Here is a 286,017-nt window from a genome sequence, read left to right on the forward strand (position 1 = left end):
AAGGACACCTATCCTAATTGAGGCCTGTTGAAACCCATGTCTTCTTTTTATCGCAACTATTTGGGTCGACATTTTTGATGCCTTGAGATGCTCAGCGAGAGAGACGAGCAAGAGTCGTGTTGAGGATAAGGGATGCTGAGTCGGTCAAGAAACGTTGGCTGACTGTTGAATCCTTCACGGCCCACTTACATTGAGGTTTTTTAGTGAATTGGAGATATTCAACCAGCAATGACAGGCTCATGTTTCTTGTTTCGGCCACCTCATCTATAAGCGGCCCAACGTTGAATCACCCAAGGGTGCCTACAATCTCATCCTAAGGACTGGTGAGCTGTATTTTTCCCAGCCTCGCTTAGTGTTGGTAGTGTTGAGGTGTGGGTCACGGTCACTTGCGCCGATCCGTGAACCTCGTTGAAGCTTGGCCCTACATCGACTCAATATTTTGAACTTGTAAACATCATGTAGGTGTTTTGGTTAGATTTTTTTCTTTTTCTTTTTTATTATTCTAACTTTTAGCCATTTCGTCTGTCAGAGTTCAGAGGCCTTCTTCGGACGCTGAAGATGTGTCGGCTTTCAATATATATTTCTTCACCAGGGAGTTGTTGAATATAAAACACACATCTTCAACGACATCGCAGTTTACCTCCATATGGCACTCCATGCCAAAAATTACGCATATGTGAGTCCCACATTACGTACGCATAATTTCTTTTTCAACTGATTATGTGAGGTATAGATGAAGGCGTTGAGTTGCCTCAGACAATGATCCATATTAGTTGGTCGGACTACTTGGATTTTTCTTCAGCACAACTTGTACCAACCCGACCTCTCGTAATCAACCCCCGTCCCCCCAAATGCCTGCGTAAAAACGAAAAAAAAAAAAAAAAAAAAAAAAAAAAAAAAAAAAGGAAAAAAGAAATACCCTCCAGGTATTGACATTGTGTGCGGTCCTGTGACGTGATTTGAACGAAGTTAATCGGCAAAGTTACCCGCTCGTTTCATTGATAACTGTTGCGCTTGAGACGGCCGGAGTAGTGTGAGCTTCCGTTCCGGAAATAGGGGTGCATGCAGGCCTGCTTCGCCGAGAGCCGGTGGGCGGGGTCGTACTCGAGTAGGGCCTCCAGCAGCTCGAGACCAGCAGGCTCCATGCCGGGGACAATCGACACATCGGGGCGTTTCCACTTGGGGAAAGTGGCCTTGTAATCGGGGAATGAAGTAACATCGGGCCAGATCTCTTCGTCGGGGGTGCCGAGGACACTGTAGAATGAAAAACACGTTTAGTGATTGGTCAATCACCAAGAGAAAAGAAGTGTCTACCGGAAGATCTTGAAGATTTCGTCGATCTCCGAGTCACCAGGGAATAATGGCTTGCGGGTGTACATCTCGGCGAAAATAGCGCCTACGGACCACATATCGACACCAGTAGAATACTGGCGGCCCCCAAGCAGAATCTCGGGGCAGCGATACCACAGCGTAACGACCTGAGATAGAATGTGCCGGTGAGCTGAGATGCAGTCCGTTTCAAGAATACCGGTGCTTACCTCATGGGTGTAAGTCCGTAGCGGGACACCGAAGGCTCTTGCCAGACCAAAATCGGCCAGCTTCAGGTTACCATCACGGTCAATGAGCAAGTTCTGGGGCTTCAGATCACGGTGCAGGATGCGGCGACTATGGCAGTAGCGGATACCCTCAACCAGCTGGGCCATAAACTTCTTAACCATAGCATCGCCTAGTCCTAGGGTTGCCATCGACGTAGACTCATGGGGAAGAGGCTTACCACGACCACCCTCGCTAGCCGGTAGAGCTTCCATGTATTTCTTCAGATCGAGATCGAGGAACTCAAAGACGAGGTAGAGACTGTGGCCGTCGGCATGGACGATGTTGAGCAATTGGACAATGTTGGGGTCCTGCATTTCTTTGAGTAGTGAGATCTCGCGGATGGCTGTGCTAGGAACACCCTCATCTTCGGCCTCCAGTCTGATTTTTTTCAGAGCGACAATACGGCAAGGATGGTTCAGCTCGCGGGCCTTGTAGACGACGCCATACGTGCCTACAGACAAAAAGACGCGTGAGCTGAGTTCCGATAAGAGCGTATCAACAAGACCAAAAACCGCGTCAAATGCCCGTACCTTCGCCGACTTTCTCGATTTTCTGGTAGTTCTCCATGGGAAATTCGACGTCTGATACTATTCTGGACTTGGTCATATCAACAAAACGAGAGCCGAGAAAATTGGATTGACGCAAGTGGGATGGAAGGTGGGAGGAATGAGGGAGAAGCAAGGAGGAGAGAAGACACGTGAAACTAACAAAACTCACATATAGTCAAGCATTGATCTTCGAGACCACAAAACAAGTCAAGGAAGGTCTTGAGACTACTCGACATTAGAATGGACCTTCATCGCCCCAACCAAGCGCAAGATCGCCCCGCGAAGAAAAATAGACCGACCGCCTTCGCGGAACGGTACCTAGACATGTTGCTACCGCAAAGAATTCCATTGCCTGACAACTGCCTTGAGAAAATGCGAACGCGCTCAAGCATTTCGGAACAATCTTTGTCTCGTCATTGTCACGGGCAGCATTGGGATCGGTAGTCCTCTAGACTTTACTCTATTTACTTTTGCGATTTCTGACTCCCAAACGAATGTGGAAAATGCGTTGTGATTGAATATATATCTCCTGTGACCGTTCATCACCCGTTAGCCAATAATGTGAGGCACATTCACCAAACCACCAACACCACGAGATTCACACCAGCACCATCATGGACTGCTAACAGAGTGCTGAGATTGAAAAGCTAACTACGTGATTGACTCTCATGGTAAAAATGAGACTGAGTACCTAGCCACCTATGTCTGCTAGTCTATAAAAGCCTCCAAGAATTGGTGGACATGCTATTGCCCAGATACTCAAGTTTTCCCCACGATCAGGATGGATGCCCCTAACAGAACGCCAGACCGGGAAAAAGAAGGAGAACAACAACACAGTGCATTGCCAATCGTTTGTGAAAAAAACAATTCGCAGGAAGCTTCTGGTCATATCCCTCCACTGGTAAGTATGGCGGCTCAGCTTCCAATGCTCTTGCTGACCGTTGCAGCTCTCTCCCTCGCAACAGGAAGCAGAAACAAGACATACCTTGGCGACCAAGCCCTTTCAACCTATTTTGAAGGTGCTAGCAGACCTCGAACGCGACGATCCCAAGCTCGCCTTTCCAGCAGGTCGAATTGTCGGACTCTATCGACGCCTATGGGAGTCGTGCGTGTCCAAACACATCGATGGCCAGAAGCCAGAGCAGAGCAATCAGATCTTGAAGGAGGCTAGCAGGCACCTGACTAAAGAGAGGGATGGGCTTCAGCTGCGCCACGACAAGCAGCTGTCTCGGCTGCGCTTCATTGAGCAGGCACTGGAATCATCTCGGGGTCGACTGACTTGCGTACTTGATGATTTCGACCCCCAGTCCAGACTCAATCTACATGTACCAGGGTTCTTGGACAACGCAAGAGAAGGGTGAAGGGTTGCATATTCATGATTACTTTTCCAACTTGGCAATAATATGACAACATTGTAATTGAGAGAGAATTACCGCATGGAAAGCAGCGTACATCTGGAATAGCATAGCCTTCGTGGAATGTTCTGCGAATAATCCCGCATGTTCTAGTGTCGCTTTTATTAACCAAGTACATTATAAACAAAAAAAGTATTGATCCAGTGACAATGTGGGCAGTGTAGCTAGCGGAGAAAGCGTCGATTAACTCGGCCGTCCCGCATTGTATCACGACAGCTACCCGAAGTAGATGTCGCCAGCTCTTACAGACCACCAAACCTTCTCCTTGGAGACCGCTTCAACAATGTTTGAGGAGTGTTGTCGTCTTTTATTCTGCTTCGAATGGCCCTCTGGATGCAATCGTTTCTTGCTAGATCCAGCGATCTCTTCAAACTGAAGATTTTCAGTCTGGGATTGACCACAAGTGCATCAACAATCGAGGAATGCCCACCCTTGACCGCCAACATCAATGGATCCTCAGACCATCGATTCCTGATGTTGACATCAATTTGATCATGGCGTAATAGTGCCTGGACCATCTCCAAGTCACCGCCACGGGCGGCCATGCAGAGAGCAGTGTCGTGAGTTGCGATCGTGCTTTCATTGATGTTCAGACGTGCGCCTTGCTGCACTAAGAGTCTTACCACATCGAGATGGCCATGTGCAACCGCTCGACAAATAGGCGGATCTATTAAATCCATTCCATTAATCTCTACGCCCGCCATACTCAGTAGACAAGTAACCGTGTTCATGCGTCCGTGATATGCGGCAACGGAAATTGGAGAGTGGCCTGCAACACAGATATTCGGATCGATCCCTGGCACCGCAAGCAGCCGTCGTAGGAGCACGGTATCCAACCTGGTCGCGGCGTGGTGTAGAGATGTAGGTGGCGTTTCAAATCTTCCGCGGCCTCCGACAAAATTAACGTTGATGTCTCTCTCGGCCAACAGCCTGTCGGTTATCTCGTCGCATGACGAGTAAGTCGACAGCCAAAGTGGCGTATTGCCATTTTTGTCTTTGCAGTTCACTTTAGCACGGGGGTGACTTAGGAGCAAATTGACCATTTCCAAGCGTTTGTTTTGAACGGCGAGATGGAGCGCCGTAGAGCCTTTCCGGTTCTGGATGTCCAAATCCAGATTTTTTTGCCTGAGAAGTCTTTTGACAGCCTCTACTGACCCATAGGCCACTGCTTGGTGAAGAGGTAGCTCAGCCTCTATTTGGTACCAAGAAACACCTTGGCCATCGGATCGTTTGAAAAAATCATTTCCATCACGGGTCTATTGAAGCGACATGCCCAGTCCCATGGCGAGTGGCCCGAATCGTCCTGTAGATCAGGGTCGCTGCCACTAGAAAGTAGCAGATGCACGAACCCTATTCTGCCTGTGAAGACTGCTAGGTGGAACGCCGTTCGGCCGTGTTTGTGCTTGACGTCCACCTGGACGTTGGGTTGTTCTAGAACGCCCTTGACGGCGGAAAAGGTTCCGTAGTGGATGGCATACCACAGGGCGCTCTCCCGCGCTTGATTTTGAATGTTGATGTCTAGGTCTCGATGATTGAGCAAGAGTTCGCGCACACCAGCGGAAGAGTATTTCAGCGCCCGCATTAAAGGAGTTTTGCCTCGGTAAAAGGCATTGATGTTGGCGTTGTGCTGGAGCAAAGCCTCCGCAAGACCAACGTTGTCGTATTTGACGGCCAGGTGCAACAGATTGCTGTTCTGAAATTTGATATTGTATTTCCAGATGCTGGGCTGCAGTTTAAAATCGAAGTCTTTGCATGATTTTGCGAGGGCAAATAATGCACTACCGTCCAAATACGACACAATCCACAGCAAAAGCTCGTTGGGCAGCTCTGTAAGGTTTCGCTGTAATGTATTAGCTCATCGGTAAAATCAGCAAGAAATTGAAACAGACCATGATTGGACAGGATTGGAGCTAGGAAGCAAATGAAATGTAAATGAGGGTGAGGTCTGAAAGTTGGGCGCCTTATATATCTCGCCTCAGCTAAATTCTGTGGTCAGCTAGAAGTGTAGCCCGTCACTCCGCTGAGGCGCGAGCAATCGCACGGCAGCATCAAAGCCTTGACAAGAATGTTTGGGCGGCGTTGAAGAATCTCTGGAGTCTAGCTCCCGGGAACGCCAAATCAGTTCCTGGTTATGTCGATAGCCTGGAAACCGAATCTATCTTGGTACCCACTTTCATCTAGCGCCATAAGAGTAGATCATAACCTATCACGCACTTCCGAATTCCATAGGCAACCCAGAATTTCACCCAGCATATGTCGACTTTGCTGCTCACCGCAGTAGCCAGTCTGTTCGCCACTGCCTGGTCACCGCGAAGGACAGTCACAAGTGCAGCTGATTGCAGCAGTGATCTGGAATGATATCCCTTCTCGCAGGCCACTGATTGGCTGTATAGTGGCGCATACTGCGTGTGAATGCATTCTTCGACGTACCGACTGTTTCAAGGAAGTGCTCCATGCCAGCCACGCAGCCATGTAGGTAAGGTGCCCACGCGATGGCATATAAAGCTGGCGAGGGAACGCCGCAGTGATTGCCCAACACCACCACTATCCGAAGCATTTTCTGCCTTTGACGACAACCTAAATAACTACCATGCTGCCTTGGAATCCGTTTCTTGTTTGTGAGATAGAGGTCAGCCCCAATGGCGGTCCTGGCTCCTGTTGCGGGATGACGAAAAAAGGCGAGCCATGCAAGAACTCGATCAAAGTTGAATACAACAAGACCGGCCATCAAAAGTTGACCACTCTTGCTAGAGAACCGTTTGACTTGTCAACGTTGCAGTCGAAGCTCTGTGATGCCGCCAGAGACTTCCTCTGCGCAAGACGGCACCGGCAACGGCAGGCCGACCAAGTTGGCCAGCAGTGGTATGAAGCCGCCGTCCGCAACCAGGCGCGAATGGCTTCTCCATCAGTCATTGCACATCCGGGCCAGCGTCAGACGTTGTCAGCCTGCAGCCGCCGCCCTGCATCAGACAACACTGACCCGTCACCTCGCTGGCTCAGACAAGACCCGCCGGTGCGCCTGTCAACAAACCCCGAGCCAGTGCAGCCATTCAATCCATTTGTGACTTCGGCAATGCTGCGGACGAACAGTGTTCCATGGCGCGTTTCGCCAGTCCAACCGGCTATTCTGGTGTCGGTCGCTAATATCTGGGCTAGTTTCCAAGAATTGACGCTCCAGAGTCTCACCCCGAGTGAAGAGGTCGACACCATCCACTGTGTGTTCTGCCTGACCAAGGATGAAGAGTATGCAAAGGAGCGCATGATCTTGCGTTGTCGTCAGTGCCGAGCGCTCTCTCATCTGTCCTGCGCGGAAGAATGGTTGGAAAAGTGAGATACAGGCTTTAGCCCCTCATGCTGTGTGTGGTAAGTGTGGATGACTTTATTTCTGCGACGACCAAGATACTGATGACCACAGTCGAAATGAAGGAGCCCTCGAGGCATTACTCCGCCCGTTAGTAGCAAAGGCGGACAACATGTGGCCATTTGATGCTAGATATAAACCAGGGATAGGTAATCAAAAAGTCAGCTGCTCACTGTTTCTAGTGTCTAGTTTAAACCCAGGTCCAGCCCTTACGTTAGCTTTTCGACATTAAAATATGACGGCTTGATGTTTGTTTCTGCCTGGCTAGGCAGTTTTTAAGTAAATCTCGAGAACAATCCCATTGTGGGTGGCTGGTTTCCTCTAAAGACCTCCCAGCTTCAGCCCCCGCCAAGGACAGAAAAGCCCTCGAAAAGAAAAGCCCGAGGCCCCATACCCAGCAGCAGTCGATTCAACCCCAAAACTCAAACGTCGCCACCGTCTCAGTACCTTCTTCAATAGGTTCAGCCGAAACCAAGATAACCATTGACCTCTCCATTCCTTTTTCATACTGGGGCCATACTGTGGCTAGTCCACAAGTCTCACAACTACTATCCAGTCAGATTCCATCTAGCATCCCAGGGCGTTCGCATACATTCAACACTGCGACCCGTCTGGCACGGATCCTTGTTGATTTCTTTTCAATTCCTTTCCTTATCCTATCCATTCGACGAGGAGGCCCAGACGTAAAACTATCAACGGCGATACCGGTTATCAACAGCTCATATAGGCGAAGTGATGCAGAAGATAACGGGCAGGGAGAATATCCCATTTCCAAATGGCACTTGCATATCCGCGGGGTCGCTTTTGGAATAAACTTGATGCTAAGCTTTAGCAAGCTTTTCAAGGCGGTGAGAAAGAGGGGTTATGGAGCGGTCGGGGCAAATGGTGGCTTGAGGGTCCAATAACTAATAGACCCACTTGCTGACAACTTGTGAATAGGAGCACACAGCCGTTTGGTGAATGTGCCCAGCTTAGCCTCCCAAGTAGCGGCCCAACCTGAATCCCGATTGACTTCTCTCATACCAATATTTATGCTCCTAACTCTTCCTACGGCGCTACAATAATTAAGTTTTACACGCACGGGTGGATACAGCTTTGTTAAGTTAATCATACTTCTGACAAAGCTGAAAGTAGGGGGCAATGTTTAACGGGTAACTGCATTCAATCGCATTACTTGAAGATAGTGGTAACATGTTCACCACTCAGCAGACAGCATACATGCCATGTTCCAAGACGGGTAACACTTAATCTTCTCGTATTTCTATCAGAGAACCAGTATAAACAAGTAGCTCATCTTTTAAGCTCATGGCATGTACTTATGACTTCCGCAAGCCGTCAATATGGCCCTGGTGCAAAATACCAAGTCGAACAAGCTTTGTTGAAATATAAGGCTGACACTAGAGCCAAGGGCTAGGGAGTTTTCCATTGCTCGTCTCACCGATGTTCCAGAGCTTAGCTTCCTTGAAGAACGCAATGTTAGTCCCACATCTATCCTTTGGCCAACATAGTATTGACCTGATCAAAGATATGATAGGTTTGTGAGTCCGTTAATGGAGTTGCTTATACCAGTGCTAACGAAGCAAACATCCTGCGTCTTCCACCCCCAATGGTTGACGTGCCGTAATATCTAAGAATTGGTGGCAAAGACCCTTATTAATGTCTTCAGTGTTTCAACAGGGCTGAAGCAAAGGGACAAACATGATCAACTCCAGAATACCCCGTGACTAGCTGTGTCGGTATCCTATTTATCCGTCTCTTTTACATAGCTACCATGGCGATAAAAATAACCAAAACTCGCAACTACTAGTGACATTTTATATTTAGCAAACCCCATGTTAAGATTCGGTAAGAGGCACATTCATCTGAAATCAAAATCACAAATGCAAATCCATGCAACCAATTCCAACATATTATCGTATGTTGCTGTTGCGGCTCTTAGTCCTTTTGGCCTATGATATCTCTTATGAATCATTATTGATAGCCTGTAAATTGTGTCTTAAGTGGTGGCCAGTTCCCGGAAAGGATCCCTCAATCATTTCGCCATGTGGCTGGCACGCTGCTCTGCCCAGGCCTTGTCAATGGCACATTCAGCCATTCGCTTTAACTCCGTAATGAAGTCGGCGACCATCTTGAAGCGCACAAGCTCATGGTCTGGCAGTTTACGTGAAAATACACGCTCCATCATGATAGTGGCAACCTTTAGTCGGTTCAAATCTTCGTGTGAATGTGGGTCCAGTGGGGTTTGAAGGATGCTGCAGAAGATGGTGAGTAGCGCGGACATGGGGTAGAATATGAGTGTCCTAGAACAGTTAGCTTTGACCTGTGGACAGTATAAGCCCACTTACCAGAATACCCCATCGACCACCACATGTTCTGCCGCCTCGAGGTAACAGAGACTGGATCGACTAGCCTCTACCGAAAGAGCCATACTCGAACTCACTCCATCCACAATGCCACTTTGCCCTTCCATCCATGATTTACACCTACCACTTGCTTGGTGAATAATAGCCATGCAAAAATGATAATTTAGCCGCAGCAAGACACTGTGCATACCCATATTGGGATCAGATGTCTCTAGAGAAAATGACATGGTTGGACGCCATGTCGGAGGAACCGAAAGACGCCACTCTTCAAGCTCGTCATCTAGTTCCCGAATTGACTTGAGGAGCTCGGCGTCGGATTTTCGAAGACTGCTCACTGAATAGAGCTCTCTGTGCACGCGAGCCTTGATTATGCTCAGACGTAGGTCAAAGGGGAAGACTGGTCCCAGGAACGGTGCATCCTCGTCTTCCACGTCCAGGAATGCTCGTTCGAGGTAGCCTGGTGGCAGTGTCAGGTCACAGTTTTCATCGCTGATAGTAGGCGGCTGGTCAGTGCGGAGCGAGATATCTTTGTCCATTGTGTAGCAGATCCAGAATAAGTTTCGTAGTTGTTGGTCCTTTTGCTGGCGGCGTTTATCAAACGAGTAGGCCTGGCCGTCCGGTATGTTCCCACCAAGCACAAAAATCAATCGTGCTGTGATTCCGGCATAGTAATTTGTTGCCTGCATATTTCCAGCCGATAGTTCAATGAGAGTCTAGTCACCAGTCAGTTGCCAAAGTAGCATATACAAATTGAGGGGCTAACTTACCAAAATGGTGAGAGCCTGGGCACAGTCCAGACTAGGACTTTCTTGAAGTACTTGAGGCATCTAAAACTGTGCTCTCGTAGCAAGTAGATCATGGTCAACTGGAGTCATTTTCAAGGCGGCAACCATTTCCTTCACAGGAGGAAGGCGGGAAACGAAGGTAATAAAGGCAATGACACAGACTCGCGCACTAGCTTGTCCATAGCCGAAGGTTGGACCCGGATGTTTGTAAGCTGTTCTGATGGTCTCATCAAAGAGTTCAAAATCTATGATGGGAAAGATGCGTCGCATCACCTTCGAGGCCTTGAATGCCTCGAGGTGGACCTGCAAGACCCAGAAGTCAGGTAATTCGAATGGTTTGAGAGCATTCATATTCATCATAAGGGTATTGAAACTCTGGCAGCGCTCTTTTTCCCCTGGTGCTCGCGCTGGGCTGAGTCTGTCAATTGGGATACTTTGCCCTGTACGAGCTTCAATCCATGCCCGACCTTCAGGGAAAAGAAATGGCGTGCCATTAAGTAGGCTGATGACGCCCAATTCTTTTCCTGCGAAATGAACGCGAGCTGATGACGAGTCTGGGGGCTGATGGGTGCTGAGGGAATTGCTGGCCGTTGTACTGGCCTGAGGAGATTGAGACGTATCCTCACATTCTGTTCGGTGTCAATGAGAACTTTGTTAAATAATTCCTGAATAGTAGTGTACCTGATGTTTGATTTGGCGTCAAATTCCCTGCTATCAGCCGCTCAATGCGGCTAATTCGCTCCGACAGCCGTGTGACTTTGGGGCAACTATATTGGTCAGACACAAGTATAGGAAGTGCAAAGGGAAGAGGAGGTGACTGACCCCTCATCATCACCACCTTTCCTTTTTCTGTGCACTACTCGATCGAACGTGCAAGGGATATTATGGCGGCTGCACCAAATACACTGCGGAACCGCTGCGTCGCATTTAATCTTGGCGACATTAGCGGCGGAATAGGCTAGAGGCTAGAGGGTCATAAGATATACCTTTCGCTTGTAGCATGAATCACAAGCATGGGTGGCCTTCTTACGGGGTTCATCTGCATTCAAATAATCCATTGGAATGATGTCTACAGGACTTGATGCTCAGAGAGGGGAACTCCACTGTATCCCGCGCTTACAAAGATACAAATGCGAGTCGATCAGCTACTCGGGCCCTTTCAATGCTTAGCTAAGCTAGTCGCACCAGACACCTTTGGTGTTGGGGCTCCGGTTTTAGACCATACTTTCGGGCCCTATTTTGGTGCCTAACCATACTTTTCACCCACCTCGTAAAACGTTAATTTTCGTAGCATTTTGGTACAGCAAATTACTGCCATAAAATATTGCATTCAAAAGAGCATTGAACTTGTCAGCCTTGTCAGAGTCCTCCAAAGCAAAGCGAGAGTGGATGTGAAACGCCAGCAGCGGACCTTGCCTTTTCCTAGTGCAAAGTTGACAAGCTTTCTCGAAGCCTTTTTAGGGTTGGAACCTCGTGGAAAGATCAGCCCGCGGGGGAGCATCCGAATTCTGCGGCCACATTACCCGTGTTTCGGATGGAAGGGCTGCATGACTGGTCTAACAAACGGCAGAAGCGAACTTAGATAAATCAGCCGAGAGCGAGGGTGGACTGAGGACTGATGGTCGAAAGAGTTAATTCTCTAGATTATAGTTACATATCTGTCGAATATTGCTTATGATTGTCGTGGTTAAATCAATGCTGCAAAAAGTGACAATTTCCAACGGTCAACTGTGGTCATCGGTAACTGGTGGGCCCTACCGGGGTGTTCATGCTTGAACGACAATCAGATCGTCTTCAGCCGATAAGTCGTCGAGGCATACGATCTCTACCGCCTAGCCTGAACATATATCAAGGGTTTGAGCCTTGTCTGAAGGATCAAATACAATCATGGTTCTCACAAGCAACGAGAAGCGCGCCTCTTCAGACAACAGTGCCGTGAGGCATTGGCAGCCCATTTTAGTATGATACGAAACTACAGTAACTCGCGTCAGATGACTGACTCGGCCTTGTCGTCGCTCCCAGCCAAGTCCGGCTACAGCCATCGGCTGGGGATGGATACGCTTGGTCGGTGACGGAATCCAAAAAGAGCCTGTTGCAGTGCTACCGTGGAGCTAAAGCAAGATTCAAAACAAATGCCTCACCTGATTTTCTGATGAGGCATTTTGATATTACAGTTCCTAATAGTTATCAAGCCGACAGAGCTTCTTTAATCGTCTCTCCGCTTCCTATCTCGCAGAAAGTTACGCTAAACAGTCGAGTTATAGGCCCTTAGAATCAGGGAACTTCTTTTTTCTTAAAAAAAAAGCAATTTTTCGGTTATGAAATGTGCCAAGTGAAGTCGATTCTGGATAAGCTAAATCCGGTGCAGCGGTTTAGGGGGGCAAAATGTGTTTCCAAATCAGTGCAGCAGGAGTAAGCCAATACGCACTGCCGCACACATGTATTGGCTGCCATCTGGCAACTATATCCCCACTGTGCCCTATCCTTTCCTTATAACTCCAGCCTGGTATTAAGTGCATAAATCATTAACTTTTATTAGTAGGTCATAACCAAATACCGAACAGGCTTCGAAACGGCTAGCTCGGGCACCACGACCAGAATCGCACTGCATACTTTTGAGCCCTTGCACAGCCTGGTCTGGCCTGGGCTATCTGTGACTTGATCTACCTTGAGAGTGGCGAGAGGGTCTCCACTGGACGGATATGAGACTCAACTTAACAGTTACCCGCATCAATCCAGGTTCTCGCAAGCTCAACAGGCTTCTCGACGAATGATCAACGCGGGCGGTGATACTGTACTTCTGGGACACCTTGCTAACACCAGGCTGCTTCTGGGGATTTCCCTGTCAGCCCTTCACTGCGATCAAGGGGTTATACCATTTCTTATTTCGGATTATTGCAGTGGAGGATAAGGTACTCCGTACTTTAATTAGAAATTAGGGTTGGCAGCTGTTACTAGCGGAAAGATTAAGAGTCTAGTGCACGGTGCACCTGGCCTACAACCATAAAGTACTTTAATTTTACCGGCTTACTCTAACCCCCAAGATGGCGACTGGGATCAGGCCTGAGAATAGTTAGTCTTTTTGCTGCATACCATACTATACTGGTCTAGTATCAGTACTCGGGCCCTTCCAATGCTTAGCTAAGCTAGTCGCCCCAGACACCTTCGGTGTTGGGGCTCCGGTTTTAGACCATACTTTCGGGCCCGATTTTGGTGCCTAACCATACTTTTCACCCGCCTAGTAAAACGTCAATTTTCGTAGCATTTTTGTATAGCAAATTACTGCCATAAATACTGCATTCGAAGAGCACTGCCTGAGGTATTTAAAAAAAGCAAGTCAGAATGCATTGCATCTAATATTGGTAGGATATTCGCAGTATTCCTCGGCGTACATGCATTTCCCAGCCTTTTCTCTCTCTTTATTTTCTCCAGCTTTATCTCCACATTCCTCGCTTTCTCGATGGACTCGATTCAGGCATCGGCAGCGGTGGCATTGGTGGCGGCGGCGGCGGCGTATCCAGGCTGGCATTCACCCTCGCAAGAAGCTCTGCTGGCATAGGGTTCTTGGCCGCTTTCTTAGCTAGCGATATCGCCTTCTTCTCAGCCTGATCTCTCTCCTTTTGCTCTCGCTTACGTATATCCTTATTTGCATCGCCTTTTGTGAGTGGTCCAACTATCCTGATCTGCCGGCCAGAGGGCCTCGTCGTCCGATTGTGGGTATGGGTAAGAAGAAGCTGATTGTCGGCACGGAACTGGGCAAGGCCCTCCGTCGAATTTCCTATACTAAAGGTTAGATACACGTAAAATAACGGCGAGGAAGCGAGAAACCTACCGCAGTACTACAAATAAGCGTAGACCGGTGTAAAACTCTCTCCACGATAGATAGGAAGCTCTTTAGACGACGTCTCTCTCCGTCCTCGCGATGAATTCTCTCCTTAGCACTCTCATTATTCCTCTTCCTTATTGACGTGGCCGTCCGCTAAAGGGTAGCTAAACGGCGTCGAGCAGCGGCGATATCATTGAGAAGCTTCTGAGACGTCGATCTCGTGTCTAGAACGTCTCGCGGCGGTGACATAGTGATAGAGCTAGCGAGCTCGCGGTCTTGAGCTTCATGTCCGTCTCCATCTCTATCAGGAAAGCCGTCGACCCATATATCATTAGTCTCATCATTAGCATCTCTGATCTCTTGCTCCATGGCTAATTGCGCATCAATAGGGACGATTCCAGTAAGGCGAAAACCTTCCTTAATAACATGCTCCGAGAGAGCATCCATCACCTCCCGAACCTTGACGATTTCGCGAAAAAATCGACTTTCCGGGATACCGAGCCACCCCATTGGACGGTCTCGACGTTATTTCTCCGATACAGCGCTTTATACCGTTGAAATGGATCCGAATCGAGGGGCTGGCATATATGAGAGACATGCGGCCGGAAGGCGTACGGAACAATGCGATTTTCCCAGCATTTCAGGATGAATTCAGGCGTACAGTGAGACTTATGACCGTCGAAAAGAAGAAGGCGATAACCTCGGCAGTGTACCCGGTCTTCTTCTTCGCGTATCGTCTTTATCTCTCGTCGAATCGCTGCATCTTGGCCGTGTCGACGGCGACCGCCATGGCCACGAGCTTCCGCTATTTCATCGTCGCTTTCGGCGTATTTATGGCGATAGACTCGGTGGTTTGTGGCCTCGATAAATGAGTCTAGCCATTCTAATGCTGTGGTATAAGACGAATAGCCCTTCGGTGTCGGTTTTATCGTCCAATCATCAGGCATTTCGTCAATATACCAGCATTCCTGATGATACTGAGCTTTCACTAGAAACCACGGCGGCGTCTTCCAACCATCGGCAGCAATGCATTCAATAGCGGTAATACTCCCGCCATGGGCCCCAGTTGCAGTGAAGCTAATAGGTGAAGCAGATACCACTTTTTGAGCCTTTCCTTCGCTGATTCGGAAGCCGGTTTCATCCATATTATAGATGTCCTTCTGTCGAAACCCATACTGCTTAATACACTGCTCTAGGCGGTCATACCACATCTCCGTAAGACCTACGTCCTCGGCACCCATTCGCTTCGGGTCCTTCGGCTTCTGCTTAATAAAATGGAGGTGGGGTGTAAGCTTTGGCAGTCGCTTAGTGAATGCGAGGCCCCAGCCATGCCAAAGAGGCTTCCGGTCCGGGTTTGATCGATGAATAATGTCATCGGCGCACTGCTGTATCGATGCTGCCGTCGGGGGGCGGGGGGCCGCAGCTATCCATAAAGATAATCCAGTCAAGCAATGCTTTTTCTTGGACCGAGTCCAATGCCTTATTGGTGGCAGGTCGGCCAATTGCTGACCCGGCACCCCGAATACGGCCTAGCAGGGTCTGGTAACTAACGTCGAATTCCCTTGCCAATGGTTTGATCTTCGGCTCATTACGGTCATGGTAAGCGGCCAATGCATTGGCGATTTTGAGCTCATTTTCATCCGACATGGTAGCGAGAAATGGTCGAAAATAAGCTATTTCATGGAGATATTAGCGGGAAAACGTCATGCTAAGGCCAATATTAGATGCATTGCGTTCTGATTTGCTTACATTAAATAGCTGAGGCAATGCTCTTTGGAATGCAATATTTATGGCAGTAATTTGCTATACAAAAATGCTACGAAAATTGACGTTTTACGAGGTGGGTGAAAAGTATGGTTAGGCACCAAAATAGGGCCCGAAAGTATGGTCTAAAACCGGAGCCCCAACACCGAAGGTGTCTGGGGCGACTAGCTTAGCTAAGCATTGGAAGGGCCCGAGTATAGTATCCTATCAAGACCAGTGGGGGGCAATAAGACCGCTAGACTAAAAATGCACCATGGGCAAAATTTCTAGTTGTTACCGTCATTTATTCCTTTGACATATCATATCCCCTTCGCTGTCACTTGCTTGTCAGTTTAGCGTCCTTTTTCTGCCTCAAACAACGCAAACGCCCCACATAACAAAAAGGACGAAAGAAAAGAGATTATTCAGGTGTGCGCACAATAATGCTAAAATTAATAGGGTTCACCCAGATTGATACTTTCCGTGGGTTTTTATGCCTAGATTTAATCTTTCTTTTACATACTCAACATGATTTCGCCCGTTAAAGTTGACTGCTCATTTGATTTACAGTACTTATGGCCACATATGCGTTAACTTTGTCCACGATATGCCTAATAATCAAGCCAACGTTGAGTATTTTCCCTCAATTCCCACCCTTGTGAGCAGGCACTAGGCCCTCTCGTGTCGATAAGCACAGCAGCAGAGGTAGACGTCGCTTGGTAATGTTCCCCATGATCTATTAAGGTGTTCCCGTATTCCGAGATGCCAGTTCAACCTCCAATTTGTTGATCTGTTCTTCGAGATCCCGAGCCCGTCGCTCCGCCACCTGAAGGCATTGATTTTGGTATTAAATCTGGGCTTTGAGTCCTATCCGTTCATCCTTCCCCATTCGTAGCATACCCCGTATATTGTGATTCGTAGCAAGCAGTTCGTGATTCATATTAAGTAGCTTGGTGTATTCGGCGTGGATTTGGCTCATTATCTTCTCTGCTCGTGAACTGACGTGGTGCGCTCCCTGTTCTGTAAAGCGAGGATTCGTCGCCTCTCACGCAAGCTTTGGGGCTTGTTCGCGGGCGGGACTGAATGAGGGTTTGGTGGAGGGACAGCGATCGAAAAGCTCAGTCTTTGTTCTCTGGGGAGGCATGTTGGCGTATTGACGTCTGTAAGACGATTGAGTGCAATGTGTATTCTGAAAAAATTGGAGGTTGAAGACGTATAGAATAGAATAGCTTTTATACGAGTTACGCACAACATTTATATACACTAAAGGAAGGATGCACGATAGACGCCAGAGAGTTTCCAGGGATCAGTCCAAAGCCCCTAGGAGCAAAATAGCTGTTCCCCGGTGCTTTAGGGTTGAGTGTCAAGGATATAGATGAAGCATGCGGAACGGATGGAGATATGATCCGCACGGGACCCACATGGTGTACATGGGTTCCCCTGAACGCGAGGAAGCTACCTTTCTTTTGCTTCCTCGCGCTACGTCTTGTATCTAGAGTCAACTATAGTTGTTCTTAATATTGATTGTTCATCTTGAAACACTATCCACCTCTATGTATACGTGAGACCCTCCCATTGAGACCCGGGAGCTCATGCGTATCGGGGAGCCATAGCAGTGCTTCTGGGGACGGTTCCTGCATTTCTGGAGACGAGCCAGCTGGTCTCCAGGATCTCTGATTTCGTCGGGACCAGGAAGAACCCACAGAAACCAGAAAAACTCCTTACTTTTTCCTTTCTCTTATTCTTGGCTTCTATTTCTGGAAATTTATGCCTACGAATTCTTGCGCTTAGACCGGGAAAGAATCGAACTAGATGGACGGAACCGGTCAAGATGGTTCGCATAACTTGATTCCATGGCGTGCCCGTGCTCACAACAGACTAGATAATGACTTCGACCTCGACCTTCACGCAATCTGGCGAGAGTCTTCTTGTATACCAGCACCACCTCCATGTCTTTGCGCAGATCACGAAAATGATGGGCTAGATTTTCCGAATGCATCGAAGTCTGTGGTACGCGAGGGATCCCCTTTGGTTGAATGTTTTTCTTCCACCCCAACGACGATAACCAGTCGGGCTTCAATTGGACGGGTCCAGATCCTCTGTCGTTCGCCACTCAAGCTGATGATCTTTTCCTTTACATGTCAGCTTTCTTTCTTTTTGAAGAGGTCTACTGCGTGGAGTTGAAGCTTGTGAGATTTCATCACTTAACCGGCGAGACAGTGGGTGAGCATCTGTTCTCCTGCCCCGTGTTCAAACGGCCATGGGAAATCTACGCTATGTGCGTGGACAGATCCTGGAAATCATATCACCAGCCACTGTAGAAGCGATACCTCCCTTCTTCCCATTGTCTTCGTGGCCGCGCACACAACCTCTACCGTATTCCGATCACTCTACTCTGTCCCTGTTAGCGACACTACTCACGACGCCATCCCTGAATCCGTCTTTTTTTGTACATAATCTCCTGGAAAACTATAACTGAATAAGATGCAATTCGTGTGACAGTACTCGTGTTTCCATTGTTTGTCCGAAAGACGTCCGCAAGTCGTCAGTAGTCACGTAATTGCAATATGTTTGTACAGTAGATCAAGTGTCTTTTATACAGAGAATGATAGAATACTTTCGCTTAGTCCAGCCTTTCGCAAGCTGAGTATAAACCAGGACTACATGTAACATGAATGAGTAGGAGGATTTCTTATTACATGTAGCTTGAACGTCACTAGTGCCAGTACTTTTTGCTCTGCCGCGCTCGGCAGTTCTCCACGGATAGGAATTGCAGAAGTTTTAATCTCGGCGGTTCGCCGTTCGCCCTCTAATTGGTGCCCAGATAGACGCCGCACCATTACAGTATTGCCCCCAGAATCAGGCGAAACCCTATTCTTTCCAGAGCTTCTTCGGTCTGAATTCATTTTTATATACACACACACACGCTTTCTTTCCCAGCGCCCCACTCAGAATGCGCTAATCTAACTTTGGCTAGCTGAGGTACCTTCCTTGAGGCGTAGCACCGTATTATTGGCTGCGGGGGAATCTGAGACCCAGCGATCCGGACTAGACTGTCCTTGTGGGTCTCTAGGAAAGAAAACGTGTGTGTCTGGGGGTAAACTGTTTCCGAAATCCTCCGTAGCCTCCAAGGCCAGAACTTAGGAGAAAGTGAACCTTTCCTTGCTTTATGCGCAATTCTATCTGTCCGTATAAACAGCAAATTGATATCCATAGCAGCATCCAGATATAAACATGCACAAAACACAGAGTTTCCTCAAATCTCCCGGGTCTTCTAGAGGGAAAAAGTCAAGAGCATGCTTCTTCGGTGGCGTCCGTGACTCTCTGCTGCTGCGAAGATACCGATCTCTTGTCGTTCTAATTTCTGGAAAGCGTTTGGTTAGAATTATGAAAGCAGGAGATGGAGACATCAAGGCATACATCAAAGCTGCGCCATGCACACATTGAAGAGCCAAACTGTTGGCGACAAGACCATCCCATAGCGACGAGATTGCTAGCGGAGTAGGCTCGAGCTCGTAGCCATTATGCAGCAATATAAGAGTGAAAAGACATTTGGTATAACACCACTGTCGAGAGAGCGCCATTGCTTAGCGTTGAGATCTTCCAGGTTCAGAAGCAGGTTGCGAAGGCGTTCCGCGACTCCAACAATTTGGGTATTCCGAGATGCTGTGTCCTGAATCATGTCTAGACATCTTTGTCTTGGGGGTGAATGACTGGTCTTGGTTCGGTACATGGATAAATGTTACCATGATTGACCCCTCTCTTGGAGATAACGGTTCTCTGAAGTGAAATGGATCGGCATTGTCGGACGAGATCACTTGAATTTTGGGTCAAGCGATGAGGGGCTACTTTGTGGGAGAATATGTGGGAGGATATCACGGAGAAGATGTGGAGTAGGACGGGAGCAAGTATTTATGTATTTCTTCACCCACGATGTCACATCCAGGTCAAATGTTCTTCCACGAAGTGCACTAGTGTGGTACGTGCAGCGACCAGACCTGGGAGTTCAGGGTGATTCCAGGAGCTGTTTCACTCCCAAGAATCGGACGCGTTTTGCGAGGCCGTCGACCAATGATCTCAGATGCTCTGTGTTAAAGGCCATCAAACCTGGTGTTGTAAAACTTCAAATCGACGACTCTGGAAATACCATAGCACCAGCAAATCGTACGTAGCTTGTAAGACTATCCACCATCACTACCACGACACCTGCATTCCTATTGACGGCTCTATCAGTAGTAGGAACACCTGCTTTGGCCCTGGGAGTCTTTTTGCTCCCGGAGGCCACTGGTGCGGTTTCTGGGAGCAAAGAAGCTGCTTCTAGGAGCCACGTAGCCCCCAGGAAACCCGATGTAGCTTCTGGGGTCTGCTATCCCCACCTCGGGGAATCAAAGCGGCGTTCCTGTTTGACAACTTGTTGATCCCTGGAGGCGTAGGTGTGCCTTCTGGGAGTGGTCCAATGACGCAAATTTGTGAGCAGGGTTGGTGAAGGTGTTTTGTGAGAGCTTTCCGCAGTCTCGGAAGGCAGGTTATTGACTCTAGGACCCTAAAGTAAGCTCCCAGGGCTCCACAGCTCCCAGATCTGGTCAATGTATTCCCAGAGCCAGTTTCGTATTCAGTCAGGAACGTAAAGTGAAGATGCCGGGGTAGACCTCGCTTTCCTAGAGATTAGAAATAACTCCAGGAGCTAAACAGCATTTCCTAGGGTAAAAATGGCTCCGAGAAATGCTTCTGAGATTCCCAGGGTTCACATACTGATTCCCAGAGTAAGTTAACAAGCACACGAGTTTGTCAGTCTCACGCCAGCACGCTAGTTGCGATTTTCTGCCAATAATCTCCGCCCTTTCTGACACGGCTCCCCTGAGATGAATCGGTGTGTTCTCTGGTCACGCCGTTAGGTATGATGAAAGAAGAAACTGAATCTACTAGCGCATTTAGCGCTATGTCATTGTCAAATTAAGTGAAGCAGCCAGTATCTTTTGGCTAAGGTCAAGTGGTGCCCAGCACTTGCAAAAATGAACTGTCGCCTTGTACTCTGGATTTTTACAATCAGGATCTCATTTCTTGCTAAGCTTGCTCCAAAAATCTATATCAATGCTACAACCACAGTTGCTGATCACGATGCCGAGTGTCGGTCACGTGCACTCACGTGTGATTGGCAGTCGCTTGTTCTATTTGCATCTTACCTCGCCTGCACTCTACGATCACCCACGCAGAGTGGAGAGTCGTGCCGACCGGCGAAGCGGTGCAGAGGTGGACGGGTCTCGTGGTAAATGAGACCCTGCAAGTCTGGTTGAGCGACGGGGCCCACCATCGGGAGATGATTCACTTGCTGCGAGGACGGAATGTGTTTCGGCATCCGATGAGGTGATTGGTAAAGGGCGAATCAAGGCATCTAGGGCACCTTCGTTTCGGCTGCGGTCATCAGTATCTTGGTCGTCTCAGAAATAAGGTCATCCACACTTACCACACACAGCATGACGTGCCAAACCCTGTATCTCGCTTTTCCAACCATTCTTCGGCGCACGACAGATGACAGAGCGATGTGCACTGACCGCAGTGCAAGATCACGCTCTCGTCCGCATGGTCTTCATCCTCGGTCTGGCAGAACACACAGTAGATGCCGTCGACGTGGATGCTATCGACCGCTTGGCTCGGCCTGAGACTCTGCAGCGTCAAGTCTTGGACACCCGCCCGGATATTAGTTGCCGATGAGAGGATGGCTGGTCGGGTCGGCGAAACGCGCCATGGAACACTGTTCGTCCGCAGCATTGCAGAAGTCACAAATGGATTGAATGGCTGCACTGGCTCGGGGTTGGTTGAAAGCCGCACCGGCGGGTTTTGTCTGAGCCTGTGAGGAGGTGACGGGCCAGTGTTGTCTGATGCAGGGCGTCGCCTGGAGGCTGACGATGTCTGACGCTGGCCTGGATGTACAACAACTGATGGAGAGGCCATTCTGGAGCCATGTGGTACTCGCGCCTGGTTGCGGACGGCAGCTTCATACCACTGCTGGCCAACTTGGTCGGCCTGCCGTTGCCGGTGCCATCTCGCGCAGAGGAAGTCTCTGGCGATATCACAGAGCTTCGACTGCAACGATAACAAGTCAAACGGCTCTCTGGCGAGAGTGGTCAACTTTTGATGGCCGATCTTGGTGTCTTCAACTTTGATCGAGTTCTTGCATGGCTCGCCTTTTTTCGTCATCCCGCAACAGGAGCCAGGACCGCCATTGGGGCTGACCTCTATCTCACAAACCAGAAACGGATTCCAAGGCAGCATGGTAGTTATTGAGGTGGTCGTCAAAGACAGAAAATGCTTCGGATAGTGGTGGTGTTGGGCAATCACTGCGGCGTTCCCTCGCCGCCAGCTTTATATGCCATCGCGTGGGCTCCTTACCTACATGGCTGCGTGGCTGGCATGGAACACTTCCTTGAAACAGTCGGTACGTCGAAGAATGCATTCACACGCAGTATGCGCCGTATACAGCCGGTCAGTGGCCTGCATGAAGGGATATCATTCCAGACCACTACTACAATCAGCTGCACTTGTGGTTGTAGACCACCGTGACCAGGCAGTGGTGAACAGACTGGCTACTGCGGTAGGCAGCGAAGTCGACAAATGCTGCGTTAAATTCTGCGTTGCCTACGGAATTTCGAAGTGAGTGATACGTTGTGATTTATTCTTATGGCACTAGATGCAAGATGTGGGTACGTGGAGATAGATTCGGTTCCTCATGAACACACTACCAGGAACAGTTTTGGCGTTCCCAGGAGCTAGACTCCAGAGATTCTCCAACTCCGCCTTAACATTGTTGTCAAGGCTTCGTTGCTGCCGTCTGCTTGCTACGCACCTCTCAGCGGAGTGACAGACTACACTCCTAGCTGACTATGGAATTTGGCTGAGGTGAGTATATAAAGGCCTCCCATATCCTACTTTCACATCTCTCACCTCACCCCCATCTACATTTCCTTTGCTCAATCCGCTGTCCCATCATGGTCTGTTCAATTCGTTCTTACGGAGTTTACCGATGAGCTAATACATTACAGCCAAACATCAGAGACCTGCCCAACGAGCTTTTGCTGTGGATTGTGTCGTATTTGGACGGTAGTGCATTATTTGCCCTTGCAAAATCATGCAAAGACTTTGATTTTAAACTGCAGCCCAGCATCTGGAAATACAACATCAAATTTCAGAACAGCAATCTTTTGCACTTGGCCGTCAAATACGACAACATTGGTCTTGCGGAGGCTTTGCTCCAGCACAACGCCAACGTCAATGCATTTTACCGAGGCAAAACTCCTTTAATGAGGGCGCTCAAATACTCTTCCGCTGCTGTGCGGGACCTCTTGCTCAGTCGTGGAGACCTAGACATCAACATTCAAAATCAAGCGCGGGAGAGCGCCCTGTGGTATGCTATCCACTACGGAACCTTTTCCACTATCAAGAGCGTTCTAGAACAGGTCACCGTCAGAGTGGACGTCAAGCACAAACACGGCCGAACGGCGTTCCACCTAGCAGTCTTCACAGGCAGAATAGGGTTCGTGCATCTGTTACTTTCTAGTGGCAGCGACCCTGATCTACAAGATGATTCAGGCCGCTCGCCATAGGACTGGGCGTGTCGCTTCAATAGAACCGTGATGGAAACGATTTTTTCAAATAATTCGATGGCCGAGGTGTTTCTTGGTACCCAATCATCACAAGAAGCTGATCTACCTCTTCACCAAGCAGTGGCCTATGGATCGGTAGATGCTGTCAAACGACTTCTCAGACAAAAAATTCTGGATTTGGACATCCGGAGCCGGAAAGGCTCTATGGCGCTCCATCTCGCGTTCAAAACAAACGCTTAGAGATGGTCAATTTGCTCCTATGTCACCCCCGCGCTAACGTGAACTGCAAAGACAAAGATGGCAATACACGACTATGGCTATCGACTTACTGGTCCTGCGACGAGATCGCCGAAAGGCTGTTGGCCGAGAAAGACATTAACGTTAACTTTGTAGGAGGCCGCGGAAAGTCCGAGACGCCGTCTACATCTCTCCATCACGCCGCGGCCAGATTGGATACCGTGCTCCTACGACGGCTGCTTGCGGTGCCAGGGATCGGGATCGATCAGAAACTTTGTGCTTGACGGCTCCGTCGGGCGAGTTGTGGACCAGAGCGGACATGATGACTGCAAAAAGCGGGGATATGAGCTCAATGTAGGTGACATTATTCTCAGTGTGAGTAGTGACGGCCCCGAGAATTTGCTCTCGGGGCTCATAACCTGTTATAGTCCTGTGGTATTGTGTTGGTTGTGATTCTGAGAGTATTCAGGAGTCTATATATACATATGAGGTCCAAGTTGATCTTCAATCAACATGCTTCTTCGTATAGACACTTCGGGAATTATTTCCGACAGTGCGGCTTTCTTCCAGATCTGCACCAGCCTCATATCACAACAGCCCGCCCCTCAGTCACCGATTCCTCTGGTCCCAACCTCTCGTTGGGCTCTTAGCAATGTTTCTAAGAGCTTAACGAATTTGTTGACGGGAAATAGAGAAGTTTTGCCTGCTATGGTGACCTTAGCTCTGCTTTATGTGTATTGAGGTGTGCATATCCATTACGAGGCAAAACTTATCATCAACAAGACTCAAATATTACTAGCTAGACTTATGGTTGTCAATCCAGTGAATACTCTTAGTCTAGCTGGACTTATTTCTTCCCAGAGCCCGAGGGAGTAGTATAGGTCGAGCCCCCCTGTCCATTGTTGTAGTAGGTGCTCCCATTGGGGTTAGAGTAGCAATAAGAGCCGTTTCTAGAAATGATGGTCAATGCATGGGATAGAAAAGTCAAGCCTAGGTAGCTGGTCCATCTTACGAGTTCGAATAGTGGTAGTTGTTCGAATTCGAGACGCTGGAGCCGTAGTCGCGGGAGCAATAGTGATTACCCTGTTCCTTTGTCATTACCACACCAAATACTTCTTAATTAGTACGTAATATGGAAGAGGGTTCACGGCAGATCATGAAGTACGAGGAACGAGACAGGACTTGAAGGCTTGTTGTGACATACCTGGCTGTTCATGCCAGAGCTGGTGATGTTGTATCCCTTGTTGGAAGACATGTTGGCAGAATACGGACAGAGAATAATTATCAAGGTAGCTGTCAATAGTGTAGGTAGATGGAAAAGGAGGGGGAAAGAGGATATTCCAGGACGAGGGGTAATTTGGGTGGATCGTCGGCGCCGGGGGCAAAGTGGTTTCTCGATTTTGATTCGACGATCTGAGGAGCGGTACTCCAGAGTGGCGTACCACAACTAGACGAGTCTCATTCGACAACGCGTCTCCCAATACGTTTTGCGTGTTCAAAATCGGTTCCGCATTCTCTCCAAAATACGGAGGTTCCGCTCTTTCTTCCACTTCCTTACATATTTCTGAATCAGCTTCTTGACCAGCTCGACGACATGTTAGCATCACGAAAGGTGGGTTATTGCTTCATTCCGAGTAGTTTGAATCGGCGCTTGCAACTAATAATCTTATTCACCGCGCGTCTTCACCCGTCGAGGCGGACCAGAAGAAACCGACGGAGAAGGCCCGTACAAGACCCAACCCAAAGAGGGCCGTCAAAAAAGATGTTGGGACTTGCTCAATGGACAAGAAGCAGATTGGAGACCGCGTCAAAGCAGCACTGGCTTTGAACAAGTACGCGCTCAACCGGACAGTCATAAATGTAAGTCACAGCATCGTTTCTACCCAATCTAATCTAACACTTGACAGCTCCAAATAGACACGGCATTCTTCCGCACCTTCTTCGTTGATAATGATAAGCTCAGCAAACCAGTATCAATCACCCCTACGGAGTTCGACGACACTTCCCCCGTGGTCGTCGTAGAATTCAGCCATCACCAAGCAGCCGAGTTGCTCGGGGTTAGCAAGGTGAAGGGAGGAAATAGGCTAAGTACAACGCACCTGGCGGCTATGTGTGTTGTATTTTATCCCGGCAGAGGCACAGCCAAGATCTGGCTGTCCGTGTAGCGTTCGGTCTTCTTTTCAGGCAGCTTTCATGATACAAAACGCATAGAAAGCCACTATATTTTCTAACTAGAAAGATGGTGGCAGCAAAGGGTTCAATTTGGTTTGTCTGATTAAGATCGAGATGCTCATGTGATTTTTCGAAACAAAAAAACGGAGCCGTTCATTCATAGATTTCGCATGTTTTTAGCGAAGTTGAAGCAGAATGCATGATAAAGATTCTGTCCTCATATTGTGTATGAGCTTCTTGAGATTGTCACCACATTGGCGGTGGAAGGGGATCTCTTTTCAGCACAAGTCTTTCTGGGAATTGGGTCAAAGATGACATGGCGAAAATGACGGAGGAAACAGTGGGGAACTAGTGGGGAATTAGTGATTGTAACGATATGCAGAAAAGTTTAATCTTGAGTTATTCAATTCTGTCGGATTGACAGATACTGGTATGTGCTAGTATTGAGGTGTCCCATTGAGATTCATTGGTAGTTGTATCTATCTGGATCTTGCTGTTGAAGCGTTATCAGATCTCAGGAGTCGTTCCTAGCGTGTTACGACGCTGGTATGCCGAGCGTACCCCGTTTACCATACAGAGACAAAGAGAGAATGGGTACTTGATGAGTAGCCCTGTCCTTAGTGGTAAAATACCAACCCCTCAGTTCGACACAAGAGTCGTTTCTGCCTACTGTAATGTCGATGACCCCCCAATGTACGACGACCAATACCATTACCGTTCTGCCAGTTTTACAGAGCGGTGAACCCAATTGGTTAGACTCCGAGAATATTGTCTTGTAATCAAGTCGTCAGTCAAACATGTACAAGGGGCAAATCTCCCGCTCGAATGCTTTTAGCTTCCCACTGCATTTCACTGTTCCTTGATAATGAGTGCCAGCTTCGGTGTCCCGTCCTATTTGAAACACCCCGAACAGGTGGACGAGTTGGCACTGTTTCATGACAACTGGGCTGTGCCTAGTATAGCACTTCCTTCTTTCGAGGCGGCTATCCCTGGAGGTTCATTCACACCCCCAGGAGATAGAGCAAATGCCAAAGTTCCCATCCCGCGAAATGCTCAACGCACCAATTGGATTAACAGAGGTCGAGTGAGTCGAGCTTGTGAAAATTGTCGCGATCAAAAGGCCAAATGCAGCGGACAACGCCCAGTTTGCCATCGGTGTCAAGATGCCGGCGTTGTGTGTTCTTATGGCGACCGGAAGAAGGAAAATATGGCCAAGTGGGTGACACATTGACCAAGTTAGGACGCTTCTAATAGAATTAGGCAGTTGAATGATCTGACTTCGCAGGTTGACACGCTTGAATCCCTGCTGCGTGATATCTATCCCAGGCTCGATGTTCTATCATCCCAGCTAGTGGATCAGACACTGAAGGAAATACGCTCTCGAACTCCGCTCCCCCCGTCCAATCCTGCTGTTCCCAACTTGCCCACCCTCCTACCAAGCCATACTTGGCAGGTGAACCCTTCGTTGTCCTTCACAGATGCTAGCCTGGGCTCTCCGTTTGGTACTGCGGAGTACACAGACGAGGACTATAATCGGGATGACAAGGTACAGGCCATGGGTTTCGTTGGCGAACACTCGGAGATGGCATGGTTGTACAGACTTAAACGCGACCTCGATCAAGATAGCTTTCCACCAATCGAGGAGACCCCTGGACGCCCTGCGATTTCCTCCGTGAATTACTTCCAAGATGATTCAGACCTCTTATTGCCCGACACCATCGACTTCACACACTGGCCCCCGCAACACCTTGCTGACAACCTCGTTGACGCTTACTTTTACGCCGTGCATCCTGCATTCCCGATATTCGGCAGGGTCACGTTCCTGCACCAATACCGGTCCTTTTACTCAAATCCGAATTTGCGACCTGGCAAGAGATGGCTGGCATTGCTAAACTTGGTCTTTGCTATTGCGACGAGATATGCAGTCCTGACCGATCAGCTCCAGCCGGACCAGGATGATCATCAGACATTCTTTGCACGGGCCTGGAGTCTGAGTATAGGCAAAGTCGCATTGCTGGACCATCCGGACCTGCAACAGGTGCAGGTTGAGGGATTGGCCGCGTTCTATCTTCTGTCTATTGGGCAAGTCAATAGGTCGGTATTTGTATCTGTGTATATGCGGAAGCTTTCTGATATGTGATATCATCTTCTAGATCTTGGAGAATTATTGGGATCGCGATTCGATCGGCGGTGACAATGGGTCTGAATCTTCGGAGCGAGAGCGAGAGTGTCCCGCAATTCTCGAAAGAAATTCGCTACCGTTTATGGTGGGCGCTTTTCATGCTAGATACAGTTCTTTGCGAGATGACCGGTCGTCCTCTAAGCATGAGAGAAATATTCTACACGACACCCCTTCCAGCACCATTCCAAGAAGAGGATTTTCGGGATGATCGGGTCGTGCAGCTTATCACCAGACAAGAGATTCGAGGTGCATTCGTTACTTCCTTGCTTCCTAATAGCACCTTGACTCCTCTGCAGGATGGTGTGAGTCGCAAGCATCCGCCCCAACTGGGATTCAGTCAAAGAAAGCGGGAGATCCGAACCCCTGAAGCACTGGTTGAGAGTCAAACACCTAGTCTAACACCAAACACGTCTCTCTACTTTTTATACGCGGTGGATCTAGCCCATCTCCTACGAGAGACGATAAACATCCTATATGCCCCTAGAGCGACGCGATTATCGCGTCGCGAGATTGAAACAGCAATTTCTACCTTCAATGACCGCGCTGACGACTGGCTTTCTCATCTACCAGCCGAATTCAATTTTGCAACGCCAAACACCAATGTAGCACAGCCATTCACACAGCAAAGTGCCAGTCTCGCGTTCAGATTCTACGCCACTAAATTGATCATCACGCAACCCTCTCTCCGTCTCTGCCAGTCTTCGACGGAACCAAGATCTCCAGGGGCAACATGCGACGATATGGCGACGATATGCGTCCAGACCGCGTGTCAAATGCTAGACTTACTACCTGAGTCAGCAGATACTTATTGGCTGTATAGCATTGCTCCATGGTGGTGTGTCCTCCACAATATTATGCAGTCGACGACTATTCTCCTTGTCGAGCTCTTTACTCGCACTCATCTGGGTACAGCCAAGGCCACAAGCCTTATCCAACGAGTGCAGAAAGCGACTCGATGGCTGAATGAGATGTCTGCTAAAGATCCTTCCTCGCAGCGTGCCTGGTCGGTTTGTACTGATATTCTCTTGCGGCATGGTTTGAAGTTTTGGCCTTGATGCTGAATGTCTTGCGCCCGCTTCTGCTTATGGACGGTCATGGTCACTTTACGTCTGGGATTTTGTTTCTGATTATGCCATATCTCGCGAAATATCGGTATGGTGCCGTGGTGCATTTCTAATTTTTATTATTATTATAGTACAATATATAACGATGACTCATCCATGGCAGTACTATGATTACGATGACGTTCTGCTGGAACTATGATGCGATGACCTACATTGGTTTAGCGCCACGGATTTACCTTCTGCGAATTAAGTAGCAAGAGTGTGGACGCATACATGTAACTGGTTTCGAAAACTACTGTATCAGATACTCGCAAACCTTTTCTCTTGATCAGAATCCGTCGTACCAGTTACACTGACACTAAGAAAGTGGGGTAATTCCCATTCATGCAACAATGGGCTACGCCATGATGACGTCACTTCTCATAATATAGAAAGCTGGAGCCCAGCTCTATAGAAGTCGTGTGCCTCGGCGCTACGTCTGCCACTTTTTGCTTTCATCTCGTAAGGTTCCTGAAATTTGATCTGTTTTTGTCCAAAATATGGTGTTTACACCGTCCCAACAATACCTTCAAATTCATATTCAGGATGACTTGAAATTTGTCAGGAAAATGGTGATCAGCATCGTATTGACCCAAACGGTACCTCTGGGATTCTAGAGGATTCGATACCAGGTATTCTCGAGGCTATTTTTACCCCCTCGATCCCAGTAGATAGGAGACAGGAATCAACACTCTTTTGATCTCATCATTTTGGGTAGTTCCCCTTTTTGATTCCGTTGCGCCAATCGCCTAGTACATCCATTGTATTTCCCTAGCTATACAGGATATTCCTGTTACTTGTTTTTGTGGAGACCCAGGCGCACTGAGAGTAACATGCAGACGTAGCCGATGATGAAGCCCACTAGGCAAACTACCAGACCTGCGGCGGCGCCCAGGATGGCAGGGAGAATGACTGGGCGCGCCAGGCGCATAAAGGTCCGGTCACGGTCGTTCGATGGGGGTGGCCGTGGCCATGGCCACGGTGTGAGTAGGCCGATGGGGACCAGTAGGGAGAGAAGATGAATCCGACCTGGGTGGCTTCCTCGATGTCGTCGGTCTGGGCGGTATTGCTGGGACGTGCTTGCGTGGATTGCTCGGTCGTGGCGCGAGAAGGCTGAACGGGAGACGAGACCTCCTTGTTCTCCTTCAGTTTGTCGGTGTGGTTGATAATCCCCGCCATCTGGGTTTGCCAGAACTTCATGTGCCAAGGTCGATCGTGGCCCTCGCGATGGCCTTTCCCGGGTTCCATTTGGATCCGCGTAATCCGCTGACCGCCATCGGGATGGGCGAGCAAATCCAGTACGACAGCGTTGGGAGTGACGGGTTCTCCCTGGAAATCCATTAAATCGACACGCACGCGCACAATCTTGGAGGTCGCGCCAGCTTCTTTGGAAGAAAGTGGCCGGGCATGCAGAGAGTAAGAGAGTTCTAGATCATCCTCGCCCACACCAGCGTTTGCCTGGCCTTTGAATTGAGGCGCATGTAGTTGCATGGGGATTGTCGGCGGGAAGATCTGATCGTTGTTGGCATAGAGGGACCCATTCGTCACGGTCCATTTGAGAAACTTGAATGTATATTAGTTTTCGAGATTGCCATTAACGGGAAATTGCGGAGATGGCTTACCAGATAGGCATCCGAATCATGTTCCGGGCTGAGTGACGGGAGATAGGGCAGATGCAGTTCGTGAGCGGTTGAGAGGGGGATCGACGATGCGATCGCACCGACCACGGAGAGGATCGACCACAGATGCAACCGCATGATGGTCGAGTGATATCGATAAACCCGGCGACTAGGCAGTGGAGAATGGAGATGAGGTGAAAGTTAGGATGATCCCAAATGAGATCGAGATGTGACGGACGAAGTTGCGACCAAAGAATGAAGTCGTGATTATGGTTTTAGGATGGTCGATGAATAAATCCCGAGGGGGAGAAGCAGGGGAAAGTAGAGAAAGTAGCAGATCCCGTCGAGGGAGGGGAAGGATGGAGTAACAATAAGAGGGAAAAATAAGCGTGGACCCAAAGAAATAAGGTAAATTCGAAAATGGGAAAAATGACAGAATTATAAAGTAAGAATAATGAAACAGGAGTCAGAGAGTTGGCCCTACAGGGCGGACTAATGTAGGTGCCTGCCACCCAAACTTTGGTGTCGAAAGGCTCAAGCTGTATTGCTGAAGGGTCAGATCATCAAATGGTCATGATTAATCTAAAAAGTAAAGTTCTCCCACGTCTAAAGTTTAACTGCGACGGAAGCTCGAAAATTCCGGCGAAACAGGCGGGACTCGCAGCAGATCTCATCTGTCTCTGCTAGGAGTAATATCACCTGAGCCATGTGGTCCGGACGGGCAAAATTGAGTCAATAATAGATTTCCTCTGCAGAACAATTAGACTCCTCTCGATCGGAGGAGATTTAAAGTGATACAGTACTTTGAAAAAGTCGTGCCGATAATTGAACTTTTTCATAATCATCATTGTTTTCCCCTTTTTGATTCTGTTGCCCTGATTGGCATCTAGTGTATTTCCATAGCTATACAGGCCATTCCTGTTACAACCTCATAGTTAGTTATCGCTTCAGCCCCGCTTACAAACAGAGTACAATTCCATGGTAACGAAATCCACGACGGAACGGATAACACGGCCGAACGGATAATCGGCCGCCTACAAAACTCACTAATTTTTCCGGATCCTCGCTACGCTAACTCCTAATATACCTGTTACTTGGACCTGCACTCTGACACTTTCAGTAGGCCAAACTGCCACCTTCCTATCGCTATCACCCCTCTTAATAAACTTCGACGGCGGCCTAATAGAGTACCCGCTTCGGACCACTCGGATATTACTGATGCCAGCCTCACCAAAGGATATGGAATGTGTTCTGGGGATTATGCTCATTTGTTGAATGGCCGTCTGACATGAGTATGTCTTTATTCGCTCGAGCTTTTGCATCTCTGGCGAAGTACCGCTATTTTATTTATATGTGTATATGTATATTTTTCTTTATTTTACAGTGAAAACAGTGAATCATTTGATAAGGATTTGAAGAGATGCGGGGTAGCCTGAATATATTCGCTAGTGAAAGTGTCTTCCCTTAGTGCCGATAGAAGTGGCAGGAGCACGGCGTTATTGAACACATTGCTTGAAGCAAATGACTGGGCTAATTAGAGTTCTCGAAGTTCCGAGCCGTGTGTGCGGTGAAGATGGAGAAACAAGGCCTTGACTCAAGCCGCCCCCCAAACTTCTGTGGTTAGTTAAGACTTCTTAATCTAGCGATAAGCGAACTACAAATTCAAACCTCAAATTCGCCCCCTTACCCCACTTCTTATTTTGTTTGCCACGTGGCGCGGTGGTGGAGCGGTGGTGGAGCGTTCATAGAGAATCCAACCTGGCGGATTATCGTACAACAACCATTTGTGCCGGTGCGGCCGGATTCGGCGCCCGCCTCGATCGGGTTTGGCGCCCGCCCTCGGGTGCCTCGTTCGGGATGAGCCGGTCCCGATGCGGTTTGGCGTGGCGCTAGCCCCAAAATGGCATCGAGATCCATCCCATCTTCTTTAGGCTTAGCACGTCCAAAGATGGTCTAGCGGCCCACGCCTTCCCCGAACGGGGGGTTCTGCCTCCCTCCACCGCCAGCTGGCCCCACCGACACAAGTATATAACTCGGTGCGTCGCTCGACGTCCTCACTCTCGTCTGCTACTTTTCGCTCTCGCCCGGCCGGGCCCAGCGACCTCGCCGCCGTGAAATGATACCGTATTCCCGGATCACACGGCACTGGACGCCCTGTTTCAGCTGGTTGCCTCACGCACGGAGCGGTACCCCTTCTCCACAGGCTGGAGCACCGCCCAAACCGCCGGCAGCGCTGTCTACTGGTCCACTGGTCCATCGCCCTGGTGTTTCTTTTTATTTTTTTCAGCTGCGGTTGCCGGTCCACAATCTTGGCTGGAGAGAATTTGCCCTCTGGATACGTGCGGGCTTCCCACCACCTCGCCTGTATATCTCCGTCTCTCTCTCGTGGGCATCAACAGTGCCCAGTTGTTGGCAGGAGACTGGATTGACTCTCGTCTTTGCACAAATGCCCCTACGATACGACGCTACCCGACTATCGCTCTTTCGTGCGCTGTCCAATCTGCGTACCCGTGTGCCATTGGCTCGTCTTCTCTCGCCGATCCTTCGTCTTGACGCCGTGGCGCAGACTGACCAGGTGTCTCACTTGTTCGCGAAGCCTTTTGCCTCGTACAGCTGCCTCGGAGAACTCCGCATCGGAACTCCAAATGCTGTGATGGTATTGGCCGCTCACTTGAATAACTCCTCCGGCTGCGCCCTGGTAATCTCCAAGGGCGGTCCTTTGATTCTGGACGTCTTTTAGCAAGGCGCAGCAAAGCTGATCGGTGTCGGAGAGATCGGACCAAACCTGACGATGTGACACTATCGTCCAATTGGAAAAATGCCGCATGCTGTAGCGGCTTGCTATCTGACCCCTTGGTCTTCTTTCTCCGAAAGTTGATGTATCACGGTCCATTACCGACGGGCCGCACTTTGGCTCCGTGATAATGGTCAGTCCCATCCAATTTCCCAAGCCGCCCCGGATGGAGAAGCCAAGGTCAAATGAAAGGAGGTCTCAGGGGCTGCATATAAAGAGTCTTGGGATTCCTCGTTCGGAGAAGGATGCTGGACATGTATCGCTAGCGTTTCTTCCCTTCATCTCAGTATAAAGGACCCTCCTCCGCGCGCGAGTGAAAGAATTGGATTTTTAGAATACAGTGTACCCTCCCTGTTGTTTGCTCCAACCGCTTCATTCTATCGTGCCTCCTGTGCAAACCATGGTGCCTATCGATCTCGACAATATCATCCATTACCACCCTCCCCCCATCCCAAAGGCCCCTTGCAAACCATTACACCTGACCACCTCTCGTGATTCTTCCCATTTCCCCTCGAATCTGCCCATCCAAATCCATCCTCTGCCTCCCCGCCCCCCGTCCCTTTCTCATGAGTCGCCGCGAACACCTCATCCTCACCGACCTCATCCTCCTCCTGTTGTGTCATGTTTGCCTCGCGATCGCGACGCCCACCCGAACAAGTTTGATAAGGAATTGGCAAACTTGGAAATAGCCGAATTTGAGGGCCAGGAGACTTCAGGATCATGCTTTGGAGGCAGCGAGGAGAGTCAATCACAGGATATCAACGACATTCAAGGAAAGGAATTGCATGATCAACACTTTGGTAAGTGACCTGCTCGTCTGCTGGCTCCTCTAGCTTTTCAGGTCCCCCTCGGGTGCCATTAATTTTCAAGCTCAAGACAAGTGAAATGTGCCAACTTCTTATTTTTAAAATAGCCAACCACAACCACGATCATTACAGGGAGGATTTAAGGCTCCTCTCAGAGGATCCTGCTACGCAGCAAGACACCGCCGCCTCATCAGCAGCCAGCGCACCCACTTATCCTGTGGGAGCTGGTGGTTCCGTTTCACCGAACGAACTATGTCCCGTTCAAGGTTAGTAATGTGTCTGATGATAGGGTTTTCCTAGGCTGCTTCTCATCATACGACTACAGATCTTTCACCCACTGAACGCAACGAAACCCAGCTTTCCATTTTTGGCTATGAAACAGAGGTCAACAGCGTGACGGCGGGTAATGTTTCAAGAGATCAAACCCCATCGCCTAATCCCAGCACTTCTGTTCCAGCTGGAGATGAACCAGAGCCAGCGAATCAGCGGCTTTTTAGGGGGACTCCTGAAACTGGAGCAGAGTCCAGAAAATCAAGTCCTCTACCCGTCACGGAGGCACATTCCACCGAGTTGCACGCGAGGGACCTTTCAGCAACTCGCGACAGCCACCTGGACGTGCGGAGCGACGGCAGTGACATCCATTCAACAGATTGTTGTCCTGACGACGTAGCGTTGTCAAGGCCTATCTCGCCCGTTCTGCACCAAAAAAGGCAGGCAGTTTCCAGGTCAGAGGGAAAGGATTCACCAAGAGATTTATCTAGGTCGTGCTCCGTATCGGTTGTTGTGCCTGTAACCCGGTCGCGTGGGCTACCAAAAACAAGGTCCACTAGAGCCGGCTCCACATGCTGTACAGGGAAAAGGAAAAATCGAGCAAACCCCCTGCAATGTTGACAGCGATGATCCCGACGACAGCGACTATACGGATGGGAACGATTCCGGTATCGGTGACATCGCCGTGTTGCCACGTCTAACGAAGAGGCCGAGACGAAGTGCTGTAACGAATATCCAACCCGCTCAGACTCGACGCGAAAGCCCATATCGCGTGCTTTCCTCCCCGGCTCCAGAAGTGGAAATTGCAAATCCGGGTCCCGGCACAAGTTTGCAGGACATACAAACCATTCCTATCAGAGGCTTCCTTACGCGGCAAACGTTTCTATCGAGAGTCATCTACTCGTGTACCTTCGAGGAAGATAGGCAACTTTCTTGTCCGCATGAGCCAACAAAAGCTCCTGCGTATGAAGAAAGCTTAGACAGGGCAGGGCACACCCCGCAGCCTAGTAACAAAAAGCCTTCAGCGTATGCAACTCGTTTCCTGCCCGCCGAGGACGAACTCTTGATTGAACTGAAGGAAAAGCGAAGTCTTCCATGGGATCGAATCATGAAGCATTTTCCAGGGAGGACCAGGGGTGCTCTTCAGGTTCGCTATAGTACGAAGCTCAAGGACCGAGGAACTAGAAATGTCAGGCGGGGTCGGAGTGGAAAGGTTACATGTCCCGCAACTGCGGCTGTGGCTTCACGCGGCTAACTTTCTATGCCCCATCGCTGCAGAGGGTCGAGAGCGGTGGCTTCGAGGCAGTCTTCTGACCTTAGAGATGTTTTCATCGTTCCATACGACGAAGGTTGAGGAGTCCCAAAGATTTGCTGGTTCTATTTTGAGCAGGAGAGAGAAAGCATAATTCAAAAATCATTCCCAGAGTATAGCTTACAAGTACCACGTCTTCTGCGTCTGATGAAAATCGAATTAGTGTATTCACCAATTCATGGTTTCCAAGCAAGTCGTCAATCCAGCGATCAACGGCATCCAAATCCCAATAGCCTTCAGAAGGCCTCAGATGTGGGTGCTGTAATAGAGCATGGACGATCAGTCATTTTGGTTGTTCCGCTCTGCGAATGGAGGTCAACGTAGGGGGAAAGGGGGTTAAGTAGTCGTTGGTAACATCATATGGCCTTGCTTCAGGACCGAGGCTCAAGCGTGGCTGTTCAGAACCGCAAACTCATGGCTGCATCCTCTAACTGCGAGAGCATGGCATATCCCGGCAACGCATCGAACTCAACCGCCGCGGCGCACTATTTTCCTATGTCTCCCTCCTCTAACCGCGAAGCATAAAAATACCCCAGCAACGCATCGAACTGAACCGCCACGGGCCACTCTTTTCCCAATCTAGCATAGAGTGGCGGACCTGGTCATTTGGTTCTCAAACCACCATGTACCTGGTCTTCTAGCACACCGCAAGAAAATTGACAGTCCCAAGGGAAGGAGGCTAAAAATGCGTCGCGGCGGTGAAGACCGGTACTGTAAACGTGCCATTCCTTTCTCCACCTTGTGGTGAAGACGATCCATCGCTTTACTTCTATGGTGTAAACATGACAGTACGAGCAAAACATCTGTAAGGGAATATACACAAAAGTCGATTTGCATCTCTCCCAGAGCCGTCAACGTCCATCTATGGACTTTGTGAAACTCATCCAGTTGCTTCGGGGCTGCGGGCTAGCGCCCCACCGCAATGCAGCTACTGAAAGGTACTAAACCAAATAGAGTTCGGGGAAGAGACTTTGTGATAGCAGCGATGAAACAAATCTGTATCCATTTCGTACGACTTCGCCCCGTGTCTCACTCCCTCCTCTGGATTGATGATATTTTGGAGGGCAAATGCGCCTCCAATCCACTACATTAACCGAAGACTAACGCCCGCTAGATATAACCAAAGCCGAAGAAAGCAACGTGGGTGTTAATCGTCGGTTCTCCTTCTCCAAAAATACAAGAGGAACGATTGTGGAAGGGGAACCAACGACTAATCTACTCAACGAGCCATTTGCACCAGATAGCGAGCCCCACCAATCAGTGAGCTCCTAAAATTCCAACGTGTCCTGCTGATGGGTGGGGCTCGCTTTATCTACCTATATCATATAACTAGTTATGGCACGGGTAGTAGGCAGACCTTCTACGCGAAGCCAGCTGCCACTATTAGTTTATAAAAGCCCACTCTTTCCCTCTTTTTTAACTAGCGGAATACAGCACACCAACGTTCAAACTTCTTATTCTTTCCTCACGTCAAGATCTTGGTACATATTCAGTGGTACCTTTCGAATCGAATTTTCTTACAATCTTTATTCACCAATCCGAAAAAATCACGATTCAAAAGATATGGTGAACTGGTCTTGGCTTCTCCTTGTCTCTCCTATTTTATTCCAAATCACAACTGCTAGAAAGTGTGTTGGTGGAGAAATCAATTGTGACTACAGTGATGGTCACAAGTGTGCCGTGGGGTGCTCAAGATGGTTTGGTGGCTGCGGCTGTTCAGACACGAGGGTCACCATAAGCTCTTCAGGCAAGCCTAAGACCGCAACACTTGTACATAGCTCCTGCGCCTTCTTGACCAATAGGGACCATTGCTAAGAATGTAAGTATTAACTTTTTCCTACCGGTGGTATCACGACTAAGAAAGGGTATTTAGGACGAGGCAGGATGGTGTCGAGAAATGGAGCAGTAACTTGCCGCTTGGACAGGGGTTATACTGAGTGACCCACTCTTATTGTGTTTCTGTATAGTAATTTGGTTTCCTCAGCATTACGGTCGTCGTAACACTGTGTACCCGAGCCATCCATGGGGTATTTCAACCCCCCGTGATATTCATTCTTTCTTCAGTCAATCAACTTTTGCATTCGAGATTGGTTCCGCTTGAGCTCTTCCTCTCCCTCATTCGCCTATCCGGATTACTAGACCATACTGTCCTGGCTTGCTCAGACAGGTCCTTCTTCTGATCACCCTAAGTGGTCGAGGCACACCCACCGTGGCTGGCGGGGGCTGCGGGTCTGCGACACCGTTTTTGTTCTGCGATATCCTTCTGGTTCTATCTCCGATATACCCGTGGGTTTTTAGGATCTCTTTCAGTTCCCTCTCACCTTTTCACTCTTGAGGATGGAGATCCTCATTTCATCTTTCTCACCCCAGGGTGAGAAGACCTTCGCTTTTCGATCACCCTGATACGTTTCTGGGTGCGTATATGGTGAGAAGTGTCTGTGCGGCAGGTGTATCATCTGTCCATCCTTCTCTCTGGACCATGGCAATGTTTTCGTCCTAGCGGTTGTATTGCTTTCCAGTGACCCTCAATTATAGCATCCGCCACGCTGGTGTCCACCGTCTTTCACAGGATCGTGAATCTCTTCTCCACATGACCCGCGTCGTCATTGAATCCTCTCTCTGTATGGGTGGACTTTCGAGCGTGCAGAAGCTTCGCCGTCTATTGAAGTTCCTGGAAGATAGATAGACTCCCAAAATCAGAGTGCCGTCGAACGCAGTCAAGACGGAACTTCAAGCGCCAATTTTATTTGCCAAGACTGCGCCTCGAAGGTCTGAAAGACCGATTTCTGATTTCTGTTGCTGCCGAAACACACCGAGAACGTTCTTCACCGGATTGAAGCATTGTACAACTTGGAAGAAGAATGATTGATGCAAGCTGAATTCAGATGGCATCTACTCAATCGTTTCAATCTCTTGATGTCGAAATACGACGTTTTATTGACGTGTATCTTGGGATAAACAGATGTGAAATGATTCGTCAAGTGGTCGAAAATACTGCGCTTGAATGCGGACCGACGATTGGAATCTCATCGTCGGTCCAAGGGACAGTGGATCAAGGAGGTTTGGATTTGTAGCCCAGAGGAGAAATCAGAATGATTTGTTAGGGTCCAGCACAGCCAGCACCGCTTCCGTGCCGGCCTAAAAGAACACGGTCGTCATCCTGGAGGTGGGACTATGTGCATCGTGTCTGTGCTGCTAGGAAGCTGAGATACTGGCGAACAGAGCATGCACTTTAGCAGCATTCATCGGCTGGATCGCTACATAGCGATGTCCAAGGAACAGTGGCCAATTATCTTGATAAATAAGTCCTGGTGCATGTTCCTACATCAAAGGCTGTGATCAGCAATGAAGCCTCGGCATGGTAAATATAAGCGTGGTAGTATATCTTTCCATGTATTCGGTAGAGGAAGTAGCAATCGCCCTTCTTTGGAATGACAATAATATAGACGATGTCCCAAAGTCAAAGGACTCGAGCACGATGGTGGTGCCCTTGGAACAGGCCCGCCTACACATTTTCATCCTTGTCATGCAGAACCAGGAGGATTTCATCGGAGTGTTATGTGGCCCGGTAAGTACTGCGGACAGCGTATAAGGATTCACGATACTATGAGTGTTCCCGTAGGGAAACAGGACATGGTAGCAAGGGGGCCCTGGGAAAATGGAAATACGGCATTCTTGTCGGCTCAAGGTAATACGTCTGCTTGGATTTGATAGGATCGATGGTCGAAAGCAGGGTAATCTTTGGGATGAAGCGTACGATTTGTTTTGACCTACACCCAAGTCAGGAGGAAATTAGTTTGACAGAGACCGTGGAATCAAGAGGGCAACTGACGATCATTAGCGGAACCGCAAATCATTCGACTGCTTAGTTTGGACGACCCATGGAATCGCCTGCTCGGTGAGAGAATGCGGTCGTCATGAAGGATTCAGGCCCGGGCTTCTGCCCCACTTGCTTTCTAGTTGCTCATGATCAAGTCCCCTACAGCCCAAAATAAAACAGAACTAGGGCAGAATCAACAAAGCCTCGGTCTGCCCATATATAGGAAATTGGAAAAGACCAACACTGTACTAGAAAGATTCTCTCGCTATAGTCATAATCAAGATGCGGAGGATGATTGGAATAAAGTTTAGGGGCCGCAGCAGGGCCGGCCCACAACCTCAACCAATTTTCGGGAGCCAATCGGTTCCTCGGTTTTAGTGCAAAAACCGGAGATATGTTTACATAAGCTCATGAGATCTGTCCATGATTGGCATAGTTTCTACAAGCTATCCGCTACGGATATGGGACTGACGATTGAACTGGGCCGATGGGGGGGCTGTGTCGGATTCAGAGAATACAATCTCTACGGGGAAGCTTTATGCAGGACATAAGACATAGCTTCTAGAACGTTCGACAGACCTGATAGACAAACAGCTTGCCACTTGACAGGAGAACTTACTTTCCTGTGACAGGAACCAGGAAAGCATAACCACGGATCGGGATTTAGCCTACCATTCTGTTGCCAGAATTCCGCGCGATATTCCAAATACCTCACCTGCCTGGACCGTACCTCGGCCGTACCCTCTACGCAACAAAGTCCTTTTCGACCGGACACTGGACGGCCGTCAAGTTTGGGCTTGTGGATCGGTCTGGACCTTTGCAAATCCTTCACTTCTTCTCCGGGCCATAAATAGAACCTCCTTGATCTAGTGTCCCGTGGGTCGTCGCTGGGATCTGCATCGCAGAACCGTACCTGCGTCTGTCTAAATTCGCGCATTGTGTTTGATTGGTCCGTCGGGTGCTGTTTGTATCCAGTCTCATCAATGTGATAGTAGCGTTGCAATCTTGCGAGGGGGTGGCGATCACGCGAACCTAGCTCGTGGGCCTGGTTGCACATTTCACATGGTTGTCCTAGGCTCGGTTTCCTATGGAAACTTTCCAATAAGCTCTGGATTTTTGTTTATGCCCTCCCAAAGAAGGACAATCCTCATCTTGAGCTTGAGAGTATGTCATTATCTGTGTGCGGTAAGGGAATAGAGATTCTGGTAAAAGCAACATTAGCTGGCTGCGAGTAGACAGGGAAGAAACAACATTCAGCGGCGCGGGGCCAAAGATGAACAGGATTGATTCGAGCGAGACCAAAGGATCCTCCGGCCAACCGCAGGTACAGTCCAGCGTTTCTGTCAGCCAGAAATTTCTCAACCTATTATTTTGGCATCTGTTGAAGCACTTCAACCCTCATGAAAGAGACGGTGACCGTGGCTAAAACAGGCAGATGTAGGGTGCCACCGCGTTGAGCGATTTAATTGCGAACTCAACAATATGTAGGAATCACATTTTTGCGGCGTTGCTTTCTTTCAGCAGTTGATGAAAGTGGTTCACCATACTCAACGCAAGATTTGAGAGAAATGGTCCCAGGTCGAAACATGAATCTGCGGGCCACAAAGTGTCCAGACACCGTTTCAACGTCGTTCGACTTGCTTCAACGCCAACCAAGGGACAGTGATCTCTCTACCCTCGGCGCAATGGTTCCATGGTAGAGACTTGACCGAAAAGTTATAAAAGGGGCCGGATTCCCAGCCCAAAAAACTCAGGACTTCGGTCCTCACACTTTGATCCTCACACTTTGATGCATCGTAGTGTCCCTCTCTTGCCTGCGGGCTCGAGAGCTTCCGTGACCACGGCTGTCGCTGCCACGAGGCCAGCGATGTAAGACTGTGCTCCCTCGCTGCCCTGAGCCCCGCGAGTGTAAAAATGTGCTCCCTCGCTGCCCTGAGCCCCGCGAGTGTAAAAATGTGCTCCCTCGCTGCCCTGAGCCCCGCGAGTGTAAGAGTGTGCTCCCTCGTTGCCCTGAGCCCCGCGAGTGTAAGAGTGTGCTCCCTCGCTGCCCTGAGCCCCGCGAGTGTAAAAATATGCTCCCTCGCTGCCCTGAGCCCCGCGAGTGTAAAAATGTGCTCCCTCGCTGCCCTGAGCCCCGCGAGTGTAAAAATGTGCTCCCTCGCTGCCCTGAGCCCCGCGAGTGTAAAAATATGCTCCCTCGCTGCCCTGAGCCCCGCGAGTGTAAAAATGTGCTCCCTCGCTGCCCTGAGCCCCGCGAGTGTAAGAGTGTGCTCCCTCGCTGCCCTGAGCCCCGCGAGTGTAAGAGTGTGCTCCCTCGTTGCCCTGAGCCCCGCGAGTGTAAGAGTGTGCTCCCTCGCTGCCCTGAGCCCCGCGAGTGTAAAAATGTGCTCCCTCGTTGCCCTGAGCCCCGCGAGTGTAAGAGTGTGCTCCCTCGTTGCCCTGAGCCCCGCGAGTGTAAAAATGTGCTCCCTCGTTGCCCTGAGCCCCGCGAGTGTAAAAATGTGCTCCCTCGTTGCCCTGAGCCCCGCGAGTGTCAAAATGTGCTCCCTCGCTGCCCTGAGCCCCGCGAGTGTAAAAATGTGCTTCGCAGGACGAGCTCTGCGTCAACAAACGTGCTTTGCAGGGGATTGCTGCGTTAACAAGCCCTCTAGCAATGTGCAGGCACCTCTTCGTGGTGTTAGAGACCAGTATTCGATATTCAACAGTATTCGAAGAAGCAAAGACCTGCCCAACCTCCTCATAGTCTGTTTCTTTTTCCGAAGGATCATCATTGGATAGATAGAATGAGCCCTAGATAGATCGTCCCAAATTCAATGGCCAACATTATATAACAACGAAAGTGTCATTTTTATCAAAGGGGAGGTTCCCAAATGTTCTGCACTGATGGTTTGCGATCCGATAGTCCTTTCGCGTAGTGAAATTGACACCCTTCATTCAGGCGTAGAGCAAACATGTTGGTGAGAATTGGTGAGAGTGTTGAAGTGTTGTGTTTTGATGTGTTGATGCGCGTTGATGTGTTGATATGTTGATGTGTTGATGTGTTGATGTGTTGATGTGTTGATGTGTTGATGTGTTGATGTGTTGATGTGTTGATGTGTTGATGTGTTGATGTGTTGATGTGTTGATGTGTTGATGTGTTGATGTGTTGATGTGTTGATGTGTTGATGTGTTGATGTGTTGATGTGTTGATGTGTTGATGTGTTGATGTGTTGATGTGTTGATGTGTTGGTGTGTTGGTGTTGATGTTGATGTTTGATGTTGATGTGGTGAATGGTCGGGCGGTGAAGGGAGTGCTGGTCACCGTCTCACAGAGGCAACGCGGTCTCTTGCCATGTCCCCCACATCATAGAAACTTCAATTGCCTTTTTTTTTTTTTTTTTTTTTTTTAATCCTGCAAAGCAATTTTGATCCCTGTTGGTCACACCTTGACTATGGCCTCGAAATAATTGTGCAACTCTGATCACGCAATATACTGTACACTCAAGATCAGAACTAGGAAGTGTAGAGCCATGTGATGTATTTCGTAAATCAGAACTGGTAAGACACTCTCCCCAATCAGCGCTCGGGACCTGGTGATTTGTACAGGAGTGTTCTCATCCACGTGTGACCCTAGCAGGCATCCGCTCAAATACTCCCTAAGCAAATATAACATGAGCGCTTATTGGGGTAGATAATTCGTACAGGCTGTACGGGACATTCAGAGGTCCTACAACCCGAGGGCTCTTGTGGTGCTGTTACAGACATCAAACCCACCTTCACGGTGAAATGCTCAACAGTGATATGCCAGATATCGTCTTGGGCGCGGAGAAATACATCATAGATGGTCAAAGCACAGTGAGCTCAGAGACGTAGAGGAATCGGTGATTTGCTGGCAAGACGTGCTTGCGCCTCCAATTGCGATATGTTAGACGACGGTCTCAATGGACGAAGGATACTGGATAACTTGACTGACCTCCAGCTGCTCTGACATTCAAGGTGTATGGGCTTTGCACGTAGTGCTCGGGCTTGGATAGAAAAACGCAGGCGTAGGAATGAAATCGCCAACCTTCTGTCTAACAGGGAAAAGCAAACAATCGATAGCATGCAGCTCCGTGTATGTCCGAGTGGTTCCCGCTCGCCCGTACATGTCCAAAAGCTCAGCAACCCGGAGAGGAAGAGGAATCAAGATGACTCTATCAGACGTAGTTCTTGGGTCATGGGTCCTCTCAATCGTTTGGCCATCCGCGGTCTTGTCCATCGATTCGAAGCTGACATGGCTATTGTTAGTTGATTTGGCTAGAAATGACGGGATTTTTGCCTCACCTTCTCCATGCAAGCAGTCTCGACTGACAACCTCGCCAGTACGAAAATATGGCTCTAGCTAGACAAAGCATTGGCTGCGTTGGCTTCTCCCGATTTCTTAGCGGTTTTAGGCTCAAAAGACGCTAGACGCCATCCAAGAACAACGATGGCCACCCACTGGACGCCGGGGATCCAAGCCGCAAGAGGCTATCCCATGTAGGTGTTCAAATGCCGAGAGACAGACACTGCTATGCGCTCTGTGGGGTCTTGCATCAGGTAAGCATACCAACGCGTGATCTGATGAACCAAATCGACTAGAACGTCGAGGGAGGGACTCATCGATGCCACCGGTAGTCATGAGGAAGAAACAGAGCATGCGATGGTGTTGGTGCAGGAGAGGTTGAGCAGACAAGACAGTTGATCGCTTCGAATTCGAGTGTGGGAATATGAGGGAGCCTCCTATTGTGAGATCCGAGTCAGCATGTGTTGATCCAGTTCCACGAGATGTCGTGCTTTACGTTGTTCATGAAGAATTCCCCTAGTGTACACTTGAAGCAGATGATAAACAAGGATAGTGACCATACCAGCCTATCAACTAGATCACTCCCAATTCTCTTCTGCAATGCAGTCACCAACACGCCATGTTGTATCCATGTTCGTCGCACTCTCCGGCTGTCGCTTCGAGAAGCCGCGCTGGATGCACGGGCAAGTTCACAAGACGGCAAATGCGCGTGACGAACCCGCCCATGACAAGAAATTGTACAGTCGTAAGGGAGACCGCTTCCCATAGGCGGCGAGAGGCTGAGGCACTCAAGTCGTATGAAAAGGCGGTGAGAAGGGGGAAGACGCGATGGCGCGTCGGCTCCTTGGTCTTATCTGAGTCGGCGGGAATAGGTAACTCGCCACGAGACCTTGCGCGGTTGGCGATGGGCTGCTCCTGCAACGGCATGAAGATGTCAGTAGTGTTCGTGTCTGGGGCACAGACTTGGCACAAATCATCGGACCCGGCGCATCAAGAGCCGCGATATCCACTCACCTTACCATAGAGAACAAGGTTCTCGAGCTTATGCGTCCTGTTGTTGGCCCGCGCCTTTGATTTGCAGTATTTCACATAGGACATGCTGCATGGTTTGATGTGGCAGGGCTAGAAATGGTGTGTAAGCCATGACCTTGCCCGGAGCACTGACGGCGCCGCTGGGTCGGACTCACATTAGGGCGCTGTCAACGGTCTCCTGTCCATCATTAGCTTGTCGACCGGCGAGACATGTAGAACTCACATGTTCTGAAAGAAGACACGGAAAAGGGCTCCGTGGCTTTGCGCGTGCATTGGACGGAATGCATAGATCCTTGTTTCGCATCCTGTCTGAAGTAAGTCTAGTTTCGGACAGGGGCGCGCTGAAATTTACATACCTGTATGGAAGTCTTTATTTTGCATCGATATATTCAGGGACGGGACAGTGGTCGGTTGCTATGGTGGACAGATGTTCGCATAGATACTTTGACCAGCTAACCCCGATCTGCTTCTCGACCGGCTGGCATGGGTGGCATAGTGGACCTGGTGGGAATCTCATTCTCACAAGCACTTTCTAGCTTGTCAGTCCACAACGTAATTACAGTATAGATGTCAGTACATTGGAAATCCAGTAGGTGAAAGGGAAGAACTTATCAGGTGCCTCGAACCGAAGGCCTGCTCGACTTTGCGCAGCAAGTGACAGTGTTGTAGAACAAATTGCTGGGGGGAGAGGGCGAATTTATAGGTTTCTCGGCTCCCATCGCGTACGTGCTCTATTGTAGAGCAAACGTTCAAGGACACGACGCTATCCTAAGTGAGGTCTGTTGCAATTCATGCCTTCGTTCTACCGCAACTATTTGCAGCGAAATTTTTGGTGTCATGTTAGATGCCCACCGACTAAAAATGCTAGGGTCATCTTGAGAATTAGATCAAAGTGAGTCGGTTAAGAAACGTTGGCTCACTGTTGAATCTACGGTCCTAATACTGAGGCAATGGAAGCTGTTCGTTCTTTGATCTTACCAAGAGCGCTCACATTTTCATCTAAAAAACATGGAAATTTTCTGGCCTCGCTCGAGTGTTGATTGTCTGCGCTGTGTGGTTCTGTCCCTCTAGGCTGCGGAAAGCGTCAGGCCGCGGTCGCGCGGGCACGGGTACTCAACCCGTCAACCCGTTGAAGCTTGGCCGTCCTTGTTGACGGACGGGAAAAGTCAACTTTTGAACTTGTGATCATGGTTAAGATAGATACCTTTTCTTTTCGATTTTCTTTTTCAGTCCTCTAGGTTTTACTCTATTTACTTTTGGAATTTCTGAGCTCTTAAACGAATGTGGAAAATGCGTTGTGATTGAATATATATCTCCCGGTCCGTTCATCACCGGAAGCCACTAATATGAAGCATATTCACCAACCATCAACACCGCGTGATTGATCATCAACGCCACCATTGGAATGGGCTGCTAACAGAGCACTGAAATTCAAAAGCCTACTGTAATGGAATGAAGATGTGTCTCCCATGGAAAGGCCTTCTTTACTCGGGCCCTGCCACCGGTTTGAAGGCTTTCTATCCCGTCTACTTCGAAAAGCCTTCGCATTGTTGTACCTATATGTTGCCATAAATTACTCATTCCATAAATTTCTCTGTGACAACTTATTTTGTCGACATGGAAACCAGCTGTCGCTTTTCGAAACCCCGAAGCACCCTCGTGCACACCAACGGCTCTGTCAACCCAAGATTCCATTTATGTGGCAGTATCATCCTACTCTGCTTTATCTACCGTGTGTCTCAGTGCCCTTCATCCATAAGCAATACGGCCACAGCTTTGGTTTCTCTCTTAGTCAATCTCATTTGTTTTGGGACTTCTACCTTTTGTCACTACGTGCTGTATTCGAGAAAGCAGCTCCCTTCTTCCTACTTCCTGCTGGACCACCTTGGAATTATTCTTCACATATGGGGGACATCTGTATCAGTCTTGCTTTTAGAGGCTACTGATAGCGGGAACAACAATTCCATTTTCCTGGGAGTCACACTGGGCGGGGTGGTCTGTGCTAGACCTCGCCACGACCCGCGGGTCACCCTGACGACCCGGACCACGACCCGGACCTCGGAGGGTCCTGGGTAGTGAGTCCCGACCCTGACCCTCCATGAGGGGAGGGTCGTTGAAAGTGCCCCCCGACTCTCAGGGCCACGACCCGACCCTCAGGGTCGTAAAACAATGCAAACACCAGCATGTCGCGCGGTGCACAAATTATGTAGGTTTTAGCTGTATTTTTGGGTATCTCACTTACAGCAGTTCTAGGCTTACTTTGCTACCTTTGATCACTTTGAATGCATTAAACAGATAGATTGAAGAGATGAACTGAATAGATGAATTGAACGAATTAACTATATATCCAATATTTCATATCCATCAAGCAACCTTGAACGCTTGCGAACTCTACCAGATACTCGGTGCTGTATCTCTGGCAGGCATGTCACTTCACTATCATCTTCCTGGTCACCTCCTGTATCCTTGGCTATACTGCTTAAGCGTCTTTTGCCAAGTGCGTTTGTAGATAGGCCTTGTGAAGCTGCTTGGCCAGGCGAAGTTGCTTGAAACTCTGTAGAAGGCCCCTCATCCTCTTCATCATCACTGATTGGATCAACGGTGATATGTTGCTGTGTTCTCTCTTCCTTTGCAGCCTGTATCTCCTGGGCTGAAAGATATTCAGACAGCATTATTCGCTCCTCTTCAAGAATCTCGAAACGCGACGTGCACATATACATCATAAGATCCGAGATTGTTTGAGGCTGTAGAGAGCCCCGCCGATAATGACAAATATCTCGCGCAGAGTTGAAAAGCCGTTCTACTCCTGCACCACTAGCTGGAATCGAAAGAATATCCCGTGCAAGCCTCGCCATTCTCGGGAATTCATCTTGGTGATATTTCCACCAAGTTCGAGGCTGAGCATTTGGTACTGTGTCTGAAAGAGAAATAAGTAATAAATTCTGTGGAAATTAAGAGAAACTTACTACTATCAAGATACCTTGTCAGCTCGTCAGATTGAACTCGCTGTGGAATCTGCGATTGCTGCGACTCGTCTCGAACACATGCTAAATCAAATTCATCCGTTTCTGGAATCATTAGAGGAGCACCTAATGTCAGCTGCTCCCGCGCAAGGTTCTCAGAGTACTTTTCGAGAGAGGACTCAAGGCTCTGGCGATAGGTTGCTCGGTAATCAATTCCGCCTTCCTCTGGGTCCCAGTCGGCGGTTGAGAAAAACTGAAGTTTATCCTGCGGAGAAAGGATTGTGCCAATGGCATAGAGATCGCCATCCATATTATCAGTGTCTTTATAGTAGACTGAGAGCTTGCTTTTTGCCGCTTCGAGTGACATAAGCATTACTTGCTTCCAAGCGACCCTCTTCCGTCTAAGCCGTCTAATCGACTTTTCTATGTGATCAAATAGCTTATTGTAGACCTTAAAGACCCGGTGGATAGTGACGTCCTTCGACTTTGAAAGAAGAGTTGTGAATCGGTGAAAAGGCTGAAGGATGCAGATAAGATAGTCCACTTGTCGCCACTGCTCCTGACTTAGGGCAAAATGTTCTTGGTCGTACTGTGTACAGAAAGCATCGAAGGTTTGCTGGAGTTTCTTTGCGCGGACAAGCATTAAGAACGTGGAGTTCCATCGAGTAGCAACATCCTGAATTGGCACGAGCTTTGGCTCCTTAGTTTGTAAGTTGTAGAATGACTCTCGGCGCTGCGGACTCGCGTTGATATAGATCGCAAGGCTTCGAACCTAAGAGACAGATTAGGATAATGAATGGTAGAAAAGTTACGATATCTCACCTTATTTAGAGTGTCCACGATCTCGCGTTTCTGCTGTCTTGCACGAAGACTATCCACCCGGTCATCAGACCATGCCTGTTCAGCTACATCATTCTTTGGAGCAGCGTTCATCTTCCCAAGGAGGTCTTTAAGGCTTAACTGGATCACATGGGCAATACACGGTATCCGAATAATAACGACATCGTTGGCGGATTGTAGTGACTCAATCGCGTCGTGGACACTTGCCATAAGGGTAACGTTATTTGAAGCGTTGTCGGTGGTTACCGTAAGCACTCTATCTGTGATCTGATACTCCTGTAGCAGCTTGAAGAGCACTTCACTCAGATTTGCACCTGAATGAGATCCATGTAAGTGTTCGAATCTGAGTAGTATCTCATTGTACTCCCAGTCTTCGTCAAGAAAGTATCCCGTAATCGCTATAAATGCCTGCTTAAATGGCGATGTCCAGCAATCTAGAGCAAGTGATAGCTTCGCACCAGAAGGGGAGTCTCTGAAGGATACTCTTTTGGTTCTCACGGACTAGGTCTCGAAGCTGCCGGCGCATAACCTTAGCAGAAGGAATTTCCGGCATTGACGGTGCAAGCCGGGCGTAGGAGATAAGATCACGGAACTCGGTGTGCTCGAGAAACAGAAAGGGGAGATGCGATACAGCAAGAAGCTTAGCAAGCTTCTGCTGCCAAACTCGCTCATCGAATCTTCGTACCGTCGCATTCTGCGCCTAAACGTCGAGGTCAGATTTAGGATCGTCACGGTTAGAGTTAGGTCTTATCTATACCGCATGCTCTAATGCAAGCTTGATATTTGGTTTCTTCCCTGCAGCTGAGGCAGCTTTTCGGCAATTTACCCCATTATAGTGCTTATTCATTGAGGTCGTCCCTGAATGAGCCCAGCCAGGGTGATCAGGCACCTTCCGACATTGATGGCACATAACCCCAGGCTTTCCATCTTTTTCAAACGCGACTTGGTCAAAGTTTTTCCAGCACTGGGCAGCTCGTTTTGTATCCCAAGATATCTGTTTCTTTTGGCCAAAATCGGTATGAAGCCACCACTGCACGAATTCGCTACCCATTTCCGGTGAGTATAAGATGTACGATCTGATCCGATCGGGGCAAATCCGTGGAAGACAATCAGGTGCCGCTCGATGTAGAGACGAGGGAAGGGAGGTAGTTTGACTTCCAGATGGGATAGAGGAGTAAAGCTGATTTGAACTATCATTAGCAATATATTCAAGAAAATCCGAGGGAGGACCCCCATAAGCAGATGAAAAGTTATCAGAGAACTGGGACATTATGAAGATGGTTAGGAGAAGAAAAGTCTTACCTCGATCTCTTGTGCTATTCAGTAAAGAACTCAGGGGTAGTTGAGTCTTGTAGACAAGGGTCTACTTCGCAAACAAAGGAGAAAAGGTGATATATCATATTTGATACTACCGATACTAATTGGCTAGAACAAGGATTATGAGGGTCACCCTGAGGGTTATGAGGGTCACTTTGAGGGTCGTGAGGGTCACCCTGAGGGTCGTGAGGGTCACCCTGAGGGTCGTGAGGGTCGCCCTTAGGACCCTAGAACTCTGGAGTCACATAATTGAACTTAATCGACATATTCTGCTTAATTTTAGCGTAGCATAAGTGTTTAGAGAGTGAATACAATATATCAAATACAATGAAGTCAGGATTTCCAGTGGTTTTAGGTTATATCCAGAAAAATGTTAGCCGTCTCTGGATTGCGGTGCGACTACGTTCTGCACTCAAAATATATATTTCCACATCGTGATTTGCCAATCTCTCCAATTCTTTACAATACATACCACAACGGTCTCCCTTAGACCTGAGAATCTGTCAATTGAGTATTACCAAGCAAGAAGACCTGAAGACATATTTCATAAAAATACACAGGGGTCGGATAGAAAAAGATGAATTAAGTGTGTGACAGACGAAACAGGTATAAGAAACAGTAATTTATTGCTATCTGTCAGCAAATTTATCCATCCTAATCAGGGAAGGTGTGAAGAATTTATGCATATGCGGGTCGTGAGGGTAACTTGGCGGGTGACCCTCAAAGATTTTATGACCCTCAGGTGCGGTGAGGGTCGTCAGCCTACGACCCTCCCCTCCGGAGGGGCGGGTCAAGGGTCGCGAAAAGGGACCCACGGTCCGGGTCATGGCGAGGTCTAGTCTGTGCCACATATTTGATAACCTGGCCAAGAGAGAAGAGAGAACGAGTGCTGGTGATTGGAGGGTTTGGCGCCTTGGTTTTATGCAGCGTCTCGATCTACAACGCTGTCTTTTCTGATATATCTCGACTGACAGCCTCTTATATCTTTATGGCTTTGGTTAACGGCATCGGAGGGTGGTTCTACTCTCATGGGTCTATTCAAGTCCTGAGTCAACGTCCACCCAAGCCCTATACTGTGTCGGGGCATACGTTGATGCACCTATGCTCCCTGATTGCATCCATATTTCACGCCTCAATCTTGGTTTCTTCTGTTTGTATCTGACAGACTTGAACCCTTAATCACATGAGGTTTCAGATTCGGTCCTTCTATGAGAATTCGGCGTGTTTGTTGATAATGTCGATGGCACATAAGACTCCGACCAGCTCGGCGGCGTATACCAACCATTGGCCTATCGGCTCGACCTGAACCTGTGATGATTCTGTAATCTCTAGGCTGTCGTCCAGCGCTACGGCTGCAGCGCTGTTGCATCTCACTCCTGGCATACACCCCCGTCAATGTGTGTTGGCACCAACGGAAGGCGAATTTGAGATTAAGTGGTCTGGGTAGTACTCAGAGTGGACTCCACGAGCCTGTGGCTTATTACGCGGCTATGCCCCCTTTGAATGCTCAAGCGAACAGATCTTGCCATATCACCTATTTCTCATGATATAAATCCATTAAATGTCAGACTTCGAAAGGTTGAAGCCATCTCGCGGGTTGTCTGCGGACTAGTTCCCACTGTCAAGCTCCAAAGGAGAGGGTCAGTCTCGTATCAGTATTCGACTTAGAGATAGAGAACGCTTGACGGATATTACCATATCAGCAAGGTATTAACCGGCCCTTACATTTTTTACAAAATTACAGACCCTCCTAACGGAGGGTCCGCCACCCATATGAAAGGGATCACCCAAATGACAGATTTTTTTTAAATTTACCATTTTCACATTGATCCTCCACCATGCCTAAAACCAATAAAGAAATAGAGATCCAGATTGAGAAAGCAATGGACTCTCTCTCTGAGCAATCTAAACCCAATATTGCAAAAACTGCGCGAGAATTCGCGGTCCCCGAAGGTCGACTCCGACGGCGATGGAAAGGTGGAAAATCGCTTTTTCAAAGACAACCCAATGGCCGGAGGCTTAATTTCATACAAGAGCAGGCTTTATGTGAATATATCGATTACTTTGATACGGTCGGAGCCTCGATAAATCGCCGTCAAATTGCTATTGCAGCCAATTCAATCCTCGAAGAAGACCACCATGACGAGAGCGAACCGCCCCCTCAAATCGGCGACCACTGGCTAAAACGTTTTCTCAAACGTAATCCTGAGTACTATGTACGACGGAGGAAGGCTCTTGATGTTGAAAGAAGTGCTGCACTTGATAAATCTGTTGTTGAGAGGTGGTTTCAAGACTATAAACAAGTGGTGACTGAGCACGGTATATGCCAGCAAGACATCTACAATTTTGATGAAACTGGCTTTCAAATTGGTGTCGGACGTGATCAATTTATCATTACTAGACATCCAAAAAAGAAGCTATTCAATGGATCTATCACAAACCGAGAATCTGTGACTGTTTTGGAGGCTGTCTCTGCTGATGGTTTTGCCTGCCCGCCGCTTATTATTCTAAGTGCAAAGCAAGCCTTAGCACGCTGGTTTGATGCTATTAAGGAAGATGAGCATCTAGCTGTCACTGACACCGGCTATATCAATGATACCTTAGCATTCCAGTGGATTCAGCTATTCCATAAGTGGACTATTGGCCGTACACTAGGTGCAAAAAGGCTTGTGTTATGCGACCGTTTTGGAGCCCATATGACGCGTCAATTCGTCCAATTTTGTGAGAAGAATAATATCATTTTATTCTTTTTACTCTCGCATACTAGTCATATATTACAGCCTCTCGATGTCGGAGTGTTTAGTGTTTATAAACACTGGCATAGTGAGGCTGTCGAGGCCGCAACAATGACTGGATGCCGCAAGTTCTCAAAGGATGAATTCCTACATTCCATAGGGGAAATTCGTCGAAAAACCTTCAAACCGCATACAATTAAGCTTGGATTTAAATTGACAGGCCTTTGGCCTATTAATTCTAAGCTTATTACCGACGAATTAGAGTCATACGATCCATACTATGACAATCTATACCAGTTGAATACACCATCAATAAACTCACAAAACACTGAGTTTAGCACCCCAAAAACCGCTGAAAAAGTGAGAAGAATAAGCCTACGGCTTAATCAATATGATCCTACAACTCAGCATTTCAAAGAGGGGTTGGCAAAGCTTGCAAAAGGTGCTGAGGCGCAGGCTACTTTAGCTCTCCAGCTACAGCGGGAATTCGATCGAACACAAGCTATCATGGGAGCTCGCCACGCCCGGTATGATGCATCTCGCCGTCATGTACGGATTACCGGCATCATGAATTCAAACCAGCTCAAAGAAATAAAGCGAAAAGAATATAAACTGAGCGAAAAAGCCGATCAAGAGAAAACGAGGCGGAAGTGGAAGAAGGTATTGGTCGAAATCAGGAAGCATGGAAGGGCCAAAAAACGCAGTGGAAATTAAATTGCTTTTGTATTCTAGTAGTAAGTTGACTAATTCATCTATATCTCTTATTAAATTAATTAATTTACTATGTGGTGGTGTAGTAAATTGAGGTTAAAGTAAAATGTAGGAAAAATCTGTCATTTGAGTGATCCCTTTCATATGGGTGGCGGACCCTCCGCTAGGAGGGTCTGTAATTTTTGTAAAAAATGTAAGGGCCGGTTAGTGAGAGTACAAATTCAACTTTACCTTTGAGATGTATAAACAGCACGGGACCTTAAGCGAAGTTGCACGTGCCCACGTACGCACGTAAGCATACAATCAGTTGAAATCATTGGCCAACCAGTAGGCATCTGACTAGTTTCACACTCGGATAGGTGGATAGATGATTTCATTTACCCTGACCACTCGGGAGTTAATTTATCCAACTAGACCGAAATACGAATCCGTACCCAAATGTAGTGGGCTGTGGCTTATAACCCAGCTTTTTATTGCGAGGAGTCAGGGTAAATGATACACACACTACACATATGTGACTACGAGTTACTGGAGGCGATGAATGATAGGTTATCTTTACCTCTTATGTGTAACTTTCCCTCGGTGCACTTTCTACGTTGTTTCTTTTAAACGTTAGGACCGATTTACGACAAAGTTACGCTTTCAATTCTCTTGATTTGTGATTATATAGTAATAAGAATGTCCTCAGTCTATTTTACATGTTTTCGTTTTGGAGGGATTGGTACATGGTATATTAACACATGAAATCATGGTAAGTATTGAGAGTATTTCGAGTAGATAGGGCCTGACTAAATTGAAAGTCCCCCGGAATAGGGGTCTGTTAGTACTCGATTTGCAACCCAGATTATATTCCAGAGAGAACCTAGTTTCAAAGCGCGGAGAATCACGGGCTCCATTATGATGAACTTCTGAAGAACTGATTGAAAAACGCTCTGTCCACCGAGAGCTGCTTCACCGTATACTCCGACATTTGCTCGCCCAGCAGAGGAAACCGCAATAGACTTATTGCATCCAATGATCAACCAGGGACAAATAGCTATGAATTCCTTGCAGAGCAATAACGGTATCATTTATGTATTACGAAGAAGCGACTGACCCGCTTGTTGAACTTGCCAGTTGCAAGGTTTTCGTCAATTTGCTATGAATGTCGCCAGTCAACACATTGAGTTGCGCCGGCGTAATTGATGCCGGAAAATCGTCTCTATATAACGCGGAACTTGCAGGGATGAGCCTTATGCGCGCCCTTAGCCATAAAATGTCTGGGAAAATGTCAGCAAGCAAACGATGGGTAAAGGGAGCTACAAAGGCCCCCCTTTCTTCAATTTCAGGCAATAGTTCTAGTACAGCGTAGACGTGAGAAAGAAGATGAGTCATAGTTTCCTGCTTGGCGAAAGGACGCAATGAAAATAGCGGCTGATTTAGCGGCTAAGGAATTGGAAAAAACGCTTGAAAATGGGGATGATGATACATTATTGGCTAGTGAAGCTACTGATGGGCTTTATTTCATGGATCCTGGACCTTATACGTCTAAGAAATGAGCCAGATGCTGAAGAAATTGAACTTAGCATTATGGCTGTTAATTGCTCTTTGGCTGTGGGATACCCCCTACCAGATAAGACGGGGGTCGTCCTGTGACACCTACGACTTCCTTAGACCAAGGTCTTTCCATCACCAATGGAGAAGCGAACTCCCACACAAGGAGGGGAAGCGAGGATGCGTATAAACCCAGCACGCACTGATTATTTCTAATTATCTCCTGTGGAATCAAGTCTAATTATTTCCGTTGACAGGAACCTTGGTGGCCACACGCGCCGAGAGAGCTGAAATGTCTTTCCTTAACTCTTCCACCCCCACCTTCTTTCCAAATCTCTAAGAAATGAGTCTTAGCGTTCCCCTCCTGCTTTTATTGTTGTTCGTCGGTGTGGTATGGGCATGTTTACCCACACTCGCGGAACGCGGAGTAACTAGTTACAAATCTTGGTCCACACGCCAATAAATTGTAATCGTCTGGGCGTCATCAGGAAGCGGGATCATAGCGAACTGTCCTCCCGGGCCCGAGTTTATGTCACTGGTGTATGCCCGCCCGAGCGAATCGTAACGGGTAAGTATATTTCCACCGTGGTAGACATTGAAAATGACCACTGAATAGGTCGCTGTTGGGTTCACGTGGACATGGATGACTCTCTGGTTCGAATTTGCATCCAAGGTTGCGCCGAAGACGTTTATTTCGGCCCCTGATTGGGTTCATGTGGTTGGGTCCTGAACGTCGCCGACGGCGGCTGTACTGAAGCTCCAGCGGAAATCGAAGCTCGATGGACGACCAGAGGTCTCACGCCATGGAGTCGTGATTGGGTCCGGGGACAACTGGGGGGCAGCCAGGGTGACAAGCGGTTGTAGACATATTAACAGATACGTCAGTAAATGATAGGTTCTATTCGGGACTGTTGCGTGAGAGCCCCTTGCGTCGGGCCCACGATATCCCGTGCTGGACATCGCACACAAATATCGCCTGGCCTTCCCCTCCCTCGAAAAGAACATCGCCGTTTCGAGGGAGAGCCGGGCTCTCTCCGCGACGGTTTCTTCAATAGTTCCTTTTACAATGGTGCGTCATAGTTCGGTGGCCCCCAGTCTAACCCCTGGGGGACAGACCACCCTGGGCTCCTCGATCTATCCACCAGAGTACATATGGAATTCCCTCTCCGACTCCCAGCAGGACTCATTCATCTCTACTGTGTCCGCGTCCCTTGTTGCGGGCGACGGGCAGCGCAAGCGCCCACGTTTAGACCTCACTGCGGAAGAGGATGCTGACGACGTGGAATGGTTCTCTTCCACCGCCGCATTTGTGACCTTGCTAGGGCATATAAATGGCAGGACTGTATCCTGCAAATGGCCCTGGACCACCACCAGATGGTCGTCGATAAAGGCGACCTCACCGTTTCTCTTAGCGATTGGGAAATTGGGAAAGCCCTCGAAAGCTCCTACCTTCGCCCGGACAACGTGCTCCCAGCAAAGACAGCGCCGGCTACCCCAACCACACGGTCAACGCGCTCTACCGCTGCCCCAAATAATGACACTGTCATTTGTGAAAAATTCAACTCTTCTGCTGGCTGCCACTGGCGAACATGCCACCGAAGACACGTCTGCTCTAAGTGCGGCAACGACCATTCCGTGACAAGCTGCAAAGTAAAACCAGTGAGTTAGGAGCACGCCGGGGTCGGCCCTGGTATAGGTCAAACCTTGTCGCCACCAACTAGCTGGCCAGCCCCGCGTCCCAACACTTCTATTCAGTTTGAGGTCTTCGACCCTTCCCTCCCGCCTCTGCGTGATTCCGCTTCTCCCTTCATTGCTTCGGCGTGGAAAACCCTCCTCGAACGCTATCCTGGCAACCTAGGGACTATCTGCAGCGGCATCCTTACATTCGGCTGCCGCCTCGGTTGTACGATCCAGCCAAGATACCGTCGAACTCCTAATCACCGCATCGAGGAACACTCTCTTATCACCCAGAAGCTCTCTGATGACCTATTATGTCGTCGGGTGCAACCATCTACTGGCCCCGTCGTTGTTTCCCCACTAGGGCTGGTGCCTAAACACGACGGGAGCTGGCGCCGTATCCATGATCTTTCCTACCCGCCGGGTCGCAGTGTCAACGAGTCCATCCCCGACGCTGCTTCTACTATACAATACATATCTATGGATAACATCTTCGATCTCATACGCACGTCTGGACGAGGATGCTATATCATCAAACGCGACATCAAGGATGCCTTCCGTAATATCCCAGTCGCCCCCGCTGACCGGCCCCTCCTAGCCTTCTCATGGGATAGCAAGACATACATGGAGTGCTGCCTCCCATTCGGCCTTTCAACGGCACCCTTCATCTTTAACCTTTTTGCTGAGGGCCTTAACTGGCTCCTAACCGCTTACTTGCCTTTGGCCTCTATCGCTCATTACCTTGACGATTTCATCGTTATTTTTCCTTCCTCCGTGGGAGGTCTCTCTAAAGCCCTTACCGCTTTCAATAGCGCATATATTCCTCTCACGGATGCGTTAGGCATCCCACGGAATGACTCGAAAGACGCCGCGGGTACCGTGGTCAGTGTCCTTGGGGTCGAAATCGACACGACACTTCTGCAGGCCCGTATGCCTCGCGATAAGCTAGCACGCGCATCTTCCGAAGCCGCGTCGCTACTACAGCTAGATCGTGTCTCGCATAAAGCTTTGCAACGTGTAGTCGGTTTCCTCCAACACTGCTCAATAGTTATCCGTCTCGGCAGAGCCCGCCTTCAGTCGCTCTACAGCGATCTCGCATCCTTCCCGCCTCACCAGCGCTCCGTCCGCCGCCTATCCCATGATAGCCGCGGGGATCTCGCGTGGTGGAGGGACACTCTCCCGTTATTTAACGGCATCCATTTCTTCGAGAAGAGCCGCCCCCTAGTTGCCCTCTACACAGACGCGTGCGACTCAGGTCTGGGCCTCTTCTTCTTCTATGCGCCCTCATGGGACTCCGCCAGGGACTGGATGTCTGCAGCGCCTCACCTGCCTTCCACCCATGCGGCTATTGTGGACGCCTCCTCCGCCTGCGGCGACGTGGCCCACATTAACATTAAGGAGGTCTCTGCGATCCTGCAGGCCTTCCTCATACACAGCCCCCATTGGGCTCATCATCGTGTCCTCGCTTTCACGGACAGCGCCGTCGCGTTTCATGGCCTGTCTAAGCAGGCACTCCGTGGGCCGGCTCATCGCTCTCTGCTCATGCTTTTCAGCATAGCAGCCGCCCTTGACATCGAAGTCCAGCCACACTGGCTTCCTTCATCGGAGAACCTACTAGCTGATGCACTGTCCCGTTCCGATTATAGGATCATCGCTGATATTTGCCCACAGTTGACGAGCTCCTTTCCCTTGCTCCGCCAGCCTGGTTCTCTCGACAGCCTATTTTCGTGAATGCTGGCCATGCAAAGTTGGTCTGGAATGGCCTTGCAGAGGGAACCAGAAGAGGCTATCGCTCTGCGCAGCGCTCGTACACCCGTAGCTGCGCTATTATCGGAGTGCAGCCCTGGCCAGCCACTGCCCCGTCGATCTGCACTTGGCTTACGGAACGCCTGCTGGGCGCGGGTAGTTCCCCACCTGTGAAGCCCGATTCAGCTATGTCTGAGCTCTCGGCTCTCCGCGCGTATCACATCGATAACGGTCACCTGACACAATTTTTGACCTCCACGCAAAGCATTTTCGTCGCATGATCGATGGCGCTCGTCGGCTGCAACCGCCCCGCCAAAAGCGGATTCGCAACCCAATCTCACGCGCCTCAGTCATAACCCTTTCAGGGAATATCTCACATATCCCTGCCCAACCGCTGGGGCTCTCAGCGGCCCAGAAAAATGACCTTAATCTTGCCGTGGCCGCCCGCGTTGCCTTCGCTGGATTCCTTCGGGTCGGGGAATTTACATACTCAGCTGCCGACCTTAGAAACACTCAAGTCTTCGCTGCTACTAAGTTAACCCGGGCGGATATCAGGTTCTCCCCCACCATGGACCACGTCCTCCTTACCTTGAAGAGAAGCAAGACCGACCGAAACCACGAAGGTGTCAATGTTGTCCTTGCAGCAACAAACGACGCAGCCTGCCCCGTCGAAGGCCTTTCTAAGCTATTCCTCCACGACTCACAGCCTATGTCTGCCCCCTTGTTTACGCTCTCCTCTGGCCCCTTCACCTCATCCGCCTTCCAACGTGCGGTTATCTCTAAGCTCAACCGCGCCGGGGAAGATACCACGGGACTTAAGGGTCACAGTTTCAGAAAAGGGGCAGCACAGCACGCCCACAACGCAGGCTTAAGAAATGACCACATCCAAGCCCTCGGGAGATGGTCATCCGAAGCCTTCCGCCTTTACTTCACAACACCTACGACAACACTGTACGCCTGGAACCGTCAATTCCAGACCGGTCATCCAACGCCGGTCTCATCTTCCATACCACCAGCCCCTCCACCATCCTCTTTTGGCCCACCGGGTCATTTGGGCCCGCCTGCAGCCCTCACGGCGCTGTAGCCCTCCGTCAACGAGGCCTACATCGCCAGTGTTCAGACCGCAGGTGCCCCGTGCGGGCCAAAATATCTCATCCGTCTCCATTTGTGCCAGTGTAGCAATGGTTAGAATAGATGATAGGTTCTATTCGGGACTGTTGCGTGAGAGCCCCTTGCGTCGGGCCCACGATATCCCGTGCTGGACATCGCACACAAATATCGCCTGGCCTTCCCCTCCCTCGAAAAGAACATCGCCGTTTCGAGGGAGAGCCGGGCTCTCTCCGCGACGGTTTCTTCCCGCCCACCGCGGAACCCCCTCATGTATATACCACGTATGCTCTCGCATAGCTATTTTTCCTCCTAGAATATACGGAGTGCCACGGGCCCGCCTGCAGCCCTCACGGCGCTGTAGCCCTCCGTCAACGAGGCCTACATCGCCAGTGTTCAGACCGCAGGTGCCCCGTGCGGGCCAAAATATCTCATCCGTCTCCATTTGTGCCAGTGTAGCAATGGTTAGAATAGAACAGGGAAGAACTATGCTGGTCAGTCTAGGTGAACAAAACGACGGCAAATATACATACCATGATTTGTTATGAGAACAATACTAGTTTAGTCTGGATAAACAAAGTATTTGGATGTAGTTGAGAATGGTTCGAACAGATATAATAAATAATAGGGCCTGCCTGAACGATTTTATATAATAATGAAAACTAGTGTCGGGATATATACTCCCGTCAGAATAAGCAAAGACAGGTTGAACGTACAGTAATCTTGCTAAACAACAGCTCCCGCCGTATGGATTCAGGGGTATTGGGCCTTGACCTAGGAGGAACATCTATTTTACATGAATCAAATTGACTTTTGCTTTGGAAGCATAACCACTGTCCACTTAACTGTGTACACAGTACCTAGCTGGTGATACCAACAACTAGAGTTTCTATCCCTACTTTATTAGCTAGAATGCATTGTTTCTCTACATAATACTGTAGCAATTCGTATCCGGTTGATCCGAACAAAAAGATATCCGGTACATCCGGCTGAAAAGACACCCGGGTCGTTTGATCTGTAAATGTTCAAAATATTTTCATTAACAAAGGTATCCCTAAAATTGTTTCACTTTAGTTAAAATAAACTTATTTTGCAGTTTAACTTTAGCCTTTATTACCCATTGCGGGCTTTGTTACTCGTTGCCCCTAATCACCAGCCGTCTGCTCTGGTCCATGCATGGAGCACCTAGAATAATTGGGACCGGCCGGTGAGAGACAGGGAAAATTCGAATGGGAATTGAGAGCTTAGAATTGGTATGTATAGCGGTATAGCAGTATGCATCTCGAGGATCCATGATTGACATGAACAAAGGGCTACGAAGAGCATTTCACAGAGCAATGACGGCAGGATTAGCGCTTATATACTAAGCCACGTGGAACAAGAACGATAGAAGCTTGCGGGCACCGACCCGGTCACCCAGAGCTTGAAATTACGTCTTACGGGAGGGGGTACTCCGTACGGAATAGCCCCTTCGGTTAAAATATCTTAATAACTAGAAGAACTGATATCCAACGGAGCAGATTTGCCGCAGCCTAATCAAGATACGTGTTAGTGAGGTTTCTTCCTTGCACTGCCCCAGTTTCAGCTCGTCCCTTTACTCACGCTACGTTTTATTCATTTGGTTAGACGGTAAATCCTTATATAAAGTAAGGATTAGCATTTTACATAATTTGCCAAGCATAAAAGCTGCCTTTTTGACTTCGAAAAAGGACATCTGAGAATAGACAGGAAGAACAGCTAAAGCGGCTGAATTAGATAAAGCTATTTAGGAGAAAAGCTAACCAAGCTAAAATAGACTTGATTAAAAAAACTCTGTGGCGAGGATAATAGTTTAAGATGTGAGACACGGATCGGATTTCGGATTGCTTGGAAGAAAACGATACGATTGGCGGTGTAGTTATAGCGGGCTCCATTAATTTGCCTTGGCGTGCCAACTGCTGTATTACTGCTAATTAGAGATAGGTGACGGCGATTATTGTCTCCTGGTAATACGAGTACTTTCTAACTCCATTACGACCTTATTGAAGACCCGATCATTCTCCTAGGGAGCACATGCCAGGTGGTAGACGTTCCGGTGGCCTCTATCATTGAATTAACGTAAATCCAACAACGGGCGGAAAATGAGACTGAAGCTATCATGTTGTAGGCATGCATGTAAAATAGCGTTACACCACTCAGTGGCTCAGAAACGGACTATTTTTGAAACTTGTGAATTGAACTAAACTTCTCTCTTATTTAAATTGCTGATCCAAACTCTAATACCCTTTGTAAAGTGGAATTAATTACTCCATGAGCCGGACTTTTCCGAAGTCGAAGGTTCCAACGATATAAAAGGCAGAGAAAGTTACCCTCTCGTTCTACAAACAGTGTCGCTCTAATCCTCCTCAACAAACTTCCTTAACTCATCTCCTCAAAAATCTTCTCTGCTTAGCGACGATGTTACTTCGAACGGTTCTGAGCGTTGCTATCTTTGCACAGGCCTCCTTCGGCGCTGCACTGTAAGTACGCTGAAATATCATTCTTTAAATACTTACGTTTGTATAGAAATAAGCGGGACGACCATGGCTGGTGTTACTGCTATCGAAAGGGTATCCCTGACACCGGCGAGCTCGCGCACGGCCTAGATACAGGACTCACCGGTAATGTTTGCGGTAAATTCCCAGTGGTATGTTACTCTCAGCCTTCCTTAGATTTTGCTCTTTAAATATCTAACTCTCTATTAGTCTGTCACTTTTAGTGAGCTGGACAGCAAGGCATGGTCCCCTTCTTCCTTAGAATAACAAAAACTAACAGTAGCCAGTGTTATACAACCTCTGGTGAAAGCCGAATCAATGGTGATACATGGAATACGTACTGCAAGGACATTGCTTTCAAAGGGTATGATTGGGAAGAACGTCATTACCAGTATGAGAAAGATGACGTTAGTGGAGCGTGCTCTTGAAAATAAGTGCTTGTCAAATTCCAAGACGACGAGACCACGCATTTGCGCGCCTTTCGCAAATCAGAAGGCACAAATTATCTCGGTTCTGACTGCCAATTGCGTCGCAGTGTTGTACCGCTCTGGCATTGTGGCATTACATTTCCTATATCATTGCTTAGTCATTGATCGAACTCCTAATGTATTTTGTCAACAAAAGAGGGTCGAAATGTTACTAGTGCGCCCGAGGAATATTCAGCATCCCCTCTGCCTGATGATCGTTAAGGCTCTCAACGACCTTACTAAGCTCATCCCCTATTTATTCTGCACTTTCTATAGTATATAAAAAACACACTCTCAAGTACTCAATTGGCTATGCCCGTACTAGTCCGTACTGTAACGACCACGTTCTGACACAGTTAGCTATCCCCTAGCTATCGCCCCGTTAGGCATTGAGCGCATACAAGCCGACCGTCTGTGACATATCGATCCTCTGTGCCATTGTTTTCGATGTAATTAAAAACCCGGCGGGCCCTATCTGCGATGTCTTCCATCGATCGAAGTAGGTCACCGGGTACCGTGGTTTTTGGTGTTCCTCTCCTGTCAGGGGGCAATCTCTGTGCCTTCGCACTCGTCGCAACTATCGCTGCCATCTCAGATATGTCGTAGGTATCAGACGGTAGCGTTTAAAGTTGCGATTACGATGAACTAATGCACGAGGCCATTGGACTTCTAATTGGCGAGATAATTATGTCAAGGAATCTTTTTTGCCAAGAAAGAGTTGTTCCAACCTTGGCCTCCTCATTTGGACGGACTTTTGCCCTCTAAAACCGGCTTCACATATGGAAATCTACAACTTAAACTAGGCTTACCGACGTCAGGTAGCTGTTTCCTTGTAATGTTACAGAGCGAAATTTCGACACGCAGCTTGATAAACATACAGGTATACACTGACGGCTTTAGGGTAACGACTCTTCCCTGGTTTCGGATTTCCTTCACGATGCAAAGCGCTCTATTCTGAAAAATCGCTAGATATTTTATCAGGGGGCCCCTTCAAGTTTATTGTGCAGGACTTATATTTGCACCCTGAACGGGGATAGTCCGTAGAGAGTTCAAGCAGCCGGTTCCTACTTGGATAAGTCAGACCAACTCTCACCAACTCTCACCAACCCTCACCGCTCTCATACCACTCGGATCAAGATAGCTGGTGTCGATCCACCACTCATCTTTGAAATTCTCACCGAGAATGGACTGGATCGAAATGGGCGCAGTCAACTGTTCGCTGAAATCCGCTCGGGGCCCTTCTTCTAGAACAGATCCAGGACCGAAGTTGTTGTACTCGGCAAAAGTAACGTTGACGATGTTGGGGGTGCTGGTCGACCATTGCTTCCAGCCTGCAGCGGCGACGACATTGCCCAGATAGGTCTCCTGGAAGACGACACGGGCAAAAGACCCCCAGGGACGACCGAGGTTGCTGGTACCCGCCGGAATCGTGTCGTTGATTCCAGAGACGTTCGAACGGCTGATCACGTACCATGACGGGTTGCTGGCGCTGCTACGGCCCGAAGCAGTGATGCATCCGGTAGCAATGCTGCGGATGTCAATGCCTTCGAACCACGCCAGGGCCGTCTGTCCAAAAATGAAGTCGACAGCCCCAACGATCAGGCTTTTGGCGTAAAGCTGGGAACCTGGATGAAGATTTAATAAGCACATACTCAATAGACAGGACTTCAATTACGGTCAAATTTACCAGTTTCGGCAAGCAAAGTATCCTGATACCCGATCAGCTGGCAACCGTAGTAACCCTGACCGGTGGTCTCTGCAGACACGGCCAGATTTTGACCATTCTTCGGAATATGGTCGAAGGTGTTGACAATGTTCATGTTGTACACCTTGGTGTTGGGGTTCCATTGGCGCAAGGTTGCGGTCTTGTCATCACTGGTGGTGTTGATGAGGGCCAGATTATAGGTAATCGTAGCCGTATTTTGCTCATATCCCTTGGAGTTGCAGGTATATCCCTGGACGGTCAGGTTGGACTTAAGACGTGGAATATAGACCTGTTCAACGTAGGTCCCGGGGAAGACAAAGAGAGTCTGCGGGATGGTACTCGTCCTATTTAGAGCATCAACTCCAGCCTGCACGGTAGAGAGCGAGCCTGGGTACGGACTGGCACTGTTGTCCACCACCACCGCGCCTTTTGCGGGTGAGACTCTTGCCCATGGGTCCGAGCAGGTCTGAGTAGCGGGAGAGCCTTGGAGGGCTTGTGAGACGGCCAAAGATGCCGCGAGGACAAGATAAACGGAACCTAGCATCTTGAAGAACGGGATCCCTAATGATCTGAGCTATCAAGAGGGGTTCTCGAGTGAAAGGGAAAGCCACCTGAATTTATGCAATTCTCGCCTCATGGGGAAGCTCCATATCTTTTCGGACAGGGGCCGCCTGCTTTCGGAGGCTAAGTCCACTCGCATCGCGCCTGTCGCATCTAGCCTCGGCGGTAGAAAGGAGACCTGGCCATCTGATCCTCAGCTTACTCCCCCAGTGATCCTCTTGGAACCAGCACCCAGTTCCAATTGGTGTCTTTCCCCTATCGCCACTGATAATGTATCTTTCTACTATCTACTTTGAAACAAACATAAAAATAATGAAATCGTAGATATACATAATCCATATATAAGTTACGAGTTTCTTTGGTGCCAGATTTAAGGGGGAAAATGTCATTCTTACTCTGTGGCATACATTAGTGTGTCTTAGTGTGCATTAGTGCGACCCACGACCCACTCAACCTCAGTGGTGGATCCTCCTCATAGATTGTCCCTTTCATTGGCTTTATAGCCTCGCATCGCCCTTCCGCTATGACATACTGGGAATGTTTGAGGCACCCGTGGGACTAGTGGGCATGGTCTATGGGACTAAAAGAAAATCTAGTCCCGTGAAAATTGTCAAGCCCTGAGTATACGGGTCCCAAAAGCCGCAAGGAAGAGTGGATAGCCCTACCTATGGACCTACAATCCCGCTACATTTACGGATATGCCGCTTGTGGACTGAAGCATCCTGAAGGAGGATCTGAAGTGTTTGGCACTCGGTCGAAACTCTGTAGGCAGCATCACAGCTATAAAGCTCAAAAATGGAGAAACCTGGAGCCAGTGGTATGGAGAGCCGCAAAGTGCGTGCAATGATATCGAACTGGAATGGGAAAATCAGAACAAGATGTTGATTTTTCATATTGAAGTGAGTTCTTGAAAACTTCAATTTTTCTATATCTGACCCTGATAGATGTTGTCTCAGAGAATTTTAAATGTCGGTGCCAAATAACGTACCACACATCAACTAGGTTTGACTGAGTGGACGGCGACAACCAATTATCCTGAGGCTGCTCCAGCCTTTCAATCCCGTGACTATTGATCACACTTCAATCATTGGCACACAGAGGAAGCATGGGGTCTATATTTCGTACCGCCAGGAGGCGAGAAAGGGAAGCCCACGACGAGGAGATGTGAAGGGAGTCTCCTAGGCATGTATCCAGGAATGCAGCTTGTTTGTTTGTATTTTCAAATGCAAAATCTCCAGAGCCAAATTCTCTCTGTCTGTTTTACAAGCCTAAAGCCTACCTAAACTCCTCTTCGGTCGAGTATAAACGCATGATTCCCCAGCGCTAATCAAGTAGTGGAAAGTGACTCTCAGTTCATGATAAAACTCAAAACCTAGACGTTTTTAATCTCAACATCGCCGAATCTTTCACAGGATGACAATCCAGAATATTTTTCCCTGAGTATCACAGATCTGATATAACCTTACCAGGACATGTGCGGTCTCCCACGCGAAAGGTACATTGATTTCATATCGGAACTTTGAGGAAATAAAGGCAGTCCACAGTAAAAGCTTCTTCGGAAAGGCCCAAGCATGTGCGGTCCCCGAAATATAGTTTCAGGCACCAAGCGCATTTTTACCATGATTAGCCGTAGATGTTATTTCTATTACGACTAAAGTCTTTGAAAATCCTCAATCTCAGAAGCCCTGCTGCAAGGGTCATGTGGATAGTACTTAAGCGCTATATCCAGAGCTGGCTGATTGCGGTGACGCCAGTCACGACATGTAAAAACGAATCAAAGAACGTTTCGTTTCTGCCCAGGGGCCATCAGGAACCATGTCATGAGGAAACTTTCCATCATCCGCTATGGCGTATCGATCAGCCCCGGCCTTCAACAACTCCCCCGCTGCTTCCCACGTCTCTTCTTTGGCGACAATTCGATGCAATGGCGTGAATCCAAGCATATCCCGAGAGTTCACATGAGCCCCGTATTGAATGAGAAGTTTGACAATCTTGTGAACATTCCGTGCTTCGGCAGCATAATGCAGAGGGGATTTGCCATATTTGTCTCTCGAATTAGCACAGCTCCCATGTTCGAGCAGAATCTTTGTTGACTCAATAGATCCCATGCGCACAGCAAGGGAAAGAGGCGTCAGCTCATTGTTGTTTTGAAATTGAACATCAGCTCCAAGCAACAGAAGCGTTCGAACACATTCCATGCCTTGTCGGTTAAAAGCGTTCCGGATAGCGTAGAAAATTGGGGTTTCACTATGTGTACCCCCGACCCAATTTACATCAGCGCCGTTTTCAACAAGCCAGCCCACCATACTGGGACACCAGCTCGATGAGGAAGCAGCCACATGGAGGACCGTTTCTCCATTGGCGTCTGTAGCCATAATACTGGCACCACATTCGACAAGAGCTTGCGCCTGTTTTATGGCGCTCTTAGAGATTGCATGGAGTAGAGGCGTCTTCTGAGCGTGATTTCTAGCATCGAGCTCAGCCCCATGTAGAAATAACGCTCGAATGATGCTTTTTCTGCCATTCCCTGGAATGCTTGGATTTCTTGCAGCGTAGAAAAGTGCGCTCCACCCTTCCCAATACTGATTATTGTTTTTGAAGTTTTGATTGGCGCCAAGGTTTAATAGCAGGCGCACAGCGCGGGTGCATGAATGGTCAACTGCTACTTGAAGTGGCGTTCTGCCCATGTTGTCTTGAGACTCCAATTGGACACCGGAGCCTATGAGGATGTTGATAATTCCGGGGGTAGCGTTCTTGGAAGCCGCGAGGTGCACGAGGCTCATCCCAGTTCGGCGGTCCAAGATATGTGTATCAGCCCCATGCTTCAAAAGCAATGCCACTTTGGACTCCTGGTTGGAACGGACAGCCTCCCGTAATGGAGCATTTTTGTCAAACGCAACGGAATTGGCTATGGCGCCGTGATCTAGGAGCAACTTGGTGATCGCCACGTCGCTACGACCATTTGTCGCCAAAACCAAGGGTCGTCTAGATCGGGCATCGGCCACATCTGGCAAAGCCCCATTCTCTAGAAGGGCTTGTACAACATTGGTATGCTTGGTAAAAACCGCTTCCAGAAGAGCTGTCGACTGTGCGCGAGTTGGTGATCGGATGTTAACATCCGCACCCGCACGAAGCATATTCCGGACTTCAAGTTCGTCCCCACGACTTGCGTACCATAAAAGGGCCGATCCACCGTTCAAGCGTATATTATGTTGGTAGAGATCATTGATCAAGAGATGGTAGAACTTTTGGCTTGTTCGGAGGAAGCTGAGGAGGTCTTTTGGCGAGTCCAAATTTTCTGAAATGAGCAAAATAATTTCCGGTGGGAGAGAGAGAAGAGACATCGCAAGATGCTTAGATAGATAGCTGACCTGTCACTCAATAGAATGAATGAAGGGATTTCTCCAATTTGCTTGAGCTAAACGGACCAAAAGCTGTTGGTCGTTATGTATCAGGCAATAGAAAACCTGAAGCAGAACAAAAATCAGACAAGAATTTAGTCTATGCATGTTATATATGGAGCAAGAGCAACTGGGTCGCAGCATCTGGTCGAACTAGGTGGTATTGAAGTGTTGAGGTGTTGAGGTGTTGAAAAGGTGGCCGTAATAATCATTATCCAAATTGAACGCTTCTAATAACCCTTTCCATCAAAGTCAAGATTCGATGTTCTATGACACCTTAGTGTTATGAAGCCCGTTAGCATCTTGCTTTCTTATACAATGCCGAGATACATTCGAATTTTTCTGGGAGTATTTGCAGGCAAAAGTGACAGCTTTTCCGAATAGCGAGGCTGCCCGAAGACAAAGAATAACGATTTTTTAAACCAATATGATGACCTTTGATGTGAGTAACTGCTGGGCTTCTTAGGTGACGGCGTTGACTGTTAATAAGGTCAACGTTGATCAGAGGCAGATTTGGGCTGTGTTCAAACTTCTGACATATAGACAGCGAGTGAAGAAGTCAAGAACTGCTTTGGCTGCTTTAGATTCAGGCTTTTTCCTTCTGTTGGGCTGGTCAGAGACTGTATTTAATTGCGGCCACAGAAAGTCCCACCTTCTCGTTAATGAAGGTTGAAGTGCTTCAACGAAAGCTCAAGTGCTGTTTGGGAGATTTTGAGGCTGGCAGTCACTCTCAATATACCCGTGATTAGCTTCTTTTCAGATCACCACTCGAATCAACTATTTCCATGCTATAGCACCGCACATTATGAGTGAAATTCCTTCCCTATGCTTGCTTGCAGCCAACGCATGTTGCCATCAACGGGATTTATGTTACCTGGCGGCACAGATACGATGAAAATAACCCAAAATCCCAGATTATGATTGTTTTTCTTAGGCAGAAAGTAGATTAAAGTTTGCACCTTGCTGCAAAGCCAGTGATAGGAACCCGGGCCCAGTTCTCAGGACAACCATGTGAACCAGTTGAGCTACCAAGGGCAAGGATCTGGTTCCTCGTCGATCGCCACCAACCTCGCGAAACTGCAACGCTACTACCACATTCTGCTGGTACCCTGCTCGCACGCAGACAATGATTCCATGAATCCCGTAATTAATAACCCTTAAATTCACTCAGGCACATGGCAATTTGTTTGTAAAACTCAGTCCGATTAATATTCCAGTTGCTCTCCCACCAAGGAGACCAATCGTCTTCTCAATTTTTCCAGGATGGCACGCCCAAGGCGTCAAAGTCGGCACCAGCGACAAGGAACGTTCCATGTACAGGTGCCAAAACTGCCGGAAGACCAGGCTTTGACAGCCAAGGATGTTCCGCGCGGCGGCCAATCGTATGAAGTGCGATCGCATCCAAGTGCCTCTATGCAGTGGAATCAGAATGATACAGCGACCAACAAACAAGGCCAGTCCGAGACTAGCACTGTTTCTTTCACAGTAAGTCGGTATGTGGCCGGAGGCACCTCGACCAGATCTTCTTGGCTATCTCATCCTGTGAGTAAGCGGTAAGAACTCACGACAAGTCTTCCCAATTTGGAAGTTGTTACTAACGCACTGCTCTCAGATTGGTAAAACAATTGATTGAATGTTGCCAAGGGAAGATCGATACAATCTTCAGTAAGTTCAAGTTACAAATTTAGGAGCGCGCCAACTAATCTATGGGCTCGAACAACAGTCCTACAAGGTCTATACTCACTTCTTGGTCCAATAACAAGCATCCCTTTCCGTGCACAAAATCTTATTCTCCAAGCCATACAGCGACATCTTGAATTCGATGCATTTCAATTCGTTCACAAATGGCTTTCAGAGGAGTCTCTCATGGTTGGGTGGACATGCCCAGAGGAACTGGAGCTACATGGTCTTTTCAAATTCTTGGTCAAACATCGGGACAAGATACAGTGTAGCACTTGCCGTCAAGCCGCTAACACCATACAAAAATGGCAAAGATTGGTTTCTGGCATCCGCCACGCTGCTGTCCACCGTCTTTCACAGGATCGCGAATCTCTCCTCCAAATGAACCGCGTCGCCATTGAATTCTCTCTCTGTATCGGCGAACTTCCAAGTGCGGAGAAGCTTCGCCGTCTCTTGAAGTTCCTGGAAGATAGACTCCCAAAGTCAGAGCGTCGTCGAGCGCAGCCAAGACGAAATTTCAAAAACCAAGCTTCTTCGTCAAGAATGCGCCTCGAAGGTCTCAAAGACCGATTTCTGTCGCTGCCGAAACACACACAGAGAGTTCTTCACCGGATTGAGGCTATGTACAATTTGGAAGTGGAACGGTTCCTGCAATGTGAATTCAGATGACACCTACTCACTGGTTCAAATTCTTGATGTTAAAATACGACGTTCTGTTGACGTGTATCTAGGGATAGACGGTGAAATGATTCGTTAAGTGGTCGAAAATACTGCGCTTGAATGCGGACCGACGATTGGAATCTCAACGTCGGTCCAAGGGACAGTATATCAAGGAGGTTAAATTATTGGCCCAAAGGAGAAATAACAATCATCTGTTAGTGTCCCGCATAGACCGCTTGACGCCAGCACCGCTTCCGTACCGGTCTAAAAGTACACGATCGTCATCCTGGAGGTGGGACTATGTGCATCGTGTCTGTGCTGCTAGGAAGCTGAGATACCGGCGAACAGAGCGTGCACTTTAGCAGCATTCATCGGCTGGATCGCTACATAGCGATATCCAGGGAACAGTGGTCAACTACCCCTATACACTTGTCCAAGTAAAGTTACTACATCAAAGGCTGTGATCAGCAATGAAGCCTCAGCATGAGGAATATAAGCGTAGCTGTATATCGTTCCATGTATTCCGTAGAGGAAGTAGCAATCGCCCTTCTTAGGAATGACAACAATATAGAGGATGTCCCAAAGTCAAAGGACTCGAGCACGATGGTGGTGCCCTTGGATCAGGCCCGCCCACACATTTTCATCCTTGTCATGCAGAACCAGGAGGATTTCATCGGAGTGTTATGTGGCCCCGGGAAGTCCTGCGGACAGCGTATAAGGATTCACGATACTATGAGTGTTCCCATGGGGAGACAGGACATCGTAGCAAGGGGCTCTGGGAAAATGGAAATATGGCATTCTTGTTGGCTCAAGGTAATACGTCTGCTTGGATTTGATAGGATCGATGGTCGAAAGCAGGGTATTCTTTGGGGCGAAGAGTACGACTTGTTTTGACCTACACCCAAGTCAGGAGGAAATTAGTTTGACAGAGACCGTGGAATCACGAGGGCAGCTGACGATCATTAGCGGAACCGCAAATCATTCAACTGCTTAGTTTGGACGACCCATGGAATCGCCTGCTCGGTGAGAGAATGCGGTCGTCATGAAGGATTCAGGCCCGGGCTTCTGCCCCACATGCTTTCTAGGTTGCTCGTGATTAAGCCCTACAGCCCAAAAGAGAAGCCCAGAGAATTGGGGCAGATTCACGACAGTCTCGACCTGCCCATATACGGGGAACTCGAAGAGACGAGCAGTGTACTAGAAAGATTCTCTCTCGCTACAGTCGTAATCAAGATGTGGAGGGTAATTGAGATAAAGTTTAGGGGCCGCCGACCCACAACCTCAACCCATTTCCGGCAGCCAATCGGTTCCTCGGTTTTAGTGCAAAAACCGGAGATATTTTTACATAAGCTCATGAGATCTATCCATGATTGGCATAGTTTCTACAAGCTCTCTGCTAGACATATCGGACTGGTTATTGAATGGGGTTGTGTCGGATCCAACGAGAGTATTCTCTTACGCGAAGCTTTATGCAGGACAGAAGACATAGCTTCTAGAACGTTCGACAGACCTGATAGACAAGGAGCAACTTGCCACTTGACAGGAGAATTATTCTCCTGTTGACAGGAACCAGGAAAGCATAACCACGGATCGGGATTTAGCCTACCATTCTGTTGCCAGAATTCCGCGTGGTATTCCAAATACCTCACCTGCCTGGACCGTACCTCGGCCGTACCTCCTAAGCAACAGAGTCCTTTTCGATCGGACACTGACGGCCGTCAAGTTTGGGCTTGTGGATCGGTCTGGACCTTTGCAAATCCTTCACTTCTTCTCCGGGCCATAAATAGAACCTCCTTGAACTAGTGTCCCGTGGGTCGTCGCTGGGATCTGCATCGCAGAACCGTACCTGCGTCTGTCTAAATTCGCGCATTGTGTTTGATTGGTCCGTCGGGCGCTATTTGTATCCAGAGTCTCATCAATGTGATAGTAGCGTTGCAATCTTGCGAGGGGGTGGCGATCACGCGAACCTAGCTCGTGGGCCTGGTTGCACATTTCACATGGTTGTCCTAGGCTCGGTTTCCTATGGAAACTTTCCAATAAGCTCTGGGCTTTTGTTTACGCCTCCCCCCAAGAAGGACAATCCTCATCCTGAGCTTGAGAGTATGTCAATATCTGTGCGGTAAGGGAGTAGAGATTCTGGTAAAAGCAACATTAGCTGGCTGCGAGTAGACAGGGAAGAAACAACATTCCGCGGCCCGGGGCCAAGGATGAACAGGATTGATTCGAGCGAGACCAAAGGATCCTCCGGCCAACCGCAGGTACAGTCCAGCGTTTCTGTCAACCAGAAATTTTCCAACCTATTATTTTGGCATCTGTTGAAGCACATCAACCCTCATGAAACAGACGGTGACCGTGGCTAAACGGGCATATGTAGGGCGCCACCGCGTTGAGCGATTTAATTGCAAACTCAACAATATGTAGGAATCACATTTTTGCCGCGTTGCTTTCTTTCAACAGTTGATGAAAGCGGTTCGCCATACTCAACGCAAGATTTGAGAAAAATGATCCCAGGTCGAAACTTGAGTCTGTAGGCCACAAATTCTCCAAACACCATTTCAACGTCGTTCAACGTGCTTCAACGCCAATCAAAGGACAGTGATTCTCGTTACCCTCGGCGCAATGGTTCCTTGGTAGAGACTTGACCGAAAAATTATAAAAGGGGCCGGATTCCCAGCCCAAAAAACTCAGGACTTCGGTCCTCACACTTTGATCCTCACACTTTGATGCATCGTAGTGTCCCTCTCTTGCCTGCGGGCTCGAGAGCTTCCGTGACCACGGCTGTCGCTGCCACGAGGCCAGCGATGTAAGACTGTGCTCCCTCGCTGCCCTGAGCCCCGCGAGTGTAAAAATGTGCTCCCTCGCTGCCCTGAGCCCCGCGAGTGTAAAAATGTGCTCCCTCGCTGCCCTGAGCCCCGCGAGTGTAAGAGTGTGCTCCCTCGTTGCCCTGAGCCCCGCGAGTGTAAAAATGTGCTCCCTCGCTGCCCTGAGCCCCGCGAGCGTAAAAAGGTGCTTCGCAGGATAGGTCTGCGTCAACAACAATCCTCGCAGGGGGGCGCTGTGATGACAAGTGAGACCCGCAGGAGACCGCTGCGTTAACAAGTTCTCTGCAGGAGACCGCTGCATTACCAAGTTCTCCGCAGCCTAGGTCCTGCGTCAACAAAGCGCCTCGCAGGGACATCTGCGACACCAAGAGTCTCCGTAGGGACATCTGCGACACCAAGAGTCTCCGCAGGATGGGCTCTGCGTCAACAAGTGTGCTTCGCAGGATGGGCTCTGCGTGATCAAGTGTGCCTCGCAGGATGGGCTCTGCGTGATCAAGTGTGCCTCGCAGGATGGGCTCTGCGTGAACAAGTGTGCTTCGCAGGATGGGCTCTGCGTCAACAAGTGTGCCTCGCAGGATGGGCTCTGCGAAACCAAGTACTCCAGACCTTCCGTGACCACGGCTGTCGCTGCCACGAGCCCAGCGATGTAAGATTTGCGCTCCCTCACAGCCAATGAGCCCTGTGTATGTAAAAATGTGCTCCCTCACAGCCAATGAGCCCTGTGACTGTAAAAATGTGCTCCCTCGCTGCCCTGAGCCCCGCGAATGTAAAAATGTGCTCCCTCACAGCCAATGAGCCCTGTGACTGTAAAAATGTGCTCCCTCACAGCCAATGAGCCCTGTGACTGTAAAATGTGCTCCCTCGCTGCCCTGAGCCCCGCGAGTGTAAGAGTGTGCTCCCTCGCTACCCTGAGCCCCGCGAGTGTAAAAATGTGCTTCGCAGGACGAGCTCTGCGTCAACAAACGTGCTTTGCAGGGGATTGCTGCGTTAACAAGCCCTCTAGCAATGTGTAGGCACCTCTTCGTGGTGTTAGAGACCAGTATTCGATATTCAACAGTATTCGAAGAAGCAAAGACCTGCCCAACCTCTTCATAGTCTGTTTCTTTTTCCGAAGGATCATCATTGGATAGATAGAATGAGCCCTAGATAGATCGTCCCAAATTCAATGGCCAACATTATATAACAACGAAAGTGTCATTTTTATTAAAGGGGAGGTTCCCAAATGTTGTGCGCTGATAGTTTGCGGTCCGATAGTCCTTTCGCGTAGTGAAATTGACACCCTTCATTCAGGCGTAGAGCAAACATGTTGGTGAGAATTGCTGAGAGTGTTGAAGTGTTGGTGTTTTGATGTGTTGAGAGTTGAGAGTTGAGAGTTGATGTGTTGATGCGCGTTGATGTTTGATGTTGATGTTTGATGTTGATGTTTGATGTTGATGTTTGATGTTGATGTTTGATGTTGATGTTTGATGTTGATGTTTGATGTTGATGTTTGATGTTGATGTTTGATGTTGATGTTTGATGTTGATGTTTGATGTTGATGTTTGATGTTGATGTTTGATGTTGATGTTTGATGTTGATGTTTGATGTTGATGTTTGATGTTGATGTTTGATGTTGATGTTTGATGTTGATGTTTGATGTTGATGTTTGATGTTGATGTTTGATGTTGATGTTTGATGTTGATGTTTGATGTTGATGTTTGATGTTGATGTTTGATGTTGATGTTTGATGTTGATGTTTGATGTTGATGTTTGATGTTGATGTTTGATGTTGATGTTTGATGTTGATGTTTGATGTTGATGTTTGATGTTGATGTTTGATGTTGATGTTTGATGTTGATGTTTGATGTTGATGTTTGATGTTGATGTTTGATGTTGATGTTTGATGTTGATGTTTGATGTTGATGTTTGATGTTGATGTTTGATGTTGATGTTTGATGTTGATGTTTGATGTTGGTGTTTAATGTTGATGTGGTGAATGGTCGGGCGGTGAAGGGAGCGCTGGTCACCGTCTCACAGAGGCAACGCGGTCTCTTGCCATGTCCCCTACATCATAGAAACTTCAATTGCCTTTTTTTTTTTTTTTTTTTTTGATCCTGCAAAGCAATTTTGATCCCTGTTGTTCACGCCTTGACTACGGCCTCCAACTCAGTTGAGATGATTTAATCTACAAGTTGCTCAACTATGATCACGCAATATACTGTACGCTCAACAGAACGACGGAGTGTAGAGCCATGTGATGAGGTTCGCTCGAAAACACGAATGGCGGGCAAACATTATGGTACGATAGGCTCTATTCCTTGTGTAGTCAGAGCTGTTTCTCCACATGAATATTGCGTGTCGCTCGAACGTACCTTATGATAAAACGCCTACATTCTAGAGTGAGAGTTGCTTTCGCTCGAGGTCAACATGTCATTGGGAGCTTTCGCTCGGGAATATGTGATCCGCTCCTTCTACATGTAAGAGCCGTCGCATCTTTGTGAATAATATCCCGTCAGTAACTACGATTCATAGTCCAACCAATCTCTCGAAGAAGTCCAGTCCGGCGATTAAAGCGACGGGCATTACTATTTGTGGACTTATTCCTGAGTCATGCGATACAGCATGCTCTGCTGCTGATATAGTTTAAGTGCGATCGGAGTCCAACTAGCCATCTAGACCCAGAACTGGTAAAGACACTCTCCACGATCGCCGCTCAGGATCGGTTGGTATTCGCACAAGGGTGCTCTAATCCACATCCGGCCCTAGTGCGTCTGCTGAAATTCGTTCTCAAGCAAATATGGCATAAGGGTTTATTACGGGTAGAAAATAAAGTATTGGCTGAACGGGAGAGTCCAAGAGGTCCTACAAGCTGATGGCTCTTGTGGTGCTACTACAGACATCAGACCCACCTTCACTGTAAGTTGCTCGAACAGTGATACGCCAGATATCTTCCGGCGCGATGAGTGAGGAAATAGCATCGATGCTCAAAGGGCAGTGAGCCCGGGAGGTAGAGAAGTGGTGATTCCTGGCAAGACCTGCTTGCGCCGCTAATTGCGAGATGTTGGAAGACGGTCTCAATGGACAAAGGATATTGCATAGCTTGACTGACCTCCAGCGGCTGTGACCTCCAACGTGGATTGGCCTTGCATTTGTGCTCGGGCTTGGATCGAAAAACTCAGGCTTAGGAATCAAATCAGCCAGCCTTTGGTCCAACAGGGAGGAGACAAACACTCCTGATAGCATGCAGCTCTGTGTATGTGCGAATGACTTGTTCCCGCTCGCTCACACATGTCGACGAGCTCAGCAACACTGAGAGGAAGAGGGATCAAGGGACTGTATCAGATGTAGTTCTTGGGTCATGGGCCCTATCTTTGGTTCGGCTGTCCTCGGTCTTGTCCACTTGATTTGAAGCTGAGATGGTTATTGTTAGTTTATTCGGCTAGAAATGACGGGACTTTAGCCTCACCTTCTCCTTGCACGCAAACTTAAACTAACAACCTGGCCGTCTGCGAAAGTACGGCTCAAGCAACACAAACATCGGCTCCTCTCGGTGCGGTCAGACTTTCGGGCTCGAAAGACGCCAGACGCCATCTGAGGACAACGATGGTCACCCACTGGACGCCGGGGAGCCAAGCCGCAAGTAGGCTAACCCCTGTGGGTGTTCGAATGCCGAGAGACAGACACTGCTATGAGCTCTGTTGGGTCTGCATCAGGTAGGCATACCAACGCATGATCTGATGGACCAAATCGACTGGGAGAAGGTCGAGGTAGCGACTCGTCGATGCCACCAGAAGTCATGTGGAAAAACAGAGCATACCATGGTATTGGTGTAGGGAAGGTCGAGTAGATAAGAGATTTGCTGCTTGCATTCGAGTGATGGGAATCTGAGGGTGTCTTCTTGTGGTGAGACCCGAGTCAGCAAGGGGTTGATCCAGTTGGACATGGTGTTGTACTTTATGCCGTTCGTGAAGAATCCGAGTGTATGCTTGTCCGATGGTCAATTAGGATTGTCATCATACCAGCTTACCAACTAGACCACCGCCAATTCAGTTCGGCAATGCAGTCACCGATATGCCATATTGACATGATGTTGAATCCAAGTTCGTCGCACTCTCTGGCTGTCGCTTCAGAAGCCGCGATGGATGAACCAACAAGTTCACAGGACGGCAAAGGTGCATGACGAACTCACGTGTGACAAGAAATTGTACAGTCGTATTGGGAAACTGCTGCTCGTAGGCGGCGAGAGGTTGAGGCACTCCACCGTTCAGTGTGAAGGCGGTGAGGAGGGGGAAGACGCGATGGCGCGTCGGCCCCTTGGTCTTGTCTGACTCGGCCGGAATAGGTAACTCGACACAAGACTTTCGCGGTTGGCGGTGGGCTGCTCCTACAACGGCAAAGAGATCAGCAGTGTTTGTGTTTGAGGCACAGACTCGGCACATATTATCGGACCCGGCGCAGCAGAAGGAGCGATATTCCACATACCTCGTCGTGGACAACGAACGTCTGAAGCTTATGCGTCCTGTTGTTGGCCCGCGCCTTTGATTTGCAGTATTTCACATAGGACATGCTGCATGGTTTGATGTGGCAGGGCCAGAAATGGTGTGTAAGCCATGACTTTGCGCGGAGCTCTGACGGCGCCGCTGGTTCGCACTCACATTAGGGCGCTGTCAACGGTCTCCTGTCCATCATTAGCTTGTCGATCGGCGAGACATGTAGAACTCACATCTTCTGAAAGAAGACACGGGTAAGGGCTCCGTGGCTTTGCGCGTGCATTGGATGGAATGCAAGGATCCGGTTATTTCGCATCGTCTTTGAAGTCAGTCCAGTCTCGGAAAGGGTCGCGCTGAAATCTACATACCTGAATAGAAATCACTTTTTTGCATCGGTATATTCAGGGTCGGGACAGTGGTCCGCTGCTATGATGGACAGATACTCGCATACTTTGACCAGCTAACCCAAATCTGCTTCTTTGATCGGCTGGTATAGGTGGCATAGTGGATCTGGTGGGAATCACTTTCTCACAAGCCCTTTCTAGCTTGTCGGCCCACGACGTATCCATAGGTGTCAGTATGGTGGAAATTCCAGTAGGGTTGAAGGGAAGAACATATCAGGTGCCTCAAACCGAGGGCCTGCTCGACTTTGCGCAGCAAGTGACAGTGTTGTAGAACAAATTGCTGGGGGCAGAGGGCGAATTTATAGGTTTCTCGGCTCCCGTCGCGAACGTGCTCTATTATAGAGCAAACGTTCAAGGACACGACGCTATCCTAAGTGAGGTCTGTTGCAATTCATGCCTTCGTTCTACCGCAACTATTTGCAGCGAAATTTTTGGTGTCATGTTAGATGCCCACCGACTAAAAATGCTAGGGTCATCTTGAGAATTAGATCAAAGTGAGTCGGTTAAGAAACGTTGGCTCACTGTTGAATCTACGGTCCTAATACTGAGGCAATGGAAGCTGTTCGTTCTTTGATTTCACCAAGAGCGCTCACAATTTCATCCAAGGAACATGAAAATTTTCTGGCCTTGCTTGAGTGTTGATTGTCTGAGCTGCGTGTGGTTCTGCCCGTCTAGGCTGCGGAAAGCGTCAGGCCGCGGTCGCGCGGGTACGGGTACTGGTACTCAACCCGTCAACCCGTTGAAGCTTGGCCGTCCTTGTTGACGGGAGTCAACTTTTGAACTTGTGATCATGGTTGAGATGGATACCTTATTTTTTCGATTTTCTTTTTCAATCCTCTAGGTTTTACTCTATTTACTTTTGGAATTTCTGAGCTCTCAAACGAATGTGGAAAATGCGTTGTGATTGAATATATATCCCAGTCCGTTCATCACCGGAAGCCATTAATATGAGGCATATTCACCAACCATCAAACATCACGAGACTGATCACCAGCACCATCATTAAACGGACTGCTAACAGAGTGTTGAGATTGAAAAGCTGACTACGCTGATTAACTCTCATGGTAAAAATGAGACCGAGTACCTAGCCACCTATGTCTTCAAGTCTATAAAAGCCTCCAAGAATTGATGGACATGCTATTGCCCAGATACTCGACTTTCACTACGATCAAGATGGATGCCCCTAACAGCACGCCAGTCCAGGAAAAAGAAGGAGAACAACAGCCCAGTGCATTGCCAATCGTTTCTGAAAAAGAGAATTCGCAGGAGGCTTCTGATCATGTCCCTCCACTGGTAAGTAAAGCGGCTCAGCTTCCAATGCTCTTGCTGACCGTCGCAGCTCTCTCCCTCGCAACAGGAAGCAGAAACAAGACATATCTTGGCGACCGAGCCCTTTCAACCTATTTTGAATGTGCTAGCAGACCTCGAACGCGACGATCCCAAGTTCGCCTTTCCAGCAGGGCGAATTGTCGGACTCTATCGACGCCTATGGGAGTCGTGCGTGTCCAAACACATCGATGGCCAGAAGCTAGAGCAGAGCAATCAGATCTTGAAGGAGGCTAGCAGACACCTGACTAAAGAGAGGGACGGACTCCAGCTTCGCCACGACAAGCAGCTGTCTCGACTGCGCTTCTTTGAGCAGGCACTGGAATCATCTCGGGGTCGATTGACTAGGATCCTCGATGACTGGGATCACCCTTGCAGACTCAATCTACCAGGGTTTTTGGACAACGCAAGAGAAGAGTGAAGCATTGCATGTTTATATCTGTCCTATGTCTTACTTTAACAACTTGGAGATAATACGATAGAGCCGCAATTGAAAGAAAATTACCGCATTGAAGCATTCTATATTTGGCACATATTTACAGTAAGAAGGGCATGAATAGCCGTCGTGGAATGCGGTAGATGCTCCATACTAGGCCATAGAGTCATGCGGAAGCTAAGGCTATTTCACCAATCCTATGTCGGGTGACTGTGTCTAGCAACTGCCTGCCTGCGTACCCGACACAGATTCCCCAGGGCCGTTTCAACCCAGGGAAAAAAGAATATATGCTCTCCTATAGTCTCGCCAGATGTCGAACCAAACCAAGCTAGTCGACGCTCTATCTATTGCACCTCTTCGGGGGAAAAAAAGCGAACGTTGACATGTAGAAATTATAGCTAGCCTGAGTAGAAATTAACGGAGAATCTGGACCCGTCCACTTCAAGCCGGAGGGATTGTCGTTATTGGGGTTAAAAAACATTCATTCGAGGGAGACCCCCGGTCCCATATTCTGCAGGCTCGGTTTCATCCTAGATAATATGTCGCGGATCCAGGTCCGTGGCAAGACATGAGGGCGTTGTCGATATACCAGAAGACTTCTGCCAGATGGCGTGAAGGTCAAGATCGAAATCACAGTCACTAATTTTAGCACAAAACATGCAATGAAGAAACGTACGGACAATACTCGCTCATTTCGTCCATTTCAATTCAGGATCTGCTAGTGGGAAATTACAGAAGTGCCTAAAGTAGCATTTGACGGGTTGGGAGGGACAAGATGCCGCAAGCTGAGCAGAGATCTTATTTATTGTCAGGAAAATGGTGATCAGCATCGTATTGACCCAAACGGTACCTCTGGGATTCTAGAGGATTCGATACCAGGTATTCTCGAGGCTATTTTAACCCCCTCGTTCCCAGTAGATAGGGGGAGCAGGAATCAACACTCTTTTGATCTCATCATTTTTGGGTAGTTCCCCTTTTGATTCCGTTGCGCCAATCGCCTAGTACATCCATTGTATTTCCCTAGCTATACAGGATATTCCTGTTATTTATCTTCAATTATAGAAGACCAGGGCACGTTAGGAGGGCTTTACGGCAGATCCTAAGAAAACCAAGCGCTGGAAATATCAACAGCTGTGGAACGTTGACACTTCGTCACAGAACCCAATTAATTTCATCCGCAATTGCATTCGCATTCTCTATAATCAGCGAAAATAACTGGTACAGAGCACCAATACATAGCAGTAATATCCAAACGTGTCCTTATCCATGAGCCCCAAACAAAACTGAGACCTTATCAATTCCCATCAACGTGATAGGCTTGAGGATCGCTCGCTTGCAAGGCTGAAATCACACCGTTACAAAGGGCCTGAACTGCTCGTTTCCGATCCCACAATACCAATTTCTGTTCCTCGCAAAGCTGCAGAAGGATGTCACTGTCGCTTGCTAGCCACTCATTCAACTCTTGAAGCTGTCGCTGCTCATCCTCAAGTCGCATCTTCTCGGCAGATTTGACCACGTAGCATTCCCATAGGCAAAAGTACAAGTCGAGCAGTTTCAGGGCTGGCGTAGCGAGGGTGTCATTGTATTGTAGAATTTTCATAAACTCCGCCGTCAGGGCACCAGGTGTCACTGGGATCTGCAGAGTATTAGTGTTTATGTTCATTTCCTGCGGTAGAGGTATGACCGACCTTGGGTTCGACGATTGTGCCGTTTGGAGATTCTTGTGTGTGGTTTTCCATCTTGGAATCATCTTCTCCATCTTGGGATACCAGTCGCTGTCTCTTGGCTGGCCGGTCAATTGGGGAAGGCGAGGTGGGATGGTCCATCGTGGCTGTGGAAATGAAATGGAGGAAAAGTTCTGCTCAAGAGCCTTTTATAGACCGGCAAAGTCACACCAAGGCTGCTGTGATTGCACTCATAACCCCTCGGGTCTGGTTTTCAACAGCGTTGAATAGTTCAGTAAACAGTTACCTCAACCGTTGATGCTCGATCTCACCTGTTGTTCACCCAAATACTCAGTTATATGAGGAATTGGGCGACAGGTGAAGCCTTACAACATACATTGCAGATGATATCCCTAATGGTGGCCTGCAAGTGTATTCCTGATGCATTCGATCCTAAATCGAGTAGAGTTCGTTGAAGTTAATTGTGACGTTATTGTGACTGCGAACCATCTGAAGGACGGTGATGCAGATTTCGATTTCAGATAGCGCTTCATATCGCGAGAGTTACCTAAATTAAATATCACTCGCTTTTACAGACCACGGCCCATGTGTCTCCCTGGCAACGGCACCAAAATCGTTTGACCGGAGTTATCGTCTTCTATCCGGTTCCTAATGATCCTTCGGATGTAATAGTCACTTCCCAACTCTATATCTCCTCAAACTACCATTTTGTCAGTCTTCTACACACTACAAACGCAAATACAATTGGGACTTATCAAAAAAATGTTAACTTCTTGTTTCCCAAAGCTTAAGCGAAAGCTTCAAAATTCATTCAAAGTCTTTTCTCCCAGTCGATCAAAATATCTCTCAGATATCCCTGCCACCGGTTCTGAATCCGAACGCACGCGGCGATCAGCTGCCCCATCCCCAGAGGTGTCACCAACAAACATAAAAAACCATGAAAAAGAAACAACAGACACCTCGATTGACTTGCAGTTCATCACCACAGAGCGTCACAAAACAGAGTCAAGCTCAACTTATCATCTGACTCAGATCCCGCGAGGAGAGTAGCAAGCTGGGCGGGTGGGTTGTGAAAAAGCAAAAGCTTTCGGGTGGCCACTTCCGTGGGAAATATGCGACAGTTGCTAGAGAATGTCAATCAACTTTCTTTATCGGAGAACACCGTGCTTATCACTGGAGGCATGTAACGGATACAGCTCAACTGAAAGGGTTTCTCGTCTGGAGAAGATCCGGACGACGGATTTTCACGGCTCCGGCCAACCTAAGCACCGCTCGATTTGCCTCTTCGGGCAGTCTTTCCTTGTTTTTGAGAATGCCTCATTGGGGAACACGGCCATGTCAACGCTGTAGGACATGCTGCTTGGCCACCCATGTACCAATAGAGGCGAATCATGAATTTTCGATTGACCCATGACGTCTTTGGCTTGATCCAGGCGAGCATCTAACAAACGCAAAATTTGGTCGGCCCACACCTTTCTTCGAGAGCTATGGCGTCTGCACTCAAAACAAAAAAGTTGCTTTGTAGCCAACGGTAATCTCTGCGCTATGGGATATTCGAAAGAAGAGTTCTGGAAGAGCTGAAAGCACAATACTCCATTTGAATGAAGACAAGCATTACACCGTTTTGTCCACTTGAGGCCCTTTTCTAATATCAACTATTGCTCAGCAGGCTTCCACCGCCACCCCATACTCGCTACCCGCGCCGCAAAGAGAATCCCACACCCTAGAAGCAAACATGTGCCACCCCACACCTGTGCCCCAATATAGTTCCCGTCACCGACCTGAATCAACCTGCCCGCCAACGGAGGTCCGGTCAAGCATGGGATGCTGATAATGGTAAATACCATACCAATTCTGGTGCCGCTTTTACTCAAATCTTGTGTCAGACTAGCGAGAGTCGAGGGAAAGAGACCCTGAATGCTGGCGCCAAAGAATCCAAGAAAAACAATCCAGACTATATCAGATGCGAGGGATTGCACCGAGTGCCATATGTAGACACATAAACCAGCAAGGAAGATGACCGGAATGAGTACCGTAATAGCACCGAAGTAGCGATCTGCAAGCAGGGCTGGAATGATGCGACCTGGGATTCCAACAGCGTTGAAGATAAGAAGGACGCTGTACGATGTTGCTTGTGATACATGTAGGTTATCGAGGGCGTATGGACGAACCTATTGGCCGTTATCAGCATGGAACCCCAAAGGGAGAGAATCAGTCTTCATGTTAGGACAAAGGCCAACCCACATAGTAATACGCAAAGTATGTCGCCCAGAGCGTGAAGAACATACTGACGGTAAATAGTAGATATGGTGGCTCTCCGAAGGCTGCCAATTCGACTATTCTGCCCGTCTTGCGTGGTGGGAGTCGCGTTCGTGTGGTAGACACCACGATCGCTGCATTTACCAGCACCACGAAGCCCATAACCCGAACAGTCCAGGGGAAGCCAATTTGAGGCAGTAGCTTCTCTGCGATGACAGGGAAGACAATTCCCCCGGTTGCAGCACCGCTTGCAGCTGTGGAGATGGCGATTGTCCGTTTTGTGGTGAAGTATGTTGACACTGACGCAATTGTTGGGCAGAAGATTAGGCCATTGCCCAGGCCCTGACAAACACCCTGGGCTAGAAACACCTGCCAGTACTTTGTGCAGAGGCTCGTCATGAACACGGCCACTATCTGCATTGCACATCCGATCCACAAAACTGGCCGGTAATACCCGGTATCAAATGCCCGCCCTGAGACCGAGCCGATAAAAAAGATGAGGAACACCTGCACACTACCAACCCAAGAGATGGTGGAGGCAGGTAAAGAGAGCGATGAGGCGTAGTAGGCCTGGAAGATGCCGAAGCTGTTGGCATAGCCCCAGGTATTAAACACGACAAGGTGTCCCGCGAGGACTTGCAGCCAGGCCACACGGCCGCCGTTTGGTGGTTGGTGGTTGGAATTTGGCGCATTATGTGTCTGTTCTGTAAAAGTGTGTAATTTAGGCCCTATGGCCGCGGTATATGCATACGCTTCCTCTGGGAGAGAACAAGAGGCACGAGAGGCCACTCTGTGGATTTCGATTTCGGATCCTGTGCTGGCCATCCCGACCGCTGACATCCCAAAAACAGGAAGAGATAGGAGTAGTTAGGGAAGATAAACAGTAGACGCGGTCCGCTTATTGAACGGCACTGGAGGAACAGGGGTGGCTCGATCTTCTTCGCATCTAGCACTTCACTTAGGAGTCCCAGCACTTCGGCTCCACTGGTCGGACACTATGATCACAAGAGATAAGCAACTGAGATCCTGGGTTAACAGTTGGTCAAACCTTGCTAGCCGTGCCGACCAGGTCGACCAGGGCTCCAGGACGGAATTGTTTCTTCTTTCGTCCCCGTATGCAGCGCCCTAAAACCCCTCGATCCAGACCCCGCTTTGCATCAAATGTAACTGAGCACGTCAGTCGACTGGGGGTCGAATGTAACGCTGAACAGGTCGGTGAGATTGCGGGATTAATTACTGACTAGCAGCAAACCACCTCCACTATGTCGACGCACAGACCCCGGCGTGCTCGCCAGTATTGACACGTCGAATGACAGGATGCCCCACAACCAGTCGAAGGAGGATCGGAGGGCTGCTGCACCCGTGTACATTAGCTAGTGTTTATGCCTTTCAAATATGACAGCAGGATTGCAAACACAACACCTGCACCGCAATCTTGTAGTGATTTTCGCCTTCACATCGCACCCAGAATCCACAAAAGTGGACTACCATCTTCTCGATTATGGAGTTTAAGGAGACATTTCTTAAATTCCAATCCGCGCTGCTAGAGGCAATTGAGTCTCGAAAGGATGGTCCTGTGCTACCATCAATCGTGACTCTGAAACAGTCAGTCAAGACACTTCCTGCTTCCTTGCCACGCATAGGACATGGTCTCAATGCCACCGCAAGCCACCTGATAAATGATATTTTGCCAGGCCTCTCCTGCTCGAGTCTTTCTCCACGGTACTATGGCTTCATTACCGGTGGCTGTACACCTGCAGCCTTGTTGGCAGACAATCTCGTCTCTGCTCTAGACCAAAATGTCCAGGTCCATTTGCCTCAAGAGACACTCGCCACAGATATTGAGCTGAAAGCCCTGGACTTGCTGAAAGATCTGGTCGGCCTTGACAAGACCTGGGGAGGCACCTTCACTTCAGGATCCTCCGTAAGCAATCTTATGGCCATTGCGTGTGGCCGGGAACATGTTCTTGCCAAGAGAGGAGCCACGGATCTGGGGACAATCGGACTGATGGAGGCCTGTGTTGCTGCCGGCGTGAATCATTTCCAGCTTCTGGTGACGCGGCACCATCCTTCGATTGTTAAGGCTGCGAATCTGCTTGGGATTGGACGAAAATCAATCAAGCAAGTCGGGCTCCCGAGTGAGCCGTGGAAGATCGACTTTGACCTCTTGGAAACAGAGTTGCAGGCATCACGTACCGCCAGTATTGTCTCTGTCTCCTGTGGTGAGGTCATGACCGGCCAGTTTGGCACCGATGGAGATGGTATGGTGAGACTGAGATCCCTGTGTGACAAGTATCAGGCTTGGCTGCACATCGACGCTGCTTTCGGGCTCTTCGCCTCTGCCCTCCCCGCGACGAGCGAGTTCGCGTATCTCAGGCTGGCAGCTGCGGGTGTTGGGTTCGCCGATTCTATCACTGGTGATGGGCATAAGCTGCTCAATGTTCCGTATGACTGCGGCTTCTTCTTCTCGCGCCATCCGGCTGTCGTCAAAGCGGTGTTTGAGACGCCCCCCATTGCCTACTTTGCCACGGAATTGGACCCGAAGATTCCCTCGCCGCTCAACATTGGCATCCAAAATTCTCGGCGGCTAAGAGCTCTGCCTGTGTATGCCACTTTGGTGGCCTACGGCCGCAGCGGATACGAGGATATGCTCGCCCGGCAGGTCTTTGTGGCTCGGGCAGTCGCTGCCTTTGTGCTAGACTCGCCCGACTTTGAGCTGTTACCAGTGCGCAAGAGCCTCACGAAGGAGCAACTTCTAGAGCGGGTTTACATGCTCGTTTTGTTTCGGGCGAAGGACGAACGCTTGAACCAGAGCTTGCTCAGGTTAATTAATGAGTCCACACATGCTTACCTCTCTGGGGGTATGTGGGAGGACAAGCCAGCGGTTCGAATGGCGGTATCAAACTGGAGGGTAGATGTCAGCAGGGAAGAGAGGATCTTGACGAAGATGTTACAGGATATCGTCAGCGATTGGAAGAAAAGCCATGGCAATGAATACTTGAAGAAGACATCTTCTCCGCTGGAAAAATCCAAAATCTGATGAACTGGACTGGCATACAATGCAGACGATCTACCGATAGGGCTGGAGTTTTACCTTACTCTGGGATCCTATGTCAAGTTGGCGTTTGATCAGAATAAGCAGACCAAAAACATCCTTCTAGATACTGTTTCTAGGATAGAATGACATTTATACTAGCAGAGACTTCCTTTTCTTGCCCTTCCTTCCCTTGAATTATTGAATATCAAGATATGGTATCATGTAGAGTCAGCTACTATGAAAGTCTCCTCTACCTCCCAGTGCCCTAATTATTTATTGTCTAAATTATTCACGTTTCTTTGGGGTAATGCGTGGAAAGGTATCCTTCTCGATTTTTTTGTAGCGTTTTGCTATAAAAGCGCCGCAGGTGTGGAGCCGAGGCACAGCAGGTGAGATTCATTCCCTCAGGAGTCGTTAAAATGAGCAGTCACCCATTCTCCTCGACTGAGAGAGTCCTTGTACCCCATCTTGTCAGATTCATGTCCCATGCAGTCTGTCAGTAGGCTTTCACCTTGGGACGGCTAATGCACTTCGATACTTCGTAAGGTTCAAAAGAGACGGCTAGACGGCCCAGCCCGAAAGTTACAATTCCGGGTGGGCCCATAGAGCTGAAGCGGTCGATTTTCCACCAATAATGCCGGAAAAGAAAGATTTGAATGGTTGGTGGACCGCAGATTGCCAGTGTATATATCGCAACAACTACTATCCGATGTAACATTTATGCGATATAGGTGCTATGCGATGTGATGATTGGGTCCGGATCTCGCGGATTCTTCCCCGGATTTGGCCCCATATAATCAAACGTTGTCTGGTAATATTAGAGATTGCTAAACACACAACCCCTACAGCGTGGCGCCCAATTGTCGTCATCGTCGGTCTTTTCGGTTCCTCTAATGCACGCTACTATGAATGCGCGAGTTTTAGCAAATTCGGAGTTTTCAATTCTATGCAACTGACTCTAAACGAATCTTGTCTACGTATTTCTTCAATAATAGTACCTAGATGGGATTGTCTTGCGCCCAGATCGTGGAAGTCTAAGCATAGGGCAAGTATAACCCGGAACCCCTTCTAACCTAACTATGACTGGTTGGCAGTGCTTAACAGTGGGGCGGCCATCTGGTCCCAGTTTTGCTCAGCTGATTTGGGGGGACACTCACCCCTTTATTTGATGTTGATCTGAAAGGTTATCTATCCACTAACCGGCGCCATAGAAGGGCCACAACTTTTTCTAGCCCTAGCGTAAGACAGGATGATTCAGTGTACTTGCATCTCTGCGGGGTTCCTTTGGAATAAACTTGACGCTAAGCTTTAGCAAGCTTTCCAAGGCGGTGAGAAAGAGGGTTTGTGGATCGGCCTGTGGCGAATGGTTGGCTTGATGGTCCGTCCCATAATAGACCCACTCACTGACGAATTGTAAATGGAAGCACACAGCCATTGGGCCAATGGCCCGAGCTTAGGCCAACTAAGGGGACTATCTAAAGGTTTAGGTTATTCGCACGACACACTAAGCCTAACTTAGACAAGCCCACTTTCCTGCCTTAAGTATTGTTTGTCGACAAAAGAGGGTCGCCATTTTACTAGTGCGCCCGAGGAATATTCAGCATCCCCATCTGCTTGATGATCGTCAGGCCCTCAACGACCTTACTTAGCTTATCCCCTATTTATTCTGCACTTTCTATAGTATATAAAAATCACACTCTCAAGTGACAAACTAAAGGAGCGGTCAAATACCGCTATGGCCTTTTGGGATAGGCTTGTTCATCGTTCACCCAATTTCCCCTAGTATTTGTATGGTATTCGGGCTAAATTCGGATACGGTGTCATAACACGCCAGAGCACGGACAGTAGACTCCAGAGATCGCTGAACCGATCTACACACCTTCAATCAATCATCAGATTCTATTGGACATGTGCAGTACTAGCCAGTACATTAATTCCTCATCCTGACATCAAGTACTCAATTGCCTATGCCCGTACTAGTCCGTACTGTAACGACCACGTTCCGACATTGTTGGATCCCGTGTACTGATGGTATTGTCCTGTCACCCTGATACGCACTACTCATGCATTAGGGTTAGACCTGTATCTATAATAATGGGTCGTGACCCACATGACTCTACCAATAATACAACTACCATACACATGCTACAAGAAATATTCCCGACATTGCATAAACTTTAATCTGTGTTTTAGTATCAAGCTATCCAAAACAGGAAATCGTACCTAATGTACGGAGTAGTGGGGGAACTTCCCTCGCTAGATCCGATTATCCCCAAATTCATCTAAACCCTTGTTTTGACCATTATTTGTGTACGTAAATTGGATGTCCAGCATCACTTTAGTAATCCAGACCCCATCTTTAACGTAATTCGCTACCAAGCGGCCACCACCCAAAGTCGCCATCTCTAAACACATAGTAATGCGATTGATTACAACATGATATTTCAACAACGGTAGGCTACATGGAGTTTTCCTAATAGCCTAATGTTTTTTGGGTGACATCTAGCTTCTCTAGGGAGTTTGCAAAATATTTGTGACTTCGTGATTGCTTCATATATATTTCTGGCTTTGAGCAACATAGTTCTCAAAACCATAATATTATAGCGTTCCAGTGTTCTTGAAATTCATATATAGGGTTAAGAATCCTTACCAATAGCTATCTAATGAGAGTTAAAATCACACAATAACGCGGTTATTGAAATATAAGGTTGTAAAAGATTGCATTTACTATGTGTTTTGGAGATGGCCGCTCGGTGGTGGTGGCCACTCGGTAGTGAAGTACGTTATCACAACATAACTCCTATGCGATGTAGCATGGATATGATGAAGCTCAGCAACGGCACTACCCCTGGCCCTTTACAGGCGGGTTTTGCCATTCCTGAGATGGTGCGCTGCAAGTCTCATGCAGGTAAGATTTTCATGTAGATACGAAGCAATCGCTGGGATTGCTGTCCATTATCCCAAGGCACCGTCTGTGCTTCGCCACTTCTGAGGGACGGAAAGCCCACCGGTAGAGTCCATAATATTACCCATGTGCAGGAGGCCTTGCCTGAATTGGCTCGCTGCGTCATCCAAGCCGTGCAATGAAGGGGGCAAATCACCATATGCAAAGAATTCTGGACACCGTGGTTCAAGAAACGAAGAGGAGAGGATAGGTAACCCATACACAGTGTCAGAGGAACATAAATAGTTCCTATTATCCCCTGAATGCCATCTAATACGTGTTCTACGGACCAATTTTCTATAATTTCAAATGCCACAGCACCGTGCCCCCCGCTCATGCTGGGCGAGAACCTTTCCCTGGCCACAGATGCTTTGAAAGCAGCCGGCACATCCTCATCCACTGTTCTGATAGTCGGTGGTGGAGTCACGGGGCTCGTAACCGCTTGGGTGCTCCTTGATAGAGGCTATCACGTAACCATTGTCTCAAAGGAATGGGCGTCATGGACTAAAGCACAACGACTTACTTCTCAGATTGCGGGTGCACTGTGGGAGTATCCTCCAGCAGTCTGTGGTCAACACACAGACAATGTCTCTCTCTATAACTCCAAGAGATGGTGCATGGTGGCATATCAGATATGGGACACCATCGCTTCTGATCCAGAAATGGCTGCCCTTTCCGGTGTGAGGATGAGGCGTTCACATTTCTTCTTCCCAAATGCCGTCGAGGATGATCCTGCTCAGCTGCAGAAGATGGAAGAAATTCAGAAGAGCGGGATCCGGGGATTTATTCGCGACCGTCACCTTCTTCGAGTTCCAGATGTCAATAGCGCATACGGAGTTGTCGACGCATATGAGCATCTTGCGCCGATTATTGATACGGACCGTGCTATGAAGTGGCTAATGGAGCTGGTGCAAGCTAAGGGTGCCCGCCTCGTCACTGAATATATTCGTGGCGATCTCTTCGCCCAAGAAAATGCACTGCTAGAACGCTTCGGCGCCAATGTTATTGTCAATGCTACCGGCTTAGCTGGCGCCGAAACGGCTGGAGACAAGTCCTGTTACCCGATCCGTGGGGCCTTGATTCGTGTCATCAACGATGGGGCCGACTTCCCGAAGATAAATCAAGCTATGACCATCACAGCTGATGCGGCCCACGACGCTAATGAGATCGTTTTTATCGTCCCCCGTAACGACAACATCCTTTTACTTGGCGGAATCGCCGAGTCACACGAGTGGAATCTCGATCATACCATCGATACTCCGATCGTCAAACGGATGCGCAAGCGATGCGAAGCATTCTTCCCGCAGCTCAAGAAAGCACGTGTGGACCCTGAATATCCACTTGTGCAAGGGCTGCGTCCATTCCGTGGAAAAAATGTGCGCGTGGAGCGGGAGCTTAGAAGGAAACGGGTTGTATGGAACGGGAACATGTCCAAACTCATACCCAGCCGCATTGTGCATTCTTACGGGCAGGGCGGTGCAGGATGGAGCCTGTCATTCGGATGTGCGGCTGATGTTGCGGATCTAGTTGCGGAAGCTTTGCAAGATTTGGATGCGGTGCCCATGGCAATGGCAGAGGAATCTATGGACGACGAAACATCGGGTGTCCAGCAGACGTACAAGGCAAGACTGTGAACGAGCCAGAATAAATACTAGTCGAGTTTTGCATATTTATTTCAATATCTATATTTGATTCATTCTTTCAAGAGATCGAGTGCAATCCGGGAGATTAACGAGAGCGCTTCAAAGCGGGCGTTGACATTATTGAGGCGTTGACTAGTCATGCATCACTTAGGGTATTCACACCCCAGGAGGGTACCCTTGCTTCCTGCACCTCAGTTAGTCTAATCGTTACTTGTATTAGGGTTAATTGTCTTCTAAGTCGGTACTGAAGTCGCTATCAGATCCGTTGTCCGAGAAGATCTCGCTCGGGTCTAAGCTAGCATTGCTTTGTTTCTCTCTATCATCAGACCTAACTAGTCGGGGACGAGGCACCATGGTCGACACAGTCGTGCACGAGGAAGAGGTTTAAAAGGACGGGAGTTGCTGCAAGAGATGCTAGTGGGAGGAAAGCCTCAAGAAAGTTCTCAGCCAATATCGTGTTGCCTGTAGGCGCCGTTGGTGACTGCACCAGTGATCTATTAGAGTTCGGAACCATCAATTTCGAATCACTGGGGGAGATCCCTTGATTGAGACGCGTCTCAGGTCTCGGGATGAGCTAGCCCGACCGTCCGATCCGACGAACCTACTTTTTGCCAACAAGGGTAACCGCTCATAGCGCACGCAGAGCATCGATTCAGGTGTTCCCAAGGTGTTCGTCGGGTCAAATTCAGCAGCAGCCGTAATCCTAGCGATACTGCCGTCACCCTGCAGGCAAGCCTCGAAGCCTAGGACGGGTTCAGCTTTATGGCTAGCCGCTACACTTGGAAAGAGTGTGAAAATCTAAGGATCGCTATGACTTAAGTGTCTTACAATCTGAATTCATCACTCTGCGCCTCTATATGGATCATCACGGTCTAGGATCAGGGAGCTGCGGGCCCAAGACGAGGGAAGAGTATGCATTGAAGCAGGTTCATTCACCTTCGGGATCCATCTCAAGTAGATTCTCATTATCACAATAACAATCAACAATCGAGTAAAGGCATCATTTAATATCAGCGGCATCTTTGTTCTTTTCGTAGTATTCGTTCAGAACATCGGCCAGGTTTACCCGCGGCCAATTCTAATCTGATCCGCTATTTACGCCAGGCGGGGTATCAGTCAACAGCAGACTTCTCTTGGGTATTTAGGGATCAATCTGCGGGGGTCTACGTCCTCCGAGCAAATATTTCACATACGCTAAATAATTCCCAGTGGACAAGAAATAAGAGATCGTGAACTGCAATAACCTAGTATTCAGGCAGAGGCAGCTTTTTAGCTGTCGAGACGTTGTGCTAGCTAGTGCTTACAGACCGTGGCAAAGCTAAACGGCTGCTGAAAGCCCTTTTGTGCCGTGTAAGGCGGCAATAAGCACGACCCGATGAAAAATTTGTTGGTCACCGATCATCTTGTGATAAATTTGGGGACGGTACGGTGACATACAATTAGTGTTGAGTACCCAAATTTTACGAACAGATAATAGCAAAACTAGCATAGTTGGTGAAAAGTGAGGTTGCTTTACTTATTCACACGAATATGTTCACTTTGGCTGAGATTGTGCGAGGGGAGAGGAACTTCTTCGGATCACTAGGCTCACTGGCGAGCGAGCCGGTCAGCACAGAATCATCGCACGTCTGATTGGCAAAGAAGCTTTACAGTGACTGGATGGGTTCCACAAAGCAGATAGATGTTTGCGGCTCTGGGAGTGAAGCAAATTAACTTTTGTCCTCGGCCGTTCCGTCTAATGCCTGCTGGTCCTACTACCGAGCATGCGGCGTAACTCTGGCAGCGAGATTGTTCGATTCGTTGAGCCACGGCTGATCCACGAGATTCCAGCCCTACAAAGGCTTCGAGAAAGCTTGTCAACTCCGCATTAGGAGAAAGAAAGGCCCGCTGCTGGCGTTTCACCTGCACTCTCGCCCTGGAGGACTCTGACAAGGCTGGCAAGCTCAAGCAGAGACCGCCCCTAAGTACGTTATCACCCCGAGTTTCTCCGTAACAACGATCCCGAGAAAGTGGAATGGAGGAGATGTCTGGGATGAGCAGGAATACAACTATATAACAAAACGGGATGCCCGGACCTCTGCGAACCACTACATTCTTCCCCAAACAGCGCTCAAGGCTAACGACGTCTCTAAGCGTGACAAGAAGAAGGCTCTGTAACATCGCTAGACCAGACTGCTGTGGGTTTTTATTATCTTTTCGTATCTCTCATGCGCTAGAAGATGAGAACGCCAAAAGATCGTGCTTATCTCCCGAGAGAGATCTTTCTCCTCGCAGCGGAGAATCTCAACCCTCGTGACCAATTATCACTCTTACGCGCCGTTCCTGTCCTCGTCAGACTCGTGACATTTCGACACACTTCTATTCAGGATGAAGAAGGAAATACAATCTTACACCTTCTCGCAAGAGAAGCTGACAGCAAACTAAAAGAGCTGCTACTGGCGAAGAATAGTACTCAAGCGGACCTGAAGAACAAGAATGGTCGAACGCCACTGTCTTACGCAGCTATGTGTGGACATCAAGAAGTCGTAAAGCTACTGATTCAGCGAGATGATGTGGAAGCAGACTCGAACGATAATTATGGTCGGACCCCACTGTCATACGCAGCTGGGTGTGGACGTGAAGCGGTGGTGAAGCTGCTACTGGAGCGAGATGATGTCGACGCGAACCCGAAGGATGACGATGGTCGGACGCCACTGTGGCATGCTGTTTATTTTGGACATGAAACGGTGGTGAAGCTGCTACTGGAGCGAGACGATGTCGACGCGAACCCGAAGGATGACGATGGTCGGACGCCACTGTGGCATGCTGCTTATTATGGACATGAAGCGGTGGTAAAGCTGCTTCTGGAGCGAGATGATGTCGACGCGAACTCGAAGGATGAGAATGGTCGGTCGCCACTGTCGTATGCTGCTTATTTTGGATGTGAATCGGTGGTGAAGCTGCTACTGGAGCGAGATGATGCGGAGGCGGACTCGAAGGACAGTGTTGGTCGGACACCACTCTGGCATGCAGCTTATCATGGATATGAAGCGGTGGTGAAGCTGTTTCTGGAACGAGATGATGTCGAGGCGGACTCGAAGGATGACGATGGTCGGACGCCACTGTCGCATGCTGCTTATTACGGATGTGAAGCGATGGTGAACTTGCTACTGGAGCGAGATGATGTAGAGGCAGACTCGAAGGACAATGATGGTCGGACACCACTGTCGAGGGCGGCGTCTCGGACTGGATGGACTGGATGTGAACGGGTGGTGAAGCTTTTTCTGGAACGAGATGATGTCGAGGCGGACTCGAAGGATGACGATGGTCGGACGCCACTGTCGCATGCTGCTTATTACGGATGTGAAGCGGTGGTGAAGCTCCTACTGGAGCGAGATGATGTAGAGGTGGACTCGAAGGACAATGATGGTCAGACCCCACTGTCGAGGGCGGCGGGTCAGACTGGACGGTATGGACGTGAAGCGGTGGTGGAGCTTCTCACCTCCCTGTCGTAAATAGCCAGCGGAAATTCAAGCAGATATGCGAGAGGATGATCAGGCTCAACAACAGCAGGACATGATACTTGACGTAGCGTTCTAAGTGAGAAGCAATGCAGACTCACTGCTTAGTGTACAGACACGACCTCTCTGAGTAGGGGTCGGCACGAATACATATTGTGTGCCCCAACCCGCGGCGCCATTTCCTTACCCTCGAGATTTAAGGAGCAGAGAAATGATTAATGTATACATATTGCAACATATGTACTGGATAATATCAGGCAGTTGAAGCCTTTCTCTTTCCGTTCAATCCCGGGCCGCCAGTAATCGACAAAGGAAAGGGAACACCATGTGGCGTTAACCGGAAATACATTACAAATTCTAATACAAAGGGCAGCTCCCCTCAGCCAGTAGTAGTCTGCGTAAACTCCTTATCCACTTTAATCTCAGACAGGGGAATCTGATCCTCGTCAGAGCGACGACCACTAACCTTCTGACCCTTCACATTAGTGTACGTTTTCGCGCGATCATAGCTAGGCCTGAACACAGCATCCATGCGAGTCTGTACAGACACCGAGTCCGAATCATCTGGTAAGTGATAGAAAGAAAGACGATTCGAATTATTTGAGCGTTGGATAATAGCGGCTGTACCCTCCACGGTCTGTGAAGGCTCGGTCACCCCCCGTTCGTGGCTTCGGTCCTTGTCCCATTTGTTCTTCTGAAGATACCCATAACACTGCCGTCAACAACCAGCAAGCGTGCTATGAGGTGGAGAGCAGGGCGGAGGGTTGGGAGATTGGCTGAAATGATGACGGCGGGCATTTTGAGGGCGGTCCAGCCGACTGTTGGGTCGAGAGTGCAAGCATGCCATCGTGCTCATTTTTGCCCAGCTCAAGAAAGCAGACAGCTTGGGCAGGGTCTGCTGTGGTGAGATCGACATTGGAGGGGTCAAATGAGGAAGCCATAATAAATGAGAAACGCGCTGTGCGAACGGCGTGATCGAGATAGAGGCTTAAGTTATCTCATTTGGTGGGAATAAATACACCAGTAATGACCATTATGAGTACCTTACAGGAGTGCTGCTGGGGCGGACTTGAGTACCTTGGCGTCCAAGTGCAAAACTCTGTTTAGGGCCCATCCGCCATCTATAGACTAGTCGGGTTCTAGCTCAGTGGGTGTCAAAAAAGGTAAAGCAATTTAGCTGCGCGTTATCCGGAGTCAGCTTATCCCCATCATAGCTGGTCGGCGTGAGTAATGTGCAACCGAGGGGGTAATGAAGAATGACTGACTGCATCTATATCATGTCGTAATGCTAGTTCTGTAATATCAATGTACGAGCGCAGTCGGTTTATCACTCTGGACGGGCGTTCTGAAAGTTCCTTATATGTCCAGCCATATGCTAAGAAACCCCGAAGAATCAATGCTGTGGCCACGTTATCTAGTGAGCAAGCTTTCTCCAGAATTCCAGGCTGCTGCAACCTAAGGTACTCCAATAGAAGTGATACGTCTCCCTTACTTAGTTTTCTCTCCCACCTGTTTCAATCTAGTCAGTTTCTTGCAAACGTATGGAAGGCATAGTAACACACTTACACTGTGTTTACCTGGCTACCAAGCATGAGCAATAGCCCAGGGCCAGCATCCATAAGAATCTGCATGTATCGTTGGCCAGCCTTGCGATCGGCTTTTACAGCGTTTATGGAGGCTGATATGCTCGCTGCCTGCAAAGACAGAGCTGCAGACTTTCTGCCACGGCCACGGGATAAGCGGAGAAAGTCGGAAGTGGCCAACTGTTCAAGATCATGTTCCAAGAATATGTGACAGAGGCGACTGGCACAGTCATAATCATCGCGGCCACGCTTCACCCGAAGAAAACCATGGAACAGTCGCTGAAAGCGCGCGACTGGACCTGTACCAACGCCAGAGAAAATCCTTTCCCGGGTGGACCAAAGGTTCGCGTACCTTGCTCCATCGAGTTCCATGGCATTGATTAAACCCTGGAGCGCTCGGGCTAGATAGGTTGCCCTTGAGTTTCGAGATCCCAATCTGGTCCTGAAGAAAGCCGCCGCATCCGCATGTTTCTCCAGAGGAGCATAGGCCGCATCAGTAGAGCCACTTTCAATCACCCTGTCTGGCCGGGAGGAAACGGATGAACGCAATTCAGAAGCAACCAGCTTGTCGCTGGTTGTCTCTAATCCCTCTGGAATGAAAGGGAAACAAGTCCATTGTTCAGGACCAGCTACAATAGGGCTCGATGCAGCTTCAGCTATGAAAGGGGTGATATCACGCGAAGAACTTTGTTGACAAGGTTCCATAGACCTTTCTACCTCCAAGGCCATGGTAGCTGCCCCTTCCGGATATGATGGCGAGCTGAAGAGGATCTGTCGTTCGATTTCTGTGCATCGGAACACAAAGCCGCGAAAGCACCCAAGTAGACCCTTATAACGCCGCTCAGATTTAGGAAATAACACAATGAGGGTGCCATACTCACCGATGAGTTGACAATAAGGGACGGAGAAAGCGTCCCGAGTATCCCGGCTATAAATTGCTCGTTGGTTTCATAATCCATCAGAATTAGGGACCTGCTAGGCCGTACAAAACAAATTCAGGGGGCAAAAAAGTCGAGAGAGATAGCTAGAGCCGCAACGTCGGCCTTTTTTTTGGACTGAATTATTCGAACAAGTTTGAGAGACAATGACTTCAAGTGAGAGCGGGATAATTCCTGGCCAATTTAACCGAGAGCAACGCGGTATGTATTTACCCCTATTCCAGATCAATGTGAAACTTATATAAATGCACGAGTGAAGTTACAGCTTTGGCTGGAGCTGACAGGCTGCTTTAGTTAGATTAAAATGCTGGTATTTAAACATTCCCGCCACATTCGGTGGGATCAACCATGTGGAGCTCTTGCATAGAGTTTCCAGTACTGTGCCTGGCTGTCTGCAGAAAACGCGGAATTTATGAGTGGAACTGACCAGCCGGTCAAGCTAACGTGCATAAGACAATAGTAAAATAAGTTATTGTCCCACAAAGGCTACGCTAACTGCGTTACTTCGGTGAAATATAAACTTTGCTTCGTAAGGCCCCGTTAAGGACGCTGAGGAAATAATTCGAGAGTCAGAAATGAAACGCAGCCGAGACTTCCCGGCTACTGCGCAGCGCCGTTACTACCGAGTCAGTATCTATCAATGGAATGGCTCAGAACCCTTGGTGTAATGGCAGATTCCACCCAATCTTTCCATCCGGCGTCTAACCACGCAGACTTGCTGTGGATGCCTGAACAAGCGACTTTAATTTTTCGAAGCTCCCGCTTGCTTAGTAGCGATATTGCCTACCGAGAAGCACAATCCAATAGGCTAAGTGGATCCAGGGTATAACGAAGAATTATGGCTTCCAACTTCAACAGTAGGATAGGCTTCCACACCGCCTGTGGCCAAAGACAATTATTACCCGTGGCCAGCGACGGGTGTTTCGCTTTCTCTAAAGTGATACTCTTCTAGAGTGAGCTGCAAATTTCCAGTGTAGACACAAAAATTAGCCTACCTTTAATGTACTGCATTTCCTGGTGAGGTAGGGAGGCATTCGTCCGGTTGCGAGTATCAGGAATTTGCAGTAGACTCAGATTCAGCCCCAGTTCGCTGGAACGGCCCGTTTTATTGGGATCGACATTCTACATTACTTTTCCAGCAGTCCTGTGCTGTAAACCAAATAAAACCAAGTTTCGCCGCCAATTCCTCCATCCCCCTATATTTTTCTTCTTTCGTCTTTTGCGAGAACCGACCATGTAAAGCAAGCTCACGGTCTTCTCGTGTTTGCTATAGCGCCGTTCGTGCATAACTTCTATCACAGCAATGGATGACAAAAACTTATACCAGCGATGCTAACCATCTCCTCTACTAGGTACTTTTATCGTCCTCAACTACCAACGCTATGGGCCTCGTGAAGTCCAAACAAGCTGATGAGCGAAAGGGATCCATCCAGCGCCATGCCAGTATACAACGGACGATCAAGGGTGGCAAGGAGACGATCGACCGGACCATCAATATCGTGCTACTGGGTGTGCTATATCTGCAGACGGAAGCTGGTTGTCCACAACATTAACCCCTTCGTCTGGTGCTGGAAAATTTGGAAAGTCTACCTTCAATACATGTAAGCAAATGCACATCATCCACCATCAGGGTTTCTCTGAAGAGGAGTGCCAGCAGGCACGTGCTGTGATCGACTCATATATCGTCGTTGCGTTCAGATTTCTATTAGATATCATGCATGCTGAGAAAATCAGGTTCGAGCATAAGAGGATTGAAGTTTCACGAAGTCCACGTCGGTCTTTCATCCAAGCTGGTTACTGCTTGGCCATCAGCCGATCTTTTGGTGAACACGGATCCAGATTCTGGTTCTGCCAAAGCGTTCTCAAATCTCGAAGTTCATGACGGCGTGAATGTCATGTGGGGTGATGCAGGCGTCCAACAGGCTGTTGCTCTGGAACGCAGGTTTGCTCTTCATGACGACCTGGTTTATTACGCGCATCTACCATCTTCTCAAATCCATGCTAACAATCTTTCTGGGCGTCTATAACTTCTTTGACCGCATATTTACCCGAAACACGGTATCTAACAAACAAGGCATGCTGCGAGTTCGAATTCGGACAACAGATATCACGGACACGCTGTTCGAGCTTGCACAGATGAATATTCGCATGATAGATGTTGGCGGCCAACGATCTGAATGGGAAAAATGGATCCACAGTTTTGACGGCATTCAGTGCCTGCTCTTTATGGTTGCCTTCTATGGATACTATCAATGTCTGATTGAAGTCCACTATGCCGTATGTCTACTCCCATCTCTACAGCGTCAGTCACTTATGGACGACCTCTACAGCTTAAACGTATGAAGCCATGATGCTGTTTGAATCTCTAGTGAACTGCAAATGGTTCGAGCGCAAGCCCATCCTTCTCCTCTTGGGAAAAGCCGGTTTGTTCAAGCGCAAGCTCCCTATCTCCTTCTTTTAAATCACTTTCCGGACTACACTGGATCCAACAGCGACTTTGGCAGTGCGGCACAGTATTTTGCAGAGAGGTTCTTACGCCAAAAATTTGGGGCTGAAAGTAAATTCACGTAAAAGTAACAAACATGGAAATTTGCATCGTTGAGCTGGTGTTACTGTTGGGCCTCTGGGTAGACAAATCGCAAGGTGGTGTGAGGTTAATAGAGACGGGGATTGCTTTCCTTAGCTTAGAGCATAATCAGCAAAGACGATCCTGTAAGCCACTGTAAATCTTTTCCTTCCCAAGTTCTGAGACAAATGCCTCAAAGTAAGACTAAAACGGATAAAGAGAGATATCCTCTTCCGCCAATTAGGACAGTTATGCCGTCTTGATATTACTGTACGGAAGACCTTTTGGCAAGACAGGATATCACCTTTCTGTTGCTCTTAACCCTTTGTGGGGACGAAGAGTCCCCTTTCATCGATTTCAGGCAATAGGCTAGTACAGCGAAGGTGTGAGAAAGAAGATGAATCGAAGCTTCGTGCTTGGCGGAAAGACGCAGAGAAAATGGCGGCCGATTTGGCGGCTAAGGAATTGGAGGAAACACTTGAAATGAGGAGGATGATACATTATTGGCTAATGAGGCTATTGATGGGCTTTATTTCATGGATCCTGGACCTTACACGTCTAAAAAATGAGCTAGAAGTTGAAGAAATTGGATATTTGCATTATGGCTGTTAATTGCATTATGGCTATGGGACACCCCCTACTCGAAGGGTGGGGGGTCGTCCCGTGACACGGCTATATAAAAACACACTCTCAAGTACTCAATTGGCTATGCCCATACTAGTCCGTACTGTAACGACCACGTTCCGACAGCTTGTCATCTGGAAAACCCAAGACCCCGTATAATTCAAAAACAAAACAAGCTGTAGTGGACGGGCGTTAGAGCTAGGAGTATTCAGAAGAAATGTTTTTGACGAAGGAAAAAGGAGATTGGTGATAACGAAGAGTAATATAGCTCGTAGCCTAGGTGTAGGATTCCAATGATAACACACCCTGGCGTGGCTGGATCCTAGAGACTAGAGTGAAGCTTCTAGGCACTATTGTGCTTGCTCATAGGAGCTATTACCACGGCTCCTGAGAATTAGTAGCTCCCAGGAATAAATAGTGCGATACTGGAGACGAGGCACGCGTTCCTGGTTCTAATACGAGGACTCATCACGACGTGCTGCAGCTTTTGGAAATCTGGCGATGGCGGTGTGTACGGAGAAGCGCATGCAGAACAACTCATACCTGCATTCCTGCACTTCCCCTCTTTTGCCGCCCAAAGAACTAGAAAGCCATGGCACACACTCCGCTGCTTTGAAAATTTTCTTAAATTGACCTGGCTTTCCTCATTTCCACTTTCTTTCTCTCCATACTGCAAGGACCGACGACAATGGCAAAGAAGAGATCCAAGCAGCATCCAACCCAAGAGGAACCCGCGAGTCCGATGTCTGTCCAGGTATCTCCGAAGATTGATTATGTCCAGCCATTATCATCGTAAGCGCTGTTGGTCCATTAAAATCAATTATACCTGACCTTTTTATAGACCGTATGAAGCCCCAGTCGTGACCGCCACGATCGGGAATAAGAAATATTGCATTCCGGGATATTGTCTTCGGAAATGCCCACAATTTGAGCAACAGTCGGTGTTGTATTCATACATTACCCTGCCTGATGTTCACGAGGATGTTGGCCATACCCTTGTGCATTTCCTATATTCAGGATGCTACGAGACGATAAACTCATCAGTCGAGGCGGGCACATCCAGTGTGGTAAGAGAGTATAAGAGAAGTGTCCTGGTTTACCAGGCATCCAGGACATACGAGCTTCCTGCTCTTGAAGCCTTTGCCAGACATTACATAGAACGGTTCGGCGAAGAAATGTCTATGAGTGATGTACTGCGGATTACAAGGGAGATCTTTTCAAAACTTCCCGACGACGAGATCTGGCTTCCGAAGTATATCGAAAGAAACCTCCAGCAGTCGTTGAGGTCTAGCAAGTCAGAATTCGATCTGGATGAACTTTACAATGCCCTCGGCCAGGATCATTATTTCGATAATACTGTGACGAAAATGATGCTCGAGATACTTCTTCGTTCCCAAGAAATCACCTCGCAGGACGGGAAGAGCCCATGCGAACAGATGCACAGTCATGGGAACGGAGAGAGAAATGCATCAATAGACGAATCCCTGGACAAGATAACTAATGGGCGACAGTACACAGAAGAGTCAACTAATGGAAATCTCGCTTTTGTGGAGGCTGTTGCTGCCGCTGAGCCTATTGCTGCCGCTGAGCCTGTTGCTGCCGCTGAGCCTGTTGCTGCCGCTGAGCCTGTTCCTGCCGATTGGCCTGATGCTGCCGATTGGCCTGATGCTGCTATCGACGAGCCTGCTGCTGCTGAGGACTCCCCGGATAAATTCCGTCCGACCGAAGTTTCGCTTGAAGATGTAGCTCTATATCAGAACTGGAAGAGCATGTCCTCAAAGAAGAGGGCTAAACGAACACGAACTCTTGTAGCAAGGGGTCTTCCAATCCCAGGGAAGGATGGCATAATTTCCATCTTCGTGGTGTGACGTTTTCTGTTCGAATATTTTCATTGTTCTTCATATTCGCTGAATTTTGCCGGAAATGACAGCTATTAGTTCGCCCGACAATGTCTGTTGGCCATTCTGCGAATGGCGCCCTTGTTTGCCACGATGCTTGCCTTGGTGTAGGCGACTGAGATACAATCACGCGTGGCGAATTTCAGTCAAAGACCATTGTCTTTCTTGCTAATGATGGGTTACAGTATGTGTCCTTCAGCAGATCGAGACACCTTAAACACAGATTCCATGTTCTGACCCAGTCTAAAACTTAGTGGTGTTGCTATTCTGGCAACAAAGAGAAATGTGCTTCAGTGGAAATCCGTACCCGACACTCACGCCTGTAGAGCAGGAAATAGGGAATTTTGAAAATGAAGGCACGGGTGCCTGTCCTAATTGAGGCCTGTTGAAGCCATGCATTCGTTTAGCCACCGTTGTTTGTCCCCCTTGGTTGATGACACCTAGGACCTGTGAAGTTCTAAAAGCTAGTCAAGGTGCAGAGCAAAGAATACCTCGCCATTCCAATTATAATGCGCTTAAGAGCCAGGGCCGCATTTTTTTGCTGGGTAAATTATCATTTCCTCAATTCGCCGCTCGACCAAGCCATGTACATAATCCATGTCAGATTTAGGAGTGAAAAGTGATGTTGAAAGCAACCAATATACGATATAGTGCATAAACAGGGAGTTTCAGAACGGCGAGATTGCGTCTAGTCCAGCTGAGCCTGCGAGGTCCTCCTTGGCTGCTTTGTGGTCCTCGGAAGGTTTGAAGCTCGTAAGGTCGCAGATACTGTTATAACTCGCTCTTGTTCTAATATGAATGAGTAAGAGCATGATTCTCTTTTACCTTGAACTTAAATAGAGTAAGTATTTCTGCTTCGCCGTGCTCGGTAATCCTCTACAGATAGCAGGGCTTTTATCTCAGACGCCGTCTCATTACTGCCTCCAGAAATCAGGTGGAAACTAAATCCACTAGGCTTGATGCGTTTGATATCGATTTCCTTAGGCTTGATGTCTTTCACGGCTGAAGTCTAAGAAAAGGGAGATTTTCCTTGCTTATGCGCACTTTCCGTCTCTGTCCGTATAAACAGCGAACAGATATCCATAGCCGTATCCAGATACAAACATGGACATCTTCATCGTCACTATCAATAATCGGTCAGGCTCCTGTTGACGATTGCATCTGTGCTAGGAATTTATCTCTTAACCCTAGGAGATTTCTTGCTCCCGGGGGCCCCAGAAACGTTTTTGGGAGCAAAAGCAGGTTCTAGGAGCCACGTAGCCCCAGGAAACCCGATGTAGCTTCTGGGGTCTGGTACACACACCACTGGGAATCAAAGCCGCGTTCCTGTTGACGACTTGTTGATTCCTGGGGCGATGATTTGGCCTCCTGGGGGATCCAATGACGCAGAATTGTGCGCAGGTCCGGTGAAGGTGTTTTGTGAGGGCTTTCGGCGATCTCGGAAGGCAAGCTATTGACTCTAGGACCCTAAAGTAAGCTCCCAGGGGCTCCACAGCTCCCAGATCTGGTCAATGTATTCCTAGAGCCAGTTCCGTATTCAGTCAGGAACGAAAAGTGAAGATCCCAGGGGTAGACCTCACTTTCCTAGAATTAGAAACAGCCCCAGGATCTCAAGAGTATTTCCTAGGGGATAAACAGCCCCTAGGAATGCTTTTGAGGTTCCCAGGGCCAACATATTGGTTCCCAGAGTAGGTTAACAAGCACGAGAGTTTGTCAGTCTCTTGCCTGTGGCTTTTCTGCCAACAATCCCCGCCTTCACGCGACACGGCTCCACCGAGATGAATCCTCTGTTTCTTTGGGCATCGCCGTTAGGTATCATGAAAACAGAACTTTTATCTACCACTACAGTTTCGAGCTCAGACATTTTCGGAATCACCGAAGCAGTCAATAGCTACTGGCTATGGTATATTGGTGTCCAGCACTTACGAGATGAAACGGTCGCGTTGTACTTCGGAGTTTAACCATCGGTATTTCATTTCTTGCTAATTTGATTCAAAATTGTATATCACGGCTATAACGGCTGTAACCTGTGATCACCTACGCTGAGTGGAATTGAGTCGTGCCGATCGGCGAAGCGCTGCAGCGGTGGAAGGTTGTCGCGGTAGATAAATTCCTGCTAGTCTGGCTGAGCGACGGGGCCCACCATCGGGAGATGATTCACTTGCTGCGAGGACGGAATGTGTTTCGGCATCCGATGAGGTGATTGGTAAAGGGCGAATCAAGGCATCTAGGGCACCTTCGTTTCGGCTGCGGTCATCAGTATCTTGGTCGTCTCAGAAATAAGGTCATCCACACTTACCACACACAGCATGACGTGCCAAACCCTGTATCTCGCTTTTCCAACCATTCTTCGGCGCATGACAGATGACAGAGCGATGTGCACTGACCGCAGTGTAAGATTACGCTCTCGTCCGCATGGTCTTCATCCTCGGTCTGGCAGAACACACAGTAGATGCTGTCGACGTGGATGCTGTCGACCGCTTGGCTCGGCCTGAGACTCTGCAGCGTCAAGTCTTGGACACCCACCCGGATATTAGTTGCCGATGAGAGGATGGCTGGTCGGGTCGGCGAAACGCGCCATGGAACACTGTTCGTCCGTAGCATTGCAGAAGTCACAAATGGATTGAATGGCTGCACTGGCTCGGGGTTGGTTGAAAGCCGCACCGGCGGGATTTGTCTGAGCCTGTGAGGAGGTGACGGGCCAGTGTTGTCTGATGCAGGGCGTCGCCTGGAGGCTGACGATGTCTGACGCTGGCCCCGATGTACAATGACTGATGGAGAGGCTATTCTGGAGCCATGTGGTACTCGCGCCTGGTTGCGGACGGCGGCTTCATACCACTGCTTGCCAACTTGGTCGGCCTGCCGTTGCCAGTGCCATCTCGCGCAGAGGAAGTCTCTGGCGACATCACAGAGCTTCGACTGCAACGATGACAGGTCAAATGGCTCTCTGGCGAGAGAGGTCAACTTTTGATGGCCGATCTTGGTGTCTTCAACTTTGATCGAGTTTTTGCACGGCTCGCCTTTTTTCGTCGTCCCGCAACAAGAGCCAGGACCGCCATTGGGGCTGACCTCTATCTCACAAACAAGAAACGGATTCCAAGGCAGCATGGTAGTTATTGAGGTGGTCGTCAAAGGCGGAAAATGCTTCGGATTGTGGTGTTGGGCAATCCACTGCGGCGTTCCCTCGCCAGCTTTATATGCCATCGCCGTGGGCTCCTTACCTACATGGCTGCGTGGCTGGCATGGAACGCTTCCTTGAAACAGTCGGTACGTCGAAGAATGCATTCACACACAGTATGCGCCGTATACAGCCGATCAGTGGCCTGCATGAAGGGATATCATTCCAGACCACTGCTGCAATCAGCTGCACATTTGACTATCCATCGCGGTGACCAGGCAGGGGCGAACAGACTGGCTACTGCGGTGAGCAGCAAACTCGACATATGCAGTGTGAAATTCCGGGTTGCCTATGGAATACGGAAGTGCGTAATAGGTGATAATCTACTCTTATTGGCGCCACTTGCTGTACCGAAATTAGACGTTAAGCGGCGGGGGGAATTCTTCCATTATTTTAAGCTTTGGATTAATTTGATGAAAAGTCAGTTCTGTTTATTTTCATAGCTGCCGGGTGTCCCGGTAAGAACTAGTGAACCTAATCCCGGTTATGGCGTGTGTATCTTGTACGTGTTCCGCCGGAATATTCTGTGGTTATCTCAATCCGCCAAAACCCGACAAGCTTTGAATAGATTACGGAATGGGATGCGGGTGCGGTAGATGGGGGTATTAGTCGTGCCTTACAGTAGCCGTGAAGGAATCAAATAATGAATGACGAACTGTGACAGCCCTCCTAAGGCTAAATGCGGGGCCTCAGGGTAAGTAGTACGGAGAATCCAGTTGACATGGTTGATTGAAGACAGTCAGGAGATCGCTGTTGAGAGCGTCTCATAGCCTTAGGGACAGATATTGGCATGTTACGACTTGAGTATCCGACAATGACCCCTTTTCCATACAAAATATACGATGGTGTGTGTACCCCGACAAGCTTTTAGAGCAACCCACTTTACTCCACTGCCCCGTAGGAAATTTTAGAGGTCTTTATAACAGATTCGATACAACTTGGTGTCTAGATTATATTGGTGTTTACGGTAATGTCCGTGTCCGAACCCTGTCCGCAAACTGGCTGACCAGTTACGATATAGTGAGCAAAACAGACAACTCTTATTTGAATAAGATATTTTGGTCACAGATATCTCCAATTAGAGCCTTTAGTCAATCCCAGCCAAGTTGCTATTCTTGTTCCGATGATGGTCGCAGCCCAGCCGGGTTAGGGGGCGATTGTTGGAGACTTAATTCAAACACGGAAAGTAATAGAGAGTTCGGAAACCACAAAGCTTATTGGAGACTATTTCTTGCACTCCTGGCTGAACTAGGGAACTACAGGAGGAGGAATTTTCAGTAGAAGGGGCACTCGGAGCTTTTCTATGATCGGAGTTATTTTCCTGTCCCGTTGTGAAGGAGTAATATCGGACAAATAAAATGGCAAAATTGTCATTTGAAATTTGCGTCACAACGGTGTCTTCTTTCTCATTACGGTGCCTCTTTCCGTTCCCCTAAGGCCGTCCTAATCATACAAGTTGCGGTGCTGTTGGTGCCTAGCTCAATTCAGGGAGATCAATACTCTGCTGCCTGTCCTCGAAACAAAATCGCAGAAACCCTACGATTTCCCTAGTCGGTCTTTGGTTAGTTTGACTTGCCGGCAAATCCATGAGAGACACGGGTCCTAAAGTAGTTTGAAAGGTCAAACGCGCTTTGAAACAGTAAGCTTGGGGTAATGGTCCACCCTGCCTCCGCACCATACACTGTTCCAGACTGGTACGAGCACAATCCACAAGTTGTACATGTCTCTGATTCCGAAAGAGAGGCCCACATGAAGAGGGAACGAGGGATCCATGGAGAGTCGAGGGTCGAGAGTCGAGAGTCGTGAGTGGGAGTGGGAGTGGAAAGGAAACCAACTATGGGCTCAATAAAAGACAAGCATTGAAAGTCGGAGCCGCAAAGTCGCATGCGAGATTACCCTAAGGGTTTCAGATGTATTTCCTTACTCCACTGGCTAAAAATAGTTTCCCTTTTCTCGTCTTTCTCTGTTTTCGCATTCCGCAATCCTTTTCCCCCTTGGCTTTCCTTTCAACTTCGCGACTCCAAAATTATCATGACATGAGTTCGCCATGTCCGTCTTTGCCTATTTACCGCCATTGCCACCATTTCTGTTCTCTGCGCTTGTGGTAAGTGGACTCGCCTCGAAGGCTTTACACATTGCGTCACACATTCGCTCGTTACCGTTCCTCTATTTCGTTCTCTACTCGCCAACTCTCATTTTACAAGATGTGCTGGTCATAATATGTGTGCGGTTATTGTTGCGCTTCCACGCGCCGGAAGGCCACTGGCAATGGTTATCCACCGCCGCAGGTGGGGGTCTATCGTATGTTTACCCCGGATGTGAAAGACGAAGCCACCAAGAATGTTGGCTCTCGGCACTTGAACATGGACTAACAACACAGTAGCCTAATAACATGGGGTGCCTCGTCGATTCAGTTCGGATTCTTCCTACAAACCGGTGCCGAGGTGGCCTGGGCAGCTGGTGGGAGCTTCCTCAGCGACCCAGCCGCCATGAAGATCCTACTTAGTGGTATCTCGACTGTGTCTGCTGCAGCAACGGTCCTCGGACTAGTGGCATGGTTGGTTCATTCGCACGTGTACAACCTCACCGGCCTTGGATTGCAGGCAATCCGAGACCTGTGTATGGGAGGATACAAAGCACGGTATACATTGATTGCCCCTAGCAAGTCGTGCATGGCCTCGTTTGACCTCCGATCATTCCGTCGCATCATTCCCGCCGTCGCCATCTGTGTGTCGCTCATTTTCTTGGAAATCACTCGCCCAGAGATCCCGTACGACCATCTCTCCGGGGCTCTCCCACTGACACTGCTCGAGGCGTTCACAAAAAAGTCCGCAACGGTCGAAGGTTGTCGTGAGCCCGCGGTGCCTTTTCCCCTGATGACTGTGGATGCTAGCGGGAATTCTCACCCTCTATACCAGCCCGATCCGTCTGTGGAACAATGGTCACGGGCTTCTTGGCTTCCCGAAAACCCACCCAAGGGATTTAGTCGATGGGATATGAGTCCCCGAGACCGCGCAGTGAAGGATAACTCTTACTCTTATGTTTGTGGTGGTGCTGAAGGCGGATTCTATAACCCCAAGAATGACCCCATCAAGGTTAGGAACTTGGGTGGCGAAATCTATGAACCTTTGAAGAAGGCTTTCAAGGAACACTCAGTCCAGGTTAACCATGTGGTACTATTAACTCTTGAGAGTGGCCGAAAGGAGATGTTCCCTACACAGCAGGGCACTCCGTTCTTTGATAACCTTCTCGCCTCTCATAAAAAGAAGGATGTGGAGGAGGCGATTGACCGTCTAGTGACAATGACTCCCGTCGCCCAACAGTTGACTGGCGAATACGCAACCGACAGCAAGGGAAACCGCGCCAATCTGACAGATTCGCCATGGAAGGCACCAACAGAAGAAGGAATGGGCGGTCTCAACGTTCGCGGGGCTATGACAGGCAGCTCGTTGACTTTCAAGAGTATCCTAGGAAGCCATTGCGGTGTCAACCCGTTGCCAGTGGATCTTTTGGAGGAGGCAGCGCTAGAAATCTATCAGCCATGCTTACCGCAAATTTTCGAATTGTTCAATGAAGGCAAACCGAAATCGGATACCAGGGATACCTCCAAACCAGAGGCTTTGAAGAACCCGTGGAAGCCTGTCTTCATGCAGTCTATTACCGACGATTACGACCGCCAGGATGTCCTCAACGAGAACATGGGCTTTAAGCACAAGGTCGTCAAGAGCACCCTGGAATCGTCTCACGCAAAGTACCACGCCTCTGGCAAGGAAATTAACTACTTCGGATATGCCGAGACTGAACTTCGACCCTATGTGTGGGATCTCTTCGAGGAGGCTGCAAACAACAAGACCCGCATGTTCCTTTCTCACGTCACCAGTACAACACATCACCCTTGGAGCACGCCCGACGATTTCACGAAACAAGCGTACATGGGTGACCAAGGAAGCATCAACCACGATCTGATGAACAACTACCTGAACGCCGCACGATTCGTTGATATCTGGCTGGGCGACATTATGAACATGCTCGACCAGACCGGCATCGCCAACGAGACTCTGGTAGTCGTCGTCGGAGACCACGGCCAAGCTTTCGGTGAGGACAACAACGACATGACCGGAACCTATGAAAACGGTCATATCAGCAACTTCCGCGTGCCTCTTGTCTTCCACCACCCACAGATGCCACGAGTGGATATTACCGCCAACGCAACCGCGCTCACCATTGTTCCCACCATCCTGGACCTCCTCGTCCAGTCCAACTCCCTGGATGAGCGCGACTCCGAAATCGCCTCTGCGCTCCTCCCCGAGTACCAGGGCCAGTCTATGCTCCGTCCTTTCCTCGCCTCTATCGAGGAGTCATCCCACAAGGGTCATGCTGACCATCGTCGTCCCCCACCCCCACCCTCACCCTCACCGAAAGCCGAGCCCGAGCCGTTCCAGTTCGAGGCCCGGTCTCATCGTGATGGTCCTGCCAAGCGATCCGTCTGGAACATGGGCCTTATCAATGCCGGTGGCTCGATGCTCTCCGTCACGACTGCCAGTGTTCCCTACCGTCTTGTCCTCCCTCTCAAAGAAGGCTTTGAATACTCCTTTACCCACCTGGGCGAAGATCCCAACGAGAATCATCCCATCAAGGCCTGGACCCTCAAAACTCTCATTGAAGAGGTCACCCCGAAACACGGCGAGGAGTCCGCTGCCTGGCTTTCGGATGCCGAGCAAGTCGGAAAGTGGTGGGTCACTGAGCAGAAACGTATCTGGGGATACCGCGAGACCTAATTACACGTATGAAAACTAAAACCCTCCGATCTCTTTGTTGCCCTTTTGCGCGCAATTCAATATTCACCTGGCCATTGCTCGATTTCGGGGGCCAGTTTTACCTGGAGCCGATGTTCTTGGAGTTCCCTTTGTGTCTCGAACCAGCGTCTATGAAAACCTAGCTTCACATCTGGGGTTCCGACTCGCCGATCCTTTTACCAGTGGACGGAGCTGGTTAGCCAATTGAGCACATGCTGCGGCTATGCTCCGGAGTCTTGAGTACGGCCAAAAGATGCGGTCGGCGCAGAAGTCTCGTAAGTTTTCCTCAGCGTTTTTCGTCGGCTAGCTCCATTTCATGGTAGGCTGAATTCAGCGAATGGGCGCTAAAGAGATACCGAGCGGAGCTGGCAGAAAGAAACCTGTTCTTTTGGACCGTTTATGAAAACGATGAAGACGAGACCTATTCGAGGCAGCGAATGTTTGCACTTTTGAACTTCATGTTGATGAAAGTAACTGAGGGAAAGCTCCATGGGTTCTTTCATAAATCAGGCGGCGAAACGTATCAGACACGATATCGGCAGCAATCGGTGAGGATCAAAAAATGCACATAAGCCGCTGACCACGCATCGCGTCTCAGACTCTCAAATCCCTCGCACACCACGCTAGATGTGACGCTAGGAAACAGTGTGTGTATATAGAGCGGTTAGTTTTGAGCGATCTGATGGGGAAGGACCGAGGGGTATGAAGGCGGGCACCTCGGCTTCAGCACTTCTCTCTTCTCTCCAGTCTCAGTATTCGCTGCGGAATGCACACTTTTCTGAAGAATATGCTGTTGTCACACTTGATCTGAAATGATTGAATCGGTTAGTGGGAACAATATGGTGACACAGTGGACGAGAAAAACCATATCTAGCGCTGTTGGTCGGCTATTCGGCTATCTATTCTTCGAGCAGTAGGCGGTGATAGCGTCGTGAGGCGTGGACACGACACATGGTTCATGAGTGGGGCTTGAATGAGGGAAAGGAGTGATCAAAGATGGAGAGGAGTATTCTTGATGCTTATGGCCCACCATACTGTAACAGTGGAGGCCTCTCAGCAAGTAGCATACATCCCTTTGAAGTTCAAACGGCACACCACCCCAGTAACCCTTCCACGACAAGGTCGCTATTCTCCATTGCTGCATGCTCTTGCAACGCCTGTGCCAGCTTCTTTTTACAAATAGCAATTGTTCGTTGAGTGGGATATCGCAAGTCGATAGATGTCGCACTACTGTGCGAGTATCAACTGCTAAGGACCGCACCTTGCTACATGTGCGCGATTCTTGAGCACTACTGTACTTTAGCTTTCTTTGAAAATTTCATCACTTATACAGACCGAGTACAGGCATAGTGGGCCAGGCAATACAAATCAGCTCCAATGATTGAACTAATCGAATATTTAATCTACTCGGCAACATATATTGGCTCGCGACTATAGCCCGTCGGTTCAGGAGAACCGTCTCGGCACAATTCATATACCAGTCATAGTTTTCCGTCTGCACAGCTAAGGGAAGCATAAATAAAACACGAAGACCCCAATGCAACAACAAATGATACATCGCTCACCATCGCATTAGCTTGGCACTGAATCTATTGAGGCTTATCCAGTGACCGTCCAATCCGGCGTCAATGATAAGCGTGTTCATATTCTGTCGGTTGAGCTGCTGGTCATGCTGCAAGACCAATACAGACTGATATATTTCTCTGATATACATGAGGTGATACCCAAGTAAATCAAGCTTGAATCGCATCACTGCTGCCGACGCAGGGATCGGCCGATCTTCTGGCCCTCTGTAGCTTTGTTTGAACCCTGCCTAGTCCCCTTCTGGATCTCACTTTCGACGATTGCCAATCGACCGAAAATGTCGGCCAGATCATTGCGTATCGTTTCATTCAAGGTGGCCTGGTCATGCGACGAGTCCTCAATAGACCTGCTGATACAGTTAGCACTTTAAATTCTCACTCGGGATGGACAACAGCTGACCTCATTCGAATATCTAGTCTGGATATTGTTAGCAGGCCACTCGTAAATTATGACCTTGACGGGATTGTACTTACTCTGTCAGGCATTCCAGAGCAACCGAACTGCCATCTCCGGAAAGCTGAGTCTGCCCGCGTGGTTCCAAGTCCCATTGGTGTCCAAACACAGTCTTCCGCTGTCGCACAGCTTCCTGTTCGCTCTCATCGGTCGAGGTGCTATTGTCCTGGTCGACAGAGTCGTGTTCCTCCTGAGGGGATGAATCGTCCTCTGTGGTATCGCCTGTAGCGGATCTGGATGGACTACCAGTATCCTCAGACTCAGAAGACGACAAGGACAATGCACGTTGCAATCGGCTTCGAAAGTTCTGTCGTCGAGGAGCGTGCGAGGAGTGGTCCTAGTTCTGGTTTTCTGTGATAGGAGACGCTCGGTCTTTATAGAATGTTGTACTGCAGGATCAGGATTGACTGTTTGCTTGCTCGCAATTGAGGAGGGACCGCAAGTGCACGCATTTTTCATTCCTACTTTCTACCCGTAGATATCTATTGCTGAATCTGCACATTTTTTAACAATGACTCACTAAGAGGCGGATCAGACAATAGAATTCAACAATGGGTGAAACAATGGGTGAAACAATGGGTGAAACAATGGGTGAAACAACGGGAAATTGTCAACAAGAACGGACTCTTGTGGCCGCGTTCAACGTTGTTGATTCTCAACGATGTACGTTGCATCAAAAGTGAGGGCTCGTTTGGGTCTCATAAACACATAGAAGTCGGTTCTATCTGCCACACTTCAATCTTTTAAACTCAACAACAATACATCTTCAAGTTTACTTTCTGCAGTTTTCTTCACCTGTTCTGACCACTTCTGCCAACTACCCAAGCATAACCATGTCCCCACGTAACGCTTGCGGCTGGCCAGAATGGGAGGAGAAAACCTTCTTCCATGGTTGGATGCCCATCCGGAGCTGTCGTGGAAAGCTCTCTCCGACGCATATTATGAAGAATACCAGGTGCATCGAAGCGTTGAGTCTTTACGAGGAAAAAAGTACCATATCCTGCGGAAGCAGAGTCGCACTGGTGCCAAATCTCCGCCAAATCCAAGCAAACAAAAGCAAGCAGGCGCCGTACGACGCTCGGTGGTCGATAGCGCTTCACAGTCGAGACTTTCAGCCAAGACCCCTGCCCAAAGGAACATCGACAAATGGTTCCAAACAATTCTAGCGGCCGACCCTAACCAGCCTGGTGACAGCAAAAAGCCAACTCAAACGAACTTAATTTCAGGTACGAAACCCTTAGTCGTCTCATACTACATGCTGACCCTTTGTCACAGACCGCTTGACGCCAGCACCGCTTCCGTGCCGGCCTAAAAAAACACGGTCGTCATCCTGGAGGTGGGACTATGTGCATCGTGTCTGTGCTGCTAGGAAGCTGAGATACCGGCGAACAGAGCGTGCACTTTAGCAGCATTTATCGGCTGGAGCATTACATTGCGATGTCCAAGGAACAGAGGCCAACTACCACGATACACTAGTCCAAGTAAATGTTACTATAATAAAGGCGGTGATCAGCAATGAAGCCTCAGCATGAGGAATATAAGCGTAGTTGTATATCGTTCCATGTATTCCGTAGAGGTAGTAGCAATCGCCCTTCTTTGGAATGACAATAATATAGAGGATGTCCCAAAGTCAAAGGACTCGAGCACGATGGTGGTGCCCTTGGAACAGGCCCGCCTACAGATTTTCATCCTTGTCATGCAAAACCAGGAGGATTTCATCAGAGTGTTATGTGGCCCGGTAAGTACTGCGGACAGCGAATAAGGATTCACGATACTATGAGTGTTCCCGTACGGAGACAGGACATGGTAGCAAGGGGGTTCCGGGAAAATGGAAATACGGCATTCTTGTCGGCTTAAGGTAATACGTCTGCTTGGATTTGATAGGACCGATGGTCGAAAGCAGGGTAATCTTTGGGGTGAAGCGTACGATTTGTTTTGACCTACACCCAAGTCAGGAGGAAATTAGTTTGACAAGACCGTGGAATCACGAGCGCAGCTGACGATCATTAGCGGAATTGCAAATCATTCGACCGCTTAGTTTGGACGACCCATGGAATCGCCTGCTCGGTGAGAAAATGCGGTGGTCATGTAGGATTCAGGCCCGGGCTTCTGCCCCACTTGCTTTCTAGGTTGCTCGTGATTAAGCCCTACAGCCCAAAAGAGAAGCCCAGAGAATTGGGGCAGATTCACGACAGTCTCGACCTGCTCATGTACCGGGAATTGAACAGACCAGCAGTGTACTAGAAAGATTCTCTCTCGCTACAGTCGTAATCAAGATGCGGAGGGTAATTGAGATAAAGTTTAAGGGCCGCCGGCCCACAACCTCAACCCATTTCCAGCAGCCAATCGGTTCCTCGGTTTTAGTGCAAAAACCGGAGATATTTTTACATAAGCTCATGTGGTGTGTCCATGATTGGCATAGTTTCTACAAGCTCTCTGCTAGACATATCGGACTGGCCATTGAATGGGGCTGATGATAGGGTTGTGTCGGATTCAAAGAGAGTACAATCTCTACGGGGAAGCTTTACGCAGGACAGAAGACATAGCTTCTAGAACGTTCTGCAGACCAGGTAGACAAGCAGCTTGCCACTTGACAGGAGAATTACTCTCCTGTGACAGGAACTAGGAAAGCATAACCACGGATCGGGATTTAGCCAACCATTCTGTTGCCAGAATTTGCGTGATATTCCAAATACCTCCCCTGCCTGTACCGTACTTCGACCGTACCTTCTACGCAACAAAGTCCTTTTCCATCGGACACTGACGGCCGTCAAGTTTGGGTTTGTGGATCGTGTCTGGACCTTCCAATTTCTTCTCCGGGCCATAAATAGAACCTCCTTCGTCTACTGCCCCGTGGGTCGTCGCTGGGACCTGCGATCAGTACCAGCATCTGTCTAAATTCACGCGTGGTGTTTGACCGGTTCTTCTGGTGCTATTTATCTCCAGAGACTCATCAGTGTGATAGTAGCATTACAATGTTTGAAAAACGTGGAATTCGCGGTTGATGTAGTCGAAGCAGCGCGTATGCATCGTGTTCAATCGAGTGAAATGCAACTAATCTCCAGTCACGCTACCTATTGACGACTGGTATTCTTTTGGGGGTGGACACCCCCTCTGCCTTGCACTGCGCTTCCAAAAATGGTTCCACGAAATCCCACTTTTTCATAAGAACCTGCACCTTCTTTTTGAGAGCTTCGACTTCCCCTTCCAAGTTTTCGATTTTCCTCCGTGCGCAGTCTTCGTCTTCTCGAAACCTGTATTGTCTTATTAGTCTTCCTCTTCTTCGCGTACAGGCCCGGACCCATAATGAAGGAGAGGGTTAAAGTGTAGCTCTAGCGAAGCCCGTCAAACAAACATACCTCACTCGCCGAATTGGCCTGTGGTCGTTACGTTAGTCATAAAAATGATGCCAGTCGTACTGTGCATGTCACTTACGGGTTGGCCGCATTCGCATGCGCCTGGGGACGTCTCTTGAGAGAGCCTTTCTCGCTCGCAGCTTGTCTCTTCTTGACGGGATCATGTGCTTCATCGTGAGGTTCATCGTCCTCGGGGCGGTCAGAAGACTCAGAGTCTATCGAGGACTCTTCTGCCAGCGCATTTGACAATCGGGCAGCAAAACTCCCCATTCTGCGCTCAGTTCGTCGCTGCGAATGGTCGTACATTGCAGAGGGTTGTAGGGGGGAGAAGGGATGTTACTAATGATGCCGTGTGAAAACCATGATACCAGGAACGAGCCGAGTCATCGTGGATGAAATGAGGAACTCTCCTTAGAGTTTTTGGGTGGCAAAAATCAAAGGACGTCGACTTGTTGAAGAGACCCAGCAGAACAAGCCGTTGAATGGTTGGACACAGTGCAGAAGACACTTTGGATACATGTTAGTGAGAACAATAACTCAACGCCTCAGCATTGAGTATCTTTTGTGAGGGCACCAGTACGTTGAAGGTATTCATTCCCCATCAACGCATGTTACATGAACCAAGCCGCGGTACTGTGCCCCTCGGCAACCCAGGGCAACCACGGGCATAATGGGGGTGTGAATCTGTCCCAAACGTTGAAAATCACGAAACCATATGCAACCCTTCGTTGAACGATTTCAACTCTTGAGCAGCCTGATGGTGAGTGTCGCTAGCAGGTGCGCAACTGGTTCCTTGGTAGAGACGTAGCCGAAAAATTATAAAAGGGGCCGGATTCCCAGCCCAAAATTCCCAGGACTTCCATCCTCACACTTTGGTCCTCATACTTTGATGCATCATAGTGTCCCTCTCTTGCCTGCGGGCTTGAGAGCTTCCGTGACCACGGCTGTCGCTGCCACGAGCCCAGCGATGTAAGACTGTGCTCCCTCGCTGCCCTGAGCCCCGCGAGTGTAAGAATGTGCTCCCTCGCTGCCCTGAGCCCCGCGAGTGTAAAAATGTGCTCCCTCGTTGCCCTGAGCCCCGCGAGTGTAAGAGTGTGCTCCCTCGTTGCCCTGAGCCCCGCGAGTGTAAAAATGTGCTCCCTCGCTGCCCTGAGCCCCGCGAGTGTAAAAGGTGCTTCGCAGGACGAGCTCTGCGTCAACAAACGTGCTTTGCAGGGGATTGCTGCGTTAACAAGCCCTCTAGCAATGTGCAGGCACCTCTCCGTGGTGTTAGAGACCAGTATTCGATATTCAACAGTATTCGAAGAAGCAAAGACCTGCCCAACCTCCTCATAGTCTGTTTCTTTTTCCGAAGGATCATCATTGGATAGATAGAATGAGCCCTAGATAGATCGTCCCAAATTCAATGGCCAAAATTATACGATAACAACAAAAGTGTCATTTTTATCAAAGGGGAGATTCCCAAATGTTCTGCACTGATGGTTTGCGGTCCGATAGTCCTTTCGCGTAGTGAAATTGACACCCTTCATTCAGGCGTAGGGCAAACAAGTTGGTGAGAATTGGTGAGAGTGTTGATGTGTTGGTGTTTTGATGTGTTGAGAGTTGAGAGTTGATGTGTTGATGCGCGTTGATGTACTGATGTGTTGATGTGTTGATGTGTTGATGTTTGATGTTGATGTTTGATGTTGATGTTGATGTTGATGTTTGATGTTGATGTGCTGAATGGTCGGGCGGTGAAGGGAGTGCTGGTCACCGTCTCACAGAGGCAACGCGGTCTCTTGCCATGTCCCCCACATCATAGAAACTTTAATTGCTTTTTTTTTTTTTTTTGTTCCTGCAAAGCAATTTTGATCCCTGTTGGACACGCCTTGACTACGGCCTCCAATTCAATTGAGATGATCTAATTCAAGGATTGTGTAACTCTGATCACGCAACATACTGTACACTCAAGATCAGAACTACGAAGTGTAGAGCCACGTGATGTATCTCGAAAATCCAAATCATGGATTCAATTCAAGATGATTATGCGATAGGCTCAGTTTCTTGCGTCGCCAAAGAAATTGCTTGAGATGACTGTTGCTTGTCACTCGAACCTATTCTACACTAGAATGCCTACATCATAGAGCGATTGCGAGAGTGAGAGTTTCTTTCTCGAGGTTAACATGTCCTTGGTAGCTTTGGCTCGGGAATATCTGATCTGCTCCTTCTACATGTAGGAGCCGTCGCAACTTTGTGAATAATATCCCGCCAGTAAATCCAACCAATCTCTCGTGGAAGTCCACTACAGCGATGAAGAAACGGTCGTTACTTTCTGTGAGGCTTATTCCCCACTACATGCGATAAATCATGCTCCGCTGCTGATATAGCATGATTGATTTCTGATCGGGGCCCAACGAGCCATCTGGACTCAGAACTGGTAAGACACTCTCCCCAATCAGCGCTCGGGACCTGGTAATTTGTACAGGGGTGTTCTCGTCCACGTGTGACCCTAGCAGGCATCCGCTCAAATCCTCCCCAAGCAAATATAACATGAGCGCTTATTGGGGTAGATAATTCGTACAGGCTGTACGGGACATTCAGAGGTCCTACAACCCGAGGGCTCTTGTGGTGCTGTTACAGACATCAAACCCACCTTCACGGTGAAATGCTCAACAGTGATATGCCAGATATCGTCTTGGGCGCGGAGAAATACATCATAGATGGTCAAAGCACAGTGAGCTCAGAGACGTAGAGGAATCGGTGATTTGCTGGCAAGACGTGCTTGCGCCTCCAATTGCGATATGTTAGACGACGGTCTCAATGGACGAAGGATACTGGATAACTTGACTGACCTCCAGCTGCTCTGACATTCAAGGTGTATGGGCTTTGCACGTAGTGCTCGGGCTTGGATAGAAAAACGCAGGCGTAGGAATGAAATCGCCAACCTTCTGTCTAACAGGGAAAAGCAAACAATCGATAGCATGCAGCTCCGTGTATGTCCGAGTGGTTCCCGCTCGCCCGTACATGTCCAAAAGCTCAGCAACCCGGAGAGGAAGAGGAATCAAGATGACTCTATCAGACGTAGTTCTTGGGTCATGGGTCCTCTCAATCGTTTGGCCATCCGCGGTCTTGTCCATCGATTCGAAGCTGACATGGCTATTGTTAGTTGATTTGGCTAGAAATGACGGGATTTTTGCCTCACCTTCTCCATGCAAGCAGTCTCGACTGACAACCTCGCCAGTACGAAAATATGGCTCTAGCTAGACAAAGCATTGGCTGCGTTGGCTTCTCCCGATTTCTTAGCGGTTTTAGGCTCAAAAGACGCTAGACGCCATCCAAGAACAACGATGGCCACCCACTGGACGCCGGGGATCCAAGCCGCAAGAGGCTATCCCATGTAGGTGTTCAAATGCCGAGAGACAGACACTGCTATGCGCTCTGTGGGGTCTTGCATCAGGTAAGCATACCAACGCGTGATCTGATGAACCAAATCGACTAGAACGTCGAGGGAGGGACTCATCGATGCCACCGGTAGTCATGAGGAAGAAACAGAGCATGCGATGGTGTTGGTGCAGGAGAGGTTGAGCAGACAAGACAGTTGATCGCTTCGAATTCGAGTGTGGGAATATGAGGGAGCCTCCTATTGTGAGACCCGAGTCAGCAAGTGTTGATCCAGTTGGACGAGGTGTCGTGCTTTACGTTGTTCATGGAGAATTCCCCGAGTGTATGGTTGAGACAGATGATCAATTAGGATCGTCATCATACCTGCTTACCAACTAGATCACTGTCAAATCAGTTCTGCGATGCAGTCACCAATATACCATGTTGTATCCAGGTTCGTCACTCTCTCCGGCTGTCGCTTCGAGAAGCCGCGCTGGATGAACCGACAGGTTCACAAGACGGCAAATGCGCGTGACGAACCCGCCCATGACAAGAAATTGTACAGTCGTAAAGGGAGACCGCTTCCTATAGGCGGCGAGAGGCTGAGGCACTCAAGTCGTGTGAAAAGGCGGTGAGAAGGGGGAAGACGCGGTGGCGCGTCGGCTCCTTGGTCTTATCTGAGTCGGCGGGAATAGGTAACTCGCCACGAGACCTTGCGCGGTTGGCGATGGGCTGCTCCTGCAACGGCATGAAGATGTCAGTAGTGTTCGTGTCTGGGGCACAGACTTGGCACAAATCATCGGACCCGGCGCATCAAGAGCCGCGATATCCACTCACCTTACCATAGAGAACAAGGTTCTCGAGCTTATGTGTCCTGTTGTTGGCCCGCGCCTTTGATTTGCAGTATTTCACATAGGACATGCTGCATGGTTTGATGTGGCAGGGCTAGAAGGTGTGTAAGTAGACCTCCGCAAAGCCCATAAATGGGCCCGACCTTTAGGCCCATAGCCCAACCAGCAGTGGGCTGTGGGCCTAACCTCTATAGCCCGCCCCAACCCATAGCCCATGAGTGGGGGCCCATGAGGCCCCCAATATAGCCCATTTCTATGCATAACTACGATCTTGGCGCTCATAAAACCGCTGATTAATGCCTGTTTTTTACGCATGTTCCAGTCTGTAAGCCTTTACAAGGCATACATCGGCCCGACGTTTTACCAGGCCTGATCTAGTATTTCAACTCCCAATCCGGGGGTTCAACTCCCCCAAGAATCAAGATCTCAAGATCCAACGGCGACGACATAGTAATTAAGGTCGTAGATGAAGCCAGCTACAGTAGGCACTATAGTTTACCGGCGTCATCCAAAAAACAATCCAATTTCACCAAGTTTTCGTAGTATTCTAGTACTTAGAGAGTTCCAAAGTGTCAACATGTAGAGATATATATCTCATATAATTAGAAGTAGGTGCATGTTTCTGTTGAACTGTAGATTCAAGGGTCAAATCTATGAATTATAGGTTTATAGAGTTGAAATTTATACCAAAAGATAGCCAATCTCTCAGACTTAACGTCTGTCTTCACAGAAACGTAATATTCTAGGGATTACAGAGATGAGAGAGGTTTGAAGATATCTCATGAGCCATGGGGTGAAATGTTTTGGGCGAACAAATTGTAAAATGGGCGGGGAGATGGGTTATCCATGGACTTTTCTTGGGCTTTGGATGGGCTGAATTCACTGCATATGCATGATCTAGCCAATCAGATGCTAGAATCAAGATATTCCGTTTTAATGTCGACTGCTACGGTGATCTCTGTTTACAATATCTGTTTGCTACGGCGTCGATACGTCGACAGTTCTCTCACTAAGAAGGTATGTCGATTTCTTCCTCCTGAAGCTATTCCCCTGAAGCCCTTCATCCAATTTTGAACCTACTATCAAGTTGTCATCCTGATCATGTCGCAAAGCCAGGAGTTTAGATCCTCCCAGTTGGGCCTGTTCGACACTGAGCCCGACAATTCGTCAATTGCTACGCCTTCTCTTTGCCCAGCTACTCCGTCCACCTCTCGGCAGGTTGATAGCTTCTCGTTCGTTGAGCCGTCTGTTCCTTCGTCTATCGCCCTAGATCCCCTTGAACGCTTCCAACGTGTCGGTCCTGGTAGGAGAGGAGGCCAGTTTTTCCTTTACGACGCGATGAATCACACTGATTGGGTCAACTGGTGGTTGGAGACTGACTATGGATCTAAAAACAAGATCGCTTGGGAGTCACAGCATGGCTCCGCTTCGGAGACCTGGAAACAGTTTGAGCAAGTGGCCCATACGGCGACTGGAAACCCAAAGGTCTTGTGTAAGCGTTGCGATGCAATTCTTGAGCACCCTTATACTACTAAGAAGGATGCCAATGGGAGGGTTGGTCGTCATGGCACGACAACAATTACCCGTCATCTTCAGACCCCAGCCTGCCAAAAGGCTACAAGTGGACGCCGGCAGAGGGCTGAATTGACGAGGTTCCTTCAAACGGTATACTATCATACCTAGCTCTACTAGACCCTACTAACTAGCATCATGATCAGGGTAGTCATAGCCAGACATTCTCGCAAGAAGGTTTTGAGAGTAAAATCTTGGAGTTTATTACTACTAACCGGCTTCCATTCCAAATCGTTGAAAATCCAGCATTTCGTGAGCTCATCGCAGAGGTAAGTCCGTCAGACGCCAGTCCGTAGGCGTCAAATCGCCCAAATCCTCCAAATCCGCCGTCTTTACCAATCAGCCTCTATTTGCCTCGTCACCTAACTAAATCTTAAGTCTTGAATCTAGGCACAATCCGCCCTAAGCCCTCCGATCGTGCCCTCCGCTGATGCAATTCGACGTCGCCTGTCTGGCCGTGTTAAAGAACGACAGCATGATACACTCAGAATGCTTCCAGAACATGCAAAGATCTCGATTGCGTTAGACTGTTGGACATCTCCATTTCAGCAGGCATTTATGGCTATTACTGGCTATTTCATCGATGCCGAATGGGTCTACCGTGAGGTGCTACTCGGCTTTAAACCCCTTCACAGTTCGCATACAGGTGCAAACCTAAGTGCTATTCTGATGGAGACGCTTACCGAACATGGCATTAAGGACCGAGTCTTTGGAATAACCACCGATAACGCATCGAATAATGAGACTCTGGTTAAGGCACTACAACAGTCTTTACAACAAGAGCCTTCGGCTTCGGCTACTGGTTTTAACGTCATCCGGGTCCCCTGTCTCGCTCATGTCATCCAATTAAGTCTGAACCAACTACTTCACCGACTTAAAGCACGCCCAAAGAATGAACAAGCCGAGACTGTCTGGACAGAGGAACAACAGATTAGCCTTGCTAAGGCGAATGCGGAGGCCAGGTCTAAGAAACGGGACATTGCGCATACCTTAAAGAGGATACGATCTCTTGCTGTTTATATCCGTGGGAGCCCTCGGCGTCGAGATCACTTCCTCAAAGTCCAACACGACCTCGACAAAGGCCAAGGCAAAGTTCCAGGGCAAGGACTTATGCCGATCCAGGACGTCAAAACTCGATGGAATTCAACGTTTCTGATGCTACGCCGGGCGAAGAGACTCCGTACTGCTATCAATGAATACTGTCGTCAGTTCAACTGTACAGAATTCGAACTTGATGATGAACAATGGCGCCAAATTGACTATCTGATCTATCTCACAAAGCCATTCTTTGACTTTACGCTCGCCCTTTCGAAGACACGAGAGGCGACGTCGTTTCTTGTCTTCAGGATCTATAACCAGCTCTTTGAACACCTTGAGAAGTGCAAGTCGCAGCTACAACGAAAACGTGTTCCATGGAAACAGCAGATGCTTACCTCCCTCGGAGCAAGCCATTCAAAACTGTCGGAGTACTATAAGAAGACGGATCATATGCGCGGGCATATCTATGCGGTTTGTACGATGCTATCGCCGGAGAGTAGATTCCAGTTCTTTTTATCTGATAACTGGGAGGATGCCAAAGAGATCCGTGAGCAGTATCGAGTGGCTTTCCGTGAGGCACTTACTCCTATCCAGGAGCGTCTTACTACTTTAAATAGCCCGCAAGTGTCTTCCTCTGGATCGATGCCAAGATCCTTCCTTCTTGGCCTGATGGCTCCCCCGAAGTCTCTCTCCAAACGCAAAGGCAAAGCTGGTAAAGCAACGCTAGGCCCGACTAAAGATGATGAGATGACGCAGTATCTCGACGGCAGTAAGTTAATCTCTATGTTTATTCTTTCTTGAGAGATGGTTTTTCGGCCGAAAACCCATCCCTATCTTCATGATACTAATTTCTTACAGGTTTAACTATATCTGATGAGCCGCTCTCCTTTTGGAGAGAGAATCAATATCGCTTCCCTGCTATTGCCGCACTTGCAAGAGATTACCTTGCAATTCCAGCCACAGGTGCTGGAGTTGAACGTCTGTTTAACACTGCACGCGATATCTGCCACTATCGCCGGGGCTCTTTGAAGGCGCAAACTATCGAAGAGCTGATGTTGTGCCTCTGTACGTCAAGGTTTGATCTTGAAGTGCAAGAGGCGAAGGAATTTGAGCAGTTCTTTGGCTCTGATGAGATTCAGATCCTGGTGGAGGAGGCTCAGGCGGCTCAAAAGCCAGGTGATGATGCCGAGGAGCCAGCTGAGGTGCTAGCTGTCGTCGACGTTGATGCGATCAGTGATGCTGAAGAGCAGGGTGATAGATCCGGTGATCTGATAGATGTTGACGATGACGATGACGATGCTACTATCGCTGCGGCACCGTCTCATGCGGCACCGTCTCATGCGGCACCGTCTCAAGTGCGGACATCAGGGAGGAAGAGGAGGCATGTTGAGGATGATTTGTATGAGCATTATTAGCATGTAGATAGTTTTACCTCTTGGGATCTAATCAATCGATCTCATCAGTTGATCTCATCAGTTAATCTCATCAATCTCATAAATCAGTGAATTGCGTCGATTTCCATGAGATCTCAGTCAATTAGGGGCCTCAGGTGGTAATTGTAATACTCAAAATTACTAGGAAGGTCTACATAACTTATGCAAATGCCAAGAATTGGCATGTTTGCAATGTTTGGGGCCCATTTGGGGGCCCATTTGGGGGCCCATTAAACCATATTGGGCTTCTACCTTGGGCCCATAGCCTACCAGTGGGCCTAATGCCAGGCCCAAAACCCGCCCCATTTATGGGCTGGGGTGGGTTGGGCTATGGGCTTTGTGGGCCGGTGCGGAGGTCTAGTTCCACCACTACAATACGTAATATCTGTTTCAGAGGTAGTCATCGCTATTTGTATATTGTCCCGGTCTCATCGGGTGCTCAAACACTGCCTTCGTGCCTTGTTTGGGGGCCCTTCAGTCGCTTCGGATACTCATCTGTCTCAATGATGGTTTCTCCATGTCGCTTAGGTCTCTCAGTAGGTTTTGGTGAAAAATATACAGTCTCCTGGGTTTGGCTCCGGCTGTATTGACATGTCCAAGTCTCTTGCTTTCTGGTGGTCGTTGTTGCCTTTAAATCGTAGCTCGGCATCGGAGCAAAAATACCATGGTGTATGACGCGGTGTTTCTCGGGGCAAAACAACATCTCCAATGAGGCACAGGAGTCCTTCAGTTGAGAAAGTGATACACCTTCCCTGAATAGGGGGAGATGCATATTTCGGAATCAAGTTCTTTGATTAGAGTCTGATCGGGATCGGCCAGTACGAATTCCAGGGGAGTACCGTCCCCTGGTGTTGCGATCACGCCAACGCTGAAGCATACCATCACGAGTTTTGCTTTCTCCGAGAGCGGCATGTGGAGCTTGCTCTTGGACAAAGTACAGATAGCGCCAATTGCATTGAGGCTTTGTGCTGATATCTGTTCGATACAGCGCAGCAAGTTGGAGAGATACTCCCGCAGGTCTCTTCTCGACATTGTGTAGTGCATCAGATTTTGTTGCAGAAAGTGCTTGCGAGCCACTTCCCAGGCTCGGCGTGTCTCCCAACTTGTGTCTGTCCACGCCTTTTCTTTCATATGGGGTATGTTTCTTGGCCAATTTGCGGGGTCCATTCATCTTCTCTTCGGCGAAGAATGTCTTGCAGTTGCCGTGTATCTCCAACACATGCTGGTAATGACAACTCAAGATGGATGTAAGACAAGAGAAGAAGAAACTGGGGAAGAGAGAGACGTGGCTTGATAAGACTGGTGGTGTCTTCTATCATGCGAAATCGTTCCATTGTTGTAGCACCTGCCGGAGAACATGTGTTGGTCGCCTATCTTGCTTGATTTCGGTTTTGGAAGAGCAGAAAATGGAGGAACAAGTGCTCTTTTAAGCTGAACGGATTATGATCGGTGATTACGAACGTTATATTCGTAAAAGCACTAATAAGCCCCTTGGTGAGCAAGCACGGACAGGGCCGATAAGTTGCGGACTTCTGGAATTGAGTTCAATAGCCTTAGGCAAGACTGTACCTTCATTCCGTCAGGATGAATTGCAACAATCGCAAGGCGGTTCCCGTCTTTCTCAACAGTAGAGCAGCCATGGCCGGGTAATGAAACACTAGAACAGACGTACCTAGGACAATGCAGCCTTTAACGTGGGCCGGTGTGGCGGGAATACGTGCCTTTCTCTTCAGTGGAGATTGCGTTCCATTCTTCATACCGTTGACTGATCTCTCAGAATATTAGCATAAACCAAGTGAGTCTAGAATCCTAGGCTTAGTACGTTCATGATCCCGAAACATTGGAAGTATCCCCAGAAATGCATGAATTAACGTAAATAAGCGCCAAAAGGCAATTGGCACTTTATCAACATCCTCAGTGGTCAATCAGGTTTCCATGGTTTGAAGACTATTTTTGACTAAGGTTGTGTTCAGTGTTACGAACCTTGTATGCTCTCAGTTGTTGAACCGACTTCATGTGCTTGATACATTTCTCATTTCCGTGCATTTAAATGCAATTTGTTAGGAAGAAAGTATCTGACGACTCCTGTGATAAAGGAGGGCAGGATGTGATTCATAGGTGGCGCTCCCCTTAGTTCCAGCCCGGTGTGACATATCCGGACTTGCTTGCGTATCTGCCGGAACCTAGCTCTCCCACGAGCCTGGACACAGTCAAATAAAGCGCCTTCATTCACTTATGTTTGAAGGAAAGGAAGTTTAGAGCAAAGCAGGAACGCAGGTCGCCTCGGAACAAATTTTTTTACCTTTCAATTGCTGTCAGCAAGTGGACTCTCGAGCGCTGGGGCATGCATTTGTTTGGTAATAATGATACGAAAAGCTCAGGATGCTTACGATCCATGACGCTTGGTTATTCTGCCATACCAATCAAACGCTATAATACAATATCGGATATGAAATGCGCAGCTATAATACGGGGCCGGTCCCTACCACCAATTCTCCAACAAAGTTCCCATAGTAGCTTGAACAGTGTAAAGAAACATGTGTTGAAACTAGCATTGAAAAATTAAACGGGAAAGTCCAAGCCTACGGTTCTAAGTCCCCCAGGGCCTCTGTCAGCCCATAAAGCCCAGCTGCGGTACTCTTGACTTTTAGGCCCACAATGCTCACCCCACCACCCACATCACGAAGGGTGTGAAGCTTTCGAATGGCAATATCCTCCCTTCTCGCGATCATTTCGCAGGAAGCAGGACTAGTATTTTCGGGATATATATCCTCGAGCGTTATATAAAGAGCCTCGCTCTCGTCGCACATCGAATCGACAATTGTAATAGCAATGTCTTGCCTTAGTCGATCATTCGGTTTCCACTTCGAAAGCGGGGACCGTAGAATAGTCGCCAGCATATCAGCACTCTTCTCCTCTTTACGCTTCGCCGCAACCAAGCTGGACCGAAGCCAATCATCGTAATCATCAGTATGACCTAATATCCACTGGACGGCATGCACACAATCGTGTTCCGCAGCGTAAGTCAAGTACCATTTGGGGGGAGCAGAGCCGCGTCCCAGGAACCAATCGAACATTTGGCTTGCGTCACTTTGGCACAAAAGCTCTAGCCAACCAGGAGACGGATTCTCCTGGTGCGGTTTTGCTATGTCCACTTCACATTGTAGGAGGTCTTCTGCGAGTTCAACATCCACAAAACGACATATATGTCCAAGTTCTTGAGGCCCAAGTGAATATTGAGGGGGATGAGGTTGAGATTTCACCCTTTTCCAGCAGGCTCGGAACAACGGTTCGTTGTATATAGAAGCCTGTAGGATCGTTTTTCTGTCGTCCTCTGGCTCTGACAGCATATATGGCTGAAATATGTGCTCATTGCCCATCGCAGAAAGCAGAAGGTCTATTGATTCCAGCTCATGATCGCTCTTGACCGCGAGACAAAAGAAGCTCTCTCCCGTGCGAGAATAGGCAGAGGGACTTATTGCTCCACGGCTGAGCAGATACGGGAAGCATTCGGTCGGGCAATTGATAATCGACCACGAAGCGAGATCGTAGGGCGCGCTCTTATCGATGATATCCTGTTGGCTTTTCGCATGATCAAAGTCGTAGCTAAGCCCCCAGTTCGTTTCAATGCTTTTCCGCAGGGCCGGGTCTCTGAATGCACCATCAATGGCTTCTGCGACAAGAGAATGCAGATTGTCTTTGCACATGTCTTGGAAGGTATGAAGTGCATCGTGTGAACCGAGAGGCTTTTGAAAAAGGGAAGCTTCAACAATCGACTCTTTGAAATCAGACGGAAGTTCTCGCTGTCTGTTGAGGGAGGAAAGCTTTTGTAATAAATCTCCTCCGTGCACAAGTTCATTTGCCATCTTGATGTATAAGTCCTTGGCTCGTCTTGTATGGACAATTAAATCGTGGGATGCGGAAGCTTTTATAGTTTCCCCAAGTCCTCGTCTTCTTTCGTAAGAAAGAGATTTAGGGCGGGCATTACTCAAAGCTTCAAACTGCTTCGACAATGCCTGTTTCTTATGTGCGAATAGGCTAGTTTCTATACCGGCTATCAGAACATTCACAAACCGACAGAGGTAGCTAAACAATGGAAAATGTAATTATATTACGTGAAATGGGACCTTCTAGAGAATGGGCTTCTTGTAAGAAAAATACAAAAGCTGATCCTCCACGTAAACGGGCAACGACTCCACTAGACTGAAATACATTGAGTTCAGACCCGTTGACGCATTGGACCTCTTTTAACATAAGTCAAGCTTATAATGTGACTATGGACACGGAATTTACGTACAAAGCAAGTAAATGGAGGAGCCAATCATATCTCCTCGGAGCTTCTATGTATAAGCCACTGGGTCCACGCGCTAGTGTTGGTAGGTGAATGTGGTTGACCAAAGAATTCGTTTATACCAGACTGAATTCCTGGCAACTGGTCTGTTTGGCTTGTTTACAAGTGAGATACAGCCATGATACGATCGCGATTTGTATGCGATTATTACTACCGTAATAAGAATCATGGATGAAGGATCAAGCAACCAACACTCCCTAGACAGCACTAGTAGACAGCGGAGCGTATACCCTGAGACTTCTTCATAATAAAAGGGCTGGAAACGAAAAGAGTGAATTGTATGATGCTAGCCCAGTCCTCTGCTGGAATCCCAACATGGAGGAATGCTATCTGACTGGCCACGTGACTAATAGTCCGTCCATCTTTCTACTATGTCACCGGTTCCACCACTACAATAGGTGGATACAAAAAACGATATATCAATTCCAGCATATACAACAGGGTCAAACGGATACCCCAAGAACATCGCGCGTCTTTTCGCACAAACAAATCAGTAAGTTCTCTATTATCTCCCTCCTCAGTCAATACACTATCTTCTGGTTTACTAAATCCATGATGTCTCAGCTCTCCGACGTCTACCCATCGTCTAGCTTCGATACTCAGGACGGGTTACCATTAGACGCGCTACAATACCTTATTCCTGACGATTCTCTATCCCACCGCCAAAGCCAGAGTCAGTTACCTTCTGAAAGCCAGTTTGATTCAGCACTAGACCTTCCGGATAATCGAGTTCAAATTCGTACGGCATCTCAGGCCCCAGATACCCTTCCGCGAATCAGGCCCGACTGTATCAACGAGTTCATTATCTGCATACCAGCGATGTCTGCAGAATTCGTTAAGTGGTGGCTTCACACTGACTACGGTAAGTCAAAGCGAATTAACTGGGACATAAGCCCTAGTAGCCGTCGTGCAAAATGCTGGGAAGGGTTTCAACAAGTTGCAAATGCCAAAGATGGAAAGCCAGGCGTTATATGCAATCACTGCCGTACAGTTCTCGCGCATCCAGCTACGAACCATACTGGAACGTCCACGATGCAGAAACATCTCGATGGACCAAGGTGCCGACAGCGACTACCGAAGAAGGGTACTAGTAGTATCTATCAACTACTCAGTGACGCGGTATGTTCGAACTAGCCTAGATTCAACGTCAATACTAATACCTAATTCACTCTCCCTTAGGCCGAGAGAAGACCAGCGCCTACCTTCACCCAACGAACATGGGAGCAGAAGATTCTTAATCTTATCACTACATCGCAATTACCCTTCCGATTCCTCGAGCATCAAGAATTCCATGATATCCTTTCCTACGCACGGCTAGCACCCACACCACCAAGCGTTCCATCGAGAAAGGTGATTCGCGAGCGCCTCCGGAGTTTCGTTATAGAGTATCAACAAGAGACACTACAACGGCTCCCATCTAGTGCAAAACTATCACTTGCGCTTGACTGTTGGACTTCACCATTCCAGGACGCATTCATGGCTATAACAGGATACTTTATAGACCAGGAATGGGAGTATCGCGAGGTCCTCCTTGGGTTTGAGCCCCTTTCTGGAACTCATTCTGGCGTAAACCTCGGTGAGGTTGTTCTCCAGATTCTACAAAAGCACCAAATCACTGATCGTGTACTGGCGGTGACAACTGATAATGCGTCTAATAACAAGACGCTTATCGCAGCAGTGAATGATTCAATCCGCGAACTACAGCTGAAGACAGATTCTACGATTATTCAAGTGCCCTGCCTTGCGCATATTATTCAATTGAGTCTGATTGATTTACTTGGTAAAATCAAGGCTTCACCGAAGAACGACACCGCCGAATCAGTATGGTCTGATGAGCGTGTACGTTTACTTCGTGCGCGCCAGCAGAAACATAAGATCGCCGATACTCTAAACAAGGTAGGTTTCTATTTAATAATCTTATACAATCCACTAACCATCCTTATAGGTTCGAGGTCTTGCGGTTTATATCAACGGAAGCCCTCAACGTAAGGAAGCCTTCTTGAATCTCCAGTCCAATGGGCAAAAGCTTGTCCCAATCCAGGACGTCCGTACGCGATGGAATTCGACGTTTCTTATGCTCCGACGAACGAAAAGGCTTCACATTACATTCGACGAGTAGTGTTCGCACCATGATCAACCCCACTTTGCATTAAGTGCAGAGGGGTGGCGACAGATTGACTATCTGCTTTATATCCTCCAGCCCTTCTTCACGTTCACTACATTAGTTTGTCAAACTAAAGACTCGAGTATTCACCTCGTCTTTAGTATTTACAATAGGCTCTTTGATCATCTTGAAAGATCTATACGTCAGCTTCGTCGAAAGAAGGTGGCTTAGAAACAGCTGATGCTTTCCTCCCTTAAGGCCGCGAAAGATAAACTATCGAAATACTACGGTATGACAGATAATGTCGAAGGTGATCTATATACAATTGGAACAATCTTGGATCCGTCGAATAAGATGGAGTTCTTTTCAACAAGTGATTGGGCCCCGGATAACTCAGGAAAGGACTACAAAAAGGAATACCGTGAGAGCCTTCAGTCTCTGTTCGAGAGATATAGCCTACGTATACCATCTAATATGACACAGTCTGATAGCAGGCTATCAACAAACAAATCAGCGCTCGAGAGGGCTTGTAGGCGCGATCTCTCGAAGCCATCAACCGGTCCGCAATACGATGAACTTACTAGATATCTTTAGAGTGGTGAGTGAGTAAGCCTACTAAATGAATTATGGAACTAACCTTCTTAGACACTATCGATGAATCCGCTCGGATCTTCTAGAGAAATCATGAGAAGGAGTTCCCTATTCTTGCAAGCATTACCCGTGATGTGATGTCTATTCTAGCGACTAGTGCCGGAGTTGAGCGTCTTTTCAACTCTGCCCGGGACGTTTGCCACTACCGCCGGGGGTCGTTGAACCCAGAAACTGTTCGCGATATCATGTTGTATTTGTGTACAACAAGGTTCGATATCAAGGAGGAACAGAGGCTGATTCTCTAGGAGTATCTTTTAGAGCAAGAGATCGCAGCCACGTCTAAAGAACTCAATATCGAGATACATTGCTCCGAGGCCATCAGTGATACCGAGGAAGACGTCGAGATGTACCTTGATATACCGGCCGCACTACCACTCTCAGAGGTCGCTGCTAGGAAGCGGCCGGCGGTCACTTTTGACGACGAGGAAGACGCCAATGCCGATAAATTTGCGGATCTAGAAGAGAACTCGCTATCACCCTTGCCTGATACGCAGCATCGTGTAGACCTGGCTACGACCCTCCGCATGGGTCCCTACCCCGGACCCTCGAACCTCCCCTCTTGAGGGGAGGTTCCAACCTTCCGACCCTCAACCTACCCTGAGGGTCGTTGAGGTTCACTATGCTGACCCTCGGCGACCCTCAACGACCCGCATTTGCATAAATTTTCGACGCCTTACCTCTTTCGGTTGGATAAAATTGATGATTCATCTCTGTTTTTTACAGCTGTTCCGTCAATTTGTAGATATTTCACTAAATACTCCAACAATATGGTCAATTATAAATAAATATTCATGTAAAAGTAAACCGTAGGCATGGTCACCTACAAACTGCAAGTAATACTCGATGATATCGAAATAGTAGGTGGTCAGTGGCGGTTGTCGACAAAAATGCATGTCAAGTTGTAGATATATATATTGCAGACAGTGTAACCTATGTGTATCTTCATTTGTAGAACCACTGTTTTTTTAAAAACCATTAAAAAGTAGTTTTAATCCCCTCATTTTTACATCATTTAAACTGTTATATCTTCTTCTATCACTTTTTCTTCAAGAATTCAGCACAAATGATCTAGGTACACGTATGTCATAAATCCGGTTCAAAGATTGCAATTATTAGACTTGGTCGTTCTGATCAAGACTATTTTCTCAACTTGAGGGTCTCTTTGAGGGTCGATGCGGGTAGTGAGGGTCCCCTTGAGGGTCGCTGCGGGTAAGCGAGGGTCTATTTGAGGTTCGTTGAGGTTCATTTATTAGGTTATCCACTACGTTAGCCAATCAGATCTAGCTATGTGGATAGAAAAGATGATAGATCAATTCAAGCATATAGAACAGGGACTAACGGATGCCCCAAGAATATCGCGCATCTTTTTCTACAAATTGAACAGTAAGTTCCTCATTATCTTCCTCCTCAGTCATAGTACTGTCTTCTGGTTACTAAATCTATCATGTCTCAGCTCTCCGACGTCTACGCATCATCTAGCTTCGACGGGGTGCAATTAGACGCGCTACAATACCTTGTTCCTAACGATTCCCTATCCCAACGCGAAAGCCAGAGTCAACTACCCGAAAGTCATTTTGGATCAGTTCCAGACCTTCCAGACCTTCCAACCTATCGATCGCGCGTGGCACCTCAGGCCCCAGACACTCTTACGCGAATCAAACCAGACCGTATCAACGAGTACGTCGTCTTCACAACTACAATGACCGCAGAATTTATTCAGTGGTGGCTTGAAACCGACTTTGGTAAGAAGAAGCGGATCAACTGGGATGTGAACCGTCGTGCAGAGTGCTGGAAAGGGTTTCAACAAGTTGCAAATGCCAAAGATGGGAAGCCAGGCGTTATATGCAAACGGTGCCGTACAATTCTTGAGCATCCAACTACCAACCATACTGGAACCTCATCGATGCAGAAACATCTCGATGGGCTAAGGTGCCGACAGCGAATACCGAAGAAGGGTAATATCCAGCAACTACTTAGTGACGCGGTATATTTAAACCAGCCTACATTCAATATCAATACTAATACTATTTCACAATTTAGGCCGAGAGAAGACCAGCGCCTACCTTTACCCAGCAAATATGGGAGCAGAAGATCCTAAACCTGATTACTGTATCGCATTTACCCTTCCTATTCGTCGAACATCAAGAATTCCATGACCTCCTTTCCTACGCACGGCTAGCACCTACACCACCAAGTGTTCCATCAAGAAAGGTGATTCGCGAGCGCCTTCGGGATTTTGTTATAGAACATCAACAGGAGACACTACAACGGCTTCCATCTAGTGCAAGAATGTCGATTGCGCTTGACTGTTGGACTTCTCCATTCCAGCAAGCATTCATGGCTATCACAGGATACTTCCTAGACCAGGAATGGGAGTATCCCGAGGTTCTCCTTGGGTTTGAGCCAATATCTGGATCTCATACCGGAGTGAACCTCGGTAGGGTTGTTCTCCAGATCCTAGAGAAGCACCAGATCGCTGACCGTATACTGGCGGTGACAACTGATAACGCGTCTAATAATAAGACACTTATCACAGCGGTGAATGATTCGGCTAAGACGCTACAGCAAGAGACAGATTCTACGATTGTCCAAGTGCCCTGCCTTGCGCATGTTATTCAATTAAGTCTAATTGATTTACTCGGTAAAATTAAGGCCTCCCCGAAGAATGACAACGCCGAGACGGAATGGTCTGAAGATCGTGTACGTTCACTTCGTGCGCGCCAGCAGAAACATGAGATCGCCGATACTCTAAATAAGGTAAGCTTAAAGCTTCTATTTACGAATCATGATCTAATAACGCTAATAATCCTTATAGGTTCGCGGTCTCGCAGTTTATATCAACGGAAGCCCTCAACGCAAAGAAGCCTTCTTGAATCTTCAATCTAATAACGCTGGGATAAGGCTTCTCCCAATCCAGGATGTCCGTACACGATGGAATTCGACATTTCTGATGCTCCGACGGGCGAAAAGACTTCATGACACATTCGACAAGTACTGCAAGGACTATACCCAAACCCATTTCGCATTGAGTATCGAGGGGTGGCGACAGATTGACTATCTACTTTGCATTCTCCAGCCCTTTTTTACGCTTACTACGCTAGTTTGTCGTACTAAAGACTCGAGTATCCACCTTTTCTTTAGGATTTATAACAAGCTTTTTGATCATCTTGAAAGATCAATACGTCAGCTGCGTCGAAAGAAAGTTCACTGGAAACAGCTAATGCTTTCCTCCCTTGAGGCTGCGAAGGAGAAACTGAAGAAATACTACGGCGAGACAGATGATATCGAAGGTAACCTCTATGCAATTGGGACGATCCTAGCGCCGTCGAGTAAGATGGAGTTCTTTTCAACAAGTGATTGGGACCTAGATCCTGAGATAGGAAAGGACTATAGAAAGGAATACCGCGAGAGTCTTCAGTCTCTTTTCGAGAGATATAGCCAACGTGTACCATCAGATATGATACAGCCTACTAGCCAGTTATTAATAACTGAATCGGAGCTAGAGAGGGCCCTTGACAACGATTCTTCACCACGATCAATTGCTCCGCAGTACGACGAGCTCACCAAATATCTCCAGAGTGGTAAGTAAGTAAGCCTATTTTATGAGTCATATAACTAACCTCACCTGATTAGATACTATTAAAGGATCCGTTCGGATCTTCTGGAAAGATCATCAGTGAGAATTCCCTGTTCTTGCAAGCATTGCCCGTGATATCATGTCAATTCCAGCTACTGGTGCCGGAGTTGAGCGTCTGTTTAACTCTGCTCGGGATTTGTGCCACTACCGCCGGGGGTCGTTGAACCCAGAGACTATTCGTGATATTATGTTGTACATGTGTACAACAAGATTTGATATTAAGGAGGAGCAGCGGCTGATTCTCCAAGAGTATCTCTTAGACCATGAGATAGCTGCTTCGGCAGAAGCACTTGATGTCCAGACACATACCTTCGAGGCTATCAGTGATGACGAGGAGGAGGATGTTGAGTTGCGTCTTGATACACCAGCTGCTATATCAATTATGCAAACAACCCCGAACGCACCGCCACTCTCAGCAGTCGCCGCTGGAAAGCGGCCTGCGGTCACTTCTAGTGATGAGGAAGATTCTGATGCCGATAGATTTGCGAACCCGGAGGAGAACCTATCATTATCCTTCCCTGATACGCAGCATCGTGTATCAGGTAGGATACGGAAGAAGTCGAGACTACTGGATGGGTCTATAGTTTGACTCTTGGCTTGTTAGAACCATGAATAGACACTGTGCTATAGATGTAATGTAAACCATTCAAAATTTAAACCCCTATTCGAGGATGAACCTATGGTATGCACTAAGGAGTGGACATGTATTATTCCTTCTGTAAGGCCATACAGTGATGAATTTTAGTTTACAATTACAATGAAATACAGCCTGTTTCTACATAATTTATGCAATTGACGTCCAGTCACGTCTTTTACCTGTTTGTCATGTTTGACGACCCTCAGGGTCCCCGCGGGTAACCCTCATGAGGGTCGGCCTCGGTACGACCCTCCCCGCGGGTCCAGGTTTCGGACCCTGACCCTCCGCATGGGGAGGTGAGGGTCAGGGTCGTGGAGGGTACCCGCGGGTCCTAGCCAGGCCTAGCATCGTGTATCAGGTAGGATGCGGAAAAGGTCGAGACTACTGGATAGGTATATAATTTAACAGTTTGAGTCTTGAGAGCCCTGTATTCGAATCTAATTATAATATAAACAATTGATCATCGAAAGCCCTGTTCGAAGATAAACCTATGATATGCACTAAATTCTCCTTAAGACTATACGGTAATGAAATTTTAGTTTATAGTTACAAGAGAATACAGCCTGTTCTACATAACGTATTCGGTAAGCGAGCCGGCCATGTAAGCCAGCCGGCCACCCAACCCGATCTATTAATTTTAAATGCATTTATTTCAACCAAAACGCCATTAAATTCAATAAGCTAAAATCGAGGTCTATTAGGACAGGCATTTCTCTTATGACCCTCAATTCCACATGCTCCACACTTCGGTAAGGCCCTCGTACGCGGCTGTAAAGGTGCCGGAGGCGGTCTTGGCTGACGGGGTATTGGCGCTTCAATTACTGGTTCTTCTACCTGAATAAGCTCGAGAGCCTCTGAAACTGATAGGCCTTGTTCTCGAGATATCTGCCTAGTAGACCGAGTCCGTTTTCTCTTTTTTTTCTCGTTTTCGGCCCGTAATTCCTTATTTTCCTTCGCTAGTAAGATAGCGTTATGCATTGCAAGCTGGCAGCCTTTGATAAGCTGATTTAAAGCGCGATCTGACGGGCTCGGTGGACTTCGCGATCTTGTACGAAGTAAAGCTTTAATTAGAGAAGCTTGCCGACGTAGTTGTTTCTCGGTAAAAGGTGTTTTTGGGGTGAAATTACGGCTCGATTCGCTCCCTCAGCTCGGAGGGGGGTCGGGGTTCGAAGGCATATATTAAGCTTCGAGATCACTCGATCGGGGTCGTAAGGCACTAAACCGGCGGCGGCGAAGCTATTCTTAATAGTCTCTGGTTTAAATGCCTCGATTCGGGCGAGAGGGTATTCTTCGAGGAAGTCTAATTTATCGACGTAGTTGGTTCTAGCACGCGTTTTCGATTCGATAAGCCGACCGTAAGACCGTTTTAACACCGCAAAATAGCCGATATCAAGAGGCTATAAAAGGTAAGACGAATACGGAGGCATACAAATTGGGATAATATCGTTTTTTCCGCAAATTTCGTCGAATTTCGGGGTTAAATAACTCCCGTGGCCGTCGAGTATTAAAAGTCTATACTTCCCCTTCGTACGCGAAGAAGTAGACGGAATAAAGAGCTTTTCGAGCCACCGAAGTCCAATTTTATTGGAAGTCCACCCGTTCGGACTAACCTCAAGGCGCCAATCGTCCGGAAGGCCGTCGAACCAAGACTCGACGAAGACTTTGCCCTTAAAAATCACGCACGGAGGAAGCGCCCACCCCGACGCGTTTATACATTCAATTGTAGTCACCCACGCGCGATTTCCGGGCTGTAAAAGTGCTCGCCGACCGTAGTATTCCTTTCTCGTAATAACCTTCGCGGTCGCAATTAAGCCTATTGCAAAACCGGTCTCGTCAAAGTTATAGATATCGTCGGAATCGATACCGTACGAAAGGATCGTTTTTTGGACGAGAGAAAACCATTCACGAATGATTTTAGGGTCTTCGCATTTTGCGCGCTCATAGTTATATTGCCTCGAGAATCGGGTTGAAAGGTCGGGATGCCTTTTTACGAAGTTATAAACCTATTTCTCGCCGACTGTTTGAACTGGTATAGTTCCCCGCGCCGCGAGAAGAAGATTCGCAGTTTCTCGTACAGTAGATGGCCGAGGCGCTGCTCCACGGTCATAAAGAGAGATGATCCATTTTTGAAGCGATTCCTCTTCAATTGCTGTTAGTTTATGGCTGTTAGCGCGAGTTTCGGTGCGTGTTTGGTGGCCGCGTAGTCGGTCTTGAAGAGTTGTACGAGGTACGTTAAAACAGCGCGCTGCTTCACGAACAGAAGATATTTCTTGTTTCTTAATAGCCTGAATAGCTAATAAGAGCCTGCCTTCTTGCTCGATTAATTTTCGAGAGGATCGAGTACGAATTGGTGGCATGGTGGGTGGTTGAAGAAGAAAGGTCTAATTAATTGACGCGTTTCGCGCTAGGTGGCCGGCTGGCTTACATGGCCGGCTCGCTTACCGAATACGTTAATTTATGCAATTGACCCCGAGTCACGTTCTTTACCTGTTTGTCATGTTTGTCGACCCTCAGGTTTACCCGCGGGTTACCCTCATGAGGGTCGGTCGTCGGACCAAACCCTCATTGAGGGTCGGGATCTTGGAACCTGACCCGCCCAAACGGAGGGTTAGGTGCAGGGTTATGAGGGTTACCCGCGGGTTAGTGCCAGGTCTAATTGTATACCGGATTCCCGAAAGTGAAATCCAGGGGTATCTCTTATGGATACGCTTATAACCCCAATGAGCAGCCGTATGAAGCTCACAGATCCTCTCGCGTAAAGCAGGTGTAAGTTCTGAGCGTGGAGCCATAGTAAAAATAGCAAGTTTTGAAAGGTAGAAAGGTGGGCTTCATGAAATAGTATAAAATAGCTAGAATGGCTGAAATCGCGAGAAATAGCGACGCGTAGCTAGCGTGTCCTACTAGGCGGTGTCGGCTACAAGGGAAAGCGGTATGGAAGTGGGTCTAAGGAGGGTGTCCAAACTTATGGCAAGTCACTGTACCAGTGACTATCCATAAGTTTTAGACACCCTTTTAGACCCACTTTCACACCGCCTTATATCATGACTTACACCGCCTAGTAAAAACGCGCTAGCTATCTGTCCCTATTTCTCGCGTTTCTACAACATTTTCCTACTGCAGACCTACTATTTTAGCTATTCTTGCTATGCCTTCACACTCGGAGCTTACGCCTGCTATACGTGAGTGGATCTGTGAGCTACATTCAGCGGCTCATTGGGGTTATAAACGTATTCATAAGAGATACCCTTGGATTTCGCTCTCAGGCATCCGCCAGACTATTAAAAAGGGAGCATGAATGACGTGCTGGCGTCTCGAAACCTCGATCTGGCCGACCAAAGAAGCTTAATGAGACCGATAAAGTACGTCTTTTAGCTACGATTGAAGATAATCCTCGGGCTACCCACGAAGGTCTTCTTACTGAAGTGTCTCACAAAGTCAAAATAAACTCGATTCGTCGACTTCTTAATGCCGAAACCTTCCGGAAATGGCGATGAAGTTGGAGGCCATACTTAACCGAGGAACATGCTATTAAACGCCTCCAATGGGCTTCTCGATATCAGCACTTTACCCCGGATGATTGGGCCCGCGTCTTTTGGTCCGATGAATGTACGGTTGAGCGAGGAATTGGAGTACGTCGCGAATGGACTTTTACTTGGCCAAAAAGATCAGCCTCGACTCGGACAGTGCTTGACTTCGATCAAGTGCTGAGAGATCCACAAGCCCCGTCTGTTGGGGAAGTATGACTCGGGTGATCATCTGCATCTCAATGTCGTGGGATATCAAGCGTTGGCAGATTCCTTCCCTCTTGATATCTTCTCGGGCTCAGATTGACGCTCAAGGTGACGGACCAGAGGTCTATGGAAGTACAGACTACGTCAGCTATACACAATATGTGAAGAGATAGCTGGGAGACCGAATAACGTTGCTCGTTTTGTAGAACCATCGGGGCATAGACCTGACATTTATTCTCGGGTCCAATCATAAATACATATAAGATTACATTTTAGCAAGGTCAGGACATTAACGCTGTTCCGAGAGCGGAAATCGTTTAACCGCGGCGACTGAGGCGCTGCGAGACGCTGCCCTTCTCGTATGCGCCTCTGTTGACAAGAGCCTGCTTCTGTCCTGGTCCAAAGTCCGGGGTACCACCCAGAGTACCGAAGATATCGCCAATGTAGTTGGTAGGCTCGACTCCGGCGGAGAAGGTACTGTGCCATCCGTCGAGAATACCCTCTATGACCTTGATTCCAGCGACGTGGATGTTCTCAATAGCGGGTTCAAAGCCACCTTGGTCGGCGTAGAGGAGGTTGTAGACGGCCGATGAACCGGGATAGGGGCGGTCAAAGTCAGATGCAGTGCGCATCACGATGATGCGGGAGAAGTCAGTCAGCTTGCGGGCCGACGAGCGGAGAAGGGCTTCGAGGGTTGCGTTGTCCTCCTGGGCGGTGGAACAATATTCACCAGTGCCGTTTGTCCAGATCTTGGTAGTGTTTTCGAATGCCGAGCCAAGGATATTTCCGCTATAGTACACATCCGACGTTGCAACATCGCACTCGAGAACACTCGGGCCCAAGGTAGCGGCCTTGAACTGTCCATTGGTAGTCGCATAGTGCCTGCGGTAAGCCTGAGCGGCGGCCGAATCAGAAAGGTTGGCCTTGCGCGCAAAGTCAGCAGCGATGGTGCGCAGCTCCGCGTTGACCTCGAACACTTCAGTTCCATAGATGCTGGTGGGATACTGGTCGGGGTAGTCCGCGCCTTGAGGGATATATCCGGTCGAGTAGTTGCTGTTGAGCTCCCGAATATCAATCTCATACTGCAGCGCAACCTGAATAGCGTACCGCGCAAAGGTCACTGAACCAGTGGTGGCCACCATGGGGCTGATACCGGCAATACCAGCAATGAAGAAGTATGTCAGAGTGAGGTCGAAGAGAGGGGAGAAGGCAACGGAGGTGACCGTGGTCGCGGCATTGATTTCGGACTCGCCAGTGATCAGTTGGCAGATCTCGTAGTCTTCGGTGCAGTGGACATCCGGGTACAGAGGCGACAGACCAGGGAGAGTGATGTTGTGGGCCAACAGGTCGAATTCCGGGATGTTCCACCAGGCTTCAGCTTCCGGTTCAAACTATAGTAAGTTAGCCATGCCAAGGAAAGCTCGAGTGAGGCGCGTACCATGGAGATGATGAACACCTTGGGCGCAATGGGCTTCTTAGAGGCCTTGTGCGTAGTGCCGGTAGCTCCGCATAGAGAGCTACCAAGGAGGAACAAGACTGCTAAAGTCTGAAGGAGATGCATGGTAAATTGGATTCAGTTGTCCTGCGACCACACCCTTTTATATGAGCAAGTCGTGAAGAATCTGTAATGTGCCTTCCGCGCTAGTGAAACACCATTTGCCCATAAGTGGGCAGCTTTGGACCGGTATAGATAAGAACTACACCAAACCGTAAACCGCGACGAGAAAAATACCGCCGAGTTTCCGATTGGCCTTTTTTTTTTTTTTTCATGGGGCGCCATTTGCTTAGTTCGAGATCCAGGTACCCATATGATAAAGGGTGACCAATTGCGTGGGTGCTTATCACGGTATCAAGGTTTAGAAGATTCGAGTCGGAGGTTGCCGAGACTATATCAGAACAGAGCAGAACATAGGCAGCCCTGAATGCAAAGGACTAATATTTGCAGATATTAAGGGATCTAGGGGGAGGGTCAGTTCCATGGTTCCGGCCGTATAATCTCTTTCTCTTTCTCTTTTCTTCTTTTCTCTTCTTTTTGTCGGTTTCGCTCTTTTCGAGTCCTGATGCTCTGGTCTCTGTCAGTTTCTCATTAACAGGTGTAGCTGTGCTGGCTACGACCCGAGAAACCTTAAATATTCGATGCAGATGTACTGTAGACCACGTGGACATCAATAGCCTCACAGAGATCCAGCAAACAAAACAATGTTGCTTCATTTGAAGCCTGACACTTCTAATTCCATCAGCCAAGCCCTCACAAAGAGAAGAGCCCTGGCGAGAGGACGCTCCAGGCTTTGGCACGAAACCGGATACTGAAATCCGCACGCAAGAAATTGTCGTACCATACAGACAGAGCTCAAGCAATGCTGTCACTTCTTGTCATTCCTGTCACTCCTCGCTTGGCACTTTGCCCGGAAAGTGCATCAATTTCCAGTGAGCTAAACCCGCGGAGCAACTGCATCCAGTTTGCACACAAGTCTACCGTTTATCTACCACACCGGAACACTTGAACACTTCAAGGAGAAATTTTGCCGAGTTCTAACGCGGCTACCACTTCTTGGACTTAATGGCCTGGATGATGAGGATATAGAAACTAAGGAAGAATATCGGGTACCATGAAACCACTCTACTGTCTATGTGCTGAAATTCAAACTATCTGAGATATGTACAAAACTTACATTCAAACCACAAACTTATTCATTGCGGCGAGTATCTACCCCCACGTTCAATCTTCTGAAAACTGCCATATTTGTTCTGTGCATGACTGGGAAATATCAAACTGCCGTTGAAACTCGCAGCCTTTCGCGACTTATTTGTCGTCCGCAGAGTAGATATTTGCTTGGATTTTGAGCAAACCCCGTTTCTTTGATGAATATTGCGCGCTGTCGTGCGAGTAAACTTCTGTCACATGAAGCACACACTGCATTAGCGACTATGCCTCGTCTCTCACGTTCGTGACGGAGAAGGTTGCTGAAATATGAGAAAACTAGGCCGTTACACCCATGATCCCAGCATCGAACCTGTGTACTGGAAACGTGGGGCTTGAATTTCGGCTTTATGATAGGAAATATCTCTTCAGGGGCCAGCTCATGGCTAGGTTGGCTATTGAAACCGACAGGGTGGTGGTGCTGGGGATTTCCAAGCCTTTCGTCTGGGTCTTGAGAGGGCATAGAAAATATCTCTGAGCCAGCCGAAGTGGATTTTAAAATAGAATAACCGTTTGAGATAGCCTGTGTGGGCATTTGTGCTTTTAATAGTCTTAGTCTGGTTGAAGTTTGATGTTTGGACGTGGAGGTACACGGTGTTTGCGAATAGCCTGTTGACCCGCCGATAAGCAGAGGCGATGCTCGAAAAGCTTCGGACGAAGAGTAACTCCTGCCTCTTGTAAGCTGGTATCATTGGCGTGTCACGGCTCAACTCACGTATCGACTGGTATTCTAGATAGCGATTGGGAAAGAGATGGATCCTTGAAGCATAGATCTCGCTGTCGGTTTAAAACCACTGATTGCAGGTCACGATGGTATTGCTGTTCGGCTTGATTTCGGTCATGGAAGGCTGGCGAGGGACATGGATGTTGATGGTAATCCAGCGGCGAATTAAATGGACCCTTACGGGACATCGGGCTGTGCACTGGGCGGGCGGGAAACAAATCCGGTGTTGCTGTGTAGTTATATTCTGTAGCAAGGTAGCTGTCGAAGGTAAGTTCAATCAACACGAGATGTAAATCGACGCGAAACTTGCGGTGCGCCCATTCCTTACTTTTGATCGTGTGAACTCTTATAACTACCCACTGTCACTGAATGACTGTAGTCGGGTACTTGGCTCCAACTGTGGAGATTTTCTTGGTCCGGAAAGTTCCCTTCAAGCTGCCTTTCAGGACTGAGTATCCGGATCCCACTAGCCACCAAGCAAAGACGCGGTGGATGGACCCTTTTACACGCTGAACAGCGCCGCAGATCCATGGCGAGAGTATGGCTCCGAGGCTGTACACTGTCTCGTCTCGGACCGTAAAGTAACTCCTGCGCCAAACCATTGTCAGTTCCATTTACACGCATATACGAGAAGTCATTTGCAAAGAATGTAGGAAGACGAACCTTTCTGGTTGAATGGTGAGGGTTGATTGCCGATATCCGATTTTCATATATGGCAAACCGATAGAAAGGGAGTCCGTAAACAAGTGCCTCAACTAGGAGGGCACTAGCGGGGTAGAGGCAGCCGATTGGAGAGGCACCCGGGGTGGGTGTGTCCTAACACAGCAGCTGAAGCAAATTGACTTTTTGTCCTCGGCCGTTCCGTCCAATGCCTGCTGGCCCACCCCCAGGCACGCGGCATAACTCAGGCAGCGAGATTGTTCGATTCGTTGAGCCACGGCTGATCTTTCCACGAGGTTCCAGACCCAAAAAGCTTCGAGAAAGCTTGTCAGCTTTGCACTAGGAAAAGGCAAGGTCCGCTGCTGGCGTTTCACATCCACTCTCGCTTTGCTTTGCAGGACTCTCACAAGCCTGACAAGTTCAAGCAGAGCCCGCCCCTAAGTACGTTATCACCTCCAAGTTTCTCCGTATTTATGATCCCGAGAAAGTGGAATGGAGGAGATATCTGGGATGAGCAGGAATACAGCAAAACGGAATGCCCCGAACCTCTGCTAACAACCACATTCTTCCCCAAACAGCGCTCAAGGCTAACGACGTCTCTAAGCGTGGCAAGAGGAAGACGAGACTGCTGTGGGTTTTTATTACCTTTCCGTATCTCTCATGCGCTAGACGATGAGAACGCCAAAAGATCGTGCTTATCTCCCGAGAGAGATCATTCTCCTCACGGCGGAGAATCTCAACCCTCGTGACCAATTATCACTCTTACGCGCCGTTCCTGACCTCGCCCGAGTCTTGACGTTCCGACACACTTCTGTTCAGGATGAAGAAGGAAATACAATCTTGCACCTTCTCGCAGAAGAAGCTGAGGGTAGACTGAAAGAGCTGCTATTAGCGAAAAGTAGTACTCAAGTGGACCCGAAGAACAAGCACGGTCAGACGCCACTGTCTCTCGCAGCTCTGTACGGACGTGAAGCGGTGGTGAAGCTGCTTCTGGAGCGAGATGATGTGGAGGCGGACTCGAAGAACAAGAATGGTCATACGCCACTGTCTCTCGCAGCTCTGTACGGACGTGAAGCGGTGGTGAAGCTGCTTCTGGAGCGAGATGATGTGGAGGCGGACTCGAAGAACGAGAATGGTCAGACGCCACTCTCTCTCGCAGCTCTGTGTGGACGTGAAGCGGTTGTGAAGCTGCTTCTGGCGCGAGACGATGTGGAGGCGGACTCGAAGGATAAGTACGGTCGAACACCACTCTCGTGTGCTTCTTTGAATGGATATGAAGCGGTGGTGAAGCTGCTTCTGGAGCGAGACGATGTGGAGACGGACTCGAAGGATAATGGTGGTTTGACACCGCTGTGGTACGCAGCGCTGTTTGGACACGAAGAATTGGTGAAGCTTCTGGTTGAACGAGATGATGTGGAGGCAGACTTGAAGGATAATAATGGCCGGACACTACTATTACGGGTAGCTGAGTACGGACGTGAAGCGGTGGTGAAGCTGCTTCTAGAGCGAGATGATATTGACGCGGACTCGAAGGACAATGAGGGTCGAACACCACTATCATTTGCAGCTGGGGGTGGACATGAAGCGGTGGTGAAGCTACTGGTTGAGCGAGATGATGTGGAGGCAGACTCGAAGAATAAGTACGGTCGGACACCACTGTCTTATGCAGCCGGGTCGTTGCCTTTTACAGCTGAGTATGGACTTGAAGCGGTGGTGAAACTACTGGTTGAGCGAGATGATGTGGAGGTGGACTCGATAGACAATAATCATCGGACACCACTATTATGGGCAGCTCGGTATGGAAATGAAGCGATGGTGGAGCTTCTCAGCTCCCCTGTCATAAATACCCAGCATAAATCCAAGCAAATATGCGAGAGGATGATCAGGCTCCAGAATAACAGGAGATGATACCTGACGTAACGTTCCAAGTGAGAAGCGATGTAGGCTCATGGCTTAGTGGAGAGACACAACTGTTGTGATATAAGGCTGGTGCAGGGCAGGAATCAAGCCGCACCATCCGAATTAATTCCCGCATTGTCTATACGAAGAACCAAGTTGATTGAAAATCAACTTGATCTTCTCATTGTATATATAGCCAGAGTTATTCCCTCTGGTACAATAATCTATCTTTCTTTTGAATTACAACAACAACCACTCTGAGGATATTGGTAGTCTGCCGAGGTCTTTTACCCTTATACCACGTTTGAGGTAATATTAACATCCACGGTGCTCCTAGGAGCCGGTGCCGATAAGGCTGACTCGCGAAAAGATAATTGTGAATATGCGTTCTGTTGGTATCACCAGCTAGGTACCGTGTACACAGTTAAATGAACAGTGTTTATATGCTCCTAAAGCGAAAGTTGATTGACTCATGTATCTCCTCTCCTCTCTCTCTGTCCCCTCTCTTTCCAACTACCCCTGAATCCGTCTCAGCACCAGAGCCGCAGCTTAGCGCAAGATTACCCAAGCAAAGAAATGTGATCTATCAGTCGCTAGCGGTAAGTTACCTCTCGCATGTTCCGACAGAAGGATATATCCCGACACAATCAAAGTTCATATTTTGATTATTTCCGTGTGGGCAACGTTCGCTTTTGTCCCCCTTACCAGCTCAAGGAGACCTCCCGGCAGCAGGGACTACCTGTGAGTCTCGCGCGAACTCCATAATAATATTGTGCTCACGCGTAAGTTTTACTTTGCTATTTTGAATAAAGTCACCATCCTGCAAGGAAGATAAGACTCTAATGTATTGTTAGCGCCAGAGGTACTCAAGGGGGATTGTGACCAATTCAAGACCTACCCTTGATTGTCAGCCAATACCTCTACCCACACAGAGCGTGTTCTTTGATCAGATAGCCAGCAGTATTGTATCACCATGTCTAAAAGTGGTGCCAGATTCTGTGCGCTGCTAAACTCGTCGTTTCCAACATAGAACCGAATAACCCGATCCCACTCTTTAACCTCGTCAAGCACACGATTAAGGGAATCTTTACGTACCCTTGTTATCTCAAAATAGCTGGACCGGCATGCGTCGCTTTGGATCACTTTTCGCAATTTGTAAAACTTGTAAAATATGGAAAGTCCCAGGCATATAACCAGGGTGACTCCTGTGACAATGGTTGTCACCAGAGCCATGACAGACCAGTCTCCACCTTGTGAAGAGCGAACGTTGACAATCGTGGTGAGCAAACCAGCCGCTGCATTCAAGGATGCTGGCCTGCAGTTCAATCAATCAGCCTCAGTCGTTTGTTTCAGCAGGCTAACTTACATGAAAAGTTTATTGATTAGCCAAGAGTAGTTGGCTTTATACCTTGTGAATAGCCACGCTAGCACAGTTGCACCGGCAACTAGGAATATGTAGGCAAATACAAGGAGTGGAGGATTTTGTATAGTGCTAAGAATTACCCGCCCTGCGCTGTTCTTGTCCAGTGTCTCCTCCACACTACCTGAGTCCTTCAACGAGGTGAATGTGCCCGGAATGACCAAATACCCAGCGAACAGCACCCAGTTCCCTCCGCTGGCGAGGAGGTTATAGATCCAGTTCATCTGCGCCTCTTCCTTGAGCATCCTTGTGTATGATGTTTCATTTCCTGAGATTTCACGAGGCTCCGTTTGGACCGCTTGGTGGTCCTCGAGCGTGTGGGTGTGGCTCTTCCGTCGAAGGCAACTTCGGAGAGATTCGAGTAGCGTAGCCATTATACCAACAAAAAGGTCGTCAAAAGGGCAAAATATCCGGAACTTGAGCAGAGAGAATCATCCAATTACTATATAAATATCTAGAAAGCTTCTGGATTGAATCAACAAGGCCGTAAGGAAAGAAGCTCCCTCCCTCGATTTTGTGAATATCCACGTAGGACAGGTGGTCATCCTCTAGAAACTCTCACAAGCTAGGACCCGCTTTAAAAAAGACGACCCAGATAATAGTTATTCTATTTTGTACTTGCAAAGTTCGAGGAATCGTGTCCAGTATATTTCCCACGGTAACTGAGTTTATCCTAGCTGAGCGAAATCATTTCAGGACCCATCAATTTTGCCATGCCTTCACTATAATAGTGACTGTCCTTCAACTATAAGAGATAAACGATTTATGACCCCGTCAAAAGCAGCAATCCATTTTCTGTCCTCGGCAATTGGTGCTTGATAACTAAATGGCTCCAAGCTTAAGCCCTGTTCAACTGTGGAATGGCGCAGCAGGCACCTTAGATACCAATTGCTGGTAAGCACGATGTGGCCTTCTTTTTGGTGCTACTTTGTGTTCCTTTCTCAGAGCAACAAGCTCTTTCCCAAAGCTCGGAATAAAGATCAAATTTTCTCCACATTGAAAAATTGTGCGTCGTATATTCAGATGATACCAATCCATTTTACGAAATACAAGAGATTATGTATCACAGGCTCTAAACTTAATAAACATTATCTTCAAACGCGCCGCAGAAATAGGAGCGCCAGTACTTTTTGGTTTTTAGAAAAATAATCTGTACGCACGCTCACCAATATGTCTGATACTTAAGGCTTCTTGTCCTTGAAACTTCTGATACTATCTTTCTTTCGATTTCAATGGCAGCATGGCTAGATCTCGTCTCGGACTCCACAGGCTGGACCTTGGTAGACACCGGACGAATGGAACAACTAGTGCAGGGAATGAGCCATCCACATACTCAATTTCCTTCGGTAGTGTACTTCGCAGGGAATGGGAGCCGGATCAAAGCGCTTCGGGCGCTCTTCCCTCACAACAACATTACTCGCAGAGGTCCAGCTGGTCTGGTCCGACTGCATCTTAGCACAAGAACTGCGAGCACTCAGAATCCTATCCTGTTGGCAGAAAGCAGCCTTTCCAATGTTTCCGGGCTGGGTGAATCAGGTCTGCGCCGCTGGTCATCGGACAATGTCCAACGTTATCGCATTCTCCAAGACGGGTCTCGGCGAGTAACGGAGATACAGCAGCAAGTCATCTCTCAGATGCTTTTGCCGTGGACAAATGTCTTTTGTCTGTTTGTAGATACCCAGTCTGACATTCGCGACGCCTGTCAGCTGCTTAAGCGACCCCGCCAAACTGTCACGATCGGCTCTCAGTCTATTCCGGATTTGATGCATATCGTGGTAGTTCTAACAGGAGCTCAAAATCTTGGAAATGAGGATCTATGTAAAGCTTCCCATGAACTGCATGCCACAGAGAGACTTAGTAAGGATGTCACCGTCCTAGACCTACGCGATCGGTACGAATTATCCCCAACAGCAGCTTTTTGAGCCATTACGATGTCTCATTCTCAATGAAATCCAAGACATCCGGGTGGAACAAAGCCGCCAAGGCATATCTTTCTCAGCTATACACGTAAGTACCCTTTGGACGCGTACACTGCGTCTAGAACTTGGTACCTCGGAAGCTGGCATCCTGGATTGCCTTCAAGTTGCCCGAGAAAATCACCGGCTCAACAACATTACGACAGAATGCCTGGTCGAGTTCATTAAACAAGCAACCAGTTATATCCTTGCCAAAGATGGAGTCCACGCTTTCATTGCATCGGCGTTATTAATGAATGCCTACCCTCCTGGAATGCATGGTGAGTAACGGTGTTGTTCATCGCAGCGCCCACCCTTAGTAGGGCAGCACTGACAGCCATAGGCTTTGATCCCGACCTTGTTTTAATAAACTTTATCGCAGACACTGTCTGGACGGATGGCGTACATTGGAGAATGAGGATGAGCACCAACATTGAAACGCCGTGTTTGAACATTTTACGCAGTATTTTCGGTCGATGGGTCCAACACGCTCATCTGCAACTACCAGGAAGGAAATATTACGTAGTTACTACCTTCAATGGAATGGTCTAAGATCAACAACAACGTGTTTCTATTGCTTATGTCGACCACCAGAGCATATGTTGACGTGCGGGCATGCAATTTGCGATACCTGCATTGTGATTTTCGGAACACCAAACAAATGCGCTGAATATCACTTCGATATTATGAAATGCCCATTATGCCATAAGCCTTGTCCGCTCACAGTTCGTCAGTTACCGCCCACGAAACGACCCCTTGTGCTTAGTCTAGATGGTGGTGGGGTCCGTGGCATCATTCAGCTTGGTCTCCTACGTGCATTGGAAAGCAGGCTTGGTCATGGAATATGTATACGTGATATATTTGACCTAAGCACAGGAACAAGCGTTGGTATGTGGCAACTATCCAGTCAGCCCCTGGGAATACTGCTTTTGTTTTACCTTTCTCCTTATGCACTTTGATTATCTGACGATGAAGCAGGAGCCTTGAACGAAATAGATCTCATCCTGAATGGCACCTCGACCGAAGATAGTTTTCGGAAATTCCCAGCTTTTGCCCGAAAAGTCTTCCAGTTGGCCTCGGCGCCGTCGCAAAAATTCTCAGTTACAAGTTGCGCTAAATGGATAAAATGTCTGGTCGGCTTCTTTGCAGACGGCCAATATGATGGAGACAACCTGGAAAATACACTTAAAGAGGCAATCAATCCAGCGCGATGAATGTTTGATGTGAGCACAACTCTTTCTGCGGGCAGTCGACTAGCTATCATTACAAGTCGCATCTCCGATGGGAAAGCTTGCGTACTAGCAAATTATCGTGGTATCGGTCAACGTGCCGTCGATTCGGCATACGAGTTTCTGAAACCAGAAGACGAAAGTCAGAATCCTTTTCTTTGGGAAGTGTGAGTGCTATTGATCCTTTACCCTTACATCGTCTTGGATCCTGCTTATATTCCGTCCTCTCTTTCTGTGGAAGCTGACATTTGCCATTATACAGCGCTCGATGCAGTACTGTCTGTATTACGTTTGTTATTCCGTAATATACGGGCTCATGGGTTCTTGGCGGGCTAGCGGGTACCCATGGGGTACCCGAAAAAGCAATATGGCGAGCTCTAATAGAACCTACGTTGAGAACTTTTATTTAGTCCCATAACATCGATATTTCAAGAATGAAACTCCCTACCATCCTACTCGCCGCGCCCCGTAGCAGCGGCCGAAGGCCACTGCCAACGCGACTCGTAAGGCAATTTAAATTACATTTCCGGGTTGCGCGACTGCTGTATTTCCGAAGCCTTCGGATCTGTCGAACTGAGGGGGTGGTATTTTACCACTAAGGACAGGGTTACTCATCAAGTACCCATTCTCTCTTTGTCTCTGTATGGTAAACGGGGTACGCTCGGCATACCAGCGTCGTAACACGCTAGGAACGACTCCTGAGATCTGATAACGCTTCAACAGCAAGATCCAGATAGATACAACTACCAATGAATCTCAATGGGACACCTCAATACTAGCACATACCAGTATCTGTCAATCCGACAGGATCATCTATAGACCCGGTTTCATGCAGTATTCGTAAGCCCAATGCTTAACATTTGCGGCATCTAAGTTAACTAGCCACGTATGACTGACGTTTCAGGCGTCCATACTGATACCTCAGGAATGAATCAGATCAACATTCGACTCAATGAGTTTACTGTAAGCACGAACAGAGCTTTCACTCCTCAAATAGCGGGATCCCTACATCATGAGGGATCACACCTAAACAAACTCTTTGGATCAATACAATGCGTGCTTCCAATATATCATACATCGTCAATCTCAATAATCTATAAGGTGGTTGGTTGGTTGACCTGCCAAAAGCCACTCACGTCTACTGTCGTGAAATAGGAAGATATTACTACGGAAGCGAGGAAGAAGACTATCATGCCAGAATCTATACAAGCAGTACGAAAATTTCTAAAGCACTTCGTCTGTAAACTCTGCGGGTTGGAGATATATATACAGAATTCAGCCGATCCAAGGGGCACACGATCTCGGCGATCGCGGTACATTGTGATCCAGTAAAGAGGGTGGACACTACCGGTATCCAATAACGGGGATGTAACCTTTTCTATCAACAATGGACGGAATCCAAGGCAAGGAGCGATATGAGAGCTGATGATCAAATGTTTTGCTCCTGCCAGTTCATCCTGGTCCCAGTATTTGAGCGATCACCCAACTTTGTAGTCTGTCACATCGTCTCTGGAATCGATGAAGCTCATGCTGCATTTTGAAGTACTGCCAGCAAGACGATCCTCGAATAGGTGACGGCGCTGTAGACAAGGACTAAATGCATCACATAGAGACTGGGCCGCCAGCCATTCACCACCCCAATCCTCTCTAACGGACGAAGCAGATAGAATGAAGCGCCAAGAGAGTTGCCAATGGCGACTCGACTGAAGTGTACCGCCACTGCGGGTGGGTTTTGGAACGTCCCGGTCAGCGCATAAATGGTTGGTATGAGTGAAAGTAAGCCCAGTGAAATGCAGCTGTACGGAAACCGGCACTGAACCGCACAAACACTGAGATCGGAGACCACAAAGCCCACCAGGATGCCTACAGCAACAACGGTAAAGGCTGATAAGTATCCGAGTTGGAGGCAGGGTTCAGTGCGGAACAGCACAACCACCGAAGGAAGGGTGGCCGCCCAGATCAGGACTAAAGTGGCTCCAGACTCCAGCTTTTGCCACTCTTCCGCATCATTGCCCCCGAAAGCGTCTAGAAAGCGGTAGAAGAGGCTTGAGAAGCACCAGAATATCACACCTGCGCAAAAGGCTAGCATGGACAGGGAGTCCAGAATACCTCCGGGGGTGGAGGGGAAATGGAAGAGCAGGAAATGAATCACAAAAAGGTAAAAGTAAAACAATCCAAAGACATTAATTATGGTGAGGATTGCAAAATCATGCAGGGACTGCGCTTTTGGGTCAGCCATTTAGGTCGTGCGTCGCGTGCTTATTGGAGCGATGACTTGGGACAAGCTGGGCTTTTAAGCTGAGCAACAAGAGCAGGCAGCGGTTGAATTGGATATCGCTTCAGTCCGTGTATATTGCCTGGGACTTAACCAACGCAACCTAGTAAGAGAACATCATGATGACAAGTTAGACATCGTGTGCCGGTTAACAATGGCATTAACCAATTGCTTTTAGAAAAGGGTGGTTAAGAGAGGGTGGTAAATGGTGCCACCACGGAAGTTGGTCATGATTGAACACTAGTAGCCAATTCTGCGTGGACATCGTCTTTGTGGCGGTCGGCGATATGTTTTCTTGGTTTTACTGGCTTACCCTTAGTCTATCTCATGCCCATCACTTGACTGACAGATGAATTAAGCCACCATATTGAAATTATGAAATAATGGATACATCCTGATCTAAACATTTTTGTTAAGATGGTCGATTTTACAAAGCTGGCCAACATCGCCTGTAATAACCACCCTCAGCTCTACGGTTAGGCAGCCCTCCTCTTTCACTGCAGCTAGATTTTCGGGCTAATGCTGCGGACATCGAAAACTTGCGATTGCAAGGCCAGAGCATCCACCAAATTCTATCCAATTGGCTTTATGATTGCTCGACGGAAGTGTCGTCCAAAGGCCACATACGATGTTTGAGGTTTTGTGACTCTTTTTGGCGACGTCGCTTTCTCTAATTGAGAGAAGTCAATCAGCTGAGGGCGGCACTTGAAGGCCGAGAGCGGTTAGAATCGGGAGCGGTCAAAGTTACAATCGTCACAGCATAATGACTGATTTCGGTGTTCTACAGGCGTCATTCCGACGTCTTTGTTCACTGACCGGATAATCAATTGGAAAGAAATGATACATACATACTGTGAGATTCACTGATGTTTTATTTCTTGGCATGGGATGCCATGAGCAGGTACAATGCGATGAGGATCTGTCAGTATATCTCATATTCATCAGCTCCCTGGTGATGAACGCTAATTGAGAATATTGAAATTACACGATGAATTTACGGGGAATCATGTATGTCAAGGCCAACAAGGTGGTTTAGGTCTGATCTCTCTTCAATGAGAGAGAGATCCTAACGTATTTCACATGCGAGCCGCCCACCCCAAAACACCATAGTAAATGCGATAAATTACAGCTTTATATCTCAACAACCATGGCCTATGAGTATTTTTCTTCTTATCAGAATGTTTCTCAGGTGATATCTAGCCTCTTTATGGAGATTGGAGAACTTCTATGACTTCGTGATTGAGAGATATATATTTATAGCTCATAGCAGTGTAATTTTCAGTAATTTTTGAAATGAGGATAATATCGCTTTTTGATTTCCTTGAAATTGAAGCACGGTGCTAATACATCTTATCAATAGCTATCGGTAAGCAATGAAATATAATTAAGACGTGGCTGTTGAGATATAAGTGTAGAATATGTCGCATTTACTATGGTGTTTTGGGGTGGGCGGCTCGCTTGGGTGGGCGGCTCGCATGTGAAATACGTTATTTAATGGAGAGCATTTCTCCTGAACTATACTCTGTATGGTAGCTTCAATGCTGATCACTAGATTCATGCTCGGCGAGGCAGGCATGAAATGCCTGGAGATGCCTGGAGAAGCCATGAATCTCAACAGAGAAGATAAATATATTTTGTTGAGATTCCTGGGAATTGATAGGGACACTCCCACTTAGGGCTCCGAAAGGAATAAATGAATGCGAATATAGGGCATATTCATATTCGCACCCCGCGAATATGAATAAATGAATATCGTATTCGGGCGAATAAGCGCATTATTCATATTCGCATTCATATTATTCATATCATGCATTTTGCGCGCATTAATGGATCTTCCGTTTCCCCGGTTTTTGTATTACAGAAAAACACGTTTCCACTAGCCAACTTGTATTTCAAGTGCGATCACGGCCTCGGTCAAGCATAGTAGAAAATATTTCCCATGCAATCCATGTTCTGAAGTATATACCCTATATTGTAGGGCTCGGTAAGCTCTATATATTCTGCGTCATTATTTTTCGTGATTTTTTATAGGTAAATGTCTAGTTTTGGTGACCAACGGTTGCTACAGAAAGTCGAGCGAAATTATATATATCTACAAGTCGTCTTTCCACATCTTTGCTGCTCTAGTTAAATCGACTACCATAACTTCTCTTGTTCCCACTCGATCTACTCCAAAGTTTAGATTTATTATAACCATGACTATTGGCACGTAAAAACGCGTTTATCATGCCACCTTAACTCACTTCTCATGCAGGTTACAGATTGTTTACCATGAGAGTCGCGAGCGAGAAACCGCCGCGTGTAAAGAAAAGACCTATCAACTTTCCACTTTACTGGGATTGCATCAGGCGAAAGCACAGCTAGTGTTTCCCCATCATTGTTTCATTCTCACCGTTCATTTCCGACCCGCCATGCTATCAAGTATTGTCGAGTGATACTAAAGGTGTGCCCCGCCTCGCTCCCAGGTACCACTTGGACTACTAACACTGGGCAAATACAGAATGGCATCCTCACCTAACCCATTTGTGCGAAAGACGCGTGGTCTTCCGCGTCGCGACTACAATGCTCTGAACAATGGCACACCCTCCCTACTCCCTGAGCCATGGGAAGGAAATATTCGTGAAATAGAGAGCCCCTGCTCGCCAGCACCATCCGAGTTTACAGGAGGCGAAGAGGCGTCCCCATCCGTGCGGTCCTTACCCATTCCCAGGTCTTCGCCCGCACCGCTAGATCCCACGCTATCAGGGTTGACTAGCAGTCAGAGTAGCCCACCGCCTTACAAGAGACGAAAAGCCAAGTCATATTCTAGCTGGACCCTCGAGCATTTCTGGATCACAGAGCTAGACAACACCTGGCGTCGAAAGGGTGGGCCACCAAAGAAGGATCGGCTCTTAGTCTGTAGGCAGTGCAGTTGGTCATCCAGGGATTCGGCACGCTATGGCTCCACTTCGAATTTGTTGGCCCATCTCCAGGCTAAGCACCGCATCAGTTCCGGATCAGACATCACGTCATCGTCAACTATCGGAACGACCCTGGACAGTTTTTTGACACCTGCAAAAGAAAGGGCGGGCCTTGAACAAATGCTGATACAATGGGTTGTCCAAACGAGACAGCCGTTTACGGTAGTGGAGCATCCGGCATTTAGGGCACTTTTTGAAGCGACAGGGGCTATATTACCCATCAAGACGGCCGACACTCTCTTCAACAGGATCAAGGAGGAATTTCGCAAAAACCGGACTTGCGTGAAAGAAGAATTAGCCAGTAGTAGTCGCACGCTTGCGCTGTCTCTTGATGTTTGGACATCGGAGAATCAGATAGCGATCATGGGCATCATTGGCCATTGGATCTCACCCGAGTTTGAGAAGCGGGAAGAGCTTCTGGAGTTTACTGACATATGTGGACCGCACTCTGGGGAGAACCTTGCGGAAATTGTGATTAGAATGCTCGAGGAACTAGACGTCGCGCCAAAGCTCCTCACAATTACGGGGGATAATGCTGCCAACAATGGAACTCTCTGCGACAGTCTTCACGCCGAGCTTCTCAAGAACTATGACGATAATGACGACCAATTTCGCATCAGACCTCTTATGCGGTTTCGTGGACGGCAGAGCTTCATTCCTTGCCTTGCCCACGTCATAAATCTCATTTGCAGGGACGTACTCGCTTCCCTGAGGGCCGGCTCAGCTCGAGAGGCGAAGGCTATACTGGACGACATGGCCACACAAAGTAGCCCAACATTCACCTCTGCCCACAGCACGAAGGGAGCAATCATGAAGATCCGGCTGCTGACCCTATGGGTTGCCCGCAGTCCACAGCGCCGCCAAAATTGGAAAGATGTGTCACCAGCCAAGCAAGTGGGCTACGATGTTGACACTCGATGGAACTCAACCTATATCATGATAGCGGACGCCCTTCGGCTACAGAAGGAACTTGGACAATTTGTTCGGATGCATCCAGAAGTTCACGCCCTTCAACTAAACGAGAACGAATGGTCGATTCTTCAACAAGTAGCGAAGGTTCTTAAGCCATTCTGGGATCACACCAACTCCGTATCAAAATCTTGTCCCACGATTGTTGAGAGCTTGCCTATCTATTGGAGTCTAGACGACCTCCTTGACGAGGTTCAAAAAGCCGAAGGTGATTTTGAAGGTGTGGATACCGAGATCCGGGATGCGGTGGAAAGAGGAATCCAAAAGATGAACAAGTTTGCAAGGAAGATGGACACCAATCTTCTTTACTACGTGGCTTCCGTCCTAGACCCGCGTATTAAATCGTCTTTGATTGGATCGCAGATGAGCGAGCAAGATGCGGGACTGATCATCTCTCAAGTGCGGGAGTTCCTAAAGAGGGAGTATCCGCAGGAGTTGTCCATGTCGTGTGTAGTGGATCGCCCGCCGGGAATGTCCGAGACTATGTGGAGGACGCTGCGAAAAGTACAGCCATCACAGCGGACGCTTCTTTCAGACATTGATAGATATCTAGACGCGCCACCGGTGAGTTGGTCCCACCATATGATTGACGATGCAGACGAGGAATGGGTTCTCAAATGGTGGAAGGCGAATGTATTTAGCTTTCCACTCATGGCAAAGGCAGCCCGAGATTACCTGCCAATTCCATCAGCGGAGGTAGGGATTGAACGCGAGTTCAGCAATGCCAGGGATGTATTGGGGCTCAGGAGACACTGTCTAAATGCGGAGACTATGCGGTGGCTTATGCTACTGAAGGGACAGTATCAAAAATAGCGTTCCAAAAAAGTGATTGTGATAATATTAAGATTTATGGGAATGTAATATCTTAGAGATGGTGAACGCATTTGTTATAGAGTCTTAGGCACATGAAAATGGGTTCCTGTATTGAGACGTAACAACATGAACGGTAATGTATGCTCTCTCAGTATATGAATAAATATGATCATTCATGAATATTCATGAATAATGCAATATGAATAAGTCTCTTATTCATATTCATATTATGCAATTCATATTATTCATATTCGCAAATATTCATGAATATTCATGAATGATCATATTCCTTTCGGAGCCCTAAGAACGTGTGGTTGTATTTTGTCTCTGTCAAGACTATAATGTTCTTTGATCTCAATCTGCTCAACTTGAATAATATGCGGCCTTACATAATGCTGTTTACCATAAGATCCAGCGAGCTACGAGAAATAGACGTGATCACGCTTGGGCAGAATGGTTCGCTATGTCTAGGTTTCTTAACACTTGTTGCATACGGGGCTATAAACGCAATTCACACTACAAGAGAGCAGAGCAGCTCTTGCGAGAATGACTAGATCATCCCTCGGGCGATGCTTGGCCGCCAACAGTGGTTGCTACTGGATTTTAGCAAAATACGATATGTTGTTACCAAAACTTACATTTCTTAGAAAATCAATCGATCCTGCCGTCTCGGTGGCGGATAAGAAATCCACCGCAGCGGAATCAATTGGCCAGCGCTCTAGATCATTCACGCCAACAACGCCTTCATCTTTGTCATATTTCTGCATGAGCCGCATCGTAATTGACGGAAGCGCGGCAATATATGCAGCTTCGGATTGCTGTGACGTGCAATCTACACAAAATTCTAGAGACGCTGTCATTTGTTAGCCAGACAAAGCAAGAGAGGTTCACCAACAGACCTATTTTGATGGTCCCGTCAATCCCGAACAGTATCTCGTTACACGCCAGAGACTGATGCGCAAGGCCAAATAATGCTAAATAGCAGGCACCGTCGAGGATCTAAAAAGTCAGGACAGCTCATCAAACAGACTACGACGGGCAAACCTGGAAGATGATGGATCCCAATTCTGCTTCGCTGGGATAAAGTGTGGGAGTAATCACAACATGCGCGAGGGTCAACGGCAAGTCGTCAACCAAAAAGAACGCAAGCTCGTCGTGCATATAGCATTCATGCAAGGTGAGGACGTTTCTATGCTCGAGACGCCCGAATTTGTGGATTAATCTTTGAGCGTTCTGCCTCCGGTATGTCCGGATGGCAACCATGCGAGACGGACGGGTACGGCGCGTGGCAATCGTAACTTTCCCGGCAATCTCATATGTAATTACCTTCCGATAGGTATCCCATGGCGACTCTTGTCTTACAATCAAGACGGACGCAATATCTCCAACGCCGCACAAGCGTGGTAGGCAAAGGCTCTTACGAGACCCAGTGACAACCTTCGATTGACTATGGCGGCGCAGTCGGGCAGCTTTCGTGGCGGCAGCCGTTTGAGCCTCGCAGGTGGTGGGTCCCAACATTGAGGTGGGGAGCTGGAATTGGGCTTTGATAGTGTCAAGGTCACATATCATGTTCTCTGTGTATGGCTTGGTTGACATGATGTGAGAAATGTATTACTTCCAGTTTGATCAGCGCAAGCATTCAAAGGGAAGTGTGATCCTATTTATTTATACACGCAGTGATACGAATTCGTATTATACGGAACCCCGATGTCTTTTTCGATAATTTGAATGTTTTCTTGTTTCTCTGCTCAAAGATAGGAGATCGCCGCTATGATCGACTGCCATAAGATGAGGCTGTCGAGCCACAGTTTCCACCTAACACTATCACCGGCACATATTGCGTGTTACGACCGATGATCAGCTGTTCAGCCCTCATTAACATGGCGCCTTGAGTCAACTGAGGTATAGTTTCACACGAATCGACACATGGCCTGACTGCTGAGTATATTGGCCTCTAAATTAACTACCTCAGGGATTCTTTGGCCCATAGCAGTACTAAATGCTAAGGGTTGTTATCCTCGAACGACATCTAGATTTTGTATGACCGAAACATTGAGGGTGTGATGCTGTCTGCTTTCAAGTATCAAGGCTTCAGATATGTCAGACCATAGGGTACGGCATTTTTCTGTTGCCTCTATCCCTATTGGTTATTATCGATCGAGTATTGTAATTACTCGGGCTTACTGAGAGGACTACATTTTCTACAATAAATTGTTCAACCCATCGTCGTACCTGGTGATCCCATATTCCATGGACTGATGGATCTGAGACTTAGTAGATTCTCAATCAACAATTCTGAGTTACATGTCCAACCCGTTGCAATGGCTAGTCATGCTACCAAGGATAGCTAAGAAGGACGAGGAGCTTCTCAATCATAAAGCCGTTCCTCATCCGCAGCAGCACACCTCCGGCACTTGTCTTCTGGCTGTGTCTGTGCAGAACAAAAGTCGGACACAGCATGTATTTCCACTTCTTCCCTCACGATAATCTCTTCGTACCTGCTCAGTAGCAGTTGTGTGGCGAGGTGCATCGTGGCCCACTCCCTGGATGAAATGGTGTCGGAAGCTGAGATGTGATCAGATACCGCTTGTAGGTATTGAATCGTATCGTTTACCATGTTTGTACTGATTGCTGTAGCGCTTAGACGTCTCTTTCGTTGCATCTCTTGCGTTGCCAGTTTTCGTGAGAGGGTCGAGGATTTGGCTGCTCTCTTTTTCCCTTCCGGAGGGGATAGGTCTTGAGTTTCAGCCTTCATGTCGCTATGAGGCGATGTAGAGTCCCTTGAGCTAGCAATAGAGGTAGCAAGAGATGTAGCTACAGAGTCAAGCAGGGACCGGTCAACGGACGGTTGGAAAATCTGGCTTGCGTTGCCGCGATCCCCGTGGATGAATTGGCCGACGACCCGTCGGAAGTTTTCATCCGATTCATTGCCTCCATGAAACAGGTTTGTTAGCCAATGAATTCCTCGAGAAAGGGGATCTAGAAGGATGATACCAGCTTGCCTTGTATGTCCGTTTTGACCTTCTGTGTCTGGGGTAATGGACCTGTTCGATACCCGTGACAATTTGTAATCCATAATTGTTTGGTTCCCCTAGTATGGGTATTGTAATGACAAGATCTTGTAGGGAACGAAAAACTTGAGGGAATTGACCATAAGGACAATCACGACCTTTAAATATTGTGGGCAGAAGCGGTCATGTCAACTTTGAAAAGTATATTCACAGTTATCTTTTCGCGGGTTAGCCTTATCAGCACCGGCTCCTAGGAGCACTGTGAACGTCAATATGTTGCCTCAATCGCGGTACATACACCCACGCGACGATGGGACCCAGGATATCCGTATCCACATGCAGCCCGAGCCACTAATTGATTTGAAGGAGATTCCCAGGAGCAACATGGCTGCCAGATCATAGTTGGTCATGAATAGGAACGTGTGGAAGGGAGTTGTATTTCCGACGCCTCGGGGTCTGATATTGCCTCACCATTCAGCCGCACCGAAAGCCACACACTACAGAATTGCTAAGACCGCTCAAGGATTAGATTGATTGACTGAATTTAATGCGTTTCCATCTTTTGATTTGACTAGCCAACCGATCATGGCCGATGTTACAGCAGTGTCGTCACGTTAAGCTCATCCTGGAGTTGCTTGGTGCAAAAGACATGTTGGCTGTCGATCACCTGTGTATAAATTTTTTTCGTCAACCGTTGTACAGTATGTGTAGGGACTTTACAAAGCTGACTTCGGAAAAATGTGAGGCATCCAGGAATTACATAGCCAGGAAATTGTACGAAGCTTGCAGGACGTTATTGATCCATTGATATTTTTGTTGGCGGCTGTATCGGCCAGTGGGAATCCACATATTAGTCCTGGGATCTCCCTTGTCTCGTGAGGGTCTCACGTATACATAGAGGTGGATGGTGTGTTTCAAGATGAACTATCAATGTTAAGAACAAATATAGTTGACTCTAACTACAAAATGTAGGGCGAGAAAGCCGCTTCTGCTTCCTCGCGTTCAAGGGAGCCAGGATGCGTGTCCCGCATATCATTTCTCCACGCATCGAGTATGCTTCATGTATAACCTTGAACAATGCGACTAGAGCTCCCAGGAATGAGACGAGAAATTTCGATCGCCAAATAAGCCCAGACTTCATGCTCAGGCATGTAAGGGCCCAGCGAGAATAAAGTCCCACTACGTGCTTTCTCAAGCATCTATATATTGCACTCTTCCTACTTGATCACAGATACCACTCGAGAATAGAACTCTCCAAACGGAAGATTACACCCCAGATCTCACAATCACCCCGAGGCATTTACAGCTATTCCTCATCATGGCCTGGAATCCTACTCATCTCCAACGGGTATTGGGCCAAGCATTGGGCGATCCCCTGCACTGTGAGCGGTGTATATGGGATCACTGTTAAAACACCGTGCCGATTGATTCCCGGATAAATGGAGTATTGTGCTTTCAGCTCTCCCAGAACTCTTCTTTCGCATATCCTTTAGCGCAAAGATTATCTTTGGCTGCAAAGCAACTTTTCTGTTTTGAGTGCAGACGCCATAGCTCTCGACGAAAGGTGTGGGCCGACCAAATTTTGCGTTTGTTAGATGCTCGCCTGGATCAAGCCAAAGATGTCATGGGTCAATCGGAAATTCATGATTCGCCTCTATTGGTACATGCGTGGCCAAGCAGCATGCCCTACAGCGTTGACATGGCCGTGTTCCCCAATGAAGCATTCTCAAACACAAGGAAAGACTGCCCGAAGAGGCAAATCGAGCGGTGCTTAGGTTGGCCGGAGCCGTGAAAATCCGTCGTCCGGATCTTCTCAAGACGAGAAACCCCTTCAGTTGAGCTGTATCCGTTACATGCCTCCAGTGATAAGCACGGTGTTCTCCGATAAAGAAAGTTGATTGACGTTCTCTGGCAACTGTCGCATGTTTCCCACGGAAGTGGCCACCCGAAAACTTTTGCTTTTTCAAAACCCACTCGCCCCGCCTGCTACTCTCCTCGCGGGATCTGAGTCAGATGATGAGTTGAGCTTGACTCTGTTTTGTGACGCTCTGTGGTGACGGACTGCAAGCCAATCGAGGTGTCTGTCGTTTCATTTTCATGGTTTTTTATGTTTGTTGGGGACACCTCTGGGGATGGGGCAGCTGATCGCCGCGTGCGTTCGGATTCAGAAGCGGTGGCAGGGATATCTGGGAGATATTTTGATCGACAGGGAGAAAAGACTTTGGATGAATTTTGAAGCTTTCGCTTAAGCTTTGGGAAACAAGAAGTTAACATTTTTTTGATAAGTCCCGATTGTATTTGCACTTGTAGTGTGTAGAAGTCTGACAAAATGGTAGTTTGAGGAGATCTTTAGAGTTGGGAAGTGACTATTACATCCGAAGGATCATTGGGAACCGGATAGAAGACGATAACTCCGGTCAAACGATTTTGGCGCCGTTGCCAGGGAGACACATGGGCCGTGGGCTGTAAGAGCGAGTGATATTTAATTTAGGTAACTCCCGTGATATGAAGCGCTATCTGAAATCGAAATCTGCATCACCGTCGTTCAGATGGTTCGCAGTCACAATAACGTTACAATTAACTTCAACGAACTCTACTCGATTTAGGATCCAATGCATCAGGAATACACTTGCAGGCCACCATTAGGGATATCATCTGCGATGTGTGTTGCAAGGCTTCACCTGTCGCCCAATTCTTCATATAACTGAGTATTTGGGTGAACAACAGGCGAGATCGAGCATCAACAGTTGAGTAACTGTTTACTGAACTATTCAACGCTGTTGGAAACCAGACCTGAGGGGATACGAGTGCAATCACAGCAGCCTTGGCGTCGCTTTGCCGGTCTATAAAAGGCTCTCGAGTAAACCTTTCCTCCATTTCATTTCTACAGCCACGATGGACCATGCCACCTCGCCTTCTCCATTTGATCGGCCAGCGAAGAGACAGCGTCGGGTATCCCAAGATGGGGACGATGAGTCCAAATTGGAAAACCACCCGCAAGAATCTTCAAACGGCACAATCGTCGAGCCCAAGGTCGGTCATACCTCTTCGGCAGGAAACGAACAGAAACACTAATGCTCTGTAGATCCCAGTGACACCTGGTGCCCTGACGGCGGAGTTTATGAAAATTCTGCAATACAATGACACCCTCGCTACGCCAGCCCTGAAACTGCTTGACCTGTACTTTTGCCTATGGGAATGCTACGTGGTCAAATCTGCCGAGAAGATGCGACTTGAGGATGAGCAGCGACAGCTTCAAGAGTTGAATGAGTGGCTAGCAAGCGACAGTGACATCCTTCTGCAGCTTTGCGAGGAACAGAAACTGATATTGTGGGATCGAAAACGAGCAGTTCAGGCCCTTTGTAACGGCGTGGTTTCAGCCTTGCAAGCGAGCGATCCTCAAGCCTATCATGTTGATGGGAATTGATAAGGTCTCAGTATTGTTTGACGCGCTTGGGTAAGGACACGTTTGGATATTTCTGCTATGTATTGGTGCTCTCTACCAGTTATCTTCGCTGATTATAGAGAATGCGAATGCAATTGCGGATGAAATTAATCGGGTTCTGTGACGAAGTGTCAACGTTCCACAGCTGTTGATATTTCCAGCGCTTGGTTTTCGAGACCTTAGGATCTGGCCGTGAAGCCCTCCTAACGTGCCCTGGTCTTTTATAATTGAAGATAAATAAGATCTCTGCTCAGCTTGCGGCATCTTGTCCCTCCCAACCCGTTAATTGCTTCTTTATACACTTCTGTAATTTCCCACCAGCAGATCCTGAGTTGAAATGGACGAAATGAACAAGTATTGTCTGTACATGTTTCTTCAATGCGTGTTTTGCGCTAAAGTTAGTGATTGTGGTTTGGATCTCGACCTTCACGCTATCTGGCAGAAGTCTTCTAGTATATCGACAACGCCCTCATGTCTTGCCACGAATCTGGATCCGCGACATATTATCTAGGATGAAACCGAGCCTGCAGAATATGGGACCGGGGGTCTCCCTTGAATGAATGTTTTTTAACCCCAATAACGACAATCTCTCCGGCTTCAAGTGGACGGGTCCAGATTTTCCGTTCATTTCTACTCAGGCTAGCGATAATTCTACATGTCAGCGTTCGCTTGTTTTTCCCCGAAGAGGTGCAATAGATAGAGTGTCGACTAGCTCGGTCTGGTTGACATTTGGCGAGACTATAGGAGAGCATATGTTCTTTTTCCCCGGGTTGAAACGGCCCTGGGGAATCTGTGTCGAGTACGCAGGCAGTTGCTAGACAAAGTCCCCCGACATAGGATTGGTGCAATAGCCATTAGCTTCCGCATGACCCTATCGCCTAGTATGGAGCCTTTACCGCATTCCTCGACGGCTATTCATGCCCTTCTTCTGTAAATACGTGCCAAATATAGAATGCTTCCATGCGGTAATTCTTTTTCAATTGCGGCTCTGTCGTATTATCTCCAAGTTGTTAAAGTAAGACATAGGACAGATATAAATGTGCAATGCTTCACTCTTCTCTTGCGTTGTCCAAGAACCCTGGTAGATTGAGTCTGCAAGGGTGATCCCAGCCATCGAGGATCCTAGTCAATCGACCCCGAGATGATTCCAGTGCCTGCTCAAAGAAGCGCAGCCGAGACAGCTGCTTGTCGTGGCGCAGCTGAAGTCCATCCCTCTCTTTAGTCAGGTGTCTGCTAGCTTCCTTCAAGGTCTGATTGCTCTGCTCTAGCTTCTGGCCATCGATGTGTTTGGACACGCACGACTCCCATAGGCGTCGATAGAGTCCGACAATTCGACCTGCTGGAAAGGCAAACTTGGGATCGTCGCGTTCGAGGTCTGCTAGCACCTTCAAAATAGGTTGAAAGGGCTCGGTCGCCAAGGTATGTCTTGTTTCTGCTTCCTGTTGCGAGGGAGAGAGCTGCGACGGTCAGCAAGAGCATTGGAAGCTGAGCCGCCATACTTACCAGTGGAGGGACATTATCAGAAGCCTCCTGCGAATTCTCTTTTTCAGAAACGATTGGCAATGCACTGGGCTGTTGTTCTCCTTCTTTTTCCTGGTCTGGCGTGCTGTTAAGGGCATCCATCTTGATCGCAGGGGAAAGTCGAGTATCTGGGCAATAGTATGTCCACTAATTCTTGGAGGTTTTTATAGACTAGAAGACATCGGTGGCTAGGTACTCAGTCTCATTTCACCATGAAAGTTAATCAGCGTAGTCAGCTTTTCAATCGCTTTTCAATCTCAGCACTCTGTTAGCAGTCCGTTTAATGATGGTGGTGGTGATCAGTCTCGTGGTGTTGATGGTTGGTGAATGTGCCTCATATTAGTGGCTTCCGGTGATGAACGGTCCAAAAGATATATATTCAATCACAACGCATTTTCCACATTCGTTTGAGAGCTCAGAAATTCCAAAAGTAAATAGAGTTAAACTTAGAGGATTGAAAAAGAAAATCGAAAAAAACAAGGTATCCATCTCAACCATGATCACAAGTTCAAAAGTTGACTCTCGTCAACAAGGACGGCCAAGCTTCAACGGGTTGACGGGTCGAGTATGTACCCGCGCCCGCGCACGACCGTGGTCTGACGCTTTCCGCAGCCTAGACGAACAGAACCACACACAGCTCAGACAACCAACACTCGAGCGAGGCCAGAAAATTTCCGTCTTCCTTAGATGAAAATGTGAGCGCTCTTGGTAAAATCAAAGAATGCACAACTTCCGTTGCCTCAATATTAAGACCGTAGATTCAACAGTGGCCCAACGTTTCTTAACCGACTCACTTTGACTAATTCTCAACATGACCCTAGCATTTTTAGTCGGTGGGCATCTAACATGATACCGAAAATTTCGCTGCAAATAGTTGCGGTAGAACGAAGGCATGAATTGCAACAGACCTCACTTAGGATAGCGTCGTGTCCTTGAACGTTTGCTCTATAATAGAGCACGTACGCGAGGGGAGCCGAGAAACCTATAAATTCGCCCTCTCCCCCCAGCAATTTGTTCTACAACACTGTCACTTGCTGCGCAAAGTTGAGCAGGCCTTCGGTTCGAGGCACCTGATAAGTTCTTCCCATTCACCTACTGGATTTCCAATGTACTGACATCTATACTGTAATTACGTTGTGGACTGACAAGCTAGAAAGTGCTTGTGAGAATGAGATTCCCGCCAGGTCCACTATGCCACCCATGCCAGCTGGTCGAGAAGCAGATCGGGGTTAGCTGGTCAAAGTATCTATCCGAACATCTGTCCACCATAGCAACCGACCACTGTCCCGTCCCTGAATATATCGATGCAAAATAAAGACTTCCATACAGGTATGTAAATTTCAGCGCGCCCCTGTCCGAAACTAGACTTACTTCAGACAGGATGCGAAACAAGGATCTATGCATTCCGTCCAATGCACGCGCAAAGCCACGGAGCCCTTTCCCGTGTCTTCTTTCAGAACATGTGAGTTCTACATGTCTCGCCGATCGACAAGCTAATGATGGTCAGGAGACCGTTGACAGCGCCCTAATGTGAGTCCGAACCAGCGGCGCCGTCAGTGCTCCGGGCAAGGTCATGGCTTACACACCATTTCTAGCCCTGCCACATCAAACCATGCAGCATGTCCTATGTGAAATACTGCAAATCAAAGGCGCGCGCCAACAACAGGACGCATAAGCTCGAGAACCTTGTTCTCTATGGTAAGGTGAGTGGATGTCGCGGCTCTTGATGCGCCGGGTCCGATGATTTGTGCCAAGTCTGTGCCCCAGACACGAACACTACTGACATCTTCATGCCGTTGCAGGAGCAGCCCATCGCCAACCGCGCAAGGTCTCGTGGCGAGTTACCTATTCCCGCCGACTCAGATAAGACCAAGGAGCCGACGCGCGATGGATCGCGTCTTCCCCCTTCTCACCGCCTTTTCACACGAGTGCCTCAGCCTCTCGCCGCCTATGGGAAGCGGTCTCCCTTTACGACTGTACAATTTCTTGTCATGGGCGGGTTCGTCACGCGCATTTGCCGTCTTGTGAACTTGCCCGTGCATCCAGCGCGGCTTCTCGAAGCGACAGCCGGAGAGTGCGACGAACATGGATACAACATGGCGTGTTGGTGACTGCATTGCAGAACAGAATTGGCAGTGATCTAGTTGGTAAGCTGGTATGATGACGATCCTAATTGACCATCTGTCTCAACCGTACACTCGGGGAATTCTTCATGAACAACGTAAAGCACGACACCTCGTCCAACTGGATCAACAATTGCTGACTCGGGTCTCACAACAGGAGGCTCCCTCATATTCCCACACTCGAATTCGAAGCGATCAACTGTCTTGTCTGCTCAACCTCTCCTGCACCAACACCATCGCATGCTCTGTTTCTTCCTCATGACTAACGGTGGCATCAATGAGTCTCTCCCTCAACGTTCTAGTCGATTTGGTTCATCAGATCACGCGTTGGTATGCTTACCTGATGCAAGACCCCACAGAGCGCATAGCAGTGTCTGTCTCTCGGCATTTGAACACCTACATGGGATAGCCTACTTGCGGCTTGGATCCCCGGCGTGCAGTGGGTGGCCATCGTTGTTCTTGGATGGCGTCTAGCGTCTTTTGAGCCTAAAACCCTAAGAAACCGGGAGAAGCCAACGCAGCCAATGCTTTGTCTAGCTAGAGCCATATTTTCGTACTGGCGAGGTTGTTAGTCGGGACTGCTTGCATGGAGAAGGTGAGGCAAAAGTCCCGTCATTTCTACCCGAATCAACTAACAATAGCCAGTCAGCTTCAAATCGATGGACAAGACCGAGGATGGCCAAACGATTGAGAGGACCCATGACCCAAGAACCACGCCTGATAGAGTCCCCCTGATTCCTCTTCCTCTCCTTGTTGCTCAGCTTATCGACATGTACGGGCGAGCGGGAACCACTCGGACATACACGGAGCTGCATGCTATCAGGATTGTTTGCTTTTCCCTGTTAGACAGAAGCTTGGTGATTTCATTCCTAAGCCTGTGTTTTTCTATCCAAGCCCGAGCACTACGTGCAAAGCCCATACACCTTGAATGTCAGAGCAGCTGGATGTCAGTCAAGCCATCCAGTATCCTTTGTCCATTGAGAACCTGTCTAACATAACGCAATTGGAGGGGAAGCAGGTCTTGCCAGCAAATCGACTTCTCTACCTCCCGAGCTCACTGTGCTCTGACCATCTATGATGTATTTCTCCGCGCCCAAGGCGATATCTGGCATATCACTGTTGAGCAATTCACCGTGAAGGTGGGTTTGATGTCTGTAACAGCATCACAAGAGCCCTCGGGTTGTAGGACCTCTGAATGTCCCGTACAGCCTATACAAATTATCTACTCCGATAAGCGCTCATGTTACATTTGCTTGGGGAGGATTTGAGCGGATGCCTGCTAGGGTCACACGTGGGTGAGAACAACCCCTGTACAAATCACCAGGTCCCGAGCAGTGATGGTGGAGAGTGTCTTTACCAGTTCTGATTTCAGATGGCTCGTTGGGCCCCGATCAGAAATCAATCATGCTATATCAACAGCGGAGCATGATTTATCGCATGTAGTGGGGAATAAGCCTCACAGAAGGTAACGACCGTTTCTTCGTCGCTGTAGTGGACTTCCACGAGAGATTGGTTGGATTTACTGGCGGGATATTATTCACAAAGTTGCGACGGCTCCTACATGTAGAAGGAGCGGGTCAGATATTCCCGAGCCAAAGCTACCAATGACATGTTAACCTCGAGAGAACGAAACTCTCACTCTCGTAGTCGCTCTATGATGTAGGCATTCTAGTGTAGAATAGGTTCGAGTGACTAGCAATAGTCATTTCAAGCAATTTTTTTCGCGACGCAAGAAACTGAGCCTGTCGCATAATCATCTTGGATTGAATCCGTGATTCGGGATTTACGAAATACATCACATGGCTCTACACTTCCTAGTTCTGATATTGAGTGTACAGTATATTGCGTGATTAGAGTTGCACAGTTATTTCGAGGCCATAGTCAAGGTGTGACCAACAGGGGTCAAAATTGCTTTGCAGGATCAAAAAAAAACAAAGGCGATTGAAGTTTCTATGATGTGGGGGACATGGCAAGAGACTGCGTTGCCTCTGTGAGACGGTGACCAGCACTCCCTTCACCGCCCGACCATTCACCACATCAACATCAAACATCAACATCAAACATCAACATCAAACATCAAACATCAACATCAAACATCAACATCAAACATCAACATCGAACATCAACATCAAACATCAACACATCAGTACATCAACGCGCATCAACACATCAACTCTCAACTCTCAACATATCAACACATCAAAACATCAGTACATCAACGCGCATCAACACATAAACTCTCAACTCTCAACACATCAACACATCAACGTATCAACGCATCAACATCAACACATCAACACATCAACACATCAACACATCAGCACATCAACACTCTCACCAATTCTCACCAACATGTTTGCCCTACGCCTGAATGAAGGGTGTCAATTTCACTACGCGAAAGGACTATCGGACCGCAAACCATCAGTGCAGAACATTTGGGAACGTCCCCTTTGATAAAAATGACACTTTCGTTGTTATATAATGTTGGCCATTGGATTTAACACGATCTATCTAGGGCTCATTCTACCTATCCAATGATGATCGTTCGGAAAAAGAAACAGACTATGAGGAGGTTGGGCAGGTCTTTGCTTCTTCGAATACTGTTGAATATCGAATACTGGTCTCTAACACCACGAAGAGGTGCCTGCACATTGCTAGAGGGCTTGTTAACGCAGCAATCCCCTGCAAAGCACGTTTGTTTACGCAGAGCTCGTCCTGCGAAGCACATTTTTACAGTCACAGGGCTCATTGGCTGTGAGGGAGCACATTTTTACAGTCACAGGGCTCATTGGCTGTGAGGGAGCACATTTTTACAGTCACAGGGCTCATTGGCTGTGAGGGAGCACATTTTTACATACACAGGGCTCATTGGCTGTGAGGGAGCACATTTTTACAGTCACAGGGCTCATTGGCTGTGAGGGAGCACATTTTTACATACACAGGGCTCATTGGCTGTGAGGGAGCGCAAATCTTACATCGCTGGGCTCGTGGCAGCGACAGCCGTGGTCACGGAAGGTCTGGAGTTCTTGGTTTCGCAGAGCCCATCCTGCGAGGCACACTTGTTGACGCAGAGCCCATCCTGCGAAGCACACTTGATCACGCAGAGCCCATCCTGCGAGGCACACTTGTTGACGCAGAGCCCATCCTGCGAAGCACACTTGTTGACGCAGAGCCCATCCTGCGAAGCACACTTGATCACGCAGAGCCCATCCTGCGAGGCACACTTGTTGACGCAGAGCCCATCCTGCGAAGCACACTTGTTGACGCAGATCCCATCCTGCGAAGCACACTTGATCACGCAGAGCCCATCCTGCGAGGCACACTTGTTGACGCAGAGCCCATCCTGCGAAGCACACTTGTTCACGCAGAGCCCATCCTGCGGAGACTCTTGGTGTCGCAGATGTCCCTGCGAGGCGCTTTGTTGACGCAGGACCTAGGCTGCGGAGAACTTGGTAATGCAGCGGTCTCCTGCAGAGAACTTGTTAACGCAGCGGTCTCCTGCGGGTCTCACTTGCCATCACAGCGCCCCCTACGAGGATTATTGTTGACGCAGACCTATCCTGCGAGGTAGTCTTGTTTTCGCAGCACCTCCCTGCGAGGATTGTTGTTGACGCAGACCTATCCTGCGAAGCACCTTTTTACGCTCGCGGGGCTCAAGGCAGCGAGGGAGCACATTCTTACATCGCCGGGCTCGTGGCAGCGACAGCCGTGGTCACGGAAGCTCTCAAGCCCGCAGGCAAGAGAGGGACACTATGATGCATCAAAGTGTGAGGGCCAAAGTGTGAGGATGGAAGTCCTGAGAATTTTGGGCTGGGAATCCGGCCCCTTTTATAATTTTTCGGTCAAGTCTCTACCAAGGAACCATTGCGCCGAGGGTAGCGAGAATCACTGTCCTTTGGTTGGCGTTGAAGCAAGTTGAACGACGTTTAAACGGTATTTGGAGACTCTGTGGCCTACAGACTCAAGTTTCGACCTGGGATCATTTCTCTCAAATCTTGCGTTGAGTATGGTGAACCACTTTCATCAACTGTTGAAAGAAAGCAACGCCGCAAAAATGTGATTCCTACATATCACTGAGTTTGCAATTAAATCGCTCAACGCGGTGGCACTCTACATCTGCCTGTTTTAGCCACGGTCACCGTCTCTTTCATGAGGGTTGAAGTGCTTCAACAGATGCCAAAATAATAGGTTGGAAAATTTCTGGCTGACAGAAACGCTGGACTGTACCTGCGGTTGGCCGGAGGATCCTTTGGTCTCGCTCGAATCAATCCTGTTCATCCTTGGCCCCGCGCCGCTGAACGTTGTTTCTTCCCTGTCTACTCGCAGCCAGCTAATGTTGCTTTTACCAGAATCTCTACTCCCTTACCGCACAGATATTGACATACTCTCAAGCTCAGGATGAGGATTGTCCTTCTTTGGGAGGGCATAAACAAAAGTCCATAGCTTATTGGAAAGCCTCCATAGGAAACCGAGCCTAGGACAACCATGTGAAATGTGCAACCAGGCCCACGAGCTAGGTTCGCGTGATCGCCACCCCCTCGCAAGATTGCAACGCTACTATCACATTGATGAGACTCTGGATACAAATAGCGCCCGACGGACCAATCAAACACAATGCGCGAATTTAGACAGACGCAGGTACGGTTCGGCGATGCAGATCCCAGCGACGACCCACGGGACAGTAGATCAAGGAGGTTCTATTTATGGCCCGGAGAAGAAATGAAGGATTTGCAAAGGTCCAGACACGATCCACAAGCCCAAACTTGACGGCCGTCAGTGTCCGATGGAAAAGGACTTTGTTGCGTAGAAGGTACGGTCGAGGTACGGTCCAGGCAGGTGAGGTATTTGGAATATGACGCGGAATTCTGGCAACAGAATGGTAGGCTAAATCCCGATCCGTGGTTATGCTTTCCTGGTTCCTGTCACAGGAGAATAATTCTCCTGTCAAGTGGCAAGCTGCTTGTCTACCTGGTCTGTAGAACGTTCTAGAAGCTATGTCTCCTGTCCTGCGTAAAGTTTCCCCGTAGAGATTGTACTCTCTTTGAATCCGACACAACCCCATCATCAGCCCCATTCAATCGCTAGTCCGATATCTCTAGCAGATAGCTTGTAGAAACTATGCCAATCATGGACAGATCTCATGAGCTTATGTAAAAGTATCTCCGGTTTTTGCACTAAAACCGAAGAACCGATTGGCTGCCGGAAATGGGTTGAGGTTGTGGGCCGGCCCTCCTGCGGCCCCTAAACTTTATCTCAATTACCCTCCGCATCTTGATTACGACGGTAGCGAGAGAGAATCTTTCTAGTACACTGCTGGTCTCTTCGAATTCCCCATACATGGGCAGGTCGAGACTGTCGTGAATCTGGCCCAATTCTCTGGGCTTTTCTTTTGGGCTGTAGGGCTTAATCACGAGCAACCCAGAAAGCAAGTGGGGCAGAAACCCGGGCCTGAATCCTTCATGACGACCGCGTTCTCTCACCGAGCAGGCGATTCCATGGTTCGTCCAAACTAAGCAGTCGAATGATTTGCGGTTCCGCTAATGATCGTCAGCTGCCCTCGTGATTCCACGGTCTCTGTCAAACTAATTTCCTCCTGACTTGGGTGTAGGTCAAAACAAATCGTACGCTTCACCCCAAGATTACCCTGCTTTCGACCATCAATCCAATCAAGTCCAAGCAGACGTATTACTTTGAGCCGACAAGAATGCCGTATTTCCATTTTCCCAGAGCCCCCTTACTACCATGTCCTGTCTCCCTACGGGAACACTCATAGTATCGTGAATCCTTGTACGCTGTCCGCAGTACTTCCCGGGCCACATAACACTCCGATGAAATCCTCCTGGTTCTGCATGACAAGGATGAAAATGTGTGCCTGTTCCAATGGCACCACCATCGTGCTCGAGTCCTTTGACTTTGGGACATCCTCTATATTGTTGTCATTCCTAAGAAGGGCGATTGCTACTTCCGCTACGGAATACATGGAACGATATACAACTACGCTTATATTCCTCATGCAGAGGCTTTATTGCTGATCACAGCCTTTGATGTAGTAACATTTACTTGGATAAGTGTATAGGGGTAGTTGACCACTGTTCCTTGGACATCGCTATGTAGCGATCCAGCGGATGAATGCTGCTAAAGTGCACGCTCTGTTCACCGGTATCTCAGCTTCCTAGCAGCACAGACACGATGCACATAGTCCCACCTCCAGGATGACGACCGTGTTTTTTTAGGCCGGCACGGAAGCGGTGCTGGCGTCAAGCGGTCTGTGACAAAGGGTCAGCATGTAGTATGAGACGACTAAGGGTTTCGTACCTGAAATTAAGTTCGTTTGAGTTGGCTTTTTGCTGTCACCAGGCTGGTTAGGGTCGGCCGCTAGAATTGTTTGGAACCATTTGTCGATGTTCCTTTGGGCAGGGGTCTTGGCTGAAAGTCTCGACTGTGAAGCGCTATCGACCACCGAGCGTCGTACGGCGCCTGCTTGCTTTTGTTTGCTTGGATTTGGCGGAGATTTGGCACCAGTGCGACTCTGCTTCCGCAGGATATGGTACTTTTTTCCTCGTAAAGACTCAACGCTTCGATGCACCTGGTATTCTTCATAATATGCGTCGGAGAGAGCTTTCCACGACAGCTCCGGATGGGCATCCAACCATGGAAGAAGGTTTTCTCCTCCCATTCTGGCCAGCCGCAAGCGTTACGTGGGGACATGGTTATGCTTGGGTAGTTGGCAGAAGTGGTCAGAACAGGTGAAGAAAACTGCAGAAAGTAAACTTGAAGATGTATTGTTGTTGAGTTTAAAAGATTGAAGTGTGGCAGATAGAACCGACTTCTATGTGTTTATGAGACCCAAACGAGCCCTCATTTTTGATGCAACGTACATCGTTGAGAATCAACAACGTTGAACGCGGCCACAAGAGTCCGTTCTTGTTGACAATTTCCCGTTGTTTCACCAATTGTTGAATTCTATTGTCTGATCCGCCTCTTAGTGAGTCATTGTTACAAAATGTGCAGATTCAGAAATAGACATCTACGGGCAGAATGTAGGAATGAAAAATGCGTGCACTTGCGAACCCTTCCTCAATTGCGAGCAAGCAGTCAATCCTGATCCCGCGATACAACATGCTATAAAACCCGAGCGCCTCCTCCTATCACAGAAAACCAGAACTAAGACCACTCCTCACCCTAGCGTAACTCAGACCCAAGTATGGGCGGAATTCGGAAAGTCTCGCACACTCCTCGACGACACAACTTTCGAAGCCGATTGCAACGTGCATTGTCCTTGTCGTCTTCTGAGTCTGAGGATACTGGTAGTCCATCCAGATCCGCTACAGGCGATACCACAGAGGACGATTCATCCTTTCAGGAGGAACATGACTTTGTCGACCAGGACAATAGCACCTCGGCCGATGAGAGTGAGCAAGAAGCTGTACGACAGCGAAAGACTGTGTTTGGACACCAAAGGGACTTGGAACCACGCGGGCAGACTCAGCTTTCCGGAGATGGCAATTCGGTTGCTCTGGAATGCCTGACGGAGTAAGTACAATCCTATCAAGCACATAATCATGATTGGCCTGCTAACAACATCCAGGCTAGATAACCGGATGCGGTCAGTTGTGGTCCATCTTGAGTGACAATGTAAAGCGCTAACTGTCTCCGCAGGTCTATTGAGCGCTCATCGCAGGGCCAAGCAACCTGGAATGAAACTATTCGCAACGATCTGGCCGACATTTTTGGTCGATTGGCAATCGTCGAAAGTGAGATCCAGAAGGGGACCAGGCAGGGTTCCAACAAAGCTACAGAGGGCCAGAAGATTGGCCGACCCCTACGTCGGCAGCAGTGATGCGACTGGAGGTTTACTTGGGTATCGCATCATGTATATCAGAGCAAGATCAGTCTGTATTGGTCTTGAGGTATGATCACCAGCTCAACCAACAGAATATGAACACGCTCATCATCGATGCTGGATAGGACGGTCACTGGACAAGGTCGATAGACTCACTGCCAAGCTGATGCCATGGCGAGTGACGTATCGTTTGTTGTTTCATTTGGGTCTTCGTATTTTACCTATGCTTCCCTTAGCTGTGCAGACGGAAAACTATGACTGGTATATGAACTGTGCCGAGATGGCTCTCCTGAACCGACGGGCTATAGTCACGAGCCACTATATGTTGTCGAGTAGAATAAGTATTTGATTAGTTCCATTATTGCAGATGATTTGTATTGCCTGGCTCACTACGCTTGCACTTGGTCTGTATAAGTGACGAAATTCCCAAGAAGGCTAATCCTACAGTAGTGCTCTAGAATCATACGCCATATAGCAAGGTGCGATCCTTAGCAGTTGATACTCGCACAGTAGTGCCACATCTATCGACTTGCGATATCCCACTCAACGAGCAATTGGTATTTGTGATTGGGCTGGACCAGGATACTACGGCAAGCTTTGGCTGAACGCCGAGAAGAACTAATGGCTATAATGCGCAAGAGAAGCGCGGATTTCTCCATGAAACCCATAGCACAGATATAAGTAATATTCGGATAGGACCGTTGGAAATGCGTTTACTTTACGGCAAGGGAGCCCAGTGTGTAACAAATCCACAGGCCCGCGTGGCAGGGCCTTTTCTCTCATCCAGAGCGTATCCGGGTGTCTCGGCCTGGAGCGGTGTGATGTCGAATACTCTACGGCTGTCTCGCCAGAAGTAAGAGTCCAATCTACGCTTATATTTATTTATGGCATAATAAACCGACCGTGGAAGTTGTGGCGGACTCTGCCGCTAATCTGCACCGAATACTGCCTCGAGCCGCCCGTGCTCGGATCTATTAGACAAAAGCACATAGCCCTCCCCTTCAGGGCAATTAACAGAATTGACAATACACACAGTTTGGCACGGTACATGTATAGTAAGAATGTGGCGAAATGCTTCTCCATGAACTATCTGCGTCTCGGCTACATTAAAAAGCCAGTCGTCTGCAGGAAAGACATGATTCGTAAGAGTTTCGGTCCTTTCCATACATAGAAGCTAGCTCACTCCATCAGTAGGACCTTGCCCAATCAACACACCCCAATTGTGAGACGAAGGGCTCATCTCAGTTGGTGGTAGGTAGTTCATGTTGAGTACCAAGCGGGACATTGTCATTGTTCGATTGGGAGATGCTGGGGAGCATATCGTGGCCAAGCGTACCCGCGCCGCCCTGATCAGGCCATTCTGCCTGGATCATTCCGGAGCCTGGCAAATAGGATGCCAATCGTCTGTTCTGAAAGGCGTCGATCGTGCTCCAGAATCGAGTGGTCGCGGAAACCAGCTCTGCGTGTGCCTGATCCAACACCAGCTGTATATCATTCCACGGGACCTGATCTTGCAGTGCAGTGTTCGTGGATTCCAGCTGCTGTTGCAATTGGCAAATCTCCCGCTGAAGCTTCTGCTGCTCGGCTAATGCAGCATCCCTTGCCGTAACTGCGATTTGCAATTCCGAACTCTTTTGCGCTTTGTCGGCTTCGAGCTGGTCCAGCAACTGAGAAAGATCGTGGTTCTCTCCATCTCTCTCCTCAAGCACCTCTTGGAACTCCTCCTCAATATTGCTCATCACCCGGAGACATTTTCTATGCGTCGCTTTGTCGATTTTCCTTTTGGGCTTCTTCGTAATGGAGGATGCCTAGCATGGTCAGTAAAGAGTATGCTCAAATAAAGGGGTGACACTGGGGCTGTTCTGCCATAGCAAAGTACGAGCAGACAAACTGAACAGTGGCATACCGAAGTTTTGTGTGATTTCGTCTCTGGTTTGCGTAACTTTCGTCTATCCTTGGTCTCAGAACCAGTAGAACGAAGGGAATAAAATGATGGCGCAGCACGCCGCTGCAATCCGTCAGAACTAAGGTGTGCGTCACCCTGAAGAGGCTTGGGATTCTTTGCCATGGTCGAACTTGTGTTTCCCTCAATCAACAGTGAATCCACGAGGCGCAGAAGGGATAAGAAAAGTATCAGCAGTGACCTGCCGAGAATCTGGCATTATATAGGAATAGGGAGAGGCCTAAGCGTAAAATCTGAACCAGAGCAGGGCTCTTACAAACCAAGTGCGTCGGGACGAGAATCATGAACTCAAAAGATTGAGGACTACTTTAAATGCTGCAGTCCGTGGAGCGTTAGCGCGACGCACTAAACATCTGCCCTTCGATTGTACTGTTGGGGATGCGAGCAATTTGCACACAAAGATACATGTGGATGCAAAGTATCTTTTCACAGCATGAACAGGCCAGCCTCATATTATTACATGTAATATCACGCATGAATTACGATGTCCTTTAGTGAATAAATTCAGTTCAAACAACAGGCTCAGCAGGAACCAAGGGTACGATCGAGCCCCGACAACGCTTAAGCGATGTGTTGTCCAAATAGTGTGATCACTAGATCGCTTTCCATGGTGTAATGAGCGACTCGGAACGTCGCTGCGAAGTCTGTCATTGAAGCCCAGAGGAATTGCTACAATGGATACATCTCAGGTCCGTGCTTTTTGGAATAGGACTCGGAATCAGGACGAAATAGAAGTTCTTTATCTGGTAGAGGCCGAGTGCTAATACGTATGTGTATTTTGAAATGCTATTATAACCATAATTGCTCAGTTTGCGTGCCTCGCGTCCCACTTTACTGTTATGCTTCATTTGAAGTACGTGCGTCCATGAAAGGGATCCAGCCCGTCAAGTGTGGAAGTGACAGTCAATTTCAGCTGTTGGTTGAAGAGTTTAGACCTACCGCTTTCAAGTTGCGACGCAGCAGATCCTCCCTCTAAAAGGTTTATTTGCAGGAACTCTTAGTGTTCTTTCGATATCTTTCCTTTCTTAACCACCCTGCTCGGGACTCTTATCATCCAATTTGCTGGTATTTCTCGCTGGGAACCTATATATACGTATGCATCGCTATAATATGTGCACCGGCTTGAATCTGGAAAGCTGGGTATAAACCATTGGCGCGTATCATTGGGCTATACAGCCATTGCAACCCGCGACACGAGGACAGAATAATCGGTGGGCTCTCAGCGTATTCTGGCTACTTCAGATTTGTAATAGTCTGTCAACCTTGAATCTGGCTTGATACCGCATGGGTGCTAATCGCTGATGATTGACTGTCGTTCGTGTCATCAATTGCGAGATCCATTCCGTCTGACCGCAACGAACCCAGTGTCTGCATTACTCCCTTGATGCCCCTTCTCGTCTCTGCTAGCTTATCACGCAGTATTTCATTTTGCGACTCCAGTATCTGCATATCGTAGCGCAGTTGACTGGCCTCATCCCGGAGCGTATGACTTTCGCGAAGACAGTCATCCAGTCGGGAACGAGTGTGTTCCAATTCCTTTTCTATGCGGCTGTTGGTAGCCTTAAGCTCGCAGATCTCTGCGGTGAAAGAACCATCCACCATTCCTTCGCTGAAACGTTGTGTCTTTATGCTCCGTCAGCAAGGCCATATTAATGAGGACATCCGGCAAGGGACTCACCTCCTTTGGAAAGCCGTCAGAATTGGACTGCGAGGTTTCTAGGGACTGCGGGTTGACAGCTTCGAGTGAGGAACCGAGCTGCTTCAATATTTTCTGGTAAAGGTTTATCGTGGCACTACTTAGGTTTGATTTGAGCAAAGCGGCATTCGTGTTCGTGACAGACCAAGCGTATCCGTCTTCTGGCCGCGGTTGAAGACGGACTCGTTCGGGAGGGACGACGAGGTGAAGTCGGTTAACTAGGCATATCAGCTTGTGTGTGGGCAGCAGAAGGGGTCGGTAAATACATATATGAGCCGCTAATGCTTCTCGACATTGTTTTCTCAGTTGGAAGCGTTTTTGGTTGCTGCTTTTAGACATTGTAGTGTACTTTGGTCATTCAAAGGATCAAGGGAAAAATTCCGCGGGATTTTATTAAAAAAAAAAAAAAAAAAAAAAAAATCTCTTGCATTAGATACCAAGTTAATGTAGGATCGATGATTCGTTCTTTGCTCAGGTAGAAGGTGGTGCCCATGACCTACTAGTGGCCCACTTTCGGAGTGTGGGTTTTCATTGGATGAGATACATCTCGTGATGATTTCAGCGTTGAGAAACAGTTGAAAGTCCCGGAAAACTTCCACTCCCCGAGCCCTCATGTATAGTGCTGGGTGCGTGATTCGCGCACAAATACTGCGACCCTCAATTTACGCGTGAAATACCTTCAATTATAACAGTTGTTGGCAAAACACAGGACTCTGTTTGGCAGGGCTCACGATGCTGCGCATTTCTCTTTTCGATATGGGCTGTGAAAGCCGGAATGGCTTGATAGAGGGTCAAAAAAAATGATGCATTGAGCAGAGAGTCAGGCTTGATCGCATATTCCACGGGGATTTCATTTCGTCTAGAAAACATATAAAAGGGGTCAAGTCAAGCCACCTGAATGTCCCATTCGGCACGCGATCATCCTGATAGAAATGGCCCCAAGAACTCGCCAGTCTCCCTGTCCAAAACTAGCGACCTATCGCGACAGGGTGCAACTGCAGTGTGACTTGTCCAAGCGTCCACTCACAAAGATGACCACTCGCCATGGTACCTATGCCAGTCGCAACGTTTGCACGGACTCTCCGAGCTTGGAATCTTCGCGAGCAAAGGCAATGCAAACGAGCGTCCATTGTCGATATCATGTTCCACCTGTCTCGCTACTTCCACGGTCGTCTAGCAGACTCCCAAGAAAAGGCAGCCACAAGAACACGCGCAAGACACGAGCGATTTCCGCGCAAGAGGCAACACGACTGGATTGGATGCGACGACTTCGCCCTAAGCCCCATAGACGTTACTAAGTCGGACAATTTCAAGTCGACCATGGAGGCTCAGCAGGTGGCATATCGCAATATCTACTCTCTTCCTTGTATCGTTGAATAGATGGAAATCTTTCACAGGCAACTAGGTATGAGAATGCAGATTTCCAAAGTTTGAAAGACACAGCCTAGATATTGAGTCTCTACATAGAAGATAGGATGTTTTGCGAAGCAATGTAAGGTTCTGATATACGCAAAACGGCCAGTATGTAACAGGATTGTTTCTCTGCTTTTGCAGTCAATGCTTTATAAAAAAGCACATCTAAGCATCTCTTGTAGGACACGAGAACGGTAGGGGATTGGGAACTGGAAAATCTGGAATCTAGTAATAGAGGTTGGTTGCGCTTTGATAGCGGCTTAATTGCAGGATATATCTACTATGTCTAACGACCTTTGAAATATTGGAAGGTGGATTGAAAACGGCCTAAACCAAAACCTTCCCCCAATCCAAGATACTAGAACTGTGCGCATGTATCTCCAACTTGATTAAGAGCATTTTATGCTACATGTAATCAGTAGACTTCGACCAGTTGGCACCCTAGAGTAGCCTCCGAGCTCACGAACAACTGAATTATATTTTCTAACTAATGACCAGAGTGAGCTTTCCGACAATCTGTCGCGTCTCCGTTGTAAAAGTTTTCTACTGTTATAGACAGTACAGATTCTAGAGTTTCTTTTCACATGCCATCCACATATAGTAGGGGGTTTGGAGGTACCCAAGGGTATATTTATGCGGCCCACGCGGCTGACTGCAAGGAAGAAGTCGAGATGGCGATGATGAAAAGCTCGATCTCTTGAGTGTCAGTACTGTTGACATAATGTGCGACACTGTAATTACCTCGAGTGCAACCATCCATGATTTGCCTAGCATACCTATGATGGCAACCACAAGTAAAAGAAGTGCCATTACAGAGAGATAGCATGAGATGTACTGCAGCTTAGGTCTGGCTAAGGTTGGATGTCGAACCATCAACCAGAACCATGCAGCTACGCCCACATAGTCCACAAAGAGAACAAAGAGGCCACCCGGATGGACGGAGCTCAGGAGGAAGGTTCCAGCAAGTGACAATGCTACCTTAGCCAGTGCGGAAAGAACGGCGAAAGTAGGGTACACGATGCGTAGAAATCGGGGTGTGAATATGTTTTCACGCTGTTGAAAAATTACATGAAGATACTGTGGTCCGTTAGCCGATAGTAAGCCTCACTCATTCCATGCAATGAAGACCTACCGCTTGTAGCGGTGGGAATAACGGGGTAACCCAAAAGAGAACTTGGCTCCATCTTGGAAATCTTTTACTCCAGAACAGCCCCGTGAGAATAGCAAAGGGAACACATGAGAAGGCACACAAACTCAAGTCGAATTTGTGCCACCGCCACTTGGATGGAATACAGTACAAAAGAGACACTCTTCCAACGTTCAGAAGTAGAAGAATAGTCACTAAAACAGATTTGATAATGTCTTCTGAAATCATGGCTATAATTTCTTAGCAGCAGACACATCTTGGGATTAGAGACGGAGGTTTATATAGCCAAACCAACAATTGCCTAGTCATGAATGTATAGATCCCAGGAGCTCTTCATCAGGTTCCAAAATCTTCTCGACGGATCGCATACTCAACTTTCTACCTTTATCTCAACTTTATGGCGTTGCGGAAGAACTGAGGTCTTCAATTAATGGTTCGCGGTAACATTTTGCTTTCCTTCCGCGCTCGAGAGCAAGTCCCGCTTGAAAGCCTGGAACATATTGCTGAGTCAATTAGTATCGCACCTGCTCATTCTCGCCCTTGCTAATATGAGATCACCTGCATGGGAAAAGCGATAAAAAGTAATGGACGTTCACATTCCACTTTACTAGAAACGGGTGCAGTCAGTCATCGCTTCAAAATGGCCGATTGCAAGTGCATTTCGCCTTTTCAATGTCGACGGAATGCGATACGGTGCTGAAACGGGAATCTTACATATCACGAGATCTGACCATATCGCGGGCCGCCCATATAATTCCTTTGGGCGGAACAGTAGAAACTTGCGCGTTGCCTACAAAATGCTTGGGAATCTCGCAAGCTTGGATGGAACAGCGCTCTATCTTTGAGAAAGCTTGGTACACATTATGCACGTATTCCCTTTCTGAAAACGATTCAAAAACCGAGACCGAAAGAAACTAGATCGTAGATATTAGCTCTAGTAGCTTATTGGTATATATTATGTCTGTCGCGACTGAGTTCCTGTTGCCTTGGAATCATGTCTCTTCGCTACACATTGAAATGGGGAGGGCTCGATGGCAGTCTGATATGGCAGACGGGTCGGTATCAATGGAGAGAAGACAACCAACCACTCCCATGCCCACCGTAGGCGTAGAGAGTAGTCTCAGTAAGCGACTGAAGTACTGATCTTGAAGCTATATCATGAATGAAGAATCTGGTGGAAAAACCGTAGTCATATTGATGATGGTAGGATGCCATCCCTCGAAGGAGAAGATTGCATGCAAGCTTCCTGCAGATATTGTGATACCTTAGGCCACTAATACGCTACTGTCACGGCTTCCACCACTACAACATGTAATTTAGATTATTGTATGCCAGAAAATAGCTTTTGGTTGGAATTAGAACAACAAAGATATCTGTATTTAAGGAAATGCTGTAATGCGCCGATCCTCAGCCAGGTTGGACACTCTCTTCCTGCCTGACGGGCGTTAGGGTTGTACAATGCAACAAGCAGGCTTGCCAGATCCAGCTACCTTTATAGCTGCATCTCAGTGGCCTAAAAGAAAGGCGTATCATTGTGGTTCACGTTCTACTCATCGAGTCTCGTTCACCACTCATTCTTGACTGTCCATAGAGCCCTTATCATTCCAAAGAAAAGTTGTAAATGTCTATAGCCTTAGAGGGTTTTCTCTTTCTATCTCTATCTATTAAACACGCAGCAGATTAGAGCACATTGGTATTTAGTTCCCGTGCTTTACCACGTGCGATATGCAAAGAGGAGCCCGTACAAGGTTGTCTTGGTGATAGAAATGAAGGACATACTTTCGCTATTTTAGTTATAGTTTCAGTCTGCTCGGAAAGTGCTACTATAATTGACAAGGTTTTCCTTGCTTCATGGTTACGTGCAGCACTGCTAGAACGAATGTAAAAGACATAAAATAGACGCAAGAATCAAAATAAAAACAGTATGCGAATCCTCATGCACATCCCATTGGTGATTCAGTTATGCACTTGAACGTCGAGTAGTTCACCGAGACAGTTCACTGGCCGTAACCGCAATAACAGAATACAGGACATGACGTTTCAAGCGATAGTCCCTTGGGTCTGGCAGTCGCTTCTGACCACCGCCCTCCTCTTGGTATCAAGACATGTAGGGGATCGCTACCTGCATGACTACTTTGGAATACTCCACGAGGCTGTATGTTGCGATCAGGTACATGCCGTGTAGACTGGGCTGCCCAATCCGCGCCAATCCAATTCTCTCAAGAGGACGACAAACGTAGAAAACATAACCGAAGAAATTGATGAGCAGCAGTCGACCGAATGCAGTGGCCAGTGGGGAGGGATCGTGGAGTGGTTCGGCCAATGCATGAATGGTGGGCACCAACGCCAATAAGCCCACTGGCGCATACTGGCAGAATCGACCACGAAAGGATACCGTGTTATCTTTGAGGTAGCCGTCAGGGAGGCTTCCAACAACGATTACGGTGAAGGCTGAAGCGTATCCAAGTTGTAGCAATGGTTGGGCTGGAAAGAGAAACGCGACCGTCGGAAGAGCAGCGGTCCAAATGAGGAACAGACCAACGAACCACAATGAGACTTGCTCTTTTGTCTTTGTTTTGTTGTGGAGCACACAGAAACCATTTTGGATGACAACACATAAATGCCACAAAGCGATTCCGCCACCAAAGGCGATGACTGCCAGGGCATATGGGATCGACTCTTGGGTTGAAGGAAAATGGAAAATCAAAAATAGTAGTAGATAAACGACAAAGTAGGAGAGCCCGAGCATGCCAATTATGATATCAATGGCACAGTTGCGCAGGTTATGGTAAGCTTGATGTGTGGAGGTAGACGCCGTATAAGCCGATAGCTATATATTGGGCCGACAGCTCTCTCCGACCCTGCTATTTTCAATAGGCGATTTACGGCATTTTCATTGTTTTTGCGGTTGGAGATGTATAGCAAGAATTTAGCAATTCGATCCAGCTAATTAATGCATTTTCCTAATTCGAATTCAACGCATTATTGGTGGTAGGGCGATCGGAGAGAGATGACCGTCCGATTTTGCGACCGCGATGCTTCGAGTACGACACGCGATAATGGTCCGCAGCCTTACGTAGGGACGAGAGCTTTTGCATATTATAGTCGTCTAATGCCTTGGCTAGAATAGCCTCCTCATCACGAGCTTTTTTAGGCATTTTTGGTGGTTAGGAATTCGCGTAAAGTTGAAAAAGTAGGAAATTTGCAATATGGCTGAGAATTGCAATTTGGCTGAGGGACACCCCCTACCCAGAGGATGGGGTGTCTCGTGACACGGCTATTTCGGGGTGATCCACTCAACCGTAAGAGCCGCCCACCCGTGAATTACGATACAAGTAGCAGTGACTAACAATTATTTTCATAGCAGAAACCACCACAGCCAGACTGGCCATTGGGACAAGTACAGCAGATCCTGGGTAGCATCAACCCATTTGCATCACGATTAGGTGCTGGACTAGCGGAGACAGCAGAAACCGAGAAGAGAATAACAGGGACAATCCTCATAATGTTCATGATTCTCAAACTAAATCATTTCAGTTTAACAAACACTATGTGATAGTAAGTAGCAATGAGAGGCACCTTTAATAAAGCTTGTATGGAATAAGATGAGAGTCTAGTTCTAGGTCATCGTCAGAACATCATGCGGCAAAGATAATGCTAATTGGAAATACCTTACCTTTACAAACTATCCTTGATAGGTTGAGGTAGATGTGAAGAAGAAGATGATAATAATGAAGCATTTAAGATGGAAATTCAAGACTTTATATACCCTGACGGAATACGGCTACGAATGCTCTCAAGGTTGCACTGGAGTCAGAGCTGAGCCAGTGGCCTGGAGAACGGTATTTGGAAAATGGCTCAACCGTTTGAAAGCTGCCTGCCCCTTACAGTACAATAAAAAGGGACGATTGTCTGTCTGATACTTCGGCGGGGACGAGATCGTGCGGGGCCAGCTCGTATTCTGCCGTTCGAAAGAAGCCGCACGTTCTTTGGGCACGACGTGGCTGAGCCAGATTGGACAAACAGGAGACAAAGCTTCAAGCTCCTGACAAATAATGGAAATGAACAGCCCCGTTGCAATGCCGACCAGATCTACGATAGTGACTGACCAATCAGCTTGCTAATATAATTAAGCTTTTTGGTAAACTTATTTACAGGCTCTACTAAATTTGATTTTTCTGGGTGTCAGTTAAATTTAGGTGTACTACCGAAGACGTACCTGGTAGATAAAAACTTTTTGAACAATCCAATCCGAAGAATAACCAACGTCGGGAATGGAAACCGGAAGGGACAGATAATGTACCTCACCCCTTCCTGGACCGGGGGAGCCCCGAGGGGTGGTGACGGTTCATGGATGCTTGGGTTTACCACTACGCCATCTGGCCAAAAAGGCACAATGTTTCAAATACTTTTGTTACACCACTGTATATATTTTCTCTTTATTCTACAATGAATACTCTAATGAAGGATTTGAAGAGATGCGGGGCGGACTGAATATATTCGCTAGTGAAAGTGTCTTTCCCTAGTGCTGATAGAAGCTTCCGCTAGTAAAAGTGTCTTTCCCTGGTTAATCAAGACTTCTTAATCTAGCGATAAGCGAAAGACAAATTCAAGCCTCGGGATTCGCCCCCTTATCTCCACTTCTTATTTTGTTTGCCACGTGGAGCGGTGGTGGAGCGTTTACAGAATCAAACCTGGCCGATTCTCGGAGAATTTGAAGTTTATCGTTATCAAGGTTTACTTAGAGCCCTGACTGTAGCATCCAACAACCTATGAGATCTGTTAAGTATCACTAAAGCTCTGCTTTAGGAACTTGGGCCTTACGAGTTCTAATTACTGGGATGAACGAGGTTCACACTCAATGTGGTTGTTCCCTTTTGATATGCGGGGATGTTTCCAATGAAAAACTTAGTTCGGGATGCGGAAGTAGAAAGTAGTGGTTCTCCGTTGCCAACATGCCCTTTTCCTCGTCCGTGGGCCCCCAGCTCGTCTTTGTCAAGGATAACATTTTAGCGTGATTGTCGCAGCGGAACTACTTGGCCTGCAAAAGCCATTCGTGCACATTGACTTTGCTCTCAATATTTCTCTCAGGGGCGCTAACAATGCCCAATCTTTACAATGGAATCATGAAATCGGCGGATGCTTGACCTCTTCATTGCAATGCCTACCAGACAATGATAATCGATGCTTAGCAGCATTCGAAAGTATCTTTATTCGTCGGCCCGGACAAGAGAGATACATGAATAGCAAAAGACGGCAGATAGAATTGTATAGCCTAGATAAAATCCAATTTTTGAGAGATCTCAGTACCTCTGCGAGGGAGACCCTTTTATCATGGTGCCTAGAGCCGTGAAGTAAATCACAATAGACCTTGAAACATTTCCCGAGTCATACATCCTTGATACTCAGCTGGCAGCGGTGGAACCGCGGCAGAAACTCAAAAACCACTATGTCTCAGAATCACGGTCCAACTATCGCAGATTTAGGGCTCATTGTGGATACGGAGCTTGATAATACAATTCACTTGTGAAACAAGTCAATCCAAAAATCCGATTCTGCGAAACATGCGCCTCAAGTTCCGCGACGAAACTATACCAAAAATTCAGACTCAGACCCGAAACCAGTGCGAAATTTAAAGGGAGTTCTGAAACCTCTTGGGCACTTGTGTGCTTCAGCTTTTTCAAAAATGAGAAGCTAAGCGGGGGCGCAGCACAGCGCCAAACCCAACAGACTCCTTGAACAGGTTGTTGATAAATCGGCATTATAGGAGTTGAATGCGAGTGTTAAATAGATGCCGGAGGTGCCTCTAGCTTAAAAGTCGAGGTCAGCCGTTAACATACGGGTAGTGGATTTTAATGCACGGTTTCCCGGTCTGTACGTGCTTCAATTGCAGCATTAAATAGGAACTTATCCGGTCCCACATCCATACTCTCACTCGAGATATCGGTGACTATACGAAGATTTGGAATAGTAAATAATAATGTGTGGCAAAATGCTGCGACAGTAAACACCTCGGTCACTGCAGGCTGAAATCGGAGCCAGATCGAGATAGAGTGATCTAGTACTGTAAACTACAGTTTCAACTGGCATTAAATAGGAGAAAACTATGGGTTTACGCCCCAGATCGAGATTGTCGAAAATTTCGACCGAGCGTTTACCTAGTTTGGATCACTGGCTCCCCTGTATAGATGGCCAGTTTGGCCCCAAAGTTTGACCAGTTTGGCCCGTTTATCTGGGCAATCTACACTACTGTATCTCCCTGCCTTCTCCGCCTCAAAGGTGAGCCTCTCATTTCATCATGACGGCTAAGTCAGAGGAAGCCATCTGCAGCGTCGCGGCTCTCGCTACCCAACTGGGCAATCAGATCTCCGTGCACATGCTCAAGTATATCAGCACTACCAAAGACCTACCCGACGGTTTTCGCGAGCTTTCCCATACGTTCCTCGATACCTGTCGTACACTGTGGGCCATTGAAGCCGGAGTGACCGAATTAGCCGCCGCCAATCGCGTCCTGCCCGAGGTGATAATTGAAGAGGTGGAAAAGAAATTTGTTTCCACTTGATGATGATGATGATGATGATGATATTTCTTATACCTAATGGAGCCTGCCTAAGCGTGCGGTAAGCTATGTAGGTCGGTGCACCGGACTGGCACCACAAGAAACCTTCCTTAACGCCGAATTCCCAATAGAAATGACCGGACGGTCTGTCCTAGTGCTTTAAAGCGACCGAGTGACCAATTGTTCAGTATGTTGTATTTTTGTTCAATGCAATCCAGGGCGCCCCCCGGAACTCAGATCGTACTTTGTTGAGCTTTGCAGAACTGTTACACCTTTTCTCAATCTAGCTATCACAGAGGGGACATCCTTCTTCCTAGCGGCCCGAGTTAAACGGTTAGTACTTCGGAAGGTAAGCTGAAGCCTAGACCGGTGACAGTTTTCCCCACCCGCCTTTTATTGCGTACCGCAGTAGCTACCCCTACCCCGGGTCTACCATCCAGGTCCTAGCCAAGTCAACCAAGGCGTAGGCTTTCTTCGGTAGGTGCCTCTAGGGTAAAAGTTGTGAAAGTGACAGGATTCGAACCCGCAGTCCCTACGTTCCGTGCTAGGACCCCAGCTAGCATTTTCGCGTAAGACCTAACCAGTGACGCACTACTGTTTACGCCACACACCCCCTCTGTTTCCACTTACCGCGACTTTCAACAACTTGACAAGGTCATTTTGAAACTTGTTCAATGAGCATCGCGGGACACTGGGAAAGCTGCAGCGAGGATGGCATCGACCCGGCCATGAACTCAGCCGCATTCACGAATCACTGAAGAAGGCCACCGAAACCCTTCGGATCAGCGGCATGGCCTTCCATTGGTCCCTCGGAGACGCACACCCAGAAGAGTCAGTAGGCACTGGGTATGCAGGCTTAGCTGCTGCGCTCGACCGCGTATCTAAAGGCCGCTCCGTGATGGGCATAAACAAGGCCAAGACTTTTGAATCTGAGCGGTCCGTACCATCGATCCAAAGTCAGTTGCCTGATTCAATGCGGTCGACACCATCCGTGCCTCCGAAGGAATCATTCACCGCCGCCCGACCCAGCCAAGGCCTTCGTCAACAAGATCCTGAAATTAACACGGATGATATGTCCTCCGTCCTATCTCTGAACGGGTTTCTGAACCAGCCTGGACGCGAGACCGAAAAGATCCCCTACTTCGAGCACCGAGCACTGCCGCGCCGACCGGCCAAGGCAAACTTAACAGCTTCTGCTGAAGAAATCAACCTTCGGAATGACAGCTATTCGGAGCCCGATTCCGCCAGCGCCAGGCTAACGCAGACTCTGCTCGCCCATGGCGTCAATCTGGAAGATGAGACGCGCAATGGCACAACGTTACTGATCGAAGCAATTCGCAAGCGAGCACCGCAGCAAGCCATCGAAACCTTGCTCAATTCCGGCTGTGACCCCAACCGCAAAGACGACCACGGCAAGACAGCGCTATGCGAAGCCGTACAAAGCGACCAACCAGCCATCGTGACCACTCTATTAAATCAGGACGCGAATCCAAACATGCCAGGACCTGAACACGTCCTCTGGTCCGCCGTCCACCGCCCAGGCTGCCTGCGCATCCTGCTCGCGCGCGGCGCTGACGTTCGAAAGACTCCTGGCCTGATGGAGCAGGCGACAAGTGTGAACAGCATTGATGCCGTGCGCGTTCTGCTGCAGGCTGGTATGGACCCAAACTCCAAGAAGGACGGAATATACACTCCGCTATGCTCGGCCATCCGCGATGACCGGCCAGACATCCTCACCTTACTGCTCAGTCACGGCGCTGACCCTAACCTGATGGCGTCTGAATACCCAGCCTGGAAGTGTATCACCCACAACCGCCTTCATTTCCTTCCGGACTTAGTGGCAGCCGGTGCGGACCTCCACCAACCACCGGGTATCATCGAGTGCGCCGTACAGAATGACAACACAGAGGCTGTACACTGGCTCGTGGGCCCAGGCGGCGCCAATGCAAATGATCGCAGCGCTCTGGGATACACAGCTGTGACAACGGCCATCCGGGAGAAACGCCCAGAGATGCTAGGCTGGTTACTAGCGCATGGTGCCGATCCCAACCTACGCGGCCAAGACTGGCCCGTGTATATGGCGACTCAGTCGCCGAGCATGCTACGGCTCCTGCTACCCAGCATAACAGACCTATCCGCGCACAAGGGCGTCATGGAGAAAGCAGTTCAAGCCAATCAACTAGAAAACGTCAAACTACTCCTCGCCGCCGGCGCCAATGTAGAGTGGAAAAACGGCGGCGTGTTCTCACCGCTGACGACAGCGCTGCGCGAGCGCTACTGGGTCATTGTGCGTTATCTTTTGGACGAGGCTGGTGCAGACCCCAATGCTCCTGGTGCAGACCCCAATGCTCCTGGTGAACATCTGCCTCTCGTCAAGGCGATAAGACGATGCGACGATGGTGACTTTTCCATGATTGAGCTACTCCTGGAAAGGGGGCTGACCCGAATAAATGCTATCGCGACTGGAACGCTATCATGCAGGCCATTGAAGACCGCGATCTCTGGTTGCTGCAGCTCTTGATCGAGAAGGGCGGTCGGGCTAATCTTGCTCAGAAAGACGAGATGGGCAAGACAGTCTTGGATATGGCCAATTCGTCTGGTTGGCTGGAAGGGACTGAGGTTCTGTTAAATAATGCTCATCGGTGATGATATTTGTCGACTGATATCCCTCAATCATATAATTTCAACGAGCTTTTCCTAACGAAGGAACAATTTTATTCGCACCCACGTTGAACGTAGTAAGAATAGTTTTAGTGGTGACCTCACGCAGTCAAGAGGAGCAAGAAGAGTGTAGTTTGGCCATAACGGGTAACCTGTCGCTGCGGTCGTAGACCGTAGCGCCAGATAGGGCCCAAACGACCCGGTCAAACTAGGATGGTGGAGCGGACGGTGGTGCAGCAGAGACAGCGGGTCCAGCGAGCCTGTCTGGAACTGGTGATTGAGCTTGTACAAAACTAAAGCTTTCGCCGTAGAATACACCCTGAAAGCCTCTGAGATCCATCTCCCTAGCATCTGAATCTGGTCGTCGAGTATCCCACTATCGTGCGCATGCTAAGCTGCGCCTTCCGAAAACTGTGACCCAGGTAGCCCTCCGTCCGTAGTCCAAGCGCTCTTAGCGTAGTAGATAAGGTCGAGAGGAACTTGTTGCGACTGAATGGTCTTCTGTGAAAGGAGAACAATGGGGCGTCGGGCCCTCTGGGATCGAGAAGTAGCAGCTTCTGAAGGGCATCAACTGGGCAAGCGCCGTCTCCCGTCTTTGCAAGAATAATTTACACCCCTTCGTGGCGGCGGTCCGTCTCACTGCGCTTGAGTGTGAGTTGTGCGTGGTCTAACGAGGAAGGGAATCCGACATCGGAGCGAGTTAACTTTGTGGCTGAGAAGATAGAATGTGTGCTAAGGTCTTCAGTCTTGTAGGTGAATTCTCCGAGGCGGAGGAATCCAGAAAATGCTACCCGGCACGCGGTTGCGAACTTCAAGTCGTCTAGAAGGTTCGCAGACATCTCCAAGAGCCGTGGCGGGAGTGCGGCGAGGCCCGCGGATAGTTTCGTAATAGTGTCACGCGAAATAGGTTTTCTGACTCGTACTTTTGTGATGGAATTGAGTCTCCTCGCACCGTCTATGAGATGTCGAAAATGCTTGTTATCGAAGAGTTTATCGTCAAGGAAATTATCGATATGGTAGGCTCGGAGAGCCGTTAGGTCGGCGAGTGCGGTGTCAGGCTTGACGGCCTTTTGGCTGGCGTTACCAAGGAGTCGTGAGCTAACCATGAGGTTAATGAATGTCTTGACACTGGACATGCGGAGCAATTTTGTAGCGCGCAGTGCTTTTCGTAGCTGCGCTGAACGGAGAGGTAAACGGAACGTGTGTTGGCGCCGAGTCCGTTCCAGAGCAGTTTTAGGTGGCCGGCATTGTGCTTAGGACCTCGTGAAAGAACCACGCGGGCGGTTCAATACCGAGAGGTCCTGCCAATGGGGACAAAGGTTAGCAATGTCTTCAAGATTGTTACGTGAGAGCGCGTCTGCTAATGTATTTTCCCCGGAGGGAAGCCAGTGTGGCACGATGTGGATGTCTCTCGCCGCCGCTAGGATAAGCAGGCTCTTCAGACGTGCGTTAGGCGGACCATGAAGAAAGCCTTTCTTGAGTCCCGTGTGCGCTGTGGAGCTATCCGTGTAGATAACGAGAGTACGATGGAGCCAATGGTGGTTGAAAAGTAGGAAGCCTTGTAAAATAGCGTCTACTTCGTTCATATTGATGTGCGCATGTGCGTCTTGAGCAAGGGCCAATGTGGCAGCATTGCTTGGATGAAGCTGGTGACAATGGGCCAGCCAGCAGTCTAATGTAGACTGGGATGAGAAGAAGAAGAGCCCCTGGCCTATACTAGAGGCATCTGTGTAGAGATGCGTGATGGGGCGGCGGCAGGGGTCAATTAGGAGTACGCCGTTGAAGAGAGACAAAGAGTCCCTCCACCATTCCAAATCGTCACGTACCTCGTAAGGGATGCGGCGGCGCGCGCTCCTCCCATGTGGGAAGGCGGCTTGGAAGGTGTATAGAGACTGTAGCCTTGTTCTCCCAAGCCGGACAACTCCTGAACAGAAGGCTAATAAGCCTGTGAGACGCTCTGCTTGCTTGAGGGAGAGACTCGCTACGTTCAGGGCAGCTGCGGCGTCCAATGTGGCGCGGCACAACTTTTCTGGCGGCAGACGAGCTTCCATTGCAATAGAGTCGATCTGGATACCTAGGACTGTAACACAGGTCCCTTGCTGGTCCTTTTTGGTATTGCGAGGAATACGTAGATAGTCGGTGACTCTGTTGTAAACCTTATTAAAAAGACCCGTGGGGTCGGACACTGAGGGAGACTGAGTAATTGTGATGAAGTCGTCTAGGTAATGATTGATATGGAATGTAGGGAGGAGGCATTGGAGTATCCAATGGAGTGCCTCGGCGAAGAGGTTGAAGAGAAATGGGGCCGTTACGAGGCCAAAGGGGAGGCAGCATTCGACAAAAGTGGAATCGGTCCACTGGAAGGCAAGGAGGTGCTGGTTATCCTCGGCAACGGGGACTATTCGGAAGGCGTCCTTAATGTCTCTCTTGATGATTGTGCAACCTAGGCCAGCTTGTATGACCTGCTCGTATATGTCATTGATTGACATATATTCGATAGCTGACCAGGGGTCCGGTATGCCCTGGTTAACGCCCTGCCCAGGGGGCCAGGATAGATCATGGATGCGGCGCCATCCCCCGTCGTGCTTAGGGATTAAACTAAGCGGTGAAATGAAGGAGGGCCCAGAGGCTAGCCGAACACGACCGAGGCTGAGATCCTCTGCTAGTTTGGCTGTGATCATGCCGGGTTCATGTATGTGATGGTTAGGGGAGTAACGAAACTGCTTCTTGCCCCTATAGCCGACCTGAACGCCGTAGGTCAGAATGCCAGCGAGAGTGGACCCGAGATCGCCCGGATAGTAGCGTAGAAGATTGCTCCAGCCTTGCGCATATAGTGGCGATGGAGAGGACTGTAGCCTTGGGAGCTCTGGGTTGAAAACGGGGTATTGAACAGCTGTGTTTGGTCGGGGCGGTTGCCCCTGTGGTATGAGGCTTGGAGATAGGGGATTGAGAACAACGTTGTCGGTGTCACTAGTGCAGTTCTCAAGGACTGTCACTTGCTATTTTTTCTTGTGGCAGGAGGAGGCGCCATGCTCGCTTAGGCCGCATGCCGTGCACTCATGACGTCTCTTACAGCCTTCCCAGGAGCACCCTGTCGAATTGAACTTATCGCAAACTTCTGTGTCATTATTCGAAGACCTGGTATTCCTAGCTTGACGAGGCCGGGTTGGAGGGTTTGTTGGTGACTTCGCGGACACGGTGAGATTGTGGCGGAGGTATTTCTCGCGAAATGGGCCCGTGACCAGGTAGTTGTCCGTCGATAACTCTCCTTTATCCATTATGTATTGGTGGAAATTAAGGGCAAGTGGGAGGACTGCTTCCGACCACTGATAAGTCTGAGCGAAGTCTAGGATCTGTCTCATAAACATGAGTAGATTGGGAACTGCTTTAGGATGTTTTTCGCTGAAGAGATATCCCACAACGGCCAGATAGGTAAGAAAGCAGGTCGTCCATATTTGAGGGTTGGGGCCCCAGTCCTTAAGCGACGCTGCTGCCTTCTTGAAGCCTACTGTGCCTCCCAGCTCGGTCATCTTAAAGACTCTGTCCTCCTGATCTAGCTCGGTGACTGACTTCTCTTTGAAGCGTATGAGTTCAGTCGCCTTCAACTTCCTCTCAAAGACGCGAGTAAGAAGGGCGGCGGAGACACCAGGAAATATGTCGATGAGTGGTTTGACTTCGGGGAGTGGCTCACGGTTTTCTTCGAGATTATCGTCATCTTGAAGGTCCATACGAGGCCTTCTACGGCGGAGGTCGGTCTCCGCTACATCCAATTCAAGGCGCCTAGCCCGGTCTCTCTGTATCTGTCCTAGCCAGCTGGCACGGTCTGCCGTACCCATGGTTTCCCAAATGTGGGCTGGCGGCCAAGCGGAGTCGAGCGGGGCAGGAGTGGCACTGCTAGACTGGCTGAACGTCATGGTGGAGAGCGATATAGTCAAGGCCTATCGGTGCTGTTGTCCTGGAGAAGGACGTGAAACAAAATCAAGACTTGACTGCGTGAGAGATGACGAGCTACCGCAGAGGCAAGCAACTGAACTCGTGAGGCAGTTGTAGGAGGAAGAGGCCCTCAGAAATGTCGGTGTAGACATCACGTGAGGCTATGGGCATTGTGAGGCAACCCCAATAAAACTTCTCCCTTTATTCGGGAATTGATAGGGACACTCCCACTTTTGTTCCGGAAACTCCTAATTATGTAATATCCATGATTAGGTAATTGAAAACGTCATGTGATTGTATTGGTATTCATTCTCCGTATTATTTACATGACCTTCGTGTATGCCCAACTTTATCACATGCAGTGCATTTAAAGGGTGCCCTCTTCCGTTTATTCATAGTCTCGCTGTCGTCTTTCTGCTCCAATTGATCCCACTTCCGCTTTTTAGGCTTTGGAAAAGGAATCAAAGGCTCTAAGAGAGGAAGGTATTCTGATTCCATTTCAGAAAGCCCAGTTCGCCAGAATGGGTGGATATCTGTCAATGGGATAGCTTTATTGCTCTCCAATAAACTAGTAATCCGATGGGCACAAGGAAGACCCATTGTCCTTGTGAACGTATTAGTACAAGGGGGTAAAGGAGCAAGATTTGTAGCTCTTCTAGCCTTTGTAACTTGCTCGCCAATCAGTCGTATCGAATAGCGGGAGGTCCTGATCACAATATTAGTATAAAGTTGATGTAAGGTTACTACTGGCCTCTCAATCTGATCTCGTCTAAAATCATATTCAAGCGTAGCATGCTGGGTTTGTAAAGCCTGTGAAATCCTTTCAAATACGATCAACATATCCCCTGTCGAAGCACCGATGTGCTTTTTTAAAAAGGCATGTGAGCCTTCAACTCGAGAGGTCGCAGAATTACCGAGGTGTAGGCATTGTTGTGTCCATGCAACTATGAATTTTTCTTTATGAATTAGCCATGTCTCCTTAACATATCGAAGAGAAGGGGAGGTCTGATATCGCTTCTCGAACTCTGATAGCCTCGAATTGTAGTCGTTCTCTGTAGTAGAATAAATTAGCTGATTCCATGATTTTTGAAATGTTTGATATTCGGCGTTCGTCGTAAAATGCTGCTTCGTATTAGACGTTACGTTCTTGTTAATATGCCAGATGCAAAGAAGATGGGGATAATCTGGACAGACGACCTTGACAGCACCTAATAATGCAAGGTCTCTATCTGTACAAAGAACTGGATAGAAAGAGAGGGGGTCGAGAAATGAGAAAAAAGTCTTTAAAGCCCAAATATAGCTCTCTTCCTGTTCATTCTGCATAAAGCAAAATGCAACGCTAAAGGTTGAATTTGATGGCGAGACACCAATAATATGCAATAGAGGCATACGATATCGGTTTGTCTTATAGGTGCAGTCTAGGACGAATACCCTGTTGTATAGGTTAGCATACTTGATTGACTCTGGGTGTGCAAACATAAAAAAGAGGACATGTCCTTCGCTATCCTGCTTAATAGCATATTTCCAGTGATTTTCCTTCAAAGTCTTCAGTAGAAACTCAAGGGGAGTACTATTACCGAGCTTTTGCCTTCGTAAAGCACTTCGCGCATTGTAGATGTCTCGAGGGGTAACTAAAGCATTAGGATGCTCTCGTTTGATTAGAGCTAGGATGCCACGAGGGTTAGATCCAATTTCCGATAGATGTAGGACCTTTTGAAGCTGCTCCTCTGTGAGCCGACGGGCAGCTGAATGTCCGATCATATTATCATCAGCTGTGTGATTATGATTCCGGTTTTGGACCTGTAACTCCCACTTATCATCAAAAAGCATTTTCCCGTATAGCTTAAATGGACAGCCAATCCGCCGTGTAGTTGTCGTTCTTCGTTTCGCTCCATCAGGAGCATTCACTCGGTCACGATACGTGCCACCACGGTCACAACCAAGATAGATGTACTTATCTGTGATTGATCGTATAGTAGTGACAGCGTAACCTTGCGAGAGAGCATGCTGACGGACAGAGGCAATTAATAAATCTCTGCTATCAAAAATTTGCTCAGTAGGGGGCTCCATTTCTGAAAAATCCGAGAGGCAGAGATTTGAGGAGCTAAGAAAAGAGGGAGGCGAGGGCTGGGGATTTATACTATACTATGGTATGACATTTAGAATGATGTTGCTGTGGTAATTCCAATACAATCACATGACGTTTTCAATTACCTAATCATGGATATTACATAATTAGGAGTGTCCGGAACAAAAGTGGGAGTGTCCCTATCAATTCCCCCTTTATTCTTCTCGAGTGTCTCTTGATGAAGCGACTATTCACGACTTTGTGACGTATATGCGCTCAGACAAATTCAATTATAGTGGCAGCAGTTAAGTCGCGTGGAAAAGCCGATGGAGGCGAGAGCCAAGAGGCACTTGGAGAGGATGAAGCGCTGAAAGTAAAGTTGAGAGGACGCCGCGCCAATCAGGGTGATGAAGAGGTGGAAGAGAGAGAAGACGTCGAGAGTATTATTGAGTTTGAAACCACAAACCAAGCAGAAGGTATGCTAGCAGAGACAGCGGAAACAGACTGGCCGTCACTGCACAACTGAACGAAGATGCGAAGCAGATCTGCTTCCACCCAAATCACGCAACTGGGTAATAGTAGTAAGAATAGATCTTCCGGTAGGGTCACAATGTCTTCAGATCACCTGCAAGACTACGAGCTATATTTATTTATCTTTATTATGAGCCGGTTTCATTTTCATTTGTCAATAATATTTGTCCTGAATACTCCTTGCCATAGGCTAGGACAATCGAACATTGGCTTTACCATTATATAATTTAAAAATACAGCACAATTTTATGTAAAATGACATGTCAAATTTTTTTTCCTTTTGTGGTTTACACAGGTGGGGTACCATTTACAGTAGTCTTGGGTTGGGTTTTGGGCGGGTTTTCGCGAGGTTTACTTTTCCTCTCGCTTCATTCTTTACAGGGAAAATCACAACCTCTTCCTCTGCTACTCCCCAGTACGAAATGATAGACTTGTCCATAAAACCACTCGCTAGAAGGGAAAAATAAACCGAGGAAAGGGAAACGACGCCTTCTTAGTAAGACCGAAAAATATGTGGAAAGTGGCCCTAATATGAGGGGCTGGGAATTCTGCTGAATGATCATATCCTGAACCGAAATCATGGTTGCCTTCTACACCGTCGTGTTGGTGGCTTGGTGTGGTGAATATAAATATTGTGACCAGGTATTCTGATGTTAAAGAACCTTTCTGCAAAATACTGTGCCGCACTGCTTCTCGATAGGCAATATCGCTACTAAGCAAGCGGGAGCATCGAAAAATTGAAGTCGCTTGTTCAGGCATCCAGAGCAAGTCTGCGTGGTTAGACGCCGGTTGGAAAGATTGGGTGGAATCTGCCAGTGCACCGAGAATCCTGAGCCATTCCATTTACAGATACTTACTCGGTAGTAACGGCGCTGCGCAGTAGCCGAGAAGTCTCGGCTGCGTTTCATTTGCGCATCTCGAATAATTTCCTCAGCGTCCTTAACGGGGCCTTACGAACCAAACTCTATATTTCACCGAAGTAACGCAGTTAGCGTAGCCTTTGTGGGACAATAACTTATTTTACTATTGTGTCGGATTGACAGATACTGGTATGTGCTAGTATGGAGGTGTCCCATTGAGATGCATTGATTGTTGTATCTATCTGGATCCTGCTGTTGAAGCGTTATCAGATTTCAAGAGTCGTTCCCAGCGTGTTACGACGCTGGTATGCCGAGCGTACCCCGTTTACCATACAGAGACAGAGAGAATGGGTACTTGATGAATAACCCTGTCCTTAGTGGTAAAATACCACCCCCTCAGTTCGACATATTGTCTTATGCACGTTAGCTTGACCGGCTTGTCAGTTCCACTCATAAATTCCGCATTTTCTGCGGACAGCAGGGCACAGTACTGGAAACTCTATGCAAAAGCCCCACATGGCTTGATCCCACCGAATGTGGCGGGAAGTTTAAATACCAGCATTTTAATCTAAAGCAGCCTGTCAGCTCCAGCCAAAGCTGTAAATTCACGTGTGCATTTGTATAAATTTCACATTGATCTGGAATAGGGGGTTAAATAAATACCGCATTGCTCCCAGATAAATTGATTAAGTATTATCCCGCCATCACTTAATTCATTGTCTCTGAAAATTTTGCGAATACTTCAGTCCAAAAAAAGGCCGACGTTGCGGCTCTGACTATCTCTCCCGGCCTTTTTGCCCCTGAATTTCTTTTGTACGGCCTAGCAGGTCCCCGATTCTGATGGATTATGAAACCAACGAGCAACTTATAGCCCGGATACTCAGGTCGCTTTCTCCATCTGTTATTGTCAACTCACCGGTGAGTATGGTACCCTCATTGTGTTATTTCCTATATCTGAGCGGCGTTATAAGGGTCTACTTGGGTACTTTCGCGGCTTTGTGTTTCGATGCACAGAAATCGAACGACAGATCCTCTTCAGCTCGCCATCATACGAGGAAGGGGCAGCTACCATGGTCGTGGAAGTAGAAATGTCTATGGAATCTTGTCAACAAAGTTCTTCGCTTGATATCACCCCCTTCATAGCTGAAGCTGCATCGAGCCCTGTTGTAGTTGGTCCGGAACAATGGACTTGTTTCCCTTCCACTCCAGAGGGATTAAACACAACCAGCTTGTCGATGGTTGCTTCTAATTTGCCTTCATCCGTTTCCTCTCGTCCAGACAGGGTGATTGAAACTGGCTTTACTGATGCGGCCTATGCTCCTCTGGAGAAACATACAAATGCGGCGGCTTTCTTCAGGGCCAGATTGGGATCTCGAAATTCAAGGGCAACCTATCTAGCCAGAGCGCTCCAGGGTTTAATCAATGCCATGGAACTCGATGGAGCAAGGTACGCGAACCTTTGGTCCACCCGGGAACGGATTTTTTCTGGCATCGGTACAGGTCCAGTCGCTCGCTTTCAGCGACTATTCCATGGTTTACTTCGGGTGAAGCGTGGCCGCGACAATTATGACTGTGCCAGTCGCCTCTGTCACATATTCTTGGAACATGATCTTGAACAGTTGGCCACTTCCGACTTTCTCCGCTTATCCCGTGGCCGTGGCAGAAAGTCTGCAGCTCTGTCTTTGCAGGCAGCGAGCATATCAGCCTCCATAAACGCTGTAAAAGCCGATCGCAAGGCTGGCCAACGATACATGCAGATTCTTATGGATGCTGGCCCTGGGCTATTGCTCATGCTTGGTAGCCAGGTAAACACAGTGTAAGTGTGTTACTATGCCTTCCATACGTTTGCAAGAAACTGACTAGATTGAAACAGGTGGGAGAGAAAACTAAGTAAGGGAGACGTATCACTTCTATTGGAGTACCTCAGGTTGCATCAGCCTGGAATTCTGGAAAAAGCTTGCTCACTAGATAAAGTGGCCACAGCATTGATTCTTCGGGGTTTCATAGCATATGGCTGGACATATAAGGAACTTTCGGAACGACCGTCCAGAGTAATAAACCGACTGCGCTCGTGCATCGATATTACAGAACTAGCATTACAACATGATATAGATGCAGCCAGTCATTCTTCATTACCGCCTCGGTTGCACATTACTCACGCCGACCAGCTATGATGGGGATAAGCTGACTCCGGATAACGCGCAGCTAAATTATTTCGACCCTTCATCCTGTGAGGCTCACAAAACACACCTGCACCTGTTTCAGCTAAACGTAGCTGACGCTCCATCGCAGATGGGCGTAACGATATCGCAGAAGTGATCGCTGATAATTCACGAGAGGCGATGCCTGACCGGTGCGACGCTACTTAGGAGGCCATACCTTCTCCTGCTATTTATGACACGGACGATCGGAGTTTACGCGCATAGCTGCACAACCCTACCATGGTATTCTGCTCTGCGTGTTGTTAAGAAGTTCGAAAAAGTACTACAATATTCTACATGACGCCCAACCGGCCGGTATACACCGCGTGATCGTGACTCGGGATCTAGTCCACGGGAGTATATCTGGGAGTATACAGTGGCTTCAGTATCTGCCCCAAGGAGCAGGAAGTGAAGGATATATAAGGACCTATTCATGTACTTGGTTTATTTCTTCGTCTTCAAAAATTGTTACTTGTATTCACTTTTTGGACTACTGTGACTCTATTCCACGGGGCCAGCTGCAGTCTGGCCGACTGCCGGCTAGGAATTTCCCTAACTATTGAACAAAAGTGAGTCGTATGCCAGACTGTAGGTGAACTTCGTTGCAGACTGCAAAGGTGTATAGTCATCAGATAGGCTCCAAATTTTGGCAAGTTATATTAAATAACCCCCATTTGCTTAGGAGTATGCCCAACGTCCTAGTTTTTCAGAAAATGCCGATTAGGAATTGGAGATGTCTAGGACAGGGTGCGGGAACTGGGCTAGTTAGGGTTGCGACCGGTTATTAGCCGAACTCCAGACATACCACGAGTCAAAGCGCTTCAGATTTATCAGGCTATAATGAATAAGTGGGTTGGCAAATAATTCATGGGGTTTGCACCATTTCAGCTATTATGAATTGGGAAGCTGACAACGTGCCAAAGTGCTGAAGCTATTCGGACCTCCGACTACGCGCAATAATGCGATGAATAGCAGCCTCCAACTGTGGTCAATCACCTGACTCCCAATTTGCCAGGTTACTTCCCATTTCGCCGAAATTTTGCCATCTGAAAAAGAACAACGGCTAGAGCTCTGTTGAAAGGTGTCCCCGGCTTAGCAGGCTGCCAAGAACCAGTAAACACTTGGACACGCATGCAGATCACTAAATTGATGCGTTTCAACATCCACTGTCTCTTTCTAGAGATGCACTTTGAAGTGCCGAAGAATGTGCATCCCTTCCGCTGGTCTGTTTAATGCACCGGCTCAGTAATTGCGTTAAGGCTCGAGAGAAGGGATTTGTGGAAGGTGGCTTTTTAAGCTTGCCAGTCGCATTATAGAAATCCTCAGATCAAGGCTACGGAGTATCTCCATACGCATTCCTAGGCTTGTGACAAGACTGATTCTTGGAGTTTCTTTCTTGATCTCTAAGCAGTATTTAAATGAGTGAAATGGGACTGGACCGGGGCAGACTTTTCTTGGCCGCTCGACGCGACTGACCCTCACGATCGTCAGTCGATCACAGTCTCGTTCCGTATCGCTTCGATCCTGCGATAGCCTTACTTCCGTCTCTTGCCGAAGCTTCATGTTCCTCGAAGTCCTCGAGCCTTTTCCCATGACCCGTTGTCAGAATCCCTAACGGAGAGCGAGATCGATCGATGCACCGATGGCAGGGCGAGACAGGGGGGTTTCCTATTCATGGACAACCAGCCAATGCTCTTATTATCTTTGTACATCCCCTACCAAATGTTCCTTCCCACTCCACTTTTTCGGGTCCCCTCTCAAAATATATATATCAGTTACACAGTATATAGCACCACCATTTTATGGTCTATAATAATATAATTAAATTTCAGGGTTGCTTAATAATAGCACTTTCAAAAATTCGCTTAATATTTTGTGTAATACCCCTTAGCCTTCCGCACTGCCTTCAAACGTCTTCCCATGCTCAATATTAGCGTATCTATCTTTGCCTGATCTAATGCCTTCCAAGCTTCCACTAGGCATTTTTTAAAATAATGCCAGTCTGCCTCCGACCTTCCCATGCCAATAAGCTCCGGAAATAATGCAAAAAGCTTCACTTTTAACCAGCGCCATACCGGTTCAATTGGGTTCAAATCGGGTGAGTGCGCGGGCCAGTCTTCGACGTATACTCCGTGAGTTTCAAACCACTCTTGCGTGTCCTTCGCTAGATGAATCCTCGCGTTATCTTGCTGAAATACTAAATTAGGGGTGTAGATTGGCATCAGACCTTTTTCGAGCGTCGAAATATACGACTTCGCAGTATAACCCCTCCCCGACCGCGATTCTTTGTCCCGTTCCATAATTATTAATTCTGTTCGACCTCCTAGCCAGATTCCGGCCCAAACCATTTGTGAAATATCTTTAACGTGAGCCTTAGCATTCACAAGGTCCTTACGAAGGCCCTCCGAGGTTGTACGAAAGCACCATTGTGGTCCAAAGTTCGAGGTTCGTTGCACCGAACACTCGTCCGAGAAGATCCACGATTGGAAGCTTTCGCGTCGCCATTTTCGCGCAAATTTTAGCCTCTTCCTTGCAAGAGGAGGCTTAATTGGTATTTTCTGTTTCGATCGCCGTTTTCCGAGTCCGAATCGCTTCAAAATTCGACGTATAGTGGAGGGTGACGGATGCTGAGCTGTAGCAGCACTTAGCTGTTTATAGGTCCAAAACGGATGCCGACGTGCCTGTAAATAGAGATGAGAGCAAGCGCGCTCACTAATAATAGCGGGACGGCCGCTTTTTTCGCGATTCTCTAGCTTTTCGCCTTCTGAATAGCGTTTTAGCGTATTGTAGATTGTACGCCGAGAGCAGCCAAAGTCATTAGCTAATTGCACTTGCGTAGCGCCATTCTCGTGAGCATAGATAATAGCTGACCTTTGGGACGTAGATAGCTGCGCCGTTTTGCTACTTTTTGGTCCTAATTTCATTACAATCGGAGCAATAGGGGAGGTGTAGGAGTGAAAAAAAAAACTTGGGTTGGTTGTTGGGCCAATATAGTGGGGCGGAGTGGGAAGGAACATTTGACTAGTATCTGTACCTAGATCATTTGTGCTGAATTCTTGAAGAAAAAGTGATAGAAGAAGATATAACAGTTTAAATGATGTAAAAATGAGGGGATTAAAACTACTTTTTAATGGTTTTTAAAAAAACAGTGGTTCTACAAATGAAGATACACATAGGTTACACTGTCTGCAATATATATATCTACAACTTGACATGCATTTTTGTCGACAACCGCCACTGACCACCTACTATTTCGATATCATCGAGTATTACTTGCAGTTTGTAGGTGACCATGCCTACGGTTTACTTTTACATGAATATTTATTTATAATTGACCATATTGTTGGAGTATTTAGTGAAATATCTACAAATTGACGGAACAGCTGTAAAAAACAGAGATGAATCATCAATTTTATCCAACCGAAAGAGGTAAGGCGTCGAAAATTTATGCAAATGCGGGTCGTTGAGGGTCGCCGAGGGTCAGCATAGTGAACCTCAACGACCCTCAGGGTAGGTTGAGGGTCGGAAGGTTGGAACCTCCCCTCAAGAGGGGAGGTTCGAGGGTCCGGGGTAGGGACCCATGCGGAGGGTCGTAGCCAGGTCTAGAAGTAGGTGTTGTATTGATTCAAAGAGGTTGTTTACGTCTGGTCCCTCATAATGTAGCCTATTATGTTGGGATCCTACTATTGAAGGAGTGAAAGCTCTGTTCATGCTTAATCTCATTAGTTAAATGTCGATCTGATTCATTCCCGAGGTAACAGTATGGATGCCTGAAACGTCAGTCATACATGGCTAAGTTAGCTAACTAACTAGATGCCGCAAATATTAAGCATTGGGCTTACGAATACCGCATGAAACCGGTTCCATAGATGATTCGAAGGCTTCGGAAATACAGTAGTCCCTGAACCCGCAAATGTATTTTAAATTGCCTTACAAAAAGCAGGAAATAGGGATAATGCAATACAGAGTCATTGATATCTCCAATTGGCCGGATACAGTACAAATCGTGACAATACACCATACTACCAGGTGCCTTAGTCTTGTGACAAAACTTGTGCAGTTGTGGTGGACGCTCGATACTAAAATTGCACCAAGGTAAGAGGCCAAATTCTGTTTCCATTTTCTGCCTAAGCAACGTTCTAATGACACTGATGTGTAAAGATGGATGTCAGGACCCTGTCAACTGCTCGACCGTACTACTGTCGCCTATTTCGTAGGAAATGGAATGGCCTTGGGTAAACTTGTGCAATCGGTCGTGTTTTACAGTTGAACCACATTGATAACCGTTCAACCGGGATCGACCGTTTCAACCACGACCTGTTCCGTTGCCCCACATGAACCGTGCGCCGACATGTTTATCCGACCAGGTCTGCCCTTTGAACGTTCTTATTATTTTGTACCGAACAGCCTCCTCGGTCTATCAGAACTTTATCTTGTGGTTGCCAATTTCGGTGAAGATACACCACGTTGTGGTCAGTTGATTGTTTGCCATTCATGTTGGACGACCATTGAGCTTGGCAATGCGCTCCACAAGACTTGGTGGCCTGCGGGTGAAGAGCGGTTACAGAATCGGCGCTGAGCTTGTTTATCAAGGGCTGGCCGAACGAGCTTACCATCGAGCCCGATGATGCATGACCTGCGAATATTGAACGTCCTCTGCGCAATGTCTGGGCAACTTGACTGGGTGCTCAGATAGATGCGTGCTTATAAGCCTCTTGCTGTCCAGAGCGATTTTGATGAAGTGAGCACAGACTACAATGCTGAACACCTTGCCGTGTGAGATTCTGATGTTGATCGCAGATTGGGTGAGTTCCAGTGTGTTTGCTTTGGTCCAGGTATTGACCGCCTACCAGTTATCAGCTACCACCCTACGCGTTCTCAGCCGAGCCTCGTCCAGGTTGTATGCAGTTTTGGTTCCTCGGATATACCGTACCATTTCATTCTGTGCAGCAAGTGAATGGGCGCTGAATGTGTTGAATGTCGAGCCCTTCTTTCTCCGTTTCGGTCCTTCACGGGCCGCGGACTATCTCCAACACGCGCGGCACCTACAGATCAAGGCTCCATTCCACCTTGTTCGGTTTAACCGATGTGCATACTACAACATCTTTCGTGCGGCGGGGCTGCCGGAGTCCCCGGCTACACTGGGAGCCTCGGACGAGGCGGCGGCACACCGGCAATTCCTAGATGACGTGAAGGATCAATTGCAGCTGATATTCACCCACCTGAAGCCGAATAGACTGAGCACGTTTGAGTTCGTATAGGCCGGTATCTATCTATCTAGACCTGTGATTGACTAGCAATAGATGGCGTCTAGGGACTTGTATTCCAGTAGGGGTTCTCAACCAGGAAGGCTATCTCACTCGGTACCAACAGCGCCTCGCTCGTCTCTCGCTCGTCACTGACGGCACCTGTCCAGAAACATTGCACCGCTTGGACGGAGTGTCTAGACTATCCTGTCTGACGGCGTTTGAGTGGGAAGGACTCCAGCATCCGTCTGAGGTTGATTTGTTGCGACAGTGCATCCGTCGGAACTGGAGCCGCCTGGATCATCTGTCCGTCGGCTTCGTTCCATCAGCTTTTGCCCGTGCTCTGTGCTGGGAGAGCCTTGGGCTTCAGCAATCGGAGCTCGAGGCCGGAAATATAGGTACCGGCGACACAAGGAACGGGGATACGGGGATCGGGGATCTGACAGCTCCTCCCGCTCTGTCCACGCTGTCACTGTCAAAGGTGACCCTGCCTCCAGATATCTTATCAGAGCAACATGCGATATTCTGTTCCCTGCAAGCGCTTACGCTGCGCGACTGCCCGAATCAGCTGCGTCTCGTGCAATTACTGTCTCGGTCACAAAAGCCGCTCCGACTGACGCATTTTGAATTTTCTTTCGATTACCTGCTGCACGAGCCAGGCGAAGGACGTAGCCTTTCTGCTGTTGTGCGGTTCTTATGTTCGTTTCGTGGGCTGCAGCATCTACATCTGAGGTTGTCCAATTTCCCGGCATCAAAATCCCACATCCAGGACGCCATCGGACACCACCAGTCCACGTTGAAAAGCCTTGTCTACCATGAGCGTCAACTCGCTCCCATCGATGCTGATGGCTTATTTGAGGATGACCGGGATGTGTCACCGGCGTGGATTACAAACTTGTCTGCCATTGTAGACCTAGGCCAGGTGTCTGCTGTAGCTCTGTGTGCTAGTCCATCTGCGGCTGTAAGTTTTCCTCGGTCCAGTTGACGTGTGCATACTAATAGAAACAGCGGCGGTGCCTTCGACCTACGGCGAAGCATTCCAAGCTTCAGATTTTACATCTACGCTTCAGCGGCCTCGAGCGAATCCATCGAGACATCCCACGAGAAATCACCACCTTTCTACGTGAGACGCGTAAAAGGTATTCGCGGCATCCACGTTCGTGCTGGGGTTCCGTGAACCAGAATGCTTCCAATGATACCCACAGCTACGGTCCTATTTTCGATGAGTATTTTGCCAGGTCACAATTCGAATATATGGACCCGCAGCAGGCAGTTCTTGCGTCTTCTGCGGCCATTGCAGAGGCCGAGGAGCTCGTGTCGTTTGCTGAATGGGCATTCGGCCCCGACGGACTGCCTGCTCTGCAGGTCCTCGCGTTTGGGGACTTCTCCCACGGTGATCGATACCGGAATCAGCAGTTTCTAATGCGTCGTGTCTATCCCTCATCGGGTGGTAAGGGGCTCGCCGGCCCTGCATGCGACGATACGACTCGGCTGCCCTTCCATTCAGCAGATATGAGTGACTCTTCCATTTGGGATGGTTCTATGGTGGATGGGGCTCGTTTTCTGTCCGCATGCCCAGGAGGCGGGCTGATGGAGTCACCGTACGAGTTGTAGGTCTGCATTGTAGTTGTTTCTTATGGTTCGCGGCGGACTCCTACGCGAAGCAACGCGTCCCATGATGAATTTGGGTAGAGGAAGCAGTTGCATGGTCATGATCTTCCTTACTCCTGCTGATACTTAAAAAATATATCTTTTGCTTCTCTTTATCTTAGTCCACAATAGTCCACTTTAGGCAAATATGTATGAAGTCGTAAGACCTCTCTTGCGGTATCCAAGCGTGCCCATCAGATACAGAACTCGTAATTCACCAAAGCATCCGCAAACCGAAACTCCTCCCACCATTTTGATTTACCACTTTTTGTGGCTCTTTTTCTCCCGTGGAATTGAGCGGGTTCGGCGAAGTGCTAACCGGTTTCTGCGCGCACCCGCGGTTTCTTGCCGGGCCCCATTTATATGGGCATGGCTGGTCGTAATCGAACGACAGTACAAGACTATTCACCCTCGCAAGACATGGTCTTATTGAGTCTGGTGGTGAATGAGGGCATTTCATTGCGGGCGTGTTTATCGTGATAGTCAGCTACGTGGTGCCCTTTCCGTGACCATCATGGAATCACCCTAGAAGCTAGTCTATCGTATTGTGATCTTCTTGACTATTGATATAAAGATACTGTTTACCCGAGTAGGCCTTACTCTCTCTTACAGCCAATTCTCTGCGTCTAAATAACGATCAGCTTTTGGAATCCGCACGACTCAATGAACCCTCTTGCTTCTCCCTCTCAGTCAGGAAGAGCCCATAAGAGAAAGCGCGAAACTCCAGATCAGTTTAACAATTCAGTCGGTATGCTAGAGGGCTTCGAACAGATAATAGATTCTTCAAAACGAGCGTCACCGGACGAGACAAAGGTTGGATTCTCCTTTGACCCACTATGGCCGGCACTTACCAAGATATAGACAGTACCGACAGGTGAATTCTGTTCTCTGACAAGCGATATGACACAGATCCTGCAAAATTGCCATTCTTCGGCGTCCTCTGCCGTTGAACTCCTGGACCTGTATCTGTGTCTGTGGGAGTGCTACACGATCAAGTCAGCCGGCAAAATACGCTTGGAAGATGAACGTCGCTACCTGCAAAATTCGCAAAAATGGCTGATGGAGGAAAACGAAAAGCTTCAACAATGCTGCAATCACCAAGAACTGCTGCTGTGGGATCGTCGTCAGGCCTTTGGGTCTGTACACCAGGGTGTGCTGGGAACATTGCAGAATAGCGACAGAAACTCGCGTCAGATAAGTGAGCTACAGTGAGTTAGTGCAGGAATGAAGTGAGACAACTCCGTCTGACCAGGACAAAGAACATGGTCTGACCGGTCTTACGGGCCGGCACGCAATGACCAGTAGGGATTGTTCAACTGCTGGTGAGTGGGGCGGGCATTCCCGACGCCTCACCACCAATACATTTTCAACGGTTTAACCAAATCGTTACCGTTTGCTCCTACGTAAATAAGGACAAACCGCCACTACGTAACTAGCTATTGGGCTGACCTCTGGTTGGGTGGGCGCGGGGTGGGGGTGGTTTCCTTTCTTTCTTGTTGAGCTTTCTTTAAGTTACAGTAAGCCGCTCGTCTTTCTGAGTTCTACATAAACGATATGAAACCCATAAATCTGTCTATATCCCTAGTTTTCTTATTCTTCAGAAAAACGCCTTCGTCGCGAGCGTGGTACTCGCTGCACTGAAAAGAATGGAACAACTTGATCAGATCGGTTAGTTGCGTTATCCTCAATATATCGTCTTGGCACTGATATTATCGTCCCTTAGACTATGATCTAGATCTAGATCTTGAGTCGATTTGGAGAGAATTTTCCAACATGCCCACACCGCCACCTTGCCTCGCAGAAAATTGCGGCACTCTCTGTCCAAATCAACCGCTCAGCAGATGGTCAGAGTATGCTCAGCACGGGTCTAATGGGACTCTAGCCATCGAATATGTCTTCTATCCCAGCTATGGAAGCGTCTGCGCCTTTGGCTGGACGGGGCCGGATCCGTTATCCCAAGACACCTGCGCCGATGACATCTTCCTTTATGTGTCGGCGTTTTTCCTTTTCGAGCCGTTGAACTGGATAGAACTCCGGCTCAGTAAGCTCAATGTGGAAACTGGAGAGGCCGTCGAAGAGTATCTGTTCTTTCTTCCGCGGGTTGAGTCGATGCTAAGCAACTTACGAAGGATACGTTGTCAAATAAGTGACACCCTCTCGAAGCATCTTACGGTGGGAAATATAACAAGCGCTGGACAATCACGGTTTCAGTTAGCTATACGTCCGCTGGTAGAAGACACGGACACTTCTACGATGTGGAGTTCGATTTCATTATCTCACATTCACCCTTGTCTGTCCATGCCATTTCTTGATCCACAAGTCTTTGTGCAGAATATAGTGGGAAACTGGGGAAATGGGAACTCTGAGCGTTCTAACTCCGTAGCTCGCCAGTTCTCAGTGTGACTATAGGCATGGTGTCTGAAGGCTTGCCTCGGGATTCTTCGCCTTTGACCCAAGCTTTGATTGTCAGCGATGCTATAGGGCTTTCCAACGGGTTTTTGCCTTTTTCGTTTGTCTCTAAATGAAACTCTTTCGTCACCGCTGGTGTTCTATCTCGCCGTGAAGGGCGGATCGAAATTAGTTTCGCCCTTTGTTCCCCCGGGTGTTTGCTTCTGTGGCAACTGTTCATTCGCCTTTGCCAATTCGGATCCAATCAATATAGTGGCTTCCTGTTTCCAGTATTCGCCTCTCATGTATTTTCGGTGGTCTTAATCTTTGCTCCAACCTAAGCAAGGTTCGATTCATCCGTGAACGGAAAATGCCTTTTATTAATACTTCATGCCCCATATGCCAGCTCTCAACTAGATACCTCGTAATATGGATTTTGCCACACTGAGATACATAAGGTATATGGTCTGTGGGATTTCTGGGTCAAACTTCAAACCATTCATTCGGATGAATATTTGACAACAGATCCAACGAAAATGGAGGAGCTCCAAGACCGACTTGACTACCACTTCAAATCCATTCCATTGTTAGAAGAGGCTTTGCATCCAGCTGATACGCGTCCGCTGCAAGGCAACAAGCGTCTGGCGCTCATTGGAGACTCCGTTCTGTCCACTTTACTTCTGGACGAATGGTACGATAGTGGAGATACCATCGGCAAGTTGGACTGTGGAATCGCTAATTTGTAATAATTCTGACTAGACACAGAAGGTGGGGATTACATACTGCGAAAGAATGCTTGTAACAAACATTTGAGCTGCAAAGGTGAGGCGTGTGAGCTGGACGATTTTATAACCGGCCAACGGGCACAAAAGGGCGAGATCACTAATGGCACTCGTGCAACGACGGCGGAAGCCATTCTTGACGCTGTTTGGATTGATCCAGGAATGAAAATTTGAGCTGTCGATGTTCCTATGATTTGGTGACTTCGTTTGTGTGTTGTATTCCTTCCTATCTCTTCTTTCATCTATTTCATAGGCAATCCTGGATTGTTCCGCAACCGGTGACAGGTAAACGGAGGCGTGATATAAAATGCGGTAGTTCCATTCAGAAGTTACTCGTGACGGATATATCCAACTGCTCCTGCTGTGTCAATGAGCGATTAAGTTAAAAACAGCGAGAAATGTAGCCATTGGAGGTATTTCGTGCTGCCAGAACCGAGTCGTTGAATTAGGTGGCACCAAAATCTCCGGTGCAGTTAAGCTGTGTCCAGGCAATTAGTTGAAATGGAGCAAAAAGCATCTAAAAGTCGTCAGCGAAGCCGCGAGGAGGAATATTCTATTTACTACGTTGATGGCAGGCTGAACATCAAGTCCAGGTCTCGGCGCAGCCGCTACAGCCGTAGCTATAGCTAGAGTGATCATTGCGGCTAGTATCATGGTTTGCATGCTTAGCAAACGAGGACCTGCGGACGACCAGGTTAGGGGGCTGCCCGGTTTATATCGGGGCGGTAATGACGTCAGTGAGGGCAATGACCGGTCGGTCGGTCGATCGGTGAACAGGGACTTTGAGCAAATAATAATACCAACTTCTTTCCGCAGGCAAAGAAGCCGAGGACCGATAGTACAGAATTTCGGTTGGCTGATGGAAGATTATAATCAGTTATCCTACGTGTTCTGGCGCTTTGTGAGCCTCAAAAAGTTGCGGTCCAACCGGGTTTCCAACCGGCCGATAACAAGCAAAGCCGAGCGGTGTCGTTTGCATATTGTGGAAAGACATTGTTCACTTCCAGGTCAAAATATAGCTTCACGCTTAACCACCTATACATGCATTTTTGTGTTCCAAGGATGTAATATGATTCGCGTGCGATCAATAATATCGCTTGAGGTAAAGCGGAAATGCTTCCATGGGCCAATGATGTCTACCTCGCTCTACATTCTCCCGTATACTTTATAACCAGTGCCATTTGAGGCTTACTTACTTCTGAAAGCCTTCAATCGATCTCTGGGCGCACATGAATATGAATTGGTTGATTGGCACTAAACTGTGGATAGATGCAAGGTATGAGGAGCTCATGATCTATTTGTTTCAGATACTAATAATGTGCTGAGCAATAGAGCTAAAAGATCTTTTCATCCCTCAAAATCTTCCCGAAAAGTAGGCAGCTCTGTGCCTCCTGTGGAGTATGCTGAATCTACAGGACGAAATGCACACACCAGCCTACCCGAGATCGGCACACTTCGCTGCCAGCTTTGCCATGGCCCTCGATCGTCTTTCTATCATGTCAAGCACCGAGGAGATCCATTAATGTTCCCTGGAGAAGGGATCTGCTCGAGAAGGCGGACCGGCTGTGCGGCGAACAAGGCCAGGCTCCCAGCTTTCCATGGTGCCCTCCCTGTGATACATGAACTGCCGGCGGAAGATACAGTTACCAATGAGCTGAAAATTCAACCATTGTGCTGAGACCGCGTCAATCGAAGAGGCCTCCACTAGAGGCAGGCACAGCGGATTCGACGCGCGGCGGATTTGACTGAGGCGGTGAAACCAACCTATGCTATTAGGGCGCAGAATGACGCTGGTAGAAGTTCATAGTTCGGTGACTGTGATCGTAGGCTTTCAGTGCCCCTGTGCCAATCTATTTTCCACACACTTCGAGTGGTTGCTCATTTCGACTTTTCCAGTTTGCGTATCGTTTTCTTTGGGCAATGGATACTGTAGCTTTCGGCTGTCCGTTGGCAATCGTCGTACTTGGTGGATAAGCTTATCCTCCCCTGCCCCTGAGGCTTGGTGTGCTGGAGCTTGGCAGTCTACTGCAGACTTGACGCTGCCAGAAAAATCTTCGTCACCATCCGGTGCAGGGCTCATATCGGGGTCGAGAACGATCAGCTGGAGATTTCTCCCAGCGTGTGGCTGTACAGCTTTCGTCACAGCCTCACTTATTGACGGACCTGCACATACTGTATGGGCTGTTAGCATGGTAGCCGCAATGTTGCGCCTTTTCAACGAGCGATGATGGTAGGATGTTGGACTGGGGACACTCACCCGCTACAGCTATAGCTCCGCATCGGTTATCGAGATGCCGTGCAACTTCTTCCTCGATCTTGATAGAGCCAAAAAAGTAACAAAGCATTGCGTTATGCTCGTAGGAAAGGTTTTCCTGGGGGCTTGACTGAGTACGCGGGCAGTAGATGCTGAATCGCAAAATCTGAAGCACGGTCAGATCACAGCGCCCAGGATGAGCTGCACTAGCAAAAAGCTCACCTTGAACGATCTCCAGTCGCGATTGAAAAGGTCTTGCATCCATTTATTTACCCATTGAGGATTTTCTGTCAGAACTTCAGTCAGCAAAGGTGGCTTTCAGACTTCAAAGTACTTGTCGGGGATAAAAACATGCCATCTTTGCCAACCTGTCGCTTCCAGAGAACCTCTAGTTTTCGCACCATCACTTCACGCTTGCGGCTGGCCTCCACCAACATCTCAATATATGAAAGCGCTCGGAAAAACCCAATGTCCTCTACCACGAAGAGGATGGTACCGAACCGATAGAAATCCAGCGGGTGTCCGTAGGGTCCGAGTATGATGGCCGACTGCTTGGCTGGAGATCTCAGTGCTTCGTGGTACAGCTTTCGTGCAAGCCCGGGTCGAGACTCTGCTACCATACGGACTATTCTTTGAGTTGGTCCATCTTCCCAGAATGCAATATAAAACCGAGGAAGTTGAAAGAATGCGCGAAAGCCGGCTCGTGGCATCCAAAGCTGCACATACTGGCCAGGGCGAATCGCTCGGTTGAGGGGTAGCTCTATGTCAAGCCAAAGGAAATGGCTCACAGAGTTCATGACTACCTCATTTCGGGAAGATTTCCAGGGCTTCTGATCCCATGCGGCCATTATGCAGACAACAACGCTAATGAAAACCCACAGGCAGATAGCGCCTACCAGGTACCACCGATAGAGTGTCTGTTGCTCCACGAGATGGTATATCAGCGCGCCAATCGCCGTTGCTGCAAGAAGGTAGTGACATTTCATCGCAAACTGCGGATGTCGCCGTTGGACCGGCGCACAAGTTACCGGTATCACGAGAACGAGAGCACAACCGGCCTATATTGGATGTGATGTTAGTCTGCACAATACGCACACTTAGCCATGGGATATCTTTGACTTACGGCTATTGGAACAATGTGTCGTGAGTTTGCTAAGTTCATCGTTCTGGTGACAGTAACGAGTAGCGAACAGTGTAACAGAGAGAGGAGCACACAAATGCGACCTACCCAGCGATGGAACCACGCGAGCATTTGGCGGTCCACGTGGAGTAGATCCGCGGAAAAACCAAAGCTGATACCGGTGCACAGGGGCACAATGTTGATGACCGCCATAGAGCCAGCCCTTTTCTGTGCTTCCGCCCAAGAATGAGCTCGAAGCCGGAGGCCAACAATGTTCCCCGCTATCATGACGGCCAGGATTAGCGCTTGCCGGTAGTTGGAGATGTCCAGCCAATGCATGTATCTTGGCAGGTGGATGAAGGCAAACCGTCTCCAAGGAACTAGTATTTTCGATCGGAAACGGCGACGGCAGAACACATGGCGTCCTGTCCACGCCCAGCGCCACACATCTCGCGTAAACCAATAGATCAAGCAAATTGCTATAGTTATGGCCACTGAAATGGCGTACATGTTAGGGAGAGAGGCATCAGCAATCCATTGATACCACTTTGACCCGATTGGGGCCATTCTTTTGGCTGTTGGCCTACGGGAAGTTCACTTGTTCTTATAGAGACGCCTGAGTGTTGTGTTATATCCATTGTTTTTCTAGCAATGTCTTTGGATTTGTGGTCGTAGGTAATAAGATGGTTGTGGTTTCTTCCGGCACATTCTGGCGGGCTCTAGCGAACTATTACACGGTTGGTTTTCCACGCAATCCCGCAGCAAAATGATATTTGTGTCCAACATACAAAATTGAGAATTGTCTCCTCCGATATCTGATCTGGTGACCGGTCATGGCATCATAATCCTTCTTTCTTTCTCGCGAGTAACGATATTGCTGGTTATACTGAATACCTCACAGTGTGATCTAGGTAGGCCTCTGAGGTTGCTCTTCATCGGGCGGCTCCGGGTACTGCTGCCTCATCTTTGCCAGTTGAGACTTCAGTTGGTTGTTCTTCAACTCTAGGACGCAAGTTTCTTGCTGAAGTATCTTGATATGTTCAAACAAAGACCGATTTTGCTCCTCCAAACTGGCTTTTTCATTTGCGAGAGCCCGCAGCATGTTCTCGTGGTTTCGCAGCATCAGAATTGCCTGTTTGTGTCCATGCTGCATTCTCGACATTTCAGCACGTATGCTCGTAATGATGCCCTCAACTCTTTGAGTTGGATGTTGTCTGCCTGAGCCGACGTTAGCTAGGGCTGTCATTATCTTTGACCCCGGCGACTGACCTCGATGAACGTTCGAAATTGGAAAGGTGCTCTGGAAGGCCACTGGTCTCCCCTGTGGAGGCATTTTGGTCTTTTCTGGTCGCTAAAACGGTTTATCATTTCCGATAATTGAATGGTAGGTTTGAAAGTTTCAAGTCTTTGCGGCCATGGTCTCTATTTAACTGTTTTTGGAGGGTACAGCTTTGCTGACGTCCTACAATACATCCGGTATCATTTGATTTGGCATCACCTACTCTGAATGCTAAGGTACTCTCGCTCCTGGGATCGTGATACTTGCTCCTAGGGCCCAGTAATTGGATTCAGGAGATTCCGTCAGGCTAGCAGAGGACCCAATAGTGTCTAAACAACGTGTCTACATACTTTCCAGGCATCAGGCATTTATCTGTAGGAGGCCTGTGGGTATGCCGGCCATGAAATCGTATGGGACGCTAGCTGGCATTCTGATAGCTTAGCAGGCCTTGAGACCGCATCTTATAATCTACTGTGTCTCTGGCTCTGTGTCTAACGCCCTGTGGTCTGCGTCATCAAGCCCTAGGGAGCAGGCGGCTTAGCATGGAAGTAATTTTGCTTGCGCTGTTTCAACATAAGATCATGTTCTATTTACAGACTCAATTATTACCACAAATTGACCAACTGCCAGTACATCTGTTGGGACGAGGCGCAAGTGTTCATACCGAGCTGATAGGGATAGAAACTGTTGTTTGCGGGTCCCAATCCGGGTACTCGGAGTGGAATACCAGGCTTTGGGGTTTTCGACGGCGCGAACGGTCTTTCACAGCGACCTTGATATCGCGAGAGCTGGCAGCCTCAATGTAAGGAATTCCCTGTCTTGCCTTCCAACAGTCATCTTTCGACATTGGATCCTTAACGTTCCACTCGATGCCAAATTCCATTCCCGCAAATTCAAGCCCGATTAGATGTGGTTGTAGATACCGATGTGTGCTTGAGCCAAAAAGATCAAAAACTTTGACATCTAAGTACTCTCCAGAGACCTTGCATGGTGAGGGCTCTATGCTCTTGATCTGTCTAATAAGATTATTTTCGAGAAGCTCTTCTCCGGTAATCAGCGCTTCTATACGCTCCCGCCTAGAGAATAATGACAAGGCATGATAACAGTGTCTGAGACGTCGGATCTCCTCGACACTTTTCTCAAAGTTGTCGGGGATCGCAAAAATGCACACCTCGAGCTGAGTTTGATGTGAGGGCTTCCCCTTGTAGTAATCCTCGGACTTGAAGATTCGGTCACTCAATCGAACGGTGTCCGGGCCGATGATCAGAATCTGACATTTGTCATGGAACCAAGGCTCAAACAGTCGCAAGTGGTTTCCCTCGTTGCATAGCTGAATATTCCCGGACCGCAGCTTTTCGTTTTCCTCTTCGAGCTGCTGGATATCTGTATGTTTGGAAACGCAAGACTCCCACAAACACCGAATGCACCCCACCAGACGTGCTGCCCGAAATGCAAGCTCGGTATCTTCTCCTTCAATTTGCTTCAAGACCTCGAGTACGGGTCGGAAGGGCTCTACAGCCAAAGTCTGCTTCTCTATGTCGCGGGTTTGGGTCTGTCTGGTCAGCGTGGTCCTGTCTGTTCATATCTTATTCTTACCGGCAGCGGGGTTGCAATACCGAGAAGCGGGGGCTCCTCAATTGAAGTTTGCTGTGTGTATAGCGGTACCTCTCCTTGTGTATCCGTCATTTCTGGTGTTTTGCTAGGATTCTCCATGGCTGATAGTGGTTCTCTGTCATAGAGCCAGCGTCCCTTTATACTATGACTTTGCTCACTCTGCTGTAAATGGTGGGACATGAACGTAGTCCCTCAGCTACTTTGACTTCAACCGGTTTTCACCGTTCAATCCATATTCCGTCCCTAAAGCTACTTTTTTCTGGTCCCACCGCCAAGGCTTTAGTGGGGAGGGATTATTGAGCAAGCCGCATCAAAATGAGGGCTGCAGTGTTATTTCATCTGAATATGCCGCCATATAGTACAATGAACATTACGGTCTGCCGTTCAACGGTCCATGCGTAGAATGTGACCACACGTGGTAGAATAAAAGATTATCCTAAAGCATTTCTCCCTTACCACTCTGAAAATCGAATCAACGAAAGCAACACAAAGAGGGTAGAGTCCAAAACTCATGAATGAGCAGCTCCCCCAGAAACGCACGGCCATCCACTTATAAGAGTGAAAACCCCCCAGGCCAAAAGAGTTCACGCAACAAAGCCTAATCTGTACTGTACGTTTATACGGGTGTCGTCGCAACCACGATGCCAAACCTTCCATGGAAAATCCTCAACCGCATTATCCGGTCTTTGGACCCTTGCCAAGCAAAGAAAGAGGCAAATGCATTATCTTTCATTGACGAAGATGAATCCCATCGCCTCTGGAGGACGATATTCAAAGATGAAGCCTGGGTTAAAATGGCTCTTAGCTGCGGTTCCGATCCTGTACTCATTGGGGCTAACCTCCGAACTGTTACAAATTCGTGCCAGGCAAAGAAAGGAGGGAAACCGCTCTACATAGTGCTGCGGGCGAACGACTGGTCTGGTGAGACCTTCTATGCCGGCGTTGCGTCCTTGCGTCGAAGTCTACGAACAGATCATCGCTATGACGAAAAGAATCACGAAGTGACTTTGCCAAAGCTCAGCTGGTATAATACAGCTAACAAGAAGATCACGGTTCCTAAAATCAAACTCAATATCAAAGACATAGTCTTCGGAGCGGAGATAATGGAGTTGAAGGGCAAAACCACCCGAAAATTGTTTGAACAGAATCCCCTTCGATCGAACTTCTGCTTTTACTCGAGTGGAAATATTTGCACGCTAGCAAGTCCAAACGTTGTTGGGGTGGGAGGATCAATCTCCCGGCGAGGTGCTCTTACACCCATTTGCGTGTTGAACCTCCCGTCCTCTAGGTATCAGGGAAAGACATGGCAGTTCACTATTGAAACACCGGGGTGTCCACCCGTCAAGCCAATCCTGAAAGACGGTTACTAATTTGTGTCCTTCCAATGGTGGGAGCACGATGGTTCTAAGCAACGAGTTCCGACATCAGTCGCTCTTACTGACCTGGGATAAAACTTTTATTCTTTTATATTGTCACTCTGATTAAATAGGAGAGATGTTCTCGGAAGGCTATGCGAAGCTAGTGTATCTTCGTCTATTTTCTACCAATCAAATCCTACCGTAGTTCTCTGGTGAGCCAAGTTCCTTCCATAAGTGGCATTAAAAGGTCTATTGAGAATGGCGTAGCTCACTCAGGTGGTATAGAGAGATAACTATTGTAAAAGCACCAATTGAAGAGAACACTTGAGTATACTGGTCCGCCTGTGGAGGAGAGTCCTATGTGGCTTGAAATAAGAGCGTACTACAGAAAAGTCATATGGCATTCCGAGATAAATCTAATAGGAGTGGTACTGGGATGAGAGATTGCTTTTGTGTCTATTATAGAGCTATATAGAGTATCCTGGAAGTGGTAACATGAAAGGACGTTGACAACAGACTATTTTCAGCTCGTTTCAGGAGTGAGGGTCACTTGGAAGGCAGAAAATAAGAGATTTCTTTCGAGAGGGCTTGGCTCATGTGAAAATCCTCTTGAGAGGGAATCACTCACAGTAGGGCCTGCTGAAGAGCACAGGTGACACAGAATGCTACACGTCATATGGACTGGTTCTTCGTACCGCTTCTCTTCTAGTCCAATCATTCTAGGCCCAGTGCAGTCCTGAGATGGTTTAGAGGTGACCATGGGTTGCGGCCGGCGGTTAAGCCGGACGCTGTTCAGTGAGGATTGATTTCATTGGATCATCAGCTTGCTGTAGCAGCGGGTCTCTGCAGTTCTTTCCGACAGAGGGTTAGCCTATTCGGGACTACCGACTCCGCCATCTTTGTGTCATTGATCCGTTGCTCAGTCCTGAACAAGCTTTTGACGGCTCAAAGATATCGCAAGAAGCAGCTCGTATGGAATCATTTCTTGATACCTATTCGATTCCGTTTGTTTTGAAGCTTCCACAGTCACATGGAATGGGAACATTCATCGTGCGCTGTGAAGATAGCCGCACGCGGGCAAAAAAATTGCTAGCTCCACAACTACCAGTAATGCTCGCACGCATCAACCAAGAAAGCTATTCTCACAATCCATGCTCCCTGGTGCTACAGCGCTATATTGCTTGGAAAGTTGTCGCCATTTTGCTGTTTGTTACAACTCAAGCACGCCCAGGATTCATAGCTTGCTGCAAGCAGACTATGAGTACCAAGGGAGATTGGATTGGAGCTTCCATCTCGTATCGAGATCAGGCAGACCTAAAACAGGAGTATGTTGGGATTATCGACAAGGCTGCTGGACTCTTGCACCAAGAGGGTTACCATGGGCCTGCCGGAATCGATGTAATCACTGATAGACTGGGAGACTAATTCATTGTTGATCTCAACGTTCGCATGACGGGATCGTTTTGTCTTGGACAATTTAGTGGACATTTCACAGGGCGAGGTCTATTCGCAGCATGGATGGAAAAAGCATTTTTCCGTACTGGCAAAATGACGTTATGAACCTTGGCGTGAATTTGTGAATAACTGTTCAGGTGTAACATTATGGACGTCATGTGGTGGTGGATTGGAAATAAAGTCTGATCTACCATCTCTATACTTTTGCGTACATGTGTACCTAGACGGGGAATATGTATTTGTGGAGCTGAGTGTCCAGTGCGTAATCATTCGCTATATCTTCTAAGTGGATATGAATTCAGTCTGTACTACGGCTGTGTCACTGCAGTACTGTAAACCAAAAGTTTTCTCTATTGGTTGAAGGCTCGACGTTTCAGGGAATTGTTCGTCCACCAGATCCTATAGGATGGAACAAGAACAACGCTAGCTCCTTCTGCGTTCTGTTCCTTTCTTTGCTGGTGGGTTCTGCCGGTGCGGCATGGGCCGCAGACGTTGCATCCATTCCTGTCGGGTTTCCTCCACGGCAATGGCTTTCTCGTGTTCCAGCACGTGCCCAGAAATATCACCATGTGCACCAAACGCGGTAAGTGGCGTCCACCACGTCGCTGGTTTCAAGCATCTCTGCTGAAGCCGCAGTCGAAGCGTCGGCTGGTCTCGCTGCAAGGTTGATTTAGCCGGGCTGTTGACACCCTTAGGCTTCAGCGACGGTCGCGTGTTAGGGCGGCGACCAAGTAAGGGCATGGCGTCGAGTTCGTCCACCACGCGGCGCGTTGGCTGCCGAGAGATGGCAGGCATTATTTCGGACAATGCGAGAGATGATGGTTCGACTGGGGCTCCCGATGCTATTTATCGTCACCATGACCTTACGTTCCCATAAAGTATTCCTTGGCACGTTCAACGCATGTCCCTAATCTGTCATACCTCACTTTACAGCTCGTAGGAGGATGAAGATTGTAGTTGGCGGCACGGCCCATACTTGGGCGGCGTAAGAAAGTTGATCGTACGCTCTTCCGAGTTTCGCTTCACCATCCCACAGTGTCGTACGGTCAGATGATAGATTGCATCTTGGGAGCTTTACTTCCCCTTACGCTCTCTAATTGACGGTCAATAAAGGGCGTAATAGTCACTTTGAAACCGGGTGCAATTATCTGATGATTGGAAATACAACATGGCGGTGCAAAGACACAACGACCGAGAGACATGCAAACGGGTAGTCCATGTATAGGGCGGGCGAAAATCGGACTTGAACGGTTGATAAGTCGCGTTTAAATTGAGGGGTAAGTGTTCATTGGGTGCAAACCATCAGAAGCTGGAGAGCCACTGGGCCTCACGTAGACCTCGCCAAACGCGGGTTTGGGGCGGGTTGTCGCTTTCTCCTACCCGCCCACGGGTAACCCGCGCGGGTTTTGGCCTTCATGAACCCGCCCGTGGGTTCTTGGCGGGTACCCGTGGGTTACCCATATAACCCACCAAAATGCATAATAAGTGAACAAAAGTGTATTAGTCAGTAGTGGTAATATTGGTAATTTAATTTTGTCACAACTTTATATGGGAGATACCGTCTCATGAAATGTCTCACCACCTCAATAATATATATATTATATATGTACAGGCAATTGTCCAGCCAGAGCGCGCTCTCCGAACACTTTTGCATCCCAGCGTTGGCACTAAGAACATCCATCGACCCTTATTGATATCAAGCCTCTCGAGGACACTTTAAGCTATAATATCCAGAAAAATGATTGACCAGCCAGTGAAGAAGCATCCTCGCCATCGTTTTACTGTCGCACGAGTTTTGGGTACCCGTGGGTTTAGGGTACCCGCGGGTTGACGCGACCCACTATCTCATACAAAAAACCACCGCGACGCGTTGGGAAAAAAAATCACTCTGATCCCACGAAAATTCCAATTCTTGGAACTCCAACGAGCTTGAGCTATGAGCATCGAATCTCCAAAAGCCATGTCCTCGCGGTCAATTCATCGGTCTTTGAGCCCCTTGCTCTCCATTGAGCCATCATCAGATGTTTCCATGGACTCGGACTTCCAGTCCTCGGTACGATACTCTCAAAATCGCAGATTAATTCAACAACTCAGAGACGCAAGCACATACTAACCAGTTAGCCTTTCACTGGCTCCCGACGTAGCGTCGATAGTCCCGCTCAACAACCTCCAACGATACTTCGACGCGTCGGACCGGACCGCAGAAAGAACTGGATATTGTACGAGCCTGAACATTCCAGCAGTTTTTTGACTTGGTGGCAAAAAACAGAATATGGTCAAGTGCTGAATGGCGACGGACGGTCTAAAATAAAGTGGTCGATGGAGTCACATTACGCTGAAGTTTGGAAGCATTTCGACCAAGTTGCGGGCATTGAAACTGGCATTCCCAAAGTGATCTGTAGGGCTTGCTTGACCCTACTTGATCATCCACAGCACAAAAAGCACGGCACAAGCGCAATGGGAAAGCACCAGAGATCCAAGTCCTGTCGAAAGGGCCAGAAAAGAACATGCCATCAAGCTCTCGTGTCAAACTCAATCCAGAAAGCCTTCTTGGGAGTACCATCCGGTCCGAACAAGTTCACCACATCGCAGTTCGAGGAGCGGCTGCTGAGGACCATTGCTTGTCTTCGTCTGCCCTTCCAGACCGTTGAAAACCCTGAATTTCAAGCACTCCTCAAGTTCATCCACCTCGGACCGGGAGAGCTAGAAATGCCTTCAGCAAAAACCTTGCGACGACGCCTGCGTGACGCTGTAAGAGGACAACAGGAATCACAGTTGCGAGATCTACCCGAAGACGCCAAAGTTTCACTTGCATTAGATTGTTGGACTAGTCCCTTCCAGCAAGCATTCATGGCAATTACAGTCTACTTCATCGATAGAGATTGGAACTACCGCGAGCTGCTTCTTGGGTTTGAGCCTTTGCATGGACCTCACACAGGAGTCAATTTGAGCGACGTGCTCCTCCAGCTGCTCAGAGAAAGACAGCTATTGGGTCGTATCTTCAGCGTTACCACGGATAATGCAACAAATAATGAAACCCTCATCCGAGCGCTGCAAGAATCACTCATTTCTAGTGGCGCCATCGGCTCGAGAGAATCCATTGTCCGTGTTCCATGCATGGCCCATGTGATTCAGCTTTGCCTCAAGCAGCTGTTGGGGCATATCAGAGCTGCTCCCAAGAATAAAGAAGTGAGAAGTTTTTGGTCCAATTCACAAGCTCTTTGTCTCAGGGACTCAGTGGACCATGGTGAGGTGGCGCATACTCTAGCAAAGGCGAGTCCGTTGATTTCGGACCCGTCATATTTGGACATTGCTGACGGTGCCTCTTCCACAGATTCGGTCCTTTGCAGTTTTTGTCAACGCCAGCCCCCAGCGGCGAGATGCATTCCTGTGCCTCCAATCTGGTGGAATGCGACTTTTCCCGTTGCATGATGTTCAGACCCGCTGGAATTCCACCTTCTTGATGCTTCGACGAGCGCGCCGACTAAGGAATACCATCGACAAATACTGCCGAGACCATGACTATTCACAATTTAAAATCACTGACATTGAATGGCGGCAAATTGACTATCTTGTTCACTTGACGAAGCCGTTCTTTCAGTTCACCATGGCCCTGATGAAGACAAAAGACGTGACAATTCACAGCGTCTTCCTCGTGTACAGGAAGCTACTGGAACACATTGAACGCTCAAATCGAAAATTGAGAAAAAAGACGACCCCCTGGAAGAAGGACATGTATGGAGCGCTGCTTGTCGCGAAGCAGAAGCTGAGAGAATACTACGAAAAGACGTATCGTGATCACGGCTTCCTCTATGGCACGGGGACCCTACTTGCTCCTCAATACAAGCTTTGCGCTTTTGACGACGCAGAGTACTCGCAGTGCCACAGTGAAACTTCCAAAAAATACTGTGAATACCTCAGGACATGTTTCTCGCAATATCAGCAACGGAATCCTGAGATGCTCTTCCGTACCGTGCATCGCCCTTCCTTGCAAGCCTCGGAGTTAGATCGGCTTCTTGGGCCGTCACAAGACGCACAAGTCAACGAAGGGTTCGAGCATGACGAGGTCGATCGATATCTTCGCGAGGGTAAGTATTATCGGGCCGCTGAAGCTTGATGACAGACTAATTCCTCATAGCAACTGTCTCAATTCCTCCCCGCGCATATTGGAAGGAGAACGAGCGTAAATTTCCAGTCCTGTCGCGACTGGCTCGCGATTTGCTCTCGGTCCCTGCTACGGGCGCAGGAGTTGAAAGGCTATTCAACAGCGCACGGGATATCTGCCATTACCGCCGCGGATCCCTCAACGAGACAACCATTCAAGACTTGATGATGTACATGTGCTCGGAAAGATTCACTTTGGAGAGCCGGCAATTGAGTCTTCTGGAAAGTCCAGCGGTTGAGAGGGAGGGCCAGGAAGCCCTCGAAGAAGATGAGGCGTTAAAGGAGACTGAAGACGATATTGCTCCTATCAGCGATGTCGAGGAGAACGATCCCATTGAGGATTCCGAAACAGGTCTCGCCGTCGAAGGGGTAAGTGGAGTAGAAAGCACAGCCTCAGAGGAACTTCCAGCCCATGATCAAGTGCAAGATGCGGCGATGGCTGAAGTGGCCGAAGATGAGGACGACGATGGAGATTTGCTCCCACCTCCGGTCACACGCCTCGGCGATAGGTCTCACAAGAGATCATCCGGTAGGGTAACAGTACCTTCAAGCCGGCTGCAGGGTTACGAGCTGTATTAGTCTATGAATTAAGCTTAATCTGTTTTATTCCTCAAATTTATGTACTCCAAAACTTTAGACCATACTTATACCAGAGCCATACCTTGATATAAATCAAAGATACGGCATTATTTTATGCTAGCTGACAAATCACTCTTTTTTGGCTATCGCGGGTTATATGGGTACCCATTTGGGTCGCGGGTCGGGTTCTCAAAATGAAGACCCGCCCACGGGTCTGCTGACTAAGACCCGACCCAACCCGTGGGGCGGGTTTTCGTGGGCGGGTTTGGGTTGTGGGCGGGTTTTGGCGAGGTCTAGCCTCACGTATCTGGGCTAGAACACGTGACCATCGTTGACTGACTACCCATCTATAAAAGCACCAGCCAATTCCCAGTAATTCGGATATCCAGGGTGCGTCCTAAACCTGTCCGACTCCTCTACATATTCTGCTCTGATGGACCTACCTCCAAGTGATTCTGCTTGCGAGAGCGAAGACTATTTGCCAGGCGAGGTGGAGAAACAGGCGAACGAGCAACTCGAACGCGAATTGCAGTCAATCGAAACATACAAGGATGCTCGGAATTGGGAGCGTCAGATGAGTGTCACACTCACTATCTCTCCGAGTTATGTGCAAAACTGGGATCCTGCTGCTGCATTTCGGGAGTTGTATCAGAACTGGTAAGTGAACCAGGCTGTTCCCGACCACGCTAACGTGAGATAGGAAGGACGCCATCTTGGAACATTTCGAACTAAACCGCCTCGATTTCCAGCCGTACTACGAAGATAAAAGTGGCTGCGTGTCGATCATCGTACCAGACCCTAAGGAACCACATCAGCGTCGTCGGGCCTTGGGATATATCAAATATGATAAGAAAGCAGGTCGCGTCACCTTGGCGAACCCTTGTGCTCAAATTCAGCCAGAGAGTTTGCAGCTTGGGCACACGTCCAAACAAGGCAAAACTAACCTTGCAGGATGTCATGGGGAAGGACTCAAGCTGGCAGCCTTGGTGATGACCCGAAACGGTTACAAGGTGAAGATTGCTGCAAGCAACTGCCACTGGAGATTTTCTTTGCAGGGTCAATCCGGATCGCGCTTTTGTTGCGTGATATGTCCGTCGAAGAAAGCTGATGCCGGCTCCCAGACAGACGCGACTGACGATATGGCTCGGTTGCGTTCTCGCATTGACAGGGACGTCACCATTGAAATCGGCACAATGCGCGACAAAACTGCACAGCCAGTTCCACTTGACGTTTTGATGAAATGGATGGAAACAACGATGGACATCCGCAGTCTCTCTTATCCCTCGCACATTATCGAAACCGAACACGGAGACCTTATTCTGGACCCAAGATTCCAGGGCAAGGTCTACTACCTCAAGGGAATGCTTCTTCCCGCATCTGCTTCCAGGACGTTCAAGTTGGGTTACAATTTCGCAAAAGGGCAGTTCAGTCGGGATAGACAGAGTCTGCTTGACAAGTGTGAAGAAGCTGACATAGTGCGGCGCATATGGGAGACTGCCATTCAAATGCACCAGACGGCCATGCTCCCGATCTACATCAATCTCCTCCGAAACTTCCCTCAAGCGGCCGATGTTGAGTCGGCCGACCAGCTGCTGGAAGAGTCCACGAGGAAACTTATATGGGAGCATCTGCTGAATGAAGCCAATAACAAGAAGTTCTACTACGGCGAGAAATGCCATGTTAAGGTTGGTGGTAAAGATTGCTAGAGTCAGAGTTGCGGTGAAATGACATTGTACAGGGTATTACCATGATCTCCAAAATCCTGAAAAAGGAACCAACCATGCTCCCTGGAATGCTTTGGGATCTTCTGCGCCCAGGCTCAGCAATAAGAACGGCGGAAGAAGAGCAGATCAAGCTGTTCAGGGATGCGGAGCTATGCGCCCCGCCAGAATCGACGTTCGCGGGGGCGATATTGAGAGCTGTGCGCGCATGTATAGCTATGTCCAAACAGACGGAGCACATGACGATACGCCTTGTACAAAGCAACATGGTGGATGTCGATTACTTTTTCGACTCAAAACGCGATACATTGAACATCCACCACGAGTGGTTGCACCGGCAATATTCGTGCACAGATTCCGGCGAAGTGGCAGCAAAGGACGCTGTGGTCTTTTGCGATCATATCATTGAGAATGTCCTGAGTATGTTATCAGCGACGGTCTTCTCGACCGCGCCTATCTCCTACCGCAGCAAAATGCAAACGGTACACGAAATGATGTTACCCAAAATGCAAAGGGTACTGCATGTCAAGCACGCGCTTCGGTTGATGCCACAAAGAGTCATTCTGAAGCAGTCTCTACCGGGGATGTTGGTGGTTAGCTGGGAAAGCAGCGAGACAGAATCATTTGGGATTTATGGCCAACAAGAGACATACCTTGTGGTTCTTCACAAGGAAAAGTGCATAGACTTGAGCTCAGGGCTTTTACATGTGAACAGAGGTAAGTTGTCAGCCATCCTGTGAGCTCATTCCAAGCATCTTATTCTCTTTTTTCCTAGTCATCTGTCCAGGCGGACATGCTCCATGTGGCTGCGCTCAGCGGCTCATAGGCCAAGGTAGTAAATTGGTGGAGTTCACTCACTTGGATTGTTCGTCACGCTACTTTCCTATGGTCGCTGAGAACACAAGACCAGCCATTTACGGGCTTCCTCCCAGGCCAATCTTTCCCGCGGGGAGAACCCGAATCCTGCGGCCGCATTACCCGTGGTTCGGATGGAAGGGCTGCCTGACTGGTCTAACAAACGGCAGAAGCGAACGTAGATAAATCAGCCAAGAGCGAGGCTGGATTGCAATGGATGAGGGGACTCATGGTCGAAAGAGTTAATTCTCTAGATTATAGTTACAAATCTGCCGAATATTGCTTACGATTGTCGTGGTTGAATCAACGCTGCCCAAACTTCATAGCCGGTTGACAATTTCCAACGGTCAACTGTGGTCATCGGTAACCGGTGGGCCCCACCGGGGTGTTCATGCTTGAACGACAATCAGATCGTCTTCAGCCTAAGTTATCGAGGCGTACGATCTCTAACGCCTAGCCTGAACGTATATCAAGGGTTTGAACTTTGTTTGAATGATCAAATACAATCATGGTTCTCACAAGCAATGAGAAGCGCGCCTTCTTCAGACAACAGTGCCGTGAAGCATTAGCAGCCCATATTAGTATGTTATGGTCTTCTCTCCGCCTGATGAGCGAAACTAACTCGCGTCAGAAGACCGACTTGGCCTTGTCGTCGCTCCCAGCCAAGTCCGGCTACAGCCATCGGCTGGGGATGGATACGCTTGGTCGGTGACGGAATCCAAGAAGAGCCTGTTGCAGTGCTACCGTGGAGCTAAAGCAAGATTCAAAACAAATGCCTCACCTGATTTTCTGATGAGGCATTTTGATATTACAGTTCCTAATAGTTATCAAGCCGACAGAGCTTCTTTAATCGTCTCTCCGCTTCCTATCTCGCAGAAAATTACGCTAAACAGTCGAGTTACAGGCCCTTAAAATCCAGGGAAATTTTTTTTTAAATAAAAACAATTTTTCGGTTCTGAAATGTGCCAAATGAAGTCGATTCTGGATAAGCTAAATCCGGTGCAGCTGTTTAGGGGGCAAAATGTGTTTCCAAATCAGTGCAGCAGGAGGAGTAAGCCAATACGCACTGCCGCGGATATGTATTGGCTGCCATTTGGCAAACCCCACTGTGCCTATCCTTTCCTTATTACTCCAGCCTGGTATTAAGTGTATAACTCATTAGCTTTTATTAGTAGGTCCAAACCAGATACCGAACAGGCTTCGAAACGGCTAGCTCGGGCACCACGACCAGAATCGCACTGCATACTTTTGAGCCCTTGCACAGCTTGGTCTGGCCTGGGCTATCTGTGACTTAATCTACCTTGAGAGTGGCGAGAGGGTCTCCACTGGACGGATATGAGACTCAACTTAACAGTTACCCGCATTAATCCAGGTTCTCGCAAACTCGACAGGCTTCTCGAGGAATGATCAACGCGGGCGGTGATACTGTGCTTCTGGGACACCTTGCTAACCACCAGGCTGCTTCTGGGGATTTCCCTGTCAGCCCTTCTCTGCGATCAGGGGGCTATACCATTCATTATTTCGGATTATTGCAATGGAGGATAAGGTACTCCGTACTTTAACTAGAAATTAGGGTTGACAGCTGTTACTAGCGGAAAGATATGAGTCTAGTGCACCTGGCCTGCAACCGTAAAGTACTTTATTCTTACCGGCATTACTTTAACCCCCAAGATGGCGACTGGGATCAGGCCAGAGAATAATTAGTCTTTTTGCTGCATACCATACTATATTGGTCTAGTAGCAGCATAGTATTCTATCAAGACCGGTGGGGGGCAATAAGACCGCTAGACTAAAATGCACCATGGGCAAAAGTTCTGGTTGTTACCGTCATTTATTCCTTTGAAATATCCCCTTCGCTCCGATCCAGCGACCTCCACACAGCGACCTAATACGGCCACTAATCCGGTCAGCATAAGGAAAGTTTGCGGTATTATAGCGAACTGCCAATCTATCCCGAATGAACTGGAGTTGTAGGCCCTATGTTGAAGCATCATCCTCTTATGGTCTCTCTGGACCATACGAAGAAGAATCTCCTGTAAGAAAACAACACATCACCGACGGAATCCTACGGTCCGAAATCTGCAAGATATCAGAGGGAAACACAACAGAGCATGAGACGGTGTTACACCACAGATGACTAATGAGGATTCGCGAAGGCCTCAGGAGTGAAGACCATGAGAAGAGACAGGACCGAGGATTTCGAATGTGGTTGGTCTGAACTGCGAACTTGTAATTATGCACTTAGGAGTAGGCCCTCGACCACACATTAAGGGGGAGGAGCGGCGCTTGTGGTTTTCTAGAAGGCTGATTGGACACCGTATTCGGCGGTTTGGAACCGCGATCCCACAGCCTTCTGACCTTGGAAGCCTGGTATTGCTTTAGCCTCCAGCGACCAGATAGCTGAATTGGGAGCTACTACGTATCCTTGGGAGTAAAGACGCTTCTAGTGGCCTGCTAAGGGCCTACCCAAGCTAGTTAAAATGCTCCTTTACAGGGGGAGCTGAGTAGGTGGGAATGCAGATGAAATCAGAGAAGCTGGACACTACAGGAATTGTTCCCAGAAGTGCCACCTGACAAATAGTCAAAGGATCCCAAAGCCATTGAGGGTCTAACATCTTGAACGTAGTACGTGGATGAGAGGCAAGGATGGTTTCAAGGCAGCCGTGGCGACTGAAAGCTTGCCTCGTCCGGTATTAGCGCATGGCACAGACAGGTTCTCGGCCTTGGCTGCTTCACTTGCTAAGGTTACTTCGAAAGTAATGGACTAAACCGCGTTAACATTTATCATATTACCGGGCTTGCCCTCAACCCCATCTCGACATCTCGACGTCGGCATCTCTTATTGACAGAACATGTCCATGTACGGCGACATGTCCAAGCCGGCTTCATACTCCTAACTCTCTTTGCCTTTATTACGCCCAGCGCACCGTCACTCGTTCAACAACACTCTTCAATCGCGTCCTAATCAAAGCAAATCTCATTCTGTCTAACCTATGAGCTTGCCACTATCTATCATTCCCGAGAATCAGACGTACCTCTCGACAATACCGCCCAAGCGCACCAAGTTTCAACATGGCCCCTCTTTATGCCACTTTAATCCTAATAATTCTCCTCTGCGTATCGTCAATCTCAACCTTAGCACAACCACCGGAGGCATCAGATCAATCTGAAGCGGCTGTGCCGCGATCGGCTTGGGAACCCAGTGGAGAGATCACCGCCGATCAACAGCGATCTTCTACATCAGGAGAACAGCCAGCACACGAGAAAGCGCTGCAACGGCGAATCCTCACAGCCTTGACATCTTCCCCCTTGGAACTCCCAACACCGTACGATACCCTCTCCTACGACTTCGCAAACTCAACCAGCTGCATAAACTTCTACAAGAAATGGCGCGCAAACTCAACAATCACTGACTGCCACGCCGTATCCCTCCTCCTCGCAAACTCCAATTCCTTTTTCCACACCCTAACCTCAGCCGCCGCTACATCCCGCGTCCTCGACGCTTCCTGCTCCCAGGATGTATCCCAATGCTCCGCAATCATGATCTCCCTCGCGGCAGACCTCCTCAACAGCGATAATTGCGCTGAGGATTACGGAAATGGGAATGCAGTCGTGACGGGCACGTATAAGGACTTGGTCGCTTATGAACCGATGTACCGTGCCACTTGTCTGACTAGCCTGTCGACGCAGGATTACTGTTTCGTCGACGCTGTGTCGAATTTCTCCGCGCCCGATGATTATAATGTTTACTTTATGCCTATTGGGAGTGCGTTAAGTGCTGGTGCGAAACCTACTTGCAGTCAGTGCTTGCAGGCGACTATGGATCTCTTTGCTCCTTGGGCGGAGAAGGATGGTCAGTCTCTTGATACCTACCTTACCTCGGCGAGGATTATCAATGCGCATTGTGGTGCTGGGTTTGCCAGTACAAATGTCGCTGTGGGTTCGTATCAGGTTACGGCTGGGGCTGGTCTTACTATGCCACTGCCCGGTCTCTGGTCTGCGCCGGTGATTGGATTGGTGCTTGCGATTTTAACTAATCTTGATTGTTTATATCTTCTTGTTTCTGTTTTGTTCCATCTGTAGACACTTCCTCTCTCTTTTTTGTTCGTTTTGGAGGCTGTTTGAGGACAGCCACGTGTTATGACAGCGAAGAGCGTGGTTTTCCGCTTTCTAGTATGATGATGATGATGTATTCATTTGCCCGATGTAGCTCGCTCTATATATATGCTGCTATGCGGGAGTGCTGTCAGGCCTGCCGACAGCTGGAAAAAGGTGGTCGCCAGCCCACTGGGCGACCGTTGGAAACTCGTACGGGTTTCTGGTCAATCGCCCTCGAATGGAAATATGTAAATGAACAAAAGAAATGCACGGATGCAAACATAAACAAAAAGCCAAAATGACGTCATTTACCCCTGATCACGGGTGGGAGGCCCCGCCTACTTCCCACCATTCCGACGTCCACTTCTCCCCAACCGTTCAGTCTTGTCGGCTGCTGCTTGCGCGCTCGCTTAGATCAAGGGAATGCAGTGGACCTGGCACTGCACTCCTACGGGCGCCATCCTTCTTCTTCCGTCACACTGTCTAAGGGGTCATTATCTCCGCTCCTTTGTCATCCCCCTGCTCCTCGCCTAGAGCCGTGGGATCGACTGTCTGAAATTGGCCTAGAAGACCGGTCTTGACCATGAATTCGGCCACAACTGTGCGGGCCTCCGGTCGTGTGAAAAGTTCGTCCCGGTGGAGAGCGACTCCCTGGTATGAGAGAGCGCTTCTCATCCAGTCTCGCTCGTCCTGGTGCAAGGGGCATTCCAGCAGGACGTGTGACACTGTTTGGCTACCAAGATCGCAATCACACCGCGCTGTTTCGCGTCGGTTGATACGATTCAGGTAAGCCCCTAGGCCTATTCGCCCAGTTCTAAGCTGCATCAGAATTGATGTCATCGCTTTGCGCAAGCCCGTCCAGTATTCTAGCGTCTTCTTTGTTGGTGCTTCAATCAAGCGTTTCGTCGGACGACTGGTCGTTTCCTTCGCCCACGTTCTGTCCCACTCCAGCTTCGCTTCTCTGCGAATTTGTCGTCTCGCTGCGGCTGCGAGACGTATGTCTCGGTTGAGAGGGTTATGCAGCCCGTCCGGTTCCTGCGCCGCTTCTTTTGCGTGTTGGTCCACGATCTCGTTGCCAATGACTCCTTGGTGCGCAGGAATCCATCTGAGTTCTGTCCGAATGCTTCTGCCCGCAAGTTTTCGGATCAGGTTGAGGCATCCTGCTAGATAGACCTGTCCTGACGGCATCCGCGGTCGTCTCAGCGCCTTCAGCGCTGCTTGGCTGTCTACAAAGATGACTACCCCGTTTTTCGCCTGCTTAGCCCATGGCTCTGTGCTTTCCAGAACCATTTCAAGTGCCATCTCAATGGCTCGAAGCTCTGCCGCATATACGGTGGACGTATTATCATCTCCCATCTGGCTATGAGCATGTTGATCCTCAAGGTCCACGACCGCTGCCGCTCCGATCCTTCCATCAATTCCGCTCCCGTCGGTGTACAGAATCAAGGGTCTTTCTCTTGGGTCTTTCATCAGGATCTGGTTGTGATTGTTCACCGCAGCTTCTCTTTCCTCGATGATTACCTCTGGTGGCGCTTGCCATGGTGCCAGGACGAATGCCTTTCGACTCTCCCATTTCCTCGTCAAAGTATCCGGGGGAGCCATAAGACATCCGCCCGCCTTCCAAGCTTGCGCCTCCATCGGTGACCATCCAGCCCAGTCTCTCTCATCTGCCGGTCGTCGACGTAACATCGTTGGCGGGACAGCGAACTTTGGTCCTGTCCGTAGTCGAAGGGCCGTTTCTTTCACCAGTCGATTCATGTGAACAGAAATAGGCGGTAGGTGAAGCTCTGCATTCAGTGCCTCTGCTGCCGTAGTTCTGAAAGCTCCACTGATGAGACATGCTGCCTGCTTCTGGATTGCCACGAAAGGCCGACTGATTATGCGTGCCTTGGAATGACTGATGAGCATAGGTTGATACCACGCGGAAACCCCAAAGAGCATCTGCGGGATTATCACCGCTTGGTAGATCTTTCGCATTGCATAGAGTGAGGCTCCCCACGTTGATCCTGCCAGGCTTCGTAGTGCGTGGAGAGAGACACCGGCCTTGGCCACCGCTTTCTCGCGGTGATGGTGGAATTCCAGACCCGGATCCAGCCAATAGCCTAGGTACCGCTCAGCCGTCCTCGTCGCTGTCACCGTGTGTCCTCGTAGAGAAAGCGATGTGTATTGTGGGTCGACTTCCCTGGTGTTTACAAAATGCACGAGTGCATACTTCTTCGGGTCAAAAACTGATGCATGTTTCTCGGCCCATTGGTCGGCTTTGCGGCATGCCGCTCTGAGTTTCTTGATGGTTTCGCGTTCGCTGTCTCCCTTTGTCATGAAGCAAACATCGTCGACCCACCCGTTGCTAGTCACACCGTTACCGCAGTTCTCAACGAGGTCTGCGTTGTAGATGAGATATAGAATGGGTGAGATCGGTGATCCTTGAGGGATGCCTGTAGGTGTCGGGATTCGATCAGATGTGCCCTCGGGCATGCGGATCCGTGTGCTTCGGTTGGTCAAGAAGGCCCTCACCCAGGGAACGAAGTGTCCCAGACGTCGTTTCTTGAGGTTGTGTAGTAGACGTTCATGGGAGACATTGTCGTACGCTCCGGACACGTCCAGCATCAGCAGAGATACCACTGGCTTGCCCTTTCCCCATGCAGTTTTGATTCGGTCGATGATAATGTGGATAGCATGATCGGTGGATATACCCTTTCGTCCGCCTAGATGGGTTCGTGGGAGTAAACCGTTGGTTTCTGCTGCGTAGCTGATCCGTCGCGCGACAACTGCCTCCAGAAACTTTCCGAGCGTGTTCAGCAACGCCACGGGTCTGTAGGATTTTGCGAGCTGGTAGTCACTTTTGCCTTGCTTCCGGAGCACCACCGTGATTGAGCGCTGGAAATGTGACGGGTTGTATCCCGTGTTTATGCATGCGTTGAATAACTGGACCACTGTTGCTAGAACCACCGGTATCTCGATAAGCTTGTGCCAGAGAGAGTTTGGTATACCGTCTTCTCCGGGTGCTTTCCCTGCTTTCGCTCCTCGCACCGCCTCCTGTATCTCTTGAGCGGTGACTGCTGGAAACTCGATTTGCTGTGGGTACAGGAATGAGTCTGTGTCGGATAGATCGGCCGGCGGTGGTTTTGGGAAGAAGGCAGTCCGGAATGCCTCTGCCTTTTGCTCAACTGTTTCTGCGAGAGTTCCAGGCATTTGGGGATCCTGTATTTTCAGCGAAGGGGTGATACCCTTCTCGTAGGCCCCATCTCGGTTTCTTGCCCATTTAGCCAATCGCCACATACCCTGTGGGCCATCTTCAATGACCTGCTGGACTCGGCGCCGGTGCGCCCTTGACAAGGTTCTCTTGACGAGTCGTGTTTTTCTGTTGCGTGCTTCAGAGTAGCACATCCAGTCGTAGGGGTCTTGAGTTCTCGTATGTTTGCGACGGAGGCGACGAACCTCTTTGACCGCAACTTTACACTCGTCGTCAAAGTCGGGGTTCGACCACGCGGATGGTTTTGCCCATGGGGTTGATTCCTCGATTGCTGTTTGGATCGCTCCCATCAGCTCCTGGCATTTGGCTTCTATCCTTTGCGGATTTGCCCGGTATAGGCCTCCTGTCCGTAGACCTCCTTCGATCTTCTGGATGAGTTTCTGATCATCGGTTGCGTTCCAGTTTCTTCTCTTCTGTTGTACTGCAATGGGTGTAATAATATCAAGCACAGTCCTGATCGGGAAATGGTCGGATGCGTGTTCGATGTCATCCGCCCTCTCGCAATTGATAAGCCTGTTGACAAGGTTGGATGTGATGAAGGTGAGGTCAATCACCGACGACTGATCGTTTCGAGACCAGGTAGGTCTGCCTTGTTGGGTCGTCAACTCGAGTCCCCATTCATTAGCGATTTCTAGGAGTTGCTCGGCCTCCTGATCGAGCCTGGTCCCTGTTCCTCCCCATCTCGGGTGATGCGCGTTCATATCTCCAAGGATGATGTGTTCTCCATGAGGTCGTTTTGACAGCTCATTTCTCAGATGTCTAAGAGTATTGCTGCCCGGCCTATTGTATATGTTGTGTATGAAGAGATCTGTCCAGTCTCTGCCCTGATGAGCCTTTCTAAGTTTCAGTAACTGGTAGTCCTGTGAGACGAGTTGACACGACCAAGTGCTCGGGTCAAGCCTTTTAGACACAAACAGGCATACGCCCGGTTGGGAGAGATCCGAGGCTTGGACTTGATTGTCCTGGCCTTGGGTTGTTCCGTCGGCAGCTGCTTTTGGTGGGTAAATTAGCTGGAATGTTGCCGTCGCTGGTTGGTGTGTTGTGTGTTGCATTTCGTTCTTCCATGGCTCCTGCACCGCGACGACGTCCGCCGCGAGGACATTTCTGTCTCTGAGGAACGTTGCCATCACTGGCCACGATTTGTGTACGTTGTATTGAAGAATCTCAAACGATTTCATTGATGAGTTTGTTCGTCATCGCTTCGTTCGCTGGCCTCGTGCCATACTTCATCATTTGGGTCTTCGATTGTTGGTGCATCCGTCGTAAAAATCGGCGGAGAAGATCCGATTGGTATCGCTTGTCGCTGCTTGTATTTCAGAACCACCAATTTGCGGTATTCGGGGCTCTCCGGGTCCAGTTCGTCCTCGTCATCAGGCTCGGACGTGTTACCGGCCATGTTGACAGAGGTGAACTCGTTAATGAATTGGGTAAGTCGGTGTTCCCGGCTATCCTGCGGAGTGTCAGGTTGAGGGAGATCGGCCGGAGTGGGTTGAATGCTGAGCCATTCATTGTCGTCTGGTTGCTCGTCCATGGTGTCGTCCGGCTCGCCTGTGCGGCGCCTTTTCGAGGCCGCTTGGAGCCTTGTTGACCCTTGGCATGCTAGTGGTATCATTGCTGGTTTCGGATTCTTTGGCCTCGTTCTTGAGCCTTTTGGGCGACCAGGACCTCTTTTGAGCTGAGTAGGCTGAATAGGCTCAGTGTTTTCCTCTGGTGATGTTTCTACTTCTATTGCTGCAGCCTCCACGTCGATTACAGCATCCTGGGGGTTCCGCCGGGGCTCTTCCCCCGTTGCTCCTCTGGAGCGTGTATCGACGCTTCGAGTCCATTCGTGGCCATGGGGTCTGCCCTGGTCGAAGTTGCTTCTTTGCCAGTGCTTGCCGTCACTCGGAGGTGCAGAGGAACGCGGTGATATGCAGGGCAGTTGGCCAGCGCTTGCTTGGCTTCGTTCATCGCTGCAACCTTCACCGGACATTCCCGACTTGTAGGGCGATGCCCTTCACCACAGTTGGCGCACTTGACTGGTATCGCTTGCCCCTTCGTCGACGGACACTCCCAGGTCGGGTGTCCGTTGGCGCAGTGACCGCATTTGAATAAGTTGGAACAGTGTGACTGGATATGCCCCGGCTTTTGGCATTTTCTGCATAGCTTTATCCGCCCCTCACGACAGAATCGTGATGCATTGTGAATTTGCTTCCCCCACACGACTCCCGAGATGATCGCGCGATTAGCCACGACTGGGCTGGTGAACTCGATCAGGATGGAGCCCTCCGCCCTCTCACCCGGACGGGTCATCCATCCTAGATACTGAATCTTGGCGCCTTCGCCCCAGTTGTTCTGCCTGAGCAGCTCAGCCGCAACGTCAGCCATCGTCTCCGGAGTAACCTTCATGGACCTCACGGGAATATGGTACGCCACCACTCCCCATGACGGTTCTTGGACCACCGAGCCTGGTCCAAAGGCTCTCAGCCACGCAGCATGTTTGCGGAGGACCTCTGCCCCTGCCGCACTGTTGGCGATCACAGAGTATGATCAATTCAGAAGTTTCGTCATGGAGACAGAACCTCGGTGATTACAGTATCTTCTCTGAGGATCATTGTCTGCACAATTACAGGGTTGGGAATGTGAGACCTCATTTTCATTCTAACTTGGTGAAGTCCTGGGGAGAGAGCAACCCTGGGGCCCAGCGGCTGGGACTGGAATTACGCGGGGTCCGTATTTTGCCGAGGAAACGTCGTACCCATGACCAAGCGATCGGGCTTGCACGGAGAGCTATCGTGTTTTTACAAATATACGGAGTTAAAAAGATAGTTTAGTTTCTAATCGAATCACCAACACCCGACATGTATTATCTCTTTCCTCATTCAAACGTTGAAGTGCTTTGTGGCCATTGACGCGGGGTTCTAATGGATTGCATGAAATCACTTTTCCAGCCGAGCCTAGCTGTAAGTTCGGTCTAGCAGATGGAAGTCGGAAGTGCGACCACAGATGTCCTTACGTATCTGATCTTCTGATCTGCGTTCGAATTTGTGCTCTGTCTTCTATACTGTATCAGACTACATACAAGCTCTCTCTTTTATTCATTTCTCAATTTCGTGGAGCGCACAATTTTCGTATTACTTGCGGAAATTAAGCACAGAAACCATGATAAGATCCAGGTCGCTGTCCATGGGTGGATGTAGCAGGATCCCCCTTATAGCAACCAAATAAACCTGTAGATAAAGCGACGTATCTCTGATTATGCCCAATGGGAATCAAGTAGATGTGAATCTTGAGTCTACAAACGAATGTGCAGTGTTGGGGTTAGCCGGTATCGCTCCACCGAATTTCCCCGATCATCAGCCTGTAGACACCTAATTGGCGGAGGCTTATCAGGCAAGACAGCCCCGTGCTTAAACTTTATTAGCGTTATCTTTCCAATTCTATTATTCGGGGCATTTATATAGAAGTCGAATCCAGCTAGAAGGAGTATGAGAGTAGCTGATTTATGACCGCGTTCGTAACCATGCCGAACGCAGAGCTTGAATCAGGGCGTCTCTCGCCGTCAAAGGAAGCCCCAACTATTGCAACTGCCAATACCTCAAAGGAGGCGCCAACTATTGCAAGTGTCAATATCGATCCCCGGGCAGAGCGCGCATTAGTCTGGAAGTTCGATCTTCGTCTCCTCCCTGTCCTTGCAATTATGTACCTGTTCAACAGCTTGGACAAATCCAATCTAGGGAACGCAAAGACAGCTGGACTTGAAGGTGTGTAATTCCTGATGACCGGTGAGGATTGTGGTATTGATGGAAAATAAAACTATAGAGACACTCTCATTGAAAGGAACCCAGTACAATTTGATCCTGAGCATATTTTTCGTGCCATATGTTTTGACTGCTCCTTTCTTGGGTCTTCTTGGTAAGAAATATGGGCCAAACATCGTGCTACCCTGTATGATGCTTGCCTTTGGCACCTGTACCATTCTGGTAGTCGCTGTTTTCAACTTCAGTGGCCTTTTCGCCATCAGATGGTTTTTGGGGATGGCAGAAAGTGCCTTTTTTCCATTGGTAATCTATTACCAGACGACGTATGCGTGCCCCCTTCTCCGTTACCATATTGGAGCTGCGGTTTAATTCTGTTACAGCTTTTACCGCCGAGGCGAGTTAGCCCGCCGACTAGCTATTTTTTACGCTGCACAAACGATTGCCTCAGCATTTTCTGGATTGCTCGCTTTCGGAGTTTTCCAAATAGAATCGGGTCCATTAGCCTCTTGGCGATATCTGTTCCTGATCGAAGGTGGAGGAACCGTTCTCTTTGCACTCTTTGCACTATGGTACTTGCCCCGGTCAGCTTCAGAGGCTGCGTACTTGACCCCAGAAGAGAAGGAGCTGGCGTACCTTCGACTGCAGATTGATAGTTCTTCGGTGGTAAACGAAAAGCTGGACATCCGTGATGCATTCCGCGTTTTCAAACACGGTACTAGCTGGGCAATTCTAGCCATTCAAGTTTGCCTGGGTGTTCCGCTGCAATCGGTCCAGCTATTTCTTCCGGTTATCATCAAGCGTCTTGGATATAGCACTGTGAAAACCAATTTGTTCACTGTAGCGCCTAACATTTCCGGTGCTGCAGTGTTGCTTATATTGGCTTTTGGCAGCGATTGGACCCGGTGGAGATTCCCGTTCATCGCACTAGGATTCCTGTTCACATTTGTTGGATTCATTATCTATGCAACCATCGACGTTCAGCGGGATTTAAACGTTGCATATTTCGCCTCATTCTTGATGACTTGGTCAGTCCTGCTCAATTGGACAGAGAAACATCCAGCTAACGCTTCTCTAGGGGAACCTCTGCGCCTTCTGTTCTTCTCGACACTTGGTACAACAACAATATCGCAAATGAAGGTCGCCGTGTCGTCTTGACGAGCATCGCTGTTCCTGTGGCCAACTTGATGGGAGTCGTCAGCTCAAACATATTTCGCAACCAAGACGCACCAATTTATCTACCTGCCCTAATCACTACGGCATCGTTCGGCGGTGCTGGCATTGTTCTAACACTTTGCCTCGGAGGTTGGATGATAGCAGATAACAAAAAGAGAGACCGGACGCAGGGGGTTCACCTTAAGGCAAAAAATATTCCAACGGAATACCTTCAGGACGGACCTGCTTGTGAAACATTCCGTTGGTTCTATTGAAGGTTACTGAGTGTGTTTGATAAGTTAATGAAAGAATGGCTCGTTGCAGGTGAACACAGTGAGGGCGTATATGTTGCGTCATACGTTTGGCATATTTATATTTCTGGCTGAAAATATCGTAGGTATTGGCCCTATGAATAAAGAAATGATCACCTCCAAAGCCTCCCTATAAATGTAGTGCCATCTACTTACACAAGTGTGCTTACTGTATACTCCCTGAAGTGGGTCCGTGATGATGTCATGGCCCCAGAAGGCCCTGAATTGACACACGCCGGTTTGATTGAGTGTCGTCAATACAGTTTCCGCAAACCGAATTTAACCGAAGACTCAACTGCGTTTGGACTTTGTAAAATGCTTTCCTCACCATCGCTTTTGATCATGACTGAGCTTGGGGGCTCTGCTCCCCAGTCGTATTACAGACTGGCCCAAGAACGGGAATTCTACAAGGCTTCGTTTGAGCCCCACGTACATGTAATGGATGCTGATTCTTCGGTGAGGCAGGTATATCCCTCGTAAACAATTCGGTCGCATTACGCCCCCTTCGACAATGCTAGCCAGAATACCCTTAAACCGCAGCTCTCCGGTGACACAGCCCTGAACTCGTTTGCCCAGCTAGGCGCTATCCGTTTGGGAGCTTGGCATGCTTTTCTCTCACTCTTCAATCGGGACCCACCAAGCATGTGGTCGCAGAAGCCACTCCGTCATTGAGTTTAGTAGGCGGCCATGTTCGTGATCAGCGTGACAATCTTCGACTGGATTGCTGTGTGATGCCCAAAGAGAAAGGACTCTGCCACTATGTGGAGGGTCTACCGTCCGAGCAAGCTACAGAGTATGCCGATGTTGTAGGTGATCGCACATTGGTGGTCTTGGATATGAGCAAGAACAGCCGATTTGACCGACGTGAAGTATTGAACGCATTTCCAACGTCAAGTTTTATGCTGCAGTTCCCATCATCAGCCCTCGAGGGTACACAATTGGAGCTTACAGTGTGATGGACACCGAAGCGAGGACGTCAAATCCCGACCAACATGATTTGCAGATTATGAAGGATATGGCTGGAACGATCATCGAGCATCTAGCAGTGGAACACTCTGCACTCAAAAATTACCGGGCGGAACGGATGATCGTCGGCCTAGGCAGCTTTGTGGAGGGCAGGTCAACTCTTCGTGATTCATAGCGAGAGACCAACGCACAGTATGCTGCCTCGGAACAGTCCGGAGAGACTGTAGAAGGCCAGTTGAATATCCAGCAACAGCATCTCCAGGAACGTGCCACGAACAAAGGTCAAACAGGCCTTGCTTTCCGCGACTCACCAGGGAAAGCCAAAGATGACACCAATTCTTAACCAAACAGCAATGGATCACGGTCAGACCGCAATCCAAGATCCAAGGTTGAAGTCGAGACAATACTGTCCGAAGCGTGCTTGCGGGGGAAACCCTCCAGGATGACAGCCTGTCGTCCGGCATCAAGCGGGGGTGCTCGCGAGCAGCTAACTTGATTCGAGAATCGATTGGAGCTAAGGGTGTGATATTTCTTGATGCCAATAACGAGCGTTTTGGGAGCCTAGTCAAGCAAACCCATCGCAAAGTCTCAGGACCAACCTCGAAAGACCTCTCTTCAAGCGGCGACGAAAGTACAGACTCAGCATCTTCTTCAAAACGTCACATGCGGGCCTTGACACTTCATACGTCGCCTATCTCGACACCAGTTAAGGATTTACTGTCAAACCCCGCGAAGGATATCATCTGTCAGTTCGCGGTACTCGAAACTCGCTACCAGCGTTATTGCCGAGGCTCTGACCTTGCGGATGGGCGCTATTTCCAAATTGCCACCCCGCTACTAACTCTTGTCACCGATCAGTCTCCAGTCAATGACTCGAGAATAATCACTCGCGAAATACTACAATCCTTTCGCCGAATCAGTCTTAAAGGCGCCTGGAATGATGACTGTCATCTGAAAGCTATCGCACGTCGATGGAGCCGTCTCTGTCACGAGGTAGAGGAGATTGCAGCTTCATGACGCTTGGAAACCAAACTACTGGGGCTCGCTCAGGTAGATTACATCATCATACCCGACCAGCCAATGACCCACACTGGCTAGGAGCTCTGCCACCCAGGCTTTTTCTCACTTACAGCAATTTTGTATGGGCTATCAAACGGAGGCATCAAGCTTGAACCCGTGTTGACTGGATTCCTTGACGAGAGTCGGAATTATCTACAATATCGCCTTAAGCTGCACAAGGAACCCTGTCTTCCATTCATTTATCCATTTATCAGAAAGCACCAATAGCTTCCTGAGTGCATTCTTGGCAGCGGCGAGATAATCGCACGATACCCAATCTATCCTTCAGTCAAAAGCAGAGAGCTTCCTTCTTCTTTCGTTCTTCCATCTACGCAACTCATTTCTCTTGCTGGAGCCGTGACGGGAAATCGATAATCTTCACAAAGTCAGCAATGTCAATAGTTTCATCAAGTCTATCTTAGATCCCTCAACCTGACCAACACTCAACGTAGTTCATTAACTCAGCATAGCGACCATATACAATCTTGCGTCTTGTGCTGTGCTCTTCGGTACTTAACGATCTATTTTTTGAATCAAGACGGAAGGCTTTCACCGCAGCTTTAACCCCGTCGATATTTTTTGGACGCTGGGAAATTACCGCGGGTGAGAGAAGAGATTTGCGTGTCAATTTGATTAGTCGATACGCGTCCCTCAAATTGGCGAAGAAAGACCAGGAATCCTTGAGACCCCAAAGCAACTCTGCGCTTCTCCAATCTTCTCAATGTCAGGCCAGGATGGAATATTCTGACTTGTCGGGGTATGCATACCGTGTCTTGTCCCGGGTTCTGGCTCTTCCAAAGTTCCTGAGGTCATGTTTCTTGCTATAAACAATGCCTCAAACACAAGAGAAAGATTGGGAGCTTTTGATGATATATAATTAAAGAAATGGGAAATTGGATGGTTATATACGTAACGAGGGATGTCCTCCTCATTTTCCGTGAAGTCTCCCTGGGAGTTAGTAGTGGGAGTTCTGGGGGCTAAATCAACGCGTTGAATCGTATTATTAGCGAGCGTCATCCATATATGCCTGTACAATCGGTATATAGCTTCTATCTGATGACCGTGCAGGGTCGAACTTAGCCGATGTTCAACATTCACAGAATAATGAGGCATCGAGTCATCTCATCAATTTTCTTGCTGTCATAACCATCACAGCGCAATCCGCTCTAATTCGTTTTTGTCTTTTTGACCCCTCAACTTTCACTTCGAAGGACGTATAGTGGCAAATGGTGCTACGAAGGGGTGAAATCCATTGTTATTGAAGCTAGCGGTGTAACACAAATCTGCTTTGGGATTTGTCTTTACAGCTGCAGCTGAGCTGCTACAATAGCCGCTGACCCATCAACAAGTTTCTCGGAGTCAGAAATTCGATTACTAAGCGAGTATATCTAGACCGGCCACAAGTGGCCACCATGAGGCTTTTGGACTCTCAGCATAACACAGCGCTCGTCTGAACATCCCATAATCACCATCACGAAACCGGTCACGTTCCTGTTAACGGTTCCATCAGTGCTAGGAACTCATCTCTTGACCCTAGGAGTTCGCTTGCTCCCGGAAGCCTCTGAAACGTTTCTGAGAGCGAAGAAGCAGCTTCTAGGAGCCACGTAGCCCCCAGGAAACCCGATGTAGCTTCTGGGGTCTGCTATCCCCACCACGGGGAATCAAAACCGCGTTCCTGTTGACAATTGGTTGATTCCTGGAGGCGTAGGTGTGCCTTCTGGGAGTGGTCCAATGACGCAAATTTGTGAGCAGGGTTGGTGAAGGTGCTTTGTGAGAGCTTTCCGCGGTCTCGGAAGGCAGGTTATTGACTCTAGGACCCTAAAGTAAGCTCCCAGGGGCTCCACAGCTCCCAGATCTGGTCAATGTATTCCCAGAGCCAGTTTCGTATTCAGTCAGGAACGTAAAGTGAAGATCCCAGGGCTAGATCTCATTTTCCTAGAAATAGAAATAGCCCCAGGATCTCAAGAGTATTTCCTAGGGGATAAACAGCCCCTAGAAATGCTTTTGAGGTTCCCAGGGCCAACATATTGGCGCCCAGAGTAAGTTAACAAGCACGAGAGTTTGTCAGTCTTTTGCCTGTGGCTTTTCTGCCAACAATCCCCCGCCTTCACGCGACACGGCTCCACCGAGACGAATCCTTCTCTGTTTCTTTGGTCACCGCCGTTAGGTATCATGAAAACAGAACTTTTATCTACCACTATAGTTTCGAGCTCAGACATTTTCGGAATCACCGAAGCAGTCAATAGCTACTGGCTATGGTGTATTGGTGTCCAGCACTTACGAGATGAAACGGTCGCGTTGTCCTTCTGAGTTTAACCATCGGTATTTCATTTCTTGCTAATTTGCTTCAAAATTGTATATCACGGCTATAACGGCTGTAACCTGTGATCACCTACGCTGAGTGAAATTCAGTCGTGCCGACCGGCGAAGCGGTGCAGAAGTAGAAGGTTCTCGCGGTAGATGAGTTCCTGCTAGTCTGGCTGAGCGACGGGGCCCACCAGTGGGAGATGGATCGCTTGCCGTGTGGACGGAATGTGTCTCGGCATCCGACGGAGGGATTCGTAAGGGGCGAATGATGGCATCTAGGGCTCCTTCGTTTCGGCTGCGGTCATCAGTATCTTGGTCGTCTCAGAAATAAGGTCATCCACACTTACCACACACAGCATGACGTGCCAAACCCTGTATCTCGCTTTTCCAACCATTCTTCGGCGCATGACAGATGACAGAGCGATGTGCACTGACCGCAGTGCAAGATCACGCTCTCGTCCGCATGGTCTTCATCCTCGGTCTGGCAGAACACACAGTAGATGCTGTCGACGTGGACGCTGTCGACCTCTTCACTCGAGGTGAGACTCTGGAGCGTCAATTCTTGGAAACCAGCCCGGATATTAGTTGCCGATGAGAGGATGGCTGGTCGGGTCGGCGAAACGCGCCATGGAACATTGTTCGTCCGCAGCGTTGCAGAAGTCACAAATGGATTGAATGGCTGCACTGGCTCGGGGTTGCTTGACAGGGGCACCGGTGGTGGTGATGACCGGGTGTTGTCTGATGCAGGGCGTCGCCTGGAGGCTGACGATGTCTCGACGGGGTTGGCTTCAGCTGTGGGTGCGAGGTCGCTTCCTAGGGTTGCTAAACTTCTTGTCTAGTGGTCCGGCACGTTTATCAATAGAATCCTCGACCCTTTGCAGGTAGATTACGAAATCGTAATAATGGATGAATTCCAGGTAGGTCTTGTCAGCCTCGTCGCGGACCCTATTCGACAGATGCTCAAAGAGATGGCGCATGCGATCACGCTCAGAGAAATCATTGTCGAAATGCGGCTCCCATTGCTGCAACCAGTTGGAAAAATCAGTCACGGACTGGGATGGGCGCTGGTAGCTATTTATGTAGCGCGCTTTGGCCACTTTCGGACAGACTCCATTCTGGAGCTGGTGAATAAGGAAAGTGCAAAATCCACCAAATGTAACTTGTTCACTGGGCCTTTCGCGTATCTGTCGCTTCCACTTATCTTCCAAATTAAGGGCAACGTGCTTTAGGGCCCGGGTGACTTTGCGCTCGTCGGTATTGTACCAATCTAGATATCTGTTGAAATGACACTCCAGTCTCATAGCGTAGTTCTTGAATTCCCCGAGGGCTCGACCATGGTAGACTGGCACGTTTGGGACTGGAGGAGCTTGGGAAGGTGACGAGGCCGATCTAGTAGCTGCAGCAAGTTCCCGTAATCGTTCCAAATTCGGGTCTGCGGCGCCATTTGAGTCTGTATTTTCGTTTTTAACAAGTGATAGGTTCAGCTGGGGCGCACGGAAAGAGGGGCTGACAGCTTGCTCAGATGGTGCAGGGAGAGTATTGTTTGGAGCTTGGATAATACCAGCCTTGCTGTCCCCGTTTTGCATCGGTGCTGCAAGCCCCCTGTATTGTGCATTGACCGAGTCCTTCGCAACAGGGTCGATAGTGGGCGAGTAATCTTTGCTGGTGGTAGCCGCGAGCCGGTTCCAAGCCACCTCAAGCGCTATCTGCTCATCAGCAACTTGTTGTTGGATCTCAAGGAGCCGTCGCTGCCGCTTCAAATTTGCGAGCTGCGCCTGGGCCTCTCTGATCTCCGTGTCGAGCTCATCCGTGGGCTGGGACTGCGTAGGGTTAGGCTCGAGCATTTCGGTCAGCCGCGACCCATGCTCTCGGATTGGCGGATTAGCCTCGGCGGAGGAGTCGGATTTTTTGAGCTCTTTCCCTTCCAGTAACATCACCATACTGCGAGGGATTGGTATGGTTTGGGGGTTTTCTTATTTTTATTTTCTCTTCTCGTTGGCTGTGGCTTGATTCATAATGATCACGTGGTGATAAGATACACCAAAATGGATCACGTGGTATTGTTTCGTTGGTAACTCGGCCTGCTAAGTAACAGTTAACAGTGTCGGGTACATGTAGTCCGAGATCCAAAAGATGAGCCAAGGTTGGAAAATCACAACCTTCAGATCGTAAAACGGTCCAATTGACTATAATCGGTTAATATTTTCAGTGGGCTGTTGGCAGTTTTGTCTCCATTGGATAATAGTAATAGTGATCAACGCGTTAGTCGGGGAGTTGATCAAGCCTCACGGCGTTGAGGTTTAGATCCCAAGTATTCATGTCCATGACCTTTGCAGACTTGAGCAAATTTGGCCAGCCACCAACGGTCGTTGTAAGCCCGTGTGACCGTGGTAAAAGGGTGGGTACAATCGTCACAGCATAATGACGGATTTCGGTGTTCTACAGGCGTCATTCCGACGCCTTTGTTCACTGACCGGATAATCAATTGGAAAGAAATGGTACATACATACTGTGAGATTCACTGATGTTTTATTTGTTGGCATGGGATGCCATGAGCAGGTACAATGCGATGAGGAGCTGTCGATATATCTCATATTCATCAGCTCCCTGGTGATGAACGCTAATTGAGGGGATATATATATTTTAATATCCCACTTTTACATTTGCTAAAGCCTCAAAATCTGACAGAAATATTGTACAATTTAGAATTATTATACCAACCCAATTAAAAAAAAAAAAATATTAATGATCGTTGCGAGTTCAAAATATTTAGTTCATGTACGGCTAAATCAACAATGTCCGCGGGTCAGCACACGCGACCGTGACCTAATGCTCCCACTCCAGTCTAGACGGACAGACCCACAGCTCACACAGCCAACTGTAAAGCGAGGCTGGGAAGACCAGTCCATGTCTCCTAGTGAAGAAATTGAAGGCGCTCTTTGACGATTCAACGTTGGGTCATTAGCAGATGAGATCGTCAAACATGAATCATCGAAGATTGAATAGCTCCCAGTGTCTCAATATAGAAGACCGTGGAGGATTTGATCGTTAGCCAACGTTTCCTTAACCGATTCAGCATCACTTTTTCTCAACATAACCCCAACTCGTCTCTGTGGGCATATAAAATGGCATCAAGAATGTCTCTGCAAAAGTCGCGGTAAAAACGAAGGCATGGGTTGCAACGGACCTCACATAGGATAGGCATCGTGTCCTTCAACGTTTGCTACCTAGCAGAGCACGTACGCGACAGGGGCCGAGAAGCCTATAAATACGTCCTCTACCCCCAGCAATTTGTTCTACAATTCTATCACTTGGCTACCCAAAGTCGAGCAGGCCTTGTGTCTTGAGGCACTCGATAAGTTCACCCCCTTCGACCCAGTACTGATTTTTCCACTGTACTGACATCTTCAGATACATCGTGGACCGGCAAGCTAGAAAGTGCCTGTGAGAGAGAGACGTGATTCCCACCAGGTCCACTATGCCACCCATGCCAGCCGATCAAAGAACAAGATTTGGGTTAGCTGGTCAAAGTGTCTATGCGAACATCTCTCTCCACCATAGCAGCCGACTCACTGTCTCGCCCTGGACCTCCCCCGATGCAAAAGAGCGACTTTTCATACAGGTATGTAAATTTCAGCACGATACTGTCCAAATTCAACTGACTTCAAAGATGATGCGAAACAACCAGATCCATGCATTCCGTCCAATATACACCAGCGCAAAGCCACGGAGCCCTTTCCCGTGTCTTCTTCCAGAACATGTGAGTCATGCATTGTCTCGCCGATCAACAAGCTAATGATGGACAGGAAACCGTTGACAGTGCACCAGAGTGAGTCCGAACCAGCACCTCGTCAGTGCTCCGCGCAAAGCCACGGCTTACACACCATTTCTGGTCCTGCCGCTTCAAACCATGCAGCATGTCCTATGTGGAATATTGTAAACCAAGGGCGCGGGCCAACAACAGCACGCATAAGCTCCAGACGTTGGTTATCCACGATGAGGTGAGTGGAATATCGCGCCTCCTGCTGCGCCGGGTCCGATTATTTGTGCCAAGTCTGTGTCTCAAACACAAAACACCACTGACATCTCCATGCCGTTGTAGGAGCAGCCCATCGCCAGCATGTTGTGCCAAGCAACCTATTCCCGCCGAGTCAGATAAGACCTAGGGCACTACGGCGCGCTCCATCGTGTCTTCCGCCCCTCTCCTTACCGCCTTCACGCACCAAACGGCGGAGCCTCAACCTCTTGGCATCTACACGAAGCAGTCTCCCAGTACGACTGTACAATTCCTTGTCACAGGTGAGTTCGTCGCGCGCCTTTGCCGTCTAGGAAACTTGCCCGGTGCATCCAGCGCGGCTTCTCGAAGCGACAGCCGGAGAGTGCAACGAACATGAATACAACATGGCGTGAATGGTGACTGCATTGCTGAAGAGAATTGGAAGTGATCTAGTCGGTAAGCTGGTATGATCACGATCCTAATTGATCATCGGTCTCAAGCGTACTCTCGGCGGATTCTTCATGAACAACGTAAAGCACATTACCTCGTCCAGCTGGATCAAAACTTGCTGACTCCTGACTCGGATCCCCCAACAGGAAGACACCCTCAGATTCCCACCACTCGAATGCGAAGCGAGCAAATCTCTTATCTGCTCAAGCTCCCCTACACAATACGATCGCATGCTGTCTATAGCTTCCACATGACTACTGGTGGCATCGATGAGTCGCCGGTGGGTACCAAATCGGCTACCTCGACCCTTTCTCCCAGTCGATTTTGTGCATCAGATCATGCGTTGATATGCCTACCTCGCGCAAGACCCGAAATCTAAGGAGCGCATACCACTCTCTATCTCTCGGCATTGAACACTCACAGGGGATAGCCTTCTCGTGGCTTGGGATCCGGGTGCTGAATGGGTGACTATCGTTGTCTTCGGATGGTGTCTAGCGTCTTTAAAGCCTGGACCTCTGAAAGATGCCGAGAGGTTCCGGTGTTTCTGTCTTGCTTCATAGCGGACGAACCGTACCTTCGCAGAGGGCCAGGTTGTTATTCCCAAGTCTGCATGCAAGGAGAATGTGAGGCAACAGCCCCGTCATTTCTAGCCGAATAAGTTGACATGACCATCCCAGCTTCAAATCGAGCGGACAAGACCGAGGACAGCTAAATCAATGAGAGAGCCCACGACCCAAGAATCACCGTCCGGTACAATCCCACTTGATTCCGACCCGCGTTGCTGAGCAAAAAAGGATCAGCAAGGAACCTGTGTTACAGTCCTAGGTATCCAGATCGACTCTATTGCAGTGGAAGCTCGTCTGCCGCCAGAAAAGTTGTGCCGCGCCACATTGGACGCCCTAGCTGCCCTGAACGCAGCGAGTCTCTCCGTCAAGCAAGCAGAGCGCCTCACAGGCTTATTAGCCTTTTGTTCAAGAGTTGTCCGACTTGGAAGAACAAGATTACAGTCTCTATACACCTTCCAAGCCGCTTTCCCACATGGGAGTAGTGCGCGCCGCCGTATCCCTTACGAGGTACGTGACGATTTGGAATGGTGGAGGGACTCCTTGCTCTTCAACGGCGTACTCCTAATTGACCCCTGCCGCCGCCCCATCACGCATCTCTACACAGATGCCTCTAGTATAGGCCAGGGGCTCTTCTTCTTCTCATCCCAGTCTACATTAGACTGCTGGCTGGCCCATTGTCACCAGCTTCATCCAAGCAATGCTGCCACATTGGCCCTTGCTCAAGACGCACATGCGCACATCAATATGAACGAAGTAGACGCTATTTTACAAGGCTTCCTACTTTTCAACCACCATTGGCTCCATCGTACTCTCGTTATCTACACGGATAGCTCCACAGCGCACACGGGACTCAAGAAAGGCTTTCTTCATGGTCCGCCTAACGCACGTCTGAAGAGCCTGCTTATCCTAGCGGCGGCGAGAGACATCCACATCGTGCCACACTGGCTTCCCTCCGGGGAAAATACATTAGCAGACGCGCTCTCACGTAACAATCTTGAAGACATTGCTAACCTTTGTCCCCATTGGCAGTACCTCTCGGTATTGAACCGCCCGCGTGGTTCTTTCACGAGGTCCTAAGCACAATGCCGGCCACCTAAAACTGCTCTGGAACGGACTCGGCGCCAACACACGTTCCGTTTACCTCTCCGTTCAGCGCAGCTACGAAAAGCACTGCGCGCTACAAAATTTCTCCGCATGGCCAGTGTCAAGACATTCATTAACCTCATGGCTAAGCTCACGACTCCTTGGTAACGCCAGCTAAAAGGCCGTCAAGCCTGACACCGCACTCGCCGACCTAGCCGCTCTCCGAGCCTACCATATCGATAATTTCCTTGACGATAAACTCTTCGATAAAAAGCATTTTCGACGTCTCATAGACGGTGCGAGAAGACTCAAACCCGTCAGAAAAATACGGGTCAGAAAACCTATTTCTCGTGACACTATTACGAACTATCTGCGAGCCTCGCCGCACTCCCGCCTCGGCCATTGGAGATGTCTGCGAACCTTCTAGACGTCTATAACTTTGCCACCGCGTGCCGGGTAGCATTTGCTGGATTTCTTCGCCCCGGAGAATTCACCTACAAGGCTGACGATCTCAGCACACATTCTATCTTCTCAGCCACAAAGTTAACGCGCTCCGACGTCAGATTCTCGCCCTCGTTAGACCACGCACAACTCACACTCAAGCGCAGTAAGACAAACCGCCGCCACGAAGGGGTGCAAATTATTCTTGCAAAGACAGGAGACGGCGCGTGCCCAGTTGAGGCCCTTCAGAAGCTGCTACTTCTCGATCCCAGAGGGCCCGACGCCCCATTGTTCTCCTTCCACAGAAGACCATTCAGTCGCAACAACTTCCTCTCGACCTTATCTACTAAGCTAAGAGCGCTTGGACTACGGACAGAGGGCTACTCGGGTCACAGTTTTCGGAAGGCGCAGCTCAGCATGCGCACGATAGTGGGATACTCGACGACCAGATTCAGATGCTAGGGAGATGGATCTCAGAGGCTTTCAGGGTGTATTTTACGGCGAACGCGTCAGTTTTGTACAAGCTCAATCACCAGTTCCAGACAGGCTCGCTGGACCCGCTGTCTCTGCTGCACACACCATCCCCTCCACCATCCTAGTTTGACCGGGTCGGTTGGGCCCTATCTGGCGCTACGGTCTGCGACCGCAGCGACAGGTGACCCGTTATGGCCAAACTACACTCTTCTTGCTCCTCTTGACTGCGTGAGGTCACCACTAAAACAATTCTTACTACGGACAACGTGGGTGCGAATAAATTGTTCCTTCGTTAGGAAAAGCTCGTTGAAATTATATGATTGAGGGATATCACTCGACAAATATCATCACTGATGAGCATTATTTAACAGAACCTCAGTCCCTTCCAGCCAACCAGACGAATTGGCCATATCCAAGACTGTCTTGCCCATCTCGTCTTTCTGAGCAAGATTAGCCCGACCGCCCTTCTCGATCAAGAGCTGCAGCAACCGGAGATCGCGGTCTTCAATGGCCTGCATGATAGCGTTCCAGTCGCGATAGCATTTATTCGGTTCAGCCCCCTTTTCCAGGAGTAGCTCAATCATGGAAAAGTCACCATCGTCGCATCGTCTTATCGCCTTGACGAGAGGCAGATGTTCACCAGGAGCATTGGGGTCGGCACCAGCCTCGTCCAAAAGATAACGCACAATGACCCAGTAGCGCTCGCGCAGCGCTGTCGTCAGCGGTGAGAACACGCCCCCGTTTTTCCACTCTACATTGGCGCCGGCGGCGAGGAGTAGTTTGACGTTTTCTAGTTGATTGGCTTGAACTGCTTTCTCCATGACGCCCTTGTGCGCGGATAGGTCTGTTATGCTGGGTAGCAGGAGCCACAGCATGCTCGGCGACTCAGTCGCCATATACACGGGCCAGTCTTGGCCGCGTAGGTTGGGATCGGCACCATGCGCTAGTAACCAGCCTAGCATCTCTGGGCGTTTCTCCCGGATAGCCGTTGTCACAGCTGTGTATCCCAGAGCGCTGCGATCATTTGCATTGGCGCCGCCTGGGCCCACGAGCCAGTGTACAGCCTCTGTGTTGTCATTCTGTACGGCGCACTCGACGATACCCGGTGGTTGGTGGAGGTCCGCACCGGCTGCCACTAAGTCCGGGAGGAAATGAAGGCGGTTGTGGGTGATACACTTCCAGGCTGGGTATTCAGACGCCATTAGGTTAGGGTCAGCGCCGTGACTGAGCAGTAAGGTGAGGATGTCTGGCCGGTCATCGCGGATGGCCGAGCATAGCGGAGTGTATATTCCGTCCTTCTTGGAGTTTGGGTCCATACCAGCCTGGAGCAAAACGCGCACGGCATCGATGCTGTTCACACTTGTCGCCTGCTCCATCAGGCCAGGAGTCTTTCGAACGTCAGCGCCGCGCGCGAGCAGGATGCGCAGGCAGCCTGGGCGGTGGACGGCGGACCAGAGGACGTGTTCAGGTCCTGGCATGTTTGGATTCGCGTCCTGATTTAATAGAGTGGTCACGATGGCTGGTTGGTCGCTTTGTACGGCTTCGCATAGCGCTGTCTTGCCGTGGTCGTCTTTGCGGTTGGGGTCACAGCCGGAATTGAGCAAGGTTTCGATGGCTTGCTGCGGTGCTCGCTTGCGAATTGCTTCGATCAGTAACGTTGTGCCATTGCGCGTCTCATCTTCCAGATTGACGCCATGGGGGAGCAGAGTCTGCGTTAGCCTGGCGCTGGCGGAATCGGGCTCGGAATAGCTGTCATTCCGGAGGTTGATTTCTTCAGCAGAAGCTGTTAAGTTTGCCTTGGCCGGTCGGCGCGGCAGTGCTCGGTGCTCGAAGTAGGGGATCTTTTCGGCCTCGCGTCCAGGCTGGTTCAGAAACCCGTTCAGAGATAGGACGGAGGACATATCATCCATGTTAATTTCAGGATCTTGTTGACGAAGGCCTTGGCTGGGTCGGGCGGCGGTGAATGATTCCTTCGGAGGCACGGATGGTGTCGACCGCATTGAATCAGGCAACTGACTTTGGATCGATGGTACGGACCGCTCAGATTCAAAAGTCTTGGCCTTGTTTATGCCCATCACAGAGCGGCCTTTAGATACGCGGTCGAGCGCAGCAGCTAAGCCTGCATACCCAATGCCTACTGACTCCTCTAGGTGTGCGTCTCCGAGGGACCAATGGAAGGCCATGCCGCTGATCCGAAGGGTTTCGGTGGCCTTTTTCAGTGACTCGTGAATGCGGCTGAGTTCATGGCCGGGTCGATGCCATCCTCGCTGCAGCTTTCCGAGTGTCCCGCGATGTTCATAATGAACAAGTTTCAAAATGACCTTGTCAAGTTGTTGAAAGTCGCGGTAAGTGGAAACAAATTTCTTTTCCACCTCTTCAATTATCACCTCGGGCAGGGCGCGATTGGCGGCGGCTAATTCGGTCACTCCGGCTTCAATGGCCCACAGTGTACGACAGGTATCGAGGAACGTATGGGAAAGCTCGCGAAAACCGTCGGGTAGGTCTTTGGTGGTGCTGATATAGTTGAGCATGTGCACGGAGATCTGATTGCCCAGTTGGGTAGCGAGAGCCGCGACGCTGCAGATGGCTTCCTCTGACTTAGCCGTCATGATGAAATGAGAGGCTCACCTTTGAGGCGGAGAAGGCAGGGAGATACAAAAGGAGTCAAGGAGAGACAGTAGTCTAGATTGCCCAGATAAACGGGCCAAACTGGTCAAATTTTGGGGCCAAACTGGCACATCCATATAGTGGAGCCAGTGATCCAAACTAGGTTAAACGCTCGGTCGAAATTGTCGACAATCTCGATCTGGGACGTAAACCCATAGTTTTCTCCTATTTAATGCCTGTTGAAACTATAGTTTACGGTACTAGATCACTCTATCTCGATCTGAGCTCCGATTTCAGCCTGCAGTGACCGAGGTGTTTACTGTTGCAGCATTTTGCCACACGTTATTATTTACTATTCCAGATCTTCGTACAGTCACCGATGCCTCTAGTGAGAGTATGGATGTGGGACTGGATAAGTTACTATTTAATGCTGCAATTGAAGCACATACAGACCGGGGAACAGTGCATTAAAATCCACTACCTGTATGTTAACAGCTGCCTTCGACTTTTAAGCTAGCAGGCACCTCCGGCATCAACATCCTGTTCAAGGAGCCTGTTGGGTTTGGCGCTGTGCTGCGCCCCGCTTAGCTTCCCATTGAGTTTTTGAAAAAGTTGAAGCACACCCAAGTGCCCAAGAGGTTTCAGAATTTCCTTTAAATTTCGCCACTGGTTTCGGATCTGAGTCTGAATTTTTGGATTGACTTGTTTCACAAGTGAATTGTATTATCAAGCTCCGTATCCACAGTGAGCCCTAAATCTGCGATAGTTGGACCGTGATTCTGAGACATAGTGGTTTTTGAGTTTCTGCCGATGTTCCACCGCTGCCAGCTGAGTATCAAGGATGTACGACTCGGGAAATGTTTAAAGGTCTATTGTGATTACTTCACGGCGCTAGGCAACATGATAAAAAGGTCTCCCTCGCAGAGGTACTGAGATCTCTCAACAACTGGATTTTATCTAGGCCATACAATTCTATCTGCCGTCTCTTGCTATTCATGTTGTAATTCAAAAGGAAGATTGATTCAGCTATTATTCGGTGGGAAACTTGAGACTATATATGCAACGAGAAGAACAAGTTGATTGGAAATCAACTTAGTTCTTCGTATACATATCTCGGAATTAATTCCGATGGTTCGGCTTGGTTCCTGATCTGCACCAGCCTCATATCACAACAACTAGTGACCGACAGCTTACTAAAGAGCCGTCAGCCAAGTTTCATACAGAATGTGTGATGTTTGAGAATGTCCGTTCCAGATCTTTAACCCCCTACATTAAAACGGTAATCAGCCTAAAATGAGCCTAGGTCCTAGGCAACGTCAGACACCATACGTCAACCGATTAACGTACTAAATTAAAGTTGTGGCTGCTAAAAGGCTTGTAACCTAATTGAACACAAGTTTAGTTAGAAGAAATGGGTTCCAAATATGAAATGACTGGCAGCAATCAGGATTTTAAGGCAAATAATGCGCAATAGTTTTGAAATCGGAGGTCTTTCCCAGATCCCCACGGCACCAACTCTTAAAATAAATTTTTCTACCAGTAAGTGGGCCAGAAATGCGCATGAAAAAAGCATGGAATATTTCTTTCAGTCAGATCGCCAGGTATATAATCAACGTCGTTACCAGTAAATTGGTTTCAGGGAGCAAAAACTTCTAGTTTGCCAGACCACTAAGTCTTAAAATATCTCTTTGCTACGAGCAATCTCGAAAAGGTGCTGAAGATCAATTCCCAGTAGCAAGCTATTGGCTAGATTTTGTAAGCAAGTTAGCCGAGATGGATCCGATTAGCTTTGGGCTTCCGAGTAAACTCACCTCGTCGCAATGCATTGCTGTCATCTTATGAAGTAGCCCAATCCGCATGCCTTCCCAAAGACTCGGAATGACAAGCAAAGAGTTTAGCTTCAGGTGTAAGGTCTCATGTTTGAAGAACTGTTTCAAATACTTTCCTTTCTTACTTCCCGCGAGGGCCTCCAGTACAGCCCACCAGTTATTCGCAGCGAGTGGATCCCTCGGCGTGTTGAGGTATCCCTCGTAGCGATTGATCCTCTCGTAAATCAGTCCATCGGGTGGGCGATTGTCGTTTGGGTATCGCTCTTTCAGCGATTGAATGAACTTGTGACGAACAGACTCTACCTCATTGCTGTGGTTCTCGGGCGAGGCTAGGCAATTGTCAACGGGGATCTCAGAGAGCTAGAGCCGAGAAAACGCACCTTCATCATTATCTGTTAGATACACATCTACAATCCACCAATGGTTGTCGTAGTCGAGGACATGCTTGGCAGCCGTGATGAGATTTTCGTGATCGTACGCGCACAACTGGTAATCTAACCCCATCTCCAAGGTAGACATGACTCCACTGCCAGATCGCGGACGTACGCGGTCTTGCCAATGAGCCCTGGGAACTATCACTGGTACATGGTTGTCCCGCATCAAGCGTTGGCACCCTTGAATCTTCATCATTTGTTTCAATCGGCGGATGTTCTGCAGGCCGTCCATCTGTCTTCTGAACCCGGTTTCGAAGACGAGGTGAGAAATATGCACTCTAGCAGATAGCTCGAAATGACGTTCTTGATAGTCGTATAATTTTCGCTCCCAATGTTCAACTTCCAACTGCCTGCGCTTCCAACGTTCAATTTCCAACTGTCTGGAAGGTGACATGATGGGAGCCAGAACAAGTCATCCGTGATTTACAGACGAGCCGGTGTAAGGAATGACAAAAGAGACTATTCAGATATCGAGGGACACTCCATGCAGAAGTCTTTATACTAGCTTGATTATTGAATCTATTTAGGAATAAATGTGAGCCAAAGATCTAAATTCGTCAACCTCATCACTTGAGATTACCTACCCTTCTATTCCAGCGGCCAATGCAGTCAGTTTTCTGTCTGTCCTCAACTACCGTTGTATGTTAGGGGAAGTTCATTCCTGCTAATAGTTTATCTGCCACATTTATCCACTGCCCATAGAGGTGGAAAAGTGCGCCGGGCTCAGTAATCTGGTCTGTCGAACACTGGCCACGAGGAATAAGCTGCCCATTTCTTGAGATTTATAAGGTTTCCTTGACCTACGATACAACATGGCTCTCAGATGTTTCCCAGATGTCAAGGTCTTAGTCGACTAAGAGAGGCTCCATTCGCTTCTCGCTTCTGAATCATGAAGCTTTCCACCAAGACCAGATTTGATTCGCTAGTTTCGACAACGGCATTGTCATTGTCCCTTGCGGTTCTAGTCTGCCTATCTTTTGTCTTTGTCGGATGTTCGTCGTCTTCTTCACCAAGGGGTCTACATTTTTTAAAAGTGAGATACACCCAGAAAACTTTCATTCTAACCAATTCGCTAAGCAGTCTGCAGGTAGACCTGAAAGACTTCCCAAAGCTTCGTGATTTGCAACGTCGAGACTCATCCGATATTGACAGTGCGCGTATCGAGAGTGGGGGAAGAAAGGCCGTCGAAGGCGTGGCGTCTAGCGTCGATACTAGCGCAAATGAAGCAATCAACGGGGCAACGTCGGCTGTCAGCAGCATGATCCATGCCCAAGTACACGACTTGAAGTCACACCTGCCTCGATACTATTTTGTTGGCCTCTGGGGCTACTGTAAATCCCAGGATAGCTCCGAGATGGTGTGCTCCGACCCCAGCACGTCTTTTGCTTTCGATCTATCTGCCCTGCTTGACTCTACGCCAGTAAAAGTCAGCGACATGATTCCAGATATAGATCAAAGTTCGATTTCCAGCTACCGTCCACTTTCCCTGGGTTTGACCTGGTTGTATATTTCCGGGTTTGTGGCAACCACGTTGACAATCATCTTGGCTGGTCGTAGGTTTTTCTTTTCAAACGGTAGCAGGCTACTTGCCATATTTTGCACGGTATATGATATTCGGGAGAACATAGAAGAAAGATGCTGACAAACTAAGCTTTCGTCGATGCTCATTACGACCGCCACAATCTGGGTCACGGTGCTGTATGGGCTTTTTGCTTCCGTCGTTGAGAAACACTTACAGACCTACGGTGTCCAAGTTAGCCTTGGAGTAAAGATGTTCATCGCAGCATGGTTGGCCTTGTTTTTCTCCATTGCCAGTTCAATTACATGGCTGATTCAACTTTTCTGCTGTTGCATCTAAGTGGCAAGCCTGCTGCGGGTCTTGACTTGGATCATCATTGAGCTGAGAGCTGTGACTTATCTATAGAGTCCATTTCGGATGGTGGGATGAGGGATTATATTGCTTGCTTATTGCACATTCCGTAGTAATTGTAACTCCTGCTCGCTATATCTCATTCAGGAAAATGTGTACCGAGTAGTGGTTCAACCCCCATGGCTTCTATGAGCTTTATGGTACAAAATAATGTAATTAATATGATACATTGCCTTTCAATCTGTAGGGGCGAAAATGCGGAAACACGGAGGTTCCCTGAAAGGTCCCTAAAGCAGAACAGCCAATCTTGTCCGTGATAAAGGCTTTGCTAGTAGGCTTAGGTGTGACAAGGGGTTTTCCTGCTTTCGGTTGACAGATCTGTGTCTGTGTACATCCTTCTGATAGGCTCTAAAATATCGCGCGCTGAAAATGCTGCATTCACGGGACACAACTCCTCACATGCCGCTTGGGCTTCACATGCCCTTTCAACCAGGTGGCAAATTGTGTTCTGGAAATTTCGGAGCACTTGATGCACCGAATTGTTCGTGTCCCCAGTACCGGATCGGTAAAGTGTTTGTAGCTCGTTGAAAGTGTGTTCCGTCAGGTCTTGGAGTAGCTTGAAGAGAGCATAGCAGTCACGATAGTAAGCATTGTGTGCTTGCTGTTGGCCGATCTGGCGAACAATATGTACAATCTCTTCCATTTCTGGATTTCGCGAGGACGTTTTGTGCAAGAGAAAACGAATAAGCACGTTCAACCCTTATAGCCTTTAGTTACCTAATGAGAAATACACCATGCTCTTATCCGCCACAGTCATTGCACACATAGGCCAGTCGCATAGCCCGAAGATCATTGGGACAACGACAGATAAACATGCCTCGACTGTTCAACATGAACGTGCTCATTTCTGAGGGTGCAGCCGTTGAGGTCGTGATTGTTGATATGATGGTTCTTCACCTCAACCGTTCTGGTGATCACCGCCGCATGAAGTGTCACTTCCACCCTTCCTTCGTGTTTCAGCAAATACCGACTTGTGTAGTAAAGAATATGGCCTGGTCTCCATCCACACTTGGCTATAAAAACGCCTACCCGCCCGAATAATTATCCTCAATCCAGTCGGAATAATTACTTTGACTTTGCAAAATGGACACTCTTGATTACCATAACCTGCGCAACTGTGCCGTTGATATCATAATTGGCATGCTCGGGCTCTCCTACTTTGTCGTTTATCTACTACTATTTTTGATTTTCCATTTTCCTTCAACTCAAGAGTCGATCCCATATGCCCTGGCAGTCATCGCCTTTGGTGGCGGAATCTCTTTGTGGCATTTATGTGTTGTCATCCAAAATGGTTTCTGTGTGCTCCACAACAAAACAAAGACAAAAGAGCAAGTCTCATTGTGGTTCGTTGGTCTGTTCCTCATTTGGACCGCTGCTCTTCCGACGGTAGCGTTTCTCTTTCCAGCCCAACCATTGCTACAACTTGGATACGCTTCAGCCTTCACCGTAATCGTTGTTGGAAGCCTCCCTGACGGCTACCTCAAAGATAACACGGTATCCTTTCGTGGTCGATTCGGCCAGTATGCGCCAGTGGGCCTATTGGCGTTGGTACCCACCATTCATGCATTGGCCGAACCACTCCATGATCCCTCCCCACTGGCCACTGCATTCGGTCGACTGCTGCTCATCAATTTCTTCGGTTATGTTTTCTACGTTTGTCGTCTTCTTGAGAGAATTGGATTGGTGCGGATTGGGCAGCCCAGTCTACACGGCATGTACCTGATCGCAACATACAGCCTCGTGGAGTATTCCAAAGTAGTCATGCAGGTAGCGATCCCCTACATGTCTTGATACCAAGAGGAGGGCGGTGGTCAGAAGCGACTGCCAGAACCAAGAGACTATCACGTGAAACCCATGTCCTGTGTTGTTATTGCTCTTACGGCCAATGAACTGTCTAGATGAACTACTTAACATTCAAGTGTATAACTGAATCACCAACGGGATGTGCATGAGGATTCGCACACTGTTTTTATTTTGATTCTTGCGTCTATTTTATGTCTTTTACATTCGTTCTAGCAGTGCTGCATGTAATCATGAAGCAAGGAGAAACCTTATCAATTATAGTTGTACTTTCGTAACAGACTGAAACTACAAACTAAAATAGCGAAAGTATTTCCGTCATTTCTATCACCAAGACAACCTTGTACGGCTGCTCTTTGCATGTCGCATGTGGTAAAGCACGGGAACTAAATACCGATGCGCTCCAATCCACTGCTCGTTCAATAGACAGAGATAGAAATAGAAAATCCTCTAAGGTTACTGTAAGTACAAATATCTTTGCTGTTCTAATTCCAATCGAAAACTATTTCTGGCATACCATGATCTAAATTACACGTGTAGCCAAGAGACATGCTTCCAAGGCAACAGGAATTCAGTCGCAACAGGCATAATACATACAGTACTAAGAAGCTACTACTTAGAGCTAATATCTAGGATCTAGTTTTTTCCTGTATCGGTGTTTGAGTCGTTTTCAGAAAGGTAATACGTGCATAACGATTACCAAGCCTTCCCAAAGATAGAGCGTTGCTCCGTCCAAGCTTGCGAGATTTCCAAGCATGTTGTAGGCAACGCGCAAGATTCTACTGTTCCGATGACAGGTCCAAAGGAATTATTTGGGCGGCCAGCGATATGGTCAGATCTCGTGATATGTAAGATTCCTGTAAATATTCACCACCGTATCGCATTCCGTCGACATTGAAAAGGCGAAATGCACTTGCAATCGGCCATTTTGAAGCGATGACCGACTGCACCCGTTTCTAGTAAAGTGGAATGTGAACGTCCATTACTTTTTATCGCTTTTTCCATGCAGGTGATCTCATATTAGCAAGGGCGAGAATGAGCAGGTGCGATACTAATTGGCTCAGCAATATGTTCCAGGCTTTCAAGCGGGACTTGCTCTCGAGCGCGGAAGGAAAGCAAAATGTTACCACGAACCATTAATTGAAGACCTCAGTTCTTCCGCAACGCCATAAAGTTGAGATAAAGGTAGAAAGTTGAGTATGCGATCCGTCGAGAAGATTTTGGAACCTGATGAAGAGCTCCTGGGATCTATACATTCATGACTAGGCAATTGTTGGTTTGGCTATATAAACCTCCATCTCTAATCCCAAGATGTGTCTGCTGCTAAGAAATTATAGCCATGATTTCAGAAGACATTATCAAATCTGTTTTAGTGACTATTCTTCTACTTCTGAACGTTGGAAGACTGTCTCTTTTGTACTGTATTCCATCCAAGTGGCGGTGGCACAAATTCGACTTGAGTTTGTGTGCCTTCTCATGTGTTCCCTTTGCTATTCTTACGGGGCTGTTCTGGAGTAAAAGATTTCCAAGATGGAGCCAAGTTCTCTTTTGGGTTACCCCGTTATTCCCACCGCTACAAGCGGTAGGTCTTCATTGCATGGAATGAGTGAGACTTACTATCGGCTAACGGACCACAGTATCTTCATGTAATTTTTCAACAGCGTGAAAACATATTCACACCCCGATTTCTACGCATCGTGTACCCTACTTTCGCCGTTCTTTCCGCACTGGCTAAGGTAGCATTGTCACTTGCTGGAACCTTCCTCCTGAGCTCCGTCCATCCGGGTGGCCTCTTTGTTCTCTTTGTGGACTATGTGGGCGTAGCTGCATGGTTCTGGTTGATGGTTCGACATTCAACCTTAGCCAGACCTAAGCTGCAGTACATCTCATGCTATCTCTCTGTAATGGCACTTCTTTTACTTGTGGTTGCCATCATAGGTACGCTAGGCAAATCATGGATGATTGCACTCGAGGTAATTACAATTTCCCACATTATGTCAACAGTACTGACACTCAAGAGATCGAGCTTTTCATCATCGCCATCTCGACTTCTTCCTTGCAGTCAGCCGCGTGGGCCGCATAAATGTACCCTTGGTTACCTCCAAACCCGCTACTATACGTGGATGGCATGTGAAAAGAAACTCTAGAATCTGTACTGTCTATAACAGTAGAAAACGTTTACAACGGAGACGCGAGAGATTGTCTGAAAGCTCCCTCTGGCCATTAGTTAGAAAATATAATTTAGTTGTTCGTGAGCTCGGAGGCTACTCTAGGGTGCCAACTGGTCGAAGTCTACTGATTACATGTAGCATAAAATGCTCATAATCAAGTTGGAGATACATGCGCGCAGTTCAAGTATCTTGGATTGGGGGAAGGTTTTGGTTTAGGCCGTTTTCAATCCACCTTCCCATATTTTAAAGGTCGTTAGACATAGTACATATAACCTGCAATTAAACCGCTATCAAATCGCAACCAACCTCTGTTACAGAGGATTTCGTAAACGTTTTACCCCCCTGACATACACGCTTTCTTTCCCAGCGCCCCACTTAGAACGCGCTAATCTAAATTTGGCTAGCTGAGGCACCTTCCTTGAGGCGTAACACCGTATTATTGGCTGCTGGGGAATCTGAAACCCAGCGATCCGGACCAGACGTCCTTGTGGTCTCTGGGAAAAGAAAACGGGTGTGTCTGGGGATAAACTGTTTTCGAAATCCTCTTTACTAGATTCCAGATTTTCCAGTTCCCAATCCCCTACCGTTCTCATGTCCTACAAGAGATGCTTAGATATGCTTTTTTATAAAGCATTGACTGCAAAATCAGAGAAACAATCCTGTTACCTACTGGCCATTTTGCGTATATCAGAACCTTACATTGCTTCTCAAAACATCCTATCTTCTATGTAGAGACTCAATATCTAGACTGTGTCTTTTCGAACCTTGGAAATCTGCACTCTCATACCTAGTTGCCTGTGAAATACTTCCATCTATTCAACGATACAAGGAAGAGAGTAGATATTGCGATATGCCACCTGCTGAGCCTCCATGCTCGACTTGAAATTGTCCGACCTAGTAACGCCTATGGGGCTTAGGTCGAAGTCGTCGCATCCAATCCAGCCGTGTTGCCTCTTGCGCGGAAATCGCTCGTGTCTTGCGCGTGTTCTTGTGGCTGCCTTTTCTTGGGAGTCTGCTAGACGACCGTGGAAGTAGTGAGACAGGTGGAACATGATATCGACAATGGACGCTCGTTCGCATTGCCTTTGCTCGCGAAGATTTCAAGCTCGACGAGTCCGTGCAAACGTTGCGACCGGCATAGGTACCATGGCGAGTGGTCATCTTTGTGAGTGGACGCTTGGACAAGTCACACTGCAGTTGCACCATGTCGCGATAGGTCGCTAGTTTTGGACAGAGGGACCGGCGAGTTCTTGGGGCCATTTCTATCAGGATGATCGCGTGCCGAATGGGACACTCAGGTGGCTTGACTTGACCCCTTTTATATGTTTTCTAGACGAAATGAAATCTCCGTGGAATAGCCGATCAAGCCTGACTCTCTGCTCAATTCATCATTTTTTTGACCTTCTATCAATCCATTCCGGCTTTCACAGCCCATATCGAAGGGCAGAAATGCGCAGCATCGTGAGCCCTACCAAACAGAGTCCTGTGTTTTGCCAACAAGATGTTATAATTGAAGGTATTTCACGCATAAATTGAGGGTCGTAGTATTTGTGCGCGACTCACGCACCCAGCACTATACATGAGGGCTCGGGAAGTGAAAGGTTTACGGAACTTTCAACTGATTCTCAACGCTGAAATCATCACAAGATGCATCTCATCCAATGAAAATCCACACTCCGAAAGTGGGCCACCCCTACCCATGGGCACCACTTTCTACCTGAGCAAAGAACGTATCATCGATCCTACATTAACTTGGTATCTAGTGCAAGTGTTATTTCCTTTTTTTATTGTTTTATAAAATCCCGCGGATCTTTCCCTTAATCCTTTGAATGACCAAAGTACACTTTAATGTCTAAAAGCAGCAACCAAAAACGCTTCCAACTGAGAAAACAATGTCGAGAAACCTTAGCGGCTCATATATGTATTTACCAACCCCTTCTGCTGCCCACACAAGCTAATACACCTAGATAACCGACTTCACCTCGTCGTCGCTCCCGAACGAGTCCGTCTCCAACCGCGACCTGAAGATGGATACGCTTGGTCGGTGACGAGAACGAATGCTGCTTTGCTCAAATCAAACCTAAGTAGCGGCACGATAAACCTTTACCGGAAAATATTGAAGGAACTCGGTTCCTCACTCGAAGCTGTCAACCCGCAGTCCCTAGAAACCTCGCAGTCCAATACTGACGGCTTTCCAAAGGAGGTGAGTCCCTTGCCAGATGTCCTCATTAATATGGCCTTGCTGACGGAGCATGAAGACACAACGTTTCAGCGAAGGAATGGTGGAAGGTTCTTTCACCGCAGAGATCTGCGAGCTTAAGGCTACCAACAGCCGCATAGAAAATGAATTGGAACGCACTCGTTCCCAACTGGATGACTGTCTTCGCGAAAGTCATACGCTCCGGGATGAGGCCAGTCAACTGCGCTACGATATGCAGATACTGGAGTCGCAAAATGAAATAATGCGTGATAAGCTAGCAGAGACGAGAAGGGGCATCAATGGAGTAATGCAGACACTGGGTTCGTGGCGGTCAGACGGAATGGATCTCGCAATTGATGACACGAACGACAGTCAGTCATCAGCGATTAGCACCCATGCGGTATCAAGCCAGATTCAAGGTTGACAGACTATTACAAATCTGAAGTAGCCAGAATACGCTGAGGGCCCACCGAGTATTCTGTCCTCGTGTTGCGGGTTGCAATGGCTGTATAGCCCAATGATACGCGCCAATGGTTTATACCCAGCTTTCGAGATTCAAGCCGGTGCACATATTATAGCGATGCATACGTATATATAGGTTCCGAGCGAGAAATACCAGCAAATTGGATGATAAGAGTCCCGAGCAGGGTGGTTAAGAAAGGAAAGATATCGAAAGAACACTAAGAGTTCCTGCAAATAAACCTTTTAGAGGGAGGATCTGCTGCGTCGCAACTTGAAAGCGGTAGGTCTAAACTCTTCAACCAACAGCTGAAATTGACTGTGACTTCCGCGCTTGACGGGCTGGATCCCTTTCATGGACGCACGTACTTCAAATGAAGCATAACAGTAAAGTGGGACGCGAGGCACGCAAACTGAGCAATTATGGTTATAATAGCATTTCAAAATACACATACGTATTAGGACTCGGCCTATATCGGATAAAGAACTTCTATTTCGTCCTAATTCCGAGTCCTATTGCAAAAAGCACGGACCTGAGATGTATCAATTGTAGCAATTCCTCTGGGCTTCAATGACAGACTTCGCAGCGACGTTCCGAGTCGCTCATTACACCATGGAAAGCGGTCTAGTGATCACACTATTTGGACGACACATCGCTTAAGCGTTGTCGGGGCTCGATCGTACTCTTGGTTACTGCCGAGCCTGTTGTTTGAACTGAGTTATTCACTAAAGAACATCGTAATTCATGCGTGATATTACTTGTAATAATATGAGGCTGCCCTGTTCATGCTGTGAAAAGGTACTGTGCATCCACATGCATCTTTGTGCGGGCTAATTGCTCGCGTCTCCGACAGTAAAATCGAAGGGCAGATGTTTAGTGCGTTCGCGCTAACGCTCCGCGGAGTCCGGCATATAAAGTAGTCCTCAATCTTTTGAGTTCGTGATTCTCGTCCCGACGCACTTGCTTGGCAGGAGCCCTGCTCTGTTTCCGATCTTACGCTTAGGCCTCTCCCTATTCCTATATAATGCTCGATTCTCGGCAGGTCACTGCTGATACTGTTCTCATCCCTTCTGTGCCTGGTTGATTCACTGTTGATTGAGAAAAACAAAAGTTCGAACATGGCAAAGAATCCCAAGCATCCTCAGGATGACGCAGACCTCAGGTCTGACGGCGTACGGCGGCGTGCTGCACCGTCTTATTCCCTTCGTTCTACTGGTCCTGAGACCAAGGATAGACGAAAGTCACGCAAACCAGAGACGAAATCACACAGAGATTCGGTACGCCAATGCTCACCTGTTTGGATCGTACTACGCTATGGCCAGAACAGCCCCAGCGGCATCCTTTTTATTTCAATGTACTCTTTACTGACCATGCTAGGCATCCTCCATTACGAAGAAGCCCAAAAGGGAAAACGACAAAGCGACGCATAGAAAGTGTCTCCGGGTGATGAGCAATATTGAGGAGGAATTTCAAGAGGTGCTTGTGGAGAGAGATGGAGAGAACCACGATCTTTCTCAGTTGCTGGACCAGCTCAAGGCTGAGAAAGCGCAAAAGAGTTCGGAATTGCAAATCGCAGTTACGGCGAGGGATACCGCATTAGCCGAGCAGCAGAAGCTCCAGCGTGAGATTTGCCAATTGCAGCAGCAGGTGGAATCCACGAACACCGCACTGCAAGATCAGGTCCCGTGGAATGATATACAGCTGGTGTTGGATCAGGCACACGCAGAGCTGGTTTCCGCGACCACTCGATTCTGGAGCACGATCGACGCCTTTCAGAACAGACGATTGGCATCCTATTTGCCAGGCTCCGGAATGATCCAGGCAGAATGGCCTGATCAGGGCGGCGCGGGTACGCTTGGCCACGATATGCTCCCCAGCATCTCCCAATCGAACAATGACAATGTCCCGCTTGGTACTCAACATGAACTACCTACCACCAACTGAGATGAGCCCTTCGTCTCACGATTGGGGTGTGTTGATTGGGCAAGGTCCTACTGATGGAGTGAGCTAGCTTCTATGTATGGAAAGGACCGAAACTCTTAGGAGTCATGTCTTTCCTGCAGACGACTGGCTTTTTAATGTAGCCGACGCGCAGATAGTTCATGAAGAAGCATTTCGCCACATTCTTATTATACATGTACCGTGCCAAACTGTGTGTATTGTCAATTCTGTTAATTGCCCTGAAGGGGACGGCTATGTGCTTTTGTCTAATAGATCCGAGCACCGGCGGCTCGAGGCAGTATTCGGTGCAGATTAGCGGCAGAGTCCGCCACAACCTCCATGGTCGATTTATTATACCATAAATAAATATAAGCGTAGATTGGACTCTTACTTCTGGCGAGACAGCCGTAGAGTATTTGACATCACACCGCTCCAGGCCGAGACACCCGGATACGCTCTGGATCAGAGAAAAGGCCCTGCCACGCTGGCCTGTGGATTCGTTACACACGTGGGCTCCCATGCCGTAAAGGAAACGCATTTTCAATGGTCCGATCCGAATGTTGCTAATATCTGTGCTATGGGTTTCGTGGAGAAGCCCGCGCTTCTCTTGCGCATTATGATCATTATTTCTTCTCAGCATTCAGACAAACCTTGCCGTAGTATTCTGGTCCAATACAATCACAAATAGCAGTTTCTCGTTGGGTAAGATATCGCAAGTCAATAAATGTGGCACTACTGTGCGTATCAGCCGCTAAGGATCGTACTTCAATAGCCGCAAGCAATCTTTGATCATTTGTTACATGGTGTGCGATTCTTGAGCACTACTGTAGTTTAGCTTTCTTGGGAGTTTCCTCACTTATGCAGACCGAGTACGAGCTTAGTGGGGCAGGCAATACAAATCAGCTGCAATGATGGAAATAATCAAATCTTTAATCTACTCGGTAAAATGTGGTGGCTCGCGACAATAGCCCGAGGGTTCAAAAAAGCCATCTCGGTACAGTCCATATACCAGTCAAACTAGCCGTCTGCACAGCTTAGGGGGAAGCACTGGTAAAATACAAACAACCCATGCAACGACAAACGGTCCATCGCTCGCCATGGCATTAGCTTGGCAATGAGTCAATTGAGGCTTATCCAGTGACCGTCCAATCCGGCGTCAATGATGAGTGTGTCCACATTCTGTTGGTTGAACTGGTGGTCATACCTCAAGACCAATACAGACTAATCTTGCTCTGATATACATGATGTGATACCCAAGTAAACCTCCAGTCGCATCACTGCTGCCGACGCAGGGATCGTCCGATCTTCTGGCCCTCTGTAGCTTTGTTTGAACCCTGCCGTGTCCCCTTTTGGATCTCACTTTCGACGAGTGCCAATCGACCAAAAATGTCGGCCAGATCATTGCGTATCGATTCATTCCAGGTGGTTTGGTCCTGCGATGAGCGCTCAATAGACCTGCGGAGACTGTTAGCGCTTTACATTGTCACTCAAGATGGACCACAACTGACCGCATCCGGTTATCTAGCCTGGATGTTGTTAGCAGGCCAATCATGATTATGTGCTTGATAGGATTGTACTTACTCCGTCAGGCATTCCAGAGCAACCGAATTGCCATCTCCGGAAAGCTGAGTCTGCCCACGTGGTTCCAAGTCCCTTTGGTGTCCAAACACAGTCATCCGCTGTTGTACAGCTTCTTGTTCACTCTCATCGGCCGAGGTGCTATTGTCCTGGTCGACAGAGTCGTGTTCCTCCTGAAAGGATGAATCGTCCTCTGTGGTATCGCCTGTAGCGGATCTGGATGGACTACCAGTATCCTCAGACTCGGAAGACGACAAGGAAAATGCACGTTGCAATCGGCTTCGAAAGTTGTGTCGTCGAGGAGTGTGCGAGATTTTCCGAATTCCGCCCATACTTGGGTCTGAGTTACGCTGGGGTGAGGAGTTTTCCTAGTTCTGGTTTTCTGTGATAGGAGGCGCTCGGGTTTTATAGCATGTTGTATCGCGGGATCAGGATTGACTGTTTGCTTGCTCGCAATTGAGGAGAGGACCGCAAGTGCACGCATTTTTCATTCCTATATTCTGCCCGTAGATATCTATTTCTGAATCTGCACATTTTTTAACAATGACTCACTAAGAGGCGGATCAGACAATAGAATTCAACAATGGGTGAAACAACGGGAAATTGTCAACAAGAACGGACTCTTGTGGCCGCGTTCAACGTTGTTAATTCTCAACGATGTGCGTTGCATCAAAAATGAGGGCTCGTTTGAGTCTCATAAACACATAAAAGTCGGTTTTATCTGCCACACTTCAATCTTTTAAACTCAACAACCTACATCTACAAGTTCACTTTCTGCAGTTTTCTTCACCTGTTCTGACCACTTCTGCCAACTACCCAAGCATAACCATGTCCCCACGTAACGCTTGCGGCTGGCCAGAATGGGAGGAGAAAAACCTTCTTCCATGGTTGGATGCCCATCCGGAGCTGTCGTGGAAAGCTCTCTCCGACGCATATTATGAAGAATACCAGGTGCATCGAAGCGTTGAATCTTTACGAGGGAAAAAGTACCATATTCTGCGGAAGCAGAGTCGCACTGGCGCCAAAGCTCCCCAAAAGCCAGGCAAACCAAAGCGAGCCGTTCCCGTACGATGCTCCGTGGTCGGTAGCGCTTCACAGTCGAGTCTTTCAGCCAAGACCCCTGCCCAAAGGAACATCGACAAATGGTTCCAAACGATTCTAGCGGTCGACCCTAACCAGCCTGATGACAGCAAAAGGCCAACTCAAACGAACCCAATTCCAGGTACGAAATACTTAATCGTCTCATATTACATGCTGATGCTTTGCCACAGACCGCTTCAACACGGTCGTCATCCTGGAGGTGGGACTATGTGCATCGTGTCTGTGCTGCTAGGAAGCTGAGATACCGGCGAACAGAACGTGCACTTTAGCAGCTTTCATCGGCTGGATCGCTACATAGCGATATCCAGGGAACAGTGGTCAACAACCCCTATACACTTGTCCAAGTAAATGTTACTACATCAAAGGCTGTGATCAGCAATGAAGCCTCAGCATGAGGAATATAAGCGTAGTTATATATCATTCCATGTATTCCGTAGAGGAAGTAGGAATCGCCCTTCTTAGGAATGACAACAATATAGAGGATGTCCCAAAGTCAAAGGACTCGAGCACGATGGTGGTGCCCTTGGATCAGGCCCGCCTACACATTTTCATCCTTGTCATGCAAAACCAGGAGGATTTCATCGGAGTGTTATGTGGCCCGGTAAATACTGCGGACAGCATATAAGGATTTACGATACTATGAGTGTTCCCATGGGGAGACAGGACATGGTAGCAAGGGGGCTCTAGGAAAATGGAAATACGGCATTCTTGTTGGCTCAAGATAATACGACTGCTTGGATTTGATAGGGTCGATGGTCGAAAGCAGGGTAATCTTTGGGGTGAAGCGTACGATTTGTTTTGACCTACATCCAAGTCAGGAGGAAATTAGTTAGACAGAGACCGTGGAATCACGAGCGCAGCTGACGATCATCAGCGGAACCCCAAATCATTTCCACCGCTTAGTCTGGACGACCCGTGGAATCGCCTGCTCGGTGAGAGAATGCGGTCGTCATGAAAGATTCAAGCCCGGGCTTCTGCCCCGCTTGCTTTCTAGTTTGCTCATGATTAATTCCTACAGCCCAAAAGAGAAGTCCAGAGAATTGGGGCAGAACCACCACAGTCTCGACCTGCTCGTGTACGGGGAATTGGAACAGACCAGCAGTGTACTAGAAAGATTCTTTCTCGCTACAGTCGTAATCAAGATGTGGAGGGTAATTGAGATAAAGTTTAGGGGCCGCCGGCCACAACCTCAACCCATTTCCAGCAGCCAATCGGTTCCTCGGTTTTAGTGCAAAAACCGGAGATATTTTTACATAAGCTCATGAGATCTGTCCATGATTGGCATAGTTTCTACGAGCTATCCGCTGGGGATATGGGACTGACGATTGAAATGGGCCGATGAGGGGGCTGTGTCGGATTCAAAGAGAGTATAATATCTAGGAAAGCTTTATGCAGGACAGAAGTCAAAACTTCTAGAACGTTCGACAGACCTGATAGACAAGGAGCAACTTGCCACTTGACAGGAGAATTATTCTCCTGTGACAGGAACCAGGAAAGTATAACCACGGATCGGGATTTAGCCTACCATTCTGTTGCCAGAATTCCGCGTGATATTCCAAATACCTCACCTGCCTGGACCGTACCTCGGCCGTACCTCCTAAGCAACAGAGTCCTTTTCGATCGGACACTGACGGCCGTCAAGTTTGGGCTTGTGGATCGGTCTGGACCTTTGCAAATCCTTCACTTCTTCTCCGGGCCATAAATAGAACCTCCTTGAACTAGTGTCCCGTGGGTCGTCGCTGGGATCTGCATCGCAGAACCGTACCTGCGTCTGTCTAATCCGCGCATTGTGTTTGATTGGTCCGTCGGGTGCTATTTGTATCCAGAGTCTCATCAATGTGATAGTAGCGTTGCAATCTTGCGAGGGGGTGGCGATCACGCGAACCTAGCTCGTGGGCCTGGTTGCACATTTCACATGGTTGTCCTAGGCTCGGTTTCCTATGGAAACTTTCCAATAAGCTCTGGGCTTTTGTTTATGCCCTCCCAAAGAAGGACAATCCACATCCTGAGCTTGAGAGTATGTCAATATCTGTGCGGTAAGGGAGTAGAGATTCTGGTAAAAGCAACATTAGCTGGCTGCGAGTAGACAGGGAAGAAACAACGTTCAGCGGCGCGGGGCCAAGGATGAACAGGATTGATTCGAGCGAGACCAAAGGATCCTCCGGCCAACCGCAGGTACAGTCCAGCGTTTCTGTCAACCAGAAATTTTCCAACCTATTATTCTGGCATCTGTTGAAGCACATCAACCCTCATGAAAGAGACGGTGACCGTGGCTAAACGGGCAGATGTAGGGTGCCACCGCTTGAGCGATTTAATTGCAAACTCAACAATATGTAGGAATCACATTTTTGCGGCGTTGCTTTCTTTCAACAGTTGATGAAAGCGGTTCGCCATACTCAAACGCAAGATTTGAGAGAAATGGTCCCAGGTCGAAACGTGAATCTGCGGGCCACAAGGTGTCCAGACACCGTTTCAACGTCGTTCGACTTGCTTCAACGCCAACCAAAGGACAGTGATCTCTCTACCCTCGGCGCAATGGTTCCATGGTAGAGACTTGACCGAAAAGTTATAAAAGGGGCCGGATTCCCAGCCCAAAAAACTCAGGACTTCGGTCCTCACACTTTGATCCTCACACTTTGATGCATCGTAGTGTCCCTCTCTTGCCTGCGGGCTCGAGAGTTTCCGTGACCACGGCTGTCGCTGCCACGAGCCCAGCGATGTAAGACTGTGCTCCCTCGCTGCCATGAGCCCCGCGAGCGTAAAAAGGTGCTTCGCAGGATAGGTCTGCGTCAACAATAATCCTCGCAGGGAGGTGCTGCGAAAACAAGACTACCCCGCAGGATAGGTCTGCGTCAACCCTCGCAGGGAGGTGCTGCGAAAACAAGACTACCTCGCAGGGGGCGCTGTGATGACAAGTGAGACCCGCAGGAGACCGCTGCGTTAACAAGTTATCTGCAGGAGACCGCTGCATTACCAAGTTCTCTGCAGGAGACCGCTGCATTACCAAGTTCTCCGCAGCCTAGGTCCTGCGTCAACAAAGCGCCTCGCAGGGACATCTGCGACACCAAGAGTCTCCGCAGGGACATCTGCGACACCAAGAGTCTCCGCAGGGACATCTGCGAAACCAAGAGTCTCCGCAGGGACATCTGCGACAACAAGAGCCTGCGCAGGATGGGCTCTGCGTCAACAAGTGTGCTTCGCAGGATGGGCTCTGCGTCAACAAGTGTGCCTCGCAGGATGGGCTCTGCGTGATCAAGTGTGCTTCGCAGGATGGGCTCTGCGTCAACAAGTGTGCTTCGCAGGATGGGCTCTGCGTCAACAAGTGTGCTTCGCAGGATGGGCTCTGCGTGATCAAGTGTGCTTCGCAGGATGGGCTCTGCGAAACCAAGTGTGCTTCGCAGGATGGGCTCTGCGAAACCAAGTGTGCTTCGCAGGATGGGCTCTGCGAAACCAAGTACTCCAGACCTTCCGTGACCACGGCTGTCGCTGCCACGAGCCCAGCGATGTAAGATTTGCGCTCCCTCACAGCCAATGAGCCCTGTGACTGTAAAAATGTGCTCCCTCACAGCCAATGAGCCCTGTGACTGTAAAAATGTGCTCCCTCACAGCCAATGAGCCCTGTGACTGTAAAAATGTGCTCCCTCACAGCCAATGAGCTCTGTGACTGTAAAAATGTGCTCCCTCACAGCCAATGAGCCCTGTGTATGTAAAAATGTGCTCCCTCACAGCCAATGAGCCCTATGTATGTAAAAATGTGCTCCCTCACAGCCAATGAGCCCCGCGAGTGTAAAAATGTGCTCCCTCGCTGCCCTGAGCCCCGCGAGTGTAAAAATGTGCTCCCTCGCTGCCCTGAGCCCCGCGAGTGTAAAAATGTGCTCCCTCGCTGCCCTGAGCCCCGCGAGTGTAAAAATATGCTCCCTCGCTGCCCTGAGCCCCGCGAGTGTAAAAATGTGCTCCCTCGCTGCCCTGAGCCCCGCGAGTGTAAGAGTGTGCTCCCTCGCTGCCCTGAGCCCCGCGAGTGTAAGAGTGTGCTCCCTCGCTGCCCTGAGCCCCGCGAGTGTAAAAATGTGCTCCCTCGCTGCCCTGAGCCCCGCGAGTGTAAGAGTGTGCTCCCTCGCTGCCCTGAGCCCCGCGAGTGTAAGAGTGTGCTCCCTCGCTGCCCTGAGCCCCGCGAGTGTAAAAATGTGCTTCGCAGGACGAGCTCTGCGCCAACAAACGTGCTTTGCAGGGGATTGCTGCGTTAACAAGCCCTCTAGCAATGTGCAGGCACCTCTTCGTGGTGTTAGAGACCAGTATTCGATATTCAACAGTATTCGAAGAAGCAAAGACCTGCCCAACCTCCTCATAGTCTGTTTCTTTTTCCGAAGGATCATCATTGGATAGATAGAATGAGCCCTAGATAGATCGTCCCAAATTCAATGGCCAACATTATATAACAACGAAAGTGTCATTTTTATCAAAGGGGAGGTTCCCAAATGTTCTGCACTGATGGTTTGCGATCCGATAGTCCTTTCGCGTAGTGAAATTGACACCCTTCATTCAGGCGTAGAGCAAACATGTTGGTGAGAATTGGTGAGAGTGTTGAAGTGTTGTGTTTTGATGTGTTGATGCGCGTTGATGTGTTGATATGTTGATGTGTTGATGTGTTGATGTGTTGATGTGTTGATGTGTTGATGTGTTGATGTGTTGATGTTGGTGTTTGATGTTGATGTTTGATGTTGATGTTTGATGTTGATGTGGTGAATGGTCGGGCGGTGAAGGGAGTGCTGGTCACCGTCTCACAGAGGCAACGCGGTCTCTTGCCATGTCCCCCACATCATAGAAACTTTAATTGCTTTTTTTTTTTTTTTTTGTTCCTGCAAAGCAATTTTGATCCCTGTTGGACACGCCTTGACTACGGCCTCCAATTCAATTGAGATGATCTAATTCAAGGATTGTGTAACTCTGATCACGCAACATACTGTACACTCAAGATCAGAACTACGAAGTGTAGAGCCATGTGATGTATTTTGTAAATCCGAATCACGGATTCAATCCAAGATGATTATGCGATAGGCTCAGTTTCTGCGTCGCGAAAAAAATTGCTTGAAATGACTATTGCTAGTCACTCGAACCTATTCTACACTAGAATGCCTACATCATAGAGCGACTACGAGAGTGAGAGTTTCGTTCTCCCGAGGTTAACATGTCATTGGTAGCTTTGGCTCGGGAATATCTGACCCGCTCCTTCTACATGTAGGAGCCGTCGCAACTTTGTGAATAATATCCCGCCAGTAAATCCAACCAATCTCTCGTAGAAGTCCACTACAGCGACGAAGAAACGGTCGTTACCTTCTGTTAGGCTTATTCCCCACTACATGCGATAAATCATGCTCCGCTGCTGATATGGCATGACTGAATTCCGATCGGGGCCCAACAAGCCATCTGGAATCAGAACCGGTAAAGGCACTCTCCACGATCAGCGCTCGGGACCTGGTGATATCTCTACAGGAGTGTTCTCATCCACGTGTGACCCTAGCAGGCATCCGCTCAAATCCTCCCCAAGCAAACGTAACATGAGCGCTTATTGGGGTAGATAATTCAGTTAGGCTGTACGGGACATTCAGAGGTCCTACAACCCGAGGGCTCTTGTGGTGCTGTTACAGACATCAAACCCACCTTCACGGTGAATTGCTCAACAGTGATATGCCAGATATCGTCTTGGGCGCGGAGAAATACATCATAGATGGTCAAAGCACAGTGAGCTCAGAGACGTAGAGGAATCGGTGATTTGGTGGCAAGGCGTGCTTGCGCCTCCAATTGCGATATGTTAGACGATGGTCTCAATGGATGAAGGATACTGCATAACTTGACTGACATCCAGCTGCTGTGACATTCAAGGTGTATGGGCTTTGCACGTAGTGCTCGGGCTTGGATAGAAAAACACAGGCGTAGGAATGAAATCGCCAACCTTCTGTCTAACAGGGAAAAGCAAACAATCCTGATAGCATGCAGCTCCGTGTATGTCTGAGTGGTTCCCGCTCGCCCGTACATGTCCAAAAGCTCAGCAACCCGGAGAGGAAGAGGAATCAAGATGACTCTATCAGACGTAGTTCTTGGGTCATGGGTCCTCTCAATCGTTTGGCCATCCGCGGTCTTGTCCATCGATTCGAAGCTGACATGGCTATTGTTAGTTGATTTGGCTAGAAATGACGGGATTTTTGCCTCACCTTCTCCATGCAAGCAGTCTCGACTAACAACCTCGCCCGTACGAAAATATGGCTCTAGCCAGACAAAGCATTGGCTGCGTTGGCTTCTCCCGGTTTCTTAGCGGTTTTAGGCTCAAAAGGCGCTAGACGCCATCCAAGAACAACGATGGCCACCCACTGGACGTCGGGGAGCCAAGCCGCAAGTAGGCTATCCCATATCAATGTTCAAATGCCGAGATACAGACACTGCTATGCGCTCCATTGAGTCTTGCATTAGGTAGACATACCGACACATGATCTGATGAACCAAATCGACTGGGCCAAGTTCGAGGTAGCGACGCGTCGATACCACCGGTAGTCATGTGGAAGAAACAGAGCATGCGATGGTGTTGGTGCAGGGGAGGTTGAGCAGACAAGACATTTGCTCGCTTCGCATCCGTGTGTGAGAATATGAGGGTGTCTTCCTGTGGTGAGATCCGAGTCAGCAAGTGTTGATCCAGTTGGACGAGGTGTTGTGCTTTACGTTGTTCATGGAGAATTCCCTGAGTGTACGGTTGAGACAGATGATCAATTAGGATCGTCATCATACCAGCTTACCAACTAGTTCACTGCCAATTCTGTTCTGCAATGCAGTCGCCAATATGCCATGTTGTATCCAGGCTCGTCGCACTCTCCGGCTGTCGCTTCGAGAAGTTGCGCTGGATGCACCGGGCAAGTTCACAGGACGGCAAAGGCGCGTGACGAGCCCACTTGTGACAAGAAATTGCAGAGTCCCCTATTGGGAGACTGCTCCGTGTAGAGGCACTCTGTTGTTGAGGATGTGAAGGCGGTGAGGTGGAGGGGGTAAGACGCGATGGAGCGCGTCGGCCCCTTGGTCTTATCTGACTCGGCGGGAATAGGTTACTCGCCACAGCAGTTTTCGAGGTTGATGATGGGCTGCTCCTACAACAGCATGAAGATGTCAGTGGGGTTCGTGTCTGGGGCACAGACTTGGCGCAAAATCAAAACCGGCGCAGCAGGATGCGCGATATTCCACTCACCTCATCGTGCACAACGAACGTCTGGGGCTTATGCGTCCTGTCGTTGACCCACAGCCCTGGTTTGCGGAATTTCAGGACATGCTGCATGATTTGAAGTGACAGGGCCAGAAACGGTGTGTAAGCCATGACTGCGTGGAGCACTGACGGAGTGCTGGTTCGGGCTCACTTTGGCGCGCTGTCAACGGTTTCCTGTCCATCATTAGCTTTTCGGTCGGCGAAACAATAAGTGACTTACCTGTTCTGAAAGAAGACACCGGAAAGGGTTCGTGGCTTTGCGCGCAATGGACGGAACGCATGGATAGTTCTTTCGCATCGTCTTTGAAGTCAGTCCAGTTTCGGAAGGGTCGCGTTGAAATCTACATACCTGTGCAAAAACCTCTTTTGCATCGATATATTCAGGGGCGGGACAGTGGTCGGCTGCTATGGTGGACAGATGTTCGCATAGCTGCTTTGACCAGCTAACCCCAATCTGCTTTTTGATCGGCTGGCATGGGTAGCATAGTGGACCTAGTAGGAATCTCATTCTCACAAGCACTTTCTAGCTTGTCGGCCCACGATGTATCCATAGATGTCAGTACAGTGGAAATTTCAGTAGGGTTGAAGGGAAGAACTTATCAGTTTCCTCACACGCAAGGCCTGCTCGACTTTGCGTGGCCAAGTGATGGAATTGTAAAACAAACCTCGTGGGGAGAGGACGTATTTATAGGCTTCACAGCTCCTGTCGCGTACGTGCTCTGCTAGGTGGCAAACGTGGAAAGACACAATGCCTATCCTAAGTGAGGCCTGTTGTAACATATACCGCAACTATTTGCAGCAAATTTCTTGGTTTGGCTTTAGATGCTCACCGAGAAAACATGCTAGAGTCAAGTAGAGAGTGAGTCAAAGTGAGTCGGTTAAGAAACGTTGGGTCACTGTTGAATCTACGGTCATAATATTGAGGCAACGGAAGCTGTTCATTCTTTGATCTTACCAAGAGCGCTCACAATTTTCATCTAAAAAACATGGAAATTTTCTGGCCTCGCTCGAGTGTTGATTGTCTGCGCTGTGTGTGGTTCTGTCCCTCTAGGCTGCGGAAAGCGTCAGTACTCAACCCGTCAACCCGTTGAAGCTTGGCCGTCCTTGTTGACGGGAGTCAACTTTTGAACTCGTGATCATGGTTAAGATATATACCTTGTTTTTTCGATTTTCTTTTTCGGTCCTCTAGATTGTACTCTATTTACTTTTGGGATTTCTGAGCTCTCAACCGAATGTGGAAAAATGCGTTGTGATTGAATATATATCTCCCGGTCCGTTCATCACCAGAAGCCACTAATATGAGGCACATTCACCAACCATCAACACCACGAGATTCACACCAGCACCATCATTGAACGGACTGCTAACAGAGCCCCGAAAAATCTTTGGGTTCTAGGCAAAGTCAGACTGTGTTGATTGACTTTCATGGTGAAAGTGAGATTGAGTTACCACCTACGTCTGCTAGTCTATAAAATCCTCTAAGAGTTGTTGGGCATGCTATTGCCCAGACACTCGACTTTTCCCTACGATCAAGATGGATGCCCCTAACAGCACGCCAGACTAGGAAGCAGAAGGAGAACAACAGTCTAGTGCGTTGCCAATCGTTTGTGAAAAAGACAATTCGCAGGAAACTTCCGATGATGCACCAATGGTAAGTGGAAAGACTCAGCTTCGAATGCTCTTGCTGACCATTACAGCCCTCTACATCGGAACAGGAAGCAGAAACAAGACATTCCTTGGCGACCGAGCCCTTTCAACCTATTCTGAAGGTGCTAGCAGACCTCGAACGCAACGATCCCAAGTCCGCCTTTCCCGCGGCTCGTCTTGTCGGACTCTATCGACGCCTATGGGAGTCGTGCGTGTCCAAACACATTGATGGCCAGAAGCTAGCAGAGCAATCGTATCTTGAAGGAGGCTAGCAGACACCTGACTAAAGAGAGGGACGGACTTCAGCTGCGCCACAACAAGCAGCTGTCTCGGCTGCGCTTCTTTGAGCAGGCACTGGAATCATCTCGGGGTCGACTGACTTGCGTACTTGATTATTGGAACCACCCTTGCAGACTCAATCTACCAGGGTTCTTGGACAACGCAAGAGAAGGGTGAAGGGTTGCATATTCATGATTGTCCTAGGTCTTAGTTTTCCAACTTGGCAATAATGTGACAAAATTTTAATTGAGAGAGATTTACCGCATGGAAAGCAGCTTACATCTGGAATAGCGTAGCCTTCGTGGAATGTTCTGCGAATAATCCCGCATGTTCTAGTATCGCTTTTATTAACCCAGTAAATTATAAACAAAAAAAGTATTGATCCAGTGACAATGTGGGCAGTGTATCTAGCGGAGAAAGTGTCGATTAACTCGGCCGTCCCGCATTGCATCACGACAGCTACCCGAAGTAGATGTCGCCAGCTCTTCCAGACCACCAAACCTTCTCCCCGGAGACCGCTTCAACAATCTTTGTGGAGTGTTGGCGTCTTCCATTCTGCTTCGAATGGCCCTCTGAATGTAATCATTCCTGGTTAGATCCAGAGATTTTGTCAAACTGAAGTAGTTCAGTCTGGGATTGACCACAAGTGCATCAACAATCGAGGAATGCCCGCCCTTGACCGCCAACATCAATGGATCCTCAGAGCATTGATTCCTGAGGTTCACATCAATCCGATCATGGATTAGTAGTGCCTGGACCATCTCCAAGTCACCGCCACGGGCAGCCATGCAGAGAGCGGTGTCGTGAGTTGCGATCGTGCTTTCATTGATGTTCAGACGTGCGTCTTGTTGCACTAAAAGTCGTACCACATGAGATGGTCATGTGAAACCGCTCGACAAATGGGTGGGTCTATTGCATCCCTTCCATTAATCTCTACGCCCTCCATACTCAGTAGAAAAGCTCCGTGATATGCGGCCAGGGAGATTGGAGAGTGGCCTCCAACACAGAGATTCAGACTGATCCCTGGCACCGCAAGCAGCCGTCGTAGGAGCACAGTATCCAACCTCGCCGCGGCATGGTGGAGAGATGTAGACAGCGTCTCGAAACTCCCGCGGCCTCCAACAAAATTGACGTTGATGTCTTTCTCGGCCAACAGCCTTTCGGTTATCTCGTCGCATGACGAGTAAGTCGACAGCCAAAGTGGCGTATTGCCATTTTTGTCTTTGCAGTTCACGTTGGCACGGGGGTGACTTAGGAGCAAATTGACCATTTCTAGGCGATCGCTTTGAATGGCGAGATGGAGTGGCGTGTAGCCATTCCGGTTATGGATGTCCAAATTCAGGCCCTTTTGTCCGAGAAGCCGTTTGACAACATCTACCGACCCATAGGATACTGCATGGTGAAGAGGTAGCTCAGCCTCCTGTGATGATTGGGTACCAAGAAACACCTCGGCCAACGGATCGTTTGAAAAAATCATTTCCATTACGGGTCTATTGAAGCGACATGCCCAGTCCCATGGCGAGTGGCCCGAATCATCCTGTAGATCAGGGTCGCTGCCTCTAGAAAGTAGCAGATGCACGAGCCCTATTCGGCCTGCGAAGGCTGCTAGGTGGAGCGCCGTTCGGCCGTGTTTGTGCTTGATGTCCACCTGGACGTTGGGTTGTTCTAGAACGCGCTTGACGGTGGAAAAAGTTCCGTAGTGGATGGCATACCACAGGGCGCTCTCCCGCGCTTGATTTTGAATGTTGATGTCTAGATCTCGACGATTGAGCAAGAGGTCACGCACAGCAGCGGAAGAGAATTTCAGCGCCCTCATTAAAGGAGTTTTGCCTCGGTAAAATGCATTGATGTTGGCGTTGTGCCGGAGCAAAACCTCCGCAAGACCAATGTTGTCGTATTTGACGGCCAGGTGCAACAGATTGCTGTTCTGAAATTTGATATTGTATTTCCAGATGCTGGGCTGCAGTCTAAAATCGAGGTCTTTGCATGATTTTGCGAGGGCAAATATGAGACAATCCACAGCAAAAGCTCGTTGGGCAGGTCTCTGATATTTGGCTGTAACGTATTAGCTCATCGGTAAACCCCGTAAGAACGAATTGAACAGACCATGATGGGACAGCGGATGGAGCAAACGAAATGTAGATAGGGGTGAGGTGAGAGATGTGAAAGTAGGATATGGGAGGCCTTTATATACTCACCTCAGCTAAATTCCGTGGTCAGCTAGGAGTGTAGTCTGTCACTCCGCTGAGAGGTGCGTAGCAATCACACGGCAGCATCAAAGCCTTGACAAACACGTTAAGGCGGAGTTGGAGAATCTCTGGAGTGTAGCTCCTGGGAACGCCAAAACTGTTCCTGGTAGTGTGTCGATGGCATGGGAACTGAATCTATCTCTGCGTACCCACATCTGCATCTAGCGCCATAAGAACAAATCACAACCTATCACGCACTTCGAAATTCATAGGCAACCCAGAACCTAACGCAGCATTTGTCGACTTCGCTGCCTACCGCAGTAGCCAATCTGTTCGCCAATGTATGGTCCCCACGATGGATAGTCAAATGTGCAGCTGATTGCAGCAGTGGTCTGGAATGATATCCCTTCATGCAGGCCACTGATTGGCTGTATACAGCGCATACTGCGTGTGAATGCATTCTTCGACGTACCGACTGTGTCAAGGAAGTGTTCCATGCCAGCCACGCAGCCATGTAGGTAAGGAGCCCACGCGATGGCATATAAAGCTGGCGAAGGAACGCCGCAGTGATTGCCCAACACCACCACAATCCGAAGCATTCTGCCTTTGATGACCACCTCAATGACTACCATGCTGCCTTGGAATCCGTTTCTTGTTTGTGAGATAGAGGTCAGCCCCAATGGCGGTCCTGGCTCTTGTTGCGGGACGACGAAAAAAGGCGAGCCGTGCAAAAACTCGATCAAAGTTGAAGACACCAAGATCGGCCATCAAAAGTTGACCACTCTCGCCAGAGAGCCATTTGACTTGTCATCGTTGCAGTCCAAGCTCTGTGATGTCGCCAGAGACTTCCTCTGCGCGAGATGGCACCGGCAACGGCAGGCCGACCAAGTTGGCCAGCAGTGGTATGAAGCCGCCGTCCGCAACCAGGCGCGAGTACCACATGGCTCCAGAATGGCTTCTCCGTCAGTCATTGTCCATCAGGGCCAGCGTCAGACATCGTCAGCCTCCAGGCGACGCCCTGCATCAGACAACACCCGGTCATCACCACCACCGGTGCCCCTGTCAACCAACCCCGAGCCAGTGCAGCCATTCAATCCATTTGTGACTTCTGCAACGCTGCGGACGAACAATGTTCCATGGCGCATTTCGCCGACCCGACCAGCCATCCTCTCATCGGCAACTAATATCCGGGCTGGTTTCCAAGAATTGACGCTCCAGAGTCTCACCTCGAGTGAAGAGGTCGACAGCGTCCACGTCGACAGCATCTACTGTGTGTTCTGCCAGACAGAGGATGAAGACCATGCGGACGAGAGCGTGATCTTGCACTGCGGTCAGTGCACATCGCTCTGTCATCTGTCGTGCGCCGAAGAATGGTTGGAAAAGCGAGATACAGGGTTTGGCACATCGTGCTGTGTGTGGTAAGTGTGGATGACCTTATTTCTGAGACGACCAAGATACTGATGACCGCAGCCGAAACGAAGGAGCCCTAGATGCCATCATTCGCCCCTTACGAATCCCCTCGTCGGATGCCGAGACATATTCCGTCCACACGGCAAGCGATCCATCTCCCACTGGTGGGCCCCGTCGCTCAGCCAGACTAGCAGGAACTCATCTACCGCGACAACCTTCCACCGCTGCACCGCTTCGCCGATCGGCACGACTCAATTCCACTCAGCGTAGGTGATCACAGGTTACAGCCGTTATAGCCGTGATATACAATTTTGAAGCAAATTAGCAAGAAATGAAATACCGATGGTTAAACTCCGAAGTACAACGCGACCGTTTCATCTCGTAAGTGCTGGACACCAATACACCATAGCCAGTAGCTATTGACTGCTTCGCTGATTCCGAAAATGTCTGAGCTCGAAACTGTAGTGGTAGATAAAAGTTCTGTTTTCATGATACCTAACGGCGGTGACCAAAGAAACAGAGGATTCATGAAGGCGGGGATTGCTGGCAGAAAAGCCGCAGGCAAGAGACTGACAAACTCTCGTGCTTGTTAACTTACTCTGGGAATCAAAATATTGACTCTGGGAACCTCAAAGCATATCCAGGAGCTGTCTATCCCCTAGGGGCCACAATTTAGCTCCTGTGGCTATTTCTAATCTTTAGGAAAATGAGACCTACCCCTGGGATCTTCACGTTAAGTTCCTGACTGAATACGAAACTGGCTCTGGGAATACATTGGCCAGATCTGGGAGTTATGACGCCCCTGGGACCCTTCCTTAGGGTCCTAGAGCCACTATACTGCCTTCCGAGATCGCCGAAAGCCCTCACAAAACACCCTCACCGGACCTACGCAAAATTCTGCGTCATTCGGTCACTCCTAGAAGACCGAGATATAGCTCCAGGAGCCACACCTACGCCTCCAAGAATCAACAAGTTGTCAACAGGAACGTGGCTTTGATTACTCGAGGTGACAGTATTAGACCCCAGAAGATATGTCGTGTTTCTTGGGGCTACGTGGCTCCTGGAAGTTGCTTTTCTGCTCCACCAAACGTTTCAGAGGCATCCGGGAGCAAGAGAACTCCCAGCACCAACACATGTGTTCCTAGCACTGATGGAACCGTCAACAGGAGCGTGACAGGTTTATTGCTAGTGATGATGAAGATGTGCATGTTTGTATCTGGATACTGCTATGTATATCTGTTTTGCTGTTTATACCGACAGCGACGGAAAATGTGCCTAAAACAAGGAAAAGCTTACTTTTTCCTAGACTTCAGCCGTGAAAAATATCAAGCCCAAGCAAATTGATATCAGACCAATCAGGCCTAGTAAGTATAGTCTCCCGCTTACTTCTGGAGGCAAAATTGGGTCAGCCTCTGTCTGGACACTAACTGGAGCGAACGGGGCGAACCGCCGAGACAAAACTCCTGCTGGTCCTATCCTTACGGAACGACCGACCACGTCAAAGCGCAACATCCTGACACGAAGTACGTTCGGTCTGGAAGAAAAGAGTTCTTCCGCTCATTCATATCAGTGTGATAGTGAGACAATGCAGCACTTTGACCCTGGGAGTTTTAAAAGCCTGGGGACCACAAACCAGACCATGGAGGATCTCGTAGGCGTAATTGGACTAGGCACAATCGTACCATTCTAAAGCTCCCTTTCTATGCAACATATCAAATAATGATTTTCCTTTTAACGCCACCATTCTTTAGCTCTTTGTCTGTCTGAGGTGGAATACAGGGAAGATCGAAATCAGTTTCACCACTAGCACAAAGAGATTCTCTCTCGAACCTGTCCCAAAACACGCCATACCTATTACTCTGCCCCTGAATCCCTTTCTTAGCAGTATTCCAGTACAGTCGTAAATGATAAATTAGAAATAGCTTCTGTATTAGACTCGTATGGTTTTTAAGGTGACTAGAACGTTACAACTTTATTGCAAACAAACCAAACTGATGGGGGACTTATTTCGTTAGCTGGCTATCTGGCAGGAAGTCGAGATGGCGAAGTATGACGGAAGAATAATTCCGTCAGTTCACCCTTGCTCAACCTCTGCTCAGTAAGCTGCGGATATCTAAGTAGTGCCCGTTGCAGGGGCCACAACACTACGTGCGGGTTTATCCATGGCATGTCGCAAGATGGCGAGCTTACTCTTTCCAGCTGGCTGGCTAGGCTCGGATCAAGCCGGTTCTGGGCGGCACAAGATCGTAGAAATCAAACAACTATCACGTCGTCTTGTGACTATCACTTCCTAGAGTTACAGGGCCTCAGACTCTTTGGTTCAAAGATAGAAACTATGTTGAGCGATATATGAAAATAGCAGTACAATTTTATTGTCCAATTCCTGCTCGCATGAAAATTTCTCTGCTTCAGCGAACTTGCCCTGATCACGGTATAGGATGCCGAGACATTGTACAGCGTTAAGGGTTGAAGTGTTGTCCGGCCCCAGCGCTTCCTCGTACCCAGCTATCGCCCGCATATACACCTGCTCGACTTCGTCCAACATGCCTTTGTCGCTATACAGCAAGCCGAGGCCGAGGCATTGCACGGCGTCAAGGGTTGAAGTGTGGCCCGGTCTTAGGGCGTTCTCGAACCCAGCTAGCCGTCGCATGTCGGTTCGCTCAGCAGGAGCAAGCTGAGTTTTGTTCTCGAGAAAAGAATGACTGCCATGGGAAGGTTAGAATACCCCCCAGATGACTAAGGTACTGTCGAGGAATGTGGAGTGGTAGATTAGCACTACTGTAAAGTTGATTTGACTCAGCGTGTGTCTCGATTTCTTTGTCTGGCCTAGAGATTTACGACACGGCAAGTCACCAGGGCTTTAACCCCTTTCAGTTAGTGCGTGAGGATACCTCAACGTCAATCATCTGATCTTGGGATTGGTTCCCCTGGCCTTTTCTAGACCCATCTATACGTAATCAGGAGGATCAACCGGTGAGAAAGGCCCTAGGTGCAGTGGGTGTGGGCATGGTGGCCACAAGACCAAGTCATGTACTCCGTAAATTCGCTAAATTAGGTTGAATTTTCATCCTGGCTGATGTGTTTTGAAGAAAAAAACATTAATGGGGTGGCTGACAGGCTTTACTGTGTGACCCGTTTACCTGTGAATTACGTTAAATGACAAGACGTTAGTCCAGAGTCGCAAAGAAGTAAGAATGAAGAAAACATCTAGCCGTGTCACGGGACGACCCCCCACCCTCGGGGTGTCCCTCAGCCAAATTGCAATTCTCAGCCATATTGCAAATTTCCTACTTTTTCAACTTTACGCGTATTCCTAGCCACCAAAAATGCCTAAAAAATCTCGTGATGAGGAGGCTATTCTAGCCAAGGCATTAGACGACTATAATATGCAAAAATTCTCTTCCCTACGTAAGGCTGCGGACCATTATCGCGTGTCGTACTCGAAGCTCCGCGGTCGCAAAATCGGACGGACATCTCTCTCCGATCGCCCTACCACCAATAATGCATTGAATTCGAATCAGGAAAATGCATTAATTAGCTGGATCGAATTGCTAAATTCTTGCTATACACCTCCAACTGCAAAAGACATTGAAACTGCCGCAAATCGCCTATTGAAAATAGCAGGTTCGGAGAGAGTTGTCGGCCCAATGTATAGCTATCGGCTTATACGTCGTCTACCTCCACACATCAAGCTTATTACCCAAAAACCAAAGGAATCTTTACGAATTCAAGCTGAGGACCCCGGGGTTATTAGCCATTGGTACGATAGGCTTGAGTGTCTCTACCGTGAGCATAGGTTTGAACCTCATGAGATCTACAATTGGGATGAAACCGGCTTCCAAAATGGCGAAGGACTCAACCAACATGTCGTCTCTACGCGTCAAACTGCTAGCATTGCTACTGGAGATCGAGGTGAAACTATTACTGGCATTGAATGTATTGCCGCTGATGGCTGGGTGATGTTTCCATGGTTTCTAGTCAAAGGCAGCGTCCACATGGAAGACTGGTATAGTGATATATCAACCTCTTCTTCGGCGTATAAAATCATCCATTTGACGTCTAGTGGCTGGACGGATAGTGAAACTGCCTACCGATTGCTCTGCTCGTTTCATGAAGCTACAAAAAACCGCGTACGACGCGGGCGACCGAGGCTTTTGCTAATGGATAATCATACGTCTCATACAACTATCGAATTCCTCGATTTTTGTAAGGAAAACTTGATCATTCCTTGGTATTTTATGCCTCACACGACTCATATATGTCAGCCCCTTGATGCTGAGGCTTTTTTAAGCCTAAAGCATGAGTTTAAAATGGCGAATACTGAAGTTATGGCGTGGGGTGGAAGGAATGAAAAATGCGACTTTTTCCGCAATATTGACGCCGTCCGACGCCACGCCTTAAAGTCCAAAACTATCCAAACCTCGTTCAAATCTACTGGTATCTGGCCACTAGATCCGACACAAGTTTTGGATAATTTGGGACAGTATTCGGATAAAGAGGTGCTACGCATGTACGACGAGCCGTCACCCGCCCGCGAATTCCCATGTTCAGCAACTAATTCCCCGCCTAATTCTTATCCGCGCATTGAAAAATTAGAGAATACGGTTTTCCCACTGCTTGATAGCCCGACTCCTGATTTACAAAAATTCGGGAGCATCTACGGCGCGCAATTGATGCCGGAAAATCGTCTCTATACAATGCGGAACTTGCTGAGATGAGCCTTGCGCGCGCCCTTAGCCATAAAACGCCTGGGAAAAAACCTACAAAACGCAAGCGATGGGTAAAGGGTGCTACAAAGAGTCCCCTTTCATCGATTTCAGGCAATAGGCTAGTACAGCGTAGGTCTGAGAAAGAAGATGAGTCGAAGCTTCGAGCTTGGCGGAAAG

At 48.5% G+C, this 286,017-nt stretch overlaps 30 protein-coding genes across 30 annotated transcripts; 13 read left to right on the forward strand and 17 right to left on the reverse strand.

Annotated features, from left to right (window-relative positions):
* Positions 1-995: 995 nt before the first annotated feature.
* Positions 996-2,163, reverse strand: N7446_012454 (cyclin-dependent kinase; the record flags this gene model as incomplete). Its single annotated transcript, XM_058521196.1, has 4 exons — positions 996-1,254; positions 1,315-1,478; positions 1,539-2,047; positions 2,127-2,163. 4 exons carry the CDS (start codon positions 2,161-2,163, stop codon positions 996-998), a joined length of 969 nt encoding a protein of 322 aa, XP_058366562.1.
* A 6,789-nt stretch (positions 2,164-8,952) lies between these two features.
* Positions 8,953-10,419, reverse strand: N7446_012455 (fungal specific transcription factor domain-containing protein; the record flags this gene model as incomplete). The annotated part of the gene is made up of 4 exons (XM_058521197.1): positions 8,953-9,220; positions 9,266-9,996; positions 10,051-10,110; positions 10,186-10,419. 4 exons carry the CDS (start codon positions 10,417-10,419, stop codon positions 8,953-8,955), a joined length of 1,293 nt encoding a protein of 430 aa, XP_058366563.1.
* Positions 10,420-14,047: 3,628 nt separating this feature from the next.
* Positions 14,048-14,404, reverse strand: N7446_012456 (uncharacterized protein; the record flags this gene model as incomplete). The annotated part of the gene is made up of 1 exon (XM_058521198.1): positions 14,048-14,404. One exon carries the CDS (start codon positions 14,402-14,404, stop codon positions 14,048-14,050), a length of 357 nt encoding a protein of 118 aa, XP_058366564.1.
* Positions 14,405-24,322: 9,918 nt separating this feature from the next.
* Positions 24,323-24,730, reverse strand: N7446_012457 (uncharacterized protein; the record flags this gene model as incomplete). Its single annotated transcript, XM_058521199.1, has 3 exons — positions 24,323-24,425; positions 24,488-24,558; positions 24,680-24,730. 3 exons carry the CDS (start codon positions 24,728-24,730, stop codon positions 24,323-24,325), a joined length of 225 nt encoding a protein of 74 aa, XP_058366565.1.
* Positions 24,731-26,338: 1,608 nt separating this feature from the next.
* Positions 26,339-29,020, forward strand: N7446_012458 (uncharacterized protein). The gene is made up of 3 exons (XM_058521200.1): positions 26,339-26,862; positions 26,908-27,741; positions 27,801-29,020. Exons 1-3 carry the CDS (start codon positions 26,513-26,515, stop codon positions 28,882-28,884), a joined length of 2,268 nt encoding a protein of 755 aa, XP_058366566.1. The 5' UTR covers positions 26,339-26,512; the 3' UTR covers positions 28,885-29,020.
* A 782-nt stretch (positions 29,021-29,802) lies between these two features.
* Positions 29,803-30,689, reverse strand: N7446_012459 (uncharacterized protein; the record flags this gene model as incomplete). Its single annotated transcript, XM_058521201.1, has 2 exons — positions 29,803-30,495; positions 30,555-30,689. The coding sequence occupies 2 exons, from the start codon at positions 30,687-30,689 to the stop codon at positions 29,803-29,805; spliced, it is 828 nt and encodes a 275-aa protein (XP_058366567.1).
* Positions 30,690-32,484: 1,795 nt separating this feature from the next.
* On the reverse strand, positions 32,485-33,378 carry N7446_012460 (uncharacterized protein; the record flags this gene model as incomplete). The annotated part of the gene is made up of 2 exons (XM_058521202.1): positions 32,485-32,784; positions 33,136-33,378. 2 exons carry the CDS (start codon positions 33,376-33,378, stop codon positions 32,485-32,487), a joined length of 543 nt encoding a protein of 180 aa, XP_058366568.1.
* A 367-nt stretch (positions 33,379-33,745) lies between these two features.
* Positions 33,746-35,676, forward strand: N7446_012461 (SANT/Myb-like DNA-binding domain-containing protein; the record flags this gene model as incomplete). The annotated part of the gene is made up of 4 exons (XM_058521203.1): positions 33,746-34,145; positions 34,259-34,417; positions 34,477-34,953; positions 34,982-35,676. 4 exons carry the CDS (start codon positions 33,746-33,748, stop codon positions 35,674-35,676), a joined length of 1,731 nt encoding a protein of 576 aa, XP_058366569.1.
* A 16,170-nt stretch (positions 35,677-51,846) lies between these two features.
* N7446_012462 (transposase) lies at positions 51,847-53,457 on the forward strand (the record flags this gene model as incomplete). Its single annotated transcript, XM_058521204.1, has 1 exon — positions 51,847-53,457. One exon carries the CDS (start codon positions 51,847-51,849, stop codon positions 53,455-53,457), a length of 1,611 nt encoding a protein of 536 aa, XP_058366570.1.
* Positions 53,458-61,953: 8,496 nt separating this feature from the next.
* N7446_012463 (uncharacterized protein) lies at positions 61,954-62,297 on the forward strand (the record flags this gene model as incomplete). Its single annotated transcript, XM_058521205.1, has 3 exons — positions 61,954-62,015; positions 62,062-62,182; positions 62,241-62,297. 3 exons carry the CDS (start codon positions 61,954-61,956, stop codon positions 62,295-62,297), a joined length of 240 nt encoding a protein of 79 aa, XP_058366571.1.
* Positions 62,298-63,586: 1,289 nt separating this feature from the next.
* On the reverse strand, positions 63,587-64,746 carry N7446_012464 (uncharacterized protein; the record flags this gene model as incomplete). The annotated part of the gene is made up of 2 exons (XM_058521206.1): positions 63,587-64,122; positions 64,185-64,746. The coding sequence occupies 2 exons, from the start codon at positions 64,744-64,746 to the stop codon at positions 63,587-63,589; spliced, it is 1,098 nt and encodes a 365-aa protein (XP_058366572.1).
* Positions 64,747-83,301: 18,555 nt separating this feature from the next.
* Positions 83,302-84,730, reverse strand: N7446_012465 (Short-chain dehydrogenase/reductase SDR; the record flags this gene model as incomplete). The annotated part of the gene is made up of 2 exons (XM_058521207.1): positions 83,302-83,817; positions 83,891-84,730. The coding sequence occupies 2 exons, from the start codon at positions 84,728-84,730 to the stop codon at positions 83,302-83,304; spliced, it is 1,356 nt and encodes a 451-aa protein (XP_058366573.1).
* A 676-nt stretch (positions 84,731-85,406) lies between these two features.
* On the forward strand, positions 85,407-86,945 carry N7446_012466 (pyridoxal phosphate-dependent decarboxylase family protein; the record flags this gene model as incomplete). Its single annotated transcript, XM_058521208.1, has 1 exon — positions 85,407-86,945. One exon carries the CDS (start codon positions 85,407-85,409, stop codon positions 86,943-86,945), a length of 1,539 nt encoding a protein of 512 aa, XP_058366574.1.
* Positions 86,946-90,221: 3,276 nt separating this feature from the next.
* N7446_012467 (FAD-dependent oxidoreductase) lies at positions 90,222-91,520 on the forward strand (the record flags this gene model as incomplete). The annotated part of the gene is made up of 1 exon (XM_058521209.1): positions 90,222-91,520. One exon carries the CDS (start codon positions 90,222-90,224, stop codon positions 91,518-91,520), a length of 1,299 nt encoding a protein of 432 aa, XP_058366575.1.
* Positions 91,521-95,408: 3,888 nt separating this feature from the next.
* On the reverse strand, positions 95,409-95,827 carry N7446_012468 (uncharacterized protein; the record flags this gene model as incomplete). Its single annotated transcript, XM_058521210.1, has 2 exons — positions 95,409-95,593; positions 95,734-95,827. The coding sequence occupies 2 exons, from the start codon at positions 95,825-95,827 to the stop codon at positions 95,409-95,411; spliced, it is 279 nt and encodes a 92-aa protein (XP_058366576.1).
* Positions 95,828-96,517: 690 nt separating this feature from the next.
* Positions 96,518-97,341, reverse strand: N7446_012469 (uncharacterized protein; the record flags this gene model as incomplete). The annotated part of the gene is made up of 2 exons (XM_058521211.1): positions 96,518-96,548; positions 96,596-97,341. The coding sequence occupies 2 exons, from the start codon at positions 97,339-97,341 to the stop codon at positions 96,518-96,520; spliced, it is 777 nt and encodes a 258-aa protein (XP_058366577.1).
* A 4,087-nt stretch (positions 97,342-101,428) lies between these two features.
* Positions 101,429-102,608, forward strand: N7446_012470 (uncharacterized protein; the record flags this gene model as incomplete). The annotated part of the gene is made up of 2 exons (XM_058521212.1): positions 101,429-101,532; positions 101,582-102,608. The coding sequence occupies 2 exons, from the start codon at positions 101,429-101,431 to the stop codon at positions 102,606-102,608; spliced, it is 1,131 nt and encodes a 376-aa protein (XP_058366578.1).
* A 5,255-nt stretch (positions 102,609-107,863) lies between these two features.
* N7446_012471 (uncharacterized protein) lies at positions 107,864-110,594 on the forward strand (the record flags this gene model as incomplete). The annotated part of the gene is made up of 2 exons (XM_058521213.1): positions 107,864-108,117; positions 108,200-110,594. The coding sequence occupies 2 exons, from the start codon at positions 107,864-107,866 to the stop codon at positions 110,592-110,594; spliced, it is 2,649 nt and encodes an 882-aa protein (XP_058366579.1).
* Positions 110,595-116,080: 5,486 nt separating this feature from the next.
* On the reverse strand, positions 116,081-116,311 carry N7446_012472 (uncharacterized protein; the record flags this gene model as incomplete). The annotated part of the gene is made up of 1 exon (XM_058521214.1): positions 116,081-116,311. The coding sequence occupies one exon, from the start codon at positions 116,309-116,311 to the stop codon at positions 116,081-116,083; it is 231 nt and encodes a 76-aa protein (XP_058366580.1).
* Positions 116,312-126,841: 10,530 nt separating this feature from the next.
* Positions 126,842-128,125, reverse strand: N7446_012473 (uncharacterized protein; the record flags this gene model as incomplete). The annotated part of the gene is made up of 1 exon (XM_058521215.1): positions 126,842-128,125. One exon carries the CDS (start codon positions 128,123-128,125, stop codon positions 126,842-126,844), a length of 1,284 nt encoding a protein of 427 aa, XP_058366581.1.
* A 4,684-nt stretch (positions 128,126-132,809) lies between these two features.
* On the forward strand, positions 132,810-135,591 carry N7446_012474 (uncharacterized protein; the record flags this gene model as incomplete). The annotated part of the gene is made up of 2 exons (XM_058521216.1): positions 132,810-132,854; positions 135,304-135,591. 2 exons carry the CDS (start codon positions 132,810-132,812, stop codon positions 135,589-135,591), a joined length of 333 nt encoding a protein of 110 aa, XP_058366582.1.
* Positions 135,592-139,687: 4,096 nt separating this feature from the next.
* On the reverse strand, positions 139,688-140,996 carry N7446_012475 (purine-nucleoside phosphorylase; the record flags this gene model as incomplete). The annotated part of the gene is made up of 2 exons (XM_058521217.1): positions 140,809-140,996; positions 139,688-140,761 (listed from the first exon to the last, which is right to left on the reverse strand). Exons 1-2 carry the CDS (start codon positions 140,929-140,931, stop codon positions 139,688-139,690), a joined length of 1,197 nt encoding a protein of 398 aa, XP_058366583.1. The 5' UTR covers positions 140,932-140,996.
* A 10,487-nt stretch (positions 140,997-151,483) lies between these two features.
* N7446_012476 (uncharacterized protein) lies at positions 151,484-152,197 on the reverse strand (the record flags this gene model as incomplete). Its single annotated transcript, XM_058521218.1, has 1 exon — positions 151,484-152,197. One exon carries the CDS (start codon positions 152,195-152,197, stop codon positions 151,484-151,486), a length of 714 nt encoding a protein of 237 aa, XP_058366584.1.
* Positions 152,198-187,435: 35,238 nt separating this feature from the next.
* N7446_012477 (ankyrin repeat domain-containing protein) lies at positions 187,436-190,342 on the forward strand (the record flags this gene model as incomplete). The annotated part of the gene is made up of 3 exons (XM_058521219.1): positions 187,436-187,657; positions 188,397-190,095; positions 190,116-190,342. The coding sequence occupies 3 exons, from the start codon at positions 187,436-187,438 to the stop codon at positions 190,340-190,342; spliced, it is 2,148 nt and encodes a 715-aa protein (XP_058366585.1).
* A 19,428-nt stretch (positions 190,343-209,770) lies between these two features.
* On the forward strand, positions 209,771-209,980 carry N7446_012478 (uncharacterized protein; the record flags this gene model as incomplete). The annotated part of the gene is made up of 1 exon (XM_058521220.1): positions 209,771-209,980. One exon carries the CDS (start codon positions 209,771-209,773, stop codon positions 209,978-209,980), a length of 210 nt encoding a protein of 69 aa, XP_058366586.1.
* A 9,539-nt stretch (positions 209,981-219,519) lies between these two features.
* Positions 219,520-219,891, reverse strand: N7446_012479 (uncharacterized protein; the record flags this gene model as incomplete). Its single annotated transcript, XM_058521221.1, has 1 exon — positions 219,520-219,891. The coding sequence occupies one exon, from the start codon at positions 219,889-219,891 to the stop codon at positions 219,520-219,522; it is 372 nt and encodes a 123-aa protein (XP_058366587.1).
* A 4,381-nt stretch (positions 219,892-224,272) lies between these two features.
* N7446_012480 (uncharacterized protein) lies at positions 224,273-225,545 on the forward strand (the record flags this gene model as incomplete). Its single annotated transcript, XM_058521222.1, has 2 exons — positions 224,273-224,496; positions 224,540-225,545. The coding sequence occupies 2 exons, from the start codon at positions 224,273-224,275 to the stop codon at positions 225,543-225,545; spliced, it is 1,230 nt and encodes a 409-aa protein (XP_058366588.1).
* An 11,699-nt stretch (positions 225,546-237,244) lies between these two features.
* On the forward strand, positions 237,245-239,020 carry N7446_012481 (uncharacterized protein). The gene is made up of 4 exons (XM_058521223.1): positions 237,245-237,509; positions 237,568-237,829; positions 237,887-238,531; positions 238,582-239,020. The coding sequence occupies exons 1-4, from the start codon at positions 237,251-237,253 to the stop codon at positions 238,931-238,933; spliced, it is 1,518 nt and encodes a 505-aa protein (XP_058366589.1). The 5' UTR covers positions 237,245-237,250; the 3' UTR covers positions 238,934-239,020.
* Positions 239,021-244,156: 5,136 nt separating this feature from the next.
* N7446_012482 (uncharacterized protein) lies at positions 244,157-245,241 on the reverse strand (the record flags this gene model as incomplete). The annotated part of the gene is given in 2 exon segments (XM_058521224.1): positions 244,157-244,174; positions 244,192-245,241. 2 exon segments carry the CDS (start codon positions 245,239-245,241, stop codon positions 244,157-244,159), a joined length of 1,068 nt encoding a protein of 355 aa, XP_058366590.1.
* Positions 245,242-250,659: 5,418 nt separating this feature from the next.
* N7446_012483 (ankyrin repeat domain-containing protein) lies at positions 250,660-252,921 on the reverse strand (the record flags this gene model as incomplete). Its single annotated transcript, XM_058521225.1, has 1 exon — positions 250,660-252,921. One exon carries the CDS (start codon positions 252,919-252,921, stop codon positions 250,660-250,662), a length of 2,262 nt encoding a protein of 753 aa, XP_058366591.1.
* Between the last annotated feature and the right edge of the window lie 33,096 nt (positions 252,922-286,017).

This window comes from Penicillium canescens, assembly GCF_028828765.1.
Source record: "Penicillium canescens strain IBT 15451 chromosome Unknown utg000010l_segment0_segment0, whole genome shotgun sequence".
NCBI lineage: Eukaryota > Fungi > Ascomycota > Eurotiomycetes > Eurotiales > Aspergillaceae > Penicillium > Penicillium canescens.

Coding starts and splice junctions, on each gene's coding strand:
- N7446_012458 (XM_058521200.1), top strand. CDS start 26,513: ATGAGTGCCAGCTTCGGTGTCCCGTCCTATTTGAAACACCCCGAACAG. Junction 26,863..26,907: donor AAGAAGGAAAATATGGCCAA/GTGGGTGACACA, acceptor TAATAGAATTAG/GCAGTTGAATGATCTGACTT. Junction 27,742..27,800: donor TCTATTGGGCAAGTCAATAG/GTCGGTATTTGT, acceptor ATCATCTTCTAG/ATCTTGGAGAATTATTGGGA.
- N7446_012481 (XM_058521223.1), top strand. CDS start 237,251: ATGACCGCGTTCGTAACCATGCCGAACGCAGAGCTTGAATCAGGGCGT. Junction 237,830..237,886: donor GTAATCTATTACCAGACGAC/GTATGCGTGCCC, acceptor ATTCTGTTACAG/CTTTTACCGCCGAGGCGAGT. Junction 238,532..238,581: donor GCCTCATTCTTGATGACTTG/GTCAGTCCTGCT, acceptor ACGCTTCTCTAG/GGGAACCTCTGCGCCTTCTG.